At 47.4% G+C, this 288,358-nt stretch overlaps 1 protein-coding gene across 1 annotated transcript; it reads left to right on the forward strand.

The window, feature by feature from the left end:
* Positions 1 to 38,295: 38,295 nt before the first annotated feature.
* Positions 38,296 to 229,477, forward strand: spmip4 (sperm microtubule inner protein 4). Its single transcript, XM_085988675.1, has 9 exons — positions 38,296 to 38,523; positions 53,023 to 53,202; positions 56,913 to 56,984; positions 60,446 to 60,475; positions 104,659 to 104,849; positions 180,823 to 180,905; positions 182,722 to 182,896; positions 183,243 to 183,334; positions 228,499 to 229,477. The coding sequence occupies exons 1-9, from the start codon at positions 38,378 to 38,380 to the stop codon at positions 229,423 to 229,425; spliced, it is 1,896 nt and encodes a 631-aa protein (XP_085844801.1). The 5' UTR covers positions 38,296 to 38,377; the 3' UTR covers positions 229,426 to 229,477.
* Positions 229,478 to 288,358: the final 58,881 nt, after the last annotated feature.

Here is a 288,358-nt window from a genome sequence, read left to right on the forward strand (position 1 = left end):
AAGGGAGAACCAGTGGATGTGGTGTATTTGGACTTTCAAAAGGCTTTCGATAAGGTCCCGCATAAGAGATTAGCGTGTAAAGCTAAGGCACATGGGATTGGGGGCAAGGTATTGACTTGGATAGAGAACTGGTTGGCAGACAGAAAGCAAAGAGTTGGAATAAATGGGTCTTTTTCCGAGTGGCAGGCAGTGACTAGTGGGGTACCGCAGGAATCGGTCCTAGGACCCCAGCTATTCACAATATATATTAATGATCTAGATGAGGGAACTAGATGTAATATCTCCAAGTTTGCAGACGACACAAAGCTGGGTGGGCGTGTGTTCTGTGAGGAGGATGCCGAGAAACTCCAGTATGATTTGGACAGGTTGGGTGATTGGGCAGAAGCATGGCAGATGCAATATAACGTGGATAAATACGAGGTTATCCACTTTGGTGTCAAAAACAGGAAGGCAGATTATTATCTGAATGGCAATAGATTGGGAGAAGGGGAAGTGCAACGAGACCGGGGTGTCCTTGTGCACCAGTCGCTGAAGGTAAGCATGCAGGTGCAGCAGGCAGTTAAGAAGGCAAATGGTATGTTGGCCTTCGTAGCGAGAGGGTTTGAGTACAGGAACAAGGATATCTTGCTGCAGTTGTACAGGGCCTTGTTGAGACCACATCTTGAGTATTATGCGCAGTTTTGGTCGCCTTATCTGAGGAAGGATGTTCTTGCCATGGAGGGAGTTCAGCGAAGATTCACCAGGCTGATACCAGGGATGGCAGGAATGACGTATGAGGAGAGATTGGGTCGATTGGGCTTATACTCGCTGGAGTTTCGAAGAATGAGAGGGGTCTCATTGAAACTTATAAAATTCTAACAGGACTAGACAGACTAGATGCAGGAAGGATGTTCCCGATGGCCGGGGAGTCCAGAACCAGGGGTCGCAGTCTTAGGATAAGGGGTAAGCCATTTAGGACAGAGATGAGGAGGAATTTCTTCACCCAGAGAGTGGTGAACCTGTGGAATTCTCTACCACAGAAGGCAGTAGAGGCCAATTCATTAATTATATTCAAGAAGGAGTTAAATATATTTCTTAAGGCTGAAGGGATCAAGGGATATGGAGAGAAGACAGGGACAGGGAACTGAATTTGAATGATCAGCCATGATCTCATTGAATGGCAGAGCAGGCTCGAGGGGCCAAATGGCCTACTCCTGCTCCTATCTTCTATGTTTCTATGTTTCTATGCTGCCTTGATGTCAAGGGCAGTCACTCTCACCTAACCTCTGGAATTCAGCTCCTTTGTCCATGTTTGGACCAAGGCTGTAATGAGGTCAGGAGCCAAGTCGTCTTGGCGGACCCAAAACTGAGCATCTGTGAGCAGGTTATTGGTGAGTAAGTGCTGCTTGATAGCATTTTCGATGACAACTTCCATTACTTTGCTGTTGATTGAGAGTAGACTGATGCGGCGGTAATTGGCCGTGTTGGATTTGTCCTGCTTTTTGTAGACAGGACATACCTGGGCAGTTTTCCATGTTGTCGGATAGATGCCAGTGTTGTAGCTGTACTGAAACAGCTTGGCTAGATGTGGGGCTAGTTCTGGAGCACAAGTCTTCAGCACGACAGCTGGGATGTTGTCGGGGCCCATAGCCTTTGCTGTATCCAGTGCGCTCAGCCATTTCTTGATATCACGTGGAGTGAATCGAATTCACTGAAGACTGGCTTCTGTGATGGTGGGGACCTCAGGAGTAGGCTGATATGGATCATCCACTTGGCACTTCTGGCTGAAGATGGTTGTGAACTCTTCAGCCTTGTTACTTTTGCACTCACATGCTGGGCTCCACCATCATTGAGGATGGGGATAGTAATGGAGCCTCCTCCTCCCGTTAGTTGTTTAATGGTCCACCACAATTCACGACTGGATGTGGCAGAACTGCAGAGCTTTGATCTGATCCGTTGATTGTGGGATCATTTAGCCCTGTCAATAGCATGCTGCTTCCGCTTTTTAGCATGCATGTAGTCTTGTGTTGCAGCTTCCCCAGGTTGGCACCTCATTTTTAGGTACGCCTGGTGCTGTTCCTGGCATGCTGTTCTACACTCCTTATTGAACCAGGGTTGGTCCCCTGGCTTGATGGTAATGGCAGAGTGAGGGATATACCGGGCCATGAGGTTACAGATTGTGATGGAATACAATTCTGCTGCTGCTGATGGCCCACAGTGCCTCATGGATGCCCAGTTTTGAGCTTCTAGATCTATTCTGATCTATCCCATTTAGCATGGTGGTAGTGCCACACAACACGGTGGAGGATGTCCTCAGTGTGAAGACGAGACTATGCGGTGGTCACTGCTACCAATGCTGTCATGGACAGATGTATCTGCGACAAGTGGATTGGTGAGGACAAGGTCAAGTAGGTTTTTCCCTCCTGTTGGTTCTCTCACCACCTGTCACAGGCTCAGACTGGCAGTTATGTCCTTCAGGACTCGGCCAGCTCGGTCAGTAGTGGTGCTACCGAGCCACTCTTGGTGATGGAATTTGAATTCCCCCACCCAGAGTACTTTCTGTGCCCTTGCTACTCTCAGTGCTTCTTCCAAGTGGTGTTCAGCATGGAGAAGTACTGATTCATCAGCTCAGGGAGGGCGGTAGGTGATAATCAGCAGGAGGTTTCCTTGCCCATGTTTGACCTGAAGCCATGAGACTTCATGGGGTCCGGAATCAATGTTGAGGACTCCCAGGGCCACGCCTTCCCGACTGTATACCACTATGCCGCCAGCTCTGGTGGGTCTGTCCTGCCAGTGGGACAGGACATACCCAGGGATGGTGATGGAGGAATCTGGGACATTGGCTGAAAGGTATGATTTTGTGAGTATGACTATGTCAGGCTGTTGCTTGACTGGTCTGTGGGAGAACTCTCCCAATTTTGGCACAAGTATCCAGATGTTATTGAGGAGGTCTTTGCAGGGTTGACTGGGTTGGGTGTGCCGTTGTCGTGTCTGAAGTCAGTGCTGAGGTCGATGCTGGGTTGCCCATCCAGTTTTATTCTTATTATTGTTTCTCGTAGCAGTTTTGTACAACTGATTGGCCATTTCAGAGGGCAGTTAAGAGACAACCACATTGCTGTGGGTCTGACATCATATTTAGTCCAGACCAGGTAAGGGACGGCTGATTTCCTCCCTAAAGGGCACTAGTGAACCAGCGGGGTTTTTTAAATAATCCGATAGTTTCATGGTTACTATTACTGATACTAGCTTTATATTCCAGATTTATTTAATTAACTCAATTTAAATTCCCCAGCTGCTGTGATGGGATTTGAACTCACGTCTCATGGATCATTATTTTTTTTTATTCGTTTATGGGATGTGGACGTCGCTGGTAAGGCCAGCATTTATTGCCATCCCTAATTGCCCTTGAGAAGGTGGTGGTGAGCCGTCATCTTGAACCGCTGCAGTCCGTGTGGTGAAGGTACTCCCACAGTGCTCTTAGGGAGGGAGTTCCAGGATTTTGACACAGCAACGATGAAGGATGGGCAATATACTTCTAAGTCAGGTTGGTGTGTGACTTGGAGGGGAACTTGGAGGTGGTGGTGTTCCTATGCGCCTGCTGCCCTTGTCCTTCTAGGTGGTAGAGGTCGCAGGTTTGGGAGGTGCTGCCAAAGACTCCTTGGCGAGTTGTGGCAGTGGATCCTGTAGATGGTATACACTGCAGCCACGGTACGCCGGTGGTGGAGGGAGTGAATGTTTAAGGTGTTGGATGGGGTGCCAATCAAGCAGGCTGCTTTGTTCTGGATGGTGTCGAGCTTCTTGAGTGTTGTTGGAACTGCACTCATCCAGGCAAGTGGAGAGTATTCCATCACACGCCTTACTTGTGCCTTGTAGATGGTGGAAAGGCTTTGGGGAGTAAGGAGGTGAGACATTCGCTGCAGAATACCTAGCCTCTGACCTGCTCTTGTTGCCATAGTATTTATGTGGCTGGTCCAGTTAAGTTTCTGGTTAGTGGTGACCCCCAGAATGTTGATAGTGGGGGATTCGGCGATGGTAATGCCGTTGAATGTCAAGGGGAGGTGGTTAGACTCTCGCTTGTTGGAGATAGTCATTGCCTGGCACTTGTGTGGTGCGAATGTTACCTGCCACTTATCAGCCCAAGCCTGAATGTCCTCCAGGTCTTGATGCATGTGGGCATGGACTGCTTCATTATCTGAGGAGTGGTGAATGGCACTGAACACTATGCAACCATCAGCGAACATCCCCATTTCTGACCTTATGTTGGAGGGAATGTCATTGATGAAGCAGTTGAAGATGCTTGGGCCTAGGACATTGTCCTGAGGAACTCCTGCAGTGATGTCCTGGGGCTGTGATGATTGACCTTCAACCACCACAACCATCTTCCTTTGTGCTAGGTATGACTCCAGCCAGTGGAGAGTTTTCCCCCTGATTCCCATTGATTTCAGTTTTACTAGTGCTCCTTGATGCCACACTTGGTCAAATGCTGCCTTGATGTCAAGGGCAGTCACTCTCACCTCACCTCTGGATTTCAGCTCCTTTGTCCATGTTTGGACTAAGCCTGTAATGAGGTCGGGTGCCGAGTGGTCTTGGCGGAACCCAAACTGGGCATCAGTGAGCAGGTATTGGTGAGTAAGTTCCACTTGACAGCACTGTTGATGACACCTTCCACTACTTTGCTGATGATTGAGAGTAGACAGATGGGGCGGTAATTGGCCGGATTAGATTTGTCCTGCTTTTTGTGGACACGACATACCTAGGCAGTTTTCCACATTGTCGGGCAGATGCCGGTGTTGTAGCTGTACTGGAATAGCTTGGTTAGAGGCGCGGCTAGTTCTGGAGCACAAGTCTTCAGCTCGACAGCCGGGATGTTGTCGGGGCGCACAGCCTTTGCTCTATCCAGTGCGCTCAGCCGTTTCTTGATAGCACGTGGAGTGAATCGAATTGCCTGAAGACTGGCTTCTGTGATGGTGGGGACCTCAGGAGGAGGTTGATATGGGTCATCCACTCGGCACTTCTGGCTGAAGATGGTTGCAAACGCTTCAGCCTTGTCTTTTGCACTCATGTGCTGGGCTCCACCATCATTGAGGATGGGGATATTCATGGAGCCTCCTCCTCCCATTAGTTGTTTAATGGTCCACCACCATTATGACTGGATGTGGCAGGACTCTGGATTACTAGTCCCATAACATGACCACTATGCTACGTGTGTGGGGTGAGCTGGAAGTAATAAGGGAAAAAGAGGATTCATTATGAAGAAACTTCTCCTCCAGCATTACCAGTCACCATGGCCATGACTCTGACCTTGCCTATGACGGCCAGCATGTTTACTTCAAGGGGGATGAAGAGGGTGTGCAGACAGGCTCCACCAGTGGAAACTTTCTGTCTGAAGTTGTGTGCAACCTTCTCCTGCAAGAAAGAAGGGAGTGTGTTAGTGACAGTCTTGTGAGGTGTTCAGAGAATGTGTCGGTCATGGTGGAATAGCTGGTATGCAGTGTGTCATATGTGAGTTGTGGGGAAGTGAGTGTTGCAATTGTGGTGAGTCTGAGGAAAAGTAGTGATTGTAGGAGAGTGAAGGGAAACAGGGGAGAGAAGTATTGTCAGTATTGACATTGGAGGTGCTGGAGGCGTGAGCAGAGAGTAAGAGAGCAGTATTGTTACCTTGGCAACACTACTGAGGTCATTGAACTTTTTCCATCATTGCAGCCATGTCCTGAAGCTAAGTTCCTGGCTTTCACTTGCTCTCTCACCACTTCCCACTGGTGGAGTTGATGCCTGCAGAGTTTGCCCCTTGGGAGGAACAGGATCTCCCTCCTCATGTCCACAGCCTGCACCTGGGCCTTATTGAAAGCAGTAGAAAACCCTGGTGCTCTCTCAGTGCTTGCTGTAGCCATTTCTCTATTTACAAGTACTCCCTTCCTTCTGCATCCAGAGTGCACCTCCACTTTAAGAAGTGCTGGCTGTCTTTAAGTGGGATCAGAGATGCCTGATATCTGGCCCTCCAATCAGGCACATGGCCAATGAATAGCGTGGGTAGTGCTGGCTGCACACCTGAGTGATAATAATGAGCAGACATCACAAATACTATATGCTGCCTGAGATAAAGCTAACAGGTGAATGCAATGTGCTCCCCACTCCAACCATGGGTGCGATCGAATTTCTAAGACTTACAGTCCACGCCTACCTGGGGCAATTGCAGCACTGGTGCAGTTCTGATCCAGATGAATTATCGTGGGGGAACACTCAGGGCTAGAAATTTGTTATAGCCAAGGAATGGGCGGTGTCAGTAGAAAAGTTGGAGAATTAGCGTAAATTCTTTAGACTGCACACAAAATTTGTCCTCACTGCTCAGTAAAATGATTGGAGTCCTAAATCAAATCTTAAAATCCAAGCTCATTGGTGTTAGACTTAAAGGGTGGACCAATATCGGGTGCAGTCTAATCACAACTCATCATTTCCGCAGGCTTTTTTCACTACTTAAAGGGGAAGTTCATTGATGCTGCAGCACCTAATTCTCAGCATTGCTGGCTATGCAGCTGCCTCAGCAAGCAGAAGCAGAACAACAAGAAGGAGCCAGAGGACTGAACCAGATGTGCCCATGGCAGATTCACGCTCCAGGGAGAGAGCCCGCAGATTCTCCGATGAAGCATTGGAGGCATTGGTTTTCGCTGTGTAGAGACGGAGGGCGGTGCTCTACTCAGCAAGTGCCATAAGTCTTCCACACCATGTTGAGGGAGGTACCACAGCATGTCTCGGGCAGCATTATGGTCCCCAGGACCCATACACAGTGCAGGAAGAAATTTAACGATGTCACTTGGGTGTCAATGTGAGTGAATGCTTCAACAAATGCTACATACCACCATCTGTACCACAATCTTCACACACTGCCCAAAGCACCACACCCCCAGCACCCACCCACCAACAATCTCTACCTACCAACACACGCACCCACATCTCACACCTTGCACACAATGACAGCTATTCAACTATGGCAGGCACAAGGGTCATTAGTTATTAGAATTCATGTGATATGTGTGATATGTTTATAGATAAATTTATTCATGGTGTTTGGAATATTTTGTAGTCTCTCTCATTTCGCCTTTACGCCCAGGAGGACACTGATATGCCATGAGATAGGGATTGTATGATGGGGATGTGGTGAGCTACGGGGATCTGGGGTTTCGTTCATGTGAATTGAAGTTTGATGAGCCGGACACGGACAGCCTGTCCAGAAGGCCGATTATCTCACTGCCTCCTCCCTCCCTCCTGTTCCTCCTCCTCCTCATCCTCTTCCTCCTCATCCTTCTCCTCATCCTCATCCTCCTCTGCCTTGTCCTCCTCCTGAGGTGATCCCGCAATCCCTGCTGGCAAGGGCTGCACCCTCATGATGGCCAAGTTGTGGAGCATGCAGCAGATCACCACGGAATGGGACACCTACTCTGGCGAGTACTGGAGTGCTCCTCCCAAGTGGTCAAGGGAGCGGAACTGTTGCTTCAGGAGCCCAATAGTCTGCTCGGTGATGTTCCTAGTGGCAGCATGGCTCTCATTATATGAGTGCTGGGCACAAGTGTTGGGGTTGTGGAGGGGAGTCAACAGCCAGGTGACGAGTGGATAGGCCTTGTCTACGAGCAGCCACCCTTGAGCTTGACATGGTGACTGGAAGAGTGCTGCACACTGGTCTGGTGCAGGATGAAGGCATTGTGGCTGCTGCCAGGATAGCGGGCATTGACATTAAGGATTCGCTGTGTGTAGGCGCACACCAACTGCACATTAAGCGAGTGGTAGCCTTTGCGGTTATGGAAGGTCTCAGGATTGTTATGCAGTGCCCGCAAAGCTTCGTGGGTGCAGTCAATGGCACCCTGCACCATGAGGAAGCCCACTATCCTGACAAAGCTAAATTTACGCTCATCCTGTTTCTCTCTGGTGATTGGGAAGCCAATGTAGTCCCTTCTCCTGCTGTAGACAGCCTCAGTGACCTCCCGGATGCAGCGATGGACTGTGAGATGTTAGCTATGTCTGGCGAAGAAATTGAGAGCCACAGTAACCTTGACTGCCACTGGGAAAGCTGTGGTTGCCCTGATCTGAGGCTGGAAGTCTGGTTGCAAGAGGTGGCAGAGTTCTGTGACCACCTCCTTGGTGAAGCAAAGCCTTCTAATACACTGCGCCACGCTTAATTGAAGGTAGAAGTGCTCTCAGAATACCCTCGGAGGGTAAGGCCTCCTGTTTGGAGTCCTGATGGCCCTCCTCCTCCCTCTGCACTGTAAGAAATCGTGAATTGGAAGAAATTCTGAATTGTAAAAGAAATAATGGTTTTATAAAAAAAATGGCTTTGCCTAGCTCAGCAGCCAGGATAAGCTGATGGCACGGAGAAACCAATCACGTCAGATAAGGAATTGCACAAAGAGCTGAGGTTGTTTACGAGGGCATAACACAGAAACAGGCCTTCATGTAGGAATAGCTAGACCTGATAAGAGGTCGAGTAAGGAACCTTATGATAAACAAACTCTCTAGGAGAAAGTGCGAGATGTCCAAACAGGAGATAAGCAGAGGAATGACCTCATGCGTCTGCGAGGGGTCTGCTGTAGATACCTATTCCCCTGTAATTGGACAATTGAATCGGTAACAAATGATTGACGTGGGGTATCCACCGGCCCCCCGAAATAAGGTATATAAACGGGAAGCCGAAAGGGAAAAATAGGCAGAGAGGGGAAAGGCTTCCCTGGGGTGGATTCTTCAAGCTCAACCTCTGAGGTGGATTCACGCTAGCTTGGGCTTAACACCTTGGTCAAGCTCAACCTCTGAGGTGGATTCATGCTAGCTTGGGCTTAACACCTCTGTCAGCCTCAGGAGACAACCAAAGAGGAAGAGACCACTGCTGCAGGCTGCAGGGAGCCGAGACTACCGTTCTGCCTCAACCTCCGCCCGTTTGCCCATCCGTCCGTCTGTTCCGGGGGCCGTAAACCATTCCTATCTGTTATGGGTTGTATGTCTACTGTGTCTATCCTGATTGTGTGTTGTATTGTGAAGGAATAGCCATGATTCAGAGAAGTACACGATACTATGAACAGAATTCTGATATTATTAATAAAAGACATATTGGGTTTAAAAGACACAAGTCTCAGAAATACAGGCTTCTGAGATAAGATCAGTTGATAACAAAGTTGTAAACAAGCTTTGAAATGGGAATTAGTTAAATATACTAAAACAATGAAAGATTGAAGCAAACAATTGGTACTTCCTAAAGGTCTACGGTTTGCAATGAACACAATGAGAATGCTCAGTTTAAAGTGTGAAGAGCTAACACGTAAAACAGAAATACAAACATTAAAAGAGGCATGTGCCATTGAAAACATGACATCAAGTAAAGAAACAACTGCTGGTCAAATAGTTTTATGTTAAACTTGGAAGACAGGAAACATAAGATTAAATATGCAACCAATTGAGATAGCTAGAAAACAAGTAAACACACAGTTAAAGTGGTTTTGATTTACATATTGTAAATATAATACCAACAAGAAGGCTTTGAAAATATGACTTCAATGGAGACACCAAGCAATTGCATTGTGTTTGTATTAAACTTGGATCACCATGGAGTCAAAATGTCTGCTAAAAACCAGTAAAGCCAATATTAAGAATTGAATGAAGAAAGCATTTTGTAGGAATGACATCAAACAGAAACCATTGCTGTCATTGTTTTTATGATGGTTTTTGGAACACCTATAGGTAGAGAAATAATTCTGCATGCAATAGTTGAATTGATAGTAAGATAGAAAGCATTCGAAAGAGGTATCAATAAAAACAATTAGCTGACATCAGCAGAGAACATCAAAGAAGAAACCACTGTCAAAAGGGTATAAAAATAAAACCTTTTTAACAGAAAAGTCAGAACTCGCTGAACGGGCAAAGTGTTTCTCAACTCTTCAGAGGAATCTCTGTAAGTCTTTAACTATGAGTCTCAGGAAGTCAAAGTGATTGATTTTGGTGGATGTTCTGGATTTAGAAATAAGTAAGAAATAAGAAATGTAATGAAGTAAAGATTTGAAAATAAGGATCTCTGAGAAATAAGAAATGTAAGCTAATTGTATTTTGAATTGTTAATGTTGCGACTGATTCAACAGATGTTAACTGAATGTCGCTCTTAAATAAAACTATATATTTTTAGAATTGTCTCAAAGAGTAAATCTGTATAAACTCGCGAACCCACAAATTCTGTACACTCTTTTGTAAGGAGTTGCAGAATTCTGGGGGGTATTCCGGACCCTCATAATATCCGGAAGGTTACAGTCTAGTTCAACTTATTAAAAGTACTATCTGGAGGATGGTAACATCTTTAATCATTCCTTTCCTTTAGGGAGAGATAGCCTGAACCTTTAGACCCATTTAAGCATCTTATAGAATTTGGCTATCTCTAACTTAAGTTGAGGGTGAACGTCTGGGGAATACGCCTGATCTGGGATGGCCCAAAAGGGCTAGGACTGTAATTATCCCTTCAGTATTTAACTATGTTTGAACTGCTGCTCCTTAATAAAATGACTTATGACTCCTAAGACTCTTTGGGTAATCTGCGTGTGACCTGTGATCCAAATCTTACAGCGTACATGTTCCTGTATTTCATGCTGCCTACGCTCTGCCGTAGATCCTGGAGGGCGAGGTGACATGCCAGTACAGCTCTCATTAATGTTACCAAGTGTAGCAGCTTGAATCTTTGAAGAATAAATGTAACTACTTTTTAGTTGCCAGAAGACCCTTGATACAAAAGAACCTTGAAATTACTGAATGAAACTGTTGCAGTGTGCGAAACTAATAAAAAAACACTGAAACTGCACTAACCTGACAGCTGCAAGTGATTACTCATGAGCCCTTTAAATAACGTACCTGGAGCCAGCTTCCTGGTGTTGCATGCCAGCTCTCCCTCTCGGCCTTTACTCCAGGCAGTGAGGTAAGTGGCGAGAATCAATTTTGCAAATCGGGTGGTCAGTGAGCATTGCACACTCACTGATGTCACAATCTACCTGGCATTGACCTTACCAGCGGTGCTATGGGGGGGGCTGGATTTGGTGTGCAGCGCTGGATTCTACTGGCACTAACTGGAGGTGCTAAGGGGACGAATGTTTCCTCCTCAGTCTCTACCCGAGTCACAAGCTACTGCCAAGGGATATGGCTTATAGGGTAACTGAAAAAGAATGTTTGAGCACCATCCGGGCACTGGAGAAGTTACAACCATACTTATCTGGGTATGTATCGTATGTGTGTTCTGACCACATAACTAGGGTGGTTACATTACACTCATGACAAAAAACCTATTTGTTACAATGGAGCATCACCCTACAGGTGTACAACATGGTTATCCAACATCAACATGGCTCGCAAATTTAGAATTCCAACACTCTCACATAAACAAAGCTTCAGTTCTCACAAGTTTCTCACAAGTTTCCTATCAGCAGCATTGAGTACCAAATCCAAAGAATGGAGGGTTATTTGACAAAAGTTAAATCTTTTTGTCTATGACTAGTGGATCTCTCTGGGGTGTGTTCCTGTGGGCTGCATTTTACCAACCTCGGCGGGTCCGTGGCGGGCGACATCCATAGTGTGTGGGCATCTGTCTTGATCCCGGCCTCCAACAAGATGTTACATAAATAGGGTTTCTTAAGCCCGCCTTGTGAGGTTCCCGGCCAATTAATAGGAAGCGGGCCTGATGACGCCATCTGATGAAGTGTCATCAGCCAGTTTCCTTAAAGGAGCCATGTCCAAAATTAGCTCAATGTAAGCTTGAAGAACAGCACCTCATCTTTTAATTAGGCACTTTACAGTCTTCTGTTCTCAACATCAAGTTCAACAATTTCAGACCATAACATCTGCCCCTATAATTTTTTTCCTCTCTCACATAGCAGCTGTTGATGTTTCTGCCATTGCCATTTACACTTCATCTAGAGTCATCTTTTGTTTCTTAACTTGTCCAATTACCATCTCCTTTTGCCTTGCACCATCATCCTTTTTCTCTTAATCTCTCCTGCCTTCCATCCAATCACAGACCTTCCCTTTTGTTCTTTCTCCCCTCCCCCCTCTCCCTGCCCCTACACTTGCTTAAAAACCTGGTACATCTCCAACTTTTTCCAGCCCTGACGAAGGGTCATCGACCTGAAACATTAACTCTGTTTCTCTCTCTACAGATGCTGCCCAACCTGCTGAGTATTTCCAGCATTTTCTGTTTTTATTCCAAAATAATTTTGACAGTTCTGCCGTCAGTGTTCTGCAGCATTAAAGTGCTCCAAACACTGACAAGCACTGCACAAAGGTGCAGGGCTGCACCCAGGCTCTCCCATGACTCCCTCCATATGCTTATGGAGGGAGTCACAGCACGCAGGGAGGTTCTCTTCCCTTCCAATGGGTGGAAGAGACCTCCCTAGGAGACCAACGCAGCCTGGTTGCACATTGCACAGGAGGGCACAGGCAGGGATGTCGTCAAGAGGACCAGGCTGTAGTGGCACAAACCTTTCAATGATCTCAGTAGATCATGAAACGTTACTGTAAAGCCACACTCAACCTCATCCTGCTGTGCCACTCATCACATCCCCATCATTCTGCCTTTCCTACCCTACCCCTGCACACCCTTACTCACACCAACTTACCTTGCACCTCCACCCATCCCTCTCTATCTACATTATCACTTCCCCATCTCACTAGCCACCCCTCACACTCACCCTCATCCTTGTCTAATCACACCAACTAACTACACACAAGGGTAGACACTTGTGTATTTTGGCCAATTTTCGTGTAAAGTTTCTGTTAATGTGTTGTCAGACATTGAAATCTTTATTTTCATCACTTTGCCTTCTTGGACAGTTTTGTGTGCACCTTTAAAAGTGTCTTCATAAGTTGCAATGAATGGTGAGACATAACGGTACCCCCCCTCCCCCCCCCCCCCCCCACACACACACACAATGATGATGAGTGTGAAAGGAATGGCTTGGACATTAAGGGATGCTTTATGGTGCTGGTGTGGGGTGTTGCCAACCTGGTGCGTCACGTGGCAGCCAGGGTGTACAGTGTTCAAAGTGAAACAAATCTGGACATGGTGAGGCCATCGGCGGCATTCCAGGCAGCAATGTGCATGGGTGATGATGCCCTGGGTCCAGTGCAGCGTCAGTTGATTGCGGAGAAGGTTGGTGTGGATGTTGGTGCTGCTGGTGTGCCCAGTGATGCTGTTGTGCCTGGTGATGCTGGTGTGCCCGGTGATACTGGTGTGTCCAGTGATGCTGGTGTTGGGGCTGATCGTTTTGGGATTCTGAGGACCGAGGTGAGATTTTTACAACTGCACCGATGCTGATTGAATAAATGGCAGGTGAGGTCGAGATGACAGATGTAATCTATCAATGTTGAGATAGGTTGTTCCAAGGAGGTGACAGTGGATAGAGAGATTACTCCAAACACTTCGAAAGTGCATAAAGCTCAAAAGTGTTCATTAATGTTTCAGTTTCTAAGATTGGAAAGTGACCAGCTGTGAAATGGTAGCTTCTATACCAATTTGCAGCTTTCACCTATTCACAGCTATGGAGAGTCATTGAGAACATGATATACTTACCTGGAGTGATAGCAGTTCTCCGGGAACCTTGTTGAAAACCTGATGAAATGGGAAGTACATGGAAAAATGGTTCTTAACTACCTTTTAATAAGCTTTTAACAATCTAAATTGGCTGACCCGCCACTTGCTGTCTTGGGAAACTGACAAGGAGGCGGGTTTACTGTGGGATACCAACCCGCTGTCAATCTTAGTGATTTTGACAGTGGACCTGCCTCCAAACCCGCACTCTGAGTGCTGGCAAAAGTCAGCCCTGTGAGTGGGAGAATCTGATCCCTCTGTTACCTATTTCTGTTGTCATTGTATTTCTGTTTTTCTCTGCATTTCTTTATTTCTGCTCCCTGATCCTTTTGCTTCTCTCATCTTCTGTTTCTCTTGTCATTTTATTCTTTTCTCTCCTTCAGCTGGGGGTGGGGGTGACCTGGCATGACGTGGCTTTGAATAGAGCAACTGAGGGATGTAGGCTGTATTTTTCCATAGATTTCAGGGAAAATGTGGCCTGCACATCTCAGCAGCTCCCTTCCCACCTCCTCCCCCATGACTCATGCTTCCCCATCCCTTCAATCACTTTACCCGGTGGGGGGGAGTGGGCCTTTGGCGTAGCGGTAGCATCCCCGCCGCTGGGCCAGAAGACGTAGGGTTTCGAACCCCGCTCCAGACAGTCCCGGCAAGTGGAGTCGGAGCTCCGGCTCAAAATTCTGGGTTGACATCCAGCGGGATACTTGCGTCCATGGGTGTGGGTGCCCCCCCCCCCCTCGTATGGGTTGTGGGAGCCCGTAAAACCCTCCCGCCACAGGACTAACCACCCTAATGGCTGGTACGAAGATGGTTACGGTCACGGAAGGAGCATTAATCGCGGCCAGAAATCCTTCCACCACTTCATACAGTTCCCCAAAGGGAACAGTGTGAAGACACGTACAATGACGACCCGGTGGGGCGGCTGCGGCAGCTTCCAGCTCAGGAGTAGGTTAAAATGCCATCAGGGTCCCATGTATGTCATGGAACCTTGACTTGTATGTATTAATGAAGCTCCCACTGCCGAAACCAGCGGCATTAAAATGGGGAATCAGCAGGAACGGAACAGGAAGTGGAGCCGCTCCTCTTAACAGCTTGCACCTATTTTCTGGCTGACTGGAGAGAGATAAAAATCCCCCTTTTCCTGTTTGCTCCACAATTCAATATTGGGTCCAGCCACCTCCTTTTGTGTACCTAGAAGGGCAGAAGAAGAATATATTTTAAAATGTTGGCAGCAAGGCATCACTTGAAACATTGTAGTACGTTGTGCTGCATTTCTATATCTGTTTATGAAGAAGCAAATGGGTATGAGTAAGGAGGTAAAGGATAAAAAGCAAAGGATGATACTAACCCTGAGCTTAGGGGAGGTTTCTCACTTCTCCCTCTTCAATTCTTTGTATTGCTCTCATGCTCAGAATCTCCAGAGTTCTCTGATAAAGAGTTACGGGTCACAGGTTAGGTGAACCCTCGCCAGTCTGCATGCTTTGAAGGTAGTTACGTGCAGTGTTCTCCTGCAATCAGATAGTAAAAGGTCATATGTTGAAATAAGAAATGAGAGATGTGTGTCACCCAAGTGTCATGGTCAGCATCACCTTAAGCAACATGCAAGCTCCTTTATGCCAATATGTTGCTTAGCACACTTAATGGGACATAGAGCAAATGCATTGTCAAGGCAGCAGTACATAATGTCGTTTTAAAATCTGGGCATTTAGAAAGTACATGAACTGTCAGCAGAGTGCTGTGTATCCTACCTCATTGATGCTGTGCCAAACTTACGGTGGAATGCCATTAAGATGCAGCATAAGGCAACTTTGTAAATTGAAGCAAAATGTATTTACCTTGGCAATCTTCCTGAGACCATGATTGGGGAGAAGGGGCCATAAAAATCACACATGTGCCATCAGTAATACCCTGCAATTTGGGGGATCCAGCTAGGTGGTAAAGGTGGAGGACTCTTTCATGTTGCAGGTTGTTCAACAAGTTAGTGGTCCAGGCAAGTAAGTCATTAATGTCTTCCATGATGCAACTGTGCATCCAGTTTGAGAGATATGACATATATCTCCTGCTGTTGCTTGGAAGCACCCAATGGCATAAACATTAATGGCAACAATTGAAATGTTCAGCATCCTTGAGGAACCATAGTCTCCACTTGCAGGTTTCTTTGGCCATATCCAGGTACAGTTCCTTTGTGGTACACACAGGTGGCAGCAGAAGTGAGGGTCCTAAGGTGCAAGCAATCCTGTCTTGTATGCTTCCTCTGATCCTCCTCTAAAATCTTCAAATAGAGAATACCAATAATTCTTATATAGGCAGTGCACAATGACAATTTTTTTTGAGAAAAAGACACAAATAGTAGATGGAATCCAACTTTTAAGAAGCTCTGAGTAAGTAAGTACTGGACTCAAGGGTTAAATTACAAGGAGAGATTACACAAACTAGGGTTGTATTCCCTGGAATTTAGATGGTTAAGTGGTGATTTAATTGAAGTTTTCAAGATATTTCAATTTTCAACTTCAATTTCAATTTCAATTTTTATTGGTCACATAACTAAACACAAGAAGTGTAATCTAGTCAGTGAAATGCTTTTTTCTTGACGAGCCGAGAGCACCAAGCAGCAAGAACACTGAGCTGCCTGGTACGCACGGAGCTCGCAAGGACGGCAGCCATCTTCATCGGCGCCATCACAAAAAAACACATACCGACATATACACGCATACATATTTAAATATAAATAAAGCAGACATAAAATAAATAAAAGACATAAAAAGACAGCACATAAAATGAACAAGCAATAATGTAAAAAAAGTAATTTCTACAGTAATTACATTGATATTTCTACCCAGGCTTCTAGAATAAGCTCTGGTTACAGGGTGGCTGCACTGGGAGAGCATCGTGAGGAACTCACTGTGGTAAACCACTGTTATACCTGTCTGTATGTGTATGTGTATTCCACTAGGTACAGGTCTGGACATGCCTCGGCTGACTCCTCCCACTATTCCAGGTATATAAGTGACTACCTCCCAGTCCCTTAGTATTCTGGACGGGTCGACCACTCGAGACTAGACCTTCATTCTTTAGTTAATAAAAGCCTGGTTGTTACTCGCTTAACCTCAGTCTTTTGAGTAATTGATGGCGCATCAATTTTATTAACTAAATTTTTTATAATGGAGAAGATCCTCACACCAGCATGCCTGGACCTGGACAGTCGGGAAGTGGACGCTTCCACCAAGTTTGCTCACTGGCTCATGTGCTTCGAGGCATTCCTGACTGCCTCCACTGCGGTCGTAACGGATGCGAACAAACTGTCTGTCCTGATCTCCAAGGTGAACCACCGAGTGTACTCAGTCATCCGGGACGCGACCTCGTACACAGCCGCCCTCCAGCTCCTCAAGACCCAGTACACGCGCCCTGTGAACGAAGTTTACGCCAGGCACCTCCTGGGGAGGCGCAAGCAACAACCTGGGGAATCGACTGAGGAATACCTCCAAGCACTGTCCGTGCTTGGCCGGGCCTGTGGGTGTAAGGTGGTAACGTCCACTAAGTACACGGAGGAACTGATCCGGGATGCCTTCGTAGCGGGCCACAGGTCCAACTACACCCGACAGCGACTGCTGGAGCAGAGTGACCTCACCCTCGACAAAGCCTCCAAAATCACACTAACGCTGGACGCAGCCTACCGGGGAATGGATGCCTACTCCTCTGCACCATGGACGCCGCGGGGAACGACAACCTGGGACATGGTAGGACAGCCCCATAGCACCGTGCCACCCCAGCCACAGCCCAACAACGGCCCAACCACCGCAGCAGTGTCCCAAAGCCAGACAGCAGTATCCCAAGGCCAGAAATGTTACTTCTGTGGCCAGGCCAAACACCCCAGAGCGCGCTGCCTGGCGAAGAATGCGACCTGCTCGGGCTGCGGGAAAAAGGGACACTACGCTAGCGTCTGCAAGGCCAAAGCCACCCCGAACGCCAGCAGCGCCGCGTGTGGGCCGTGCGAGCCGCCATCTTGGGCCCCCAACAGCGCCGCGTGTGGGCCGTGCGGGCCGCCATCTTGGGCCTCCCCAGCCATGTGCGAACCACCGCAGCAGCAGCCATCTTGGACAACTCCAGCCACATGGGAATCATGGACGCCGCCATCTTGGACACCAGCCGGGACGCAGCAGGCCGCCAACGCCCCCCCCCATCTGATACCCGCAGCGACACACCGACCCCTACGCTGGCCTCTGTTACGCTGGACCAAACGAGACCGCACCAACTAGCTCAGTCCAAAATGGACGTTAAGGTAAACGGCCATGCAATAAACTGCCTTTTTGACTCCGGGAGCACAGAGAGCTTCATCCACCCCGACACGGTGCGGCGTTGCTCTCTCCCAGTCCTGCCTGCGCACCAGCGGATTTCTATGGCCGCCGAGTCCCAGTCAGCGGACATTGGCGGCTACTGCGTGGTGACACTATTAGTAGACGGGACTGTGTTCAATAATTTTAAACTCCTGGTCCTGCCCCAACTTTGCGCTGCCGTTCTACTGGGGTTGGATTTCCAGTGCCACCTCAAAAGCGTTACGATGGCGTACGGTGGCCCCCTCCCCCCACTCACAGTCCGCAGCCAGCAGCCTCCAAATTGCCCGCCGCGCACCAGATGCAACCTCTCCACACTCAGAGTCCCACCCCCCCCACTGTTTGCTAACCTCACCCCCGACTGTAAGCCCATCGCCACAAAGAGCAGGCGATACAGTGCCGGGGACAGGGTTTTCATCAAAACCGAAGTGGAGTGGCTCCTGAAGGAGGGGATTATTGAGGGCAGCTCCAGCCCCTGGCGAGCCCAGGTTGTGGTCGTTAAGACCGGCGAGAAACGATGCCTGGTCATCGACTACAGCCAAACAATAAACCGCTACACCCTGCTGGACGCCTACCCACTCCCCCGCATAGCTGACATGGTCAACCAGATCGCGCAGTGCCGCGTCTTTCCGACCATTGACCTGAAATCAGCGTACCACCAGCTCCCCATCCACCCCGAAGACCGCCAGTATACTGCTTTTGAGGCGAACGGCCGCCTCTATCACTTCCTTAGGGTTCCCTTTGGCGTTACCAACGGGGTCTCCGTCTTCCAAAGGGAGATGGACCGGATGGTCGATCAAAACGCGCTGCAGGCCACTTTCCCTTACCTAGACAATGTGACCATCTGCGGCCATGACTTGCAGGACCACGACGCAAACCTCGAGAAATTCCTCCGCACCGCCCAACTCCTGAACCTGACATATAACAAGGAGAAGTGCATATTCCGCACAAACCGCCTCGCCATCCTTGGCTGTGTTGTGGAACACGGGGTCATCGGTCCCGACCCGGACCGGATGCATCCCCTTATGGAACTCCCACTGCCCCACTGCCTAAAAGCTCTGAAGAGGTGCCTAGGGTTTTTTTCCTACTACGCCCAGTGGGTCCCCTACTATGCAGACAAAGCCCGTCCGCTGATCAAATCCACCTCTTTTCCCCTGATGGCAGAGGCCCGCTCGGCCTTCCACCGTATCAAGGAGGACATTGCCAAAGCCACCATGCACGCAGTGGACGAATCCATCCCCTTCCAGGTGGAAAGCGATGCGTCCGGCTTCGCTCTGGCCGCCACCCTTAATCAGGCGGGGAGACCTGTGGCATTCTTCTCACGAACCCTCCAGGGCCCGGAGACCAGACACTCCGCGGTCGAGAAGGAGGCCCAGGCTATTGTGGAGGCTGTGCGTCATTGGAGGCACTACCTGGCCGGAAAACGATTTACCCTGCTCACTGACCAGCGTTCAGTTGCTTTTATGTTCAACAACAAGCAGAGGGGCAAAATCAAAAATGACAAGATCTTGAGGTGGAGAATCGAACTTTCCACCTACAATTACGAGATCTTGTACCGGCCTGGGAAGCTCAATGAACCCCCAGATGCCCTATCGCGTGGCACCTGCGCCAGCGCGCAGATCGATAGGCTGAGGGCCCTCCACAATGACCTCTGCCACCCGGGGGTCACCAGGTTCTTCTACTTCATCAAGGCCCGCAACCTGCCTTACTCCATTGAGGAGGTCAGGACCATGACCAAGAACTGCCAAGTCTGCGCTGAGTGCAAACTGCACTTTTATAGACCAGACAGAGCCCACCTGATAAAAGCCACTCGCCCTTTCGAACGCCTGAGCGTCGATTTTAAAGGGCCTCTCCCCTCCTCCGACCGCAATGTGTACTTCCTCAACATCATTGACGAGTACTCCCGTTTCCCGTTCGCTATTCCCTGCCCGGACATGACCAGTGCCACGGTCATTAAATGTCTGAACAGCCTCTTCACCCTGTTCGGTTTCCCCAGCTTTATCCATAGCGACCGGGGCTCATCGTTTATGAGCGACGAACTCCACCAGTACCTGCTCGCTAGGGGTATAGCCACAAGCAGGACCACCAGTTACAACCCCCGGGGGAACGGACAGGTGGAAAGAGAGAATGCAACAGTTTGGAAGGCCGCCCTACTAGCCTTAAAGTCTAGGGGCCTTCCGACCTCCCGCTGGCAGGAGGTGCTCCCCGATGCGCTCCACTCGATTCGGTCACTGCTCTGCACTGCCACCAATGTCACCCCTCACGAGAAAATGTTTGTCTTCCCAAGGAAGTCCACATCGGGGACAGCGTTACCGCCATGGCTGACGTCCCCAGGGCCGGTACTACTGAGAAGACACGTGAGGACCAATAAAATGGACCCCCTGGTCGAGAGGGTCGACCTCCTCCACGCCAACCCCCAGTACGCTTACATTGCATACCCGGACGGGCGGGAGGACACAGTCTCCATACGAGACCTCGCACCCTCGGGGACCGTTGTAACCCACTACCCATTACCACCCCCCCCCCCACGACACCCTCGGGGACCGCTGTAACCCACTACCCATTACCACCCCCCCCCCACGACCCGATATCCAACCCCAGCAGCCGGCTCGCCTTGGACCGTCACCCACGAGGACTACACTCCAGTGCCCCAGCCTACACGGGACGCGACGCCAGAAGCTCCACCACCCCTGCCGTCGCCACGTCGATCACAGCGGCAGACAAGACCTCCGGAGAGACTCCAATGCACGAACTTTTAAATACACTTCACCCCGCCGGACTCATTTTTAAACAAGGGGTGAATGTGGTAAACCACTTTTATACCTGTCTGTATGTGTATGTGTATTCCACTAGGTACAGGTCTGGACATGCCTCGGCTGACTCCTCCCACTATTCCAGGTATATAAGTGACTACCTCCCAGTCCCTTAGTATTCTGGACGGGTCGACCACTCGAGACTAGACCTTCATTCTTTAGTTAATAAAAGCCTGGTTGTTACTCGCTTAACCTCAGTCTTTTGAGTAATTGATGGCGCATCACTCACAACTTATAATTAAATAAATTTAATTAATTAAATTAAATAAATAAAGTGCCCCCTCAGTCTTTCTCAATGTTTCCATTTTGGTCTCTCTCGATGTTTCCCCTCTCTCTCTCGATGTTTCCTCTGTCTTTCTCGATGTTTCCTCTCAGTTTTTCTTGATGTTTCCCCTCGGTTTCTTCCACACACCTGGCCTGCACATTACTCCTGGCTGTCCAACCTGGCTTCCTGGTAACTGGGTTCCGCTCCAGCTCTCATTCTTCAAACTGTCACTCCAGCTCTCGACCTTCAAACTGTCACTCCAGCTCTCGACCTTCAAACTGTCTCTCCAGCTCTCGACCTTCAAACTGTCACTCCAGCTCTCGACCATCAAACTGTCACTCCAGCTCTCGACCTTCAAACTGTCTCTCCAGCTCTCGACCTTCAAACTGTCACTCCAGCTCTCGACCTTCAAACTGTCTCTCCAGCTCTCGACCTTCAAACTGTCACTTCAGCTCTCGACCTTCAAACTGTCACTCCAGCTCTCGACCTTCAAACTGTCTCTCCAGCTCTCGACCTTCAAACTGTCACTCCAGCTCTCGACCTTCAAACTGTCACTCCAGCTCTCGACCTTCAAACTGTCTCTCCAGCTCTCGACCTTCAAACTGTCACTCCAGCTCTCGACCTTCAAACTGTCACTCCAGCTCTCGACCTTCAAACTGTCTCTCCAGCTCTCGACCTTCAAACTGTCACTCCAGCTCTCGACCTTCAAACTGTCTCTCCAGCTCTCGACCTTCAAACTGTCACTCCAGCTCTCGACCTTCAAACTGTCTCTCCAGCTCTCGACCTTCAAGCTGTCTCTCCAGCTCTCGACCTTCAAACTGTCACTCCAGCTCTCGACCTTCAAACTCTCACTCCAGCTCTCGACCTTCAAACTGTCTCTCCAGCTCTCGACCTTCAAACTGTCTCTCCAGCTCTCGACCTTCAAAATGTCACTCCAGCTCTCGACCTTCAAACTGTCTCTCCAGCTCTCGACCTTCAAACTGTCACTCCAGCTCTCAACCTTCAAACTGTCTCTCCAGTTCTCGACCTTCAAACTGTCACTCCAGCTCTCGACCTTCAAACTGTCACTCCAGCTCTCGACCTTCAAAGAGAGCAAGAGACTGGGGGGAAGAGAGAGAGCGAGAGACTGGGGGGAAGAGAGAGAGCGAGAGACTGGGGGGAAGAGAGAGAGCGAGAGACTGGGGGGAAGAGAGAGAGCGAGAGACTGGGGGGAAGAGAGAGAGCGAGAGACTGGGAGGAAGAGAGAGAGCGAGAGACTGGGGGGAAGAGAGAGAGCGAGAGACTGGGGGGAAGAGAGAAAGCGAGAGACTGGGGGGGAAGAGAGAGAGCGAGAGACTGGGGGGAAGAGAGAGAGCGAGAGACTGGGGGGAAGAGAGAGAGCGAGAGACTGGGGGGAAGAGAGAGAGTGAGAGACTGGGGGGAAGAGGGAGAGCGAGAGACTGGGGGGAAGAGAGAGAGCGAGAGACTGGGGGGAAGAGAGAGAGCGAGAGACTGGGGGGAAGAGAGAGAGCGACTGGGGGGAAAGGGAAGGGGGAGGAAGGGGGAGGGGGAGGAAGGGGGCGGGGGGAGAGGGGGAGGGAGATTATTAAGATATTAAGAGGAACAGATGGGGTAGATAGCGAGAGACTATTTCCACTGGTTGAGGAATCTAGGACTAGGGGGCATAGCCTAAAAATTGAGAGCCAGACCTTTCAGGAGTGAAATTAGGAAATGCTTCTACACACAAAGGTGGTAGTAGTTTGGAACCTCTCTTCCAAAATGGCAATTGGTACTAGGTCAATTGTTAATTTTAAATCTGAGATTGATAGATTTTTGTTAGCTAAATGTATTAAGGAGTACAGGACACAGGCAGGTATATGGAGTTAGGTCACAGATCAGCCATGGTCTCATTGAATAGCAGAACAGGCTTGAGGGGCTAAATGGCCTACTCCTGTTCCTATGAAATCAGTGGGAACAAACAAAGTGGCTAGTGGCACAATGTGAAAAAAGCAATGCATCCAATTTAAAGGAAAGTATTTAAGCTACTGTCTCCCAAGCAGTGTCATTTCACATGGCTGCAGCGCATCTGGAACTCTGTTCAGGTGCTCCAACCATATGATAGGGCTATGACATCATTTACATTGGCATTTGCAGGTGTGCAGGTGGCAGGCTAATATTATGTTAAAATATTACTTTAAATATTTAGCATCCTGTAATATACAATATGCTATTCCTCTACCTACAGGTGCTTCCAAATCACATTAGAAAATGCAATATTCAACAGGTGCTAAACAAGCCTCGATGCTCGATAATTTGAGCCACTGGAACCTGATGCTACGGGCACCGAACATCATTGGCTCCATACATAATTGTTCAAAATACTTAAATTTAAAAATCTCTATTAAATTACATCTACTTGGCTTGCAGCCTTGGCAAACGCTGAATAAAACATGAAGTAGACTGCAAACTAAATATTTCATTGGTACAAGGATTTCTGTGCATCTGGTGAGTTAATAAATATTTGATCACCAGTATGCTTTGTGCAGTGTAGAGGGAAACATCAATAAGGCTAATATTACTTTAGATACTAATCATCCTGTAATATACAATATGCTATTCCTCTTCCTGACAGTGAAATAAAGCCCATTAGCACTTCAGTTCAAATCATTTTATTTGATCACAAGGGCCTGTTGTCATTTGTCACTGTCTGCCACAATACCTTCCAGTAGCAAAAAGAGCACAATTGTTGAAAAGGAAAAAATCCCCACACCACATGCTTCACCGGTGGAGCTTAAATTCCAAACTTTCCCTCCAGGTTCCTTCTACAGGTTCCAGGCCAAAAATGCCAAGGGCCATCTCTTCACATCTGGACAGCTTGGAAAGGTATCGGTGTCTCTTTATAGACAAAAAATGTTATTGTATAGGTATGTTTAATTATTTGTAAATGTTATAATATTTTATGTTGTTATTATAATACTAACCTTATAGAATAATAGAATGTGACATCCCAGAAACAGGCCATTTGGTCCATTAAGTCTGTGCTGGCATTTTCTTGGGCCAGCCAGTCTAGCTCCCACTCGCTCCCTGTACTCTTTAATATTCCTCTTTGTCAATAAACTGTCTAATTACCTTTTAAAAGTACTTATGGACTCTGCTTCAACAACAGCTTATGGCAGAACAAAGTTGAACCAACTTCTGAAGGAGACCTGTGGAACTCATTAGTGACATCTTTACTTGTAAGACCTCCTTCGCTAATGGAATAAACAACTTCTTATGAACTACCTTCTGTATTTACTGATCACACTAATCAGAGCAGCAGCATTTGGCCGCAAACGTCTTTCACCATAATGGCCGGAAACTCCAGGACTCGGATACACTGGGTTCAAAGCCTTCAGCCATAGTTGTGGATGGCATGTGGGGGGGCAGAGCCTCCAGCTAACCCCACAAGGCCTTCAATGCAAGAGGCCAGGGGGTGGGCTCTCCCCAAGTCAGAAGTTCCCACTCCTAGGCCGTCAGTCAAAACCTCACGTAGCATCAGCATACCGAGCTGAGACCAGTAGAAATGGGGCCCACCCTAGGACCAGGGCAGGCTTGGGACTTGGATCCCCAAAGATTGGGGGTGGGAACATGAAATTTTGTAAAGATTTTAAACCAGTCTCCTGGTAAGAGGATCACCCATCAATTGCCCAGGTGGAGATGGCCCTGGCATCCTTCCTTCCCACCACTCCTCCCCTCTCCCACAACCAGCCAGTTTCCACCAGTGTTTCTGGTGTGTTCAGTAAGAGGGCAGCCATAGACGCACCCCAAACCACTGAAGGCCCACTCCCGGAGATTCCGTCCCTGACCCATGAACTTCGGTGGGGTCAGTGGCATTGCGCACCTAAGATTTTCTGGGCCATAATATTTAGCTACACTAAATGATGTTAAAAATAACAGAGTTTCTGTTAGACACAGACATCTCCAGAGAACAGCATGTTCTCAAAGAATTTGCAGGTAATACATTTATTTCAAAGGCTGGCCAGACTGGCTGCTCAGACAGGCAACATATGAGCTATGGGAGAAACTAATAAGTATTTGAAATATTGTACATTCTTAAAGTCACATAATAATAAAAGTGCAGTCATGCCATATGGAATGAAAATGAGACTACAAACAGTACCGAAATGTTCAATTTTTAATAGCAATGGCCACTTCAGTAAAGCAATATTCCTTATATCTGAAAACCCCAGAAAACACTGATCAATGTTAACATTACTACCGGTGCTTTCTAAACTTTACAAGAATTTTACACAAATAAAACAGGAACAATACAGCTGTCAAGCAGCCATCTTAAATAAATTACAAATCCAAAAAGGAAACTCAGTCAAACAGTCAATATGCAAACATTTTGATACCAGCTCTCAAGATACCTCTAAATATCATTCTAATGTGGAATACTGCAGGTATAAAGAAGTCTATAGAAAACTAAGGGAAGGATCTGGAACAAAAAGTAGAAACAGAGCAGCAGTCAAATAAAATAACAGACATCACCATTACAAGACCACATTAGTTGTGGGTCTGGGGCTGAGACAGATATGATACCAAAAAATGATGGCTTAGAAAGTTGATTGCGAGCACCCATTGTTTGGACCGAATTTGGACCAAAATGGCGTCCGAGCAGCGTGCGCACATTTTGGATGCGGGCCGGACACCAGCTTGGTGAGGGCGGTAGGGCGGCTGTTAGGAGCGTGCGCTAGAAGTATGGTAATTATGCAGATCGTGACATCAATCAGCGTGCAATGCTGATTTGACGCCAGTGCTGCCATTTTCTTCGTCATCACTGGAGCTAACATCCTACGTTAACCTTGCACAGCAACAGGAAGGACCCCCCATCAGTGCTATTTAAAGGGATCCATCACCAACTTTCAGTAACTTGCTTTTTGATTTCTACTGGCTTAGTGTAAGTTTGTGAAACTGTTTGAAACTTTCTAAAGTTATTTAAAGTTGGTGAGGTGACAGGGAGTGGTGCTGCAAGTGGAGAAGGCCTCGCTTCTGACTTCAAGGGTTCTGGTCAGACCACTTGCTCCCAGTCATGGGTGTTCTAGTTGTCATCCCCCTTGGCCTGCAGCATGACAGGGAGATGGAGAAAAGGCAGCGAAGAAAAGGACAAGCTGCTCGGAGAGGGAGCAGGAGGAGCGGAGAGGAGGAGGCCTTAACCACCTAGGATCCTCCAAGAGCAACTCTCTTACCTCAGCCTGAGCCAGGAGCAATGTCTGAGGCGTCTGCGCTTCATGAAGGAGGTGCTCACAGAACTCTGCCACCTCTTGCAACCAGACCTGCAGCCTCACTCCAGGACAAGGACAACGTGCCAGTGGCTGTGAAGGTGACTGTGGCCCTGAATTTCTTCACGTCGGGATCCTTCCAGGCTGGAGCAGGTGACATCTGTAACATCTCACAGTTCGCCATCCACTACTGCATAAGAGAGGTGACAGAAGCTCTTTATGCCAGGAGAGGGGAATTCATTGTCTTGTCTCTGACCAGAGAGAAGCAGACGGAGCATGCATTTGGCTTTGCCAGGATAGCGGGCTTTCCCATGGCGCAGGGTGCCATTGACTGCCTGCATGTGGCTTTGTGGTCACCGTATACAAATGCTGAGATTACCACAACCACAAAGGTTACCACTTGCTGAATGTGCAGTTGTTGTATGACCATGCTTGGCACATCATGATGGTGAATACCCAGTGTCTTGGCAGCAGTCATGATGTATTTATTCTGTGCCAGTCCACTGTTCCCTCAGTCTTTGAGCCACCAAGACAAACCAGAGGGTGGCTACTGGGTGACACCTTCAACACCTGGCTCATGGCTCCGCAACCCAACCACACGTGGGCAGCATACGTACAATGAGCGCCATGCTGCCACTCAAAACATCGTAGCAGACCATTGGGGTGCTGAAGTAATGATTCCACTGTCTGGACTGCACTGGAGGAGCCCTCAAGTACCAACCGGAACATGTGTCCCAATTTGTCATGGTCTGCTGTATCCTCCACAACCTGGCCATCATGAGGGCACAGCCCTTGCCACCAGGAATACGGCCATCAGCTCAGGAGCAGGAGAAGGAAGAGGAGGAGGCAGAAGAGGAGGAAGTGGAAGAGGAGGAGGAGGAAGCAGAAGGAAGGAGCCCTTTTCTGACCGGAATACCCATAATTGAATGAACTGCCTGCGGTATGTATGAACGCAACCCCAATTCCCCATTCAACATTAGTCCCACACCTTACCTTCACTTTGTTACTGACCATCACAGCGTCCTCTTGGCCACAGTGCTGAAATAAAAGCCACCACAAAGCAAACATTCCAATCAAACTTTACCCATGTATCCATCCAATATTACATCAAAAAAACAACTAATCAACCTTGTGCATTCTCTTAGTGGCTGTCTTGGTGTGCCTTTGCGTATCCAAGTGCTCCTAAGAAGTGCTACCCCAGTGGCTGCAGCGCGGCTGGTGGAAGGCTGCTGACATTCAGTGGGGGAGACTGCAGATGGTCTTGCAGAATGACCTCGAGCAGCTCTGGGCCTAGTAGGCCAGGCATCGTACTGCACCACAAGGGCACTGATGGAGTGGCAGTGGTGAGAGGACGAATGCTGTCATCCTGAGAGAGGACAGCAGGTTTGTGCTCCATGCATCCATTGCCACGCCCCAGGGCCAGCACCTCAGCAATCCTAGTATTCTGATGGAGTGCAGACTACTGGACTGCTGTGACAGCCTGAAAGCCCCTTTCAACACTGGTAAACTCAGCCATGATGGCAGCAGTCTGTGCTTGCATGACTTCAGTCTTAGCTTCCATTGCAGCACTCAGACATTGGGTGACTTCTCCTTCTATTGGAATGGAAGCTGAGACTTCGGGCATCAGATATGGCATGATGGTTGTGTCCACAAGTGCGTTAATTGATCTGACCAGCTCTTCCACGCGGGAAAGATTGGGCACCAAGCTCTGCCCAAAGCCCTGTGCAAGGCTGGAGCTGGTCTCCTCCATTATCCTTGATATTGCATTCAGGCTTTCTGGTAGGCCTGCCAATGTACCAGGCATTTCATTGCGCTTACCCTTTAGTGTTCTTCTGTAGGTTGGGAGTGTGAAATCGAGTGATGGTGATTCGTCTTACTCTTCTTCACTCTAATCTCCCTCTTCTTGTTCAACCATTGGCTGGGCAGGCTCGATTTTTTGGGTGTCTGAAATGAGAAAGGTAAAAGGGTAGGGCTGTGGTGAGGGGAGGGGGTGGGAATAGGAAGCAAGAGGTGCAAGCTTACACCATGTGCAGATGGTAAATCAGAAGAGATTGTGGGATGAGGGGGAAGTGGGATGTGAGAAGCAGCATAACGTATGAGGATACCGGCATCTTGTTTTATTTCAGCCCCGCCAATGGCCATGGATTCAGCCATGCCCCTGCCAAGAATGGCCAGCATCGTCTCCTCCAAGGGGGTGAGGTGATGCAGGCGAGTCTGTTCCCTGCCAGTTAAGATCTACTGGTGCTGGTTATGTACCTCTTTTTCATGCAAGCGAAAGGGAAGTGTGTCAGTGAGCGTGGTGTAATGTGCTTGGTTGATATGGCAGTCATGGTTGAATCGCTGATAGTGTGTTCAGGCTGTGAGATGTGGTTGTGAGGCTTGCAGCAGTGGTAAGTGTATGAGGGTGAGATGAAGCTATGAATGTGAGGTCTGATTCGTGTTTGGTAGAGATTGTTGGTAGGTGAGTGATGGGGGTGTGGTGCATTGAGCAGTGTGTGAGGCTAATGGTGCAGATGGTGGGATATGGCATTTGAAGATGAATTCACTGACCTTGACCACTCGTGTGAGGTCATTAAACTTCTTCCTGCACTGAGTCCAGGTCCTCGCGGCTATACTGCTGGCATTGACCACAGTGGCTATCTGCTCCCACTGCAGTCTTGTCTGTTGGCTGGAGGGCCTCCTGACTTACTGCGGAAAGAGGACCTCTCTCCTGTGGTTGCCCTCCTGGACCAAGGCCTCCAGCGCTGCATCCGAGAATTGGAGCCCATTCGCTGGCCTGTTGACCCATTATTCAAATCAAATCAAATCAAATCAACTTTTATTGTCATTGTTAGTGCACAAGTGCAGTACAACGAAATGTAGGCTTGTGGGTCCCGAGAGTGTACATTTAGATTAAGACATTTAAACATTCAACATACATTTGGCTTGTAATACATTAACATAAACATAACCATAATAAAGTGCATTGGCAGATGTGCAGGCTTTAGAGTTTATTTGTGGAGTTCAGTAGGATGACAGCCCTGGGAAAGAAGCTGTTCCTAAATCTGGTCGTACGGGTGCGAATGCATCTGTAGCGTCTCCCAGATGGCAGGAGGGCAAACAGACTGTGGCTGGGGTGGGTAGGGTCTTTGATGATGGTCCGTGACCTCCGTAAACAGCATTTCTGGTATATGTGCTGTATGGTCGGTAGCCGGGTGCCGGTAATGCGTTGGGCAGTTTTGACTACCCGCTGCAGGGCTTTCCGGTCATAGTAGCTACAGCTGCCATACCATACTGTGATACAGTTTGTCAGAATGCTCTCTATTGTGCAGCGGTAAAAGTTAGAGAGGATCGGGGTGACAGGTTACATCCCTTCAGCCTCTTTAGGAAATATAGGCGCTGCTGGGCCTTCTTCACCAGAGAGGAGGTATTGAGGGATGTGGACTCCGAGGAACTTAAAGCTGTCCACCCTTTCCACCACAGCCCCATTGATGTGGATGGGGGTGTGACTTCCGCCTTTAGACTTCCTGAAGTCCACAATGATTTATTTGGTTTTCTTGATGTTAAGGGCCAGGTTGTTATCGGCGCACCACTTCACGAGATGCTGGACCTCCTCCCTGTAGGCTGACTCATCGTTGTTGGTGATCTGGCCTACTAATGTGGTATCATCCGCAAACTTGATGATGGCGTTGGAACCATGAACAGCCACACAATCGTGGGTGAAGAGGGAGTAGAGGAGGGGGCTCAGCACACATCCTTGTGGGGCCCCCGTGTTCAGGGTCGGGGGGGGGAGGTGTGGTTACCTAATTTGACAGACTAGGGTCTGTTTGTTAGGAAGTCCAGGGTCCAGTTGCAGAGGGAAGTGTTCAGGCCAAGAGTGTGGAGTTTGGTGGCCAGCTTGTTGGGGACGATAGTGTTGAATGCTGAGCTGTAGTCTATGAACAGCATTCTGACGTAGGTCTCCTTACCATCTAAGTGATTCAGTGCAGAGTGTAGAGCAGTTGTGATTGCATCCTCCGTTGATCTGTTTGCCCGATAGGCAAACTGGTGTTGGTCAAGAGAGGCGGGAACACTGGCTTTGATGTGAGCCAGGACCAGTCTCTCGAAACACTTCATTATGATGGGTGTGAGTGCGACAGGTCGATAGTCGTTCAGGCACGTCACAGCCGTTTGTTTTGGCACAGGAATAATGGTAGCAGTCTTGAAGCATGTAGGGACTACTGCCTGGGCCAATGACAGATTGAAGATGGCGGTGAAGACATCAGCCAGCTGATCAGCACATTCCTTGAGTACCCGTCCAGGGATGCTATCCGGTCCAGCAGCCTTTCGTGTGTTCACTCCGCGTAGAACACCCCTTCCGTCGGAGGTCGACAGAGTGAGCACCTGGTCTTCCGGGGGTGGCAAGGCTTTGGTAGCCGGCTCCCTGTTGTCCCTGTCGAAGCGAGCGTAGAAGTTGTTAAGCTCCTCCGGAAGGGAGGCATCGCTAACTGGGGGGGCTGGTGTTTTTGCTCTTGTAGTCAGTGATGGACTGGATGCCTTGCCACATGCGCCGGGGGTCCGAGTTGTTGTGGAAATGATCCTCTATCCGCAGTGTCTGTTTCCTTTTGGCAGTCCTGATACCCTTTTTTAGGTTGGTCCTAGCTGCACTGTAAGCCGCCGCGTCGCCAGATTTAAATGCTGCGTCACGTGCTTTCAACAGCGAGCGGACCTCTCCGTTCATCCAGGGTTTCTGGTTGGGGTATGTCCTGATATTTTTATGGGTCGTGACGACCTCGACGCAACTGTTAATGTAGAATAGCACTGTGGATGCGTATTCCTCGATGTCATTATGGGCAAACATGCCCCAATCAGTGCGTTCGAAGCAATCCTGAAGCTCCGAGACTGCCCCCTCTGGCCATACTTTCACTGATCTCACTGATGTTCTCACTCTTTTGATGAGCAGTTTGTATGCCGGGGCTAGAAACAGGGAGAGGATGCTTGTCTGGCCTCAAAAATGTTGTTCAGCTTCCGGGTAAAGCAAACCTTCAGATCCCTGCATCAACTCCAGCTTTGAAAGAAAGAAATGATTTGCATTTATATAGTGCCTTCCCGAAGTGCCTCACATCCAATGAAGTACTTCTGAAGTGTAGTCACTGTTGTAATGTAGGAAAATGCCAATTTGCACACAGCAAGATCCCACAATTAACATTGCAATAAATGCTCAGATAATCAGTTTTTGGTGTTGATCGGGGAATAAATATTGGCCAGGGCAGCATAAGAATTACCCATCTCTTCTTCAAGTAGTGCCATGGAATCTTTTACATCCACCTAAGAGATCAGACTGGGCCTCGGTTTAACATCTCATCAAAAAGGCAGCACCTCCAACAATGTAACACTCTCAGTACTGCATTGAAGTGTCAGCATGGATTATTGTCTGCAATAGTAGGCCCATTGTCTTACTTCAACTTAGTGTAAAATAATATAATCTATTATTAGGAGTAAACGTGAAAATTATCTGTACAACAACAACCTAGTAAGCAGCAGTTAACATGGCCTAGGATGACAAAGATCCTGCCTGATCAAATTCCTTGATTTCTTTGAGGAAGTGACAACCCATGTCAACAGCTGCTAAACCCTACATCATTGTGTGTTTGGATTGTCAAAAGGCTTTTGATAGTGTTCCATATGAAAGGCTACTAGTAAGCTCAAAACTGTGGGGATTCAGGATAATACTTCAGAATGGATAAGAAAATGGCTGAAGGATAGAAAACAATGGGTACTAATTAGAGGAGTAATGCCGCTGGAAGGAGCACTTTGAAGATCTCCTTAACCACAACTCTGTCTTCGACGCGAGTGTCCTCAACTCCATCCCGCAGCATGCTACCCGCCACCATCTCAGCACAACCCCAGCCCGGCATGAGGTTGAAAAGGCCATCCGACAACTGAAGAACAACAAGGCCTCAGGAGCAGATGGAATCCCCGCCGAGGCACTAAAGCATGGTGGAGAAGCACTACTGGCGCGAATTCATGAACTTATTTCTCTTATCTGGAAGGAGGAGAGCATGCCAGGGCATCTCAGAGATGCCATAATTGTGACCATCTTCAAGAAAAGTGACAAGTCTGATTGCGATAATTACAGAGGAGTTTCCCTGCTGTCTGCCACAGAGAAAGTCATCGCAAGAATCCTCCTCAATCACCTTCTCCCAGTGGCCAAAGAGCTCCTCCCAGAGTCGCAATGCAGATTCCGCCCACTAAGGGGTACAATGGACATGATCTTCACTGCACACCAATTACAAGAGAAATGCAGGGAACAGCACCAACCATTGTACATGGCCTTCTTTGATCTCACTAAGGCCTTCGACACTGTCAACCGTGAGGGATTATGGAGTGTCCTCCTCAAATTCAGCTGCCCTCAAAAGTTTGTCACCATCCTCCGCCTGCTTCACGATGACATGCAAGCCATGATCCTGGCCAACAGTTCCACCACAGACCCAATTCATGTATGAACTGGGGTCAAGCAAGGCTGTGTCATCGCACCAATGCTCTTCTTGATCTTCCTTGCTGCAATACTCCATCTCACCCTCAGTAAGCTCCCCACTGGAGTGGAGCTAAGTTACAGAACAAATGGAAAACTGTTCAACCTCCATCGCCTCCAGTCCAAATCCAATGTCGTCCCATCCTCTGTTGTCGAATTACAGTATGCAGACGACGCTTGCATCCGCGCTCACTCGGAGGTCGAACTCCAAACCATCGTCAACACCTTCACCGAAGTGTACGAGAGCATGGGCCTTACACTAAACATCCGTAAGACAAAGGTCCTCTACCAACCTGCCCCCACCACACAGTACTGCCCCCCGATTATCAAAATCCACAACAAGGCCTTGGACAACGTGGACCACTTTCCATACCTTGGGAGCCTACTGTCAACAAGGGCAGATGTCGACGATGAAGACCAACACCGCCTTCAGTGTGCCAGTGCAGCCTTCGGTCGCCTGAGGAAGAGGGTGTTTGAAGACCAGGACCTCAAGCCCGGCACTAAGCTCATGGTCTACAGAGCAGCAGTGATACCCACCCTGCTGTATGCCTCAGAGACATGGACAATGTACAGCAGGCACCTCAAAGCACTGGAGAGGTACCACCAACGCTGCCTCCGCAAGATCCTGCAAATCCATTGGCAGGATAGGCGCACCAATGTCAGTGTTCTTGTTCAGGCCAACATCCCCAGCATCGAAGCTTTGACCACGCTCGATCAGCTCCGATGGACGGGTCACATTGTCCGCATGCCCGATAGGAGACTCCCAAAACAAGCGCTCTACTCGGAGCTCCGGCAAGGCAAGAGAGCCCCAGGTGGGCAGAGGAAACATTTCAAGGACACCCTCAAAGCCTCCTTGAAAAAGTGCAACATTGCCACCGACACCTGGGAATCCCTGGCCCAAGATCGCACAAAGTGGAGGAGAAGCATCCGGGATGGTACCGAACACCTCGAGTCTCTTCGCCGGGAGCAAGCAGAAGCCAAACGCAGGCAGCACAAGGAGCGCACGTCAACCCAAGCACCCCACCCACCCGCCCCTTCAACCACCGTCTGCCCCACCTGTGACCGAGACTGTAGGTCCCGCATTGGACTCATCAGTCACCTGCGAACTCATTTTTAATGTGGAAGCAAGTCATCCTCGGTTCCGAGGGACTGCCTAAGAAGAGAAGAAGAATGCCAGGGTGAGGATGGGAGCACCCCAGTGCTCAGTGTTGGGACCACTACTGCTTCTAATTTACATAACAACTTTGATTTTGAAACTCAATGCAAATTGTTCAAATTTGCAGATAAAACGTCCATGCGTATCGCCCAGGCAGCCTTCTATATTGGGCAAATGGCATTAACCATCTGTCCTTTCCATTGAATTCAATTACAAAGGTGCTGCTTATAATACATTAAGCTCACCAGCTATTTCGGCCAATTCTATAAACTTTTCAGACCTCATTAAAGTGTGATTAGCTACTGTTAACTATTTACCTGAGGAGCTGAGTGCCTCTGAGTGCTGTCTATCCCTTTTATCTGTTTTAATGCCCCAGGGACAGCTGATTGAAGCTGTCCGATGTCTCCACTATCCGACTGCCGTAGTTAAATCAAATTACATCGAATCTACAGCACAGAAACAGGCCATTCGGCTCAACATGCCGGCATTTATGCACCACATGAGCCTCCTCCCACCCCTCTCATCTCACCCTATCAACATATCCTTCTATTGCTTTCTCCCTCATGTGTTTATCGAGCTTCCCCTTACAGTTTGATACAGAATTAGTGTCCAGTATGTATTGGTTTGATGGGTTTTGAGGAGGTTCTAAACCCAAGAGAAAATGAGCAGTGTGTACTCCTCATCTGAACCCATTTCAATACTAGATTAAGCTCACTTACAGGATCCATTATTACTTAGGCACCTGGTCACCAAGGGATTCATTGTTAGACTGAAGTTTCTGAAATGAGTTCATTCAAGTTCCCTTTCACAATTATCAGGCATCCAGCAGTAGATTCAAAGAGCCAAAATATGACAGAAACTATGTGTTAAGGAGGCTGTGTCCCAGCATTCCTCATAAATATGGCATTAACTGAATGTTCTATTCAGAGACGTCTAGTGGTAGACAATCAACACTGCACCACATTAGACTTATTGGCCCGGAATTTGCAGTCAGCAGCGAAGTGAAGGCATCCACTGCTGGCCCTGAAGTACGCTCCGCACAAGGATCTAGCAATCCCTGTGTTGAGAACTTTGGGTTTTCCGACCTTGAATTCAATTCAACAGAACTTGATGGGGATCCCCTTGTGCGAAGTGTTGTGACGTCAATAGGCTGTCTAAGCAGCCAATCAAAAGGCAGAATTCTCACAGACAGCAAACAAGGAAGTGAGTAAGCCCTTAAAATTCTAACTTTTTAAAATACAGAGAGCAAAAGAAAGATTGGGGTTCTCACATGGGGAAAAGGAAAACCTGAAATAAAGATGGACAAACTTACTGGACTATGAGGGTGGGGGGAAAGTGATTTGTTTTTCTCATCTCAATCACCAGTGTTACCTTCTTGCGTTGCTGCACTAAAACACCGCAGACATATTCCACAATAAAACCAAAGCCAGAACCCAATGTGGTCATTCTTTGTTTCTGTCAATGAACAAAATAGACTGGATCTTACTGGTTAAATAACGGTGAGTTCACGACGCACGCCGTTATTAATGTGCAAATCGGCCAGCAATTTCAAGGGATGAAGAGATATGCCATGAGTTGTGAATCTCCGGAACTTGCTGGTTGACTTACGCCACTACGCCATTTGCTTCATACAAATTTTTAAGAATTTGCTGGATTTGCACATTAATTGCCCATTAAATTTGCCACAGAAAGTTAAGTCTGGTAATTAAGAGCTTATGTATCTTTTTTTAAACAATGTGATAATTGTTCATTCAATGCCAATCAACCACTCTGGTACAGAATGGGAACAATTTAATTTGTGGAGTCTCATTCCTTCAGGTGGTAAATTGTTGTTAAGAGATTTTTAAAATGTCAAATTTAAAAATTTTACATTTTTTATTACTTTTCCATTCTGTCTCTTTTTTCCTCTCTCTCAATCCAATTTCTCTTTCCCTCTTTATTTCTCTTTCTGTACCTGATTTGACTCTAATTCACCCTATTTCCTTCTCCGTCGTTCCTCTGTTTCTTTCTCAATCCTTAAATCTCATTGATTAAGGAGATATACTGTTGGTCCCGCCATTCACTAAGGTCCCAGATGCCGCATTGCTCTCGCTGCGCCGTTATCAGCTCGCACTTCCAGCAAGCTACGGCGCAAATGTTTTTTGAACTGAAGGGTGCAGGAAAATGTCTAACTAATGAGGCTTGCTCTGGTCCAGCAAGATCCAGCCTTTAAATCTGGCACAGTACCTACTGAAAGGTTGGCAGATTTCATTCATCAACTGGTCTAGGCAAATTGTTAACAGTGCAAACAGCTAATGGAAACTTCAGGCTGTTCGCTAAATATAGATGGCTTCCAACAAATAAATCATTATTCAATTTTGGATCAATTTAGTATCACGCAATACAGTTTCCACCACTTTTAACTAAATTAGAGATCCTAGATTTTATCTCTTCAAAATCTTAGGCACTGGAGTTTGATGAATTTAGCATCCACCGCGTACAGTGGGAAAATCGTGTTAGTACGAACGCACCCGCTATATGCAATGGGGAATGTAATACCAAACTAGGAGTAGTGGAACCAAAGGAGGCAGCCCAGAAATTACAGAATGAATTAAACAAAATATGGAGGTGGACTGGCTGATGAATTTTAATGATAGCAAGTGTAATGTACTACACTTTAGACGGGAAAATGGGTGACATTTATAATCCATAACTGATGTTGAAATAGCTAAAGATGAAGTTGAAAGACACCTAGGAGTCTTAGTAGACTCGACATGTCCAACTAATGCAGAACAGTAATCAACAAAACCTAAAGAATGTTGAATTATACATAGCTAAAACAGTAGACTTCAAGTCAGAGGAAGTCATTATCAAACTGCACAGTGCCCTGGTAAGACCACACTTTCAGTACTGTATCCAGTTCTGATTGCCAAGAAACCTGGGAGATACTCAAACTTTGAAGGCAGTGCACGGAAGTGCCATGTGACTGATATCTTAATATCAGGGGTCAGAGTTACCAGGAAACACTGGAGGGACCTGGTCTTTTCAGCCTGGAGAGGAGAAGTAACGATGGGAAGGGCGTAGAGAAAGAAAATATACTCCGCTATCAATACCTGTCCATCAGCATTGTATTATGCAAATAGTTGGCACATTTGGTGAAGAAATTTTTTCTCACTAAAAATACCGATTCTGGGAAACTCTTAAAAAAACGAGAGACTAGGCCAATTTGTTTTTTTTATTCAGATAAAAATTCCGTCAACGCCACTATATTTTTTGCGCTGCCAATTAACGATTGGAAGGGCGTAGAGAAAGAAAATATACTCCGCCATCAATACCTGTCCATCAGTGCTGTACTATGCAAATAGTTGGCGCATTTGGCGAAGGATTTTTTTCTCAATAAAAATGCCTAATCTCAGAAACTCTTAAAAAATGAAGCCATGCAATTTCCTCCTGGGTTGGCTATGGAAAATTGCATTTTTAAATCATAATCATTGTTTGAGTCTTTTCTTAAGCGGAATGTGGTCCTCTCATTAAAAATTTCAACAATTTTATTGCTTTTTACAATAATGCACAATCATTATATGATCATGACACATTAATGTCAATGATAACATTGCAAAATTATAATTCTGCTTGCTACCTCCAAAGTGACATAGGAGGAAAACTGTAAAAACTTGAATTTTTGGCTACTGTCGATACCCATTAACAAAAAACTAAGTTAAACAACCACCTCCTGGGTGCTTAGGAAGAGTTCTTCAATCCCAACAGTTTTATAAACAGTTTTATAAACATGGCAGAGGGTTCTTCAGTTCCCTCGGCAATGCCGGGTACTACAGCTAGTAGAGGTATATAAGATAGTAAATAGTATAGAAAAAGTCCATTCAGAATACTATAAATTAAACTGCAGGAGCAGAACAGGGGGACACAGGTTCAAACTAATAGATGGTAATTTTATGGCTGATACCAGAAGGTTCTTCTTCACAAAGAATGATCACCACTTAGCATGGACTTTAGGCAGACTGGTGGAGGTGGAGACCCTGGAATCATTATAAAACCATTCAATGAGTGTAGGGTTGCTCTGAACGAAGGTGGTAAGATGGGCCGAATGACTTCCCTCCTTATTAAGTATCTGGTGATCTGTGTGACTCCATTGTGTCGTGTTTCATTTATCTTCGTGGAAACGATACATCCGCACTTTATAGCCACGGTCATTGTATGCGATTGGGGCGGGCACTGTACGGAGGGATTCGCTGTTGAAGCAACCTGGTTTCTTCGGCCAGCAGGTCCTTCCTGGGCGGTCACCAGAAGATGCGGTGATGCCGCTGATTATTGACGATGTGATTCAGGCTGATTGTCATGGATTGCCGTCATACACGATTGGCCAATGCGATCAGGCCGGGGTGTGTCCTGTTACCTTGGTACAGGTAGCCAGTGGTCGCGTTGTTTCCCAGTTTGTCTCTCCCCTCTTCGATTATATCGTTTTTATTTTTTTTTAAGAACTCCACAGAGTTGCCCTCCAGTCTCACCATGGAGACCGATCGGCTGTCGGCCGGCGACCCGTTTTATTTCTACAGAGAAACTGAAGGATTCAGCTCCCTGCACCCTACCTATCAGTCCAGTGAGCAGTTCACCCCAATGCAGTTTCCCCAGCGGTCCACTGTGTCTGCCAGCAGGTGAGAGACGTGTCTGCACAGAGAGCCCACTTTAAATCATGAGAGGGAAAAAAATCTTAGTAAAGAAACGGATTTCCCCCCAAATGAATCACTCATTTTGCAATGATTATATTTGCAAATGACATCTGTATAACAACAACTTGTATTTATATATAGTACCTTTCACAGAGAAAACATGCCCCAAGGTGCTCCATAGAGGAGGGAACGAGAGCCGGCACTAAGCCTATACTGGAGAGTTAAGAAGTGAACCAAAGCTTGGTGCAAGAGATGTGTTTTGAAAGGCTTTTAAAGGTGGAACGGAGGTAGAGAGCAGTTCCAAAGAGTAGAGCTAAGGTGGCTGAAGGCTGCATCATTGAAACTGGAGTGGAGGGCAGTGGGGTGCACAGGAGGACAGAGTCAGAGGACTTAGCGGAGGATGCGATGGGTAGGGGACATAAGGATGGAGAAGACTGCAGAGGTATGATGGGATGAGGATTGCAGATGAGAATCTGGATTTTAAGTGCAATCCTTTGGGGGGGTGGTGGTGAAAAATGAGCATGGCGTAGTGTGGGCAGCAGAGTTTGGGACAATTGGAAGTTTGGGTAGCCCACAATGTGGATGTTAGAAAAGTCGAGTCCAGAGGTGCCAAAGATGTGAATAAGTAGTTTGCCTGATTCATTCATTCATTTGATATTTGTCGGACCTTGCTGTGCACAATTGCTTACATAACAACAGTAACTGCACGTCAGGAGTAATCTATTGGATGTAAATTACTTTGGGAACATCACGACGTTGCAATAAGGCAAAATATAAAAGCAAGTTTGTTCTTTCTTTCAATCCCCAGATCTAACCACTTATTTAGAATCTGGCACTCACATCTTTAAAAATTTGTCTTTGGCTGAAAATCAGTTCCAAAGCCTACTTTTTGAGCCAATTGAGAGTTAGAACAATGGAGTTCCAGCACCCAGGACAAATTTCTGATGTTTTTGAGCCAACGTGGGGACTCTGAGATAACAGGTGACTCTATCACTTGTTAGAAACATAGAAACATAGAAGATAGGAGCAGGAGTAGGCCATTCAGCCCCTCGAGCCTGCTCCGCCATTCAATGCGATCATGGCTGATCATCCAAATTCAGTACCCTGTCCCTGGCTTCTCCCCATATCCCTTGATCCCTTTAGCCTTAAGAAATATATCTAACTCCTTCTTGAATATATTTAATGAATTGGCCTCAACTGCCTTCTGTGGTACAGAATTCCACAGGTTCACCATTCTCTGGTTGAAGAAATTCCTCCTCATCTCTGTCCTAAATGGCTTACCCCTTATCCGTAGACTGACCCCTGGTTCTGGACTCCCCGGCCATCGGGAACATCCTTCCTGCATTTAGTCTGTCTAGTCCTGTTAGAATTTTATAAGTTTCAAGAGATCCCCTCTCATTCTTCTAAACTCCAGCGAGTATAAGCCCAATCGACCCAATCTCTCCTCATACGTCATTCCTGCCATCCCAGGTATCAGTCTGGTGAATCTTCGCTGCACTCCCTCCATGGCAAGAACATCCTTCCTCAGATAAGGTGACCAAAGCTGCACACAATACTCAAGATGTTGTCTCACCAAGGCCCTGTACAACTGCAGCAAGACATCCTTGTTCCTGTACTCGAACCCTCTCGCTATATACCATTTGCCTTCTTAAACGCCTGCTGCATCTGCATGCTTACCTTCAGTGACTGGTGCACAAGGACACCCAGGTCTCGTTGCACTTCCCCTTCTCCCAATCTATTGCCATTCAGATAATAATCTGCCTTCCTGTTTTTGCCACCAAAGTGGATAACCTCGCATTTATCCACATTATACTGCATCTGCCATGCATCTGCCCAATCACCCAACCTGTCCAAATCATACTGGATTTTCTCAGCATCCTCCTCACAGCACACACGCCCACCTAGCTTTGTGTCATCTGCAAACTTGGAGATATTACATCTAGTTCCCTCATCTAGATCATTAATATATATTGTGAATAGCTGGGGTCCTAGGACCGATCCCTGCGGTACCCCACGAGTCACTGCCTGCCACTCGGAAAAAGACCCGTTTATTCCAACTCTTTGCTTCCTGTCTGCCAACCAGTTCTCTATCTAAGCCAGTACCTTGCCCCCAATCCCATGTGCCTTAACTATACATGCTAATCTCTTATGCGGGACTTTATCGAAAGCCTTCTGAAAGTCCAAATACACCACATCCACTGGTTCTCCCTTATCTATTTTACCAGTTACATCCTCAAAAAATTCCAGTAGAGTAGTCAAGCATGATTTACCTTTTGTAAATCCATGTTGACTTTGTCCGATCCTGTCACTGTTTTCCAAGTGCTCTGCTATTACATCTTTTATAATGGACTCTAGCATTTTCCCCACTACCGATGTCAGGCTTACCAGTCTATAATTCCCCGTTTTCTCTCTACCACCTTTTTTGAATAGTGGGGTAACATTAGCTACCCTCCAATCCATGGGAACTGTTCCAGTGTCTATAAAATTTTGGAAGATGACCAGCAATGCATCTACTATTTCTAGGACCACTTCCTTAAGTACCCTAGGATGTAGATTATCAGGCCCTGGGGATTTATCGGCCTTCAATGCCGTCAATTTCCCTATCACCATTTCCCTACAAATACTGATTTCTTTCAGCTCCTCCCTCTCATTAGACCCTATGTTCCCCGACATCTCTGGGAGGTTATTTGTGTCCTTCTTTGTGAAGACAGAACCAAAGTATGTGTTTAATTGGTCTGCCATTTCTTTGTTCCCCATTATAAATTCCCCTGATTCTGACTGCAAGGGACCTATGCTTGACTTCACCAATCTTTTTCTCTTCATATATCTATAGAAGCTTCTACAGTCAGTTTTTATGTTCCCTGCAAGCTTACTCTCATACTCTATTTTCCCCCTCTTAATTAATCCCTTTGTCCTCCTTTGTTAAATCCTAAACTGCTCCCAATCCTCAGGTTTACTGCTTTTTCTGGCCAATTTATATGTCCTCTCCTTGGATCTTATGCTATCCCTAATTTCCCTTGTTATCCATGGTTGATTCACCTTTTTTGTTTTATTTTTATGCTGCCCAATGAGCTGGTCAGTTGAAAATTAATTATCTCACCAGCTCAAGAGTTAAGTCTCTAGCTATATTGATCATTGTCAATATAAATAATACAAGAATTTAAATATTATAAATTAGTAGGTTCAGAAAGGAACTAAAGTACCAAGATTTTGTACTTAGGCTGCAGGTTGCCCTTGTTAAAAATTGATTTACATTTATGAAAAATTCCAGTACAGGTGCAATTGAGTCCCAAATGGCTTTAAATGGTTAGAAATGGCTACAAAGCTGACCCAAAGTGAATTGTGCTATTTGGAAGTAATTTTCTGTCATCAACTCACTGTTGTAATTATGCATAGCTCCAGGTGCCAAGTTGATATTCACAGGGAGCAAACTAGCACCAGGAGTGAAAAATTTCATATAGGTGACATTTAAAGGTATGGGGACAGAGTAGGTGGACCCAAATCCTTGCAGCCTTGTGAAATGCTCAAAAAGCATTTTGACCCTTTGCCAAGGCTGAATGGATAGAGAGTGAAGAAGTAATGGGCAAAATGGAAAGGAAAGGAAATCGAGGCTCTAGTCTGGAGGCAAGTGATTGAGCAACCCAGTACTCTGCTAATGTGAACGTGATGCTGTTAGAGCTGGTGGTAAGGAGGAGTGGCCTTGTTGTCGACCTACAGCACCATTCCCATGGGTCAGCATTGTAGCAAGTCTGCAAGGAGGTGGAGGCAGACTCAACACCTCAGCTGACTGGTACTGTCACTGGCTGTGCCAGCTCTACGCTACATGTTAGCTGTTGGTATCCTTGCCTTTCTTCTGATCCAGAAACTATGAAGATAGTCCCCCAAGGTTGTTGCCAGGTATGAATTCCATTACCAGCAAAATGATTGGCATCTAATTGGCTATGATCAGGCTATGTTGGTTATTAATGACCCCAGCATGCCTTATTTTATGTAATACCACTTAAAGCAAATATACTGTGATTTGGGTGCTTCTAAAGAACCATCCAGCATTAAGGTTAGTCAGCCCTACATATATCTATTTCATGCCAATGGCTTCTCTTGGGAATTGAAGCCTCTGCATGTACTAATCCTGTACCAATGTGAGGTATATGCACCTCTCTCTCTGGATGTGGTTGTGAGGTTACTGACAGGTGAGCATGGGAACCACTGAGGCATCCTGACCTGCCTCGCATCCCTTTGTTGGTCCTCCTACAAAAAGCACAGACATAAGAAGATGCCCATTGAGAGACCCTTTGGTCACACTAATGCTGTCGTTATGGGACAAAAAGAAGCCTCAGAACAATTGCCACAAGGACTCTTGAGAACCTAAGCAGAAGGAAAAAACCCACAAACAATTGAAGAAAATTGGGACTGACCTTTCAATGAACGGAAGCACACAGCTGACCCTGGGCATCAAGTAATCATGGGCGTAATCCTGATTCAGCATTCTGCAATCATAGATGCCAGGAAATTGTGTGCAAGATGTTCCCCATCACCAATTTAAATAATTGAATGAAGCTACCAGCTCCTGCTTCAGGTGGGTATTTCCTGCTCCCAATTGTTTCTCTTCCTGAAAATGCACACGACGTACAAAGTGGAAAGTGAACTGGATTAGTGGATCACACCCTACTTTTACAATCAGATTTCCCCCATTTACACCTCTAAGTCAGGTGAATCTGATTGGGATCTGAATTCTATATTGATCTGAATTGATCAAATTTTTTTAAATTCTGAATTAAAATATTCAGATTTGGAAGTGACTTTGCAGCTTATGTCTTAATATCCGTTGGTGGATAGTCTGTTTATTGAAAAATCTTTTTGTACCAGCACTTAAAATGGTTTTAGGAAAATAAATGCATCCCGCCCCCCTACCACCAGCACCCCCCCACCACGCCCATCACGCACCCACCCCGACCACCCACCCACCGCCCCCCCACCACCACCAACCCCACCCCACCAACAGTTCACACAAACTAAATACTTGTAAAGACCACTTTTGTGAAATGACCCACTGGGAGTGCATATTGCAAAATCAATGGACCAGCTCCCGTGATTCTTCATCCATGGATAGAAAATTGTGGAGATCATGTCAGCCTACATTTGGGGCAGTTTGCTCAATACATGAATGGTCTATTGTTCTCTATCCACCACCCCTTCACCCTATTTCTAATGAATTACAGTAATTTCTATCCACATCTCTGAGGTGCTTAAGTTCTTAAAAACACTTCAGCCTGCTCCATATGTTTTTTTATTTTCCCACTTGTTACATTTTTTTGTTGATTAGTCTGTCCAAAATGCAGAGCACACAGAACCTGTCCTGACAGGTCCTCTCTGTCTCAGAAAAGATCCAGCGGCTGGATTGTGTTTAATAATTTGTGGGCTTGGGGGTAACATTAACAAGTAATGTTTCAATAAGGTTTATCTACTGTGGCGTTAAATGTTTTAGTTTTCTTTCGCAGCCTAGTAACCTGTAGGAAAAAAAATCCCTCTATATGAATGATTCATGAACCAGAACTATTGGCTTTTCCATCCAATATGATTAGACTCCATAGCTATTGTACTGTGCACAAATAAAGAAGGAGTCAATCAATAGAAGGCTGAACGGATACAAGTCTGCATAGTTGAAAGGTCTGTTGGTAGATTGGGCGCTAAAATCTGTATTAATCTCGAAGCTTTAGTAATTGAAACCTAACAAAAATTTATAAAACCTCAGTTTATAAAAACTCTATTTGAGTTTGAATCATTTATCTTGTGGTCCATATTTGTTTAAAAACACATGCACCAATTTTTACAGAACATTGGTGTTTCATTACGCTCAGCACTGTACAATAAAAAGCACAAGGGTAACTTTTATGAATTTACATTCCTGATGAGCTTCGCCGTTCCCTCCAATCCCCCAAACGCCCCCCCAACCACCCCCCACCTATCCACAGAGCATACATCGAGATTAAGTGTGGAGGTCACCTGCAGGATTTTCCATTCATTAACGTCAAAGGTTGAGAACTCCTGTGGGCCCTACTGATCTCTTTGCCTGAAATCCCTATATGTACTCAAAGTGAGTGAAGCTCTACGCTGGGATTATGAATTCGATAGATTACGTCTATGTAATGTATATACCTTTAAGGGGGGAACTACTTTTTACAGCTCATGTATACTGTAGTACCGGCAGTGACCACACCTGTATATAGCACTGAGTAGTAATCTGTACAGTTCAGTTCCAGAGTGAGCCACGTTGAGTAAACACCTGTTGTACCGTTCTCCTGCAGTCTGTGTCTTACTACTGACGGACACAACATTGGCGACGAGGCATATTCGATCCTACCTGCAACTCTGCATCCAGGGATTCGTTCCTGGAGACCAGTAGATTGGAGGTCAAGGCCAGAGACACGGGCGTCGACCACGGGCAACCGCCCAGTCATCCAGCAGAGACTCGAGAATTGCGGGGGAGGCTGTTGAGAGCCAGGCTTAGCTTTCCAGTCGCGGTGGTCCAGCGAAACGGGCTGGCAACAGGTAGTGCGCAGACCCTTCCCGGACAGCGGCGGGCTAGAGCCCGACCGAGCGGCACAGCAAAGGGCCGAGCAGCGTCGACGGGAGAGAGAGAGGGCAGAGCACACAGGGCGCAGCCAGTGTTCAGGGGCCGAGCAGCGTCGAGGAGAGGGAGAGAGACGTGCAGAAACCCGCGAGGCACCGCCATTGCCACTAGGACCGCCAAGAGCAGCGTTGGCAGCAGCGCAGGAGAAGCGCGCGAAACCTACAGGGCACCGCCATTGCCACGAGGACCGGCGAGAGCGGCGTTGGCAGCAGCGGGGGAGGAAGGAAAGTGCGGGAGATGCCATTTTAAGCCATTTTAAACCACACCCAAAATGCTGAAGTGGCAGTATCACCGCATTTGCCAATGAAGTCGAAGATTGGACTACATATGTCGAACGAATAGAGGTATACTGCAAGGCAAATGAGGTGTCAGATGACAAGAAAGCGCCGGTATTGTTAAATTTAATGGGTGCAAAGACGTATGGCTTATTACGAAATCTAGTAACCCCAGTGAAGCCAGTGGAAAAGAGTTTTGGAGACATAGTGACGATACTACAGGAACATTTAAACCCCACACCGCTGCTGATAGCAGAAAGATTCAAGTTTCACAAACGGAACCAGCATAAGGATGAAAGCAATGCTGAATATTTAACAGAACTGCGCAAACTATCGAAACACTGCCAGTTTGGAACGGGACTGGCAGATACCTTAAGGGACAAGTTTGTGTGTGGGCTTCAAAGTGAAGGAACCCAGAAACGGCTTTTATCTGAAAAGGACCTTACGCTGGACAAGGCTTTCAGCATTGCGGTATCATATGAAGCAGCAGCACGGGGCGCTGCAGAGATACAACAGAGACCGCAAGAATATGGCACAAACAAAATGTCATACAGAACAGAGAAGTGCTATCGCTGCGGCAGAACAACACACGACAAATAACACTGGCGAGCAAAATAAAGGAAAATCCTAAGATGTTTTATAAGTATATTATAAGTATATTAAGGGCAAGAGGATAACCAGGGAAAGGGTAGGTCCCATTAGGGACCAAAGTGGCAATCTGTGTGTAGAGCCAGATGATGTAGGTGGGGTTTTAAATGAATTTTTTGCATCTGTGTTCACTATGGAGAAAGACGATGATGTAGGCGGGGTTTTAAATGAATTTTTTGCATCTGTGTTCACTATGGAGAAAGACGATGTAGACATAGAAATCGGGCAAGGGGACTGTGACATACTTGAACATATTAGCATCGAGAGGGAGGAGGTACTAGCGGTTTTAGCAGGCCAAAAAGTGGATAAATCCCCAGGCCCGGATGAGATGTATCCCAGGCTGTTGTGTGAGGCAAAGGAGGAGATTGCAGGGGCTCTGACACAAATTTTCAGAACCTCTCTGGCCACAGGGGATGTACCAGAGGACTGGAGAACAGCTAACGTAGTACCATTATTCAAGAAGGGTAGCAGGGATAAACCAGGGAATTACAGGCCAGTGAGCCTAACATCTGTGGTAGGGAAATTATTGGAAAAAATTCTGAGGGACAAAATTAGTCTCCACTTGGAGAGGCAAGGATTAATCGGGGATAGTCAGCATGGCTTTGTCAGGGGTAAATCATGTCTGACCAATCTGATTGAATTTTTCGAGGGGGTGACTAGGTGTGTGGATGAGGGAAATGCTGTGGATGTGGTTTACATGGACTTCAGTAAAGCTTTTGACAAAGTCCCGCATAGGAGACTGGTCAAGAAGGTAAGAGCCCATGGGATCCAGGGTGCCTTGGTGCGTTGGATCCTAAACTGGCTGAGTGGCAGGAGGCAGAGGGTGATGGTCGAAGGTTGCTTTTGTGACTGGAAGCCTGTGTCCAGTGGGGTACCTCAGGGATCGGTGCTGGGGCCTTTGCTGTTTGTGACCTACATAAATGATTTGGATGAGAATGTAAAAGGTATGATCAGTAAGTTCGCAGATGACACGAAAATTGGTGGGGTGGTAAATTGCGAGGAGGAAAGCCTCAGGCTACAGGACGATATAAACGGGTTGGTCAGATGGGCGGAAAAGTGGCAAATGGAATTTAACCCTGAAAAGTGCGAGGTGATGCATTTTGGACGGACAAATAAGGCAAGGGGATACACAATGAGTGGTAGGACCCTAGGAAGTACAGAGGGTCAGAGGGACCTTGGTGTACATGTACATAGATCCCTGAAGGCAGCGGAACAGGTAGATAAGGTGGTTAAAAAGGCATATGGGATACTTGCCTTCATTAGCCGAGGCATAGAATATAAGAGCAGGGAGGTTATGATGGAGCTGTACAAAAGCTGGTGAGGCCACAGCTGGAGTACTGTGTGCAGTTCTGGTTGCCTCACTATAGGAAGGATGTGATTGCTTTGGAGAGGGTGCAGAGAAGATTCACCAGGATGTTACCTGGGATGGAGCGCCTCAGCTATGAAGAAAGACTAAACAGGCTGGGGTTGTTTTCCTTGGAGCAAAGAAGGCTGAGGGGGGACCTGATTGAGGTGTACAAAATGATGAGGGGCATTGATAGGGTCGATAAAGAGGAACTTTTCCCCTTAGTAGAGGGGTCAATAACAAGGAGGCATAGATTCAAGGTAAGGGGCAGGAGGTTTAGAGGGGATTTGAGGAGGAACTTTTTCACCCAGAGGGTGGTTGGAATCTGGAACTCACTGCCTGAAAGGGTGGTAGAGGCAGGAACCCTCATAACATTCAAGAAGCATTTGGATGAGCACTTGAAATGCCATTGCATACAAGGCTATGGACCAAATGCTGGAAAATGGGATTAGACTGGACAGGGATTGATGGTCGGCGCAGACACGATGGGCCGAAGGGCCTCTTTCTGTGCTGTATAACTCTATGACTCTATGACACAATGATTGCTGGTTCAAAGACAAAGTGTACAGACAGTGTGGGAAAGTAGGACACGTTGCATGAGTCTGCAGGTCAGGAAAGTAAACCAGCAATAAGAAATCTCCAAAAGAAAAGTACAAGAAGGTACATAAGGTGACGGAGAATAGTTCAGACGAACAAAAGAGTGATACCGACTCCGAAAACAGGGAGCTGAGTTGTCTGAAACTACATAATGTGATCAAAACGGAGGATCACCGAACCATTTGGGTCACTCTCAAGATAGCAGCAGTCCAGGTAAAAATGGAATTGGACACAGGATCAGCCCTAACAGTCATAAACCGACGGGACTACGAGCGGCTATTCTCACACATACCCTTGAGAGACACAAAAATTATTTTGAAGACGTACATGGGGCAAAAAGTCTACCCCAAAGGAAAAATAAGGGTGACCGTTATATATAACGGTAAGGAAACACCAAAACTAGACCTGTATGTATTGCAAGATGGAGGACCACCATTACTGGGACGTGAATGGATCCGGAAAATACAGCTGGATTGGCATTCCATACAAGCATTGACTGTGGCTGCCAAAAAGGATGACGACGTCACACCTGGGCGACTGTCAAAGATGCTAACCGACGCACAAGACGTGTTCCAGCAAGGACTCGGAACACTAAAAGGTATGACAGCAACAATTAAAATCGAAGAAAACGCAAGCCCAAAATTTTTTAAGGCCAGACCGGTACCTTATGCGATCCGCCCAGCTGTCGAAGCAGAGCTGGAGAGTTTGGAACATTCAGGAGTACTGTCCAAGGTAGACTGGAGCGAGTGGGCTACACCCATCGTCCCTGTGATGAAAAAGTCGTTGAGCAGCACGCCTGGGGAACCAAGGAAGGTTCGCATCTGTGGGGACTTTAAGGTAACAGTGAACCCAGTCCTTCACACCGTGCAATATCCACTTCTGCGGATTGAAGATATTTTTGCCTCACTATCTGGAGGGAAACGCTTCACTAAGATTGATCTGGCCCAGGCGTATCTGCAAATGGAGGTAGAAGAAGCATCAAAAAAATACCTCACAATCAACACCCATAAAGGTCTCTACCAATACAACCGGCTGGTATTTGGGGTAGCATCAGCTCCGGCTATTTGGCAAAGGGCAATGGAACAAGTCCTGCAAGGGATCCCAGGGACCCAGTGTTATTTGGACGACATCCTGGTCACGGGCGAAAATGACAGTGATCACCTCGCCAACCTGGAGCAGGTGCTCACTAGATTGAAGGAATATGGACTCCGAGCTAACCGCCCCGAATGCGAGTTTTTAAAAAAAACAGATCTCGTATTGTGGCCACGTTATCGATAAAGAGGGGTTACATAAGTCCCCAGAAAAGATTGAGGCAGTAGTCAAGGCTCCAGCACCGGAAAATGTGTCACAACTGAGGTCGTTCCTCGGGCTGGTAAACTACTACCATAAGTTCTTGCCAAATTTGTCTACAATACTACACCCACTGAACACCCTACTGCAAACTGGAGTGCCATGGAAGTGGAGTGACGAATGTAAATGAGCTTTCCAGAAGAGCAAAACACTAATCACATTGAAAGAGGTATTGGCCCATTTCAACCCAGCACTACCAATTCGGTTGGCGTGTGATGCGTCACCCTACGGCATTGGAACGGTGCTGTCGCACAAATTCTCGGACGGCTCAGAGAGGCCAATAGCCTTTGTGTCACGATCACTAACCTCAGCCGAGTGTAACTACGCCCAGATTGACAGGGATGCCCTCAGCCTAGTGTGGGGAGTGAAAAAGTTCAATCACTATCTGCACGGGCAGAAATTCACCTTGCTGACTGACCACCAGCCTCTGGTCTCCATTTTTAATCTGAAGAAAGGCGTTCCGGTGATGACTGCGCAACGACTACAAAGATGGTAACTCTTTCTAGGGGCGCACCACTATGAGATTGAATATAAGGGCACGAAACAGCATGGAAATGCTGATGGGCTATCACGCCTGCCACTGCCTACTGCGGAGGAAGCACCAGCAGTGGATCCTGTCGAAATATTTCATTCGACTATAGTTGAATACCTACCGGTAACTAACGCTCGTATAGAAAAGGAGACCTGGAATGACCCGACACTGTCTCGGGTATATGATTTGACGGTGAAGGGATGGCCAGCACATGGCGACTCACTGTTGCCAGCATTCTCGACAAGAAGAGAACAGCTGTCAGTGTGCCGGGGGACCTTGATGTGTGGATCCCGAGTGGTAATTCCACCCAAGTTAAGGGATAGAGTGCTCAATGAGCTTCATGAGGGTAATCTGGGAGGGGTAAAAATGAAAAGCCTTGCCAGGGCTTATGTGTGGTGGCCGGGAATCGATAAACAAATTGAGGACCTGACCAAGAGCTGCTCAGGATGCCAGAAAGTCCAAAATGCACCACCACATGCCCCTCTACACCCATGGGAATGGCCCTCATCTCCATGGCAACGGGTGCATATTGATTTTGCTGGTCCATTCATGGACTCAATGTTTTTAATAGCCATGAATGCGCACTCGAAATGGCCTGAGGTCATCAAAATGTCCTCCACCACCACGGAGAAAACTATTGCAGTCCTACGGACCATTTTTGCCAGGAACGGCTTCCCAGAACAGATTTGCTCCGATAACGGACCACAGTTTGTGTCCGAAAAGTTCCGTAGGTTTATGCAGAAGAATGGGGTAAGGCATTACACATCCGCCCCGTATCATCCAGCCACAAATGGATTGGCTGAGAGGCTCGAACAAACCTTTAAGAAGGCAATAAAGGCTATGTACAATGACAACATTCCGCTGCAGCATAAGGTGGACAATTTCCTGTTCGCCTACCGGAATGCGACACATGCAGTCACCAACCAGGCCCCGGCCATGATGTTCTTTAACCAAAGGTTAAGATCTCGCCTGGATTTGCTCAGACCAAACGTACGAAGAGATGTTGAGAGTAAGCAATTCCAGCACATCCATGAGAAGCCAACAAGGAGCTTCAATGTAGGGCAACCAGTCTTGGCCCGCGACTACCGAACAGAAAACTGGCAGCCAGGAACGATATGCACACGGCAGGGCCCACTAATGTACACAGTGGACATTGGGGAGAACATCGTGAGACGCCATGCTGACCAGATCCTAGAATCACAGGAACAAGTCAACCCCATGCCTCGCCCATACGTACCTGGTGAGGAACCCGACGTACAGGTCGCATCTACCCCAGAAACAGTAGCATCGGAAGCTGATGACCCAACCGATGACAGGGTGCCAGCATCGCCTCCGCACCAAGAGCGAGACACTCGGGAAAGGCGCTATCCAGAAAGGATCAGAACGCCTCCCCAAAGACTGAATATATAAATGGACTATTTTCAGCTAACGTTGTATGTTAAAAGTGTTAATTGTAATTAGTTTGATATTTAATTGTTAAATGAGTGTTATGGTACTGTTAATCTAAAAGGGGAGGAATTGTAATGTATGTACCTTTAAGGGGGTAACTACTTTTTACAGCTCATGTATACTGTAGTACCGGCAGTGACCACACCTGTATATAGCACTGAGTAGTAATCTGTACAGTTCAGTTCCAGAGTGAGCCACGTTGAGTAAACACCTGTTGTACCATTCTCCTGCAGTCTGTGTCTTTCTACTGACGGACACAACAGTCTACAGCTGTTTTCAATTTCTTTTAACGATTTTTGATATTGGTACCCATTTTTAAAAAGTCAAACCCATTAGTATTTCTGAGAAATTTTAACTTTTTTTGCTGCCACTAAAAGAAAGTTGAGAATTAAAGGGGTGATTATGTGATCTTGTGCTCCTGGTGTGGAGCTTTACATGACAGAAGCACATGTAAGGAATTGAGGCACAAAGTCAGCATGACCAATTAACAGCCCAAAAGATTTTCGGCCCAATAATTTCAATCGTTTTTCACAGTGGCACCAAAAGAGGAGAGAAAGAATGGCCTAAAGGATCTCATTATGTGCCAATGGTGAGGAACCTTGCTCGAACATGTTGAGAAAATTAGCGGTATGTTTCCCACAACTTTCTAATATGTGCTGACAGTGGTTCCATGTTATTTATGTGTACTTAGAAAATTTAAGTCAATGTGTCAACATACAATGCTTTTGTCTACAGTTTTAAAGTTACACTATTTGCCTTTTAACAAATACCTGACAAGGTGTATAGCAGAATATTGTATCAGTAGCGTTGTGTTACTGGGTTTACTTCATTCATCAGAATAGCTGCTAATTCACTAGAATTTGCAGAGATGGAAAATTACGAGCCTTTCACACTGGAGAAAATAAATTCAGTTCTGCATTGGAGTGGTGCAGCATTCTTTGTTTATTTAAAATAAACAATGTGTGCCTAGTTTCTATGTTTTTTGGTTGTTATCTGGTAACATTACTGTTATCATCTGTTAGTGATGGCAATTTATTGGCAAAAACTGTTCTATGATAGTTGTAAAGCAATTATCCATTCCTGCTACAGTATGCAAAACTAGGTTGATACAGTTGATAAGAGTTATACTCATCAGAACGTGAGGAAAGTTGCCTATCCAACAATACAAATTATTTAGTGGTGGAAGCTGATCCAGTGGGAAATGAGTACGGCAAAATACTGAGTGTAGAGGAGTTTATTTATCCTAAATGTTGTATCTTACAGTGCCCACTAGGTGGTGGTGATGCTTCATCAGGGGATGTACTGTAACTGTTTTATTAGATAGGAATGCTCAAACATTAAGAGTGACTCTGTTTCAGTTTGCTTGTCAGTCCAACAAACAAAATTTAAATCATTAGCCAAAAGACAAAGTACTGTACCCATTTACAAGAATGAAAAGCCAAATTACGAAATGCAAAACAGATTTTGCTTTGTTTCATTAAAAAAACTGTCAAAGTTGTGAGAAGATATAATCACATTGCAGAGGATAATGACTGCACTTAAAACTGCGTTAAACAATGTCTGGTGATGGTTCTTTATTAATAAAGTGCATGCTTAATCTGGACCATTCGTATATCTAAGCATCAGCCCTGAACAGACTACTTTTTCTTTGTCATAGGTATGATCAGTATCTGGAAAATGCCCCAAAGATTCTCCGGACTCCTTGGGGTACTGAGAGAGAATATGGAGGTGTCGGAATGATGAATCTACCTGAAACTCACAGACCAAAGGCTGAGCCTCCCATATTAATGGAAAAGGGACACAGACATTTTGGTTATGGTGGAAACCCTCTTCCGAGGTTTGTGGCCTATTTGAATTGTTTTGGTTAATGAAATGTTTTAATGATTTTTCAGAAACTATTTTATTGCAGCGCTAATCAGGTGAAAACTGAGATGTAGGTAAAAGACTCTCCATACATAGTAAGTGTACAGATTGACATACCAGCGGAAAGCATGGGCTGGATTTTATCAGCCCTGAGGAGGCGGGGTTGGAGGCGGGACTGCTGGGAAAATCAAAAAGAATGGGAGCGGGTCCCAAACCCGCCTCCAACCAATCTTCCCGGGAGTCGGGCCCCCGATTTGCGTAGGGACCTGACTCCTAGCGGCGGGAAGAGGATTATAGCCACTTAACTGCCTGTTAACAGGTAGTTAACAGGCAGTTAAGAGGCTTTTTCCAATTTTTAGACTTCTGCTGTGGGCTTCCTGATGTCAGGGAACCCTGCCAGGGTACGTGAGGCATGCTGTGGGTCGGTTGTAATGTTTGTGCATAGATGACTGCTGCAGGAGTGGTGTGAAGGATGTAATGGGACACTGGTGAGTATCAGAGGTAAAGAAATGTTGGGAACGTCATTTTTAATGTGTTTAGATTTTTCTGTAAGTGACAAGCTTTGAAGTGTTTGTGTGGCCTCACCTCATTGGGAGAAGTGACAGATCGCTTCTGTACCCCCACCTGCAGCTGCCTTCTGTTTTATCCTAAGGAGGGAGTCATTGGAGAGCCTGGGAGCAAGGGCTCTCCTTTGCAGCATGATTGTCAGTGTTTGGCAGCACCTCAATGCTGTCAAACACTGTCAAATCACCTGACAAAAATAAATATTTCATGTCCCTTTAAGAAAACCAGCAGATGAAGTGTCATCAACTGAAGTCATCTGACACCGGCTTTCCCTTAATTGGCCGGCAAGCCTGGGTTTAACAAGGCCAATCAGGGGAAAAGAGCATCTGTGCATTGGACGTCGCTGGGGGCGGGACTAGAACCCAGAAGGCAGCAGTCCCACCCCCAACTCATCTCGGTAAGTAAAATCCAGCCCCATGTGTCCATTCTTGGTTTAAACATGGACAATTTGAAAAATTCTTCAACACAGATTGGGCACAGGCTGAATTGATATGCTTTGTGCTCGTTTTACACCGGCACAACACACACTAATGCCTACCCCATGCCTTTTCCTACTGTGATTAGTTATTTTCTAGTGACAACCAGCTGTGTAATTGTGTTTTATTCTCTTCGCCTACTTTTATGATTTATTTTTCTAATCTGTACATTTCTGGAGGACAAGAATCAGGTCTGAGTACCAAGCTGATCTGCAAACCCAACATGAGCCCAGTTAATTGTTCAGATTTGGTTCAATTCTGACCCCTTTTAATTGCACGTATCAAATGATTTTTTTTAAGTACCTGCTGTTGCCCAGAAGGATGACTCCATGTACACAATGGCCGGAATTTTACCGGCACTCAAAGTGTGGGTTTGGAGGTGGGTCCGCTGTCAAAATCACAAAGATTGACAGCAGGTCGATATTCTGCTATAAACCCGCCTCCTTGTCAGTTTCCCAAGTGTTGGGTCTGCCAATTTAGACACTTAAAAGCTTGTTAAAAGGTAGTTAAGCATCATTTTCCCATGTACTTACCATTTTACCAGGTTTTTAATGAGGTTCCCGGCGAGCGGGTATCTTGTCAGGTAAGTATGTCATGTTCTGAATGACTATCCATTGCTGTGAATAGGTGACAACTGCAAAAGTGGTATAAAAGCTACCATTTCACAGCTGTATACTTCCCAATCTTAGAAGCTGGAGCCTTCATGATTTGGAACCCACTTTTGAGCTTTATGCAGTTTGGAAGTGTTTGGAGTACTCTCTCTATCCACTGTCACCTCCTTGGAGGAACCTCTCTCACCATTGACAGATCGCTTCTGTCATCTCAACTTCAGCTGCCATCCAGCAGCATCGGTGTCCTTGAAAAAATCTCACCTTGGCCCTCCATGATCAGCCCCAACACCAACAACACTAGGCACACCAGCACCACCAACAACAACACCACCAACCTTCTCTGCAATCACCTGATGCTGCACAGGACACAGGGCATCAGCACCCAACCACATTGCTGCCCAGGAGGCCAGAGATGGCCTCAGCATGGCCAGATTTACTTCACTTGACGCTGTACACCCTGGCTGCCACATGATGCGCTAGGTTGGCACCATGCCACACCAACACCATAAAGCATCCCTACAATGTCCAAGCCATTCCTTTCACACTCATCACCATTGGGGGGTGGGGAGGGTACCCTTATGTCTCACCATTCACTGCAGCTCACTAAGACACTTTTAAAGGTGCACACAAATCTGTCCAAGAAAGCAAAGTGGTGGCAATAAGGATTTCAATGCTTGACAACACATTAACAGAAAGTTTACATGAACATTGGCTAAAACACCCACGTGCCTACCCTTGTGTGTTGTTAGTTGGTATGATTGGACTAGGATGAGGGTAAGTGTGAGGGGTGGCTAGTGAGATGGGGAAGTGATAATGTAGATAGAGAGAGATGGGTGGAGGTGCAAGGCAAGTTTGTGTGAGTGAGGATGTGCAGGAGTAGGGTTGGGAAGGCAGAGTGATGGGGATGTGATGAGAGGCACAGCAGGATGAGGTTGAGTGTGGCTTGGCATTAATGTTTCGTGATCTACTGAGATCATTGAGAGGTTTGCACCACTGCAGCCTGGTCCTCCTGATGACATCCCTGTTTGTGCCCTAGAACATAAGAACATATGTGCAACCGGTTTGGCACTTTTAAAGATGCTACCTACAAGAGTGATGAATCATTGCATCTTATCCTTTTATCTTTTTATGGCCCCATTCTAAAGACTCTGTAACTGGCAATGTATAACTTTTTTGGAATATCCTATTGAACTGTTTTTATCCATAGAGTATGTTGTAAATCGTGATTAAATAACAGGACATCTCCTGTACTGAAAAAAATCTGTTGTAAGTACCTTCAAGATTAGCTGACAGAAGTAGACTATATATGTATAATATATTGTACATTATCATCTCCACTGCAGGAGGGTATATCAGGAATTCAAGCTCAGGCATCGCATGGACCCTACATGATTTTCTGTCTACACCTTCCTTGGTGGGAGACAGATTTGTACCTTTGTATTATTCTATGCAGCCAAATGGAGATAGATGTGGTGAGGTCCCTCCGGTAGGCCTTAACCCATGTACAGTGTCTACTCAATTGAATTTACCAGGTTCATGTTATACAATACGCTGACCACTGCAGATGTGCAGACTAATATTGTGAGAAAGAGCCTACGGGTTGATGGAGATGGTTAAATTTAAATATGATGTTCCATTGTTAGCTGCTACTTCTTGGCATTGGCCTGTCACTTGCTGACATTTCCAGTGCTATGAGTTCAGACTTTAGAGGGTTTGAAACTCTAATCAGTAGGGTAACAAACCTGTTAGCACATGGTTAGCTTAGTGGCAGCCTTATCCATACCTTCCAATTTTCATTAAGGTATTCTTTACTGGTGTAGAATTGGAGAAAATTATTTTTATATATTTGAATCTGTTGATATATATTTGGTAATTATTAGGACAACATTACTGACAACCTAATGGTGTTATTCTCCCATGTTTTACAAAACTGAAGGATGTATCACAGTATTGACTAATGGGTTGTAACCCAATATATAGAGTCCATGTAGAAGCATCTGTTAATTCGCTGCTTACCTGTGTTTTCTGTGTAGTGATGTTATCATCGATCAATATTATGATCTCACCCAGCTGAAGAAGAGTCAGCTTCGTTCCACTGATCAGCTGTAAGTTTCATTGTTTTACACTATGAAATACTGTTCCGTTGAATATAAATTGTTTTCTTTGAAACAAATGGAGGGGATATTGTGCTGAGGAATGAAACAACTTTCCATTTTTACACACTTATGTCAGCATAAAGTGCTCCTAGGTTACCTACATTTGGGTTATTTGGAAAGGCAAAGTTTCCTCTGCTCTATTCCAAGAATATACCTTTACTGCAAGCTCAAAAGAGCACTACCTACTGCATAGTGTGTGGTTTCCACATTTCAGAAAAGCCATTGTTGTAACATCTTCATGTGATATTAACAATGAAGGGTAAATTTTCCATATTCACATTCCATTTTGCCTACCGGAAGCACATATCAAGAATTTGGGTGTGTGCTCCCCACGATTTTCTACCCATGATAAAGGGAAATTTGTGGTGGGTTATGGGCATGAATTCCCAATATGCTAAGAGTGGCCAACAAACAAAACTTAATGGTTCTGAATTTCCTTAGGGATTCTCCCAATCTATTGTGCAATCTAGGCAGTAAAATCAGTGGTGCCCCAGAGAAACAGCAGGAGATTGGGACAACCGTAATGGAAATTCAGGGTCAGTATTTTTGATGATGTCAATAGATTTCAATGGAAAAATATCAATGAATATTTTCCCAGGTTGTAAATTCAAGAAATAGTGAGTTTCATCTGAAGTAATGAAGATAAAGATGAGCCTGAATTCCAAGGCTGGGGTACTCCCAGTCTCCAGTCATAACTGAGGCAGGAGACTGGAGGAACCCTGAGAGAAATAGTGTGAACGGCCATTTTATGCTGTTTGTCTGGTCTCCAGTGAAGTTACAGTGCAAGACTGGGAGAACCACTGCAGAATTTCAGCTGGCTATCTGATCCTGGGTCCCTTGGAGCTATAAAACAAAATACAATTATGTGCAGATCTCCCTGCTCCTGACTGATTGTTTTATCAAACTGATCCTGTGTTGCTTTAAATGTCTTTCTGTATACTGTCAAAACAGCAAACAGTAAAAAGATTCAGTTGTGATGCTGTTTTGTTAAATAACTAACTACTGCTCTCACTACTTGGACTAATTGGTGAATTTAGGGCTGTCAGGTACTGTAATGATCACCCACCCCCCTCCCCCCACCCCAGCCAATCTGTGGAGTGAGTAGTTCTGTTCAGCCTGCACAGAAGTATTGTTTAACAGAGTGCAAACAGGGTGCAAACAATGAGCAGTATTGTACATTATGGCATGAAAGTGTCTTCGGACTACTGAACAGCATCCATTGGAAGTCAAACAAGAGGCTGCAATTGACACTGTTGGACATGGTGCTGTCTCTATAGAACTAAAAATAAAGCAAGTGTACATAAAAAAGTCTTTAATTTTAAAGAGGAATCACAATTGTCAGTTTAAAAATAAGATTGCACCAAAATAAGGTATATTGACCTGGTCGTGAGCTGATTGCTTGTTTTCATGTTTAGTACCCTTGCTAGTGTTGACTTGTTGTGAATTTTGATTTTCTTGGCTTGTCGCAAGATGATGTTAGATGAAAGTTTTCATTTTATTCTCAGGGTAGATTTTGACAGGTATCGGGAATCAGGGCATGAAGGCCCTGCAAGATTTTCCATCCATTAAAATCCTGCTGACCTCAAATCAAATCAACTTTTATTGTCATTGTTAGTGCACAAGTGCAGTACAACGAAATGTAGGCTTGCGGCTCCCGAGAGTGTACATTTGGATTAAGACATTTAAACATTCAACATACATTTGGCTTGTAGTATATTAACATAAATATGACCATAATAAAGTGCATTGGCAGATGTGCAGGCTTTAGAGTTTATTTGTGGAGTTCAGTAGGATGACAGCCCTGGGAAAGAAGCTGTTCCTAAATCTGGTCGTACGGGTGCGAATGCATCTGTAGCGTCTCCCAGATGGTAGGAGGGTGAACAGACTGTGGCTGGGGTGGGTAGGGTCTTTGATGATGGACCGTGACCTCCGTAGACAGCGTTTCTGGTATATGTGCTCTATGGTCGGTAGCCGGGTGCCGGTAATGCGTTGGGCAGTTTTGACTACCCGCTGCAGGGCTTTCCAGTCATAGTAGCTACAGCTGCCATACCATACTGTGATACAATTTGTCAGGATGCTCTCTATAGTGCAGCGGTAAAAGTTAGAGAGGATCAGGGGTGACAGATTACATCCCTTCAGCCTCCTTAAGAAATATAGGCGCTGCTGGGCCTTCTTCACCAGAGAGGAGGTGTTGAGGGACCAGGAGAGGTCTTCCGTGATGTGGACTCCGAGGAACTTAAAGCTGTCCACCCTTTCCACCACAGCCCCATTGATGTGGATGGGGGGGTGACTTCCGCCTTTGGATTTCCTGAAGTCCACAATGATTTCTTTTGTTTTCTTGGTGTTAAGGGCCAGGTTGTTATCGGCGCACCACTTCACGAGATGCTGGACCTCCTCCCTGTAGGCTGACTTATCGTTGTTGGTGATCTGGCCTACTACCGTGGTGTCATCCGCAAACTTGATGATGGTGTTGGAACCATTAACAGCCACACAGTCGTGGGTGAAGAGGGAGTAGAGGAGGGGGCTCAGCACACATCCTTGTGGGGCCCCCGTGTTCAGGGTCGGGGGGGGGGGAGGTGTGGTTACCTAATTTGACAGACTGGGGTCTGTTTGTTAGGAAGTCCAGGGTCCAGTTGCAGAGGGAAGTGTTCAGGCCAAGAGTTTGGAATTTGGTGGCCAGCTTGTTGGGGACGATAGTGTTGAATGCTGAGCTGTAGTCTATAAACAGCATTCTGATGTAGGTCTCCTTACCATCTAGGTGATTCAGTGCCGAGTGTAGAGCAGTTGTGATTGCATCCTCCGTTAATCTGTTTGCACGATAGGCAAACTGGTGTTGGTCAAGGGAGGCAGGAACACTGGCTTTGATGTGAGCCAGGACCAGTCTCTCGAAACACTTCATTATGATGGGTGTGAGTGCGACAGGTCGATAGTTGTTCAGGCACGTCACAGCCGTTTGTTTTGGCACAGGAATAATGGTAGCGGTCTTGAAGCATGTAGGGACTACTGCCTGGGCCAATGACAGATTGAAGATGGCGGTGAAGACATCAGCCAGCTGATCAGCACATTCCTTGAGTACCCGTCCAGGGATGCTATCCGGTCCAGCAGCCTTTCGTGTGTTCACTCCGCGTAGAACACCCCTTACGTCGGAGGTCGAAAGAGTGAGCACCTGGTCTTCCAGGGGTGGCAAGGCTTTGGTAGCCAGCTCCATGTTGTCCCTGTCGAAGCGAGCGTAGAAGTTGTTAAGCTCCTCCGGAAGGGAGGCATCGCTAATTACACATTAATTAACAATACAAGCTCTCAGCATGCCAAGCATGGCATCACTGCACTGATCCAAGCATTTACATTGAACCTATATCCTTTTCTTGCAGACCTGACCTCTAAAATTGCATTCCCATATGTTTCTGTTTCAGGATTCCAACCACTGCAGAGGTTGCAATGGAGTAAGTAAATTGTGCTGCTCTAAGCTTTATATAGCCAATGGGCATTTCTATATGCATTGCTTTAAATTTAACTTTAAGAACTGTCTATCTGTGCATTTAATATGTAATTAATCTACTGATTCATTTTTGCGTGAAAAACATTTGAACTATCCAATAATATAAACAATTGGCTAACACAGCAAAGTGGAAATTTAGTGCGACAAGATTGATCAGATATTTTGAATTAAGCAACTTAGAATTACGAGAAGTAGACCATACTGATAATGTGCTTTCATAGAATCATAGAATAATAGAGCACAGAAGGAGGCCATTCAGCCCATCGTGCCTGTGCCAGCTTTTTGAAAGAGCTAGCCAGTTAGTCTCACTTCCCTGCTCTTTCCCCACAGCCCTGCAAATTATTCCACTTCAAATGTTTATTCAAATCCCTTTTGTAAGTTATTATTGAATCTGCTTCCACCACCCTAGTTTAGTTTTGTTTTGTTTCAGGCAGTGAATTCCAGATCATAATAACTCGCTGCGTAAAAATGTTTATTCTCATGTTGGCGCTGGTTTTTTTGCCAACTACCTTAAATCTGTGCCCTCTGGTTACCGACTCTTCTGCCACTGGAAACAGTTTCTTCTTATTTACTCTATCAAACCTCTTCATGATTTTGAACCCCTGTATCAAACCTCCCCTTAACCTTCTCTGCTATAAGGAGAACAACCTCAGTTTCTGAAGTCTCTCCACGTAACTCAAGTCTTTCATCTCTGGTACCAGTCTAGTAAATGTCCTCTGTCTTATGTTCATTAATAAATAGACATTCTTATTATGAACACAGCTAGCTTTTGCTAGACACTTTTATTGAGCACATGTGGACTAGGTACAGTATCTGTAGAGGCATCCATCTTGACTGCTGCCTTGTGGGTAGCCTAGTGCCTCATGGGTAATGTAGTCTTAATATACATACAGCTGGGTAGTGTAGTCTTATATACAGCTCTACACAGCTCTACGGCTCCACCTAGTGTCCACTATAGAATGACATGTTATTGATCATTACATCCCCCTTTCTTTGAGGTTTAACAAAATCAATATCAATCAACTTTCAAGAAAACAATAAAGATGATATTAGTAACACTTTTGTTAGTGCTCTATAAACATAAACATTTTCAAAACAGTCAACACATTTTCAAAGCTTTACATTGTACTCAAAGATTAAGTCTAACAGGCTTTTTTACTTCACGTGTGGATCTTCTCAACACGGGTAAGTCTGATGTGTCTTCATGAGATTGTTCTGGCGGTGAATGACAAGATGCAGTTGCGGCATTGTCATCAATCTGGTCTTGAATAGTCTCTTGTGTTTTTAGGAGGGAACGGCGGTTCCTCCTGAGAATCTGTCCTTCCTCAGTTCTAACAGTGTATGACCTTGGTCCTACTTCCTCAAGAACTGTAGCTTTCCTGTTCCATGCATCTGGATCCTCAATCCTGACAACATCATCCCTTGTCAATGGTTTTAGAGTTTTGGATGACTTGTCATAGTATGATTTCTGTTTCAGCTTTAACAGTTGAAGTCTCTGTCTCAGTTCCTCACTTTGCTGTTCTTTTGCACAGCAGGGTAGCGTGGTGCGCAACTTGCGACCCATTAATAGTTCAGCAGGTGAAGAACCACAATCTAAAGGTGAGGCTCGGTAGCACAGCAGGGCGAGATAAGGATCAGACTTGATTTCTGTCGCTTTCTTCAGTAGCTGCTTGAGAACTTGAACACCTTTCTCTGCCTTACCATTTGACTGAGCATACAAAGGACTGGATGTGATGTGCTGAAAGTCATACCGTGCTGCAAACTGTTGCCACTCCTTACAGTTGAAGCACGGACCATTGTCGCTAACGGCAATCCTGGGAATTCCATGTCTGGCGAAGATGGATTTCACATGCATTATGACACTGCTTGCTGATGTGCTTGAGAGCAGCGCCATCTCAGGATAGTTAGAATAGTAGTCAATCACTATTAGATATTCTTTACCATTTAAATGAAAGAGGTCCATACCAACCTTTTGCCACGGTGCTGTTGGTAAGTCAGCTACTATCATTGGTTCCTTTGTTTGTTTGTTTTGGTGTTTCTGACATGTCTCACATTTGCCTATCATGTTCTCAATGTCCTTATTTATGCCAGGCCAATAAACAGTATCTCTTGCTCTCCTTTTGCATTTTTCAATTCCGAGGTGTCCCTCATGAATCCTTTTGAGCATGTCTTGACGTAGAGCCTGTGGAATGACTATTCTGTTCTGTTTTAGTAGTAGTCCACTTGCGACACTCAATTCTGACCTTATGTGAAAATATTTGGGACAGGAACCTTTTGTCCAACCATGATGAATGTTCTCTATTACTGTTTGTAATACTGTATCTTTTACTGTTTCTTCTGCTATTTGCTTTGATTTTGTGTCTGACACGGGCAGCGCAGCAGTGACCATATTCACATGAACATCCACGTCTTCTTCAGTAGAGCTCACATGACTCATTGTGGGTGCTCGGGATAGTGCATCTGCTAACACTATGGGCTAAAAATTCAGTTGGGCGCCATTTGGGGCGTCAAGCTCGCCTGGGCGCTGGAATTACCGCTGCGAGCGGAGCCACTTGCGCCATCCGGATATTCAGTTTCTGTGCCCCAAATGGAAGCGGGCCGCTAATCGAGGCTTCCCGCACCCCGCTTGGGGCGCTGAAACTGAATATCGGCGCGCTAAGGGCCACAGCGCCACACGCTGCGGCACGGCATGCTGCGGTACTGCAGGCCTTCCTCCCACTGTTAAGGGGGACGTGCCTGCAACAGCATGATCCCCACTCGCGAGTGCCGGCAAATGAGCCCGGCACCAAGGAGAAGTGCCGGGCTCTCGGGAAACAGCCGGCAATGCCACGGGGGGGGGTTTAGGAGGCCGGGGACGGAGGTGCTGGCAGGCGGCCGCTGAAAAAGCGGCCGGCCGCACCTCCACCTTAACTTGCGCCACTACCGCCACAGGTAGGCCCCTGTGAACCGGTCGCTATTTGCGGCCGGCGCTGAAGAGGCGGGCGCAACCAAATATGGTCATCGGGGCGGGAGCGGGGCGCTGCGCACACCGATGATGTCATCGGTGGCGGCGCTACAGGCTAACGCCGCCATTAGCGCCCCGCTAAATATCGCAGTAGGTGTGGCCAGTGGCGCTAAAGCCACTGAGTGCCCTCTTTGGGCGCAAACTGGTGGCGCAGGCCACTGAATTTCTAGGCCTATGTATTTGCCTGGTGTGTAGATCAGTTCAATGTCATATCTTTGCAGCTTCATCATGAGTCGTTGAATCCTTGGAGACATCTCATTCAGGTTTTTTTTTATGATGGCAACCAGAGGGCTGTAGTCTGTCTCAACTGTGACGGTGGGAAGTCCATATATGTAGCCATGAAACTTTTCTAGTCCAACTACCAAGCCTAGACATTCCTTTTCAATCTGGGCGTATCGACACTCAGTATCAGTCATAGACCTGGAGGCATAGGCAACAGGCTTCCAATCTTCACCCTCTGCTTGTAGCAAGACCGCACCTAGGCCATCTTTTGATGCATCCGTTGACACTTTGATTCTTTTTGTTGGGTCAAAGAAGGTGAGTACAGGTGTGGTTGTCAGCACTGTTTTGAGGTTTATCCACTCTTGTTCATGTCTTTCTGTCCATGCGAACTCATTTGTTTTATGTAGCAGGTCTCGCAGACAGGCTGTCTTGGCTGACAAGTTAGGAATGAACTTTCCAATGAAGTTTATCATCCCCATGATGCGTAGCACTCCTTTTTTGTCAGTGGGTCGGGGCATTTTGAGTATGGCGTTTACTTTTTCCATATCTGGCTCTATTCCTTTACGAGATAGATTATCTCCTAGGAAAGTGACTTCCTGGATGCCAAACTGACACTTGGCTTTGTTGAGCTTCAGTCCATTCCGGCGTATGCTCTGTAGCACTTTAGTCAGTCTCTCATTGTGTTCTTTCAGTGTGGAGCCCCAGATGATGATGTCATCAACATAGACCCGAACTCCTTCCAGACCTTCAATTGTGTGTTCCATCGCTCTATGAAAGATTTCAGATGCAGATATTATCCCGAAAGGCATTCTGAGGAAACAATACCTGCCAAATGGTGTGCTGAAGGTACAGTATTTGGTGCTCTCTTCATCCAGTTTTAGTTGCCAAAATCCTTGTGAGGCATCGAGCTTTGTAAAGTATCTGGCACCTGACATTTCACTGGTGATTTCTTCTCGCTTGGGAATCTGGTAGTGTTCACGTTTTATGTTTGCATTTAAGTCCTTTGGATCCATGCATATTCTTAGATCATTGTTCTTTTTCTTTACACATACCATGGAGTTAACCCAGTCTGTTGGCTCTTCGACTTTCCTGATGACTCCTAGTGTGGTCATTCTGTCCAGTTCATTCTTGAGCCGGTCACGCAGGGGTGCTGGAACTCTTCGTGGAGCATGTACCACTGGCTGAGCATCCTCCTTTAGCTGGATCTTGTAAGTGAATGGTAGAACTCCAAATCCTTTGAACACATCCTGGAAATTATTCACTACAGAATCCACTGAGTCATCTGGTCTGCTTATGGCACAGTTTATACAGTAGACTCTCTTGACCAGTTCTAAGTCCTCACAAGCTTTGTCACCCAGTAATGAATCAAGTCTTTCAGCCACAACAGAAAACATGAGATGATGCACTTTGTCTTTGAATGTCACTTTAAGTCTGCATACACCTAAGCTATCTATTTTCTGTCCATTATAGTCCTTCAGTAGTACTGACTTTTTCTGTATTTTGGGCTTTTTCATATTGTTAATGTCACTCATACTGATTAAGTTTGCTTTTGTCCCAGTGTCTAGTTTCAAGGTAACTAATTCTCCATTTACCTGCAGTGGGATCATCCATTTGCCCTCTTTTACTGCATTAACTTTATGTTCAGCATTGCCCATTTCTGAGGGCTGCACATTTTCTGTATCCTTTTTGATATTGTCACATGACACCATTCGTACAAAAAATGTCTCACTTAAATCAGTGTCCTCAATTACATTAACTCGTTGCCCTTTCTTAGTTTGTACTTTTGAAAAGCATTGTTTGGCAAAGTGATTCTTTCCATTACACTTTATGCACATTTTTCCAAACGCTGGGCATTGTCTTAACTGGTGTTTGTAACCACAGCGTTTACAATTAAAAATGTCATCCTCCGATTGCTTTTCATTTCTGTTCTGCCCACGTTTCTTCCCCTTGTAGGACACAGCACCGACAGCAACATTATCACTCATTACAATCGCATCATTATTGATTTCACTGAAAGTCTTCGCGTGCTTTCGAGCTAGCTCGCTGGCTTGGCATATTTTCACCGCATTTTCCAAATTTAGTTCGGTTTCTCTCAACAGACGTTCCCTGACTTTTTTATCATGAATACCAAACACAATCTGGTCACGAATCATGGATGCTTTGAGCTCAGACAAATTACATGTCTGTGCTTTCAGTTTCAGATCAGTTATAAAGCTATCAAAAGTCTCATTTTGCTGCTGTGTCCTTGAACAGAACATGTATCTTTCATAGGTCTCATTCTTTTTGGGAGAGCAATGTGCATCAATTTTTTTTAGCACATCTTCTAATTTTTCTCTGTTCTCCTCTGGATTAAATACAAATGTATTAAATACCTCTATCGCCTGTGGGCCTGCAACCGTAAGCAGCAACGCTATCTTCCTTGCGTCTGGCTTCGTACCGAATCCGATGGCTGCAATGTAGAGTTCGAATTGTTGTTTAAGAGTCTGCCAATTGTAGTCGATATTTCCTGTGAGTTTCAAACGCTCTGGTGGCTTCAAATTCTCCATGTCGCTTTTCACAATTTTCAGCAGATCTTCACCATCCTGGTACCATCTTATGTTCATTAATAAATAGACATTCTTATTATGAACACAGCTAGCTTTTGCTGGACACTTTTATTGAGCACATGTGGACTAGGTACAGTATCTGTAGAGGCATCCATCTTGACGGCTACCTTGTGGGTAGCCTAGTGCCTCATGGGTAATGTAGTCTTAATATACATACAGCTGGGTAGTGTAGTCTTATATACAGCTCTACACAGCTCTACGGCTCCACCTAGTGTCCACTATAGAATGACATGTTATTGATCATTACACTCTGCACCCCCTCTAATGCCTTGACATCCTTCCTAAAGTGTGCTGCCCAAAATTGTCTGCAGTATTCCAGCTGGGGTCTAACCAGTGTTTTATAAAGGTTTAGCGTAACTTCCTTGCTTCTGTACTCTATGCCTCTAGATCCCGTATGCCTTTTTAACAGCCTTCTCAACTTGTCCTGCCACCTTCAAAGACTTGTGCACGCACACCCCCCAGGGCTCTTAGTTCCTGCACACCCTTTAAAATTATACCATTTAGTTTATATTGCCTCTCCTCATTATGCCTACCAAAATTAATCACTTCACACTTCTCTGCATTAAATTTCATCTGCCATGTGTCTTCCCATTTTACCAATCTATATCCTCCTGATGTCTGTTACTATCCTCCTCTCTGTTTACAACATTTCTGAGTTTTGTGTCATCTGCAGACTTTGAAATTATACCCTGTATACCCAAGTGCATGTCATTAATATATATCAAAAAGAGCAGTGGTCCTATTACCAACCCCTGTGGAACACCACTGTATATGTCCCTCCAGTCTGATAAACAACCACTCACCACTATTCTCTGCTTTCTCTTAGCCAATTTCGTATCCACACAGCCACTGCCCCTTTAATCCCATGGGCTTCAATTTTGCTAACAAGTGTACTATATGGTACTTTATCAAACTCCTTTTGAAAGTCCATATACACAACATCAAACGCACTTCCCTCATCAACCCTTTCCATTACTTCATCAAAGAAGTCAATCCAGTTAATCAAACATGATTTGCCTTTAACAAATGAGTGCTGGCTTTCATTTATGAATGCATATTTTTCCAAGTGCCAATTAATTTTGTCCCGGATTATTGTCTCGAAAGGTTTCCCCACCACTGATGTTAGGCTGGTTGCTGGGTAAATTCCTCGTGCCATTTTTGCAAACTTCCAGTCTTCTGGCTCCACTCCCAGATTGGAGGATTGTGGCCAGAGTCTCTGCAATTTCCAACCTTACTTCCATCAGCAATTTCGGATGCATCCCATCCGTCCCACCTAATTGCCAATCTTTTAAGTACTGCTTTATCAATTTTTATCCTATCCAATTTCTCTGCTACCTCCTCCTTTACCGTAACATTGGCTGCATCCTCTTCTTTAGTGAAGACCGATGCAAAGTATTTATTTAATACATCAGCCATGCACTCTGCTTCCACAAGAAGATCTACCATTTGGTCTCGAATCAGCCCCAACCTTCCTTTGACTACCCAGTTACTATATATATGTTTATAGAAGACTTTTGGATTTCCTTTTATGTTACTCGCTAATCTATTCTCATATTTCCTTTTTCAGTTCTCCCCTGTACTTTTTGTATTCAGCTTGATTCTCTACTGAATTATGAACCTGACATTTATCATAAGTCTCCTTTTTCTGTTTCATTTTAATTTCCATATCTTTAGTCATCCCAGGAGCTTTAGCTTTAGATGCCCTTCCTTTTTCCCCTTGTGGGAATGTGTCTAGTCTGTCAATTTTTTTTTAGTCGTTCATGGGATGTGGGCGTCGCTGGAAAGGCCAGCATTTATTGCCCATCCCTAGTTGCCCTTGAAAAGGTGAGCCGCCTTCTTGAACTGCTGCAGTCCGTGTGGTGAAGGTACTCCCAAAGTGCAGTTAAGGAGGGAGTTCCAGGATATTGACCCAGCAACGATGAAGGAACGGTGATATACTCCTAAGTCAGGATGGTGTGTGACTTGGAGGGGAACTTGGAGGTGGTGGTGTTCCCTGCGCCTGCTGCCCTTGTCCTTCTAGGTGGTAGAGGTCACGAGTTTGGGAGGTGCTGCCGAAGAAGCCTTGATGAGTTGCTGCAGTGCATCTTGTAGATGGTATACACTGCAGCCACGGTACACTGGTGGTGGAGGGAGTGAATGTTTAAGGTAGTCGATGGGGTGCCAATCAAGCGGGCTGTTTTGTCCTGGATGGTGTCGAGCTTCTTGAGTGTTGTTGGAGTTGCACTCATCCAGGCAAGTGGAGAGTATTCCATCACACTCCTTACTTGTGCCTTGTAGATGGTGGAAAGGCTTTGGGGAGTCAGGAGGTGAGACACTCGCTGCAGAATACCCAGCCTCTGACCTGCTCTTGTTGCTGGTCCTGTTAAGTTTCTGGTCAATGGTGACCCCCAGGATGTTAATGGTGGGGGATTTGGCAATGGTAATGCCGTTGAATGTCAAGGGGCAGTGGTTAGACTCTCACTTGTTGGAGATAGTCATTGCCTGACACTTGTATGGCACGAAAGTTACCTGCTACTTATCAGCCCAAACCTGAATGTCATCCAGGTCTTGTTGCATGCAGGCATGGATTACTTCATTAACTGAGGAGTTGCGAATGGCACTGAACGTATTGCACAACATTGATTTTTTTAATAAAATGTTATCAGATCATGAACTCCCAGTTTACTTACCAACTAAATCTGGGAAGTCCTGGAAAGATATTAGGGGAAAAATTCGGTTGCTTTGTGCCTCCCATTAGCACCCTAAGAGGACGCTAATGGGGCGCAAAGCAACTAGCGCCCGGGCGTGGCGATGTTTGCGCCGCTCGCAAAATTGGCCAGACATTTTGTGGCGGCGCTAAACACTACCGCCACGAACTCCTGCGCCTGCATGTCGTGACGTCAGTCAAGTGTGCAATGCCCCGGTAGCGCCCCAGACCGGATATTGCCCCCTGCCTTTCCGCCTGCCTCTAACAATGACAGGTTGGGGGAACGTTTTGCCATCGGGAAGGGACTGGGGGAGTGCTATTTAAAGGTGACCGTTTCCTGCCTTTTTTTGTCAGCGACATTTTTGCACAACGCATTCGGAGAAAGAGAGAGACTTCTGGAGAGTTTTGGATACTGAGCAGCACTTTGCAGGTTCATTTTGATTTGACCTTCCTTGCACCGATTTAGAAGAGGCTATGGGGGCTGCACTCTGAGCTCTTTCCCTGGGCCTCTCCATTGTTCTTTCCAGCAGATTTGATGTACAGGTTTCTCCAGGCCGAGATTCAAGGCTGCAATGAGCAGGGTGTGGATGGAGAGCAAGATCGACCCTCCCCTTTAAGAAGGGGCCGGCGCCAGTGTGTCTGTGTTCCATTGCTGACTGACATCACATGAGCTTCACCAGCGCTCTAAGGTAGCGCCTCGCTCCTCGGCGTTAGCACCTTAAGAGAGGTGTGTAGCGTCTGATTTAGCGATAGAAGCCAGGTTTGCAGTCGGAGGTGATAATTAGCGCCAGGCGCTAAACTTTGCGCTCAGCCAATAATTGCGCCCCAAACGGGGCGATACCGAATTTCTCCCCCATTGTAACATATTTTCACCACACTAAAAGCTGATTTTTAGGAAAAATTGCAATTTTTACATATTGGAGCCGATTTTAACCTTTGGCACACAATAGGCATTTGATGGGTGGAGTCCACTCATTGTAACTGGTCTTGAGACGTGAAGCCGGTGAGGTGCATGTGCCAAACTGGCACTCCGAGGAAGCTCGCCAGTTGGTGAGGGAAGGAAATTGTCAACAGTCAGAGCCTGGCACATGAGGGGATTTATGTGTGGCCAGGAGGACTATTCATAGCCCTACAAAAATAGAAGTTTCAAATTCCTGTCGGCCCCCATTTGTCTTTTTGAGAACTGCTGGTTATGCCGCTCACTACCAGCAAAAATGAATGGATGGTCAGTGCACTCTCTGCCCATTTGTACCTACAAATTGCAATCTGGGTCTTATCATAGAGTCATAGGGCTGGATTTTCCAAGCCCCGAGGAGGCAGGCATGGAGGCAGGACAGCCAGTAAATTCGGAGAAAGTGGGGGCGGATGGCAAACTCGCCCCCATCCCACCTCCGTGCCCTTTTGCCAGGAGGTGGGAAGATGTACAGCTTCAGGTTCCGTCTCCTGGAGGCGGGAAAGGCATCTAATCCTTTTAACTGCCTGTTAACAGGTAGTTAATAGGCAGAAAAAAGGATTAGTGCCATTTTACCTTCACAGGTGAAGGCTTCCCGACCTCGGAGAACCCCGCCGGGTTGGAGGAAACGTGAAGGAGGTCTGCGGCAGTCGGAGGCACCTGGAAGTAAGACATAGAGGTGAGTGATGGGGGCAAGTGTGGAGTGGTAAGTATACAAGGTGAGTGATAAGTTTTAAAAAATGTTCACTTACCTTGTTTTCTTCCTACAGCCTTCAGCCGCGCTAGATCGAGAGAGCCAACATCCTCCTTGTGAATTTCACAGACTGGCTGTTAGAACCTCTGAACAAACAGCCATGTGAAATTTACAAAGTTGAAAGGTTTGATGAGTCCTGAACACAAGGACTCATCAAACTAAAGAGAATGTTAGTGTTTGACAGCTTCACAGAGCTGTCAAACACTGATATTTCTTCTTTCAAGGAGTCTTGACAGATAGCACGTCTGACATTGACGTGCTCTGTCAGTGACTTAGAAACATAGAAGATAGGAGCAGGAGTAGGCCATTTGGCCCCTCGAGCCTGTTCTGCCATTTAATGAGATCATGGCTGATCATCCAAACTCAGTACCCTGTCCCTGCTTTCTCCCATTACCCTTGATCCCTTTACCTTAAGAAATATATCTAACTCCTTCTTGAATATATTTAATGAATTGGCCTCAACTGACTTGTGTGGTAGAGAATTCCACAGGTTCACCACTCTCTGGGTGAAGAAATTCCTCCTCATCTCAGTCCTAAATGGCTTACCCCATATCCTTAGATTGTGATCCCTGGTTCTGGACTCCCCCGCCATCGGGAACATCCTTCCTGCATCTAGTCTGTCTAGTCCTGTTAGAATTTTATAAGTTTCAATGAGATCCCCTCTCATTCCTCTAAACTCGAGCGAATACAAGCCCAATCGACACAATCTCTCCTCGTATGTCATTCCTGCCATCCCAGATATCAGTCTGGTGAATCTTCGCTGCACTCCCTCCATGGCAAGAACATTCTTCCTCAGATAAGGCGACCAAAACTGCACACAATACTTTAGGTGTGGTCTCACCAAGGACCTGTACAACTGCAGCAAGACATCCTTGGTCTTGTACTCGAATCCTCTCGCTATGAAGGCCAACATACCATTTGCCTTCTTAACCACCTGCTGCACCTGCATGCTTACCTTCAGCGGCTGGTGCACAAGGACACCCAGGTCTCGTTGCACTTCCCCTTTTCCCAATCTATTGCCGTTCAGATAATAATCTGCCTTCCTGTTTTTGCCACCAAAGTGGATAATCTCACATTTATCCACATTATACTGCATCTGCCATGCATCTGCCCAATCACCCAACCTGTCCAAATCATAGAGTCATAGTCATAGAGTCATAGAGTTATACAGCACGGATAGAGGCCCTTCGGCCCATCGTGTCCGCGCCGGCCATCATGCCCTGTCTAATCTAATCCCATATTCCAGCATTTGGTCCGTAGCCTTGTATGCTATGGCATTTCAAGTGCTCATCCAAATGCTTCTTGAATGTTGTGAGGGTTCCAGCCTCCACAACCCTTTCGGGCAGTGAGTTCCAGACTCCAACCACCCTCTGGGTGAAAAAGTTCTTTCTCAAATCCCCTCTAAACCTCCCGCCCTTTACCTTGAATCTATGCCCCCTAGTTATTGACCCTTCTACTAAAGGAAAAAGCTCCTTAGTATCAATCCTATCTATGCCCCTCATAATTTTGTACACCTCAATCATGTACCCCCTCAGCCTCCTCTGCTCCAAGGAAAACAAACCCAATCTGCCCAGTCTCTCTTCATAGCTGAAGCGTTCCAGCCCTGGTAGCATCCTGGTGAATCTCCTCTGCACCCTCTCCAAAGCTATTACATCCTTCCTGTAGTGTGGCAACCAGAACTGCACACAGTATTCCAGCTGTGGCCTAACCAGTGTTTTATACAGCTCCATCATAACCTCCTTGCTCTTATATTCTATGCCTCGGCTAATGAAGGCAAGTATCCCATATGCCTTTTTTACCACCTTATCCACCTGTTCCGCCGCCTTCAGGGATCTGTGTACTTGCACACCCAGATCCCTCTGACCCTCCGTCTTGCCTAGGGTCTTACCATTCATTGTGTATTCCCTTGCCTTGTTAGTCCCCCCAAAGTGCATCACTTCGCACTTTTCCGGGTTCATACTGGAGTTTCTCGTCATCCTCCTCACAGCACACACGCCTACCCAGCTTTGTGTCGTCTGCAAACTTGGAGATATTACATCTAGTTCCCTCGTCTAGATCATTAATATATATTGTGAATAACTGGGGTCCTAGCACCGATCCCTGTGGTACCCCACTAGTCACTGCCTGCCACTCAGAAAAAGACCCGTTTATTCCAACTCTTTGCTTCCTGTCTGCCAACCAGTTCTCTATCCAAGTCCGTACCTTACCCCCAATCCCATGTGCTTTAACTTTGCATGCTAATCTCTTATGCGGGACCTTATTGAAAGCCTTCTGAAAGTCCAAATACACCACATCCACTGGTTCACCCTTATCTATTCTACCAGTTACATCCTCAAAAAATTCCAGTAGATTAGTCAAGCACAATTTACCTTTTGTAAATCCATGTAGACTTTGTCCGATCCTGTCACTGTTTTCCAAGTGCTCTGCTATTACATCTTTTATAATGGACTCTAGCATTTTTCCCACTACCGATGTCAGGCTTACCAGTCTATAATTCCCCGTTTTCGCTCTACCACCTTTTTTAAATAGTGGGGTTACATTAGATTACCTCCAATCCATGGGAACTATTCCAGAGTCCACAGAATTTTGGAAGATGACCAGCAATGCATCTACTATTTCTAGGGCCACTTCCTTAAGTACCCTAGGATGTAGATTATCAGGCCCTGGGGATTTATCGGCCTTGAATCCCATCAATTTCCCTAACACCAATACCCTACAAATACTGATTTCATTCAGTTCATCCCTCTCATTAGACCCTATGTTCCCCGACATCTCTGGGAGGTTATTTGTGTCCTCCTTTGTGAAGACAGAACCAAAGTATGTATTTAATTGGTCTGCCATTTCTTTGTTCCCCATTATAAATTCCCCTGATTCTGACTGCAAGGGACCTACGCTTGATTTCACCAATCTTTTTCTCTTCACATATCTATAGAAGCTTTTACAGTCAGTTTTTATGTTCCCTGCAAGCTTACTCTCATACTCTATTTTCCCCCTCTTAATTAATCCCTTAGTCCTCCTTTGCTGAATCGTAAACTGCTCCCAATCCTCAGGTTTGCTGCTTTTTCTGGCCAATTTATATGTCCTCTCCTTGGATCTTATGCTATCCCTAATTTCCCTTGTTAGCCAGGGTTGAGTCACTGTTTTTGTTTTATTTTTATGCCAAACAGGGATGAACAAATTCTGTAGTTCATCCATGCGATCTTTAAATGTTTGCCATCGCCTATCCACCGTCAACCCACTAAGTAACGTTCCCCGATCCATCCTAGCCAACTCGCGCCTCATGCCATCGTAGTTTCCTTTGTTTAAATTCAGGACCCTAGTCTCTGAGTCAACTACTTCACTCTCCATCTTAATGAAGAATTCTATCATATTATGATCGCTCCTCCCCAAGGGGCCTCGCACAACAGGATTGCTAATTAATCCTTTCTCATTACATAATACCCAGTCTAAGATGGCCTGATCTCTAGTTGGTTCCTCAACATATTGGTCCAGGAAACCCTCCCGTATACACTCTAGGAATTCCTCCTCCACAGTATTGTTACTAATTTGGTTAGCCCAATCTATACGTAGATTAAAGTCACCCATGATTACTGCTGTGCCCTTATTGCACGCGCCTCTAATTTCCCATTTAATGCCATCCCCAACCTCAGCATTACTGTTTGGGGACCTGTATACAACTCCCACTAACATTTTCTGCCCCTTGGTATTTCTTAGCTCTACCCATACAGATTCTACATCAACAGAGCTAATATCTTTCCTTACTATTGTGTTAATCTCCTCTTTTACCAGCAATGCTACCCCACTTCCTTTTCCTTTTCGCCTGTCTTTCCTGAATATTGAATACCCCTGGATGTTGAATTCCCAGCCTTGGTTACCCTGGAGCCAATTATATCATATCTGTTTACATCTATTTGCGCAGCTAATTCATCCACCTTATTACGAATGCTCCTAGCATTAAGACACGAAGCCTTCACGCTTGTTTTTTTAACACTCTTAGACCTTTTAGAATTATTATTTACTGTGGCCATGTTTGATTTACGCCCTTGGGCCGCGATTTTCTGCCAGCCGTCGGGCGGGTTTTCAGGCGGGCGGGGGCCGAAATTCGCAGAAATAGGGGGTCACGACCCCCCCCCGCCTGATTCCCCACCCCGTCCGACTTTCGGACCGCCGTTTCTCCGCGACCCGAATCAGTCCCGCCCACCGCTGGCGGGACTGGCTGGCGGGACCCTAATCACCAATTATTGGCATGTTTAATGCCATTTTCAGGGGCCGTTGAGATTTTGTGGGGTTCCCCATGAGAAACACACCTGCGCGGAACCCCGCTGATGAAACCTGGTGTGAAGCTTGCCGGCTTGCTTGCTGTCAGCTGCAGGTCATTCGGGAAAGCTGCGATTTAATCGGAGAGCATTTGTATGGTGAAGGACCTTGTTGCTGCAGGCTTAGGGCTACTTCTTCAAGGCTTAGGCACAGCTGTGGAAGGTTGGAAACTCACACACTTCTCCAATGTGTTCTCCTGGGAAGCCCCCTCTCGCCACCCTCACTCAGCGCTTCCTCAGCGGAGGCATCTACGAGATGCATGAGACGCCTTTTTTTCCTTCCCTTCTTGCCATTAGAGGATTTCCAGCAGCAGAGGCAGCAGCAGCAGAACCAGGAACAGCAGGATGAGCACCAGGAGCACCAGGCTGCTGCTCACTCACTTGAAGCTGCACAGGCCAGAAGGGGCCAGCGCTTGGAAGTGGCTTGAGAGCACCTTGCTGCGCTTTTGGGGGCCATGTGGACCCGTTTCTGCACTGGCAGTCCTACTCAGAAGGACTTCCATGAAGGTCTGGTTTCTCTGTTCAATAGATGGCCAACGCTCCTCAAGAGATGTCATTCTCTTATGAGCACTCATCGTGTTTTCCGTACCCTGACGAGTTATCTCCTCCATGGAGGTTGCCAAACTTTCCATGGTGATGCGTTCATGCGCCAATGACTCCACAAAGGCTCTGCTCATGGTCGCTATGGACTCCTCCATTCGCTCCACACTCGCAGCGACCCTAGAGACAAAACCTGCCAGAGACTCCTGCATCTGTGCATGGAGATCCATCACCTCTTCTCTTGCGGATGGACCCAGAGGCAGAGGGTCGACATGCAGCGCAGCTGAGCTGAGTTGGCAGAGTCCTGCGCCCTCCGACGAGGACTCTCCACTGCTGTCCCTGTCTCCAGAATCTGCTGAGGCTCACTTGTGAGCTGTGAAACACCAGGTGACAACACTACTCTATGTCCCGAAGGTCCCCCCGAGGTGTAAGTGTCTGCGCTGGTGCTGGGTGCGCTTACTTCTGCTGACGCTGCGCCCTCAGAGGTTGGAGCTTCCTCTGAGGAGTCTGGCTGCACAGCCTCTTCCTCCTTCACAGTGGGGACGGGGGCTTTGGATGGTCCTGTGGGGGAGTAGAGGAAGGAGTTAGAGATGTGATGCCAAGGTTACATGCACATTCGAGTTGACATCTGCTGACACCTGCATCCATGCAGCCTTGGTCTCAGTGGGAGGCCTCTTCCTGCCTGACCTAGGGAAGAGGACCTCCCTGTGGGCCCTAACCCCATCCAATAATGCCTGCAGTGAAGCTTCGTCGAATTTGGAGGCAGCTCGGGGTTTGGCACTGGCCACAGCTGCTGCAGGCTCCTCTGCCATCCTGTATGGTTCGTTTGGAAGCCAACAGAGGAAGCAATGCTTGCTGTGGACCTTGAAAGCACCACAAATGATGACATCATACTGTGGGGCTTTCTGACTAGAAATGGACAATTAGCAAGGCTGTCCACACGCTGGAAATTAACTGGCCACTTGAGGGAAAATTGCGTGCAGCTGGCTGACACATTTTTTTGTGTGTCAAAAACCCCACATTCAGGGAATCCGACCATTTCCCACACAATCCACAAAATCGGTCCCTTGATTTCTCTGACTGCCACTTTTGCTTTTCTGCTTCCAGTCTTTTGCTTCTATCCTTGCTTCCATTTCTTCTGTCTCCCTGCACAGGTTCCCAACCCCCTACCATTTTAGTTTAAACCCTCCCCAAGAGCACTAGCAAACACTCCTCTTGGACATCGGTCCCGGTCCTGCCCAGGTGCAAACCATCCAGTTTGTACTGGTCCCACCTCCCCCAGAACCGTTTCCAATGTCCCAGGAATTTGAATCCCTCCCCCTTGCACCATTCCTCTAGCCACATATTCATCTGAAATATCCTTCTATTTCTACTCTGACTAGCACGTGGCACTGGTAGCAATCCTGAGATTACTACCTTTGTGGTCCAATTTTTAATTTACCTCCTAACTCCCTACATTGAGCTTTTAGGACCTCATCCCAGTTTTTACCTATATCGTTGGTACCTATATGCACCACAACAACTGGCTGTTCACTCTCCCCCTCCAGAATGCCCTGCAGCCGCTCTGAGACATCCTTGACCCTTGCACCAGGGAGGCAACATACCATCCTGGAGTAACAACAGAAAATGCTGGAAAAACTCAGCAGGTCAGGCAACATCCGTGGAGAGAAATTTGAGTTGACGTTTCGGGTCGAACCCTTCTTCAAAACAGGAAAGAAAAGAAACTGGATCGAAGGCAGGGCTGTGATTGGACAAAAGAATAAAAGAAACAAAAGAAGTAAAAGAGATTAGAAGCTAGACGAGATGGTAATAGGCTGAGATTAGGTGTAAAGTGTACTGGCAGGGCAAAAGATAGCTGCCAGGTGTGAGAGAGAAACAAAAGGAAAGGCGGGGGGGAGGGGGAAGGAGTGGAACAATGACAAGAGAAAATGAAATGGGGGCCGAGCTTATGATCTGAAATTGTTGAACTTGATATTCACAGAAATCACAGAAACCCCACAGTGCAGATAGAGGCCATTTCGGCCCATCGAGCCTGCACCGACACATATCCCACCCGATCCCCGTAACCCCTACACCAACACATATCCCACCCTATCCCCCTAACACTATGGGTCAATTTTTTTTATCATAGCCAATCAACCTAACCCGCACATTTTTTTTTTTGGACTGTGGGAGGAAACCGGAGCACCCGGAGAAAACCCACGCAAACACGGGGAGAATGTGCAAACTCCACACAGACAGTCACCCGAGGCCGGATTCGAACCCGGGTCCCTGGCACTGTGAGGCAACAGTGCTAACCACTATGCCACCGTGCTGCCCAAGTCCGGAAGGCTGCAGAGTGCCTAATCGGAAGATGAGGTGCTGTTCCTCGAGTTTACGTTGAGCTTCCGTGGAACAATACAAGAGGCCAAGGACGGTGAGGTCCGAGAGGGAATGGAGCGGTGAATTAAAATGACAGGCGACCGGAAGCTCGGGGTCACCCTTACGGACTGAACGGAGGTGTTCTTTCGGATTTCCAACATCTGCAGTATTTTGCTATCATACCACCCTGGAGTCTCATTTGCGGCCACAGAAGCGCCTATCTATTCCCCTTACAATAGAATCCCCTATTTTCTGTGCAGCAGAACCACACATGATGCCAGGAAGTTGGCTGCTGCTGCCTTCCCCCGATAAGCCATCTCCCTCAACAATATCCAAAGCGGTATATCTGTTTGAGAGGGGGATGGCCACAGGGGACCCCTGCACTACCTGCCTGCGCTTACTACTCTGCCTGGCGGTCATCCATTCCCTTCCTGCCTGTGCAGCCTTCACCTGCGGTGTGACCAACTGATCAAACATACTATCCACGACGTCCTCAGCATCGCGAATGCTCCAGTATGTATCCATTCGCAGCTCCAGCGCCGCAATGCAGTCTGCCAGTAGCTGCAGCTGGATACACTTCCTGCACACATGGTCATCAGGGACACAGGAAGTGTCCCTGGTTTCCCAAATCGTGCAGGAGGAGCATGCCACAGGGCCGAGCTGTGCTGCCATGACTTACCCTTTAATTAATTTAAATTAAATTAAATTAAATCAAATCAATACCACTAATTACACTACAATTAAATTATATCCTCAAGAGCCCTTGTTTACTAGCACTCCTCGCTACACAACAGAGACCTTAGAAACTACAACCACAAAAATGAAGACCTTCTAAACTTTATAAACTATTAACCTTAACTGTCAAACTATAGAGTAGTATAAATAGTCACCTGGCCGTACTCACCCAATCAGCTGCTTCCTCTTGCCCGCGTCACTTTGAATCATGACATGGCTCTGGAACACCGCCTTCCTCCCTAATTGGCCTGCTAAGCCCACAGGGTGGGTTCAACAAGGTTCAGGGGAAAATCCCTCTGGTTGGTCAGGCGAGGATGGAGCCAGGACATTGACATGACAAGCAACAGCCCCGCCTCCAACTCGTCTCCATTGACAAAATCCAGCCCATAGAGTCATAACAGCACAGAAGGAGGCCATTTGGCCCATCGAGTCTGTGCCAGCTCTCTCTCTGTAGAGCAATCCAGTCAGTCCTATTACCCCGCTTTATCCCCGTAGCCCTGCTAGTTTATTTTCCTCAAGTGCCTATCCAGTCTCCCCTTGAAAACACTAAATGTCTCTGCTTCTACCACTTCTGTCGGCACTGAATTCCAGGCCATCACCACTCGCTGTGAAAAAATGTTTTTCTTCACATCCCCCCTGTATCTCTTGCCCAAAACCTTAAACCTGTGTCCCCTAGTCCTTGTACCATCAACTAATGGGAACAGCCTTTCCCCGTCTAGCCTATCCAAACCTGTCATAATCTTGTACACCTCCATCAAATCACCCCTCAACCTCCTTTATTCTAATAAAAACAAATCCAGCTTCTCCAACCTGTCCTTGTAGCTAAGATCCCCCCTCCCTGGAACCATTCTGGTAAATCTCCTCTGCACCCTCTCAAGGACTCAAATAACCTCCCAGAGATGTCGGAGAACATAGGGTCTAATGAGAGGGAGGAATAGAATGAAATCAGTATTTGTAGGGAAATGGTGTTAGGGAAATTGACGGGATTGAAGGCCGATAAATCCCCAGGGCCTGATAATCTACACCCTAGGGTACTTAAGGAAGTGGCCCTAGAAATAGTAGATGTATTGCTGGTCATCTTCCAAAATTCTATAGATTCTGGAACAGTTCCCATGGATTGGAGGATAGCAAATGTAACCCCACTATTTAAAAAGGGTGGTAGAGAGAAAACGGGGAATTATAGACCGGTAAGCCTGACATCGGTAGTGGGGAAAATGCTAGAGTCCATTATAAAAGCTGTAATAGCAGAGCACTTGGAAAACAGTGACAGGATCGGACAAAGTCAACATGGATTTACAAAAGGTAAATCGTGCTTGACTAATCTACTGGAATTTTTTGAGGATGTAACTGGTAGAATAGATAAGGGAGAACCAGTGGATGTGGTGTATTTAGACTTTCAGAAGGCTTTCGATAAGGTCCTGCATAAGAGATTAGCGTGCAAAGTTAAAGCGCATGGAATTGGGGGTAAGGTACTGACTTGGATAGAGAACTGGTTGGCAGACAGGAAGCAAAGAGTTGGAATAAACGGGTCTTTTTCTGAGTGGCAGGCAGTGACTAGTGGGGTACTCAACTCTAACCAAATGGATTCTGTCCTTGTCCCATCGAGAACATCCTCCCTTTCCAACACTACAATGTCTTCCTTAATCAGCACTGCCATCCCACCTCCCTTTTTTCCTTCCCTATCTTTTCTGAACACCTTGCCACATCATACTGCCACACGGCTAATTGTGCTTGTAGCTCACCAACCTTATTCACCACACTTTGAGCGTTTATGTAAATGCATTCTAAACCCATTTTTGAATTTGTCATCGTCTTTCTTAGTCTGCTCCTATCTAATATGGTACTACTACCGCCTCTAGTACTATCTTCTCTAGTACTATCCAACACACTCACTCTTTTATGCACCTTATTCTTCGTTTCTACTCCTATATGCTGGTGCCCATCCCCCTGCCAAGTTAGTGTAAACCCTCCCCAACAGCACTAACAACCCTCCCCGCGAGAATATTGGTCCCAACTCTGTTGAGGTGTAACCTGTCCGGCTTGTACAGGTCCCACCTCCCCCAGAAACGGTCCCAATGCCTCAGGAATCTAAAGCCCTCCCTCCTACACCATCTCTCCAGCCACGCATTCACCTGTTCTATCCTCCTATTCCTGCACTCACTAGCACGTGGCACCGGGAGTAATCTAGAGATTACTACCTTTGAGGTCCTGCTTTTTAATTTCTCTCCTAGCTCCCTAAACTCTGCCTGCAGGACCTCATCCCTCTTTCTGCCTATGTCATTGGTATCAATATGGACAACGACCTCTGGCTGTTCACCCTCCCCCCTGCAGCCGCTCAGTGATATCCAGGGAGGCAACATACCATCCTGGAGTCACGTCTGAGGCCGCAGAAACGCTTGCCTGTTCCCCTAATTATCGAATCCCCTACCACTATTGCTCTTCCACTCTTTTTCCTCCCCCCCTGTGCAGCTGAGCCACCCGTGGTGCCATGGACTTCACTCTGGCTGCACTCCCCAGAGTGCACTCGCCGTCACCAGTATTCAGAACAGAATACTGGTTGGAGAGCGTGATGCGCTCCGGGGACTCCTGTACTACCTGCCTAGTCCTCCTCTCCTGTCTGGCGGTCACCCATCCCCTCTCTGCCTGCATATTCTTAAGCTGCGGCGTGACCACCTCTAGAAATGTGCTATCCATGTAACTCTCAGCCTTGCGGATGCACAGCAGTGACTCCAGCTGCCGCTCAACCTCCAAAACCCGGAGCTCGAGTTGCTGTAGCGGGCGACACATGAAGCGTCCAGGACTTCCCACATGGCACAGGATGTGCACTCCACAGGACTGAGCTGCCCTGCCATGCTTCTATTTGATGGACTAAGAACTAACCCAGCAGAAATAAACTTAAAACTTAACAAAAAAATACTCCCCAGCTACTCACCAATCAGCGCTTTCCCTCTATTTAATAGACTATTAACTAACTTAGCAGAAATAAACTTATAAACTTAAAAAAAAATACACTCACCAGCTACTCACCAATCAGCTCCTTCCCTTGGGCCGATGTCACTTTTTTTACTCTGACGTCACTTTTTCAAAAACTGCCTCTGTTGAGTCGCTGCCACTCCTTTTAACTGCTCCGCTCTCGCTATGCTCTCTCCAGGTCCGCTCCTTCCAGTCTCAGGCTCCTGCCGCTCGGGACTGCTCCTTTTAACTGCTCCGCTCTCGCTGTGCTCCTTCCAGTTCCGCTCCTTCCGGTCTCAGGTTCCTGCCGCTCGGGACTGCTCCTTTTAACTGCTCCGCTCTCGCTGTGCTCCTTCCAGTTCCGCTCCTTCCGGTCTCGGGTTCCTGCCGCTCGGGACTGCTCCTTTTAACTGCTCCGCTCTCGCTGTGCTCCTTCCAGTTCCGCTCCTTCCGGTCTCAGGTTCCTGCCGCTCGGGACTGCTCCTTTTAACTGCTCCGCTCTTGCTGTGCTCTCTCCAGGTCCGCTCCTTCCGGTCTCAGGTTCCTGCCGCTCGGGACTGCTCCTTTTAACTGCTCCGCTCTTGCTGTGCTCTCTCCAGGTCCGCTCCTTCCGGTCTCAGGTTCCTGCCGCTCGGGACTGCTCCTTTTAACTGCTCCGCTCTTGCTGTGCTCTCTCCAGGTCCGCTCCTTCCGGTCTCAGGTTCCTGCCGCTCGGGACTGCTCCTTTTAACTGCTCCGCTCTCGCTGTGCTCTCTCCAGGTCCGCTCCTTCCGGTCTCAGGTTCCTGCCGCTCGGGACTGCTCCTTTTAACTGCTCCACTCTCTGCTCCCTCCAGGTCCGCTCCTTCCGGTAAGTCATAGGCTCCTAATTTGCATTTAAAGTGACCTCCGTCTGAAACAGGCGGGGGCTCCAGCTGCCCTTCTCACAATCCTACCCAAGGTGGCAATGGTTGGCGCATCAGCAGAAACAGGTCAGTAAGTGACCCAGTGCCATTTTCAGGCTGCTATCAACCCAGTTCACCACGAGGCAGTTAAAATCAGAACCTATTTAGAATTATAGAATCTTATAACACAGAAGTAGGTCATTCTGCTCATTGTGCCTGTGCTGGCTTTTTGAAAGAGCTCTCCAATTAGTCCCACTCCCCTGCTCTTTCCTCATAGCCCTGCAATTTTCTCCCTTCAAGTATTTATCCAATTCCCTTATGAAAGTTATTATTGAATCTGCTTCCACCACCCTAGTTTTGTTTCATTTTAACTAATTTCTTAAATTGTATGATTTTATAAGATCCAACAGCATTAGTACAGAATTTGCAGAAATTTACTCCTTCTCACTAGGGGCTCTTTTCTACCCTGGGTTTTGGGCCTGGCCTTCACTGCTGTAGAAAACATCAAAAATGGCAAGCACCATTACAGGAGAAAGTTGGATTTCTCTAGAAGCTCTAAACTGGAGCTACAAGGCATACTTTCCTGAGGCCCTGCGCCTTTCGGGAGAATGAATGTAAAATCATGAGCTGTACACCTGCGATTTCCCCTTAAGCAGCATGCAAGGCCCCAATAGTTCCACAGTCTCTTGGAAAATTTCACCCATAATCTTTATTGAGACTTTTTCTTTGCTCTATCAAGCATCTTAACACCAATTAAGGCCTGGTTGTAGCATTATTAGTTCCTCCAGCACTGCCCTCTTCATTTCTACTTAAGGATTTCAGTCACTTCTACCTTTACTCAGGACTAGAGTTAAAACAGCAGCAGTGCAGCAAATAGTTACATGGGTTGAGCCCCTCGAGCGTATTCCACCATTAAATCAGATCATGGCCGATCTGTACCTCAACTCCATTTACCCGCTTTTGCTCCATATCCCTTAATACCCTTACCTAACAAAAATCTGTCGATCACAGTCTTGAAAATTTCAATTGATCCAACATCTACAGCCTTTTGGGGAGAGAATTCTAGATTTTCCCCCCAACCTTTGTGTGAAAAAGTGCTTCCTGATTTCACTCCTAGATGGCCTAGCTTTAATTTTAGGAAGATGCCCCATTATTCTAGATTCTGCCACCAGAGAAAATAGATTCTCTCCATCTGCCTTTCGAATCCCTTAATCATTTTAAATACCTTGATTAGATTACCCCTCAACCCTCTAAACTCAAGGGAATACAAGCCAAGGTTATGCAACTTGTCCAAATAATTTAACCCTTTAAGCCCCAGTATCATTCTGTAGAGTTTACAGAATGAAAAGCACTGTCAGTATTTGTAATTAGTGCACAGACGCAAAAGGCAGAGAACTAAAAAGACACACAACCTGCATAGAATCTTCACAGTTTCTGGCATCAGACACCCACAGAATACTTCAGGACCAATAACCTGGACATAACTGCAGATCTGTGCATGTAATATTTCTGGGCATCAAGGGAGGTGGTTACTGCGGCGTGGCATTCCAGTTGGAGGGAGAATCCGCCAAAAGCACAGCTTTTATAGTGACCACAACCCTGACTTTTTTAGCTGCCAGCTCCTTTCAAGGGAGATTTGACAGGAATCAGCCATTCCACAGTGCAATGATATCGGATTATCATGAAAACCCATCTGGTTCACTAATGCCCTTTAGAGAAAGAACACTCCCGTCCTTACCTGGTCTGGCCTAGATGTGACTCCAGCCCCACAGCAATGTGGTTGACTCGTAACTGCCCTCTGAAATGGCCTAGCAAGCCACTCAGTTGTAACAAACCGCTACAGAAAACAATAATAAGAATAAAACCGGACAGACCACCCAGCATCGACCTCAGCACTGACTTCGGACACGACAACGGCACACCCAGCCCAGTCAACCCTGCAACCCTGAGTAACATCTGGAGACTTGTGCCAAAATTGGGAGAGCTGTCCCACGGACAAGTGAAGCAACAGCCTGACATTGTCATACTCACAGAATCATACCTTTCAGCCAATGTCCCAAACTCCTCCATCACCATCCCTGGGTCTGTCCTATCCCATCGGCAGGACAGACCCACTGGAGGTGACAGTACAGTGGTATACAGTCGGGAGAGAGTGACCCTGGGAGTCCTTAACATTGGCTCCGGACCCCATGAAGTCTCATGGTTTTAGGTCAAGCATAGGCAAGGAAACCTCCTGCTGATTACCACCTAACGCCCTCACTCATCTGATGAATCAGTACTCCTCCATGTTGAACACCACTTGGAAGAAACACTGAGGGTAGCAAGAGCACAGAATGTACTCTGGGTGGGGGATTTCAATGTCCATCACCAAGAGTGGCTCGGTAACACTACTACTGACTGAGCTGGCTGAGTCCTGAAGGACATAGGTGCCAGACTGGGCCCGCGGCAGTTGGTGAGAGAACCAGCACGAGGGAAAAACCTACTTGACCTCATCCTCACCAATCTACCTGTTGCAGATGTATCTGTCCATGACAGCATTGGTAGCAGTGACCAACGCAAAGTCCTTGTGGAGATGAAGTCCCGTCTTCACAGAGGACACCCTCCATCGTGTTGTGTGGCACTACCACCGTGCTAAATGGGATAGATTAAAAACTGATCGAACAACTCAAAACTGGCCATCCATGAGGTGCTGTGGGCCATCAGCAGTAGCAGAATTGTACTCCACCACAATCTGTAATCTCATGGCATGGCATATCCCTCACTCTACAATCAAGCCAGGGGACCAATCCTGGTTCAATGAGGAGTGCAGAAGAGCATGCCAGGAGCAGCAAGAGGTGTACCTAAAATTGAGGTGTCAACCTGGGGAAGCTGCAACACAGGACTACATGCACGCTAAACAGCAGAAGCAACATGCTATAGAGAGTGCTAAGTGATCCCACAAGCAACAGATCACATCAAAGCTCTGCCACATTCCATCATGAATGGTGGTGGATATTAAATCCGTGTGTTAATGGAGACACGGAATGCAGGAGTTGGTTTAACAAGTCTTTACTGAATGGAAACAATCTGGAAACTGAAACTACAGAAGCCTGCCAGGGCCTTTTATACAGGGATGGTCACTGCTGGTACTGCAGTCTGAGACCAGTTATTCCCTTAAAGGGACATACACAACAATTCCTCCCCTTTTAGATAAACAGTACATAACATTCATTTAACAACTAAATAATAACTAATTACAATTACAATTACGGTTGCTAGATACATTAGTTGAAGTTAAGCAATTATAAGTTCAGTCTTTGAGGAGGCTTCCTGATTCTGTCTGGATAACGCCTCTTTGGGATATCAGGTTCTTCTGGCAAGGTTGAGTTGGGATCAATGTCGTTGTTTGGTTCGTCTGCTTCCAATATCACCGATTCTGCGGTAGATGCAATTGGTACTTCGGTTTCATCGCCAGGTGTATCAGATCATGGTGTGGAGTTGAGGTTTTCCAGTGACTCTAGAATCTGGTCAGCATGGCGTCTTACAATGCTTTCTCCAATGTCCACGGTATACATTAGAGGTCCTTGCCGTGTACAGATCGTTCCTGGCTGCCATTTCTCTGTGCGGTAGTCCCGGGGCAAAACTGGTTGACCTATCTTAAAACTCCTGGTCGGCCTTTCATTCATATTCTGAAACTGCCTGTTCTCCACATCTCTTCTGACGTTTGGCTTAAACAAATCCAAGCGGCATCGTAGTCTTCGATTGAAGAACATCATGGCTGGAGTTTGGTTGGTAACCGCATGTGTCGCATTCCGGTAGGCAAACAAGAAGTTATCCACCTTGTGTTGTAGGGGTATATCTTCATTACACATTGCCTTGATAGCCTTCTTGAATGTTTGAACGAACCTCTCGGCCAATCCATTAGTGGCTGGATGATATGGGGCGGATGTGTAATGCTTAACACCATTGTTCTTTAAGAACCTCCGGAACTCTTCAGACACAAACTGTGGTCCATTGTCAGAGCAAATCTGTTCAGGCAGCCCATTCCTGGCGAATATGGTTCGTAAGACTGTGATAGTTTTTTCTGTGGTGGTTGAGGACATTTTTATTACCTCTGGCCACTTCGAATGTGCATCCACCGCAATTAAAAACATCGAGTCCAAAAAGGGACCAGCAAAATCAATGTGCACCCTTTGCCATGGAGATGAGGGCCACTCCCATGGATGTAGAGGGGCTTGTGGTGAGGCGTTTTGGACTTTCTGGCATCCTGTACAGCTCTTGGTCATCTCTTCGATTTCTCTATCGATTCCCGGCCACCACACAAACGCTCTGGCTAAGTTCTTCATTTTTACCCCTCCCAGATGACCCTCATGAAGCTCATTGAGCACTTTATCCTTCAATTTGGGTGGAATTACTACTCTGGATCCACACATCAAGGTTCCCCTGCACACTGACAGCTGTACTCTTCTCGGCGAGAATGCTGGCAGCAGTGGTTCGCCATGTGCTGGCCATCCCTTCACCGTTAAATCATAGACCCAGGAGAGTGTCGGGTCATTTCGTGTTTCCTTTTCTATGTTTGCATTCGTCACAGGGAGACATTCGACAATAGTCGATTGGAATAACTCCACTGGATCCACTGCCAGTTCTTCTTCCACCATCGGCAACGGTAGGCGCGACAATCCATCAGCATTCCCATGCTGTTTAGTTCCTTTGTACTCGATGTCATATTGGTGTGCCCCTAGGAAAAGGGACCACCTCTGTAGCCGTTGTGCCGTCATTATCGGTACGCCCTTCTGAGGGTTGAAAATGGAGATGAGAGGTTGATGATCAGTTAGTAGAGTAAATTTCTGACCGTGCAGGTAGTGATTGAACTTCTTCACCCCCACACCAGGCTGAGGGCCTCTCTGTCAATCTGGGCATAGTTACGCTCGGCTGAAGTTAACGAGCGTGACGCAAAAGCTATCGGCCTCTCAGGACCATCAAGGAATTTATTTGACAGTACCGCCCCAATGCCGTAGGGAGACGCATCACACGCCAGTCTTATCGGTAGTGATGGGTTGTAGTGAGCCAATACTTCTCTTGAAGTGATTAGGTCCTTACTCTTCTGAAAGGCCCGCTTACATTCATTGCTCCATTTCCATGCTACTCCCGTTCGTAGTAGGGCATTCAGTGGATGCAGAATTGTGGACAAATTCGGCAAAAACTTATGGTAGTAATTCACCAATCCGAGGAATGACCTCAGTTGTGACACATTTTCAGGCGCTGGAGCCTTAACTACCGCTTCAATTTTGTCAGGGGACTTATGCAACCCCTCTTCATCAATCACGTGGCCACAATACGATATCTGTTTCTTAAAGAACTCGCACTTGGGGCGATTGGCTCATAGCCCATGTTCACGTAGTCTAGTGAGCACCTGCTCTAGGTTGGCAAGGTGTTCACTGTCATCTTCACCTGTCACTAGGATGTCGTCCAAGTAACACTGAGTCCTCGGAATCCCTTGCAGGACTTGTTCCATCGCTCTTTGCCATATCGCCGGAGCTGATGCTACTCCGAATACCAGTCGATTATACTGGTAAAGACCTTTGTGAGTGTTTATCGTGAGATACTTCCTAGAGGATTCTTCAACCTCCATCTGCAAATATGCTTGCGCTAGGTCAATTTTTGTAAAACGCATCCCTCCGGATAGTGAGGCGAAGATATCTTCTATCCTTGGAAGAGGATATTGTACTGTGTGAAGGACTGGGTTCACTGTCACCTTGAAGACCCCACAGATGCGAACCTTCCTTGGCTCCTCAGACTTATCGTTTAACGTTTTCTTCATGACAGGAACGATGGGTGTTGCCCACTCACTCCAGTCTACCTTAGATAACACGCCTGCATTCTCCAGATTCTCCAGCTCTGCCTCGACGGCTGGGCGAATTGCATATGGTACCGGTCTTGCTTTGAAAAACTTGGGAATTGCATTCTCCTCTATTTTTATCGAGGCGGTTACGCCTTTAAGAGTGCCCAGTTCTTGTTGATATACCTCTTTGGCGTCAGCTAAGATTGTTGACAATCGTCCAGGAGTGACGTCGTCATCCTTTTTAGCAGCCACCGTCAGTGCCTGAATGGAGTACCAGTCTAAACTTATCTTTCTGATCCATTCACGTCCCAATAACAGTGGTCCACCATCTTGCAGAATGTAGAGATACAATTTCCGTATTTTCTTGCCGTTGTATTCGACAGGCACCCTTATTTTTCCTCTGGGGTATACTTTTTGCCCCGTATACGTCCTCAAGACAATGGATGTCTCTCTCAAGGGTGTGTGTGAGAATAGCCGCTCGTAGTCTCGTCGATTCATGACGGTTAGAGCTGATCCTGTATCCAATTCCATTTTGACTTGAGACCCTGCTATCATGAGGGTGACCCAAATGGTTCGGTGATCCTCTTTTGCGATTACGTTGTGAAGTTTGAGACAGCTTAGTCTCTTGTTCCCGGATTTACTATCGCTCATCTGGTCTTCGGAACTACTGTCCGTCATCTTTTGTACTTTCCTGTACGGTTCCTTAGTAGCCTTTTTATTGTCATTGGTCTTCTTCTCAGACCTGCAAACTCGTGCAATGTGTCCCATCTTTCCGCATTGCCTGCATATTTTGTCCTTGGACCAGCAGTCCTTCTGGTCATGGTTTGTTCTGCCGCAGCGATAACATTTTGCAAATCCCCCTGTCATTTCGTGGGTGCCATGTTCCTGTGGCTTTTATTGTATTTCCGCAGCTCCCCTTGCTGCTGCTTCGTATGATACTGCCACGCTGAAAGCCTTATCTAGCGTCAGCTCTTTCTCTGAGAGTAACCTCTTCTGGGTTCCTTCACTCAGGAGTCCACAGACAAATTTGTCCCGTAAGGTATCTGCCAGTCCTGCTCCGAACTGGCAGTGCTTTGATAGCTTGTGTAGTTCCGTAAGGTAATCAGCATTGCTCTCATTTTTATGCTGATTTCTCCTGTGGAATTTAAATCTTTCTGCTATCAGCAGCGGTGTAGGATTTAGGTGTTCCTGTAGGATAGCAACAATTTCGTTAAAATTCTTCGCCTTCGGTTTGGCTGGAGTAATCAGGTCCCGCAATAGGCCGTACGTTCTTGCGCCCAATAAATTTACCAATACCGATGCCTTTTCCCCTCGGCTATTTCGTTTGCCTCGCAATATACCTCGACTCTTTCCACATACGTGGTCCAGTCTTCTATTGCATTATCGAAGGCAGTGATATCGCCAGTCTTTGGCATCTTGAAAATCTAAGATGGCGTCTCCCGCGCTTTTCCTTCTTCCCCGCCGAGTTAAGATGGCGCCTCCCGCGCTTTCCCGCCGCTGCCGCTGCTGTCAACGCCGCTCTCCGCGGTATTTTTATTTTTAACCATTCCCATCGTGGAGCGGACCCTCTGGGACACTTCCCTCCCTCTTCTTAGGTCCGAACGCTGCCCGGCTGCGAAGCACCGGCCGCGCCCTGTGTGCTCCACCCTCTCTCTCTCTCTGCTTCCCAACTCGCTGCCCGGCCCCGTTGCAGAGCCACCCGATCGAGCTCTAGCCCGCCGCAGCCCAGGAAGGATCAGTGCACTACCTGCCACCAGCCCGATTAGCTGGGAAACCACAGACTGGGGAACGAAGCCTGGCTCTTGACAGTCTCCCCTGCAAGTTTTCAATCCGATGATTTGGAGGGCAGTTGCCCACGGTCGACGCCCGTTTCTCGAGTTTCTTTGTGTGGTAAACCACTTTTATCGTTCACTATCGTTACACTATGGTTATCACTGTTTATATCGTTACACTATGGTTATCACTGTTTACACTGTTGTATCACTACACAAGGTCACCTCTTGCCACGCTGTTATACCTGGGCTGACCACAGCTGACTCCGCCCATGGCTCCGCCTGCTTGCCCAGGTATAAAGGTGGTCGACTGGCTGGTATTCCTCCTTGTTGGATCCGATCACCCACGAGGGTGGGCTCTGTTATTTAGCCAATAAAAACCTATAGTTACTAACTTAACTCATCGCTTTTCATGAACTGAATTGATAGGTATATCAATTTTATTGGCTAAATTTTGAAATGTCTACAACGGAGCAGCCAAACGACCAGTCGGACGTACAGCCCCAGCCAAACGGCCATCCACAACAGCCCCAGCAGCCGGCCTGGCTACGAGCCCTCCGGCCGCCGTACCTGGCTCTAAACCCACAGGCTGCGAATTCAGCCCTCGACTTCGAACACTGGCTGAGCTGCTTCGAAGCCTACCTGGGAGAATCCGGCGTGCCTCCGGCATCCAAACTAAGAGTTCTGACCGCTCAGGTGAGCCCTAAAGTATTTGCACTCATCCGGGACATTGCCACATACGAGGACACCCTCAACCTGCTAAAAGAACAGTATCGGAGCCCTGTAAACTCAATGTACGCCAGGCATCTCCTAAGATCCCGCTCGCAACAGCCAGGAGAGTCGGTTGATGATTTCTTACGGGCGCTGCAAATACTCGGCAGGGACTGTGACTTTAAAGCCGTAACAGCTGCAGAACATACAGATGGAAACATCCGAGATGCCTTCGTGAAAGGCCTTCGGTCAGACTACTCACGGCAAAGACTGCTGGAATCAAAGGACCTCGACCTGAAAACAGCTGCTATCCTCGCTCGCTCCTTGGAAGTGGCCCATCGGGACCTCGAGGCGTACTCCAGGTACTGTGCTGCGCGACCCTGGGACTCGGGCCCAACCCCGGCCGCAATACCCCTCACACCGCCGCCTCTGGGACCTACCACAGCGTCGGTGTCCCGGAACCGATCGGGACCGCCACCCCCGGTACCGGCTGCGACATCGGAGCCCCGCGATCGGGCCGCCGGCTGCTTCTTCTGTGGCCAGGCGAAACACCCGAGGGCGCGCTGCCCTGCAAGAAACGCGACCTGCTCCGACTGCCACAAGAAAGGCCACTTCGCGAAGGCCTGCAGGGGGAAAGCCACAGACGCCAGCAGTGCCTCATGCAAGTTGTGGGGGTGGCCATCTTTCATCAAGGCCACAGATGCCAGTATCCCCTCGTGTGAGTCGTGAGGGCGGCCATCTTTGACCAAGGCCACCGACGCCGGCAGTGCCTCATGTGAGTTGTGGGGGCGGCCATCTTCTCCGCCATTTTATTCAACGTCGCGGGCGCCGCCATTTTGTTCACCACACTCGACCGCCACCTTGTCTCCAGACCTGACCACCGCCTCACCCACAGACTACAGCAGCTCGCTCAGCCATACACTAGCCTCCGTCACACTTGACCAAGCTTGCCCGCATCACCTGTCCAAGTCCATGATGGACATCAAAGTAAACGGCCACGCCACGACCTGCCTGTTCGACAGCGGAAGCACGGAGAGTTTCATCCATCCAGACACGGTGAGCCACTACTCCCTCACTGTCCGGCCAACGCGCAACTGGATCTCGATGGCGTCGAGGTCCCATTCTACAGACATCAGCGGCTACTGTGTTGTGACCCTGTCGGTTAGGGGCACGGAGTATAAAAATTTTAAACTTCTCGTCCTGCCCCAGCTCTGCGCTGCCGTGCTACTAGGGCTGGATTTCCAATCCCACCTTCAAAGTGTCACTTTGGCATACGGTGGACCCCTCCCCCCACTCACAGTCTACAACCAGCAGCTTTTAAACTGCCCACCGCGTACCACCTGCGGCCTATCCACCCTCAAGGTCCCGCCCCCCTCCCTGTTCGCTAACCTCACCCGCGACTGTAAACCCGTCGCTACCAAGAGCAGGCGGTACAGCGCCGGGGACAGAGCTTTTATTAGCTCCGAGGTGCAGCGACTCCTGAAGGAGGGCATCATCGAGGGAAGCAACAGCCCCTGGCGTGCCCAGGTCGTAGTGGTTAAGACCGGCGATAAACACCGCCTGGTCATCAACGACAGCCAAACCATAAACCGGTACACCCAGCTGGACGCATACCCCCTTCCCCGCATATCTGATATGGTCAATCAGATTGCACAGTACCGGGTATTCTCTACCATCGACCTTAAGTCGGCCTATCACCAACTCCCTATCCGCCCTGAGGACCGCCAGTATACTGCCTTCGAGGCGAATGGCCGCCTCTACCACTTCCGTAGGGTTCCCTTCGGCGTCAGCAACGGGGTTTCGGTCTTCCAAAGGGAGATGGACCGGATGGTTGACCAGAACGGGCTGCATGCCACGTTCCCTTATCTAGATAACGTCACCATCTGCGGCCGCGACCGGCAGGGCCATGATGTTAATCTGGAGAGATTCCTCCGTACGGCCCAACGGCTGAACCTCACCTACAATAAGGAGAAATGTGTGTTTAACACCTCGCGCCTTGCCATCCTCGGCTGCGTAGTAGAGAACGGAGTCATCGACCCCGACCCCGAAAGGATGCGCCCCCTCATGGATCTTATCCTCCCCCACTGTCCAAAGGCGCTGAAGAGAACCCTGGGGCTCTTCGCCTACTATGCCCAATGGGTGCCCAATTATGCGGACAAAGCCAGACCCCTCATGAAGTCCACCTCCTTCCCCCTGACGGCAGAAGCATGCGCAGCCTTCTCCCTCATAAAGGGAGACATTGCTAAGGCCACAATGCACGCGGTGGATGAGTCTATCCCTTTCCAAGTGGAGAGCGATGCATCCGACTTCGCCCTAGCTGCAACCCTTAACCAGGCGGGGAGACCTGTGGCCTTCTTCTCAAGGACCCTCCAGGGCCCTGAGATCCAACACTCTTCGGTCGAGAAGGAGGCCCAGGCGATCGTGGAGGCAGTACGACGCTGGAGGCATTACCTGGCAGGCAAACGATTTACCCTCCTCACCGACCAGCGCTCGGTCGCTTTTATGTTTAATAACAAGCTGAGGGGCAAAATCAAGAACGACAAGATCTTGAGGTGGAGAATCGAGCTCTCCACCTACGATTATGATATCTTGTACCGGCCTGGTAAACTGAACGAACCCCCAGATGCTCTATCACGAAGTACATGCGCCAACGCGCAAATTGATAGACTGCAGACCCTCCACAACGACCTCTGCCACCCCGGGGTCACCAGACTTTACCACTTCATTAAGGCCCGCAACCTGCCCTACTCCATCGAGGAGGTCAGGACCATGACCAGGAACTGCCAGACCTGTGCCGAATGCAAACCGCATTTCTTTATGCCGGACAGAGCAAGCCTGATCAAGGCCACCCGCCCCTTCGAGTGCCTGAGCATCGATTTTAAGGGGCCCCTCCCGTCCTCTGACCGTAATGTGTACTTCCTCAACATTATTGATGAGTACTCCCGCTTCCCCTTTGCCTTCCCCTGCCCAGACATGACCAGTACCACGGTCATCAAATGCCTGAACGACCTCTTCGCCTTGTTCGGGTTCCCGAACTATATACATAGCGACCGGGGCTCATCCTTCATGAGCGAGGAACTCCGTCAGTTCCTACTAGCGAGAGGTATTGCTGCTAGCAGGACCACCAGCTACAACCCCCGAGGGAACGGCCAGGTGGAAAGAGAGAACGCGACTGTCTGGAAGGCCGTTCTCTTAGCCTTAAAGTCGAAGGGCCTCCCAACCTCTCGCTGGCAGGAAGTCCTCCCGGCAGCGCTGCATTCCATCCGGTCACTGCTTTGCACTGCCATTAACGCCACCCCCCATGAACGAATGTTTGTTTTCCCCAGGAAGTCGACTACGGGAACCTCGCTACCAAAATGGCTGACTTCTCCAGGGCCCGTCTTGCTGCGAAAGCACATGAGGGCCCATAAAATGGACCCCCTGGTCGAGAGGGTGGACCTCCTGCACGCCAACCCCCAGTACGCCTATGTGGCATACCCAGACGGGCGGGAGGACACAGTCTCCTTACGAGACCTCGCACCCTCGGGCACCCCTGAGACACCACCATTACCCCCCACCACCCCCCCAAATCCAGCCCAGGTAGACGGCATGCCGGAACCCCACGAGCCTTCGCCGACCACGCAGACACCAGCATTAACATCGGATACTGCACCACCGCCGCCGCTGCTGCGCCGATCAGAAAGGCTTACGAGGCCTCCGGACAGACTGACATACCCGAACTGGTAGTACATTTCACCCCGCCGGACTCAAATTTAAACAAGGGGTGAATGTGGTAAACCACTTTTATCGTTCACTATCGTTACACTATGGTTATCACTGTTTATATCGTTACACTATGGTTATCACTGTTTACACTGTTGTATCACTACACAAGGTCACCTCTTGCCACGCTGTCATACCTGGGCTGACCACAGCTGACTCCGCCCATGGCTCCGCCTGCTTGCCCAGGTATAAAGGTGGTCGACTGGCTGGTATTCCTCCTTGTTGGATCCGATCACCCACGAGGGTGGGCTCTGTTATTTAGCCAATAAAAACCTATAGTTACTAACTTAACTCGTCGCTTTTCATGAACTGAATTGATAGGTATATCACTTTGGATTATTTTTTTTTTCTTTTCTGGCTTCGACCTTCAATAACGTCGTCTGAGGTGCTGCCGAGTTGCAGGTAAGTTCGTTTCTTACTCGTCGCCAGTATTAAACCCGTGTGTTAATGGAGACACGGAATGCAGGAGTTGGTTTAACAAGTCTTTACTGAATGGAAACAATCTGGAAACTGAAACTACAGAAGCCTGCCAGGGCTTTTTATACAGGGATGGTCACTGCCGGTACTGCAGTCTGAGACCAGTTATTCCCTTAAAGGGACATACACAACAGTGGACAATTAAACAACTAACGGGAGGAGGCGTCTCCATGAATATCTCCATCCTCAATGATGGTGGAGCCCAGCACACGAGTGCAAAAGACAAGGCTGAAGGATTTGCAACCATCTTCAGCCAGAAGTGCCAAGTGGATGATCCATCTCGGCCTCCTCCTGAGGTCACCACCATCACAGAAGCCAGTCTTCAGCCAATTCGATTCACTCCACGTGATATCAAGAAACGGCTGAGTACACTTGATACAGCAAAGGCTATGAGCCCCGACAACATCCCAACTGTTGTGCTGAAGACTTGTGCTCCAGAACTAGCCACGCCTCTAGCCAAGCTGTTCCAGTACAGCTACAACACTGGCATCTACCCAACAATGTGGAAAACTGCCTAGCTTTGTTGTGTCCACAAAAAGCAGGACAAATCCAATCCGGCCAATTACCACCCCATCTGTCTACTCTCAATCATCAGCAAAGTGATGGAAGGTGTCGTCGACAGTACTATCAAGTGGCACTTACTCACCAATAACCTGATCACCGATGCTCAGTTTGGGTTCCGCCAGGACCACTTTACTCCAGACCTCATTACAGCCTTGGTCCAAACATAGACAAAAGAGCTGAATTCCAGAGGTGAGGTGGGAGTGACTGCCCTTGACATCAAGGCAGCATGTGACCAAGTGTGGCATCAAGGAGCCCTAGTAAAACTGAAGTCAATGGGAATCAGGGGGAAAACTCTCATCTGGCTGGAGTCATACCTAGCACAAAGGAAGATGGTTGTGGTTGTTGGAGGTCAATCATCTCAGCCCCAGGACATCGCTGCAGGAGTTCCTAGGCCCAACCATCTTCAGCTGCTTCATCAATGACCTTCCCTCCATCATAAGGTCAGAAGTGGGGATGTTCACTGATGTTTGCATAGTGTTCAGTTCCATTCGCAACACCCCAGATAATGAAGTTATCCATGCCCACATTCAGAAAGACCTGGACAACATTCAAGTTTGGGCTGATAAGTGGCAAGTAACATTCGTGCCACACAAGTGCCAGGCAATGACTAAACAAGAGAGAGTCTACACCGCCCCTTGATATTCAACGGCATTACCATTGCTGAATCCCCCACCATCAACATCCTGGGGGTCATCATTGACCAGAAACTTAACTGGACCAGCCACATAAATACTGTGACTACAAGAGCAGGTCAGAGGCTGGATAGTCTGTGGCAAGTGTCTCACCTCCTGACTCCACAAAGCCTTTCCACCATCTACAAGGCACAAGTCAGGAGTGTGATGGAATACTCCCCACTTGCCTGAATGAGTGCAGCTCCAACAACACTCGAGAAGCTCGACAACATACAGGACAAAACAGCCCACTTGATTGGCACCCCATCCACCACCAGTGCACTGTGTACCATCTACAAGATACACTGCTGCAACTCGCCAAGACTTCTTCAGCAGCACCTCTCAAGCCCGCGACCTCTACCACCTAGAAGGACAAGGGCAGCAGGTGCATGGGAACACCATCACCTGCAAGTTACGCTCCAAGTTACATACCTTATATTGCCGTTCCTTCATCGTCGCTGGGTCAAAATCCTGGAACTCCCTCCCTAACAGCACTGTGGGAGTACCTTCATCACACGGACTGCAGTGGTTCAAGAAGACGGTTCACCACCACCTTCTCAAGGGCAATTAGGGATGGGCAATAAATGCTGGCCTTGCCAGCGACGCCGACATCCCAGGATCAAAACAAAAAAATCTATGATGTCTCCAAGGCTCTGCTAAGGCATGCATTGACCCACAGGAGCAGATATGCAGACAGAAACATTTCGCAATGGTGAAGGTCATCAATGATTGCACACATTCAGTCTCCCTCAGGCCACGCAGTACCGTACCAAAATAGAAAAGGATATTACTCAATGTGCAAATAATATGTGGGGCTAGATTTTCCAAAATCAGGCGGTGCAGATGCAACATCAGATTTTATTACAGTTATTAGGACTGAATAGATGCCTAACAGTCCCTGTATTGTTTTTTTATTAATTTTTGCTGGGGAATTAAATTACCAACCGGAGGATTCAGGCTGCATCAAGGTTGAACTAGCAGCTAATACATTTTCACCTTATTAGTGGCATTACCAAAAACAACTCCAGTGGCAAAGGACATCGCCCCAAAGACAGTGACATGTTGCTGGGGGTACCCTTCCACAGGCAGCAGCAAGTCAGCACTCTCCCACCTAATTTGACCATAACTGAACCTGATATCCACACAAGCTAACTTTTAGTAGAGTCACTGGACTACAGCCAGGAGCAGGAACATGGCACAGTTTTCCTCTTCAGTGGCACTGAGCCCAATTGTAGTCTCCTTACTACTATCTTGTCTCAGATCAACTAACTCAGCGCACACCAGAGATTGAACCTGGAACCTTCCCAGTATCACATCCTTGAGCCATTTGGGGATTGTTTTCTTATTTCTTGGTCTTCCTTTGTCACAAACCAATCACAACCAAGAGGATAGAAGGTAATCTGCTTCCAGGGCTGCACCATTACTGCATTGTGACTGGACACCAGAAAGTGTGCAACACAGACTCTTGCTTTGATTTTTCACTTCCTGCTACTGAGGCCAGTAACTCACCGTCTGAGGAATCACAGTTGGGAAGGCACAAAATAGTGCTCTGTGTATTCACATTTCAAGATGGTGCATTACCGTGCTGCTACGTTATGTCATTTGTGCAACAGAAGTACTTCCCAAAGACCTGTGACAATTCCTTAAATTAGAGTATCAATTCTAATTTTATTTAACGTTTTTCCCCTTCCTAAAAAAAAGTGTAAATTAACAATTCTGGAATGCCAATTTCAGTGAGCTACATCACCCACATAGTAATTCAGATATATTGGGGCAGAAATTCGGGTCGGGGGCTTGCCACGCGTGCAAGCCCCTGATATGCACTTACCCGACGCGCCTGCCGTTCACCTCCAGGGACGCCTGGAATTCCTTTTTGAAACAGAAGAATCCCGGGCAGCGTCTGACGTCACGCCACCCAGGAGTGCAGCCAGCGTGAAGCCTGTAGCGTGCTGTGCAACTGAGACACACCCCTTGAGGTCTCAGTTTAATAGGACACGCCCCCAATGTTTCTCACAAGCTGAAAAGCATTTTTACATGCAGAGCAGCATTTCAAATAGGTTTTTGGTATTTTTATGAAGCTTTTGGTAACTTTTATAAACGTTTACATTATTTTGAACAATCTGAAGTAGTTTTAAACAGAATTAAAGCAATTTAAAGACTTTTAAAAGCCCTGAAAGAATTTTTTTCATTCCATTTATTTATTTAGCAACGTCGTCGTCATACGTGTCTTCACACTGTTCCCTTTGGGGAACTGTATGAAGTGGTGGAAGGATTTATGGCTGTGATTAACGCTCATTCCGTGACCGTAACCATCTTTGAACCAGCCATTAGGGTGGTTAGTCCTATGGCGGGAGGGTTTTACGGGCTCCCACAAGCTATACGAGGAGGGGGGGCCACCCACACCCACGGACGCAAATATCCCACTGGATGTCAACCCAGAATTTAGAGCCGGAGCTCCGACTCCACTTGCCGGGACTGTCTGGAGCGGGGTTCGAAACCCTACCCCGTCTGGCCCAGCGGCGGGGATCCTACCGCTACGCCAAAGGCCCAATCCGATTAGCAACGTGGAATGGCTGGAATGAGCACAATTTACGGCATTAAAAGAACTCACAATTGAACTGATGATGACCTCAGCAATCTCCTCAACGAGGTGGAGGCGCAGCACCTGTTCATCATTGGTAATGAGAAGTCAAAGGCGCCGCAAAAAGGACAGATGATAGCTTGGTCTTTCAAGTGGCAGCATAGGGCTCCAGTCACGGGGAGGGAAAAGGCGCAGGAAACGTATGGGTGTCACCTTTTGCGCGGAGTGGGCCTTTTGCGCAGCGGTAAGCATCCCTGCCGCTGGGCCAGAAGGAGTAGGGTTTCGAACCTCGCTCCAGACAGTCCCGGCAAGTGGAGTCGGAGCTCCAACTATAAATTCTGGGTGGACATCCAGCGGGATACTTGCGTCCGCGGGTGTGGGTGGCCCCCCCCCCTCAGATGGGTTGTGGGAGCCCGTAAAACCCTCACACCATAGGACTAACCACCCTAATGGCTGGTATGAAGATGGTTATGGTCACGGAAGGAGCGTTAACGTGGCCAGAAATCCTTCCACCACTTCATACAGTTCCCGAAAGGGAACAGTGTGAGGATACGTACGACGATGACCTCTTGCGCAATGCACCTCCTTGGACCCTCAGTCGCAGATGCGAGGGGGCAAATCGTGCAATTGTTAAATTTTTCATTTTATTGACATGTAAAATGTTGGCCCAGTAATTCCGTTCCAAACGCGTGAGTACGGTCGGGGTACTCACGCGTCTGGCTGGAGGAAATGCCGGTTTTCAGCATGCACAGCGCATGCGGGGAAAACCGGCATTTCCTGTCCTCTGAACGAAGGGGTTCAGAGGCAGAACGCGTGCGACTGCACAGGCAGCACGTGCGCAGTAAAATTCGCCGGTTTCACTCATGCTTTCAGTGAGGTTAAGTCCTTACAACTTACACATGAAAAAAGCATGAGTACAGTTGCTCCAGAGGCTGCGGAGGAAGATATATTTTATCGTGGAGCTTCTGAAAGGCAATATTTTTGTTTGGGAAAGGGAGGAAAGTTATTTTAAGAAATGCTGAGGTAAGTTTTAAAGTTTATTTTTGTTTTTTAAAACGGGTTTTCAGTACTGTAGGTAGAAGGAGCAATTGTGGCTATGTGAATTGAATTTGCTGTGTTTATTAAATGTGAAAATGACTCCAACATTTTTAAGAAAGAAACTTTTCATCAGTAATATATTCTTTTAAGTAATTATGTATGTATGTCTGTATATATTCCTTTGCGTATATGTATGTATATATTCCTTTACTTATGTGTATGAATGTATGTATTTAATTATGACTTTCAGAGAAAGTAACTTATTGGAAAATCATAATTAAATACATACATTCATACACATAAGTAAAGGAAAATATACATATACGTAAAGGAATATATACGGACATACATACATAATTACTTAAAAGAATATATTACTGATGAAAAGTTTCTTTCTTAAAAATGTTGGAAATGTTACATTACTCATTTTAGAACAGTCATTTTCACGTTTAATAAACACAGCAAATTCAATTCACACAGCCACAATTGCTCCTTTTACCTACAGTACTGAAAACCCGTTTAAAAAAAAATAATAAACTTTAAAACTTACCTCATCATTTCTTAAAATAACTTTCCTCCCTTTCCCAAACAAAAATATTGCCTTTCAGAAGCTCCACGATAAAATATATCTTCCTCCGCAGCCTCTGGAGCAACTTTACACATGCTTTTTTCATGTGTAAGTTGTAAGGACTTAACCTCACTGAATCCATGAATGAAATCGACGAAGTTCACTGCGCACACGCTGCCTGTGCAGTCGCACGCGCTGTGCCTCTGAACCCCTTCGTTCAGAGGACAGGAAATGCCGGTTTTCCCCGCATGCGCTGTGCATGCTGAAAACCGGCATTTCCTCCGGCCAGACGCGTGAGTACCCCAACCGTACTCACGCGTTTGGAACGGAATTACTGGGCCATTGTGTATTTTTGTGTAAAACATTTGGTAATAGAGATTTTTAATTAATATTTTAATAGTCAGTGAATAACTTTTGACAATAAATGTCTCTGGATCCAATATATGTCCTTTTTTGGCAAGTACGGTGTTTGATTAGAAAGTAGAACAGAACAGTTTAATAGCTAAATATTACATGGTCTTTTTTCAGCTATAGAATACTGTGTCAATCCAAGAAATATAACCCAAATTTAAGAGATCTGAAATAAAAGCAGAAAATGCTGGAGATACTCAGCAGGTCAGGCAGCATCTGTGAAGAGAGAAACAGAGTTAACGTTTCAGGTCGATGACCTTTCATCAGAACTGGAAAAAAGCAGGAAATGGAACAGATTTTTAAGCAAGTGCAGGGGCTGGGAAATGGGGGAGGGGATGAAAGAACAAAAGGGAAGGTCTGTGATAGGATAGAAGGCAGGAGAGATTAAGAGACATTAAGAGAGATTCAAGGCAAAAGGAGATGGCAATGGAACAGGTTAAGAAACAAAGGATGGCTCTAGATGAAGTGTGAATTGCACTGGCAGAATGAAAGACAGCTGCCATGTGGGAGAGAAGAAAAAAAGACACAGGCAAAAAGCATGGATGAAAAATATATATATGATACTCAGCGCTCCTCGAACCACTGCTCTCGCCATATCCTGAAATCCACGCTGAATGCCATGCGACGCCAGATGAACACCCTCAACCTCTCTCTTCAGCAGCACCGACTCACTATCTCAAAGCTGCCCTGCTCCGCAGTTCCATTTCATCCTTCGCCTCATCCGGCGCTTTAACAAAAAACTTTTTTTCTTCCTGTCAGATGTCAAGGATCACAAGCTTCAACAGCTCTTGGACACCAATGCCCCTCCGGAACCTTCTTCCCCTTCACTTTCCTCTGACCCCATCCCTTCTCCCAATTTCACCCCTTGCCGCGTTTTCACTATCCCCTCTGACCTTCCCCTCTCTGACCACCGAACGATCAGTCCTTAGCAAAGGCCTGAGCTTCATTCCCTTACACCCCCATCTCAATTAATTTCTAGCTCGGCATGACGCTGAGCTCTTTTTCCACCGACTTCGTCTCCATGCCCACTTCTTTGGCGAGGAGTCTTCCCCCCGCACGGCTGACACTTTCTCCCGCTTTCAGAATTCTCGTTCTACCTGGACCCCTCCCTCTGGCATCTTAACCTCTCTAGATCTAATCATTGCAAACTGCCAGCGTGACCTCGGCCGTCTCCATTTCTCTGCTCCCCTCACTCACTCCAACCTACCTCCCTCTGAACTTGCAGCACTCCATTCTCTCAGGTCCAACCCCGACATTGTCAATAAACCTGCTGACAAGAGTGGTGCTGTTGTTGTTTGGTGTACCAACCTCTACCTCGCGGAAGCTGAACGCCAACTCTCCAACACCTCCTCCTACCTCCGCCTGGACCATGACCCCACCACCGAACATCAAGCCACTGTTTCCAAGACTGTCACTGACCTCATCTCCTCTGGAGAAAATTCCCCCATGGCCGCCAACCTCATAGTTCTCCAACCCCGCACAGCCCGCTTCTACCTCCTTCCCAAGATCCACAAACAGGACTGCCCTGGTAGACCCATCGTTTCAGCCTGTTCTTGCCCCACGGAACCTATCTCTTCCTATCTCGATGCTATTTTTTCTCCCCTTGTCCAGTCTCTTCCCACCTACATCCACGACTCGTCCGACACCCTCCGCCACTTTAACAGTTTCCAGTTTCCTGGCCAGAACTGCCTCCTTTTCACTATGGACGTACAATCCCTCTACACCTCCATCCCCCACCAGGATGGCCTGAAGGCGCTCCGCTTTTTCTTTGAACAGAGGCCCAACCAGTCCCCATCCACCACCACCCTCCTCCGCCTGGCTGAACTTGTTCTCACATTGAACAACCTCTCCTTTGACTCCACTCACTTCCTCCAAATCAAAGGTGTTGCTATGGGAAACCGCATGGGTCCTAGCTATGCCTGCCTTTTCGTGGGATATGTGGAACACTCTTTGTTCTAGTCCTACTCAGGTCCCCTCCCTCACCTTATGTTCTTATGTTCTCACCTCTTTTTCCAGTACAATGATGACTGTATCGGTGCCGTTTCCTGCTCTCGCCCTGAACTAGATAATTTCATTCACTTTGCTTCCAATTTCCACCCTTCCCTCACCTTCACATGGTCCATCTCCGACTCTTCCCTTCCCTTTCTCGACTTCTCCGTCTCCATCTCCGGGGATAGATTATTGACAAACATTCACTACAAGCCCGCTGACTCCCACAGCTACCTGGACTACACTTCCTCCCACCCCACTTCCTGTAAGGACTCTATTCCATTCTCCCAGTTTCTCCATCTCCGCCACCTCTGCTCTGACGATGCCACCTTCCATACCAGTGCTTCCGACATGTCTTCCTTTTTCCTCAACCGAGGAGTCCCCTCTATTGTGGTTGACACGGCCCTTGACCGTGTCCGTTCTATCTCCCGCACTTCTGCCCTAACCCCTGCCCCTCCCTCCCAGAACCACGATAGAGTTCCCCTTGCCCTCACCTTTCACCCCACTAGCCTCCACATTCAATGGATCATCCGCCGCCATTTCCACCACCTCCAGCATGATCCCAACACCAAACACATTTTCCCCTCACCTCTCCTTTCAGCATTCCGAAGGGACCACTCCCTCCGCGACACCCTGGTCCACTCCTCTATCACCCCCAACACCCCTTCCCCTTCGCCCGGCACCTTCCCGTGCAAGCGCAGGAGATGCAACACATGCCCTTATACCTCCCCCCTTCCCACTGTCCAGGGCCCCAAACACCCCTTCCAGGCGAAACAGCGATTTACTTGTACTTCTTGCAATTTAATATACTGCATTCGCTGCTCACGATGCAGTCTCCTCTACATTGGGGAGACCAAACGCAGATTGGGTGACCGCTTTGCGGAACACCTCCGTTCAGTCCGTAAGGGGGACCCCGAGCTTCCGGTCGCCTGTAACTTTAATTCTTCTCACCACTCCCACTCAGACCTCACCGTCCTCACCCTCTTGCATTGTTCCACTGAAGCTGAGCAGAAGCTCGAGGAACAGCACCTCATCTTTCGATTAGGCACTTTACAGCCTTCCGGACTCAACATAGAGTTCAACAATTTCAGATCATAACCTCGGCCCCTATTATATATATATTTTTCATCCACACTTTTTGTCTGTGTCTTTTTTTCTTCTCTCCCACATGGCAGCTGTCTTTCATTCTGCCAGCGCAATTCACACTTCATCTAGAGCCGTCCTTTGTTTCTTATCCTGTCCCATTACCATTTCCTTTTGCCTTGAATATCTCTTAATGTCTCTTAACCTGTCCTGCCTTCTATCACAGACCTCTATCACAGACCGTCCCTTTTGTTCTTTCATCCCCTCCTCCCTTTCCCAGCCCCTGCACTTGCTTAAAAATCTGTTCCATTTCCTGCTTTTTTCCAGTTCTGACGAAAGGTTATCGACCTGAAACGATAACTCTGTTTCTCTCTTCACAGATGCTGCCTGACCTGCTGAGCATCTCCAGCACTTTTTGTTTTTATTTCAGATTTCCAGCATCTGCAGTATTTTCTTTTTGTATACATCCACAACAGGTTCATCAGCATCTGGAAGAGAAAGAGCTGCTAATGTTTCGGATGGGAACTTCATCAAACCCTACAGCCTCCACTTTTTTTCAGAAGCTAATTGACCTGTGCATTGCCAGCATTTTTTATGTTTGTTCAGACTTCCTGTACTGCTTTTCTTTTTATTTCTTCATAGGATATGATGTATCTTTATGTTTTTAGTCAGAAACAGATACAGCTGCCATTTCCTGTTGAACATCCCTACTATTCCCACATTTCCAAGTTTGCAGTATTCCCGAGCTTCCTCTCACCAAATGATCCATATACTGGGGTACGAGCTGGACAACTGCTGCCCATTAATCCTGATATGCCTGCAAAAAGTGATAATGTGACTGTGGCTAAGAAAATTAAAGGTAACATATATATTCATGAAAGTAGTTCATGGAATATGCTAAAATAAGTTTTAACCTGCTTATGATTATCTTCCTAATAAATATGCCAATGTAAACACTTAAGTTAACTATATTTTCTGAAAACAGACCGCAGAATCTATCTCGAGTCATTCTAGTACAATCCTACCTTTCATTAACCATTGGGATAGCCTCAGATCATCAACTGCGAGAATTGTTTAGGCAACATTGTTTGAGATTTCTTCGGGGCGATGACATCATGATATGACCCTCTCTCCACTATGTAAAAAGCCTTGTCTAGAATCAATCTGTTTTATCCCCATTATCGGATATCGTTCCTCAACTTTACCGCATTGCTCAAAAAAGTGACCAAACTTATGCATTCTGATAGTTTATTGCTTATCAAGCAAAATAGTTGTCTATAATTATGACCTTAAACATTGTTGAAAATATCAGCAAACATTTTCAGAAATTCATGATGTAACTTCTTCCCAAGGTCTGAAAGGATAATCTTTACTAGACGAAAGTGTTCCTAAAGGCTGTATAACTAGACCAGGAACTACCATTAGAGGCAGATTTCTGTTCAAGGATTTACATTTCAGACTTCCTATGAGTAGGAGTCACTTGAGGTAGAGGCAAATTAATCTTATTATTTTTTGTTTTTAGGTTTTCCATTACATGAAACCTTACAAATTGCAGTCCAGGCTCCAAGGTGATGCAGGGAATATTCCAAACAATAATAGTTGTTGGCAAATCCACATTTAATATGAGACCATGGGGGAAAAAATCGGTCTCACCCCTTTTGGGGCGCTAATGTTGCCGGGGCGCTAATTTTAGCTCCCCAAAAAGATTCGCACCCCTCCGCCTGAAATTCAGTTGTAGCGCCCCAAGCAGGAGGTGGGGCGCGACTGGATACACTCCACCTCCTTGGGGCCCTAAAACTGAATATCACAATGTTACGTGCAACAGCGCCACGCCATCGGCATGTAGCGCCGTGTCATTGCAGGCCTCCCTCCCCAGATTAAAGGGGAGGGCCTAGCGCTGCGCGCACCGGGGCCCTGCTCGGGCGCTAGGGGATTTGCGCCCCCGGGGATGCCAACAAGAGGCACAAATCAACCCAATTTTTCCCCCTATATTTTTATTAGTCGCCTGTGTTATAAATCTCATCATTCATCAAGAAACTACTCATGAAATAATATTGGACGGCCAGTTGGTGGCGTCGTCCAAGGAGTATAAATACTCGGGCGTCGGCCCCAGCTTGCCAGGGACATTTTGTAAGACAAGGAACTAGTGAAGTACAACTAGACCTCCATGTTCTGAAACAAGTTAATTAATGTTATGTCCGTGTATAATCAGACACAGACTGCGGAGAACGGTACAAACGGTGTTTACTCAACGTGGCTCAGACTGCAACTGATCTGTACAGATTACTACTCAACGTTATATACAGGTGTGGTCACTGCCGGTACTACAGTATACATGAGCTGTAAAAAGTAGTTCTCCCCCTTAAAGGTACATACATTACAATTCCTCCCCTTTTAGATTAACAGTACCATAACACTCATTTAACAATTAAATATCAAACTAATTACAATTAACACTTTTAACATGTAACATTAGCTGAAAATAGTCTATTTATAAATTCAGTCTTTGGGGAGGCTTCCTGATCCTTTCGGGATAGCGCCTTTCCCGAGTGTCTTGCTCTTGGTGCGGAGGCGATTCTGGCCCCCTGTCGTCAGTTGGTTCGTTAGCTTCCGATGTTACTGTTTCTGGGGTAGATGCTACCTGTACGTCGGGTTCATCACCAGGTACGTATGGGCGAGGCATGGGGTTGACTTGTTCCTGTGACTCTAGGATCTGGTCAGCATGGCGTCTCACGATGCTCTCCCCAACGTCCACTGTGTACATTAGTGGGCCCTGCCGTGTGCATATCGTTCCTGGCTGCCATTTTTCTGTTCGGTAGTCGCGGGCCAAGACTGGTTGCCCTACATTGAAGCTCCTTGTTGGCTTCTCATGGATGTGCTGGAATTGCTTACTCTCAACATCGCTTCGTACGTTTGGTCTGAGCAAATCCAGGCGAGATCTGAACCTTCGGATAAAGAACATCATGGCTGGGGCCTGGTTGGTGACTGCATGTGTCGCATTCCAGTAGGCGAATAGGAAATTGTCCACCTTGTGCTGCAGCGGAATGTTGTCATTGTACATAGCCTTTATTGCCTTCTTAAAGGTTTGTACGAACCTCTCAGCCAATCCATTTGTGGCTGGATGATACGGGGCGGATGTGTAATGCCTTACCCCATTCTTTTTCAAGAACCTCTGGAACTCTTCGGACACAAACTGTGGTCCGTTGTCGGAGCAAATCTGTTCTGGCAAGCCATTCCTGGCAAAAATGGTCCGTAGGACTGCAATAGTTTTCTCTCTGGTGGTGGAGGACATTTTGATGACCTCAGGCCATTTCGAGTGCGCATCCACGGCTATTAAAAACATTGAGTCCATGAATGGACCAGCAAAATCAATATGCACCCGTTGCCATGGAGATGAGGGCCACTCCCATGGGTGTAGAGGGGCCTGTGGTGGTGCATTTTGGACTTTCTGGCATCCTGAGCAGCTCTTGGTCAGGTCCTCAATTTGTTGTATCGATTCCCGGCCACCACACATAAGCCCTGGCTAGGCTTTTCATTTTTACCCCTCCCAGATGACCCTCATGAAGCTCATTGAGCACTCTATCCCTTAACTTGTGTGGAATTACCACTCGGGATCCACACATCAAGGTCCCCCGGCACACTGACAGCTGTTCTCTCCTTCTCGAGAATGCTGGCAACAGTGAGTCGCCATGTGCTGGCCATCCCTTCACTGTCAAATCATATACCCGAGACAGTGTCGGGTCATTTCGGGTTTCCTTTTCGATACAAGCATTAGTTACCGGTAGGTATTCAACTGTAGTCGAATGGAATATTTCGACAGGATCCACTGCTGGCGGTTCCTCCGCAGTAGGCAGTGGCAGGCGTGATAGCCCATCAGCATTTCCATGCTGTTTCGTGCCCTTATATTCAATCTCATAGTGGTGCGGCCCTAGAAAAAGTGACCCATCTTTGTAGTCGTTGCGCAATCATCACCGGAACACCCTTCTTTGGATTAAAAATGGAGACAAGAGGCTGGTGATCAGTCATCAAGGTGAATTTCTGCCGGTGCAGATAGTGATTGAACTTTTTCACTCCCCACACTAGGCTGAGGGCATCCCTGTCAATCTGGGCGTAGTTACGCTCGGCTGAGGTTAGTGATCGTGACGCAAAGGCTATTGGCCTCTCTGAGCCGACCGAGAATTTGTGCGACAGCACCACTCCAATGCCATAGGGTGACGCATCACATGCCAACCGAATTGGCAATGCTGGGTTGTAATGGGCCAATACCTCTTTCGATGTCATTAGTGTTTTGCTCTTCTGGAAAGCTCGTCTACATTCGCCACTCCACTTCCATGGTACCCCCAGTTTGCAGTAGGGTGTTCAGTGGGTGTAGTATTGTAGACAAATTTGGCAAGAACTTATGGTAGTAGTTTACCAGCCCGAGGAACGACCGCAGTTGTGACACATTTTCCGGTGCTGGAGCCTTGACTACAGCCTCAATCTTCTCTGGGGTCTTATGTAACCCCTCTTTATCGATAACGTGGCCACGATACGAGATCTGTTTTCTAAAGAACTCGCATTTGGGGCGGTTAGCTCGGAGCCCATATTCCTGCAATCTAGTGAGCACCTGCTCCAGGTTGGCAAGGTGATCACTGTCATTTTCGCCCGTGACCAGGATGTCGTCCAAATAACACTGGGTCCCTGGGATCCCTTGCAAGACTTGTTCCATTGCCCTCTGCCAAATAGCCGGAGCTGATGCTACCCCGATTACCAGCCAGTTGTATTGGTAGAGACCTTTATGGGTGTTGATTGTGAGGTATTTTTTTGATGCTTCTTCTACCTCCATTTGCAGATACGCCTGGGCCAGATCAATCTTAGTGAAGCGTTTCCCTCCAGATAGTGAGGCGAAAATATCTTCAATCCGCGGAAGTGGATATTGTACGGTGTGAAGGACCGGGTTCACTGTTACCTTAAAGTTCCCACAGATGCGAACCTTCCTTGGTTCCCCAGGCGTGCTGCTCAATGACTGTTTCATCACAGGGATGATGGGTGTAGCCCACTCGTTCCAGTCTACCTTGGACAGTACACCTGAACATTCCAGACTCTCCAGCTCTGCTTCGACGGCTGGAGGCGGTCTGGCCTTAAAAAATTTTGGACTTGCGTTTTCTTCCATTTTAATCGTCGCTGTCATGCCTTTTAGTGTTCCGAGTCCTTGCTGGAACACTTCTTTTGCGTCAGTTAGGATCTTTGACAGTCGCCCAGGTGTGACATCATCATCCTTTTTGTCAGCCACAGTCAGTGCCTGTATGGAATGCCAACCCAGTTGTATTTTCCGGATTCATTCACGTCCCAGTAATGGTGGTCCACCTTGCAATACATACAGGTCTAGTTTTGGTGTTTCCTTACCGTTATATATAACGGTCAGCCTTATTTTTCCTTTGGGGTAGACTTTTTGCCCCGTGTACGTCTTCAAAATAATTTTTGTGTCTCTCAAGGGTATGTGTGAGAATAGCCGCTCATAGTCCCGTCGGTTTATGACTGTTAGGGCTGATCCTGTGTCCAATTCCATCTTTACCTGGACTCCTGCTATCTTGAGAGTGACCCAAATGGTTCGGTGATCCTCCGTTGTGATCACATTATGTAGTTTCAGACAACTCAGTTCCCTGCTTTCGGAGTCGTTATCACTCTTTTGTTCGTCTGAACTATTCTCCGTTATCTTATGTAGCTTCTTGTACTTTCCTTTGGTCGGTTTCTTATTGCTGGTTTTCTTTCCCGACCTGCAGACTCGTGCTATGTGTCCTACTTTTCCACACTGTCTGCACACTTTGTCTTTGAACCAGCAATCATTCTGGTCGTGTGTTGTTCTGCCGCAGCGATAGCACTTCTCTGTTCCATATGACATTTCGTTTCTGCCATATTCTTGCGGTCTCTGTTGTATCTCTGCAGCGCCCCGTGCTGCTGCTTCATATGATACCGCAATGCTGAAAGCCTTTTCCAGCGTAAGGTCCTTTTCAGATAAAAGCCATTTCTGGGTTCCTTCACTTTGAAGCCCACACACAAACTTGTCCCTTAAAGTATCTGCCAGTCCCGTTCCAAACTGTCAGTGTTTCGATAGCTTGCGCAGTTCCGTTAAATACTCAGCATTACTTTCATCTTTATGCTGGTTCCTTTTGTGAAACTTAAATCTTTCTGCTATCAGCAGCGGTGTGGGGTTTAAGTGGTCCTGTAGAATTGACACTATGTTTTCAAAATCCTTTTCTGCTGGCTTCTCTGGGGTTACTAGGTTTCGTAGTAAGCCATATGTTTTTGCACCCATTGAATTCAACAATACCAGCGCTTTCTTGTCATCTGGCACTTCATTCGCCTTGCAGTATACTTCTATGCGTTCGACATATGTCGTCCAATCTTCGACTTCATTGTCGAACACTGTGATACTGCCACTCTTCGGCATTTTTGGGTGTGGTTAGACTGGCTTAAAATGGCGTCTTCCGCGCTTTCCTTTCTTCCCCGCTGCGGCTTAAAATGGCGTCTCCCGCGCTGCTACCAACGCCGCTCTCGGCAGAGTTGCAGGTACGTTCGAATCTGCCTCGTCGCCACTGTTATGTCCGTGTATAATCAGACACAGCCTGCGGAGAACGGTACAAACGGTGTTTCCTCAACGTGGCTCAGACTGCAACTGAACTGTACAGATTACTACTCAACATTATATACAGGTGTGGTCACTGCCGGTACTACAGTATACATGAGCTGTGAAAAGTAGTTCTCCCCCTTAAAGGTACATACATTACAATTAAAGCCTTGTTTTATGCTCAAACCAAGTGCGTAGTGAGTTTTATTACGTCAACCTGTGTTCAACATTAGCATACAATTGAAGCTCTAGTCTTAGGAGTAGGAGATGCAGCCTTTTGCAATACTTGGCTATGAATCCCTGATCTTCCTGAAAAAATACAAGCCAAAATATTTGAAAGTCCTTTACAAATGTTTCAGGAAACTAGTAAAGTAAATGCTGGAGGCTTATGAAAAGCAACAACAGAATCTCAAAGCCCTTTCTGACATGGTTCATATGAGCAAACCAAACTCCAAATAGTATAAATCATTAAAATGTATCATAATTATTACTACAATTCACACATCACAAAGCAGTTTTCTTTGTCGATTACTTCAGCTTATCCTAGTGGTACGTGGAGGCTGTTCCGTTTCAAAGAATAGGAAAAACATTCTTAGGTTAGTAGTCGATCTTGCACTGTCTGTCACCAGCAAATTCCTTGACACAGTTTAGGTTATTTCTGTTTGCTTCTTTCTATTTTTTAAAGTAATAATTTATATAGAACTTTGGTTAGACCACACTTAGAGTACTGTGCACAGTTCTCCTGAATTCCTTCTTGGATTTATTAGTGACTATCTTGTATTTAAAGACCTTTATTAGGTCACCCCCTCAGCATTCACTTTTCTGGAGCAAAGAGCCCCATATTACAAAAAGGTTACAGAACCACTAAAGAGCATGCAAAAAGATTGAGAAGAGTATACCAGAACTGAAAGGTTACAACTATCAAGAAAGACTGAACAGGCTGGGGCTCGTTTCTCTAGAAAAGTGAAGACCTAATAGAGTTCTTTAAAATTATGAAGGGGTTTGATAGGGTAGATGTAGAGAAGATGTTTCCACTTGTGAGGAGTCCAAAACTAGGGGCCATAAATACAAGATAGCCACTAATAAATCCAAGAAGGAATTCAGGAGAAACTTCTTTACCCAGAGAGTGGTTAGAATGTAGAAAAGCTACAATATAGAGTTGAGGCGAATAGCATGGATGCATTTAAGGGGAAGCTAGATAAGTACATGAGGGGGAAAGGAATAGAAGGATATGCTGATAAGGTTAGATGAAGTAGGGAGCATAAACACTGGCACAGACCAGTTGGGCCAAATGACCTGTTTCTGTGCTGTAAATTCTATGTAATCTTGAGAAACTATGGACCATTTCAGTCCAATGTGTGTTACCTAGTGTACTAAAGAGTTCATTTCAGTGGATTTAGTTAACAGGTTATACCAAGAGTTTTTCCAATTAGAAAGCCTGTGAAATAGAGCCAATTTTTCCCGTGTGGGTGCTGTTCAGGGGCATGGTGCAAAGTCACCTACAAGGGCACTACACCACAGGGAGCACTGAGCACCTGAATTTCCTGATTGGTTTCATTAACTTGAAGATGCTGGCTTCAGGTGCTGGTGGAGGTGTTGTATTAGATGCAAGGATGTGAAGAATGGGAGTAATTCAGGCCTTTAAGAGGCAGGTACAATTAAAGCCCCACATGAGAGCAGAAGATCTTTGTTTTTGTAGGTAATGGGCTAGACTATTTCCTGTACACTTTTGGATTACTTGTGGTAAGTTTCTAATTTAATTTGTATGTGCCAGAAACAGATTTTGCAAGTCGGCAGTTTTCATGTTAATTTGTCTGACACTGAATGAGTTTGTGCTGCTGTTCCATGGCTGGAATAGTAGCAGAGTCTCATGTTGTGTATGGGATAGCGTGTTGCAGGACTAATATATTGTGGCAGAGCCACTGAGGGACTCTGAACAACTGTACATAATTCCCTTTAACGATGTGTTAGCTACAGACTAAATCTGTACCATTGTATATACCGTTTGCATGTACAGCGCGCGGTCCCTTTAAGAGCGTGGGTAAACGCGATGACGCCATGCCGCTAATCACATGCTCACCCAAACGCGAGAAAAACGTGATGATGTCATGACGCCATCCACGGGACCGCCCAGGCAGTCCTCGTGGAGCTTCCGACCTGTTAAGACCTGTATTCATAGTTCTCTTGCATCAATCTGTTTAAACTCGTTAGTTTGACATTAAAAACCTTTTTGATTGATTGCCTGCATCGAACTCAATCTCTAGATAGGAATTTGACCATTCCTACAATATATTCTTTTTTAGTAGTGTTAAGCACTGGAGACACACATAAGTTGACCACCACATGTTTCCATCCACTCTAAATTCAAGAAACACCACACTCTTCAAACGGTACTGTTCAAGCTAAAACTAGTTGTCAAATTATTTACGAGAATTATACTTACACAGAACCAAAAGAATACATCAAATAATCAACAATACAATACTTACCAATAGGAGTAAATAATGGGAACCCACGCCCACCAGTTATCAAATTTATCCTGTAATAGAATCATAAAATCATAGAATGATACAGAAGGAGAACATTTGGCTCATCATACCTGTGCCAGCTCTCCAAGAGCTATCCAATTAGTATCACTCCCTTGATCTTTTCCATAGCCCAGCAAATTTTTCCTTTACAAGTATTATATAGAATTAATAAGATATACAGCACAGAAACAGGCCAGTCCATGCCAGTGTTTATGCTCCACTCGAGCCTCCTCCCATCCTTGTAGGAGGTGGCCTGCAGTTAGTTATGCCTCTGACTGTTTATGAGCGGTTCGAATTGCTCCCACGCCCCTGGGTTCTAGACACCGGACTTAGGTACAAGCCGGCGGTGCAGAGAAGACTCGAGTAGACAGGTGATTGGATGTAAACAAAAACCAAGATTTTATTGAAGAGGAAAAATGGATACAATCTTATGGAAAATTACTAGTGTACACTTCTACAGGCAAACAATACAAAAGAATAACTATTATACTTATACAGGGAATGGGGAACACACAGCACATCGAGGGAAAACAACTATCTTAACAATCCCCTTATCCTTATCCCACCCCCTATACCTAACTAGGTTCAGCTATGAAGGGTCAGAACTTCATGTTCACCAATCAAAAGGGGTCTGCTGGATTCAAAACAGCGGTTGGGTTCGGGGTTCGCTCTTGGTGCTCTCTGGAACCTGCCGTCGTCACGTGGTCTCCGGGCGCTGCAAGGGCGTTGTCCAGGTTCGAGTACCCCAAAGTTAAAGTTTCTGTTTGGGTACTTTACCTTGCAGGGATGATTCTTCGTCGCCAGCTGACAGTTTGAGTTGGTGTGCAGATATTCGCAGGTCGGCCAAGGCTGAAGGCCCGATAATTCAAAGCCTACCCTCAGCCCGTCTCCTCAGTTCGTCTCCTCAGTTGGTCTTCCTCAGGTGGTCTTCCCTCCTCCCCTCATCACGTCCCGCCTCGCCTGGCCTGAATTGTCTGTGTCCGCCCGATATGGTGCCGGGGCAATTCCAGATGGAGGGGGGAAAGGCACGGGCAAAGGCCAGGGGGTAAGCGTGGGACAGAGAAAGAGCGACAGCCACGAGGGTGAGGGGCCGAAGAGCGGAGAGAGAAGAGAAGAGGGGCCGAAAACCCTTATCTGCGCGCCAAATCAGGTTAGTTCTTTATCTTAATCTTGGCGGGCTATTTTAAATAATGGTAGCAATCCATACTAACTGTTTTTAGATGGCCGGTAATCACATCTACCGACCCGATAATCGACTTGTATTGTCATGAATGTTCCTTGATGGGCCTGTCCAGCCTCGATGGTTCTCTTGATCTGTTTGCGATTATATATGTAGACTGCTTGATGGCCTTAACTATAGACCTAAACTGAATTTAGATTTGTCTCCAATTCGGTCTAATGCATAATTCAGAGTCCGGTTTTGAATAGGCATTCAAGTGCTGGAGACACAGGATTATGTGTGCTCCCCAGCTCCGGCACCCTGAGCGGTGAGTACCTGTCATAGCGTACTCCCACTTTATGACATAAGGCGGGACCCACTGTGAAACGAATGTGTGCACCCCCTTGAATGACTCCAATCTTCTCAACCCTGTATACCGGCGCGGGTCGGGCTGTCCCACCCATGACCGGCATTCTAACTACTACTCCCATGATTGTGTGGTTGGACCGCCCACAATCCACGGGGACTGGATAGGCTTCGGAGGCTAGCCAGAGTTGGCACGGGCTCAATGCATTCTCAAAAGAGTGCAGGGCTGCGAGGAGCTTGTTGCTAATCCAGGAGGAGACTAAACCCTGTTTTAAATCCTCCAGATTACTGCGGCCCTCGCCCAGTAACCACGCCCTGTATAACACGCACACCTCATTCTGCGCAGCATGGTCAGAAGCATTTCTGTCCTCCCTTAGGAGAGCATTTACCGTCTTTGCGTGCTTTTCCAACTCGGCTATGATCTCCTTTAAATGGACCGTCATGGCCTGGTCCTCATGCAACTCCGAGCCCACTACCTTGTTCTCATCCAGTAATATTTTCTTTAACTGTGCTTTTAAACCATTTATCTGGTTCTGCAGCTGTATGTCATCCAAGCTGTTGATGACAGAGGACCCAGTATTAAATGCAGTAAAAACTTCATTCCATACTCCCCTTCTTTGCCTCCCTGTATTACCCAACAACTCTCGGTGTGTGGTGTAGAGTTCGGTTTTGTCCACGTGGGCGAAATCGAACTTGTAAAACTTCTTGAACATGTCCTTTAATAAAGCCTGGTATAGCTGCTCTGTTTCTTTGGGGCACCACTCCGGTAAATGTTCCTCGGTGAGATTTAAAATCACGGAGGCCACCGCGTAGTGTACCCCCTGGTACAGCATCTGATCGGTAGGGACTAGTACTAAACCATTCCCTGGTCCCTTGGTGGTGGTGGGGCACCCTTCCCTGGATAACCTCGCCGCCTGCGCCGTGGGCAGGGGCTTACGGGGACAGGTTACCAGCTCAGTGGCATTGACTGGGATCGGGGAGAATGGGACTGCGCACGCCTTCAGGCTGGTATCCCATCTCATCCCATCCCTGGCGTCTTGCCACTGCCGGTGGAAAATAATGGATATGCCTGCAGGGCAGACCTTCTTTGACCCCCACATACAGATATAAATCCCTTGATCCGGTTCCCACCACTTGTCCCAACACACGCTTAATCCTCCATGAGTCCCTGTAATCGTCCGATGGGTGTTGTTTCCCAACCGTTCCCACTCGACTTCGGGGTTCCTCATGTCCTTGCTCAACTTTCTGAGCCGCCACCACCTATCCAGAGGAATGTGTCCTTTACACGTCAAACATATTCGCTTTCCAACGGTGACGCTGACCCTCGTGGTAACGACTCGTACCCTGGGGCACAGGAGGGAGGCCTCCCCGTACGTGAATCCGGTTTGGCTGGAGTACTGAGACGAATTGGACCCCAGCCATCCTGGCCACCTTCCCTCGTGGACGTAAACGGCGGTCTCCTCCGCATCCCGTTCACCGCTCCCATCGATCGCTAGGGGCGCCTTGTCTCCCGAACACCCGTAGGTGTGGGAGTCTTGGACGTCGCCCCTCCTCTCCACACTAATCCCAATCAGGGCGAATAGGATCATGATCCATTCCATCCCGAAAAATCTTCCTGCAAAAAGATGTAAAAGAACATGCAGCCAGGTCCCTAAGAGGTTCTCTGGCTTGGTGAAGCATAGTCGGGTCCCGCGACCTCGACACAAAGATACACTCTTAACAGACTACTTAACTTAAAACTACCCATCACCTTATTTAACTTATATTATAACACCTAAACCTAAGCTAAATAATTACACTTTACTTAAAACTTAAACTTAAACTAAAACTATATACATGCGCCGCCCGTCTCCGGGCGGCCAGGCTAATCCCTGGTCGGACTGCGGCTCGCCGCTACCTCCGGCGTGACCGCACCGTCCTTCGCTGTTGGTCCCTCGCAGCCCGTGGCTGCTGGCTGAGGACCTGTGTCCTTGGACCTCTCCCTGGCTCGAGGGGCGGCCCTTGGGAACTGGACGGCTGGTGACCATGGCTTTCTCGGCTGGGGCGTCTGTGGGGACCTTCTAGGGGCTTTGACGGGTGGGGCTTTCTTGGCCGCTGGGCCTTTTACCCGAACCGCTGCTTCCCCAGGCTTGACCCCTCCCGAACCTGGGCTGGGGGCAGGTAACTTTTCGCAGCCTGCTGCCGCGAGCTGAGAGTCTCCGCCCCCAGGTCCCATGGCTGGGTCCGGGACGAGGTTTTCGACCTCAGGTCCTTCCCTCTCTACACCTGGGTTAGGGGCGGGGTTTTCACCCTCAGGTCCCTCCCCCTCGTCTGGATCCCAGAAGAGTGGGGGAGTGTCCCAATCGATGGGCGGGATGGCCCCTCCCTTCAAGCAAGCCACAGCGCCTGCCTGTGCAGTCTGTGAACTCGCTCCTGCTGCGGGCTGAGGATCTTTATCCTCAGACCTTTCCCTAACTGGCTGCTTTCCCCTTTCAGGTGTAAACAGCTTACACTGGTTGATATGGAACCATTTTGTACGCTGGGGCATCTTTACGACGTATACCATGGGGCTGGCTTTATCTACAATACTGTAGGGCCCCATGTACAATGGCTCCAAACTACCTACTCGGGCATAATTTCTGACCATAACCTGATCTCCTACCTCCCACTCGTGGTGCTTTCTCGGTTCAAGCAGCAATCGATTACTCCGATGCTGCCTTCCCATGTTCCCAGCCGCCCGCTCATGGACCTGTTTCAGGTGCTCAAAGAGGTTTCGGGCAAACCTGTCCCGGTTTACCTCCCTGAGCTGACCCTCCGTGAGCACTGGGGCTAGTACATGGGTGGGGGTCCGCATAACCCTGCCAATCATTAGCTCGTACGGGGAATACCCCGTGCTTTTAGACTGGCTGGCCCAGATCCCCATCAAAACCAACGGTAGGACTTCGGCCCATTTACGGGGCGAGTCCACCGTTTCCTTTTTTAACCTTTCTTTCAGGGTCCAATTCATGCGTTCTACAATCCCCGATGACTGGGGGTTGTGGGCTACGTGCCATTTCCCTTCGATGCCCAGCAGCATCAGGGTGTTCTGCATCACCTGTCCGGTGAAGTGACTCCCTTGGTCGGATTCCACAAACTGTGGTAGTCCCCACCTCGAGAACACTTCCCAGACTAGGATCCTGGCAGTACCCAGAGCTGTGGCAGTTCTACAGGGAAAAGCCTCTACCCACTTGGTAAACACATCCACCAGGACTAGGCAGTACTTATAGCCTCCCTGGGTGGTGGGCAGGGGCTCGATGTAGTTGACTTGTATCGACTGCCATGGTCCCTCTACCCTCCTGACGTGTCCCATAGGGACCTTCCTTTTGTGGGGGTCAGGGTTGTTCACAGCGCACACAAGACAGCCTACACAGAACTCGCGGACATCGTCCCTGAGTCCCGGCCACCATCCCGCCTGTTCCGCCCGTTGCCAGGTGGTCTCAGGCCCGGGGTGTCCCGCTCCTGGACCCTCATAGGCCAGTTGAAGGAATTCCCTCCGGTGCTGCTGCGGCACAACCCACTGTTCCCCCCGGAACAGCATACCCTCTTTAACGGAGAGAGTCGCTGTGCCGTACGGACCTACTATCTCCTTTCCCTCAGCTATGGCGCTGAGGACTGCTTTGAGGACGGGGTCTTGGGCTTGGACCGTCTTAAGGTCCGGGGCTAACGCTACTCCTACACTCCCTTGGGGGAGTGGGCCTTTGGAGTAGCGGTAGCATCCCCGCCGCTGGGCCAGAAGGCGTAGGGTTTCAAACCCCGCTCCAGACAGTCCCGGCAAGTGGAGTCGGAGCTCCGGCTCTAAATTCTGGGTTGACATCCAGCGGGATACTTGTGTCCGTGGGTGTGGGTGGCCCCCCGCCTCGTATGGGTTGTGGGAGCCCGTAAAACCCTCCCGCCATAGGACTAACCACCCTAATGGCTGGTACGAAGATGGTTACGGTCACGGAAGGAGCGTTAATCGCGGCCAGAAATCCTTCCACCGCTTCATACAGTTCCCCAAAGGGAACAGTGTGAAGACACGTATGACGACGACTCCCTTGGGTCCCGTCCCTACCTCTGACCGCCGCCATGGGTCTGGACCCAAATGGGTCCCAGAAAGTGCCTGTGCGGGCACCCTCCTTGGCAAGCAAGTCAGCCTGCTGGTTGCCCTGGCCACGGGGTTCTGTGAAGGAATGGGCCTTCACCTTGTGGATGAAAACCTCCCCTTCCTCCCCCACTGCTGCTAGGATCTTTTCCAGCAGGAGCTTTACTGTGAGGGGTCTCCTGTCAGCGGAGGTGTATCCACGGCGGGACCAGATGGCCAGGTACTCCGTACATGAATTGCACGTGAACATGCTGTCCGAGCAAATCGTGTAGGGGGTGGGGAAGATTTCAGGGTGTGTAACGACATACACCACCGCGGACAGTTCAGCCTGCTGGGCGCTCATGGTGCTAGGGAGCTTAATCGCCAGGGCAATGTTTGCCGCTGGGTCGTAAACTCCACACCCCGTGAGACGCTCGCCAGCAGATACCGTGCTGGAACCGTCTACATAGATCTTGTGGCCTGTGGGATGTATCCCGGCCCGTAAACCTATGTTTACTTCCCAAACCCCTTCAATGGAACACCGATGGGCTGTTCCAGGATATACCATGTTGGCTGCGAGCTTTGTCTCACAGAGACCCTTCACCTTCAGATCCATCTGTGGGAGGAGCAAGGTCCAGCGGGCAATGCGGGCACTGCTCATTGTTCCATCCTTGATCCTCCCGTCCAGAAGCATCTGGGTGGGTGGGTGATGGGTGAGAAGGGTGATGGGAGAGGTGCCTGTGAAGATCAATGATCTTTTCACAGCCCAATGTGTGGCCAAAAGATGCCGCTCACAATTGGAATAGCTCCTTTCCACATCGGTGAGTATCCTGGAGGAGTAGACCACCGGCCGCAGCCGGCCATGCTGCTCTTGGAGCAGCACAGCACTCAGGCTGTCCCCGCTGGCTGCTACCTCCAGGAAAAACTCTTTCCCCCCATCTATGGCCCCTAAAGCTGGCGCGGTCTGCAAGTCATTCTTGAGCCTGACAAATGCTGCCTGGCAACCCTCATCCCAAAGCCACTCCACTCCCTTGTGTAGGAGTCGGAGCAGAGGGGCTGCGGTGGCTGCATTGTCCTCAATGAAGTCTATACAGTACCCGATTAGCCCTAGGAACGACCTCACACCCGTTACTGTGTGGGGACCGGTAGTGCTTGTACTGCCTCCCTCCTAGCCTTATCTATGGCCCTTTCTCCAGCGCACACGGTCAGACTGAGGAATCTCACCTCCTGCTGGCCGATCTGCGCTTTCTTGGGGTTTACCTTGAAACACTTCTGTCCTAACAGCTCCAGCAGCTCGGCCAATAGTGGGCCATGCTCCTCTTTCGAATCAGTGAACAGGAGCAGGTCATCCACATATAGAACCAACTGCCTGGGCTCGCTAAAATCCTTTAAACTGTTTGCCATGCACTGATGGAAAATGCTGGGGCTGTTGTGGAAGCCCTGTGGCAAGCAGTTCCACGTGTACTGTTGCCCTTTAAACATAAAGGCAAACTTGTACTGATCCTCCCTCCTTACAGGGATGGACCAAAACCCATTTGAAATATCCAGCACCGTGAAAGTGGTTGCGGATGCTGGAATACTCCCGATGTGGTCGGCAACTGCTGCTACTGTGGGTGCACAGGCTGGGATGTTGCTATTGAGCACCCGATAGTCCACCGTGGCCCTACAGGAATTGTCCGGCTTTCTGACCGGCCATAACGGAGAATTCACGTGGGTAGCTATCAGCCTCAGAACTCCCTGCTGCACTAACAAGGACATGGCTGCTTCCATGTCCGGCTCTGCTTCCCTGGGGAAGTTATACTGTTTCTGTGGTCGGGCCATGGGGTCCCCGTCTACGCTGAGCTCAAACCCTGTGACCCTCCCACAGTCCTGTTTGTGAGTGGCAAATGTGGCCAGGTGGGCCTGCACAAATGCCTGGAACTCTGGTGGGGTGTTGCTGACCATGAGCCCGAGGTTATAATCCTCTTTGGGCTTCATGGTGCAGAGGGTCCCCTTCCCTTCCTTTCCTGGGATTACTACGATCTCTCCGTTCTTTACTCTACCTGTCCCCCAAAGGCAGTGATTCCTCAAATCCACTAGAATCCCGTGGCCTACGATAAAGTCGGCTCCCAGGACCCCTCTTCCACCCTTCATGTCCCATTTCATCAGGACACAGGTCCACTTGGAGTGGAGTGGTCCTATCCGAATGGCGAGTGGGATGGAAACCGAGCCGGCCTGTTCCCTACCCGTGAACCCCGATAGACTGTATGGGACCCCGCTGGAGAGAGGTGAGGTGATGGGGTTAGCTGAGTAGATCATGGTGCATGATGCCCCCGTGTCCAACAGATAGGTCCTTGTCACCTTCTCCACCTCCATCTCCAAAAGGGGTCTTTTCCACTCATCGTATCGGAGAGAACACAGATAAACAGGCTGCGCTGGCTCTAGTCACGGCTGTGGGTTGGATGGGGCAGACAGGGTGAGAGCACCGGTGGCGGCTGCTACTCTCCCCTGGCCAGTCAGTAAGGACCTGATGGCGTTCAAAAGTGACTCGACCTCTGCAGAAGGGGTCCCTACCCCCGCCTTTTGGGCTGGGGCTGTGGCCTGCTTTCCCTTGTTATCCTTCCAAGGGTTTTTGCACTCCTTCTGCCAGTGACCATCCTTCCCACACCCGTAACAATTGGTCTTCGCGTGGGGAGGGTGATTCCCTTCCTGATGCCATTCCTTTCTACTCTGCAATCCTGGTCTTACCTCATGCACCTTTCCTTTTGGTGGGTGTGCATCGGTTCCCCTGCCGTTTTTGTAGGCTAGGGTTAGCTGCCTGATTACCGTGAGTTCTGTGGTCTGGGGATCTTTTGGGTCGAACCAGGCTTCTGCCTTGGCCCGGACCTGTGGCAAGCTGTTCGCCACCAGGCAACGGAGCCAATGCGTCAGGGAATCCCCATTCAGGAATGTCCAGCCTGGCGTCCCCGGGCAAGCTTTCCAGTACATCGGCCACAGCCGGTCCGCAAAAGCCTGCGGAGTTTCCCCAGAAAGCTGGATCGTCTTCTCCACGCGGGAGAAGGGACTTCCCTCATCCATCCCCATGGCCTCTAGAACCGCATCTCTAAGCTCCTCGTACCCGCTCTGCCCCCTTTTACACTCGTCAGAGAGGGATTGGAGGAGATTACTCTCCAGGGAGAATAGCAGCATTTTGGCCTTCTCAGCCTCATCGCAGTCGTTGACGCTGGTGGTTTGCTCTATTTCCCTGAAGTGGATCGAGGGGTCTCCCTTTTCGGAGAGCCTCGGGAGATGGCTGACCATCGCCCTAAACTGTTGGGTGTTAAAGGGTAACACGAACTGATTTTGGAGGGGTCCCTCAATGTCGCCATTAGCAGGTGGGCCGAACCTCCGATGCCGCACTGGGCACATCGGTCCCGGCTCCGGCCTCTCGGGCGGGGGTTACTCTACCTCCACCTCCACTTCTGGCTCTACTTCGGGTTCTACCCCCCGGTTCCTCCCCCCCTTGCTGCCAAACCTCGCTGAAACTTGGCACTACAGGTGGTGGCCTAGCCTGCCTTTGGACTTTTGAGGCATACCATGCCTTTTGCCTTCCAGAGGGCCCGGCTCAGATTTTCTATCCTCTCTCTACAGGGGCTGTGGTCTGCCTCCTCAAACCCCTGTTCACTTGCTAGCTTGTAAGCGGCTTTCATCTCCTGCACTCTCTCTTCCTGTTCCCTAATCTGCCTTGCCAAGCGGGCGTTTTTCTTCCGCAACCTTAACTCATTTCCCTTGGCCTCGGTGACTTGGCACTGTAGGTATTCCAACTGGGCCTTGTGTTCTCCCATTAAATGCACTCTTTCTTGGATCAAAGCCTACAAAGCTACTAATAACTTCTCCCCTGCGAGAGCCTTATCCTGGATCTCCAGGGCTGACTCCCTTAACTCGACTGCCTGTGCTGCAACGAGCCCATCCAAAAGCTGGACCTGCTTTTTAAAGCACATCAGCCAAACTGCCTTTTCCAAGGACTTCTTCTGTTCCTTTTCCTCTGTCCACTTAGCTGCTGCATCTATCGGATGCCCAGCCCTTAACAGAGTGGTGATCCACTTCATAGTGATATTCACCTTGCTAAACACATAATCAGAAATCCTTTCCTCCATCACAGTTCGCTCATCTGAACCACTGTCCACTGCATCGCAACCTTGTTGCCGGTGTCCTGCCGCGGTCGCCATTTCTATAGGGGGTGGCTTGCAGTCAGTTATGCCTCTGACTGTTTATGAGCGGTTCAAACCGCTCCCACGCCCCTGGGTTCTAGACACCGGACTTAGGTACAAGGCGGCGGTGCAGAGAAGACTCGAGTAGATAGGTGATTGGATGTAAACAAAAACCAAGATTTTATTGAAGAGGAAAAATGGATACAATCTTATGGAAAATTACTAGTGTACACTTCTACAGGCAAAAAATACAAAAGAATAACTATACTTATATAGGGAATGGGGAACACACAGCACATCGAGGGAAAACAACTATCTTAACAATCCCCTTATCCTTATCCCACCCCCTATACCTAATTAGGTTCAGCTATGAGGTGTCAGAACTTCATGCTCACCAATCAAAAGGGGTCTGCTGGACTCAAAACAGCGGTTGGGTTCGGGGTTCGCTCTTGGTGTTCTCTGGAGCCTGCCGTTGTCACATCATCTCTGGGTGCTGCAAGGGCGTTGTCCAGGTTCAAGTACCCCAAAGTTAAAGTCTCTGTTTGGGTACTTTACCTTGCAGGGATGATTCTTCGTCGCCAGCCAATAGTTTGAGTTGGTGTGCAGATATTCACAGGTCGGCCAAGGCTGAAGGCCCGATAATTCGAAGCCTACCCTCAGCCCGTCTCCTCAGTTCGTCTCCTCAGTTGGTCTTCCCTCCTCCCCTTGTCGCATCCCGCCTCGCCTGGCCTGAATTGTCCATGTCCGCCCGATATGGTGCCGGGGCGATTCCAGATGGAGGGGGGAAAGGCACGGGCAAAGGCCAGGGCCTAAGCGTGGGATGGAGAAAGAGCAGCAGCCACGAGGGCAAGGGGCCGAAGAGCGGATTGAGAAGAGAAGAGGGGCCGATTGCTACCCAGGGGCCTTCAATTATACTCTTTTCGAAAACCCTTATCTGCGCGCCAAATCAGGTTAGTTCTTTGTCTTAATCTTGGCGGGCTATTTTAAATAATGGTAGCAATCCATACTAACTGTTTTTAGATGGCCGGTAATCGCATCTACCGGACCAATAATCGACTTGTATTGTCCTGAATGTTCCTTGATGGGCCTGTCCAGCCTCGATGGTTCTCTTGATCTGTTTGCGATTATATATGTAGACTGCTTGATGGCCTTAACTATAGGCCTAAACTGAATTTAGATTTGTCTCCAATTCGGTCTAATGCATAATTCAGAGTCCTGCCTGGTTTCAAAATACAAAGTCTCTCTTCACAGAAAACTGCAGCTTGGGTTTCAATCCACAAGCTGTCTGCGTTGCAGAGTCCATTTTTAAATCTCACAGGCTTTCTGCCACGAGGCACGGACACCATCTTGGGTACCTTTTTTGATTTAAAATGTCCACGCAGGGTCCCGTTTATTAATAACAACCTTCGGGGAAATGTAGAAATTTTGCAAATCTTACATCCTTCCTCATCTAACTTTATCAGCATAACCCTCTATTCCCTTCTCCCTTATATGCTTACTAGCCTCCCCCTAAATGCATCGATACTATTCGCCTCAATCACTCTCTGTGTTAGCAAGATCCACATTCTCACCACTCTCTGGGAAAAGAAGTTTCTTCTGAATTCCCTATTTGATTTCTTGGTGACTATCTTATATTGATGACCTCTAGTTTTTCTCTTCACAAGTGGAAACACTCTCTCTGGCCGCGATTTCACCAGCCGTGGCGTGCCCGGTGCAGCCAGAGTAGACAGCAGTCTCAAACCCTGCTCCCGTCTTCATCCCGCCAAGTGATTTTGCCCTGATTGGGCTTGTTAAGTCCGCTCTGCGAGGTTCCAGGCCACTTAAAAGGAAGTGGATCTGATGACATCATCTGATGATGCGTTATCAGCCGGTTTCCTTACAGGGACAATGCGTACATTTAGTTTGAGATTTGTGCTGTCAGTGTTCTACATCATTGAGCTGCTGCAAACACTGACAAGCACTGCACAAAGGTGCACGGTTGCACTCAGGCTCTCCCATTACTCCCTCCATATGCTTATGGAGGGAGTCACAGCACGCAGGGAGGTTCACTTCCCTTCCAATGGGCGGAAGAGACCTCCCCAGGAGATCAAGACAGCCTGGTTGCACATTGCACAGGAGGGCACAAGCAGGAAAGTTGTCAGGAGTCCCTGGCTGCAGTGGCGCAAACCTTGCAATGATCTCAGGAGATCATGAAATGTTACTGCAAAGCCACACTCAACCTCATCCTGCTGTGCCACTCAACACATCCCCATCACTCTGCCTTCCCTACCCTACCCCTGCACACCCTTACTCACACCAACTTATCTTAAACCCTCTCTTATCATCCCTCTCTATCTACATTATCACTTCCCCATCTCACTAGCCAGCCCTCACACTCATCCACACCTCTGTCCAACCATAACAACTAACAATACAAGGGTAGGCACTTGTTTGCTTTAGCCAATTTTCATGTAAAGTTTCTGTTAATGTGTTGTCAAGCATTGAAATCTTTATTTTCACCACTTTGCCATCTTGGCTAGTTTTGTGTGCACCTTTAAAAGTGTCTTAGTGAGTTGCAGTGAATGGTGAGACATAACATCCATGCCCCCCCCCGCCCCCCCCCCCCCACACACACACACACACACACACACACACACACACAGTGGTAATGAGTGTGAAAGGAATGGCTTGGATATTGTAGGGATCCTTTTGGTGCTGGTGTGGGGTAGTGCCAACCTGGTACATGATGTGGCAGCCAGGGTATACAGTATTAAGTGAAGCTAATCTGGACATGGTGAGGCCATCGCTGGCATCCCGGGCAGCAATGTGCACAGGTGATGATACCCTGGGTCCAGTGCAGCATCAGTTGATTGCAGAGAAGGTTGGTGTGGATGTTGGTGCTGCTGGTGTGCCCAGTGATGCTGGTGTCGGGGCTGATCGTGTTGGGAATCTGAGGACCAAAGTGAGATTTCTTTAATTGCACCGATGCTAATGGAATAGATGGCAGGTGAGGTTGAGATGACAGAAGCGATCTGTCAATGGTGAGAGAGCTTGTTCCAATGAGGTGACACTGGATAGAGTTTGCTCCAAACACGTGCTAGCTGCATAAAGGTCAATCTGTCTTCTAAATGCAGTAAGCAACAGCTTCTGAGCTTGGAAAGTGAAGACCCATGAAATGGAAGCTTTCATAGACCATTTGTAGCTGTCAGGTTAGTAAATCATCCCACGCTGACACAACACCCGACCTACTTACCTGACGAGATCCCCACGCTCTGGGAAACTCGTTAAAAACCTGGTAAAATCCTGCTTAACTACCTTTTAACAAGCTATGAAGTATCTAAATTGGCTGACCCGCCACTTGGTGGCGGGTCTGTTCAGGAATGACGGACCCGACACTTGGGAAACTGACAAGGTGGTGGGTTTACAGCGGGATACCGACCCACTGTCAATCTTTTCGATTTTGACAACGGACCTGCCTCCAAATCTGCTCTCTGAGCACCGGCAACATTCCAGCCTTTGTGTCTATTCTATCAAAACATTTCATAATTCTATTAGGTCATCCCTCAGCCTTCTTTTTTCAAGAGAAAAGAGACCCAGGCCATTCATCCTTTCCTGATGAATATAACCTCGCAGTTCTGGTATCATCCTTGTAAACATTCTCTGCACCCTCTCCCGCGCTTCTATATCCTTTTTATAATATGGTGACCAGGACTGTACACAGTGTGGCAAAACCACCAATGATCTTCTGTACAAATGCATAACTGTCTTTAACCCAATGCTACAGCATCTGTGTTTGTTGGCTGAGTGTAAATAAGCTTTCTGCAAAAGCCCTGAAACAACGTGATGATGTCATCACGTTGGTCACATGATGCCCCGAACGGCGGGAAACATGATGACGTCATGACGTCAGAGAGTGGGAGGTTCTAAGCCCAGACCTCGTGTAACAAGCTGCTGAAAAGACCTGTTTGCTGTTGCTCCTGCATGTTTTTGTTTTGTTCACTTGTTTGATTAAATTCAGTTGGATTATTGAACTGACTCGACTTCAGTGCTTCAGTTAGGGATAGATCGATTCCTACATTGGTGACCCCGAAGCTTCGCGGACGATTTTCGCGGAGGAAAGTTCGAGAACAAGATGGATGTGAACGCAGCGAGTTTGAAGCTCCCTCAATTTTGGGAACGACAGGCAGCCTCCTGGTTCGTGCAAGCGGAGGCTCAGTTCCAACTTCGGAACATCGTGCTGGATCAGACCCGTTACCTTTACGTGGTCTCCGCACTGGACAGCTCGACGGCTTCCCGAATCATCAGCCTGCTGGAGAACCCGCCCGTGGATGACAAGTATGAAATGCTTAAGGCGTGCCTTATGCAAATATTCGGTCTCACGAAAGCGGAGCGCGCACGACGTTTGCTCGCATTCCCCGGGTTAGGCGACGCTAAGCCTTCCGAGTTGATGAGCCAAATGCTCACAGTCCTCGGGTCTGAGCCACAGGGTTTTCTGTTTCAGGAACTGTTCCTGAGCCAGCTCCCTGAGCAGGTACAAGCAGCCCTCACCAGGTCGGAGGCTACGGACGGCGTAGCGCTCGCGGCCGAAGCTGACACCATTCACGCGGTGCTGCAACAGTACTGTGCCACTTCGAAGCGTCCCGTCTCGAGGAACCCCGCCTCGGCGCCTCCACAGACCGGCCTCTGTTACTACCACGCCCGGTTCGGACCGAAAGCCAGATACTGCCGACCCCCATGTAGTTTCGTGCCACCGGCACCAAGAAAGCAGCAAAACCGTGCGCGAGAACGGAAGCACGACACCGAGGTCGGGTTCGCGTCCACAATGATGGTTGGTGATTCCGGGAAATTGTTGTATATCACCGACTCCATTTCGGGCCAGCAGTTCTTGTGCGACACGGGCGCCCAGCGCAGCATCCTCCCCGCTTCGCCCCTCGACGTCGGGTCTGGGAGGCATGGTACTCCACTACAGGCCACCAATGGCAGCGCTATCCGTACATTTGGGATGCGGCGAATCCGGTTGTGTCTCGGCGGGCAACTCTTCCACTGGGAGTTTATAACCGCCAAAATACCACTAGCAATCCTCGGCGCTGACGTTTTCTGTGCTAATAACCTACTGGTCGACGTGCGTAATCGCCGCCTGATTCACGCCGCCTCATGAACCCCCATCCCCTGTTTTCGGGGCTCAGGCGCGGCCCCCGCGCTCGCCTGCGCCGAGTTGACATCCAACGAATTCACCCGCCTGCTCAAGGAATTTCCGGAGCTCACTCGACACACCTTCTCGGCGACGACCGCCAAACATGGTGTTGAGCACCACATCGCGACGACCGGCCCCCCCGGTTTATGCCCGCGCTCGACGTTTGGAGGCCATTAAACTCGAGGCCGCGAAGGCGGAATTCGCTACCATGGAGCAGTTGGGCATCGTTCGCCGGTCCGATAGTCCCTGGTCGTCTCCACTGCATATCGTGCCAAAGTCAGGCGGTGGGTGGCGGTCCTGCGGTGATTATCGGCGCCTCAATGAGGTCACTACTCCGGACCGGTACCCGATACTGTACATCCAGGATTTTTCTGCTCAGTTAGCAGGCAATTCATTTTTTTCCAAGATCGACCTCGTCCGGGGGTACCACCAGGTGCCCGTCCACCCCCAGGACGTCCAGAAGACGGTGGTCATTACCCCGTTTGGACTTTTCGAATTCTTACAGATGCCTTTCGGTCTCAAAAATGCGGCGCAGGCGTTCCAACGCCTCATGGATTCAGTGCTACGGGACCTCAAATTCCTTTTCGTGTACCTTGATGACATCCTCGTCGCCAGCGCTTCAAAGGAGGAGCATCTACGACACCTGCGCATCCTTTTCCGCCGCCTCCAGGAGCATGGCCTTATAATTAATCCACACAAGTGTCAATTCGGACTGAGGCAGATCGATTTTCTGGGCCACTGCATCACGGCAGAAGGGGCACTGCCACTCCGAGTGAAAGTGGCAGCCATCGCTGCGTTTCCACGGCCACAATCCGTCAAAGCGCTCCAAGAATTTCTCGGCATGGTAAATTTTTACCATCGATTTTTCCCCCGGGCCGCACAGCTAATGCGGCCGCTCTACGAGGCACTCCGAGGGAAGCCGGGGAAAGAACCTTTGTCTTGGACGCCGGAGATGGACTGCGCTTTTGGGGACACGAAGGAGGCCCTCGCCAACATGACCATGTTGGCGCACACGCTGTCTGGCGCCACCATCGCGCTCACGATGGATGCGTCGGACTACGCCGTCAGCACCATGCAAGAGCAATGGTTCAATGGGACATGGCAACCGCTGGCGTTTTTTAGTCGCCAGCTGCGTAGTAACGAACGTAGCTACAGCACGTTCGACCGGGAGCTGTTGGCGTTGTTCCTGGCCATCCGCCACTTTCGTTTTTTATTGGAAGGACGCCAATTCACCGCGTTTGTCGATCACAAGCCCCTGACATTTGCCATGGCCAAGACGACTGAGCCATGGTCAGCCCGGCAGCAACGACAACTCACCTTCATTTCTGAGCTTACCACCGACATCCGGCACGTGGCTGGGAAGGACAACATGGTTGCCGACTGCCTCTCACGTGCGACCATCCAGGCCGTCCAACTGGGGCTCGATTATTCGCTCATGGCAGCTGACCAAGCGACTGACCCGGAAACGCAAGCTTTCCGCTCTGATTCGTCCTGCCTGCAGCCAGCAGATGTGCCTTTCCATTCGGCCGGCACCTCCTTGCTCTGCGACGTCTCCCTGGGAGACCCACGCCCGATCGTTCCGTTGTCCTGGCGCAGGAAAGTATTCGATGTTGTTCACGGACTTGCACACCCGGGCGTGCGGGCTTCACAGAAATTGTTAACGCCCAAATTCGTCTGGAGGGGAATGAGAAAAGATGTGTGCGACTGGGCCAAGACCTGCGTTGTGTGCCAGAGGGCGAAGGTACAGCACCACGTCAAAGCTCCTGTCGCCGTTTTCGAGGTACCGGAGCGGCGATTCGATCACGTTCATGTTGACCTCGTGGGCCCACTACCGCCGTCACAAGGGTTTACGCATCTTCTGACAATCGTCGACCGTACCACCGGGCCATTCCTTTAACGTCCACCACCTCCGCGGATGTCGCCCGAGCTTTTCTTTCATCCTGGGTTGCTCGTTTCGGCGTTCCATCGGACAATTCGTCGGACTGCGGGCCGCAGTTTTCTTCTGCTTTGTGGAACACAGTGGCTTCAGGTTTGGGCACCAAGCTCCATCAGACCACGGCTTACCATCCGCAGGCCAACGGGTTATGCAAACGCTTTCACCGCTCTTTGACGGCGTCGCTGCGGGCCACCCTCCAAGGGACCGCATGGGTGGATAAGCTGCCATGGGTGATGCTCAGGTTGCGCACAGCACCTAAAGAGGACCTGCAGGCATCGGCTGCTGAACTAGTTTATGGCCAGCCGCTCAGGGTGCCCGGCGACTTTCTTCCATCACCGACGCGTCCGTGGTCAGCAGCTGAACAACTGGAGGCTCACCGGGCCGCAGCGCACTCTTTCCGGCCCATTCCGACTTCACAGCACGGACTGCCCGCGTCACATGTTCCGCTGGAGCTTATGAGGGCTAAATTTGTTTTCATCCGACAGGATGCCCACCGTAGTCCTCTCATGCCTCCATGCGCAGGCCCTTTCCGAGTACTGCAGGCGGGCGCCAAGAGTTTTCTAGTGGATGTCGGAGGTAAACCCGACCACATTTCTGTGGACCGCCTCAAGGCTGCAAACCTGGATCTCGAGCAGCCAGTTGAGGCAGCGCAGCCGCCAAGTCGTGGCCGACCGCCCGTGAGCGCCGCGCCTGGCCCGTTGGCCCCGCAACCCAGCTCATCTCCTGCACCATCCATTCCTCTCCGGGAATATCGGAGTCGTTCCGACAGGATTGTCCGACCTCCTCTGTGATTGACCTTTGCGATTAAAGACACTTCTGGGGGGGCGCATGTGGCAAAACCACCAATGATCTTCTGTACAAATGCATAACTGTCTTTAACCCAATGCTACAGCATCTGTGTTTGTTGGCTGAGTGTAAATAAGCTTTCTGCAAAAGCCCTGAAACAACGTGATGACGTCATCACGTTGGTCACGTGATGCCCCGAACGGCGGGAAACGTCATGACGTCATGACGTCAGAGAGTGGCAGGTTCTAAGCCCAGACCTCGTGTAACAAGCTGCTGAAAAGACCTGTTTGCTGTTGCTCCTGCATGTTTTTGTTTTGTTCACTTGTTTGATTAAATTCAGTTGAATTATTGAACTGACTCGACTTCAGTGCTTCAGTTAGGGATAGATCGATTCCTACAACAGTACATCAAATTGCCATTTCAAAGTTATTATTGATACTGCTTCCACTACCCTTTCAGGCAGTACATTCCAGGTGCTGCAACAAAAAATGTTTCCGCATGTCGCTTCTGGTACTTTTGCCTATCACCTTAAATCTGTGCCTTCTGGTTACCGACCCTTCTGCCACTGGAAGCAGTTTCTCCTTATTTACTTTATCGAACCTCTTCATGATTTTGAACACCACTGTCAAATCTCTACTTAACTGTCACTGCTGTTTGGAGAACAAGCCCAATTTGGCATAGTGGTTAGCACTGTTGCCTCACAGCACCAGGGACCCGGGTTCGAATCCGGCCTCGGGCGACTGTCTGTATGGAGTTTGCACATTCTCCCCGTGTTTGCGTGGGTTTCCTCCGGGTGCTCCGGTTTCCTCCCACAGTCCAAAAATGTGCGGGTTAGGTTGATTGGCTATGATAAATTGACCCTTAGTGTTAGGGGGATTAAATATGTGGGGTTACGGGAATAGGGTGGGATATGTGTTGGTGTTGGTGTAGGGGTTACGGGGATCGGGTGGGATATGTGTCGGTGCAGGCTCGATGGGCCGAAATGGCCTCTATCTGCACTGTGGGGTTTCTGTGATTTCTGTGAATTTCTCAAGGTTTCTCCACGTAATTGAAGTCTTTCATCCCTGGTACCATTGTGGTAAATCTCCTCTGTACCCCCTCTAATGTCTTTACATCCTTCCTAAAGTGTGGTGCTCAGAATTTGCCGCAATACTCCAGTTGGGGCCTAACCAGTGTTTTATAAAGGTTTAGCATAACTTCCTTGCTTTTGTACTCCATGCCTCTATTTATAAATGTAAGAAATCACACAACACCAGGTTATAGTCCAACAGCTTTATTTGAAATCACAAGCTTTCGGAGTGCTGCTCCTTCTTCAGATGAAGTGGAGAAATGCATAAAGACACAGCTTATATAGTCAGAGAATCATGTCAGATGTTTACAGGTAACCTTTCCAACTGCCATTTATCGCACCTCGGCAGAGAGATAATCACAGCAGTCAAAGGTGTGAATGGTGTCCAAACAGGTCAGTCAGGGAAACATTACATCAAAGAACAATGAGGTGGGGTCACAAGGGGTAAAATATTGCAGATGCTGGGGTCTGTATGAAAAACAAAAAAAGACAAAAAACATTTTTTTTTTTTTTGGCTGGAAATCACAGCAGGTCCAGCCACATCTGTTTAGAGAGAACAAGCCAATGTCGACTCGAGTCTGGATGACCCTGCATCAGGTGGGGTTACATGTAGCGTGACATGAACCCAAGATCTCGGTTAAGGCCATCCTCATGGGTGCGGAACTTGGCTATCAGTTTCTGCTCGACGATTTTGCGTTGTCGTGTGTCTCGAAGGCCACCTTGGAGAATGCTTACCCGAAGATCGGAGGCTGAATGTCCTTGACTGCTGAAGTGTTCCCCGACTGGGAGGGAACACTCCTGCCTGGTGATTGTTGCGCGGTGTCCGTTCATCCGTTGTCGCAGTGTCTGCATGGTCTCGCCGATGTACCATGCTCCGGGGCATCCTTTCCTGCAACGTATGAGGTAGACAACGTTGGCCGAGTCACATGAGTATGTACCATGTACCTGGTGGGTGGTGTCCTCACATGTGATGATGGTATCTGTGTTGATGATCTGGCATGTCTTGCAGAGGTTGCTGTGGCAGGGTTGTGTGGTGTCGTGGTCGCTGTTCTCCTGGAAGCTGGGTAATTTGCTGCGAACGATGGTCTGTTTGAGGTTAGGCGGCTGTTTGAAAGCGAGTAGTGGAGGCGTGGGGATGGCTATTTATAAAGCCAACGATCCCATATGCCTTTTTAACAGCCTTCTCAACTTGACCTGCCACCTTCAAAGACTTGGGTACATACACTCCCATGTCTCTGTGTTCTTGCACCCCCTTTAAAATTGTACCATTTAGTTTATATTGCCTCTCCTCATTCTTCCTACCAAAATGAATCACTTCACACTTCTCAGCATTAAATTTCATCTGATGTGTGTTTGCCAATTTTACCAGACTGTCTATGTCCTCCTGAAGTCTATTACTATCCTTCTCTCTTTTTACAACATTTCTGAGTTTTGTGTCACATGCACACTTTGAAATTATGCCCTGTATACCCAAGCCCAGGTCATTAATATATATCAAAAGAGTAGTGGGCCCAAATCTGACCACTGGGGGACACCACAGCACACTTCCCGCCAGTCTAAAAAACACCGCTCACCGCTACGCTCTGCATTCTATCCCTCAGCCAATTTTGTATCCACACAGCCCCTTTAATCCCATGGGCTTCAATTTTGCTAACAAGTCTATTACGTGGTACTTTATCAAACTCCTTTTGAAAGTCCATATGCACATCAATTGCACTACCCTCATCCGCTCTTACTTAATCAAAGAAATAATCAAGTTAGTCAAATACAATTTGCCTTTAATAAATCCATGCTGGCTTTCATTTTTTAACCCAATTAATTTTGTCCTGGATTAAAGTCTAAGGGGGAAAAATTTGTATTTGCCAGCAAAGTTGCCGGTTCAGTTAACGGCCGCTGGAAATGGCCGCAACACTAACCGAGTGAAATTAATCGGGGCCATGGAGATAGGTGGCACAGCGCTCACCTTCCATGCAACGCTGTCCTGGTGGAGTTGCTGGAAGGATCTAGGACGAAGTTTCTCTCCGGGTCTGGTGTTGCAGCTTCCCACAGCCTCTGTGAACGAAGCTTTGAAGCCTGCAGAGAATTGTGGGTAATGAAGAGGTCTGAGAATTAAAGGGGCCATGCACACTGAAGCAATACAAAATAAAATGCAGTGAATCAATACATTTTTCAGTCCTTTCTGCCTTTTAAGAAATATTCAATATTTAAAGAAGTTCCACATGTGAATATTCAGCTGTTAAAGCACTGAGAGCAGCAAGCGCACAAAATGTCCTCTGGGTGGGGGACTTCAATGTCCATCACCAAGAGTGGCTCGGTAGCACGACAACTGACCGAGCTGGCCAAGTCCTAAAGGACATAGCTGCCAGACTGGGTCTGCGACAGGTGGTGAGGGAACCAACAAGAGGGAAAAACCTACTTGATCTCGTCCTCACCAATCTACCTGTTGCAGATGCATCTGTCCATGACAGCATTGGTGGAAGTGACCACCGCACAGTCCTTGTGGAGACGAAGTCCCGTCTTCATGTTGAGGATACCCTCCACCGTGTTGTGTGGCACTACCACCGTGCTAAATGGGACAGATTTCCAACAGATCTGGCAACTCAAAACTGGGCATCCATGAGGCGCTGTGGGCCATCAGCAGCAGCAGAATTGTATTCAACCACAATCTGTAACCTCATGGCCCGGCATATCCCTCACTCTACCATTACCATCAAGCCGGGAGATCAACCCTGGTTTAACGAAAAGTGCAGGAGAGCATGCCGGGAACAGCACCAGGCATACCAAAAAATGAGGTGTCAACCTGGTGAGGCTACAACACAGGACTACTTGTATGCCAAACAACGGAAGCAACATGCGATAGACAGAGCTAAGCGATCTCACAACCATCGGATCAAATCAAAGCTCTGCAGTCCTGCCACATCCAGTCATGAGTGGTGGTGGACAATTAAACAGTTAACAGGAGGAGGAGGCTCCAAAAATATCCCCATCCTCAATGATGGTGGAGCCCAGCACGTGAGTGCAAAAGACAAGGCTGAAGCATTTGCAACTATCTTCAGCCGGAAGTGCCGAGTGGATGATTCATCTCGGCCTCCTCCTGAGGTCCCCAGCATCACAGATGCCAGTCTTCAGCCCATTCAATTCACTCCACGTGATGTCAAGAAACGGCTGAAGACACTGGATACTGCAAAGGCTATGGGCCCTGACAACATTCCGGCAATAGTACTGAAGGCTTGTGCTCCAGAACTAGCTGCGCCCCTAGCCAAGCTGTTCCAGTACAGCTACAACACTGGCATCTACCCGGCAATGTGGAAAATTGCCCAAGTATGTCCTGTCTACAAAAAGCAGGACAAATCTGACCCGGCCAATTACCGTCCCATCAGTCTACTCTCAATCACCCGCAAAGTGATGGAAGGTGTCGTCGACAGTGCTATCAAGCGGCACTTACTCAGCAATAACCTGCTAACTGACGCCCAGTTTGGGTTCCGCCAGGGCCACTCAGCTCCTGACCTCATTACAGCCTTGGTCCAAACATGGACAAAAGAGCTGAACTCAAGAGGTGAGGTGAGAGTGACTGCCCTTGACATCAAGGCAGCATTTGATCGAGTGTGGCATCAAGGAGCCCTAGCAAAGCTGAAGTCAATGGGAATCAAGGGGAAAACTCTCCATTGGTTGGAATCATACCTAGCACAAAGGAAGTTGGCTGTGGTTGTTGGAGGTCATTCTTCTCAATCACATGACATCACTGCAGGAGTTCCTCAGGGCAGTGTCCTAGGCCCAACCATCTTCAGCTGTTTCATCAATGACCTTCCCTCCATCATAAGGTATGAAGTGGGGATGTTCGCTAATGATTGCACACTGTTCAGCACCATTCAAGACTCATCAGATACTGACACAGTCCGTGTCCATATGCAGCAAGACCTGGACAACATTCAGACTTGGGCTGACAAGTGGCAAGTAACATTCGCACCACACAAGTGCCAGGCAATGACCATCTCCAACAAGCGAGACTCTAACCATCTCCCCTTGACATTCAATGGCATTACCATCGCTGAATCCCCCACTATCAACATCCTGGGGGTTACCATTGATCAGAAACTGAACTGGACCAGCCATATAAATACTGTGGCTACAAGAGCAGGCCAGAGGCTGGGAATTCTGCGGCGAGTGTCTCACCTCCTGACTCCCCAAAGCCTTTCCACCATCTACAAGGCACAAGTCAGGAGTGTGATGGAATACTCTCCACTTGCCTGGATGAGTGCAGCTCCAACAACACTCAAGAAGCTCGACACCATTCAGGATAAAGCAGCCCGCTTGATTGGCACTCCGTCCACCACCTTCAACATTCACTCCCTCCACCACCGGCGCACTGTGGCTGCAGTGTGTACCATCTACAAGATGCACTGCAGCAACTCGCCAAAGCTCCTTCAACAGCACCTTCCAAACCCGCGACCTCTACCACTTAGAAGGACAAGGGCAGCAGACGCATGGGAACATCACCACCTACAAGTTCCCCTCCAAGCCACACACCATCCTGACTTGGACCTGTATCGCCGTTCCTTCACTGTCGCTGGGCCAAAATCCTGGAACTCCCTTTCTAACAGCATTGTGGGTGTACCTACACCATATGGACTGCAGCGGTTCAAGAAGGCGGCTCACCACCATCTTCTCAAGGGCAATTAGGGATGGGCACTAAATGCAGGCCTAGCCAGCGACGCCCACATCCCATCAATGAATTAAAAGAATTTTTTTTTTTTAATTACCTTCCTAATCTCAACAAATGGGAAAACTGCCTCAACACTAACACAAATGACTCAGCAAGCCAGGAAAGGGGCACTGAGTGTTTCACACGCAGCACTCCAGCTTTGTGCAGGGGGTCAACACTGCAAGAGCGGCCCTCTACTCACAGGGCCAGGAGGCCCTCCATGAAGAACGATGTGCAAGTACATGGAATATCATGTGGAGAAATGTGAAGTTATCCACTTTGGTAGGAAAAATAGAAAAGCAGTGTTTTTTTAAATGGTGAGAGATTGGGAAATGTTGATGTTCAGAGGGACCTGGGTGTCCTTGTACAAGAATCACTGAAAGTTAACATGCAGGTACTGCAAGCAATTAGGAAAGCAAATGGTATGTTGGCCTTTATTACAAGAGGATTTGAGTATAAGAGTAAAGACGTCTTACTGCAATTATATAGGGCCCTGGTGAGACCACACCTGGAGTATTGTGTACAGTTTTGGTTGCCTTACCTAAGGAAGGATATACTTGCCATAGAGGAAGTGCAACGAAGGTTCACCAGGCTGGTTCCTGGGATGGGGGGATTGTCCTATGAGGAGAGATTGAGTAGACTAGGCCTATATTCTCTAGAGTTTAGAAGAATGAGAGGTGATCTCATTGAAACATATAAAATTCTTACAGGGCTTGACAGGGTAGATGCTGGGAGGATGTTTCCTCTGGCTGGGGAGTCTAGATCCAGGGGTCGCAGTCTCAGAATAAGGGGTCAGCCATTTAGGACTGAGATGAGGAGAAATTTCTTCACTCAGAGGGTGGTGAATCTTTTGGAATTCTCAAACCCAGAGTGTTGTGGAGGCTCAATCGTTGAGTATATTCAAGACAAAGATCGATAGATTTTTGAATATTAAGGGAATCAAGGGATATGGGGATAGTTCAGGAAAGTGGAGTTGAGGTAGAAGATCAGCCATGATCTTATTGAATGGCGGAGCAGGCTTGAAGGGCCAAAAGGCCTACTCCTGCTCCTATTTCTTATGTTCTTATGTTCTTATACATCACTAAGGCCATCACTGCCAGCAGTGTTGCCCCCACCACCTGGCTCCAGTGCCCAAAGAAGCTTCATGACCTCAGACCACTGACCTTACAATCTATCATCAAAATCTCTGCCTCTCTATGTAAACTCTTTGGTTTCTCATTCAAACAAACTCTAGGTGGTATCTGATTATCTAAGGGTAAATTTTACAAATTCATACCACTGGTGTAGAGCTTTGCCCACTGGGAGCACACAGCAGGAATTCAGGCATGGATGTCACCAGGACCCACAGGGCTTTCCATCCATTCATTTTAATGAACAGAACATCCTTCAGGGCCTGCTGACTTCTGGTTTCAAATTCCCAGTAAGTGCTTTCAGTGGGCAACGCATTAAACTGGGAGCATGGATTGAAAACATCTGCCCTGTAGTTTGAAGGGCTAATGGGTCTTCAAACGTATCTATGCATTCTAAGCAACAATAGCTTCAGTGAGGCAGTTGCTGGCTGAACTCCATTTTATAAATGCCTGGGTGTTGACCTAGCTACAAATTTGTGTTAAAACAGACAAACCCTGAACATCCACAGGTCTTCCATCAAATTCTTGCCATAATTCGACCGGGAGGGTGGTGAAACACTTCTGCAATTATTACCCTCACTTAACTTCTTTGTTCCCTCTGCCATCTGATGTTATTAGACAACCCCAGTAAACCATTTTATCGACTTGATCTATTTCCATACTGTTCGTTCTGCCATCAATTTTTGGAGGTTATTCTTATCTGATTATTACTGATGGGAAATCTGCTTTTCTGTTAGTTGCTGTCCCACTTCTTTTCTTTGTACTGGACCATTCCATTCTGGTTTTATTGTATCTGACTTACTCACCACTTGACAGTAGCAGCTATTATCTCAGGGGATTCTGTATTTTAATCCCCTTTTGTTTATTCCCCTTCAGATTCTTAGGCCACGAATTTAATGGAGGAGGCGGGATGGTGGCAGGAGAGCTGGTTTCCTAGTTCCGGTCCCGCTCCCAACTGCAGCCACTCTGTAAACGGGATTTTCTCTTGCTTGGCCTTGTTACGTCCGCCTTGCAGGCTTCCCGGCCAATTAACAGCAAGCAGGTCTGATGATGTCATTTGATGACGCATCATCAGCCGGTTTCCTTAAAGAGATCACGTCCACATGGAGTTTGACAGTTGTTCTGTCAGAGTTTGACAGCATTGATGTGCTGCAAACACTGACAAGCACTGCACAAAGGTGAATGCTTGCACCCAGGCTCTCCAATGACTCCCTCCATATGCTTATGGAGGGAGTCACAGCATGCTGGGTGGTTCTCTTCCTTTCCAAGGGCAGAAGAGACCTCCCCAGGAAGCCAACGCAGCCTGGTTGCACATTGCACAGGAGGAAGAAACCAGGCATGTCGTCAGGGGTCCCAGGCTGCAGTGGCGCCAACCTTTCAATGATCTCAGTAGATCACAAAATGTTACTGCAAAGCCACACTCAAACTCACCCTGCTGTGCCACTCAACACATCCCCATCACTCTGCCTTCCATACCCTTCTCCTGCACATCCTTACTCACACCAACTTACCTTGCACCTCCACCCAACCCTCTCTATCTACATTATCACTTCCCCATCTCACTAGCCACCCCTCACATGCACCCTTATCCTACTGCAGGCATAACAACTAACAACACACAAGGGTAGGCACTTGAGAGGTTTAGCCAATGTCCATGTGAAGTTTCTGGTATAGTGCTGTCATACAGTGAAATCTATTTTTCCAAAACTGCCCCTTATTGGACAGATCTGAGCACACCTTGAGAAGTGTCTTAGTTCTAGTGAATATTGAGACATAACTTCACCCCCCACCCCCCCCCCCCCCCGCCACCCTCCCCCAGCTATAGTGATAAGTGTGCATGGAATGACTTGGACATTAAAGGGATGCTTCACGGTGCTGGTGTGGGATGGTGTCAACCTGGCGCATCATGTGGCAGCCTGGGTTTACAGCGTCAAGTGAAGCAAATCTGGCCATGGTGATGCCATCACAGGCCTCGCAGGCAGCAATGTTGTCAGGGGATGATGCCCTGTGTCCAGTGCAGCATCAGGTGATGGCGGAGAAGGTTGGTGATGTTGTTGGTGATGTTGGTGTTGGGGCTGATCGTGGAAGGATTCGGAGGACCAAGGTCTGATTTTTTCAAGGGCAATAAATGTCAGCTGCAGGTGAGATGACAGAAGCAATCTGCCAATGGTGAGAGAGGTTCTCCCAATGAGGTGGCACTGGACATACAGTTGGATCTAAAAGCTTGTAAGCTAAAGAAATCTCTATATGTATAAAAAATGAAGCTGCCAACAATTTCTGCACTCTGAAACTGACCATCTGCAACATGGCATCCTTTACACCACTTCTGCAGCTGTCAGCTTATCAGATACATCAGAGCAGACTCAAATCATGCCAAGTTGAGCTAGCGTGTTTCCTGAGCAGCGGGTAACCCGTGGGGGAGAACATAAACATAGAAACATAGAAGATAGGAGCAGGAGTAGACCATTCGGCCCTTCAAGTCTGTTCTGCCATTTCATGAGATCATGGCTGATCATCCAAATTCAGTACCCTGTCCCTGCTTTCTCCCCATATCCCTTGATCCCTTTAGCCTTAAGAAATATATCTAACTCCTTCTTGAATATATTTAATGAATTGGCCTCAACAGCCTTCTATGGTAGAGAATTCCACAGGTTCACCACTCTCTGGGTGAAGAAATTCCTCCTCATCTCAGTCCTAAATGGCTTATCCCTTATCCTTAGACTGTGACCCCTGGTTCTGGACTCCCCCGCCATCGGGAACATCCTTCCTGCATCTAGTCTGTCTAGTCCTGTTAGAATTTTATAAGTTTCAATGAGATCCACTCTCATTCTTCTAAACTCTAGCGAATACAAGCCCAATCGACCCAATCTCTCTTCATACATCATTCCTGCCATCCCAGGTATCAGTCTGGTGAATCTTCGCTGTACTCCCTCCATGGCAAGAACATCCTTCCTCAGATAAGGCGACCAAAACTGCACACAATACTCAAGCTGTGGTCTCACCAAGGCCCTGTACAACTGCAGCAAGACATCCTTGCTCCTGTACTCGAATCCTCTCGCTATGAAGGCCAACATACCATTTGCCTTCTTAACCGCCTGCTGCACCTGCATGCTTGCCTTCAGTGACTGGTGCACAAGGACACCCAGGTCTCGTTGCACTTCCCCTTTTCCCAATCTATTGCCGTTCAGATAATAATCTGCTTTGCTGTTTTTGCCACCAAAGTGGATAACCTCGCATTTAACCACATTATACTGCATTTGCCATGCATCTGCCCAATCACCTAACCTGCACAAATCATACTGGAGTTTCTCTGCATCCTCCTCACAGCACACACGCCCACCCAGCTTTGTGTCATCTGCAAACTTGGAGATATTATATCTAGTTCCCTCGTCTAGATTATTAATATATATTGTGAATAGCTGGAGTCCTAGCACCGATCCCTGCGGTATCCCACTAGTCACGGCCTGCCACTCGGAAAAAAACCCGTTTATTCCACATCTTTGCTTCCTGTCTGCCAACCAGTTCTCTATCCAAGTCAGTACCTTACCGCCAATCCCATGTGCTTTAATTTTGCATGCTAATCTCGTATGCGGGACCTTATCGAAAGCCTTCTGAAAGTCCAAATACACCACATCCACTGGTTCTCCCTTATCTATTCTACCAGTTACATCCTCAAAATTTCCAGTAGATTAGTCAAGCACGATTTACCTTTTGTAAATCCATGTTGACTTTGTCCGATCCTGTCACTGTTTTCCAAGTGCTCTGCTATTACATCTTTTATAATGGACTCTAGCATTTTCCCCACTACCGATGTCAGGCTTACCGGTTTATAATTCCCTGTTTTCTCTCTACCACCTTTTTTGAATAATGGGGTTACATTAGCTACCCTCCAATCCATGGGAACTGTTCCAGAATTCATAGAATTTTGGAAGATGACCAGCAATTCATCTACTATATCTAGGGCCACTTCCTTAAGTACCCTAGGATGTAGATTATCAGGCCCTGGGGATTTATCGGCCTTCAATCCCGTCAATTTCTCTAACACCATTTCCCTACAAATACTGATTTCATTCAGTTCCTTCCTCTCATTAGACCCTATGTTCCCAGACATCTCTGGGAGGTTATTTGTGTCCTCCTTTGTGAAGACAGAACCAAAGTATGTATTTAATTGGTCTGCCATTTCTTTGTTCCCCATTTTAATTTCCCCAGATTCTGACTGCAAGGGACCTACGCTTGACTTCACCAATCTTTTTCTCTTCACATATCTATAGAAGCTTTTACATTCAGTTTTTATGTTCCCTGCAAGCTTACTCTCATACTCTATTTTTCCCCTCTTAATTAATCCCTTTGTCCTCCTTTGCTGAATCTTAAACTGCTCCCAATCCTCAGGTTTGCTGCTTTTTCTGGCCAATTTATATGGAAGTCAAATTGGAAGAAAGTCTCAAAATAGTCTTAAGTTGGCTCTTAACAAGCCATTTAACAAGTTGAATCATATCCCCTGCCGCTTGGTGTCAGGTCAGTTCTCCGCTGACAGACCCGACACCTGGAAGACTCGTGTGGAGGTGGGTTGACAGCAGGTTTCCTTCCCGCTGTCAATCTTTGCTATTTTGACAGTGGACCTGCCTCCAAACTTGCCCTGTGAGCTCTATTAAATTTGCGGTCTTAATACCAGTAACTCAATGACAATGTTTTGCCATTTCTCTGCTGACCGTGCTCCTTTCCTTCCTGTTTTCCTCATTTTGTTTAACTAATTCTTCCTAAACACTTTTTAGCAGTTTCCCTCCCCTCCCCCAGTATATGATGGCATATTCAAATTCCTTGAACTCCATCACTGCCTTTTCGCCAGCTTGTGCTGACAGAATCCCATACTGAAGAGACCTGTCACAAGTCACACAGAAATACCTTCATGTATTTACATGGCTCTTTGCAATTATTACCTTCATTTAATAACTTCTTTGTTGCCTCTGCCATCTAATGTTTTTAGATGATTCTTGTAAACTACTTGATCCATACCATTGGCTGTTCAATCAATTTTTGGATGGGCCTCTGTGGCACTCTACATCAGCCAACCGCAGTTACCTTGCAGGTGGCGGCATCCTCCATAAATCTGCCCCTGGACAGATCTCAGATTGGAGCTATGTTGCTCCCCAGCTCTCCCTAATGATGAATGATCAAATCTGCTGATGATTGTGGATTACAATCCCAGATACCTGTTGTGATCCTGAGATTTCTGGATTAAATCTCACAGATCCCAGGCAGGGATCAGGATTGCTATTTGCCATTACTTTGGCACAAGTAATACAACTATAGGAAATTAACTCTGTGCCTGGCACCCATTAAAATTTCCCAAATTTAAGGTCACATATATCTAATAATAATAATGGTTCCATTGTCTTGGTTCCTTTGGGTACTTGGTTATACACTCAGAATCACTACTGCTGAGTAAATAATTGCAGCAGTATCTTAGCTATACTTTGGACATCTGCTTCTATCCTACCCTTTGCATCTACCTGTTTTTTTATTACAGCTATTTTATGTTACCATTGATCTTTAGCAGTACAGACTGAATCCTGAAATAATCCCAAAGTATTCACATGTCAGTTTAGAATCATCACTACAGTCTTTCATTTAAATCCTGAAGTAAATAATACTTAAGGAAATCCATCCCCCCCCAAAAAAAACACGGCACAGCACTGTTGCTAGTGACTTGGGTAAACATTGTTCTTACTGACACTTGGGAGACGATTTGCAGGTGGGGCGTGTGTGTGGCACCCGCCCGGGAGTGGCAGTGGGGGAACCAAACCATTATAATGTGGTTGGTAAGCTGTCAATGCGGACCCCAAAGGGCAGCTTACCATTTAGAGATAGGAATTCGTGCAGGGCTACCTCTATGAAGCACTTTGGGATGTTTTTCCAAATTAAAGGCACTTTATAAATGCAAGTTGTTGTAGCAGCTGAGAATCACTTTAATATACGCTAAGAATGGGCACCTCCCAATTTGTACCGCCCACATTTGTTAAGCAGGAGCAGAAACTGGCAGTAATCAGGTGAGCAGAGACAAAAATGACAGTGGGATCCTAACTACATCATCTGACCCCAATTACCATATATTCACGAGGCTCCTGCCCGTGACTGGCAGGAGCTCAGCCGGTCTGGATCAAGGTCTACCCGAAGATCAGAATGGCAGGAACTATGTGGTAAGTTGGTGCTTCTATTGAGTGGTTATATTTGGTCCCACTACCGTCCTGTTTCTAAGTGTAAACACGGCAGTAAGGACATGAAAATTATCTCCTTCATTTCCACCTGATTACATTCCAGGACCATTAAAATGGCCAGTGTACCCAGATATGAGATCCTGGGATTGTAAACCCTATTTGAGACCACCTCTTAGTGTATAACAGTGACACAATAGGCACAATATAAATCCAGTTATACAATCATACATTTTTTTTCTTTGTTTCTTGGATGTGAGTGTCGCTGGCAAGGCCAGCATTTATTGCCCATCCCTAATTTCCCTTCAGAAGGTGGTGGTGAGCCGTCTTCTTGAATTGCTGCAGTCCGTGTGGTGAAGGTACTCCCACTGTGCTGTTAGGTAAGGGAGTTCCAGGATTTTGACCCAGCGACGATGAAGGATCGGCGATATACTTCCAAGTCAGGATGGTGTGTGACTTGGAGGGGAACTTGCAGGTGGTGGGGTTCCCATGCGCCTCCTGCCCTTGTCCTTCTAGGTGGAAGAGGTCGCGGGTTTGGGAGGTGCTGCTGAAGAAGCCTTGGTGAGCTGCTGCAGTGCATCTTGTAGATGGTACACACTGCAGCCACGGTACGCTTGTGGTGGAGGGAGTGAATGTTTAAGGTGGTCGATGGGGTGCCAATCAAGCGGGCTGCTTTGTCCTGGATGGTGTCGAGCTTCTTTAGTGTTGTTGGAGCTGCACTCATCCAGGCAAGTGGAGAGTATTCCATCACACTCCTGACTTGTGCCTTGTAGATGGTGGAAAGGCTTTGGGGAGTCAGGAGGTGAGACACTCGCCGCAGAATACTTAGCCTCTGACCTGCTCTTGTTGCCACAGTATTTATGTGGTTGGTCCAGTTAAGTTTCTTGTCAATGGTGACCCCCAGAATGTTGATCGTGGGGGATTCGGTGATGGTAATACCATTGTATGTCAAGGGGAGGTGGTTAGACTCTCACTTGTTGGAGATAGTCATTGCCTGGCACTTGTGTGCTGCAAATGTTACTTGCCACTTATCAGCCCAAGCCTGAACATCGTCCAAGTCTTGTTGCATGCGGGCCTGGACTGCTTCATTATCTGAGGAGTTGTGAATGGCGCTGAACACTGTGCAGTCATCAGCGAACATCCCCATTTCTGACCTTATGTTGGAGGGAAGGTCGTTGATGAAGCAGCTAAAGATGGTTCAGCCTAGGACACTGCCCTGAGAAACTCCTGCAGCGATGTCCTTGGGCTGTGATGATTGACCTCCAACAACCACAACCATCTTCCTTTGTGCTAGGTATGACTCCAGCCAGATGAGCGTTTTCCCCCCAATTCCCATTGACTTCAGTTTTACTAGGGCTCCTTGATGCCACACTCAAATGCTGCCTTGATGTCAAGGGCAGTCACTCTCACCTCACCTCTGGAATTCAGCTCCTTTCTCCATGTTTGGTGTAGTGTATGTACTTTGCAGAAGGAACTATATTCTGCAGCCCCTGTATACTGCAGTACCAGTAGTGAGCACCCCTGTATATAAGCCTGTGTAGTAACTTTGCATAGTTAGTTCCCGTTTGTCTCCATTCAGTGACGACCTGTTATAACCAACTCCTGCAGTCCGTGTCTCAATTACACACGGACATAATGCTGGCGATGAGCAGATCCGAACTTACCTACAGTCTGCACCACCTCATGGGGATCCATCCCTGAAGCGAAGTTGCCAGAGGTCGAGGCCAGAAGGAAGAAAGAAAAAAAAAACAAACAGAAGAAACGGGCGTCGACCGTGGGCAACCGCCTCTGATTCATCGGAGTTGAAGATTTGCAGGACAGGCTGTCGAGAGCGGGGCTTGGTTATCCTGTCGATGGTGTTCCAGCTAATTGGGCTGGTGGCAGGTAGTACACTGACCCTTCCTGGGCTGCGGCGGGCTAGAGCTCGATCGGGTGGCTTTTCAACGGAGCCGAGCAGCGTTGTCGGGAAGAGGAGAGAGAGAGAGAGGATGGAGCACACAGGGCGCGGCCGGTACTACGAAGCCGGGCAGCGTACAGAGCCGAGAAGAGGGAGGAAAGTGTCCCGTAGGGTTGCTCCGACGACAGGGAAAAAGAAATTAGAAGCGCAGAAAGCCGGGAGGAGCTGCAGTTTGCCACGGGAACCGCGGAGAGCGGCGTTAGCAGCAGCGCGGGGGGAAGTGCGCGAAGACCATAGGGCGTCGCCATCAAGGCATAAAATGCCAGCAACAGCGTTAGCAGTGGCAGAGAAGACGGAAAGCGCGGAGGCGCCATTTTGTTAAATCGGGGAAGAAGGCAAAGCGCGGGAGGCGCCATCTTAGATTTACAAGATGCCGAAGACTGGCAATATCACTGCCTTCGATAATGCAATAGATGACTGGACCACGTATGTGGAAAGAGTCGAAGTATATTGCGAGGCAAACGAAGTAGCCGATGAGAAAAAGGCATCGGTACTACTAAACTTAATGGGCACAAGAACGTACGGCCTATTGCGGAACCTGATTACTCCAGCCAAACCGATGGCGAAGAGTTTTAACGAAATTGTTGATATCCTACAGGAACACCTAAATCCTACACCGCTGCTGATAGCGGAAAGATTTAAATTCCACAGGAGAAATCAGCATAAAGATGAGAGCAATTCTGATTACCTTACGGAACTACGCAAGCTATCAAAGCACTGCCAGTTTGGAGCAGGACTGACAGATACTCTACGGGACAAATTTGTCTGTGGACTCCTGAGTGAAGGAACCCAGAAGAGGTTACTCTCAGAGAAAGAGCTGACACTAGATAAGGCTTTCAGCGTGGCAGTATCATACGAAGCAGCAGCAAGGGGAGCTGTGGAAATACAGCAATAGCTGCAGGAATACGGCACCCACGAAATGACACGGGGATTTGAAAAATGTTATCGCTGCAGCAGAACAACCCATGACCAGAAGGACTGCTGGTCCAAGGACAAAATATGCAGGCAATGCGGAAAGATGGGACACATTGCACGAGTTTGCAGGTCTGGGAAGAAGACTAACGACAACAAAAAGGCTACTAAGGAACAGTACAGGAAAGTACAAAAGATGACGGACAGTAGTTCTGAAGACCAGATGAGCGATAGTGAATCCGGGAACAAGAGACGAAACTGTCTCAAACTTCACAACGTAATCGCAAAAGAGGATCACCGAAACATTTGGGTCACCCTCACGATAGCAGGGTCCCAAGTCAAAATGGAATTGGATACAGGATCAGCCCTGACCGTCATGAATCGACGAGACTACGAGCGGCTATTCTCACACATACCCTTGAAAGAGATATCCATTGTCTTGAAGACGTATACGGGGCAAAAAGTATACCCCAGAGGGAAAATAAGGGTGACTGTCGAATACAACAGCAAGGAAATACAGAAATTGTATCTGTACATACTGCAAGATGGTGGACCACCGTTATTGGGATGTGAATGGATCAGAAAGATAAGTTTAGACTGGCACTCCATTCAGGCACTGACGGTGGCTGGTAAAAAGGATGACGACGGCACGCCTGGACGATTGTCAAAAATCTTGGCTAACGCCAAAGAGGTATTTCAACAGGAACTGGGAACTCTTAAAGGCGTAACCGCCTCGATAGAAATAGAAGAGAATGCAATTCCCAAGTTTTTCAAAGCAAGACCGGTACCATATGCAATTCGCCCAGCCGTCGAGGCAGAGCTGGAGAATCTGGAGAATGCAGGCGTGTTATCTAAGGTAGACTGGAGTGAGTGGGCAACACCCATCGTTCCTGTCATGAAGAAAACATTAACCAATAAGTCTGAGGAGCCAAGGAAGGTTTGCATCTGTGGGGACTTTAAGGTGACGGTGAACCCAGTCCTTCACACAGTACAATATCCTCTCCCGGGGATAGAAGATATTTTCGCCTCACTATCTGGAGGGAAGCATTTTACAAAAATTGACCTAGCACAAGCATATTTGCAGATGGAGGTTGAAGAATACTCTCGGAAGTATCTCACGATAAACACTCACAAAGGTCTTTACCAGTATAATCGATTGGTATTCGGAGTAGCATCAGCTCCGGCGATATGGCAAAGAGCGATGGAACAAGTCCTGCAAGGGATTCCGGGGACTCAGTGTTACTTGGACGACATCCTAGTGACAGGTGAAGATGACAGTGAACACCTTGCCAACCTAGAGCAGGTGCTCACTAGACTAAGAAAACATGGGCTACGAGCCAATCGCCCCAAGTGCGAGTTTTTTAAGAAACAGATATCGTATTGTGGCCACGTGATTGATGAAGAGGGGTTACATAAGTCCCCTGACAAAACTGAAGCAGTAGTTAAGGCTCCAGCACCTGAAAATGTGTCGCAACTGAGGTAATTCCTCAGATTGGTGAATTACTACCATAAGTTTTTGCCAAATTTGTCCACAATTCTGCACCCACTGAACGCCCTACTCTACTAACTGATCATCAACCTCTTGTCCCCATTTTCACAACCCTCAGCAGGGCGTCCCGATAATGACAGCACAACGGCTGCAGAGGTGGTCCCTTTTCCTAGGGGCACACCAATATGACATCGTGTACAAAGGAACTAAACCGCATGGGAATGCTGATGGATTGTCGCGCCTACCGTTGCCGACGGTGGAAGAAGCACCTGCAGTGGATCCAGTGGAGATATTCCACTCAGCCATAGTCGAATGTCTACCTGTGATGAATGCAAACATAGAAAAGGAAACACAAAATGACCCGACACTCTCCTGGGTCTATGATTTAACGGTGAAGGGATGGCCAGCACATGGCGAACCACTGTTGCCAGCATTCTCGCCGAGAAGAGAACAGCTGTCAGTGTGCAGAGGAACCTTGATGTATGGATCCAGAGTAGTAATTCCACCCAAATTGAAGGATAGAGTGCTCAATGAGCTTCATGAGGGTCATCTGGGAGGGGTAAAAATGAAGAACTTAGCCAGAGCGTTTGTGTGGTGGCCGGGAATTGATAGGGAAATCGAAGAGATGACCAAGAGCTGTACAGGATGCCAGAAGGTCCAAAACGCCCCACCACAAGCCCCTCTACATCCATGGGAGTGGCCCTCATCTCCATGGCAAAGGGTGCACATTGATTTTGCTGGTCCATTTATGGACTCGATGTTTTTAATTGCGGTGGATGCACATTCAAAGTGGCCAGAGGTAATAAAAATGTCCTCAACCACCACAGAAAAAACTATCACAGTCTTATGAACCATATTCGCCAGAAATGGGCTGCCTGAACAGATTTGCTCCGACAACGGACCACAGTTTGTGTCTGAAGAGTTCCGGAGGTTCTTAAAGAACAATGGTGTTAAGCATTACACATCCGCCCCATATCATCCAGCCACCAATGGATTGGCTGAGAGGTTCGTTCAAACATTCAAGAAGGCTATCAAGGCAATGTGCAATGAAGACATACCCCTATAACACAAGGTGGATAACTTCTTGTTTGCCTACCAGAATGCGACACATGCGGTTACCAACCAAACTCCAGCCATGATGTTCTTCAATCGAAGACTACGATGCCGCTTGGATTTGGTTAAGCCAAACATCAGAAGAGATGTGGAGAACAGACAGTTTCAGAATATGAATGAAAGGCCGACCAGGAGTTTTAAGATAGGTCAACCAGTTTTGTCCCGGGACTACCGCACAGAGAAATGGCAGCCAGGAACGATCTGTACACGGCAAGGACCTCTCATGTATACTGTGGACGTTGGAGAGAGCATTGTAAGACGCCATGCTGACCAGATTCTAGAGTCACTGGGAAACGTCAATTTCACACCACGATCCAATACACCTGGTGATGAAACCGAAGTACCAATTGCATCTACCTCAGAATCGGGAATATTGGAAACAGACGAACCCAACAATGACGTTGATTCCGAATCAACTCTGCCAGAAGAACCTGATACCCCAAAGAGGCGTTATCCAGACAGAATCAGGAAGCCTCCTCAAAGACTGAACTTATAATTGCTTAATTTCAGCTAATGCATATGACAACTGTAATTGTAAATATGTTATTTAATTATTAATCGAATGTTATGCACTGTTTAGCTAAAAGGGGAGGAATTGTAGTGTATGTACTTTGCAGAAGGAACTATATTCTGCAGCCCCTGTATACTGCAGTACCAGTAGTGACCACCCCTGTATATAAGCCTGTGTAGTAACTTTGCATAGTTAGTTCCCGGTTGTCTCCACTCAGTAAAGACCTGTTATAACCAACTCCTGCAGTCCGTGTCTCAAATACACACGGACATAATATTTGGACCAAGGCTCTAATGAGGTCGGGAGCCGAGTGGTCTTGGCGGAACCCAAACTGGACATCAGTGAGCAGGTTGTTGGTGAGTAAGTGCCGCTTGATTGCACTGTCAATGACATCTTCCATCACTTTGCTGATGATTGAGAGTAGACTGATGGGGCGGTAATTGGCCAGGTTGGATTTGTCCTGCTTTTTGTAGACAGGACATAACTAGGCAGTTTTCCACATTGTTGGGTAGATGCCAGTGTTGTAGCTGTACTGGAATAGCTTGGCTAGAGGCACAGCTAGTTCTGGAGCACAAGTCTTCAGCAAGATAACTGGAATGTTGTCAGGGCCCATAGCTTTTGCTTTGTCCAGTGCACTCAGCCATTTCCTGACATCACGTGGAGTGAATCGAATTGGCTGAAGACTGGCTTCTGTGATGGTGGGGACCTCAGGAGGAGGCCGATATGAATCATCCACTCAGCACTTCTGGCTGAAGATGGTTGCAAACGCTTCAGACTTGTCTTTTGCACTCACGTGCTAGGCTCCACCATCATTGAGGATAGGGATAGTCATGGAGCCTCCTCCTCCCGTTAGTTGTTTAATGGTCCACCACCATTCACGACCAAGAGCTTTGGTCTGATCCATTGATTGTGGGATCGCTTAGCCCTGTCTATAGCAATGCTGCTTCCACTTTTTAGCATGCATGTAGTCCTGTGTTGCAGCTTCCCCAGGTTGGCACCTCATTTTTAGGTACACCTGGTGCTGCTCCTAGTATGCTCTTCTACACTCCTTATTGAACCAGGGTTGGTCCACTAGCTTTATAGTAATGGCAGAGTGAGGGATATGCCGGGCCATGAGGTTACAGATTGTGGTGGAATACAATTCTGCTGCTGCTGATGATGGCATCCAAGAGGCACTGTGGGCCCAGTTTTGAGCTGCTAGATCTGTTCTGAATCTATCCCATTTAGCACCGTGGTAGTGCCACACAACACGATGGAGGTTGTTCTCAGTATGAAGATGGGACTTCGTCTCCACAATGACTGCTACCAATACTGTCATGGACAGATGCATCTGCGACAGGTAAATTGGTGAGGACGAGGTCAAGTAGGTTTTTCCCCTCATGTTGGTTCACTCACCACCTGCCGCAGGCCCAATCTGGCACTTATATCCTTCAGGACTCGGCCAGCTCGGTCAGGAGTGGTACTAGCGAGCCAATCTTGGTGATGGACATTGAAGCCCCCCACCCAGAGTACACTCTGTGCCCTTGCTACCTTCAGTGCTTCTTCAACATGGAGGAGTACTGATTCATCGGCTGAGGGAGGGCGTTAGAACATAAGAACATAAGAAATAGGAGCAGGAGTAGGCCAGTTGGCCCCTCGAGCCTGCTCCGCCATTCAATAAGATCATGGCTGATCTGATCCTAACCGCCAATCCACTATGACAGGACTATCTCCTGAATCTAACAGCATTAGACACATGAAAACAGGAGCAGGATCAGGCTACACGGCCCCTGGGCCCGCTCCGCTACCCACAGGGCCATGACCTATCCGAACCTAGACTCATGTCCAAATTCCTGCCCGCTCCCCGTAACCCTTAATTCCCTTTTCTACTAGGAAACTGTCTATTTCTGTTTTAAATTTATGTAATGATGTAGCTTCGACAGCTTTTTGGGGCAGCATATTCCATGGACCTACTACCCTCTGAGTGAAGTAGTTCCTCCTCATCTCAGTTTTGAAAGAGCAGCCCCTTATTCTAAGACTATGCCCCCTAGTTCTAGTTTCACCCATCATCTGGAACATCCTCCCTGCATCCACCCGATCCAACCCCTTCATAATCTTATATGTTTCAATAAGATCGCCTCTCATTCTTCTGAACTCCAATGAGTAGAGTCCCAATCTACTCAACCTCTCCTCATATGTCCATCCCCTCATCCCCGGGATTAATCGAGTGAACCTTCTTTGTACTGACTCGAGAGCAAGTATGTCCTTTCTTAAGTATGGACACCAAAACTGTATGCAGTATTCCAGGTGCGGTCTCACCAATACCTTGTACAACTGAAGCAATACCTCCCTATTTTTATATTCTATCCCCCTAGCAATGAAGGCCAACATTCCATTGGCCTTCTTAATCACTTGCTGCACCTGCATACTAACCTTTTGAGTTTCGTGCACCAGGACCCCCAGATCCCTTTGTACTTCAGTACTTTCAAGTTTCTTGCCATTAAGATAATAACTTGCTCTACGATTTTTCCTGCCAAAGTGCATAACCTCACACTTTCCAGTATTGTATTCCATCTGCCAAATCTCTGCCCACTTACTTAGCCTGTCTATGTCCCCTTGCAGGTTTTTTATGTCCTCCTCACTCACTACTTTCCCTCCCATCTTAGTATCATCTGCAAACTTTGATGTGTTACACTCGGTCCCCTCCTCCAAATCGTTAATATAGATTGTAAAGAGTTGGGGACCCAGCACTGACCCCTGCAGAACACCACTGGTTACTGATTGCCAGTCTGAATATGAACCATTTATCCCAACTCTCTGCCTTCTGTTAGATAGCCAATCCTCTATCCATGCCAGAATATTACCCCCAATCCCGTGATTTTTTATCTTAAGCAATAATCTTGTGTGGCACCTTGTCAAATGCCTTTTGGAAGTCTAAATACACTACGTCCACTGGTTCACCTTTATCCACCCTATATGTTACTTCCTCAAAGAACTCCAGCAAATTTGTCAAACATGACTTCCCCTTCATAAAACCATGCTGACTTTGTCTTATTAAATTATGATTATCCAAATGTCCTGTTACTGTCTCCTTAATAATGGACTCCAAAATTTTACCTACCACAGATGTTAGGCTAACCGGTCTATAGTTTCCAGCCTTCTGTCTACTGCCCTTTTTAAATAAGGGTGTTACATTAGCAGTTTTCCAGTCTGCCGGGACCTTTGCTGAATCCAGGGAGTTTTGGAAGATTATTACCAATGCATCCACAATCCCGACCGCCACCTCCCTCAAAACCCTGGGATGTAAGCCATCAGGTCCAGGTGATTTATCCGCCTTGAGTCCCATTATTTTACCAAGTACTACTTCCTTAGTGATTTTAATCGTATTTAGCTCCTCCCCACCTATAGCCCCCTGCTTGTCAAGTGTTGGGATATTCTTGGTGTCCTCTACTGCAAAGACTGATACAAAATATTCATTCAGTGTTTTTGCCATCTCCATATTTCCCACCATTAATTTCCCGGTCTCATCCTCTAAGGGACCAACATTTACTTTAGCCACCCTTTTTCTTTTTATATAACTATAAAAACTCTTACTATCTGTCTTTATATTTTTTGCTAATTTACTTTCATAATCTATCTTCCCTTTCTTAATCAATCTTTTTGTTATTTTTTGCTGTCTTTTAAAGTTTTCCCAATCCTCTATCCTCCCACTAGATTTGGCTACCTTATATGCCCTTGTTTTTAGTCGAATACTATCCTTAATTTCTTTACTTAGCCACGGATGGCTGTCTTTTCTTTTACACCCTTTTTTTCTCAGTGGAATATACTTTTTTTGGAATTTGTAAAATAACTCCTTAAATGTACACCACTGATCATGTATCGTCTTATCCTTTAACCTATTTTCCCAATCCACTTTACTCAATTCCGCTCTCATACCTTCATAGTCTCCTTTATTCAAGCTTAGCACGCTTGTTTGAGATACAGCCTCCTCACCCTCTAACTGAATATGGAATTCAACCATGTTATGGTCACTCATTCCAAGGGGATCCTTTACTAGGACATTTTTAATTAATCCTGTCTCGTTACACAGGACCAGATCTAAGGTTGCTTGCCCCCTGGTTGGTTCAGTTACATACTGCTCAAGAAACCCATCCCTAATACACTCAATGAACTCATCCTCAAGGCAGCCCTGCCCAATTTGATTCGTCCAATTTATATGATAGTTAAAATCCCCCATAATTATAGGTGTTCCCTTATTACAAGCCTCAACTATTTCCTGATTGATACTCCGTCCAACCGAGTTGCGACTGTTCGGAGGCCTATATACTACACCCACTAGTGTTTTTTTCCCCTTATTATTCCTTATCTCCACCCAAACTGTTTCATTATCCTGATCCTTTGACCCAATATCATTTCTCTGTATTACAGTGATTCCTTCCTTTATTAACATAGCCACCCCACCTCCCCTTCCTTCCTGCCTGTCCTTCCTGATTGTTAAGTGGTAAACAGCAGGAGGTTTCCTTGCCCATGCTTGACCTAAAACCATGAGACTTCATGGGGTCCAGAGCCAATGTTGAGGACTCCCAGGGCCACTCCTTCCCGACTGTATACCACTGTGCCGCCACCCCTGGTGGGTCTGTCCTGCCGGTGGTACAGGACATACCCAGAGATGGTGATGGAGGAGTTTGGGACATTGGCTGAAAGGTATGATTCTGTGAGTATGACTATGTCAGGCTGTTGCTTGACTAGTCTGTGGGGCAGCTCTCCCAATTTTGGCACAAGTATCCAGATGTTGGTGAGGACGACCTTGCAAGGTCGATTGGACTGTTGCCGTGTCCGTAGCCGGTGCCGAGTGGTTTTATTCTTAGTATTGTGGTGGTTTGTTACAACTGAGTGGTTTGCTAGGCCATTTCAGAGGGCAGTTAAGAGTCAACCACATTGCTGTGGGTCTGGAGTCACATATAGGCCAGACCAGGTAAGGGCAGCAGATTTCCTTCCCTGAAGGACGTTAGTGAACCAAATGGGTTTTTACGACAATCCGATAGTTTTATGGTTACCACTACTGATACTAGTAATTATTCCAGGTTTTTTATTTAATTAACTGAATTTAAATTCCCCAGCTGCCGTGGTGGGATTTGAACTCACGTCCAGGCCTCTGGATTACTGGCCCAGATGACATTACACTATGCTACCATTCCTGTAGCGATAAAAATAACAGCAATAAAAACACTAGAGAAGTTGTGAAAGTGATTAAAATACAGAAACTCATGACAAAGTATTGGACATAAATAAGTTATTGCACAAATATTTTAAATTTTCAATTCTCATCCTTGTGTTTATATGGCCTCACCCCTCTCTATCTCTATAACCTCCTCCAGCCCCACAATCACAAAACCCCCAAAAGCACTCTTTTTGACTCTGGCCTAGTGCATTCCCACCGCCCACCCCGCCATCACTTTGCCCAACTCTCTAACCCCTTCTCTTCCTCTGACTCTTTCTCCTCCTTTTAAGGCCCTTCTTAAAACCTACCATTTTGATCTAATTTTTGGTTACCTCTCCTAATATGTCTCTCTTTGGCTCAGCATCCATTCTTTTTGATTACGACTCTGTGAAGCACCTTGGGACAGTTTTCTATATTAAAGGTGCTATGTAAGTTGTTGTTTATCAGTTGGACTTCACTTTCTTAGTATTAGTACCTGAAAAACAAGTTTAATCAGAAAAAAATACAGTTAATTTAAACAATAGTTTCCTTCTATGCAAAAAGCTATACAATGGAAATGTTGTTGGCTGAAAAGGCTGGACATCCAGTAAATACCAGTTTGTCTTGTTTGGTCCTGTATTTAGGATTAAGACTAGTTGATAGGCGGGGAAGATCACCATAGACAGGCAGACAAGATTATGGTGCAAATTATTAACCCCTCCCCCCGCCCCCACAGCTCAGTCACAAACTGGTTGAAAAATTGTGCTAAACAATATGAAATTCCTGTATCCATTATTTTTACAAAGGTATAACCAATTTAAAATATATGGATTAACACCTTTGTTAAAATAGTAGGCGAAAGCAATTCAGATGAATGTATTAACCCATTCATTACTAATATTGCACAGCACAATTTCAACCCATAAATTAAAAATTGAAATAAGTTGCAATCCTCTATAACATCATCCAGGCCATGTCGGGAAGATAATTAGAACTCTGGCATAAAATGTATTTAAATAAAATAGCTTTAACTTAAATATCAAGGCCTAGAAATTCGGTGGGCTGCGCCACCAGTTAGCGCCCAAAGAGGGCACTTAGTGGTTTTAGCGCCACTGGCCACGCCCCCCGCGAAATTTAGCAGGGCGCTAATGGCGGCGTTAGCCTGTAGCGCTGTGCCGCCACCGATGACGTCATCGGTGTGCGCAGCGCCCCGCTACCGCCCCGATCGCGATATTTGGTCGCACCCCCGCAGTAATGCCAGTCGCAATTTGCGACCGGTTCAAGGGGGCCTACCTGCGGCGGTAGTGGCGCTAATTAAAGGGGAGGTGCAGGGCAGCCATTTTTTTTGCTGGCCGCCTGCCAGCACCTCCTCACGCCACCGTCCCCGGCCTCCTGAGCACCCCCCCGGGCAGTGCCGGCTGTGTCCCAAGAGCCCGGCACTTCTCCTCGGTGCTGGGCTCTTTTGCCGGCACTCGCGATCTCCGATCGCGCTGGTGCAGGCCCCTCCCCTTTAAGAAGGGGAAGAAGGCCTGCAGTACCGCCGTTGCGCTGCGATATTCAGTTGCAGCGCCCCAAGAGGGATGCGGGGCGCCTCAAGCAGCACCCCGCTTCCGTTTGGGGCACTGAAACTGAATATCGGGATGGCGCAAGCGGCTCCGTCTGGAGTGGTAATTCCGAATTTCTAGGCCCAAAACTCATAAACCAGACTTGAGCTGAGAATTTCATTTGAACTGAGCAACTTGGACAATGTCCAGTCACGAAGCAGTGGAAAGGTTCTGAAATATTGAGAAAGCAGAGGATTCTGACAGTTAGGAAAGCCAAAGAATTAAGGTCTCATTTAGATTATAAATGAATCTAATTCAATTCTGTGCATGAATCATTTTCAACCTCAGTGCAGAATAATAATGCAATTGTGGCGGAGCCACTAAGGGACTCCGAGCAATTGTATATAATTCCCTTTAATAATATGTTAGCTACAGCCTGAGTCTGCATCTTTGTTTTCACTGTTTACATGTACAGAGCGCGATCACTTTAGTAGCGCGGGTAAACGCAATGACGTCACGCCGTTCATCACGTGATCCCCCACCGGCGGGAAAAACGTCATGACGTCATGACGTCAGCCACGGGACCGCCCAAGCAGTCCTCGTGGAGCCTCCGAACTGACTAGACCTATATTTGATGTTCTCCTGTAGATATCCGTTAAACTCTGTTAGTTTTCATTAAACCCCGTTTATTTGATCGCCTGAGTGGACCTCAGTCTTTTGGATAGGAACTAGACATTCCTACATTGGTGACCCCGACTTTTGCGAACGGTTTTCGCAGAAGTTACTGAACATGGAATCGAACGCCGTTGCTTTGAAGCTACCACAGTTCTGGGAGCAACAGCCAGCCGCGTGGTTCATCCAGGCTGAAGCCCAGTTCGCAATCAGGAACATCGTTGCAGATCAGACCCGTTACTATCACATGGTCTCCGCCCTCGACAGCGCCACAGCCTCGTGGATCGTCAGTCTGCTTGGTAATCCACCAGAAGATCGCAAGTATGAAACGATAAAGGCGCGGTTCTTACAGGTCTTCGGGCTCGCGAAGTCAGAGCGCGCCCGCCGGCTGCTCAATATGCCCGGCCTCGGAGACTCCAAGCCGTCCGAGCTCATGAGCCAAATGCTCACGCTCCTGGGCTCCGAACCGGAATGCTTCCTCTTCAGGGAGCTATTCCTCAGCCAGCTACTGGAGCAAGTTCAGGCTGCCCTAGCCAGGTCGGAAGTCACAGACTGCGCAGAGCTGGCTGCCGATGCGTACAAGATCTTCGCGGTGACACAGCAGTACTGCGCTGCCACGAGGCGCCCATCCCCCACAGACGCTGCTCCAGCCCCTCAACCTGCGGGGTTGTGCTTCTACCACGCCCGTTTTAGCGCGAAAGCAAGATGCTGCCGCCCTCCCTGCAGCTTTTCGCTCAGAAAAAAACAGCAGCCACCCTGTCGAAAGAGGACCGGTTATAACGAGCGCCCCGCAGTGCGATGGCAATCGGTAATTCGGGAAAACTCATCTTCATCAACGACTCCCTATCTGGTCGACGTTTCCTCTGCGACACTGGGGCGCAGTGTAGCATTCTACCCGCGTCAAATCTTGATCTACTAGCCGGGGGGCACGGCCCCTCCCTCCGGGCGGCTAATGGCGGGGCCATTCGGACCTTCGGAAGGTACAGGTGTGCTTCGGCGGCCAACGGTTTTACTGGGATTTCATCACGGCCAAAGTCTCTCAAGCCATCCTCGGGGCAGATTTTTTGTGCGCCAACGGCCTCCTGGTGGATGTACGGCACCGCCGGTTGATCAATGCGGCCACTTTTCACTCCATCCCGTGCCACCTCGGTAACACCATGGCGCGCACTGTCTCCTGCGCGTTCCCACCTCCGGATGACTTCACTCGCCTCCTCGGAGATTTCCCAGACCTGACCAGACCCACTTTCTCTTCCACGGCCACGAAACATGGTGTCGAACATCACATCACCACTACTGGCTCCCCGGTCTACACAAGGGCCCGGCGCCTCGAACCTGGCAAGCTCGCGGCTGCAAAAGCGGAGTTCGACACGATGGAGCGGCTAGGGATTATTCGCCGGTCGAATAGTCCCTGGTCTTCGCCTCTCCACATTGTTCCGAAACCTGGTGGCGGATGGCGGCCTTGCGGTGACTACCGACGCCTGAACGACGCCACTACTCCTGATTGGTACCCGATCCCTCATATTCAGGATTTCTCTGCCCATTTGGTGGGAAATACCATTTTTTCAAAAGTCGACCTTGTCCGTGGCTACCACCAGGTCCCCGTACACCCGCAAAACGTCCCAAAAACTGCAGTCATCACCCCATTCGGCCTGTTTGAATTTCTGCGGATGCCGTTTGGATTGAAGAACGCTGCACAGGCTTTCCAGCGCTTGATGGACTCCGTGCTTCGGGACCTCAAGTTTCTATTCGTCTACCTCGACGACATCCTCATCGCCAGCCCTAATAAAGAGGAGCACATCTGCCATTTGCGCACCCTCTTTAGATGCCTCAGTCAACACGGCTTGATCATCAACCCGGCCAAGTGCCAGTTCGGCCTGCAGCAGATTGATTTCTTAGGCCATCGCATCACATCGGACGGCGCAATTCCCCTGCAAACGAAGGTGGAGGCAGTTACTTCATTCCCGTGCCCACAGACCATCAAGGCCCTGCAGGAGTTCCTCGGGATGGTAAATTTTTATCACCGGTTCGTCCCTAATGCAGCTCTGCTCATGCAGCCCCTGTACAAGGCCCTCAAGGGCAAGTCCGGCAAGGATCCGATTAGCTGGACAGTCGACATGGACCGGGCGTTCGTCGACACGAAAGGCGCTTTAGCCAACGCAACCATGCTGGCACACCCGCTGCCAGGTGCCACCATCGCCCTTACCACCGACGCGTCAGACTACGCCATCGGCGCAGTGCAGGAACAGTGGGTGCATGGGACGTGGCAACCGCTGGCGTTTTTCAGCCGTCAACTACGGTAAAACGAACGGAAGTACAACACGTTTGACCGGGAGTTGCTGGCCCTTTTTCTGGCCGTCTGCCATTTCCGGTTCTTGCTAGAGGGACGTCCATTCATGGCTTTTGTGGACCATAAGCCACTAACTTTCGCTATGGCCAAGACCGCCGAACCATGGTCAGCTCGGCAACAATGTCAGTTGACGTTTATCTCAGAATTCACCACTGACATTCAGCATGTGTCCGGTAAAGACAACCTGGTGGCGGATTGCCTCTCCCGCGCGACCGTTCATGCAGTCCAGCTCGGCATCGACTATGCCCTCATGGCTGCGGATCAAGCCTCGGATCCAGAAGTCCAATCTTACAGAACCAACCCCTCTAGCCTCCAAGCGGCCGATGTCAAATTCCATGCCGCGGGCACTACGTTACTCTGCGACGTCTCCGTAGGAGATCCTCGCCCTATCGTCCCGGTCGCCTGGCGGCGAAAATTTTTTGACGCCATACACTGGTTGTCGCACCCTGGCATGAAGGCCTCGCAACGGCTGATGTCATCCAAATTTGTGTGGCGGGGCATGCACATGGATGTTCGCGACTGGGCCAACACCTGCATGGTCTGCCAAAAGGCCAAGGTGAAGCGTCACGTCAAGGCTCCATTGGCCACTTTCGCTGTTCCGGAACGTAGGTTTGATCATGTGCATGTGGAACTGGTGGGGCCACTTCCGCCTTCGCACGGGTTTACTCATCTTCTTACAATGGTGGACCGCACCACTCGCTGGCCAGAGGCAGTTCCTTTGTCAGCCACCACTTCCGCAGACGTCGCCAGGGCATTCATCTCCTCTTGGGTCGCCCGTTTCGGGGTACCGGCGGACATCTCATCTGATCGTGGGCCGCAGTTTTCTTCGGAGCTCTGGAACGCTGTGGCTCAGGGGCTCGGCGTCAAGCTACATCGCACCACTGCCTACCATCCACAGGCGAACGGCCTGTGTGAACGATTCCACAGGTCGCTCAAGGCCACACTGCGAGCCAGCCTTCAAGGCGCGGGCTGGGTGGACAGGCTTCCATGGGTCCTTTTGGGTCTTCGTACGGCGCCTAAAGAAGATCTTCAATCGTCCATGGCGGAGCTCGTATATGGCCAGCCGCTACGCGTACCAGGGGATTTCCTTCCAACTCCAACAGAGCCATGGTCCGCATCCCAGCAGCTCATCAGACACCAGGAGGCAGCCAGATGTTTCGCTCCAGTGCCTTGCTGAGCTCCCACGTCCCAGCTGAGCTGAAGAACGCCGACTATGTGTTTATCTGCCACGACGCTCATCGGGACCCGCTCAAACCCCCTTACACTGGTCCTTTCCGCGTGATAGAGCCGGGAGACAAATCTTTTTCGGTCGATGTCTGAGGTAAACCGGACCACATTTCGGTTGACCGGATGAAGCCGGCTCACTTGGACCTTGACCGCCCAGTTGAGATCGCACAACCGCTGAAATGTGGCCGACCGCCCATAGTCGCCGTGCCAGATCAAACGCAACCGCCCGCCAGCTCGCTCGCCGTCCATCAGCTTTCACTTCAAGGCTACAGAAATCGATCTGACAGGCTTGTCAGGCCTCTTCGCCATTTTACTTTTACTATTAAAGACAATTCTGGAGGGGCGCATGTGGCGGAGCCACTAAGGGACTCCGATCAATTGTATATAATTCCCTTTAATAATATGTTAGCTACAGCCTGAGTCTGTATCTTTGTTTTCACTGTTTACATGTACAGAGTGCGATCACTTTAATAGTGCGGGTAAACGCGATGACGTCATGCCATTCATCACGTGATCCCCCACCGGCGGGAAAAACGTGATGACGTCATAACGTCAGCCACGGGACCGCCCAAGCAGTCCTCGTGGAGCCTCTGAACTGACTGGACCTATATTCGATGTTCTCCTGTAGTTATCCGTTAAACTGTTAGTTTTCATTAAACCCCGTTTATTTGATCGCCTGAGTGGACCTCAGTCTTTTGGATAGGAACTAGACATTCCTACACAATAACCATTGCTATTGATACAAGTGTGTATTATATAATGTTAATTTCATCAGAGTAATTCAAAAAGTGAGTTAATCATTTCAATTAATTAGTTAGATATCAGTCCCTGAGCCAGGTAAAATACCACTGAGAATTGATGCATTAGCTTGTTATATATGAATCATTTTGAAACCCATTACGCCGGATTTTGCATTCAGTAACAGTGAGGCTAGCAGTGCTCACTGTTCTAACTGAGTAAATCAGGCAAATTCTAGCGTCCGCACATGCACAGTTAAACGTGGAAATCTAGAAGTTGCTGTCAGAGATACCCTGCTCCTCCACATGGAGGTAACAGTCCTTGCCGATAGACTCGGCACTGAAATCAATGCAACGGCGTGAAGTTGGGGTACTTGCCCACTAGTTCCACATAATTAGTGTTCGAGATTTTTTAAAAATAACGTGCTGGAAATTGCGGTCGGAGGCTTCCCGCAGGCGAATGCCTCTGAACCGCAAGTAAACTCTGCACCTACCTGGTGCCACCGTACCTTCGAAGACTCGCGCTCCTGGGCCTGTGTATAGGCCCACGTATCCCAGGGGCACAGTCGGTTCACAAATCTCCCGGGGATCACGTGGGCCACCCAACCAATCACAAAGGGGGATTCCCATTATGCATATGGCGATTCCATTTACGTACGGAATCTCCATAAGCTTAATAGGAATCCCTTAAAAAACACACTTTCACAACACTGAAATAAAAATAAATCATCACATGGTCAAAATTAATTAAAATGCAATTTAATTAAACATTTAAAACAAAAATTTAATTTTTTGAAAAATAAATTTAAACATTTTTCAAGGGGCCAAAAATAACCTAAACTAATTTTAAAGGTTTTTGTATGGTTAAATCATTTTTTTTAAATTATTTTACTATTTATTTAAACCCTTATGCTGTTAAAAGAAGGCCTTATGCCTGGTTTGCCAGGGTAAGGGTTTCGTGGGCATTCGCTGGGCAAATAGCCCAACTCTGCGCCAGCGAATGTCCATTTCCTGCAGAAACCCGGAACTTGCAGGCCACTTACGACCGTGTGTGCATACGCGGTCATAGGCCCTGGAAAACCACGGCCAACATTTTTTTCACTTTTTCTGTCTGTCTCTTTTATCTCTCTCTGTGAATCCCATTTGTATTTTCTAATATTTATTTTGCTTTCTGTACATGATTTAAATCCAATTTATATTTCCTGCTTTATACTTCCTGGTTTAGACTCTGCAGGAGTTATTTTGGCCAAAGGGTGAATACAGGCGCTAACTGGGTGCTGTGCTAATACGACACACCTGTTTGAAAGTATGAATTTAGCACACAATTTTGGTCCTAATTGCTGATTAGGAAACTCTCTTTTAACCGGCACCTAAATAACCGGAAATCTCTGTTAACCGGCAAAATTCAGGAGTAGGTTCAGGTAAGCTTTACTTCATATTAGTGGCAGTTCCTGGATCTGTGGCTGTGTAACTGGGGTTCGTGAACTTGTTGCTAAGCAACAGGGACTCTTGGTCTGTGGCCGGAGTTCCTGCACATTTTGCTAAGCAACAGGGAAGCCTGGATTTGTTGCTGTGTACGGAGCTCTCGTACCTTTTAACTATACTTCTCTGTGATCTGGACTTTTTGATAAACCGGCACCACGCCGGTCCCGTTGGTGCCGGATAATAAAGAGTTTCCTGTACTATAATTTAAATTTGTCTGGAGGTGCTAAACCAGAAACCTGCAGCTTTAGCACAAGTGCTGATTAGACACAATTTTTGTGGAGCAGTAGTTGTGAGCTCCACACACCCACTTCCACTGAAGATGTGGAGTGCTCTAGCTGGCACACAGCAGCATGTTGCAGGATGGCTCAGGGACTGAGGGAGAGAACACACAGATTCTTGGACATGGCAGTGGTGGTCCTGGTGGAGGAGGTCCAGAGGAGGAGGGATGTCCTGTACCTGAAATGGGGAAGGACACCACCTCGCCCTTCTCACCTCCTGTTCCTCTCTCCTGCAGCAGCTGCTCTGCCTGGACTCATGTCCTCCTCCCATTCCTCGTCCAGACCAAGGGGTCCACTAGCAAGATGCCCATAACCAAAAACTCCCTTTCTCCTGGTGACTCTTACATGGTGTCCAACAAGGTGGAGTAGCACAGCACTTACTCTTTTTAGGTGAAGCCCTCAGAGAATTTTTAGAATAAATGTTGCTAGAGTGTTGGTGAAATCTTGACAAAGTGTTCCAGAAAGTCTCCCGATGTGAAATGGTGAGTATCCCTTTAAGTAGCACTTGAAATCTACATCAACACCTTGTTTACTCCCAAACTGCTGGTCGCTGTTAGGAGAAGGCATTAGGACAAGCACTAGCGCAGAAATGCCGTGCAGTCTCGTTAATGAGTGCTAACAGGCATTTTAGCAAGCAATCAGCTGCCGAATGAGCCTCCGTTGCAGCCGTTCCTAGTGCAGGCTTCAACTCCTTTACCACGATTGCATCTTGCACCGAACACAGGCTAAACCGGCATTTCGGCTCAAGACTCCATTTTGGCCACCTCAGAGGATCTTTAGTGCTTGAACGCGCTGCTGAAAATCGCCCCCTGCGAGTCTTGCCCTGCTCACAGACGCCTCAGATCCCCTGTAGAGGGCACCGTGCTGGATCATATGCCAGATTAGAGCAAGTCTCCACTCTAAACCCCGTGAAAAATTTGTGGGCAGTTATCAGCAAGGTAAACGCCAAGCGCCATTCCTTCACTATTGACCCCAAAATCTGGGCCTCTATGTAGAATTATTGGAGTGCACCATTAGATTATTACATGCTAACTCGATCTTTGCCTCTGTTTGGTAGCTGGCATTTTGCAACATGCATAATTATTATTTTTCTACAGTTTAGAGAATGCTGGCATAGCATCATTGATTACAATCCAAAACGAAAAATGAACAAAAGCTCCAAAACAGCCTGTGACCAGTTCTCAAACTGGTGGTGGAACCGCTCCACAGCTGGGTTCATGAATAATTAATGAAAACTGGGCTAGACTTTCCGATCAGCAGAAACATTCACACCAGTGTGAATTGAGCATGCAGACATCTGGACAGCTAACATCCAGCAATCCCGAACAATCCCCGCTAGAAATTCACATTGTGTGATTTTACAGGCAGTTTGATCTTGTGCATTCTGCCCAACAGCAACCTGCATACAAAGGAAGAGCCCAATCTTCAGGCAGAAATAAACAAAAAGCACAAAACTGCAAATGTTGAAAATCTGAAGCAAAAACAGAAAATGTTGGAAACACTCAGCAGATCATAGAATGATACACCACAGAAGAAGGCCATTCGGCCCATTGTGCCTGTGCTGGCTCTTGGAAGGAGCTGTCCAATTAGTCCCACTCCCCTGCTCTTTCCACATAACCCTGCAAATTTTTCCTTTTCAAATATATATACAATTCCCTTTTGAAAATTACTATTGACACATTGGTGAGAACAGGCAAGTTGAAATTTCAGGCATAGACCCTTCATCTGACAAAAAGTCCACAGCTGAAATGTCCACAGATGCTGACTGAGCTGCTGAGTGTTTGCAGCATTTGCTGTTTTTGTTTCGGGCTGCAGTCCTGTCCAGCATACGTTCCACTCACTCACCAAGGCTGCTAAAGGTAAACTGTATGCAGAAGGAAGTTCTTAAAGAGACATAGGGATTTTCTTCTTTTTCCCTTTGCTTCGGAGGGTTGGGATTATTATTGTGTGTTTTTTTAAATACTATAGCATATATAAAATGTTATAGAAATGTAGCCAAATCATTAGCCAAGATTTTCATCTGGGGGGCTATGGAAAATAGTTCAGGAGCTGCTCTGCCGGCTTCCTACTTGCTCATGTTACTTCTGGGATTCTCTACCAGAAGTGTGTGCAGAATATGTCCAACCAAATAGGGACAGGAGTAGTCAACTATTATACATCATCCTTTATTAAGTCCCAGCAATGCTGGACATAAGGAATGTTTGTGATCGAATGCATGGACCAGGGTGCTTTAGTTATAGAAACAGAAACCATTTTTTTCAGTTACTGGCAGCCCAGGAGACTGCTGGCCATGCTGTGATGCTGAAAAGCTAGGCCACTGTCTCCAACATCTCCAATATCACCAGAAAGTCAACTGTAAATAAACCATTTACAAGAGTTCAGCAAAACAGGAAGATCCTTAAAGAGAAGGGGACCTGTAAAGTGACTCCTAGAATTCAAGTTTTCACTCCACTTCAGGGAGTACCAGGCCATCTAACTGTAAGTTACAGAGTCCAGTATCATTTGGCCACCATACCGATTCTCCAAACTGCACTCCCATTCAGCAAGGCTCCACACTGTGAGTGGAGTCTTGCAATTTTGGGGTGGTTGTTGTGTTCGTATCTTCACACTCTTACCAGCTGATAGGGTGGTTAGTCCTATATGGTGGGAGGGTTTTATGGGCTCCCACAACCAATATCCACACCCACTGAATGCTAGTATCCCACTGGATGTCAACCCAGTATTCAGAGCTGGAGCTCTGTTTACTACGCACGACCTAAAGTGCAGCACTGCCAGCGGCAGTCAAGGTCATCTCCTTCTGCAACTTTTCTTCCTCTGCCTCCTCTCACAATTCCATTGCACTGTTGGATTTCCCAAACTACAGGGTCATCCATGTGGCCTTCTGGACAGCAAGTTTCTGGTACTACCGCTCGCTCCACCTAACCTATGCGCTGTGACTCACTCAAAACAACCTCCACAAGCTCATTACTGTATTTGCATCCTGCAGGATTTGAGTGGTTACATTGCTGCTTGCAAGCATTGGTGAGAAGGCTGAAGGGTTGAGATGCTGTCTTTTTCAGGATCACTGAGTACTGGCAGCTGCTTTTCTAAGCCTACAATAGCAAGAGGATGGTTTTACATCTGTGACATTGACTGAACTCTGAGCTGGCGGCTCATTCAAAGAGGCCATTATGATGTGCAAACATTCATAATCGTTCACAAGGGAATGCTCTTCCGAAATTGGGTTAAAGCACTTATTATTAAGAAAAAATAGAAGGGACTTCAATATGCACTTTGACCTGCCAAAAGTGAGAGAGAAAAATATATTGCTCATCTAAGCATCCGCTGCATACTATAGGAGTTAAACCAAGCTTAATTGAATCTGGCGCAACCACGTGCTTAGTACGCATATAAAAATGTCATCCTGATGTAAATAGTCAGTACTGTCAAGGACCGAATCCTTGCTAGAGGGCTAGAATTAAGAAATAATAGGGCTGCCGTTACACTAACTAGGTGTATTCTATAGGCCACCAACTAGTGGGAAAAATATGGAGGAGCAAATTTGCAGAGAAATTACAGAGAGATGCAAGAACTGTAGAGTAGTGATAATGGGGGACTTCAACTATCCTAATATAGACTGGGATAGTAATAGTGTAAAGGGCAGAGAGGGGGAGAATTTCTGAAGTGTTTTCAGGAGAACTTTCCTGATCAGTATGTTTCCGGCCCAATGAGGAAGGAGGCATTGCTGGATCTGGTTCTGAGGAATGAGGTAGGTCAAGTGGAGCAAGTGTCAGTAGGGGAACATTTAGGGAACAGTGATCATAGTATCATAAGGTTTAGATTAGCTCAGGAAATATGGAAAAGGACAGGGAGCAATCTAGAGTAAAAATATTTAATTGGAGGAAGGCCAATTTCAGTGGGATGAGAATGGATCTGGCCCGGGTAAATTGGAATCAAAGATTGGCAGGCAAAACTGTAGTGGAACAATGGGTTGCCTTTAAAGTGGAAAATGTTTGGATAAAGTCGAGGTACATTCCCACTAGGGGGAAAGGCAGGGCAACTAAAGTCAGGACTCCCTGGATGACGAAAGAGATAGAGAGTAAGATGAAGCAGAAAAAGAGCGGGTATGGCAGATGTCAGGTCGAGAATACATCTGAGAATCAAGCTAAATATAGAAAGTTCAGAGGAGAAGTGAAAAAGAAAATAAGAGGGACAAAGAGAGGGTATGAGAATAGAATGGCAGCCAACATAAAAGGTAATCCAAAAGTCTTCTATAGGCATATAAATAGTAAAAGGGTAGTAAGAGGAGTGGTGGGGCCGATGAAGGATCAAAAAGGAGACCTACGCATGGAGACAGAGGGTATGGCTGAGGTACTAAACAAGAAGTTTGCATCTCTCTTCACCAAGGAAGGAGGAGGTAGAGGAGATGCAGGATGGGATAAAAATTGATAAAGACGAGGTACTAGAAAGGCTGCCTGTACTTAAAGTAAATAAGTCACCAGGACCAGGTGGGATGCATCCTAGGATGCTGAGGGAAGTGAAGAAAGAAATTGTGGAGGTACTGACCATAATCTTCCAACCCTCCTTAGAAATGGGGGTGATGCCAGAAGACTGGAGAATTGCAAATATTACACCCTTGTTCAAAAAAGGGTGTAAAGATAAACCCAGCAACTATAGGCCAATCAATTTAACCTCAGTAGTGGGGAAGCTTTTAGAAACAATAATCAGGGACAAAATTAACAGCCACTTGAACAAGTGTGGATTAATTAAGGAAAGCCAGCACGGATTTGTTAAAGGCAAATCGTGTTTAACCTCCTTCAATTCAAGTCTGTTCCCTTGTATTATGTTCCATCGTGTCATGCAATCAGAAAAATAGTCTTGAGATATTAAAAGTTTAAAGGGTACATTCATTGACAATGCCCAACCTGTAGTCCATCCAAGAGTTTCAGTTGTAAGTTTTAGCTTAAATTCTGCATATGGGCATGTATGATGAGCAATGAAAGAGCTATAAAGTTGATTGAGAGCTTTGCATTGGTCAGGAAGGGGCAGAAGGTATGGAGTAAAAGGTAAAGTAATAAAAAGGGCAAAAGCAGGAACTAAGTGTCACAAAACATATTTGAAAGTTCTCTATCTGAATGCACGTAGCATTCGTAACAAAATAGACGAGTTAATGGCACAAATAATTACATATGGGTATGATCTTGTGGCCATTACAGAAACATGGCTGCAGGGTGACAGTGCCTGGGAATTAAACATACCAGGTTATTTAATGATCAGGAAGGACAGGCAGGAAGGAAGGGGAGGTGGGGTGGCTATGTTAATAAAGGAAGGAATCACTGTAATACAGAGAAATGATATTGGGTCAAAAGATCAGGATAATGAAACAGTTTGGGTGGAGGTAAGGAATAATAAGGGGAAAATAACACTAGTGGGCGTAGTCTATAGGCCTCCGAACAGTTGCAACTCTGTTGGACGGAGTATCAATCAGGAAATAGTTGAGGCTTGTAATAAGGGAACATCTATAATTATGGGGGATTTTAACTATCATATTAATTGGACAAATCAAATTGGGCAGGGCTGCCTTGAGGATGAGTTCATTGAGTGTATTAGGGATGGGTTTCTTGAGAAGTATGTAACTGAACCGACCAGGGGGCAAGCAACCTTAGATCTGGTCCTGTGTAACGAGACAGGATTAATTAAAAATGTCCTAGTAAAGGATCCCCTTGGAATGAGTGACCATAACATGGTTGAATTCCATATTCAATTAGAGGGTGAGAAGGTTGGATCTCAAATTTGCTGGAGTTCTTTGAGGAAGTAACATATAGGGTGGATAAAGGGGAACCAGTGGACGTAGTGTATTTAGACTTCCAAAAGGCATTTGACAAGGTGCCACACAAAAGATTATTGCTTAAGATAAAAAATCACGGGATTGGGGGTAATATTCTGGCATGGATAGAGGATTGGCTATCTAACAGAAAGCAGAGAGTTGGGATAAATGGTTCATTCTCGGACTGGCAATCAGTAACTAGTGGTGTTCCACGGGGGTCAGTGCTGGGTCCCCAACTCTTTACAATCTATATTAACGATTTGGAGGAGGGGACCGAGTGTAACATATCAAAGTTTGCAGATGATACTAAAATGGGAGGGAAAGTAGTGAGTGAGGAGGACATAAAAAACCTGCAAGGGGACATCGACAGGCTAAGTAAGTGGGCAGAGATTTGGCAGATGGAATACAATACTGGAAAGTGTGAGGTTATGCACTTTGGCAGGAAAAATCGTAGAGCAAGTTATTATCTTAATGGCAAGAAACTGGAAAGTACTGAAGTACAAAGGGATCTGGGGGTCCTGGTGCACGAAACTCAAAAGGTTAGTATGCAGGTGCAGCAAGTGATTAAGAAGGCCAATGGAATGTTGGCTTTCATTGCTAGGGGGATAGAATATAAAAATAGGGAGGTATTGTTTCAGTTGTACAAGGTATTGGTGAGACCGCACCTGGAATACTGCATACAGTTTTGGTGTCCATACTTAAGAAAAGACATACTTGCTCTCGAGTCAGTACAAAGAAGGTTCACTCGGTTAATCCCCGGGATGAGGGGATGGACATATGAGGAGAGGTTGAGTAGATTGGGACTCTACTCATTGGAGTTCAGAAGAATGAGAGGCGATCTTATTGAAACATATAAGATTGTGAAGGGGTTGGATCGGGTGGATGCGGGGAGGATGTTCCCGATGATGGGTGAAACTAGAACTAGGGGGCATAGTCTTAGAATAAGGGGCTGCTCTTTCAAAACTGAAACACAGCATCGGCGGCAGTTCAAACCGGTGGCAGTGAGTCAGGAGCAGCCTGACTAGAGCGGGCCTTGTGGGAACACAGCATCGGCGGCAGTTCAAACCGGTGGCAGTGAGTCAGGAGCAGCCCGACTGGAGCGGGCCTGTGTGGGAACACAGCATCGGCGGCAGTTCAAACCGGCGGCAGTGAGTCAGGAGCAGCCCGACTAGAGCGGGCCTGTGTGGGAACACAGCATCGGCGGCAGTTACACCAGCGGCAGTGAGTCAGGAGCAGCCCGACCAATTCAACCGCAGGGGAGAGAGGTAAAAAGTAATCAAAGTGTGACATCACCAGGAAGCAGGTAAGTGACTGGTTGGTGAGTATTTGGTTGGTGAGTATATCTCTTTTTTTATATACTTTAACTCTGGTTTATAGTTTCTAAGGTCTCTCTGGTGTAGCAGGGACTGTTGGTAAACCAGTTAACTGTAGTGTAATTAGTGGGATTGATTGATTTAATTTAAATTCAATTAATTAAAGGGTAAGTCATGGCAGGACAGCCGGGCCCCGTGATCTGCTCCTCCTGCGATATGTGGGAACTCAGGGACACTTCCGGTGTCCTTGACAACTACATGTGCAGGAAGTGCATCCAGCTGCAGCTACTGACAGACCGCATTGCGGCGCTGGAGCTGTGATTGGACACATACTGGAGCATTCACGATGCTCAGGACAACGTGAATAGCACATTTATGGAGTTGGACACACCACAGGTAGAGGTTGGACATGAAGAAAGGGAATGGGTGACCAACAGGCAGAGTACTAGGCACAGGCAGGTAGTGCAGGGGTCCCCTGTGGCCATCCCCCTCTCCAACAGATACACCACTTTGAGTACTGTTGGGGGGGATGGCTTATCAGAGGAAGGCAGCAGCAGCCAACTTCCTGGCACCAGGGGTGGCTCTGCTGCACAGAATGGGAGAAAAAAGAGGGGTAGAGCTATAGTAATAGGGGATTCAATTGTAAGGGGAATAGATAGGTGTTTCTGCGGCCGCAAACGAGATTCCAGGATGGTGTGTTGCCTCCCTGGTGCAAGGGTTAAGGGTGTCTCCGAGCGACTCCAGAACATCTTGGAAGGGGAGGGTGAAGAGCCAGTTGTCGTGGTGCATATAGGCACCAACGATATAGGTAAAAAGCGGGATGAGGTCCTAAAAGCGGAGTATAGGGAGTTAGGAGATAAATTAAAAAACAGGACCTCAAAGGTAGTAATCTCAGGATTGCTACCAGTGCCACGTGCTAGTCAGAGTAGAAATAGAAGGATACTTCAGATGAATACGTGGCTAGAGGAATGGTGCCAGGGGGAGGGATTCAGGTTCCTGGGACATTGGAACCGGTTCTGGGGGAGGTGGGACCAGTTCAAACCGGACGGTCTGCACCTGGGCAGGGCTGGAACCAATGTCCTAGGGGGAGTGTTTGCTAGTGCTGTGGGGGAGGGTTTTTATTACGTCCGTGAATGATTGAGACACGGACAGCAGGAGTTGAACAAAACAGGTCTTTACTGATGGAAGTCAATAGTGAAACTGAAAACAACAGTGGCTCCCTCGCGCCTTTTATACAGGGGTGGTCACTGCCGGTACTGCAGTCTGAGACCAGTTATTCTCTTAAAGGTAGATACACAACAATTCCTCCCCTTTTAGATAAACAGTACATAACATTCATTTAACAACTAAATGATAACTAATTACAATCACAATTACGGTTGCTAGATACATTGGTTAAGTTTAAGCAATTATAAGTTCAGTCTTTGAGGAGGCTTCCTGATTCTGTCTGGATAACGCCTCTTTGGGGTATCAGGTTCTTCTGGCAATGTTGAGTCGGGATCAATGTCGTTGTTTGGTTCATCTGCTTCCAATATTACCGGTTCTGCGGTAGCTGCAATTGGAACGTCGATTTCATTACCAGGTGTATCAGATCGTGGTGTGGAGTTGACGTTTTCCAGTGACTCTAGAATCTGGTCAGCATGGCATCTTACAATGCTCTCCCCAACGTCCACGGTATACATGAGAGGTCCTTGCCGTGTACAAATCGTTCCTGGCTGCCATTTCTCAGTGCGGTAGTCCCGGGCCAAAACTGGTTGACCTATCTTAAAACTCCTGGTCGGCCTTTCATTCATATTCTGAAACTGCCTGTTCTCCACATCTCTTTGGACGTTTGGCTTAACCAAATCCAAGCGGCATCGTAGTCTTCGATTGAAGAACATCATGGCTGGAGTTTGGTTGGTAACCGCATGTGTCGCAAACAAGAAGTTGTCCACCTTGTGTTGTAGGGGTATATCTTCATTACACATTGCCTTGATAGCCTTCTTGAATGTTTGGACAAACCTCTCGGCCAATCCATTAGTGGCTGGATGATATGGGGCAGATGTGTAATGCTTAACACCATTGTTCTTTAAGAACCTCCGGAAATCTTCAGACACAAACTGTGGTCCATTGTCAGAGCAAATCTGTTCAGGCAGCCCATTCCTGGTGAATATGGTTTGTAAAACTGTGATAGTTTTTTTCGTGGTGGTTGAGGACGTTTTTATTACCTCTGGCCACTTTGAATGCACATCCACCGCAATTAAAAACATCGAGTCCATGAAGAGACCAGCAAAATCAATGTGCACCCTTTGCCATGGAGATGAGGGCCACTCCCATGGATGCAGAGGAGCTTGTGGTGGGGCGTTTTGGACCTTCTGGCATCCTGCACAGCGCTTGGTCATCTCTTCGATTTCTCTATCGATTCCCGGCCACCACACAAACGCTCTGGCTAAGCTCTTCATTTTTACCCCACCCAGATGACCCTCATGAAGCTCATTGAGCACTCTATCCGTCAACTTAGGTGGAATTACTACTCTGGATCCACACATCAAGGTTCCTCTGCACACTGACAGCTGTTCTCTTCTCGGCGAGCATGCTGGCAGCAGTGGTTCGCCATGTGCTGGCCATCCCTTCACCGTTAAATCATAGACCCGTGATAGTGTCGGGTCATTCCGTGTTTCCTTTTCTATGTTTGCATTCATCACAGGGAGACATTCGACTATGGTTGAGTGGAATAACTCCATTGGATCCACTGCAAGGTCTTCTTCTTTGACCGTCGGCAACGGTAGGCGTGACAATCCATCAGCATTTCCATGCTGTTTAGTTCCTTTGTACTCGATGTCATATTGGTGTGCCCCTAGGAAAAGGGACCACCTCTGCAGCCGTTGTGCTGTCATTATCGGTACGCCCTTCTGAGGGTTGAAAATGGAGACAAGAGGTTGATGATTGGTTAGTAGAGTAAATTTTTGACCGTGCAGGTAGTGATTGAACTTCTTCACCCCCCACACTAGGCTGAGGGCCTCTCTGTCAATCTGGGCGTAGTTACGCTCGACAGTGATACAGCCAGTCTTCAGCATCTTGCAAATCTAAAATGGTGCCTCCCGCGCTTTGCCTTCTTCCCCGATTTAACAAAATGGTGCCTCCCGCGCTTTGCCTTCTTCCCCGCTGTTGTTAGTGCTGCTTTCTGCGGTTCCCGTTGCAACCTGCAGCTCCTCGCGGTTTCTTGCGCGTTTAATATTTCTTTTTTATTATTTTCCCGTCATGGAACAACCCTGTGGGACTCTTGCCTCCCTCTTCGCGGGTCTATGTGCAGCCCGGCTTCGTAGCACCGGCCGTGCCCTGTGTGCTCCACCCTCTCTCTCTCTTCTTCCCAACAATGCTGCTCGGCCCAATTGCAAACCACCCGCTCGAGTTCGCGACCGCCACAGCCCAGGAAGGATTAGTGCACTACCTGCCACCAGCCCGATTAGCTGAAGCACCGTCGACAGGAACCAGGCCCCGCTTCCGACAGCTTCTCCAGCAATCTTCAACTCCGCAACACAGGGGTGAATGCCCACGGTCGATGCCCGTTTCTACTGCCTCTTACTTTCTTTTCTTTCTGGCCTTGACCTCTGCTCACTTCGCTGTAGGAATGGATCCCAGGAGGTGGTGCAGACTGTAGGTAGGTTCGTATCTGCTCGTCGCCAGTATTACGTCCGTGAATGATTGAGACACGGACAGCAGGAGTTGAACAAAACAGGTCTTTACTGATGGAAGTCAATAGTGAAACTGAAAACAACAGAGGCTCCCTAGCGCCTTTTATACAGGGGTGGTCACTGCCGGTACTGCAGTCTGAGACCAGTTATTCTCTTAAAGGTACATACACAACAGGTTTAAACTAAAATGGCAGGGGGTTGGGTACCTGAGCAGGGAGACAGAGGAAAGGGAAACAAGGATAAAAGCAAAAGATAGGAAGGAGAAAAACAAAAGTGGCAGTCAGAGAAATCAACAGTTTAAATCAAACATGGCCACAGTAAATAATAATTCTAATAGGTCTAAGAGCGTTAAAAAAACAAGCCTGAAGGCTTTGTGTCTTAATGCAAGGAGCATTTGTAATAAGGTGGATGAATTGGCTGCGCAAATAGAAGTAAACAAATACGATTTGGTTGGGATTACGGAAACGTGGCTCAAGGAAGGCCAGGACTGGGAACTCAACATCCAGGGGTATTCAATATTCAGGAAAGATAGGCAAAAAGGAAAGGGAGGTGGGGTAGCATTACTGTTTAAAGAAGGGATTAACACAATTGTAATGAAGGGTATTAGCTCTGATGAGGTGGAATCTGTATAGGTAGAATTGAGAAATACTAAGGGGAAAAAAACGTTAGTGGGAGTGGTTTATAGACCTCCAAACAGTAAGGCGGAGGTTGGGGATGGCATTCAAAGAGAAATTAAAGAAGCGTGCAATAAGGGCACAGCAGTCATCATGGGTGACTTTAATCTACATATAGATTGGGCCAACCAAATGAGTAACAATACTGTGGAGGAGGAATTCCTGGAGTGTTTACGGGATGGTTTCCTGGACCAATATGTCGAGGAACCAACCAGAGATCAGGCCATCTTAGACTGGGTATTATGTAACGAGAAAGGATTAATTAGCAATCTTGTTGTAAGAGGCCCCTTGGGTCGGAGCGATCATAATATGATCGAATTCTTCATTAAGATGGAGAATGAAGTAGTTGACTCGGAGACTAGGGTCCTCAATTTAAATAAAGGAAACTATGATGGTCTGAGGAGCGAGTTGGGTAGGATTGATTGGGGAATGGCACTCAAAGGGTTGACGGTGGATAGGCAATGGCAAACATTCAAAGACCGAATGGATGAACTACAGAATTTGTTCATCCCAGTTTGGCATAAAAATAAAACAAAAATGGTGACCCAACCGTGGCTAACAAGGGAAATTAGGGATAGCATAAGGTCCAAGGAGAGGGCATATAAATTGGCCAGAAAAAGCAATAACCCTGAGGATTGGGAGCAGTTTAGGATTCAACAAAGGAGGACAAAGGGATTAATTAAGAAAGGGAAAATAGAATATGAGAGTAAGCTTGCAGAGAACATAAAAACTGACTGTAAAAGCTTTTATAGATATGTGAAGAGAAAAAGATTGGTGAAGTCAAGCGTAGGTCCCTTGCAGTCAGAATCGGGGGAATTTATAATGGGGAACAAAGAAATGGCAGACCAACTAAATACATATTTTGGTTCTGTCTTCACAAAGGAGGACACAAATAACCTCCCAGAGATGCCAGGGAATATAGGGTGTGATGAAAGGATGGAACTGAAAGAAATCAGTATTTGCAAGGAAATGGTGTTAGGAAAATTGATGGGACTGAAGGCCGATAAATCCCCAGGGCCTGATAATCTACATCCCAGGGTGCTTAAGGAAGTGGCCCTAGAAATAGTAGATGCATTGCTGGTCATCTTCCAGAACTCAATAGACTCTGGAACGGTACCCATGGATTGGCGGATAGCTAATGTTACCCCACTATTCAAAAAAGGTGGTAGAGAAAAGGCGGGGAATTATAGACCGGTAAGCTTGACATCGGTAGTGGGGAAAATGCTAGAGTCCATTATAAAAGATGTAATAGCAGAGCACTTGGAAAGCAGTGACTGGATCGGACAAAGTCAACATGGATTTACAAAAGGTAAATCATGCTTGACTAATCTACTGGAATTTTTTGAGGATGTAACTGGTAAAATAGATAAGGGAGAACCAGTGGATGTGGTGTATTTGGACTTTCAGAAGGCTTTCGATAAGGTCCCGCATAAGAGATTAGCGTGCAAAATTAAGGCACATGGGATTGGGGGCAAGGTATTGACTTGGATAGAGAACTGGTTGGCGGACAGAAAGCAAAGAGTTGGAATAAACGGGTCATTTTCCGAGTGGCAGGCAGTGACTAGTGGGGTACTGCAAGGATCGGTCCTAGGACCCCAGCTGTTCACAATATATATTAATGATCTGGACGAGGGAATTGGATATAATATCTCCAAATTTGCAGACGACACAAAGCTGGGGGGGAGGGTATGCTGTGAGGAGGATGTCGTGAAACTCCAGCACGATTTGGACTGGTTGGGTGATTGGGCAGAAACATGGCAAATGCACTATAATGTGGATAAATGTGAGGTTATCCACTTTGGTGGCAAAAACAGGAAGGCAGATTATTATTTGAATGGTAATAGTTTGGGAGGAGGGGAAGTGCAAAGAGACCTGGGTGTTCTTGTACACCAGTCGCTGAAGGTAAGCATGCAGGTGCAGCAGGCGGTTAAGAAGGCAAATGGTATGTTGGCCTTCGTAGCAAGAGGGTTCGAGTACAAGAACAAGGATGTCTTGCTACAGTTGTACAGGGCCTTGGTGAGACCACACCTTGAGTATTGTGTGCAGTTTTGGTCGCCTTACCTGAGGAAGGACGTTCTTGCCATGGAAGGAGTGCAGCGAAGATTCACCAGGCTGATACCTGAGATGGCAGGAATGACGTATGAGGAGAGATTGGGTCGATTGGGCTTATACTCACTGGAGTTTAGAAGATTGAGAGGGGATCTCATCAAAACCTATAAAATTCTGTCAGGCCTGGACAGACTAGATGCAGGGCGGATGTTTCTGATGGCCGGGGAGTCCAGAACCAGGGGTCATAATCTAAGGATAAGGGGTAAGCCATTTAGGACTGAAATGAGGAGGAATTTCTTCACCCAGAGAGTGGTGAACCTGTGGAATTCTCTGCCACAGAGGGCGGTGGAGGCCAGTTCATTAAGTATATTCAAGAAAGAGTTGGATATATTTCTTAAGGCTAAAGGGATCAAGGGATATGGGGAGAAGGCAGGGACCGGGTACTGAATTTGGATGATCAGCCATGATCTCATTGAATGGCGGAGCAGGCTCGAAGGGCCAAATGGCCTACTCCTGCTCCTATCTTCTATGTATCTATGTATCTATGAGATGAGGAGGAACTACTTCACTCAGGGGGTGGTAGGTCCATGGAATATGCTGCCCCAAAAAGCTGTAGAAGCTACATCATTACATAAATTTAAAACAGAAATAGACAGTTTCCTACAAGTAAAGGGAATTAAGGGTTATGGGGAGCGGGCAGGAATTTGGACATGAGTCTAGGTTCGGATCGGTCATGGCCCTGTGGGTAGCGGAGCGGGCCCAGGGGCCATGTAGCCTGATCCTGCTCCTATTTCGTGTGTCTAATTCTGTTAGATTCAGGAGATGGTTCAGTGATAGTAGATTGGCAGTTAGGATCAGATCAGCCATGATCTTATTGAATGGCGGAGCAGGCTCGAGGGGCTGATTGGCCTACTCCTGCTCCTACTTCTTATGTTCTTATGTTCTTATTAATAGTAAACGTGAAATAGGTTAAAGGCACTGTTTTTTGACATGTACTTGGGCCATCTACCTGGTATGTGGCACTGTAAGGTATCCTTAGCTGGGCAACTCCCCCAAGATACGTTATCTACTTCTGCATCTTCTCCCAGGCTCTACAGCTACTGTGCACACCATTTCCTACCAGGTATGTTGCACTGCTGTACTCTGGCGTGGGTGCTGATTGTGAGTGAGAGCATTGTCCATGGTGCATTAGTTCTGACACTCATGCATTGGGACTGGAAAATCCACCCCACTATCCAGGGTTTTGAGGAACAATTCACAATTCTGTCTCAGGAAAAGCATTGTTGGCATTGGTGCTGCAGGTTGTTATTGGTACTGGGCATCAGTATTGGTGCTGTACTGTACGTTGGTATTGTGTTTCATTTCAGCTGTATGCACCAGGTTTATAACAATGCTGCAAAGGACCAGGAACTCAATCTGTGTTTGGTTTCTATTCTGCACCTTCTGTTGCTCAACTCTTCTCTCCTAGCTGATGGTCTGCTTTATCTGCCCCTCCCAGTCTGCATCCTCCTGTTTTTCCCACCCAGACATAACTCCCCAGTGCTCAGGCTGCAGCTCTATCCATGCAGAGGTAGTCCCTCCCCACAAAGTGCTTCAGAGCACCAAAACAGTGGAATGTGGAAGACTGAGCAGGCCAAAACTGGAGGGAAAGGCTCAGTGTTCTGGAAGCTGAAGGAGTAAGGACTGAGCAGGCCCAAGGCTCTGTGAGTGAGATCGCTGGAGATCAACTACAGTAGTTGTTACTATACATGCTAATACACTTAACATACTTGATCTACATATTTTCTGAGTACTTGTACGCAATGAGGTACTTTGCTGTGTCTGAGAACTCAGAAAACTTACCCTTATATATACTCTTTTTCTTTTTAAAAAAAAGTCAGCCTTGGCTCAGTGGTAACACTCTCGCCGCTGAGTCAGAAGATTATGCTAAGCCCCATTCCAGAGTCTTGAGCAGATAATCTAGGTTGATACTTCAATGTCTGCATTGTCAAAAATGCTGTGTTTCAAATGAGACGTTAAACCAAGGCCCTGTCTTCCCTCTTGGATTGACATAAAAGATTTCATAGCCTTTTCGAAGAAGGGCAGGTATGTTCTCCAGGTATCCCTCAAACAACACCACTAAAACAGATTGTCTGATCATTTATCTCCCTGTTGTTTATGCGTTTCCCTACATTACAACAATGACTACACTTCAAAAGTACTTACAGGAAACTTTGGTTTATCCGGAGGTTATATGTCCGGAATACTCGATCTAACGGCAAAAATCAGGAGCTGTTTTCTATAAGTTTTTTTAGTTCTCGTTGCTTTTTTTTCCCAGTCAGGCACTGCAAGGTCTGTAGCTATAGCAACAGTTTCAGATAGAGACGCTTGCAGCTGCAGCCGACTGTTTAGAAGCTGTTGCTAAGCAACAGTGTTTGTTGTCCGATACGGAGATGAAAACCTCCGTATGCTTCAACATTAACTTTGTATGCCCGGCAGTTCTGATAGATCGGCAACAGCTCGGTCCCGTCGGTGCTGGATATCACAAAGTTTCCTGTAATTGGCTGTGAAGCACTTTGGGACTTTGAGGTTGTGAAGGGCACTATATGTACACAAGTTATCTTTCTTTTATACTCCTTAATATATAATAATTTGATACTATAGAAAAGATTGTTCTCTTCTTTAGCAGGTGCTTCTGGAGGCTGCTGTCACCTCTGTTGGTGTCCAGAAGCACCCGCCTGAATGTGTGAGGGTGAATTCAAGTTAAGCAATAATGACGGAGCGACATCATACATTATGCTTTCCGTTATTATTGCTCTGGCAACACTGAACACTAACAAAGCTTGTATACAACAGCATCGCTAGGGCCGGAGGAGACCATTCAGAAATGAAACGGCTCACCACAATGAGTGTAATCAGTTGTGAGGTGATTGATGCACACTTCCCCCAACTGGCAGATTTTGCCCAGATGCTTAGAGGCCACAAATGTTCTTCTGCCAGGATGGCTGCTAGCTTCTTTAAGCTGCTGCAGGGCCTCACACTCCTCCAACAGCAGCGATGTTCTGCTTAACCCCACTGCCTGCCGAGAATTCTGCCTTACTGCAGGCAGTAAACTTTCCTGGAAGTCTGCCAAAAACATTTCAATGAAGCTGATGCCAGGAACTGCACTGGAGTTGGCAGTGCAATAGTCTGGAGTCGGCAGTGCAATAGTCTGGAGTCGGCAGTGCAACAGTCTGGAGTCAGCAGTGCAACAGTCTGGAGTCGGCAGTGCAATAGGATGGAGACGGCAGTGCAACAGTCTGGAGTCGAACAGACTGGAGTCGGCAGTGCAACAGACTGGAGTCGGCAGTGCAATAGTCTGGAGTCGGCAGTGCAATAGGATGGAGACGGCAGTGCAACAGTCTGGAGTCGAACAGACTGGAGTCGGCAGTGCAACAGACTGGAGTCGGCAGTGCAATAGTCTGGAGTCGGCAGTGCAATAGTCTGGAGTCGGCAGTGCAATAGTCAAGCAGGTGCAAAGCCTTCCCTCTGCCAACTTAATGCTAGTTCTTCTAACTACAGGGAGAATCTAGGCTTATAACAGCCTCAATCAGAGAGGCCACAAGGATAGTTGGTGCCTGTTTAGGAAATTGAATGAACATTATTTCAGTATAAGGTGCTCTTAAAAGGCTGATGTTAAGTCAAATTGTTGGCCAGAGTAGTACACGGCAAATGGCTGTGCTGTGCCTAAAACGGGTAACTGTTCTATTCCCAGCACTTACATCCTCTTCCTTAATAAGCACAAAAATGTTATTAAAATAGTTTTTTTTTAAAAAGGTTGAGTCATGAAAGCATCATTGGGTTGGATAACTTACTGATCCCAATTGATTGTCAAAATAAGTCCTGATGACGAGACTGCCTTTTTAATTATATAGTTTGGTTTTATAAATAGCCATGGAATTAACTCCAAATTCTTTGCTGCCAAATCTCAGGATCTCCATATAGACTTGAAACCCAGGAAGTATCCACTCAGGCTAAAGGTTTACATTGGCCAGGACAAGAAGGATATTTTCATGTAAGTGCACCTGCTCTAAGAAGACTCAAAGAGTATATATTTTCTAAAAATAAAAAAATATTTTATAAATATGCTCCAAGTTAATGGTGGCCTATTTTAATACCAGTTAAACCACAATGTACTTAAATAGGTATTTCTTGGTTTTACATTGTGATAAACTTACTCCCACCAAGTTATCCCAATTACTAGGCCTCTACTATAATTATTCTCCAGCTACAAGCTTATTGATCCAACCAGTATTCCTCAAATCTTCAAGGAGCATCCAAGAGAAGATTTCAACTCTCCTCATGCTTTGATAAGATCATCTATCTATCTATCTTCTCTTCTATTATATATATAAAAGGATTGATCTGTCTGTCTGTCTGTCTGTCCTTCGGTGTGTCTGTCCGGCTATACACTCGAAAGTTATAGAGTGTACCAACACGTGCGTTACGTCCAAAGAAAGCTTACCATTCCAGGACGGTCGTAAGCATATTTACTTTTCGGTCGGACAAAAATTGTTTGCGCGTTATGCAAAAAACCTTCAAAATTCCACTCATTATCCGCTCATTAGCACTGATTGACTGACGTCAAGGTCGACCAATCCTGTGCCGTCATGATTGACCAATCCTACAGTTCAGTCACCTGATGGTTGACCAATTGCTGCGTCTGTGGGCGGGACTAATGATTTTCAACTCAGGCATCGGGCAGCCATTGCTTCAACTACTTCCAGCTCAAAATCTGCTAATCCAGCTTCGAAAAAGTTAGTATCTCTTTTAAAAATAACATAAGATTTACCAAAAATGTTTTATACGTACTTTCACTTTCATCTTTGAAGGTATTAAAAGGTAGAAATGTTGCCCGGCAGCAGATTCACAGAGGGACAGAGAGACAGGGCCGAAAGCCTCGGACTCGATTTAAACCACCCGGCCCAAAACAGCCCTGGCATCGCCGGGCTCCCCCAGCTAGTTGGATATAAATGAATGAGGAAGGCCACTTAAGCCCATCCTAGATCATCCATCCAGAGAAATGTATAGTTATACTGTCATAAAAGCCAGATCTTTCTCAAATAATCACAAAGTTTTCCCCTCCAACATTCAACCCTAAAGTCCAGTCAATAAGTTGGTAACTTTGAAGAGGAAATTTCTGACATGAGTCCTAGCCGACACTACCAGTGACCCCCTCTACCTGGCCTGGTTTAATGCTATGTTTGGTCAGTTTTATTTGGTGATTAGTTTGGCATTCTGCTTCACTTTCTTGATTGCTGCTCTGCAGTGCCTGTACATGTAAGCACCAAGTCTACTAACACCCAGTTCTTTTTTCAACTTCACACTTAGCTATTTCAACCCACTTTCTCTTCCAGTATGTAATACCTTACATTTACTTGTAAGTATCTTGTCACAGTTTTAGATTTGAATGTTGTGTCATGACTAAACATAACTTTCAGCCATTGTACATCTGAGAAAGCAACAGCAATGAGAATTTTTAAACAAGTCTTTTTCAATCTCACATATTGCACTTGCTCTGAACCCACACAAAATGAAAGAATACCAAAATGATCAAAGTCGACTGATTGGGCAATCAGTTATAAAATGGTCAAGTATTCTAATTTAAAAAAAAATACACTTTCAAAAGAACAAGTACTAAATTAAATTATACTTTTAAGTTATGAGAGCTATAGCATTCATCTTTGTACACTCGTACTTGGAACCCGTAAAAAGTACCAAGCTCTTCTAAGGGAAGTACAAAGTCAATGTAACACCTCATCTTACTGTTTGTTTCCGATTCTGGATCTCTTTTAATACAGCTTTGTGGCCTCTCTATTCTTTCATTGCAGTATCCTAAATCAGCTACAGAACAAAAACAAATATTCTATCCCACGCCACCGAAGACTATCGCCCCCAACAGATCACAGCGAACCATAGAAAATGCCCTTTCTGAGAGAACTGCTAATATACTGAAAAACATACAGAAATCACATTGGCTAAGCACATACAAGAGGGACTTCACAGGTAGGTTAAAATCCCAATTGAAAGATTATTTCATTTGAAAGTAACTGCAACAAATGGAGTTTCATCATTGCTATATTTGACGACCAACTTAAGGCATTTTCTACACAAATGAGGGACCTTAAACTAATATCAACTAATGATTCTGAGGAAACGTACACATATGAAATGTTATAACTTGCCCTTTTCTTTTTAGAGTTGCTGGCTAAGCTGCATTTAATTTCCAGCATTGGCAGTCTTTTATCTTTATTTTAATCAGCTAATTATTTATAAGCTACAGACTTCAAGATTTCTATGGACTAGGCATTCACTGTTTCACTGACTCTTTTATTTATATATTTATAATTAGGCAGAGGACCAATGAATCCCCTTCTGTTAGATGATTACTATGGCAAAAAGATAGCAAAGCTGACAGGAAAATACAGCTACTTCTCAGAGCTGGTGAGTAACATGCTAAATTCAGGGAATGGTCATTAAGATACATGAGCGTTATCTAACAACAATTGACACCAACCAAAGAAGGAGTCATTAGGACAGATGGCCAAAAAGCTTGGTCAAAGAGTTAGGTTTTATAGAGGGTCTTAAAGGAGGAGAGAGACGTGAAGAGGCGGAGAGGTTTAGGGAGGCAATTCCAGAGGTTAGGGCTTCGGCGGCTGAAGGCACGGCTGCCAGTAGTGGAGTAAAGGAAGTGGGGGAATGACAAGAGGCTAAAGTTGCAAGAACCCAGAGTTCACAGAGGGTTATAGGGCTGGAGGAGGTTACAGAGATAGGGAGGGGCAAGGCCAGCGAGGGATTTGCACGTGAGAATGAGAATTTTTAAATTGAGGCATTTGGAGACCGGAGCCAATGTAGGTCAGCGAACACAGGGGTGATGGGTGAATGGGATTTGGTGCAAGTTAGGATATGGGCAGCAGAGTTTTGGGTGAGCTCAAGTTTATGGAGGGTGGAAGGTGGGAGGCTGGCCACAAGATCTTTGAAATAGTTGAGTCTGGAGTTAACAAAATCATGGATGAGGGTTTCAGCAGCAGGTGGGCTGAGGCAGAGGCAAAGACAGGCGATTGTGTACGTGCATGTACACCTGAGCATTGTAATCAAAATGTTACACCAAGTATGCAGTTGCAAGCTACTCATAAAAATGTCTGTTGGCCAAACTAACAACATCAAAGGCCAGGAAAGACCATTGAAGTGGACAGTATGAGTGGATTTAAAACTCAATTAAATGTATTTCTGGTGAAAGAAGGGATTGAAGAATATGATGAGAAGGTAGGTAAATAAAGGTAAGAGCCCTGAAATTCCTGGTGGGCTGCTGTGCCACCTGGAGCACAGCAGGGCAGGATCCACCCAACGACCAACCCCAACACTGACACTGCCATAAATCTAAGGGTCGGCAAATTTAGGTAATTCGAGCAGATGCACATGCCATTTTAGCATAACTGGGGCCATCCCAGTGGGAGGGGAGGAATATCACTGAAGCACATTGCTGCACCATCCCGAAGCCAGCTAAGCCAGGCAAAGCAACAAGAAGAAAGGCTGAAAGGCCCAAGGTTTAGATTTGCCAACTTCCCAGTGCCAATTGGTCACTCTGCGATCAATTGCCGCATGGGTATTAACTTTTAAAGATCTTCTGTGCCCACTTCCACCAGGATTTAATCCTGACACACACTGTACTCTGCAGACATATGGTGGCAACTCTGGCAGGATTCAGGCCGGTTGGCATCACCCCACCAGACCATTCTCTTCTGTTGTCATCACAAGAAGCACCTCTGCATGAACTGAGAGACCTGGGGGTACATGTGCACAAAATCATTGAAGGTGGCAGGGCAGGTTGAGAAAGAGGTTAAAAATGCATATGGGATCCTGGACTTCATGAAAATCCAGCCCTGTGCCTCTATTTATCGGGCCGTTGAGGCGGGATTGGAGGCGTGTGGGGGGTTAAAATTGCAAAAACTGGCGGGCAGGCCCAACCCCGCCTCCATCCCGCCTCCAAGCAATTTTAATTAAATTGTATCTACTGGTCCCGTCTCCGTCCCGCCTCCAAAAGGCGGGATAGGCCGTTAAGGCCCTTAACAAGCACTAAATTGCCTCTATAATGCCATTTTGATAGGCCTTTGTGATTTTAACCCTTTTCCCACATGAAGCACGCCTGTTCTGAAACACGACGGTGAAACCTGGCGGTAGCACAATTGGATTGCTGACTATCAGCTGCAGCTCAACCATTAAATAGTAGGTTTGATCAGCCATCATTTGCAGGTGGCAGGACTTTGTTGTCTCCGGTCTGGGGGAACTTTTAGAAGGCATAACCACAGCTGTGGAAGTTTGGAGCCTGACCACCATCTCCAGTGTGACCTCCTGGGAAACCCCTCTCGCCACCTTCACTGAGCACTTCCTCAACTGAGGCATATACCAGAAGCATGGGAGCCATTTATTTCCTTCCCTTCTGGACATCAGATGAGGACGAAGACCAGCCGCGGCACCAGCAGAACAATGAACAACAGCAGCACCAACAGCAGCAGCACCAACAGGAGCGCCAAGCTGCTGCTCACCCACCTGAAGCTGCGCAGGCCAGAAGGGGCCAGCGCATGGAAGCCCGTCGGCGTAGGAGATACCCCCCAAACAGGGTCTACAGACACAGGGTCAGCTACCTCAACATGTCTGAGCAGCAGTGCCAAAGGCGGCTCTGACTTTTGTGAGAGGTAGTGGGTGACATCTGCGCAATGCTGCAACAAGACCTGGAGCCCAGAGGACCAGGTGGACAACCCTTACCAGTGGCCGTCAAAGTCACCACCGCACTCAACTTTTTTGCCTCGGGCTCATTCCAGGGATCAGCAGCAGACATCAGCGGCATCTCCCAGGCGGCCGCACACACTTGCATCACGCAGTTAACCGATGCCCTCTTTGCCATCGTGCACAATCACATCCATTTCATCAAGGATCAAGCATGTGTCACAGCGCATGCAGTTGGATTAGTTAATCTGGCAGGCTTTCCAAGGGTGCAGGGCGTCGTTGACTGCACACATGTGGTCGTTAAGGCACCCCATCGCAATCCAGGTATTTTTGTCAACCGCAAGGGCTTCCACTCGCTCAACGTTCAGCTGGTGTGTGACCACAAGAAGGAAATTTTGCATGTTTGTGCCAAGTAAACTGGCAGTTGCCATGACTCCTTCATACTGCGCCAGTCTAGTGTGCCTCCGCTATTCAGTCCGCCAGACCAACTTAACAGATGGCTACTTGAAGACAAGGGCTATCCCCTCAAGACCTGGCTATTGACGCCGTTGAGGAGCCCATCCAACGAAGCTGAGGAGAGCTACAACTCCAGCCACATGTCCACCAGAGCCATAATCGAGCAAACCATCACTTCAGATGCCTGGATAGATCAGGTGGAGCCCTGCAGTACTCAGCAGCCAGGGTCTCCAGAATTGTCGTGGTTTGCTGTGCACTTCACAACATGGCACAGTGTCGTGGCTTGCAGATTCCTGAGGACCAAGTGGCTCGTCACATATCCTCCTCAGATGAGGAGGAGGAGAGCGAAAATGAACATCTTGCAGAGGCCCACCAACCAGCGGCAGCAGTACGCGAGAACATTGCTGCTCAGGATGCAAGGAATGCACTCATCTTGGCCAGATTTGCTTAGCCTAGCCAATCAAGCACTTTTGCCTCGCAGCTTCTTACCTGAGCATCGACAATGGCCAAGAACCAACCGATTCCTAGCAATTTGACCACCATACTGACAATTGCAAGTAATCCTAAGCCCTCAATGTGGAAGTCCTATTCACGAAATGACACACGCCACAACTACAGCAGTAGCCATCAGATTTTTTATTTACAGTAATCATCTAATAGCTTTTTAACATAAAACATCAAATTTCACCCAAGTGACTACCCTTGTGACTATTTGTGCAGTATCTTTCTCTTACGCGTGCTCCTACATGGTGCTTCCCCTGTGGCTTCAGCAGATGTGGAGGCCCCTTGCTCACTTTCTTGCTGCTCCTGTCTCGACACCTTTGGCGGGCATCCTCTGGGGTTGCGAACCTGTGAGGGCTCGCCAACAGTCTGCTGCTCCTGCGGCTGTGCAGGGGTTGAGACGCCGATCTCAGTTGGGTGTGGACACTTGTGGGGCTCTGACCGAGGGCTCTGCAGTGGCATGGAAGTGTGAGCGCTTGGAGAGGAGCCCCCACTTCCTTGATGTCTGCCACCAACTTCCCTCTCATGGGTCAGGTCCCCCTCAGCGCTTGCAAGTGGCTTGAGAGCACCTTGCTGCACATCAGGGGGGCCATGGGGACCCGTATCTGCACTGGCAGTCCTACTCAGAAGGACTTCCATGAAGGTCTGGTTTCTCTGTTCAATAGATGACCATCACTCCTCCAGAGATGTCATTCTACTCAGAACACTCACCATGTTTTCTGCACCCTGGCGACATCACCTCCATGGAGGTTGCCATATCTTTCCATGGTGATGCGTTCATGCACCAATGACTCCACAAAGGCTCTGCTCATGTTCGCAATGGACTCCTCCATTCGTGCCACACTCGCAGCGACCCTGGAGACAAAACCTGCCAGAGACTCCTGCATCTGTTCCTGGAGTTCCAGCACCGCTGATCTTATGGATGGACCCAGAGGCAGAAGGTCGACATGCAGCTGAGCCGAGCTGGCAGAGTCCTGCGCCCTCCGACTAGGACTCTCCACTGCTGTCCCTGTCTCCACAATCTGCTGATGCTCACTTGTGAGCTGTGATACACCAGGTGACAACACTACTCTATCTCGCGATGTTCCCTCCGCGGTGTGAGTGTCTGCGCTGGTGCTGGGTGCGGTGAAATCTGCTGATGCTGCGCCCTCCGAGGTTGCAGCTTCCTCTGAGGAGTCTTGAGGCTTATGCTCTTCCTCCTGGATAGTGGGGACGGGTGCTTGCGATGGTCCTGTGGGGGAGTAAAGGAAAGAGTCAGAGATGTGAGACCAAGGTTACATGCACATTGCATATTGCAGATGATCATAAGTCCATCTGTTAGAGCTTCAGAATCATTATCAGCGACTCATGCAATGTCATTGAGAGAGATGGAAAACTATTCTGTCACCAGCTTGCTGTGATGCGTCCGTCTGTCCGTCCCCCACTTGGGAATCTTCCTCCACTCCCACGATCTCCAGGACCGCCTCCTCCCAGGTGGTGAGCTGGGCTACTGAGGGTGGCCCTCCTCCTGTCCTCACTCTTTCTCTCTTATTGTGAGCTCTCTTTTCCTGCAATGAGGGAGACAAGTGGAGTTTGAGTGAGAATGAAGGAGTGAGTGTAGAGAATCCATAGCATAGATGCTTAGAAGGAGACAAAGATGGAGTGAGGTGGCAAGACCAAGGGCCCTCCCTGTGTGTTGTAAGTTGTAATTGCATCACTGTGATAGGGAGTGTGAAGACTGCATAGTCGAATAGTTAGGTGAATGTGACCATAGAGAGAGAGGGAATGGGTAAGGGTGCATGGATGTCAGTGTCAAGTGGGATGTGGAGGAAGAGATTGCTAAAGCTAAGTGCTGGTGAGGAGAGGCAATGGGGATCAGATTGAGTGTGATGGGAAATTCATACTCACTTTTCCAGTGCGCAGAAGGTCATAAAATCTCTTCCTGCATTGAATCCAGGTTCTGCGGGTTACTGCTAATGAGTTGACCTCCTCTGCCACCTGGATCCACACAGCATTGGTTTGCTGGGGAGGCTTCTTCCTCCCTGAAGAAGGGAAGAGCTCCTCTTTATTTGCTCTTGCTACCTCTACTAAAGCCTGCAGGGCAACGTCATCAAAGCAGGGTGCAGACCTAGGTCTCTGGCTGGCCATTCTTCCTGCAGGTGCCTCTAACATGCAAGGGCAAAAGCTTGGCAGTCTGCTGAAGAACCAAGGCTTGTTGCAGACCTTAAATGCAGCAGCAATGATGACGTCATCGGAGGCGACTTTCAGACTGGAAAAACTCATTGGCCATGGGTTCCCACACGTTGGAACTCAATTGGCCAATTAAGTTAAAATGGCATCATTTTCCCACATCGATTTAGATTCGGGTGGCTAACACGGAATGCGGATTACACGACCCAAGCCCGCCCCAGTATCAAAATCCAGCCCATAGAGTACAAAAGCAAGGAAATTATGATGAACCTTTACAAAACACTGGGCTGGATTTTTCAATGGGGGCGCGTTGGGGGCGGGACTGCTGCTTGTCGGGTTTCAGTCCCGCTCCCAATGGCGTCCAGCCAACCCACGCTATTTTCCCTTGATTGACCTTGTTAAGCCCACATATGATGTTTCATCCGTCGAGAATTTTTGACAGATGAATTGTCAGCGTTTGACAGCTTTGAGAAGCTGTCAAACACTGACAATCTATGTTCTAAGGTGAGCCCTTGCACACAGGCTTACCAAAACCTCTTTCCTCAGCTGAAATCAGATGGCTGCTGCATCTCTGTCGTTGAGATGAGGCACCTCCGGATCCTCAAGGGTTGAAGCCTGCAGGAAGAAGCAAAGGTAAGGAAACTTTTTCTAACACTTTACACTCACTACTCATATTTACCTTTCCACACTTGCACCCATCACTCACCTCTACAGCGGACTTTTCGATCCCTCTTACCCCCGCAGACCCACTGCTCACCTCGCTTACCCTGGCGAGGTTCACAGCTGTTGGGAGGCCCGCACTTGTGTGGGTAAAATGGGGATAAGCCTCTTAACTGCCTGTTAGCTACTTGTTAACAGGCAGTTAATTGGCTCTAATCCCCTTCCCGCCTCGAGGAGACAGGTGCCTGCGCGAGTCGGGGACCCACCTCCTGGGAAGATGGCACGGAGGCGGGTTGGGAGCGGGTTTGGTACCCGCTCTCAGTTTCTGCCATTTTCCCGGCAGCCCCACCTCCATACCCGCCTCCCCAGGGCTGGGAAAATTCCCCCCAAAGGTTCGGCCTCAACTGGAGTATTGTGCCAATTCTGGGCACCGCCCTTTAGGAAGGATGTGAAGACCTTAGAGAGGGTGCAGAAAAGATTTACAAGAATGGCTCCAGCGATGAGGGATTTCAGTTACGTGGATTGACTGGAGAAGCTGGGGTTGTTCTCTTTAGAGCAGAGAAGGTTGAGAGGAGATTTGATAGAGGTGTGCAAAATCATGAGGGGTCTAGACAGAGTAGATAGAGAGAAACTGTTCCCATTGGCAGAAGGGTCGAGAACCAGAAGACCCAGATTTAAGGTGATTAGCAGAAGAACCAAAGGCGACATGAGGAAAAACCTTTTTACGCAGCGATTGGTTAGGATCTGGAATGCACTGCCTGAGAGGGTGGTAGAGGCAGACTCAATTACAGCTTTCAAAAAGGAATTGGATAAGTAGCTGAAGGCAAAAAAAAAGTCAGGGCTACAGGGAAAGGGCGGGGGAATGGGACTAGCTGAAGTGCTCTTGCAGAGAGCTGGCATGGGCTCGACGGGCCGAATGGCCTCCTTCTATGCTGTAACAATTCTATGATTCTATTCACCAGCCCCCACTTCCTGTGGAGATTCAGCAGAACCCAGTCCCACCCCAAATTCTCCTTCTCCCTCCCCCACCACCCTGATTGCACAAAAATCACAGTCCCAAATCTGAGGAATTTCTGTCAAAAAGGATTATCTTCATAGGCCGAATGGCCGTTTCCTGTTTTGAACCATTCTTATGTTCTTATTTGAGCTTTCAGTAAATGACATGGTTGTGGTGTATGTAACCTGTTCCACCTTAAGAGAACTACCTTAAGAGATGTACTACTTTCTCTTGGCTGCTGTATACTGTAATACCGGTGGTGACCACACCAGTATATAAGTGTTGTGTAGGGATTTGCTGGGCAGTTCAGCCCTGACCTCCGAATAGTAAAGACCTGTTAAAGTTATTCTTGTGGTCTGTGTCCAGTGATTTATAATAAGCATAACTGGGACACACAGACTTAACAGTGGCGACGAGTCCGATCTTACCCTGCGGCAGTTTTACATCCAAGGCAGCTTCGTCCTCAGAACGGGCGTCGAGAAGAGGCATCCGCCCTCATCATCCTGCTGAGCACCATCGCACGGGAGGCATCGAGAACCCGGGTTAAAAAGAAAAATTCTGACCACGAAGCCCTCCATAAGCGACAGGCAGTGATCATCCCTTCTACCACGGTGGTGGGTAAGCCGATCAGCGACACGAGCAGAAAGTCGGCCGCGTTGACTGTGGAGTGGGGGAGGGAAAACGGAGGAAAAAGGGTGGAGAACTCGACCACGGCCGGTGAAAAGGGCCGGGCTGCAATCGAGGCCGAGAGGCGCAGCGACTGGGACAGCTTAAGGCACGAGAGCCGCGGAGAACTCAAACGCAGCCAGTGTAAAGGACCAGGCTGCATGCGGGGCTGAGAGGCGCAACAGCAGGGGAAGCGTGAATGCCCACGGGAACCGCGGGGGAGTAAAAGCAGCGTCGGGGAATTGAGAACCGCTGGGGAGGCGAGAACGGCAGCAGCACGGCAATCGCCATTGCAGCCAGCGGGGGAAGAAGGCAAACGTGGGAATCCGCCATTGTAGTCGGCGGGGGAAGAAGACGAGCCCGGGAAAGACCGCCAAGCGCGGGAAGCCACCATTTTAGTAGGCGGGGGAAGAAGACAAGCGCGGGAAGCCGCCATTTTGAGAAAAGGAAAAATTTAAAAACTTGCAAGGATGCCTAAACATGGGAACATTAATACCTTTGATAGCGATATCGAAGATTGGACCACGTATGTAGAACGCATGGAAGTTTATTGTAAAGCAAATAAGGTACCAGATGATGAGAAAGCACTAACCTTATTAAGCTCAATGGGTGCGAAGACATACGGGCTATTGAAGCACCTTCTGTCACCAGATAAACCGGCGGATCAGACTTTCGCGAATATTGTTACTGTCCTGAAAAATCATTTAAACTCCACGCCGCTGATGATAGCGGAACGATTTAAATTTTACAGAAGAACGCAGCTGAAAGACGAAAGCAACGCTGAATTTTTAATTGAACTGCGTAAGCTATCAAAGTACTGTCAATTTGGAACAGGACTAGCAGATGCGCTGAGAGATAAATTTGTGTGTGGATTGTTAAAAGAAGGAACACAAAAGCGACTGCTTGAGGAGAATGATCTTACGCTTGATAAAGCTGTCACTATTGCAGCATCGCACGAAGCCGCAGCGAGAGGCACTGCGGAAATGCAGCTACGGTCACCGGAACTCAGCACCAATCAAATGGTCTTGGGTACAGTAAAATGTTATCATTGTGGAAAGACAACGCACGATCAGAACCAGTGCTGGTTCAAAAAATCAGGAATGCAGAAAATGTGGCAGGCTTGGTCACATTGCTAAAGTATGCCGGTCAGGAAAGAAGACCAGCAACAAAAAGTCACCGCAGGAAAAGTACAGAAAGGTACACAAGGTGACAGAGAACAGTTCGAACGAGCAGAAGTCAAATTCAGACTCCAGCAGTAATGAACTGGGTAGTCTAAGAGTACACAATGTTGGTAATGAAGCAGACCTCCAAACAATCTGGGTCACACTTCAGATAGTAGGAGTCCAAGTGAAGATGGAATTGGACACTGGATCGGCATTGACGGTCATGAATAAGCAAGATTACAAAAGGTTATTCCCACATATTCCCCTACGGGATACGGAGATTGTATTGAAAACATACACGGGGCAAAGAGTATACCCCATCGGGAAGATAGAGGTAAAGGTGGTCCACAAGGGCAAAGAAAGCCGAGGAATGGACTTATATGTGCTACCTGAGGGAGGTCCACCACTACTGGGACGGGAGTGGATTAGGAAAATAAATATGGACTGGCATTCCTTAAAAGCACTAACGGTAGATTCCGGTAAAAAAGATGTCAAACCTAAACGATTGTCCAGAATATTGGACGATGCTAAAGAGGTGTTCCAACAGGGACTGGGAACACTGAGAGGAATTACGGCAAACATCAAGGTTGAAGAACATGCAAACCCGAAATTTTTCAAAGCTAGACCGGTACCTTATGCGATACGACCTGCTGTGGAAGCTGAGCTGGAAGGGCTAGAACGTTCAGGAGTACTGTCTAAGGTAGACTGGAGTGAGTGGGCCACGCCCATTGTCCCCGTCATGAAGCGTTCATCGAGCAACAAGCCGGGGGAACCGGGGAAGGTTCGCATCTGTGGAGATTTCAAGATCACTGTTAATCCGGTGCTTCACACGGTGCAGTATCCGCTTCCGCGGATTGAGGATATCTTCGCTTCGTTGTCTGGCGGGAAACACTTCACCAAGATAGACCTGGCGCAGGCGTACTTGCAGATGGAAGTTGAGGAAGAGTCACGCCAGTATCTCACGATCAACACGCATAGAGGCTTGTACCGGTATAATAGACTGGTTTTTGGAGTGGCATCGGCTCCAGCAATTTGGCAGAGGGCCATGGAGCAGGTATTACAGGGAATTCCAGGCACACAATGTTACCTGGATGATATTCTGATTACAGGAGATGATGACGAGGAACACCTTGCAAATTTGGAACTGGTGCTCACCAGATTGAAAGAATATGGACTTCGAGTTAATCGCCAGAAATGTGAGTTCTTTCAGAAGCGGATCTCATACTGTGGTCATGTCATTGACCAGGAGGGGCTTCATAAGTCTCCTGACAAGATCGAAGCTGTTGTGAAGGCTCCCGCTCCGGATAATGTATCCCAGTTGAGGTCGTTCCTAGGGTTGATTAACTATTACCATAAGTTTCTGCCAAATTTATCCACGGTGCTGCACCCGCTGAACGCTCTTTTGCAGAAGGGAGTACCATGGAAGTGGAGCGAGGACTGTAAGAGGGCCTTTCGCAAAAGCAAGGCATTGATCACCTCAGGAAGTGTTGGCTCACTTCAACCCAACGCTGCCTATTCGTTTGGCTTGTGATGCTTCTCCATATGGTATTGGGGCAGTACTCTCACACAAGTTGCCAAATGGCCTGGAGAGGCCAGTTGCGTTCGCATCAGATCATTGACCTCCGCTGAGCGCAACTATGCTCAGATAGATAGGGAGGCTCTCAGCCTTGTGTGGGGAGTAAAGAAGTTTAATCATTACCTGCAGGGCCAAAAGTTTACGCTTCTGACAGACCACCAGCCGTTGGTATCCATTTTTAACCCTAAGAAGGGTGTTTCGGTGATGACAGCACAGAGACTCCAGAGATGGTCCCTTTTCCTAGGGGCACATCAATATCAGATCGAATTCAAAGGTACAAAGCAGCATGGTAATGCTGATGGGCTGTCGCGCCTGCCACTACCTACAGAGGAGGAGGCACCAACGGTTGACCCTGTTGAGTTATTTCACTCGACCATCATCGAATGTTTACCAGTCACCAATGCAAGTATTGAAAGAGAAACCAGGAACGACCCGACACTGTCCCAGGTCTATGAAGTGACAGTGAAGGGATGGCCAGCACATGGTGATCCACTGTTACCGGCATTCTCAGCAAGACGAGAACAGCTGTCCGTCTGTCAAGGAACATTGATGTATGGAACAAGGGTGATTATTCCTCCTAAGTTAAGAGAGAGAGTTCTAAAGGAACTGCATGAAGGTCATCTGGGGGGAGTCAAGATGAAAAGCCTTGCTAGGGCTTATGTGTGGTGGCCGGGTATCGACCAACAGATAGAGGATCTGACGAAAAGCTGCTCAGGGTGCCAAAAAGTGCAAAATGCACCTCCGATTGCACCGCTGCATCCATGGGAATGGCCTTCAACCCCATGGCAACGTGTACATATTGACTTTGCTGGTCCATTCATGGACTCCATGTTTTTAATTGCGGTGGACGCACATTCTAAATGGCCAGAAGTGATTAAGATGACTACCACTACCTCGGAAAAGATGATCGCGGTGCTAAGAACGATATTTGCAAGAAATGGATTGCCAGAACAAATATGTTCAGACAACGGACCGCAGTTCATGTCAGAAGAATTCCAGAAATTCATGAAGAAGAATGGGGTGAAACATTATACCTCTGCCCCATATCATCCGGCTACAAACGGGTTGGCCGAGAGATTTGTACAAACGTTCAAAAAAGCAATAAAGGCCATGAGCGAAGATCAGATTCCACGACAACACAAAGTGGACAAATTCCTACTGGCATATCGAAACGCCACTCATGCAGTGACAAACCAAAGTCCTGCCATGATGTTCTATAACAGGAGGTTGCGGTCCAGGTTGGACTTGTTAAAACCAAATGTGCGGAGGGAAGTTGAAAACAAACAGTTCCAGCATATAAATAACAAGACCACTCGGAGTTTCGAAATAGGACAACCAGTGTTAGCTCGGGACTATAAAAACGAGAAATGGCAATCTGGAACAATTCGGGCCAGACAAGGACCCCTGATGTACACGGTAGATATTGGTGAAAATGTAATACGGCGTCATGCTGACCAACTGGTAGAATCGAGAACAAGGGTCGAACCCATGGTTACGGCAGAGACAACCGTGGAAGAAGTTAGTGAACCTGAAGCATCTACCTCAGAAGTGAATGTACCTGATGATGATGTCCAATCCATAAGAGACCAACTAGATGAGTCACCCCAGCAACGAGAATCAGAGACCCCTGAAAGGCGTTATCCAACTCGAATCAGGAGGCCTCCTCAGAGACTGAATCTTTGAACTGTTTTGTATGAAGTTGTATATATATATGTTATTATGTTATGTTAAATGGGGATATAACTGTTAAGCTAAAAAGGGAGGATTGTGGTGTATGTAACCTGTTCCACCTTAAGAGAACTACCTTAAGAGATGTACTACTTTCTCTTGGCTGCTGTATACTGTAATACCGGTGGTGACCAAAACGGTATATAAGTGTTGTGTAGGGATTTGCTGGGCAGTTCAGCCCTGACCTCCGAATAGTAAAGACCTGTTAAAGTTATTCTTGTGGTCTGTGTCCAGTGATTTATAATAAGCATAACTGAGACACACAGACTTAACAATGGTCACATTCTGCTGCGTAAAGTTTTTTGTTTGCCTTCAAGTAAGAATAAATGAATTGCCTGAACAACTAGAACAATTAACATTTATATAGCCCCTTTAATGTAACAAACTTCCCAATGTGCTTCACAGTTCAGTGCTCAGGAGACCACTGAGCACAACATTGGTAAAGTCTAGTCTAGAGAGGGCAAAGAGGTAAATAAGGGTTTTGGGGCAGTGGGAGTAAGATTGAGATGGAGATGGGTGATATTTTGGACTTGGAAATAGACATCTCATCCAAAGACAGTACCTCTGACAGTGCAGCACTCCCCCAGTATTGGACTGGAATGTCAGCCTACATTTTTGTGCTCAAGTGAACCCAGAACCTTCTGACTCAGAGGCGAGAGTGCTAACCCATATTTCACCCACCATAAACTTGAGCTCATCCCAAACTCTGCTGCCCATATCCTAACTCGCACCAAGTCCCATTCGCCCATCACCCCTGTGCTTGCTGTCCTATATTGGCTCCTGGTCTGGCAATGCCTCGATTTCAAAATTCTCATCTTTGTGTGCAAATCCTTCCATGGCTTCACCCTCCCTATCTCTGTAACCTCCTCCAGACCTACAACCCTCTGAGATCTCTGCACTCTTCCAATTGTGACCTCTTGTGCATCCCCAATTTTCATCACTCCACCATTGGCTGCCGTGCCTTCAGCTGCCTAGGCCCTATGCTCTGGAATTGGCTCCTTAAACCTCTGCCCCTGTACACCTCTCTCCTTCTTTAAGTCACTCCTTAAAACCTTTGACCAAGCTTTTTGGTCACTTGTCCTAATATCTCTTTAAGTGGCTCGGTGTCAAATTTTGTCTGAAAACGCTCCTGCGACGCGCCTTGGGATGTTTTTACTATGTTAGAGGTGCCATATAAATGCAAGCTGTTCTTGTTGTTGTATGATGCAGGGTTTGAAGCTAAACTCAGGGTCAAGCAGGACCATGAATACTTCCATTGTACCCAAATCAAAATGGTTAAAATCAAATCATTCTTCTAGGTTACAGTTACCTGCACTAGTTTAATGGAGTATGAGGATGGCTCTTGGCTGAATCTTAAGCTTCCATTTTATAAGTGGCAAAACTATCTGCACCCCAAGCTTGGTTTTACTCTCCATTTATCCCAAGATTGAGTAAACTTCAATTTGTGCCCAGTTGTTTTATGCTGTCTCCTGGCTTTTAAAAAATCTTGGGGGGGAAATTGGTACTTTTAGCGCCCCGAAAAAGTTAGCGCCCCCGTGCCCGAAATTGAATGGTAGCACCCCAAGCAGGAGGCGGGGCTCTACTGGAAGTGCTCCCCCTTCCTCTTGGGGCGCTCCCATTGAATATCGCGGTGCTACGTGCAGCAGTGCCACGCACATCAGCACATAGCATCACGGCACTACAGGCCTCCCTCCCCTGAATAAAGGGAAGGGGCCTAGCGCAGTGCGCACCGGGGCCCTGCTGGACCACCGGGGAGCGGGGTGCCGGCAAAAGAGCCCAGCACTAGGAGTGCCGAGCTGACCGATCGCTGCCGGCACCCCGCAGGAAGAGACGAGAGGCCCCCAAAAAAATGGCCACCCGGTGTAATATATGTACCTTTAAGGGGGAGAACTACTTTTTACAGCTCCTGTATCCTGTAGTACCGGCAGTGACCACACCTGTAGATAAACCCTGAGTAGTGATCTGTACAGTCAGTTGCAGTTTGAACCCTCATTCAGTAAACACCTGTTGATCATTCCCTGCAGTCTGTTGTCTGATTATTGAAGGACACAACATTAAGATGCACGGATATAACATTGGCGACGACGCAGATTCGAACCTACCTGCAACTCTGCATCACCTCCCAGGGATTCGCTCCTGGAGTACAGTGGAAGGAGGTCGAGTCCAGAAGCACGGGCGTTGACCACGGGCAACCGCCCAGTCATCCAGCGGAGATTTGAGCATCGCAGGGGAGGCTGTCGAGAGCCAGGCTTGGCTTTCCAGTAACGGTGGTCCAGCGAAACGGGCTGGCAACAGGTACTGCGCAGACCCTTCCCGGACAGCGGCGGCTAGAGCCGACCGAGCGGCACAGAAAAAGGCCGAGCAGCGTCGACGGGGGAGAGAGAGAGGGCAGAGTGCACAGGGCGCAGCCGGTGTTCAGGACCGAGCAGCGTCAACAGGGAGAGAGACGAGAGAGAGCAGAGCGCAGCCGGTGTTCAAGGGCTGAGCAGCGTCAACGGGGGAGAGAGGCGCGCAGGAAAACGCGAGGGGCTGCCATTGCAACAAGGACCGCAGAGAGCAGCATTGGCAGCAGCGCAGGAGCAGCGCGCGAAACCCACAGGACGTCGCCATTTGCCACGAGGAGCGCCGAGAGCAGCGTTGGCAGCAGCGCGGGAGATGCCATTTTAAGCCCCAGCGGGGTAGAAAGGAAAGCACGGGAGACACCATTTTAAGCCAGTCTAACCACACCCAAAAATGCCGAAGAGTGGCAGTATCACAGCGTTCGACAATGAAGTCGAAGATTGGACGACACATGTCAAACGCATAGAAGTATACTGCAAGGCGAATGAAGTGCCAGATGACAAGAAAGCGCTGGTATTTTTGAATTCAATGGGTACAAAAACGTATGGCTTACTACGAAACCTAGTAACCCCTGAGAAGCCAGTAGAAAAGGATTTTGAAAACATAGTGTCAATCCTACAGGACCACTTAAACCCCACACCGCTGCTGATAGCAGAAAGATTTAAGTTTCACAAAAGGAACCAGCATAAAGATGAAAGTAATGCTGAGTATTTAATGGAACTGCGCAAGCTATCGAAACACTGCCAGTTTGGAACGGGACTAGCAGATACTTTAAGGGACAAGTTTGTGTGTGGGCTTCAAAGTGAAGGAACCCAGAAACGGCTTCTATCAGAAAAGGATCTTACGCTGGACAAGGCTTTCAGCATTGCAGTATCACACGAAGCAGCAGCACGGGGCGCTGCAGAGATACAACGGAGACTGCAAGAATATGGCACAAATGAAATGTCATGCGGAACAGTGAAGTGCTATCGCTGCGGCAGAACAACACACGACCAGAATGATTGCTGGTTCAAGGACAAAGTGTGCAGACAGTGTGGAAAAGTAGGACACATAGCAAGAGTCTGCAGGTCGGGAAAGTAAACCAGCAGCAAGAAATCTCCACAGGAGAAGAACAAGAAGGTACATAAGGTGACGGAGAGTAGTTCAGACGAACAGAAGAGTGATACAGACTCCGGAAGCAAGGAGCTGGGTTGTCTGAAACTACATAATGTGATCAAAACGGAGGATCACCAAACTATCTGGGTCACGCTCAAGATAGCAGGAGTCCAAGTGAAAATGGAATTGGACACAGGATCAGCCCTAACAGTCATAAACCGAAGGGACTACAAGCGGCTATTCTCACATATACCCTTGAGAGATACAAAGATTGTCTTGAAGACGTACACGGGGCAAAAAGTCTATCCCAAAGGAAAAATAAGGGTGAATGTTATATATAACGGCAAGGAAACACCAAAAATTGACCTATATGTATTGCCAGATGGCAGACCACCACTACTAGGACATGAATGGATCCGGAAGATACAGCTAGATTGGCATTCCATACAAGCACTGACTGTAGATGCCAAAAAGGATGACGACGTCACACCTGGACGACTGTCAAAAATACTATCTGACGCACAAGAAGTGTTCCAGCAGGGACTCGGAACACTAAAAGGCATAACAGCGACGATCGAAAGAGAGGAAAATGCAAGCCCAAAGTTTTTTCAGGCCAGACCGGTACCTTATGCGATCCGCCCAGCCGTCGAAGCAGAGCTGGAAGGTTTGGAACGTTCAGGAGTACTGTCCAAAGTGGACTGGAGCGAGTGGGCTACACCCATCATTCCTGTAATGAAGAGGTCGTTGAGTAATACGCCTGGGGAACCAAAGAAGGTTCGCATCTGTGGGGACTTTAAGGTGACAGTGAACCCAGTCCTTCACACTGTACAATATCCGCTTCCATGGATTGAAGATATTTTCGCCTCGCTATCTGGAGGGAAACGCTTCAAGATTGATCTGGCCCAGGCGTACCTGCAAATGGAGGTAGAAGAAGCCTCGAAACAGTACCTCACGATCAACACTCATAAAGGTCTCTACCAATACAACCGGCTGGTGTTCGGGGTAACATCAGCTCCGGCTATTTGGCAAAGGGCAATGGAACAAGTCCTGTAAGGGATTCCAGGGACCCAGTGTTATTTGGACGACATCCTGGTCACGGGCGAAAATGACAGTGATCACCTCGCCAACCTGGAGCAGGTGCTCACTAGATTGAAGGAATATGGGCTCCAAGCTAATCGCCACAAATGCGAGTTTTTCCAGAAGCAGATCTCGTATTGTGGCCACGTTATTGATAGAGGGGTTACATAAGTCCCCTGAAAAGATTGAGGCAGTAGTCAAGGCTCCAGCACCGGAAAATGTGTCACAACTGAGGTCGTTCCTTGGGCTGGTGAACTACTACCATAAGTTCTTGCCGAATTTGTCTACCGTACTACACCCACTGAACACCCTACTGCAAACGGGGGTACCATGGAAGTGGAGTGACGAATGTAAACAAGCTTTCCAGAAGAGCAAAGCATTGATCACATCAAAAGAGGTGTTGGCTCATTTCAACCCAGCACTACCAATTCAGTTGGCGTGTGATGCATCACCCTATGGCATTGGAGCGGTGCTGTCGCACAAATTCCCGGACGGCTCGGAGAGGCCAGTAGCCTTTGCGTCTCGGTCACTAACCTCAGCCGAGCGTAATTACGCCCAGATTGACAGGGAAGCCCTCAGCCTAGTGTGGGGAGTGAAAAAGTTCAATCACTATCTGCACGGGCAGAAGTTCACCTTGCTGACTGACCACCAACCACTTGTCTCCATCTTTAATCCAAAGAAGAGCGTTCCGGTGATGACTGCGCAATGGCTACAAAGATGGTCCCTTTTTCTAGGGGCGCACCAATATGAAATCGAGTATAAGGGCATGAAACAGCATGGAAACGCTGATGGGCTATCACGCCTGCCACTGCCTACTGCGGAGGAAGCACCAGCAGTGGATCCTGTCGAAATATTTCATTCGACTATAATTGAATGCTTGCCAGTAACTAACGCTGGTATAGAGAAGGAGACCCGGAATGACCCGACACTGTCTCGGGTATATGATTTGACGGTGAAGGGATGGCCAGCACATGGCGACTCACTGTTGCCAGCATTCTCATCCAGAAGAGAACAGCTGTCAGTATGCCAGGGGACCTTGATGTGTGGATCCCGAGTGGTAATTCCACCCAAGTTAAGGGAGAGGGTGCTCAATGAGCTTCACGAAGGTCATCTGGGAGGGGTGAAAATGAAAAGCCTTGCTAGGACTTATGTGTGGTGGCCGGGGATCGATCAGCAAATCGAGGACCTGACAAAGAGCTGCTCAGGATGCCAGAAGGTCCAAAATGCACCACCACATGCCCCTCTACACCCATGGGAGTGGCCCTCATCTCCATGGCAACGGGTGCATATTGATTTTGCTGGTCCATTCATGGACTCAATGTTTTTAATAGCCGTGGATGCGCACTCGAAATGGCCTGAGGTGATCAAAATGTCCTCCACCACCACGGAGAAAACTATTGCAGTCCTACGGACCATTTTTGCCAGGAACGGCTTGCCAGAGCAGATTTGCTCTGATAACGGACCACAGTTTGTGTCCGAAGAGTTTCGAAGATTTATGAAAAGGAATGGGGAAAGGCATTACACATCCGCCCCGTATCATCCAGCCACAAATGGATTGGCTGAGAGGTTCGTACAAACCTTTAAAAAAGCAGTAAAGGCCATGTGCGATGACGACATTCCACTGCAGCATAAGGTGGACAATTTCCTGTTAGCCTACAGAAATGCGACACATGCAGTCACCAACCAGGCCCCAGCCATGATGTTCTTTAACCGAAGGTTGAGATCTCGTCTGGATTTGCTCAGAGCAAATGTACGAAGAGATGTTGAGAGTAAGCAATTCCAGCACATCAATGAGAAGCCGACAATGAGCTTCAATGTAGGGCAACCAGTCTTGGCCCGCGACTACCGAACAGAGAAATGGCAACCAGGAATGATATGCACACGGCAGGGGCCACTAATGTACACAGTGGATGTTGGGGAGAACATTGTGAGATGCCATGCTGACCAGATCCTAGAGTCACAGGAAAGAGTCAACCCCATGTCTCGGCCATACGTACCTGGTGAGGAACCCGACGTACAGGTCGCATCTACCTCAGAAACAATAGCATTGGAAGCTGATGAATCAACTGACGACAGGGTGTTAGAATCGCCTCCGCACCAAGAGCGAGACACTCGGGAAAGGTGTTATCCAGAAAGAATCAGGAAGCCTCCACAAAGACTGAATTTATAAATAGACTATTTTCAGTTAATGTTGCATGTTAAAAGTGTTAATTGTAATTAGTTTGATATTTAATTGTTAAATGAGTGTTATGGTACTGTTAATCTAAAAGGGGAGGAATTGTAATGTATGTACCTTTTTAAGGGGGAGAACTACTGTTTACAGCTCCTGTATCCTGTAGTACCGGCAGTGACCACACCTGTATATAAACCCTGAGTAGTGATCTGTACAGTCAGTTGCAGTTTGAACCCTCATTCAGTAAACACCTGTTGATCGTTCCCTGCAGTCTGTTGTCTGATTATTGAAGGACACAACATTAAGATACACGGATATAACACCCGGCACCTGCCCTTTAATTTGCACCGCCCCGGCCGCAAAAATATCATCCTGACCCTGTCGGACATAGCGTCCGGCGGTAAGTCGGGGGCGCGAGCCAAGTTTGCAGCCGGGGAGCAAGCGGGGCACTGCGCATGGCGATGACGTCATCACCGGCGGCGCAGTGCCACGGGGCGCTACCGGCTACCACCGCCGCTAACCTACCACTGAATTTCGCGGGATGCGTTAGCAGCACACACCAGGGTGCTAGGTGCTTTGCGCCCCATTAACGCCCCCTCGGAGCGCTAATGAGAAGTGCAAAACAACCAAATTCCCCCCCGCCCCCCCCCAAGTCTTTTATAAACACAGACACATTCACTTCAACTGACTAGCAAAGCAGCACCTAAAGTGAACAGCCTGCCAGAGGCAATATCTTACTCTGCATTGCAGAATTTATACAGTGTGAACAAATGAAGAGGGAAACAGAATTTGACATTTAATATGTGTCACAATAATTCATTTGTACTGTGAAATAGGTAGCATCTATTAAATGTGCTGAGTGATGTCATTGTATAGCATGGCCATAAGGTGGCAGACTTAACTGCAACCTCGAGAAGATTCCTACTTAGATTTTTCTCACTATGACATAGGGGCCTAGAAATTCACTAGCCTTAGCGCCGCTTTTGAGGCGCTAGAGGGACTAGCGCCAGAGTTATGGCCAGTTCAAAAATTCCCTGGGGCCCTAAAGCGGCGTTGCACCGGTAGCGCTGCGCCGGCACCGATGACGTCATCGGTGTGCGCAGCGTCCCGGTTGCCATGCCGACGGGCCCCAGCGCCGAAATTCAGTTGCGGCCGCCTCGCCCGTGGCAGCCGCAACTAAGACTCTGGCAACAGAGTCCAACATGTGTTTGCGCCGGCGCATTAAAGGCCCCGCGGCGGCCGGCCGCTTTCCCGCCGGCCGCCTGCCCGCAGCTCCCTCCCCGGACTTCTCCCCCCCCCCCCCCCCCCCCGGAACAGATGCAAGCCCGGCACTTGTCCGAGGTGCCGGGCTCATTTTTGAAGAGATTTGCGCGGGCCGCGGCCGGGTGCAGGCAGCTCCTCCTTAACGGAAGGAGGAGGCCTGCACTTCCCGAGCCTGCCGCACCGCAGCGGGCGCCGCAGCGCCGGAATAGCGCCGCAATGCGGCGCGTTGCGCCAGTTTTCAGGCACTAGAACCCTTCAGTAGCGCCGGCAGCCGTTTGGGCGCGGCGCTACTGAATTTTTGGCGCGCGCAAAGGGACTTAGCGCCAGCGCTAACTTCCGGCGCTAAAGCCCTGGCGCAGCGCAAACTCAATTTCTAGGCCAGGATTTCTTCTTTAGTGCCTAGGTCTTACGTATTGCCTGGATAGAATACAGACAGGAAGACCGTACGGGCTCCGTAACGGGTATGCAGTCCTCCCCGCTCAATTTTCCTTTCTGCAATCCACTTAGATGATCCTTAACGCTTAGGATATAAAGATGAAAATTTACGCCTACATCTTTTTTTCCTCTAAGCCAATGTAATTTAAAAAATTGCACATCTTGGTTTCTAATTTGAATAGAAAGAACTGAATTACCGAGGAGGGGGTGGGGGGATTCAAAAATTTGAACAAGTTAGAATAAGGGAAATTAATCCTTAAAGAATAAAAGGGCAGTCATAGGAAGGGTTAGGGACCAAAAATGAGATCTTCTTGTGGAGGCAGAGGGCACGGCTCAGGTACTAAATGAGTCCTTTGCATCTGTCTACACAAAAGAAGAGGATGCTGCTAATGTCACAGTTAAAGGAGGAGTGGGTGGAGAAATTGAATAGGATAAAAATAGATAAAGATGTGCTTAAAAAGGTCATAGTGTTCAAAGTAGAAAAATCACCCAGTACAGATGGGATGAATCTTCGGTTGCTGAGGGAAGTAAGGGTTGAAATAGCAGAGACCCTGGCAAAAATCTTTCAATCTTCCTTAGATATGGGAGTGGTGCAAATGTTATACCCTTGTTCAAAAAAGGGGCGAGAGATAAACCCAGTAACTACAGGCCGACCAGCCTAACGTTGGTGATGGAGAAACATCTACAGACCATAATCTGGGCCAAAATTAATTGTCACCAGAAAAACATGGGTTAATAAATGAAAGCCAGCACGGGTTTGTTAAAGACAAACCATGTTTGACTAATGATTGAGTTCTTTGATGAAGTAACAGAGAGGCTTGATGAAGGTTGATGTTGTCCAGATGGACTTTCAGAGGGCGTTTGATAAAATGCCACATAATAGATATTAGCAAAATTGAAGCCCATGGGATTAAAGGGCAGTGGCAGTATGGATACAAAATTGGCTAAGAGACAGAAAGCAGAGAGTAGTGATAAATGCTAGTGTTGTTGGGGAGGGTTTAAACTAAAATGGCAGGGGGTTGTGAACCTGTGCAGGGAGACAGAGGAAAGGGAAGCAAGGATAGAAACAAAAGACAGGAAGGAGAAAAGCAAAAGTGGAAGGCAGAGAAATCAAGGGTGTAAATCAAACAGGGCTACAGTAAATAATAATTCTAAGAGTATTAAAAATAAAACCTGAAGGCTTTGTGTCTTAATGCGAGGAGCATTCGTAATAAGGTGGATGAATTAGCTGTGCAAATAGATGTAAACGGATATGATGTAATTGGAATTACGGAGACATGGCTCCAGGGTGACCAAGGCTGGGAATTCAACATCCAGGGGTATTCAATATTCAGGAAGGACAGGCAAAAAGGAAAAGGAGGTGGGGTAGCATTGCTGGTTAAAGAGGAGATTAACACAATAGTAAGGAAATATATTACCTCTGATGATGTGGAATCTGTATAGGTAGAGCTGAGAAATACCTTGGGGCAGAAAACGTTAGTGGGAGTTGTATACAGACCCCCAAACAGTAATGCTGAGGTTGGGGATGGCATTAAACAGGAAATTAGAGACGCATGCAATAAGGGCACAGCAGTTATCATGGGTGACTTTAATCTATATATAGATTGGGTTAACCAAATTAGTAACAATACTGTGGAGAAGGAATTCCTAGAGTGTATACGGGATGGTTTCCTGGACCAATATGTCGAGGAACCAACTACAGATCAGGCCATCTTAGACTGGGTATTATGTAATGAGAAAGGAATAATTAGCAATGTTGTTGTGCGAGAACCCTAATAAGATAGAATTCTTCATTAAGATGGAGTGAAGTAGTTGACTCAGAGACTAGGGTCCTAAATTTAAATAAAGAAAACTACGATGTTATGAGGCGCGAGTTGGCTAGGATGGATTGGGAAACGTGGATAGGCAATGGCAAACATTTAAAGAGTGCATGGATGAACTACAGAATTTGTTCATCCCTGTTTGGCATAAAAATATAGCAAAAAAGGTGACTCAACCATGGTTAACAAGGGAAATTAGGGATAGCATAAGATCCAAGGAGAGGACATATAAATTGGCCAGAAAAAGCAGCAAAACTGAGGATTGGGAGCAGTTTAGGATTCAGCAAAGGAGGACTAAGGGATTACTTAAGAGGGGGAAAATAGGATATGAGAGTAAGCTTGCAGGGAACATAAAAACTGACTGTAAAAGTTTCTATAGATATGTGAAGAGAAAAAGATTGGTGAAGTCAAGCGTCGGTCCCTTGCAGTCAGAATCAGGGAAATTTATAATGGGGAACAAAGAAAAGGCAGACCAATTAAATACATACTTTGGTCCTGTCTTCACAAAGGAGGACACAAATAACCTTCCAGAGATTTCAGGGAACATAGGGTCTAATGAGAGGGAGGAATTGAATGAAATCAGTATTTGTAGGGAAATGGTGTTAGGGAAATTGATGGGATTGAAGGCGGATAAATCCCCAGGGCTTGATAATTTACATCATATGGTACTTAAGGAAGTGGCCCTAGAAACAGTCGATGCATTGCTGGTCATCTTCCAAAATTCTATAGACTCTGGAATAGTTACCATGGATTGGAGGGTAGCTAATGTAACCCCATTATTTAAAAAAGGTGGTAGAGAGAAAACAGGGAATTATAGACCAGTAAGCCTGACATCGATAGTGGGGAAAATGCTAGAGTCCATTATAAAAGATGTAATAGCAGAGCACTTGGAAAACAGTGACAGGATCGGACAAAGTCAACATGGATTTACAAAAGGTAAATCATGCTTGACTAATCTACTGGAATTTTTTGAGGATGTAACTGGTAGAATAGATAAGGAAGAACCAGTGGATGTGGTGTATTTGGACTTTCAGAAGGCTTTCGATAAGGTCCCGCATAAGAGATTAGCATGCAAAGTTAAAACACATGGGATTGGGGATAAGGTACTGTCTTGGATAGAGAACTGGTTGGCAGACATGAAGCAAAGAGTTGGAATAAACGGGTCTTTTCCAAGTGGCAGGCAGTGACTAGTGGGATACCGCAGGGATCGGTGCTAGGACCCCAGCTATTCACAATATATATTAATGATCTAGACAAGGGAACTAGATGTAATATCTCCAAATTTGCAGATGGCACAAAGCTGGGTGGACGTGTGTGCTGTGAGGAGGATGCAGAGAAACTCCAGTATGATTTGGACAGGCTGGGTGATTGGGCAGATGCATGGCAGATGCAGTATAATGTGGATAAATGTGAGGTTATCCACTTTGGTGGCAAAAACAGGAAGACAGATTATTATCTGAACGGCAATAGATTCGGAAAAGGGGAAGTGCAACGAGACCTGGGTGTCCTTGTGCACCAGACACTGAAGGTAAGCATACAGGTGCCGCAGGCGGTTAAGAAGGAAAATAGTATGTTGGCCTTCATAGCGAGAGGATTCAAATACAGGAGCAAGGATGTCTTGCTGCAGTTGTACAGGGCCTTGGTGAGACCACACCTTGAGTATTGTGTGCAATTTTGGTCGCCTTATCTGAGGAAGGATGTTCTTGCCATGGAGGGAGTGCAGCGAAGATTCACCAGACTGATACCTGGGATGGCAGGAATGATGTATGAAGAGAGATTGAGTCAATTAGGCTTATATTCGCTAGAGTTTAGAAGAATGAGAGGGGATCTCATTGAAACTTATAAAATTCTAACAGGACTAGACAGACTAGATGCAGGAAGGATGTTCCAGATGGCAGGGGAGTCCAGAACCAGGGGTCATAGTCTAAGGATAAGGGGTAAGCCATTTAGGACTGAGATGAGGAGGAATTTCTTCACCCAGAGAGTAGTGAACCTGTGAAATTCTCTACCACAGAAGGCAGTTGAGGCCAACTTATTAAATATATTCAAGAAGGAGTTAGATATATTTCTTAAGGCTAAAGGGATCAAGGGATATGGGGAGAAAGCAGGGACAGGGTACTGAATTTGGATGATCAGCCATGATCTCATTAAATGGCGGAGTAGGCTCGAGGGGCCGAATGGCCTGCTCCTGCTCCTATCTTCTGTGTTTCTATGGTAGTTTTTCAGGCTGGAGGGAAGTATACAGTGGTGTCCCCCAGGGGTCGGTATTGGGACCACTGCTCTTTTTGATATATATTAATGACCTGGACATTGGTATAAAGGAATAAAAACAGAAAATGCTGGAAATACTCAGCAGGTCAGGCAGCATCTGTGGAGAGAGAAACAGAGTTAACATTTCAGGTCAATGACCCTTTGTCAGAATGTGAAGGAATAAGCAATATACCTATTCAGAAAAATACACCATCCTATGAAAGAATTTTGATTTTATTGTAACATGACAAACTGGGCTTGGAAATCTAAAAACCTCACAATGGAAAAGCTGTGAACAGCATACAAGCTATTGAGATAAGATAAGTTGTTGACACTGAATCTATAGCCTTATTGAACCAGGAAGTTAGAATTTCCTGAAAGTCTGCAGCCTTTGAAAGAACACAATGGTATACCTTGTTAAAGTGTCTTAAACCAACACTTTGGGAAGAATCACATAAAATTAAAGAAACATATGCCTTCGTAAAAATAACATCAAATGAAACACGGAGACACAAACCAGTGTTACAAACATTTGAGGTAACTAAGAAGACAATGGTGCATCCGGTTGAGGTGTTTTTAATTTACACATTGTAAAAAGATACAAACAGAAGACTTTGGTAAGAATGACATCAAATAGAAACATCTGCTCCATACCATTTTTTATGATAAGTTTCGAACACCTAAAGGTAGAGACACAAGTCTGTAATGCTACAAGCTGATCTAACTGTAAAGATTGCAGAAGTCAGCAGAAAAATGACTAGAGATAATTAGCTTACATCAGCAGAAAACTTCAAAGGAAATACCACTGAGAAAGGGTATAAAAATTGGACTTTCAAATGGGAAGACAGATTCGCTGTAAAGAGGCAAAGTGATTCTCCGGCTTCAGAGACAAGCTCTGTTAATCTACAACTCTTTGAGTCTCGGGGATCAAAAAGGTACTTGTATTTGATTTTGGTGGATATCCTGGAATAAGACTAAGAAATGTAAAAATGTAACGAAGTTAAGATTTGAGAATAAGGATCTCTGATAATAAGATTGTATAAACTTTTTGTATTTGGAACTGTTAATGTCGCAATTGAAACACCTACATGTAATTACATGTCGGTTCTTTAATAAATCTATATATTTTTTTTAATTGTCTCACATAGTACTTCTGTATCAAACTCACGAACTCAATCTCTGCCACGGAAGCTCAACGTAAACTCGAGGAACAGCACCTCATCTTCCGATTAGGCACTCTGCAGCCTTCCGGTCTCAATATTGAGTTCAACAATTTCAGATCATAACCTCGGCCCCTATTTCATTTTCACTTATATTTTTCCACTCCTTTCCTTTCCCCCCCCCCTTTCCTTTTGTTTCTCTCTCACACCTGGCAGCTATCTTTTACCCTGCCAGTACACTTTACACCTAATCACAGCCTATTACCATCTCGTCTAGCTTCTAATCTCTTTTACTTCTTTTGGTTCTTTTATTCTTTTGTCCGATCGCAGCCCTGCCTTCGATCTAGTTCCTTTTCTCTCCAGTTTTGAAGAAGGGTCAAACCCGAAACGTCAACTCAAATTTCTCTCCACAGATGTTGCCTGACTTGCTGAGTTTTTCCAGCATTTTCTGTTGTTATTTCGTACACTCTTTGGTGAGGAGTTGCAGAATTCTGGAGGAGTTTTCCGGACCTTCATAATATCCGGAAGGTTACAGTCTAGCTAAACTTATTAAAAGTGCTATCTGGAGGATGGTAACATCTTCAGTCTGTTCCTTTCCTTTAGGGAGAGATAGTCTGGATTTTTAGACCCAATTAAGCGTCTTTAGAATTCAGCTACCTCTAACTTTAGTTGAAAGTGAACGTCTAGGGAATACGTCTGATCCGGGGTAGCCCTAAAGGGGCTAGGACTAGTAATAATCCCTTCAAGAACTGGAAAAAGCTGGAGATGGAACAGGTTTTTAAGCACGTGCAGGGGCAGGGAAAGGGGGGAGGGGAGGAAAGAACAAAAGGGAAGGTCTGTGATAGTACGGAAGGCAAGAGAGAGTAAGAGACATTAAGCGAGATTAAGAGATGGTGCAAGGCAAAGGGAGATGGTGATGGGACAAGTTAAGAAACAAAAGATGGCTCAGGATGAAGTGTAAATGGCACTGGCAGAATGAAAGTGAAGGAGAAATAATGCATTTTTGGAAGGAAAAATGAAAAGAGGCATTTTATAAATTTATAATCTATATACATTAAATTATACAATTTTAATTGGGGTGCTTTGAAGGTGGCAGGTTGAGAAGTTGAGAAGGTTGTTAAAAATGCATATGGAATCCTGGGCTTCATAAATAGAGGCATAGGCCAGAATTTTGCCTACCTGAGTGGGTCCGGTGTCGACGCTATCCGTGGAGGGTCACGACCCCGCTGCTGGCTCCATCCCGCTGCTGAAAATTAACTTACCTTAATGGGGCATATTATGCCCGCCCAGCGTGTTACCCAGCCCAATGAGATGGAGCGGGTCTAGTGATTCTTAAAGGGACCCTTGCCACATTAAATTTTAAGTTTAATCTAACATTGTGGGCATTGAATCTTTACTCTACAATAATATAATAAAAGTTATATATGAGTGACAAAGAAATATTTAAATAATATTATCATTAAGTAATATGATGCCATCTACAAATATGATCAAGAACATAATTTAAAAAGTACATTAATTGGAAGTTATTGGTGCTTTAGTCACAAATCTATAGACTTTTGTATAAGTAACTGGTACAAGTAAAAGATATGTGTGTATAGGTAATATATAAAATTAAGCAGATTTTAAATGTAATTGTAAAGGGTGAATTTACAATCTTATGCAAGTTCAGCGGAAGAGCTACGAAATCCCTGACAAACAGTATAAGTGGTGCTTACAATGTATTTCTAGGATTTCTGCAGTCCTTCTGTTGAAGTTAACAATGGACAAGTGAGAGAACCTCCACAGAAATTCACCCTAAAGTCTCAGACTAAAAAAATAAATTAGTTATATTCAGGGACTGAAAGCAAATTGAACCAGTGGAATGAGCAATGAGAATAAAATTGTTACAGTTGATGACTTGGTTTAATCTGTAACTGGACAATCGCAGTATACTGAGAAAAACCTGACCAGAAACAACACAAACATGAAACGTTAACTCTGTTTCTCTCTTCACAGATGCTGCCTGACCTGCTGAGTATCTCCAGCATTTTCTGTTTTTATTTCAGATTTCCAGCAACTGCAGTATTTTCTTTTTGTATTAGTGTTTAATTCACTGCCACCTCTCTTCCAGGAATGCCCACCTTGAAGAAATTCTGCTTTTCTCTGCAACGGGATTTCCATTTGTCTCTTTTACCTTGTTCATCTTCATTGCTTTCTGTCTCCCTTCTCGTGTTTGATCAGGTATCTACCAAAACTTGCTTTCACAGCCACATATCTTTCCTCAGCAACTGTCTCCGGCTCTGACTTACTCCACGTGGATTCCAACTGAAATTCCACCCTTCGTGTTTTGGATCCACCCAGGACTACAGATATCTCCAAGATATTCAGCGTTCCTCGAACCACTGCTCTTGCCATATCCTGGGATCGACGCTGAATGCCATGCGATGCCACATGCACACCCTTGACCTCTCTCTTCAGCAGCACCGACTCACTCTATCTCAAAGCTGTCCTGCTCCACAGTTCCATTTCATCCTTCGCCTCATCCGGCGCTTTAACAAAAAACGTTTTTTCTTCCTTTCAGGTGTCAAGGATCGCAAGCTTCAACGGCTCTTGGACACGAATGCCCCTCCGGAACCTTCTTCCTCTTCACTTTCATCTGACCCTATCCCTTCTCCCAATCTCACCCCCTGCCGTGTTTTCACTATCCCCTCTGACCATCCCCTCTCTGACCCCGAATGATCAGTCCTTAGCAAAGGCCTCAGCTTCATCCCATTACACCCCCACCTCAATGAATTTCGAGCTCGGCACGATGCTGAGCTCTTTTTCCGCCGCCCTCATCTTCATGCCCACTTCTTTGGCCAGGAGTCTTCCCCCCCCGCACGGCCGACCCTTTCTCCCACTTTCAGAATTCTCATTCTACCTGGACCCCTCCTTTTGGCCTCTTAACCTCTCTAGATCTTTTCATTGCAAACAGCCGACGTGACATCGGCCATCTCTATTTCTCTGCTCCCCTCACTCACTCCAACCTACCTCCCTCTGAACTTGCAGCACTCCATTCTCTCAGATCCAACCCCGACATTGTCATTAAACCTGCTGACAAGGGTGGTGCTGTTGTTTGACGAACTGACCTCTACCTAGCGGAAGCTGAATGCCAACTCTCCGACACCTCCTCCTACCTCTGCCTGGACCATGACCCCACTACCGAACATCAAGCCACCATTTCCAAGACTGTCACTGACCTCATCTACTCTGGAGATCTTCCCCCCATGGCCGCCAACCTCATAGTTCCCCAGCCCCGCACAGCCCGCTTCTACCTCCTTCCCAAGATCCACAAACAGGACAGCCCTGATAGACCCATCATTTCAGCCTGTTCTTGCCCCACGGAACTTATCTCTTCCTATCTCAACTCTATTTTTTCTCCCCTTGTCCAGTCTCTTCCCACCTACATCCGCAACTCTTCCAACGCCCTCCGCCACTTTAACAGTTTCCAGTTTCCTGGCCCCAACCGCCTCCTTTTCACCATGGATGTACAATCCCTCTACACCTCCATCCCCCACCAGGATGGCCTGAAGCGCTCCGCTCCTTCCTTGAACAGAGGCCCAACCAGTCCCCATCCACCACCACCCTCCTCCGTCTGACTGAACTTGATCTCACATTGAACAACTTCTCCTTTGACTCCACTCACTTCCTCCAAATCAAAGGTGTTGCTATGGGAACCCGCATGGGTCCCAGCTATGCCTACCTTTTCGTGGGATATGTGGAACACTCTTTGTTCCAGTCCTACTCAGGTACCCTCCCTCACCTCTTTTTCCGGTACATTGATGTCTGTATCAGTGCTGTTTCCTGCTCTCGCCCTGAACTAGGCAATTTCATTCACTTTGCCTCCAATTTCCACCCTTCACTCACCTTCACATGGTCCATCTCCGACTCTTCCCTTCCTTTCCTCGACTTCTCCGTCTCCATCTCTGGGGATAGGTTATTGACAAACATTCACTACAAGCCCATTGACTCCCACAGCTACCTGGACTACACTTCCTCCCACCCCGCCTCCTGTAAGGACCCTATTCCATTCTCCCAGTTTCTCTGCCTCCGCCGCATCTGCTCTGACGATGCCACCTTCCATACCAGTGCTTCCGACATGTCTTCTTTTTCCCTCAACTGAGGATTCTATTCTACTGTGGTTGACACGGCCCTTGACCGTGTCCATTCTATCTCCCGGACTTCTGCCCTCACCCCTGCCCCTCCCTCCCGGAACCACGATAGAGTTCCCCTTGTCCTCACCTTTCACCCCACCAGCCTCCACATTCAACAGATCATCCTCCGCCATTTCCGCCACCTCCAGCATGATCCCACTGCCAAACAAATCTTCCCCTCACCTCCCCTTTCAGCATTCCGAAGGGATTGTGGATGCATTGGTAATAATTTTCCAAAACTCCCTGGACTTGGCAAAGGTCCTGGCAGACTGGAAAACTGCGAATGTAACACCCTTATTTAAAAAGGGCAGTAGACAGAAGGCTGGAAACTATAGACTGGTTAGCCTAACATCTGTGGTAGGTAAATTTTTGGAGTCCATTATTAAGGAGACAGTAACAGGACATTTGGATTATCATAATTTAATAGGACAAAGTCAGCATGGTTTTATGAAGGGGAAGTCATGTTTGACAAATTTGCTGGAGTTCTTTGAGGAAGTAACATATAGGGTGGATAAAGGGGAACCAGTGGGCGTAGTGTATTTAGACTTCCAAAAGGCATTTGACAAGGTGCCACACAAAAGATTATTGCTTAAGATAAAAAATCACGGGATTGGGGTAATATTCTGGCATGGATAGAGGATTGGCTATCTAACAGAAGGCAGAGAGTTGGGATAAATGGTTCATTCTCAGACTGGCAATCAGTAACTAGTGGTGTTCCGCAGGGGTCAGTGCTGGGTCCCCAACTCTTTACAATCTATATTAATGATTTGGAGGAGGGGACCGAGTGTAACATATCAAAGTTTGCAGATGATACTAAAATGGGAGGGAAAGTAGTGAGTGAGGAGGACATAAAAAACCTGCAAGGGGACATAGACAGGCTAAGTAAGCGGGCAGAGATTTGGCAGATGGAATACAATACTGGAAAGTGTGAGGTTATGCACTTTGGCAGGAAAAATCGTGGAGCAAGTTATTATCTTAATGGCAAGAAACTGGAAAGTACTGAAGTACAAAGGGATCTGGGGGTCCTGGTGCACGAAACTCAAAAGGTTAGTATGCAGGTGCAGCAAGTGATTAAGAAGGCCAATGGAATGTTGGCTTTCATTGCTAGGGGGATAGAATATAAAAATAGGGAGGTATTGCTTCAGTTGTACAAGGTATTGGTGAGACCACACCTGGAATACTGCGTACAGTTTTGGTGTCCATACTTAAGAAAGGACATACTTGCTCTCGAGTTAGTACAAAGAAGGTTCACTCGGTTAATCCCGGGGATGAGGGGATGGACATATGAGGAGAGGTTGAGTAGATTGGGACTCTACTCATTGGAGTTCAGAAGAATGAGAGGCGATCTTATTGAAACATATAAGATTGTGAAGGGGTTGGATCGGGTGGATGCAGGGAGGATGTTCCCGATGATGGGTGAAACTAGAACTAGGGGGCATAGTCTTAGAATAAGGGGCTGCTCTTTCAAAACTGAGATGAGGAGGAACTACTTCACTCAGAGGGTGGTAGGTCCATGGAATATGCTGCCCCAAAAAGCTGTAGAAGCTACATCATTACATAAATTTAAAACAGAAATAGACAGTTTCCTAGAAGTAAAGGGAATTAAGGGTTGTGGGGAGCGGGCAGGAATTGGGACATGAGTCTAGGTTCGGATCGGTCATGGCCCTGTGGGTAGCGGAGCGGGCCCAGGGGCCGTGTAGCCTGATCCTGCTCCTATTTCATGTGTCTAATTCTGTTAGATTCAGGAGCTGGTTCTGTGATAGTAGATTGGCGGTTAGGATCAGATCAGCCATGATCTTATTGAATGGCGGAGCAGGCTCGAGGGGCCGATTGGCCTACTCCTGCTCCTATTTCTTATGTTCTTATGTTCATATGGATCGCTCCCTCCGCGACACCCTGGTCCACTCCTCTATCACCCCCAACATCCTTTCCCCTTTGCCCGGCACCTTCCCGTGCAAGCACAGGAGATGCAACACATGCCCTTATACCTCCCCCTTCCCACTGTCCAGGGCCCCAAACACCCCTTCCAGGTGAAACAGCGATTTACTTGTACTTCTTGCAATTTAGTATACTGTATTCGCTGCTCACGATGCGGTCTACATTGGGGAGACCAAACGCAGATTGTGTGACCGCTTTGCGGAACACCTCCATTCAGTCCGTAAGAGGGACTCCAAGCTTCTGGTCGCCTGTCACCTTAATTCTCCGCTCCACTCCCACTCAGACCTCACTGTTCTCGGCCTCTTGCATTGTTCCATTGAAGCTCAGCGTAAGCTCGAGGAACAGCACCTCATCTTTCGATTAGGCACTTTACAGCCTTCTGGACTCAACATAGAGTTCAACAATTTCAGATCATAACCCCGGCCCCTATCATATATATATTTTTTATCCACACTTTTTGTCTGTCTTTTTTTCTTCTCTCCCACATGGCAGCTGTCTTTCGTTCTGCCAGCGCAATTCACACTTCATCTAGAGCCATCCTTTGTTTCTTAACCTGTCCTATTACCATCTCCTTTTGCCTTGAATATCTCTTAATGTCTCTTAACCTCTCTTGCCTTCTATCCTATCACAGGCCTTCCCTTTTGTTCTTTCATCCCCTCCCCCCTTTCCCAGCCCCTACACTTGCTTAAAAGTCTGTTCCATTTCCTGCTTTTTTCCAGTTCTGACGTAAGGTCATCGACCTGAAATGTTAACTCTGTTTCTCTCTTCACAGATGCTGCCTGACCAGCTGAGTATCTCAGCATTTTCTGTTTTTATTACAAACATTTATTTAAATGATATATGTCATTTTTTTATAGTACAGATCAATTCACTGCAATTACTGTTGAGTTGGAAGGCAAGAGCTGAGAATGGCCAGTGAAAAATGTATTTCCCTCACCATCCAGGGTAGGAGGGGAGCCTTCAGCACTCACATCCCTTCAGGAATTTCTGAATTAACATTTACCAGTAGCTTTTCAAGTAGAACAGAATCTCCATCAATCTGTTAGCTGATGTAATCAACATGTTTTTATTTTGGTTTGTTTTCCATGCTGTCAATAATCAGCTGAAGCAATGGCCACGGAACTCCTGCCTCAGGTTGACAGACATGGTTCCCGAGCTGTGTGAATCCCGTGGCCATGCAGTGAAATTTAAAAAGTAAGTGAAAAAAGGCTCTTAAGTGCCTGTAAACTACCTGATAATCATCTCAATTGGGTCTCCCGCCACTGCCAGTCAGGTTGGCTCCACAATGACACACATGCCTGTGGGAAAGGCGCATAGGAGCGAGATGACAGTGGGTTCCTGACCTGCTGTCAAAAATAACAACTTTCCCACCCAACCCGCCACCAATCGTGCCCGCTACCACCCCAGAAAATTTAGGCCATAGAGTACAAAAACAACAACGTTATCTTCTCTTCTTAGGCAGTCCCTCGGAACCGAGGATGACTTGCTTCCACATTAAAAATCAGTTCGCAGGTGACTGATGAGTCCAATGCAGGACCTACAGTCTCTATCACAGGTGGGGCAGACGGTGGTTGAAGGGGCGGGTGGGTGGGGTGCTTGGGTTGACGTGCGCTCCTTGCGCTGCCTGCGCTTGGCTTCCGCTTGCTCGCGGCGAAGAGACTCGAGGTGTTTGGCGCCTTCCCGGATACTTCTCCTCCACTTTGTGCGGTCTAGGGCCAGGGATTCCCAGGTGTCGGTGGGGATGTTACACTTTTTCAAGGAGGCTTTGAGGGTGTCCTTGAAGCATTTCCTCTGCTCACCTGGGGCTCTCTTGCCATGCCGGAGCTCCGAGTAGAGCGCTTGTTTTGTGAGTCTCGTATCGGGCATTCAGACAATGTAACCCGTCCATCGAAGCTGATCGAGCATGGTCAGAGCTTCGATGCTGGGGATGTTGGCCTGAGCAAGAACACTGACGTTGGTGCACCTATCCTGCCAATGGATTTGCAGGATCTTGCGGAGGCAACGTTGGTGGTACCTCTCCAGTGCTTTGAGGTGGGGGGGAGGTTCCTAGAGAGCAAATAATAAAAATGACAACAGAGAAGGTCAAAGACTTAGGTAGCAGTGGGGAAATTAAAAACCAGAGCGTGTCAGGAAGGGGTAGAAGGTGTGGAGTAAAAGGTAAAGTAATAAAAAGGGCAATAGCAGGAACTAAGTGTCACAAAACATATTTGAAAGTTCTCTATCTGAATGCACGTAGCATTCGTAACAAAATAGACGAGTTAAAGGCACAAATAGCTACATATGGGTATGATCTTGTGGCCATTACAGAAACATGGCTGCAGGGTGACAATGCCTGGGAATTAAACATACCAGGTTATTTAACAATCAGGAAGGACAGGCAGGAAGAAAGGGGAGGTGGGGTGGCTATGTTAATAAAGGAAGGAATCACTGTAATACAGAGAAATGATATTGGGTCAAAGGATCAGGATAATGAAACAGTTTGGGTGGAGATAAGGAATAATAAGGGGAAAAAAACACTAGTGGGTGTAGTATATAGGCCTCCGAACAGTCGCAACTCGGTTGGACGGAGTATCAATCAGGAAATAGTTGAGGCTTGTAATAAGGGAACATCTATAATTATGGGGGATTTTAACTATCATATAAATTGGCCGAATCAAATTGGGCAGGGCTGCCTTGAGGATGAGTTCATTGAGTGTATTAGGGATGGGTTTCTTGAGCAGTATGTAACTGAACCAACCAGGGGGCAAGCAACCTTAGATCTGGTCCTGTGTAACGAGACAGGATTAATTAAAAATGTCCTAGTAAAGGATCCCCTTGGAATGAGTGACCATAACATGGTTGAATTCCATATTCAGTTAGAGGGTGAGGAGGCTGTATCTCAAACAAGCGTGCTAAGCTTGAATAAAGGAGACTATGAAGGTATGAGAGCGGAATTGAGTAAAGTGGATTGGGAAAATAGGTTAAAGGATAAGACGATACATGATCAGTGGTGTACATTTAAGGAGTTATTTTACAAATTCCAAAAAAAGTATATTCCACTGAGAAAAAAAGGGTGTAAAGGAAAAGACAGCCATCCGTGGCTAAGTAAAGAAATTAAGGATAGTATTCGACTAAAAACAAGGGCATATAAGGTAGCCAAATCTAGTGGGAGGATAGAGGATTGGGAAAACTTTAAAAGACAGCAAAAAATAACAAAAAGATTGATTAAGAAAGGGAAGATAGATTATGAAAGTAAATTAGCAAAAAATATAAAGACAGATAGTAAGAGTTTTTATAGTTATATAAAAAGAAAAAGGGTGGCTAAAGTAAATGTTGGTCCCTTAGAGGATGAGACCGGGAAATTAATGGTGGGAAATATGGAGATGGCAAAAACACTGAATGAATATTTTGTATCAGTCTTTACAGTAGAGGACACCAAGAATATCCCAACACTTGACAAGCAGGGGGCTATAGGGGGGGAGGAGCTAAATACGATCAAAATCACTAAGGAAGTAGCACTTGGTAAAATAATGGGACTCAAGGCGGATAAATCACCTGGACCTGATGGCTTACATCCCAGGGTTTTGAGGGAAGTGGCGGTAGGGATTGTGGATGCATTGGTAATAATCTTCCAAAACTCCCTGGACTCAGCAAAGGTCCCGGCAGACTGGAAAACTGCTAATGTAACACCCTTATTTAAAAAGGGCAGTAGACAGAAGGCTGGAAACTATAGACCGGTTAGCCTAACATCTGTGGTAGGTAAAATGTTGGAGTCCATTATTAAGGAGACAGTAACAGGACATTTGGATAATCATAATTTAATAAGACAAAGTCAGCATGGTTTTATGAAGGGGAAGTCATGTTTGACAAATTTGCTGGAGTTCTTTGAGGAAGTAACATATAGGGTGGATAAAGGTGAACCAGTGGACGTAGTGTATTTAGACTTCCAAAAGGCATTTGACAAGGTGCCACACAAAAGATTATTGCTTAAGATAAAAAATCACGGGATTGGGGGTAATATTCTGGCATGGGTAGAGGATTGGCTATCTAACAGAAGGCAGAGAGTTGGGATAAATGGTTCATATTCAGACTGGCAATCAGTAACCAGTGGTGTTCCGCAGGGGTCAGTGCTGGGTCCCCAACTCTTTACAATCTATATTAACGATTTGGAGGAGGGGACCGAGTGTAACACATCAAAGTTTGCAGATGATACTAAGATGGGAGGGAAAGTAGTGAGTGAGGAGGACATAAAAAACCTGCAAGGGGACATAGACAGGCTAAGTAAGTGGGCAGAGATTTGGCAGATGGAATACAATACTGGAAAGTGTGAGGTTATGCACTTTGGCAGGAAAAATCGTAGAGCAAGTTATTATCTTAATGGCAAGAAACTTGAAAGTACTGAAGTACAAAGGGATCTGGGGGTCCTGGTGCACGAAACTCAAAAGGTTAGTATGCAGGTGCAGCAAGTGATTAAGAAGGCCAATGGAATGTTGGCTTTCATTGCTAGGGGGATAGAATATAAAAATAGGGAGGTATTGCTTCAGTTGTACAAGGTATTGGTGAGACCGCACCTGGAATACTGCATACAGTTTTGGTGTCCATACTTAAGAAAGGACATACTTGCTCTCGAGTCAGTACAAAGAAGGTTCACTCGATTAATCCCGGGGATGAGGGGATGGACATATGAGGAGAGGTTGAGTAGATTGGGACTCTACTCATTGGAGTTCAGAAGAATGAGAGGCGATCTTATTGAAACATATAAGATTATGAAGGGGTTGGATCGGGTGGATGCAGGGAGGATGTTCCAGATGATGGGTGAAACTAGAACTAGGGGGCATAGTCTTAGAATAAGGGGCTGCTCTTTCAAAACTGAGATGAGGAGGAACTACTTCACTCAGAGGGTGGTAGGTCCATGGAATATGCTGCCCCAAAAAGCTGTCGAAGCTACATCATTACATAAATTTAAAACAGAAATAGACAGTTTCCTAGTAGAAAAGGGAATTAAGGGTTACGGGGAGCAGGCAGGAATTTGGACATGAGTCTAGGTTCGGATAGGTCATGGCCCTGTGGATAGCGGAGCGGGCCCAGGGGCCGTGTAGCCTGATCCTGCTCCTGTTTTCGTGTGCCTAATGCTGTTAGATTCAGGAGATAGTCCTGTCATAGTGGATTGGCGGTTAGGATCAGATCAGCCATGATCTTATTGAATGGCGGAGCAGGCTCGAGGGGCCAATTGGCCTACTCCTGCTCCTATTTCTTATGTTCTTATGTTCTTATGTGCCTGCAGTACATGGTCCATGTCTCTGAGGCATACAGTAAGGCAGGTATCACTGCTGCCCTGTAGACTGATGGGCCTTCAATAACCACAAAACTAGAAGTTATAGACTTAAACAAGTTGGCTTTTAATCGCTAAGATCAGAGCTAACATCTCAACACGCCGACTGGTTCACAGGAATGAGTCATACAGATCCTGGGATCTTTATGTAAGAGAAGTCAGGGGCAGAGCCAAGAGCCAAGACCTGGAACCTCCCAGGTTAGTCGGGAAAGAGGAAGTGAAACTATACACAGTGGGGGAGGGTAATATACATGAGTGCAAAACGAATACAGGATCAAGACAAACAGATTTCATTACATTCACCCCTTCTATAGATTTAGTCCATCGGGGTGATGTTTCTTAAAAGTTGGTATAAGTGAGTCTGTCAGGAGGTTTTGCAGTTCTCAGTGATCAGCGCAAAGCCGGTTGGGGTGCCTCTAGGGGAGTGGATTCTGGTTCCTCCGCTGTCCGGGCCTCCGCAGTGTCTTCCAGGTTATCTGCAGTGTCCTCCAGGTTAAAGTTGGGTATTGATACCTCTGGGCGTCCTGTCTCTTTGTAGTGTAGGTCTTCATCGGGTAGTCTCCCATCGTTCTCTCCGCTCCCCGAGGGAGCGAGGTCTTTTATGGAAACAGTGTCCTCTCGCCCGTCAGAGTATTCGATATAGGCGTACTGAGGGTTTGCATGGAGGAGCTGTACCTTTTCCACAAGGGGGTCCGTTTTATGGCCTCTCACGTGCTTCCGCAATAGTACTGTCCCCGGAGACGTCAGCCACGTGGGTAGAGATATGCCCGAGGTGGATTTCTGGGGGAAAATGAACATCTTTTCGTGAGGGGTAGCATTACTGGCAGTACATAACAGAGACCTTATGGAGTGGAGCACGTCTGGGAGGACTTCCTGCCAGCGGGAGGTCGGAAGGCCTTTTGACTTTAAGGCTAACGTGACAGTCTTCCAAACAGTAGCATTCTCCCTTTCCACTTGCCCATTACCCCGGGGGTTGTAGCTAGTGGTTCTGCTCGTGGCTATCCCCTTCGAGAGCAAGAACTGGCGCAGCTCGTCACTCATGAATGACGTCCCCCTATCGCTATGTATGTAGTTCGGCATGCCAAACATGCAGAATAGATTACAGAGACACTTGATGACCGTGGCACTGGTCATGTCTGGGCAGGGAATGGCGAAGGGGAAGCGGGAATATTCATCAATGATATTGAAGAAGTATACGTTACGGTCGGCAGAGGGAAGGGGTCCCTTGAAGTCCAGACTTAGGCTCTCGAATGGCCGTGTGGCTTTGATAAGGTGTGCACGGTCAGGCCTGTAGAAACGAGGCTTGCATTCCGCACAGATGCGGCAGGCTCTGGTCATTGCCCTGACCTCCTCGATGGAGTGGGGCAGATTGCGGGACTTTATAAAATGGTATAGTCGGGTGACCCCTGGGTGACAGAGGTCGTTGTGGAGACCCTGTAATTTGTCCGTATGAATGCTGGCACACATCCCCCGCGATAGGGCATCTGGGGGTTCATTAAGGGCTCCCGGCCTGTACATAATATCATAATCGAACGTGGATAGTTCGATCCTCCACCTGAGTATTTTGCCATTCTTGATTTTCCCCCTTTGTTTGTTATTCAACATGAAAGCCACCGACCGCTGGTCGGTGAGCAGGGTGAAACATTTGCCGGCTAGGTAGTGTCTCCAGTGCCGCACTGCCTCCACTATAGCCTGTGCCTCCTTCTCGACAGAAGAGTGCCTGATTTCAGGTCCCTGAAGGGTTCGGGAGAAGAAGGCCACAGGTCTCCCAGCCTGATTGAGGGTCGCAGCTAAGGCAAAGTCTGACGCATCGCTTTCGACTTGAAAGGGAATGCATTCGTCCACTGCACACACTGCAGCCCTTTCAATGTCCTGTTTAATACTGGTGAAAGCCTCCCGAGCTTCAGCTGATAGTGGGAAGGATGTCGATTTAATGAGGGGTCGGGCCTTATCAGAGTAATTGGGCACCCATTGGGCATAATATGAAAAAAATCCCAGGCACCTTTTTAAAGCTTTGGGATTGTGTGGCAGGGGCAGTTCCTTTAGGGGGCGTAATCGGTCAGGGTCCGGTCCAATTACCCCATCTTCCACCACACAGCCGAGGATACAGAGATGGGTTGTGTTGAAGACACATTTGTCTTTGTTGTACGTTAGATTCAGCTTTAGGGCAGTTTTTTAAAATCTCGCAAGATTTAGATCGTGGTCTTGTTGGTTGTGCCCGCAGATAATGACATTGTCCAGATAGGGGTAGGTAGCTTGTAGTTTATTCTCGTCAACCATGCGGTCCATCTCACGTTGGAAGACCGAGACCCCATTTGTTACCCCGAAGGGCACTCTGAGAAAATGGTAGAGGCGCCCGTTCGCCTCGAAGGCGGTGTATGGGTGGTCCTCCGTTCTAATGGGGAGCTGGTGATACGCGGATTTGAGGTCGATAGTTGAGAAGACTCGGTATTGCGCAATCTGGTTGATCATTTCTGACATGCGGGGTAAAGGGTAGGCGTCCAGCTGGGTATAAATATTAACAGTCTGGCTGTAGTCAACTACCATCCGTTTCTTTTCGCTATTTTTAACTATGACTACTTGGGCACGCCACAGGCTGGTACTGCATTCAATAATGCCTTCCCGCAGGAGTCTGTCCACTTCCGCCTTGATAAAGTGTCTGTCTTCCAGACTGTACCGTCAACTTTTGGTCGCTGTGGGCCTACAGTTCGGAGCGAGATTAGCAAATAAAGAGGGCGGGCTGATTTTTAAGGTTGATAGGCCACAGACTGTGAGTGGCGGCTGGGACCCGCCATATGCTAGCGTGACACTTTCGTGGTGGCACTGGAAGTCCAGGCCCAAGATTACATTAACACAGAGTTCTGGCATCACGAGGAGTTTAAAATCCTTGTAGTCCGTGCCTTTTACAGTCAGTGTTACCACACAGTAGCCCAAAATGTCCGAAGTGTGGGGCTTAGCAGCCATAGCAATTCTGCTCCGTGTAGGGGTTACCGTTAATGAGTGCCGCCGTACCAGGCTAGGGTGGATAAAACTCTCGGTACTCCCACAGTCAATTAAACATTTCGTTAAATTCCCGTTTACCTGTATGTCCATCATGGATTTTGTCAACGGGTGTGGCCTGGATTGATCCACTGTGATCGAAGCCACTGTTGGGCCCTGGGCGACCGTTGAGTCGGGAAAAGATGGCGGATCCCAAGATGGCGGCCCGCATGGCACGCACGAGGCGGTGACGGAGTTGGAAATCGGATTCCCCTGCAGACTTTGCTAAAATGCCCCTTTTTCTTACATTTGAAGCATGTAGCGTCCTTCGCTGGGCATCGTTGTCTGGGGTACTTGGCCTGGCCGCGGAAGTAGCATTTCAGGCCTCGAGACATTGCCGCTGTAGTAGGACTCCTGGATGAACTTCTGTGTGGGGACTCCGGCGGCGTAGAGCTGGTCTGAGACTTGGATGGGGAAGATGGCTGATTCCAAGATGGCGGCCCCCTCGGCGCGCACGAGGCGGTGAGGGCTGCATGGCCGGAAGAATAAGAGTCAGAGTTTTTCTGGGCCACGTCCAGCGATCACGCAGTGGCCACTGCCTTTTTTAAGTCCAGGACCTCCTTCTCCAGCAGTCTCTGCCGGATATAATTCGCTTTGAGGCCCATGATGAAGGAATCGCGGACCAATTCGTCAGAGTACGCGTTGGCCGTCACGGCCTTGCAGTTACAGTCCCGGACCAGGTCCTTTAGGCCCTGTAAGAAATCGCCCATTGATTCCTCTGGTCGCTGCCTGCGTGTAGCCAGCAGATGTCTGGCGTACACTTCGTTTACCGGCCTCTGGTATTGGGCCTTCAGGATAGTGATGGCCTCCGTGTAAGAGGTGGCATCCCGGATGAACGAATAAATCCGATGACTTACGCGAGTAGTCAGTAGACTCAGTTTATCTACCTCGCCAGCGGATGAGGCCCCCGCAAAGAGTTCGAAGCATTTGAGCCAGTGTCCAAATTGATTTGATGCTTCAGCAGAATGTGGATCCAAGTCCAGACACTCTGGTTTTAGGAGTCGATCCATCCTAGTATTCTTTAGTGATTAAAATTGATGGGCCTTCAATAACCACAAAACTAGAAGTTATAGACTTAAACAAGTTGGCTTTTAATCACTAAGATCAGAGCTAACATCTCAACACACCGACTGGTTCACAGGAATGAGTCATACAGATCCTGGGATCTTTATGTAAGAGAAGTCAGGGGCGGAGCCAAGAGCCAAGACCTGGAACCTCCCAGGTTAGTCGGGAAAGAGGAAGTGAAACTATACACAGTGGGGGAGGGTAATATACATGAGTGCAAAACGAATACGCCTATACTGCCAATGGATTTGCAGGATCTTGCGGAGGCAACGTTGGTGGTACCTCTCCAGTGCTTTGAGGTGCCTGCTGTACATGGTCCATGTCTCTGAGGCATACAGCAAGGCAGGTATCAATGCTGCCCTGTAGACCATGAGCTTAGTGCCGGGTTTGAGGTCCTGGTCTTCAAACACTCTCTTCCTCAGGCGACCGAAGGCTGCATTGGCACACTGAAGGCGGTGTTGGACTTTGTCGTCGACGTCTGCCCTTGTTGACAGTAGGCTCCCGAGGTATGGAAAGTGATCCACGTTGTCCAAGGCCTTGTCGTGGATTTTGATAATCGGGGGGCAGCACTGTGTGGCGGGGGCAGGTTGGTAGAGGACCTTTGTCTTACGGATGTTTAGTGTAAGGTCCATGCTCTCGTATGCTTCGGTGAAAGTGTTTACGATGGTTTGGAGTTCGACCGCCGAGTGAGCGCAGACGCAAGCATCGTCTGCATACTGTAATTCGATGACAGAGGATGGGACGACCTTGGACCTGGACTGGAGGTGACGTAGGTTGAACAGTTTCCCGTTTGTTCTGTAAATTAGCTCCACTCCAGTGGGGAGCTTACTGAGGGTGAGATGGAGCATTGCAGCAAGGAAGATTGAGAAGAGCGTTGGTGCAATGACACAGCCTTGCTTGACCCTGGTTCGTACGTGAATTGGGTCTGTGGTGGAACCGTTGGTCAGGATCACGGCTTGCATGTCATTGTGAAGCAGGCGGAGGATAGTGACAAACTTTTGAGGGCAGCCGAATTTGAGGAGGACACTCCATAATCCCTCACGGTTGACAGCGAGGTTGACAAAGCAACAACGTTATGCTAAACCTTTATAAAATACTGGTTAGGCCCCAGCTGGAGTATTGTTTCCAATTCTAGGCAAAACACTTTAGGAACGATGTCAAGACCTTAGAGAGGTTGCAGAGGTGACTTACTCTAATGATACCAGGCTAAGGGACTTGGAGAGACTAGAGAAGCAAGGATTGTTTTCCTTAGAGCAGAGAAGGTTAAGGGGAGATTTAACTGAGGTATTCAAAATTAAGAAGGGATTTGATTGAATAAATAAGGAGAAACAGTTTCCACTGGCAGGAGGGTCGGTAGCTAGAGGACACTGATGTAGGAACCAGAGGGGGATGAATCATAGAAAGATACAGTACAGAACAAGGCCATTTGGTCCATCTTGCCTGTGCCAGCTCTTTGAGAGAGCTATTCAATTAGTCTCACTCACATGCTTTTTCCCCATAACCTTGAAATGTTTTGCCCTTCATGTATTTATCCAATTCCCTTTTGAAAGTTACAATTGAATCTGCTTCCACCACCCTTTCAGGCAGTGCATTGCAGACCACAAACAATTCACTACATGATAAAATGTTTCCTCATGTCGCCTCTGGTTCTTTTTTCAATCACCTTAAATCTGTGTCCTCTGGTTACCGACCCTTCTGCCACTGGAAACAGTTTCTCCTTATTTAGTCTATCAAAACCGTTCAAGACACCCCAGGTCTCTCTGTTCCTGCACCCCCTTTAAAGTTGTACCATTTAATTTATATTGCCTTTCCTCATTCTTCCTACCAAAATGTATCACTTCACACTTCTCTGCGTTAAATTTCATCTGCCATGTGTCTGCCCATTTCACCAGTCTGTCTGTCTTCCTGGACTCTGTTACTATCCTCCTCATTATTCATTACATTTCTGAGTTTCGTGTACATCTGCAAACTTTTAATTATGCCCTGTATACTCAAGTCCAGGTGATTCATATATATCAAGAAGAGTAGTCGTCCTAATGCCGACCTCTGGGCAACACCACTGTATACTTCCCTCCAGTCTGAAAAAACAATGTTCATCACTATTTTCTGCTTTCTGTCCCTTAGCCAATTTTGTACCTACGCTGCCACTGTCCCTTTAATCCACAAGCTTTAATTTTGCTAACAAGTCTATTATGTGGTACTATGTCAACGGCTTTTGAAAGTCCATATAGACAACATTACTCTCATCAACCTTCTCCATTACTTCATCAAAGAACTCAATCAAGTTAGTCAAACACGATTTACCTTTAACAAATCTGTGCTGAAGATACATTTTTTTTAAGTAGCGAGTTGTGATGACCTGGAATTCACTACCTGAGAGGATGGTGGAAGCAGATTCAATAGTCATTTTCAAAAGGGAATTAGATATATACTTGAAAAGGAAAATTTACAGAGCTATGGAGAAAGAGCAGGGGAGTGGGACTAATTGGACAGCTCTTTCAAAGAGCTGTCACAGCCACGATGGACCGAATGGCCTCCTTCTGTGCTGTATGATTCTATGATTCCAATCCTTATCTTTGTGATGTCTATTCAGAATGCTGTAAATACAGAGTTCCTACCTATGTAAAGACAGGAGAATGCCACAGGCAAATAGTATGACATTCACCAGAACATTTCCCTTCCATGCTCTTGTTGCTGTCCCTTCCAATCTGCTAATATTAATAATGGGATACACTGTCAGTTGGATTGTTAAGAATAGATTGCTTGATAGGAGTGAGTATCAAGAACTCAGGCAGGGTGGCTAGCTTTTTCCGGTATATTCTCAGCTGAAGAAGGAATTCAGCTTCACAACATTTTTGTAGTGATTTGATTGGATGCTTCCTGCTACTTGCCAGGTTGGGATTGGAATTTCCTGCTGATTGCCAGTTTGGGATTGGAATTTTCTGCTGATTGCCAGTTTGGGATTGGAATTTCCTGCTACTTGCTAGTTTGGGATTGGAATTTCCTGCTGATTGCCAGTTTGGGATTGGAATTTCCTGCTGATTGCCAGTTTGGGATTGGAATTTCCTGCTGATTGCCAGTTTGGGATTGGAATTTCCTGCTGATTGCCAGATTGGGATTGGAAGTTCCTGCTGATTGCCAGTTTGGGATTAGAAGTTCCTGCTGATTGCCAGTTTGGGATTGGAAGTTCCTGCTGATTGCCAGTTTGGGATTGGAATTTCCTGCTGATTGCCAGTTTGGGATTGGAATTTCCTGCTGATTGCCAGTTTGGGATTGGAAGTTCCTGCTGATTGCCAGTTTGGGATTAGAATTTCCTGCTGATTGCCAGTTTGGGATTGGAAGTTCCTGCTGATTGCCAGTTTGGGATTGGAATTTCCTGCTGATTGCCAGTTTGGGATTAGTATTTTGATCAGCCATGATCTCATTGAATGGCGGAGCAGGCTCGAGGGGCCGAATGGCCTACTCCTGCTCCTATCTTCTATGTTTCTATGTATTTTTCCAATTTAAAAAATGTTGAGGTTTAATTGCACAGTTTTCTGCTGTTTACTTGTTCCTCATTGGTACCTATTGACTAAATTAAACAGTTTTAGATTTGTTCACATATACTTCATTGAAAATTTGGTTGATTTAACAAATATGTCCTCATTTTAGCCAACCACTAATTTTTGCCATCCAGACACATAACACCCTAATGTTCAATGCCTTTGAAATGAGCTAGAAGCACAACTTAAATAGATAGATATGGATGTTAGGAGATAGTTTATAGCAGCCTATATGTTGGGTATTTGTTTTGCTGACTTGCTCGGTTTCAATTGTTCCAACAGAACGAACAGTCTCAGCCATCCTTTCTGCCTAATCCACCCTTGCGGCCCTTGAAGAAAAAAGTGAGCACTAATGAAATTTCCACAGATGATGACTTCAATTATCAATATGTTGATGTCCCACCTATTTCATCAAATAATCCAGCACATGATTCAATTGATATAAAGCCACAGTCACCCATTTGTGAAGTTGACTCAATACCACCAAGTGTTGAGATGAATACATGTGCAGATGAAGCAAAACTGATTAATTGGGAAAATATACGTTGCCGAACAACCACCCCACCAAGCGTTTGCTGCCCTTATTCTGACATGCATATGTTAAGATACAAAGTTCAACAAATGAGGAATTTTGATAAACCCTCTGCCTTTTATCAACATCAGGAAGAAAGGATGATGGATTGTTGGGCAACTCCAGTTATAAATGCAGGCCCAACTTGCAGAATAATAGGTTTTGAGCATGCTCATCCCCTTTCAAAGTGGCAACTGCCAGCAAGACCAGAAACGGTGCAAGGTGACATCAACTATATAGATTTACCACAGAGTAAGTTGTTAGGTTATACAACAAAAGAGAATCAAATAGCTCTGAGCAAACCACCTTCATCAAATAGTGTTGAATACAATGAAGAAGATGCAGAGTGTTTTAAAAAAGTCAACTACGCTTCTGGTAATACACAGTCCATACCTACATCTTATGCTTCAGCAAATGAGTTTTTTGGATCAATCCGACAGCCGATGGTTTGTGATGAACCGAAGTTTCAGATCTCAAAACTAAAATTCCCTCATGCATTCAGTAAAACAGAAGTACATAAGCGATTACATGAGATAGCTCCAGAAAAAACAATGGATTATCGAGACAATATCTCCTTGGGGAGGAAGCACACTTTCTTTGGTTTAAATTCTTCTTATTTCCACAACGGAACTTTTTAATCACCCATGGCTTTTCTAAACCTTTGATAACATTAAAGGTAACAATGTCTTGCTTTTTGACGTATTGCACTTTATATATGAACAATTATTAGAATTTCAGAATACAGACTGCATTGTATCAATACAGAGAATTAATCTTCATTTTATGATTCGGCACTGACTGACTCCTCATTCTCAGTGATTTCAATCTTCATCTCATTTCTCTTAGCTCTCGCTCCTCTGAATTCACTGACCTCATTTTCTCCCTAAACCTATCCTTCCATATATACTCTCCTGACTATATTCACATCCACGCGCTTGCACTTGCCATCTCCCGTGGCCTCTCTCCTCCCATGGTCCCTATCATAGTCAAGGCCATCTCCAACCAACTTCCTTGTATCCCTTGACACCCACATCCCTACCCTATCACAACCCCATTTCCTTCTGTGTCCATCCGTGGAAAAAACTCTTCCTCCAAATCACTTTTAACTAAACTTTCTAAAACCCAACCACTTCACCTTTAGCCCTCCACTTGCCACAATTCTTCTGTGGCTGGCTATCTGCTTAACCATTCCTTCATATGATAGATTATGAAAGTAAATTAGCAAAAAATATAAAAACAGATAGTAAGAGTTTTTATAGTTATATAAAAAGAAAAAGGGTGGCTAAAGTAAATGTTGGTCCCTTAGAGGATGAGACCGGGAAATTAATGGTGGGAAATATGGAGATGGCAAAAACACTGAATGAATATTTTATATCAGTCTTTACAGTAGAAGACACTAAGAATATCCCAACACTGGACAAACAGGGGGCTAAAGGGGGGGAGGAGCTAAACACAATCAAAATCACTAAGGAAGTGGTACTCGGTAAAATAATGGGACTCAAGGCGGATAAATCACCTGGACCTGATGGCTTACATCCTAGGGTCTTGAGGGAAGTGGCGGTAGGGATTGTGGATGCATTGGTAATAATTTTCCAAAACTCCCTGGACTCAGCAAAGGTCCCGGCAGACTGGAAAACTGCTAATGTAACACCCTTATTTAAAAAGGGCAGTAGACAGAAGGCTGGAAACTATAGACCAGTTAGCCTAACATCTGTGGTAGGTAAAATTTTGGAGTCCATTATTAAGGAGACAGTAACAGGACATTTGGATAATAATAATTTAATAGGACAAAGTCAGCATGGTTTTATGAAGGGGAAGTCATGTTTGACAAATTTGCTGGAGTTCTTTGAGGAAGTAACATATAGGGTGGATAAAGGTGAACCAGTGGACGTAGTGTATTTAGACTTCCCAAAGGCATTTGACAAGGTGCCGCACAAAAGATTATTGCTTAAGATAAAAAATCATGGGATTGGGGGTAATATTCTGGCATGGATAGAGGATTGGCTATCTAACAGAAGGCAGAGAGTTGGGATAAATGGTTCATTCTCAGACTGGCAATCAGTAACAAGTGGTGTTCCACAGGGGTCAGTGCTGGGTCCCCAACTCTTTACAATCTATATTAACGATTTGGAGGAGGGGACCGAGTGTAACATAACAAAGTTTGCTGATGATACTAAGATGGAAGGGAAAGTAGTGAGTGAGGAGCACATAAAAAACCTGCAAGGGGACATAGACAGGCTAAGTAAGTGGGCAGAGATTTGGCAGATGGAATACAATACTGGAAAGTGTGAGGTTATGCACTTTGGCAGGAAAAATCATAGAGCAAGTTATTATCTTAATGGCAAGAAACTGGAAAGTACTGAAGTACAAAGGGATCTGGGGGTCCTGGTGCACGAAACTCAAAAGGTTAGTATGCAGGTGCAGCAAGTGATTAAGAAGGCCAATGGAATGTTGGCTTTCATTGCTAGGGGGATAGAATATAAAAATAGGGAGGTATTGCTTCAGTTGTACAAGGTATTGGTGAGACCGCACCTGGAATACTGCGTACAGTTTTGGTGTCCATACTTAAGAAAGGACATACTTGCTCTCGAGTCAGTACAAAGAAGGTTCACTCGGTTAATCCCGGGGATGAGGGGATGGACATATGAGGAGAGGTTGAGTAGATTGGGACTCTACTCATTGGAGTTCAGAAGAATGAGAGGCGATCTTATTGAAACATATAAGATTGTGAAGGGGTTGGATCAGGTGGATGCGGGGAGGATGTTCCCGATGATAGGTGAAACTAGAACTAGGGGGCATAGTCTTAGAATAAGGGGCTGCTCTTTCAAAACTGAGATGAGGAGGAACTACTTCACTCACAGGGTGGTAGGTCCATGGAATATGCTGCCCCAAAATGCTGTAGAAGCTACATCATTACATAAATTTAAAACAGAAATAGACAGTTTCCTAGAAGTAAAGGGAATTAAGGGTTACGGGGAGCGGGCAGGAATTTGGACATGAGTCTAGGTTCGGATCGGTCATGGCCCTGTGGGTAGCGCAGCGGCCCCAGGGGCCATGTAGCCTGATCCTGCTCCTATTTCGTGTGTCTAATTCTGTTAGATTCAGGAGATGGTTCTGTGATAGTAGATTGGCGGTTAGGATCAGATCAGCCATGATCTTATTGAATGGCGGAGCAGGCTCAAGGGGCCGATTGGCCTATTCCTGCTCCTATTTCTTATGTTCTTATGTTATGTTCTTATGTCCACCTTTGATGCTCTTGTCCCTAGCAAAAATGTTACTCTCCTCCATCTTCATTTCTTCAACTCCAAGAGGTGCAGATTTGAGTGGATCAGACACACAACTGGTTTTCTGAATGGTTTAGCCATCACCAGATCTAGCTGGACCACATCAAGAACTATAAGGCCTCACTCTCCTGTGGCAAAACCACCCATTTCAGAATCATCCTGGAAAGCACAGATAACCGCTGGCTTCTCTGCTTCATTACCAACTATCTTCTTATACCTATATTTCCTGCCCCCTCCACCTTCACAGCCAACAATAACTGTGAGGAGCTCATGGACTACTTTATCGAAGATTGAGACCATCTGTTCAGCTATCTCTGCTATTTTTCCCCTTCCCCTTGCCCTCAAGGTAATACCTCCTCACAGGCTCCCTCCTGCCTTGCTCTGAACCCACATTTTTCTCCAGTTTCTCTCCTATCTACCCTTATGCCCTCTCCAAGCTTATCTTGTTCATGAGATCCAACTCCTGCTCCCTTGACCCCCATGAACATGTTGTCCTCTTCCAAATCTGTGCCCATCTTTCCTGCAACTCCATGTTTGAACCATGGTGCATTATCCCTCTTCATCCTCCTTGACCTCTATGCAGCCTTTGACAGGGTCGACTGCACTATTCTCCTCCAATGCCACTCTGTTGTTCTGTTCAATGGGATTGCCATTGCTTGGTTACATTTTTACCTGTCTGTTCATAGCCAGAGCATTTCCACCATTGGCTTCTCTTCCTGCCCTGCACCGTTGCCTCCAGAGTCCCCCTAGGATTTGACTTTGGCCGCCACCTCTTTCTCATTTATATGCTGCCACTTGGCAACATCTTCCAGAGCCATGGAAAGCAATTTTAACCTAACTCGTCCATCGGAAAATTGACGAGATTGCGAGCAACACTGGACTTACACCTCACCCGATTTTACTCTCCATTAACATTGGGCGGGGTGTAAAACCAGCATTCCACCCTCTCCATTGGTTTCCCGTCTGACTAGTTAAGTTAAACGTACTCCCATGGGGTTAGCTTCCACATATACGTGGCCAACACGCAGCTCTACCTCTCCACCACCTCGCTCAACCCCTCCATTGCTTCTGTGTTGTCAGACTGCTTGTCTGATATCGAGTCCTGGAAGATCTGCAATTTTCTCCAGTTAAACATTGGGAAGACTGAAGCCATAGTCTTCGGCCCCTGCCACAAACTCCGTACCCCCACTACTGCTTCCATCCCCCTCCTCAGCCATTGTCTCATGTTGAACCAGATTTTTTGCAACCTGAGCATCCTTTTTGACCCTGAGCAGAGCTTCCAATCCTGTATATGCTCCATCACAAAGACTACCTACTTCCAGCTCCCTAACATTGCCTGCTTCCGCCCCTACCTCAGCTTTTATCACTTCCAGACTTGACTATTCCGATGCTCCCAACTCTCCGTAAACTTCAGCTCATCCAAAACTCTGCTTCCCATATTCTATCATGCACCAAGTCCCACTCAACCATAACCCCCTATGCCTCTCTGACCTACATTGGCTCCCGGTGCCCCCAATTACTCCAATTTAAAATTCTCATCCTCATGTTTAAATCCCTTCATAGACTTGCACCTCACTATCTCTGTAAGCTCCTCCAGTCCCCCCCCCCGCCCACCAAACTCCCTGCTCTGACGATGACCTTTTGAGCATCACCAATTCAATTCGCCCCACCATTTACATTGTTGTCTTCAGCCATCTGAGCCCCACCCTCTGCAATTCCCTCCCTAAACCCTTCCACCTCTCCAACTCCCTCTCCTTTAAGGGCCTCCTTAAAACTCACCTCGTTGACCAAGCTTTTGCTCATGCTTCTTAAAATGTCCTGCTTTGTCAGCATCCATTATTATCTGATTGTGCCTTTGTCAAGCACCTTGGAACGTTTTTCTACAGGCGCTATATGAATGCAATTTATTGTTACGATACTATGAAAATGATTTCTACTGATGTACTATCACTATTTCTCCAACCTCAGAATAACAAATGACAGCCATATGGAATATTTGTTTTTCAGTGCGAAGAACCAGGTTTGAGTAATACTTTGGTTTCAGTTTCAAGTATGAAAATTGGTCAGCATTTTTGATATTTTCAAATCTGTTAAGTGCAGAAAAACAATGATTAAAGAGAAAAGTGAATTCACCCAAATTGTTACATTAATATCTGCAGAGGAGATATCTGCACACTCAATCACCACATCACCATTTATTACCAAACGTACTACTTTAAAACCACAGAGGTGTGATGGAAATTTTGTGTGGACTGACCCACTGATACAACCTGAAATTCTGGTAGAGTGACGTAATGATTTGGGAATGGGGGGGAGGTGTCTGTAATTCATGGATTTCACTTACGGTGACTTTACAACTTTCATTCTCTTGCCATAACTTCAGTGGGAGATTGAAAGAACCCCCAGAGAAAGTGGGAATATCCATTTAACTATTTACACCTTGGCCTAGTAATGGGTTTGCCCCCAAAAACGGGCGCGGGATCGTGATGCGCAATCAAGCCTCGCCCGTTCAGAGGAATGCTGGCAGCATGTGAACTTCATGCTGTCTGTTCCTTTCCATGATTGTGGTGTTCAGTCCAGCACTGAACGTGCTGCTGAGTGGGTACGTGCTCATCGGGGACCCAAGTTCGTGCGAGGCTAGCTTCACTTAAAGCTTCCCTGTACTACTTAAAGGCTGTCTGCACCTCTTCAGGACGACAACATTCGTCCTCCCACCACTGCCACTCCGCCAGTGCTCTCGCTGTTGCCTGTCAGCAGCCAGCCCAGACTGCTGCCAAGGTGATGTAATCCCCAGCCGGGCCTTCTAGGCCCAGAGGTGCTCGAGGTCGTCCTGCAAGGCCATCTGTAGTCTCCCCCACTGCAAGTCAGCAGCCTTTCCACAGCCATGCTGCAGCCACTAGAATAGCACTTCATAGGAGCACTATGACAGGCAAAGGCACACGGAAGACAGGCACTAAGGGAATGCACAAGGGTGATTAGTTGATTTTGTTATGTCATATTGGATGCATTGTATAAAGTTGGATTGGAATGTTTCTTTTGTGGTGGCTTTTATTTCAGCATTGTGGCCAAGAGGACGCTGTGATGGTCAGTAACAGAGGGAAGGTAAAGTGCGGGAGTATTGTTCAATGGGGAATTGGGGTTGCAGTCACTGGTACCACAGTCAGATGAATCAATCATGGACAGCCCGGGCAGAAAAGGGCTGCCTAGGTTGCTTTCTCCCTTCAAATTCCTCCTCTACTGCTTCCTCCTCCTTCGCCTCCTCCTCTTCCTCCTCCTTCTCAGCTGGTTGTCGTATGTCTGGTGACAAAGGCCCTCATGATGGCGAGGTTGTGGAGCATGCAGCAGACCATGACAAAGCATGAGACGCACTCTGGTGAGGACTGCAGGGCGGTCCAGGCAGCGGAAACGTTTAAGGATACCAATGGTCAGCTCCATCAGATTCCGTGTGGCAGCATGGCTCTCATTGTATGCTGCCACATGTGATTGGGTTGCGGAGCGGAGTCATGAGCCAGGTGGTCAGTGGATAGCCCTTGTCCCCAGTAGCCACCCTCTAATTTGTCTTAGTGGCTCAAAGACTGAGGGAACAGCAGACTGGCACAGAATAAATGCATCATGACTACTGCCAGGATACCGGGCATTCACCATCGTGATGTACTGAGCATGGTCACACACCAACTGCACATTCAGCGAGTGGTAACCTTTGCGCCCGCAAAGATACGTGCGTGCAGTCGATGACATCCTGCATAACGGGGAAGCCCACTATCCTGGCAAAGCCACGTGCATGCTCTGCCTGCTTCTCTCTGGTCAGAGAGAAGACAATGAAATCCCCTCTCCTGGCATAAAGTGCATCTGTCACCACTCTTATGCAGCAGTGGACAGCGAACTGGGAGATATTACAGATGTCGCCTGCTCCAGCCTGGAAAGATCCTGACGCGAGGAGATTCAGGGTCACGGTCACCTTCACAGCCACTGGCAACACTGGCAGAATTTTGTAAACATCTCCTTCCTAAAGCGCAGATGCCTCACACACTACTCCTGGCTCAGGCTGAGGTAAGAGAATTGCTCTCAGAAGACCCTAGATGGGTAAGGCCTCCTGCTGAGAGCCCTTCTCCCCACCCCCTCTTCCCTCTGCGAGCAGCTGGTCCTCTTCTTCGCTGCCTCTGCTCCATCTCCCTGTCATGCTTCAGGCCAAGGGGGATGACAACTACAGCACCCATGACTGGGAGCAAGTGGTCTGACCAGAAACCTTGAAATCAGAACCAAGACCACCTCCACTCTCCCTTGCTCCCTTTCTCTCCCTGCACCTCACCAACTTTAAACAACTCTAGAAAGCTTCAAACACTTCCCCAAACTTACATAGAACCAGTCAAAATTAATCAGTAAATGACCTGTAAGTTGATGATGATCCCTTTAAATATCACTGGTGGGGGGAATTCCTTGCTGTTGCTGAATACATGTTCAGCTTTGCAAGGTTAACACAGGGTGTTAGTTCCAGCGTTGAGGACAAAAATCGCAGCACTGGTGTCAAATGACATCATGATATGCCTACTCTACATACTTCTGGCGCATGCTCCCGACGCTAACGCCCTCACCAAGATGGCATCTGGTGTGGCACGCACTAGAAGTCACAAAATGGCACCCGTAGTGCCGTAAAATTGGGTGCTACGGAGCCGAATTTTTCACCCTTTATCTCCAGTGGTTCTGCCAATCTCCCACCGACAAACCCTGTGGGAAATTCCAGGTGATGGTTACTTTATATCTGTCGAAGGCGTGACTCCAGTATAAATGTTCTTTTCCTGTACCCTCAGGGAGACAGCATTAATCCCTTTTTGCAACACTCTTTCATGCAACTGATACTGTAAGGCACAATTCTAGTGGGCACAGTTGCACCTTGTACATAACGGTTTGAAGTTCAGTTCACAGAATACCACCAGCAAAAACAGCAAACAGGCTACTTTGAAATGATTTGGTATAGGGAGGGAGGTGGTTCTGGCACAGGGGTCCGATTTGAGGTGCTCAGACAGTTACTATTATCTTCACAAATGTGTTCTGTCTACAAGCCAAGGTAGCACACAACCAGATAGAAGATCAAATGGTGGGCCAATCACGCTGCAACAGTTGTCACAAAATGAGGAGACTTTGGCTGTGAACCTGGGGTAGGATTGGTGAGGACAAGTTTGGAGGCGTGCTGCCACCCAGCAAATGTCTTCCATTTATTATTATCCTTCTTACACTGACTTACTTTGTTAATCCTCTTGGCATGGACTAACTTTACCCAGAAAGTGCACGATGCACAAAACGTTTTATGATTTTGCCTTTCTTTGAAGGCATTGTCTCAGGTGTGCACTGTCAGTCTTCGTCCTTCTCTTTCCCTATAGGTTCGTCCCTAGATAATGAGGGCAGAGCAAGTGGCACAACAGACTCTATCATATCTTGACAGGTTGTGTCAAGAATTCCACTTGGCCCAAGCACCGGCACAGATTACTAGAGTCCCAGAGCATGTAGGTAGCAAGTTGGAGAAAGATGCACATAGTGAATTAACAACTCAAACGTAAGGATGAGCAAGTGGAGGTAGCACGAGAGAAACAGGACAGAGCAGAACAGGCTGAGAGCCTATATCACATATCTTACAGTATCGGCAGGTGATTGGTAACCCATTGGGCCTTGCCTTGAGACAGGAGTTAATGGAGGAGCGCAAGGCCTTTCATCACATCTTTTGAACCCGTCATAAGCAGCTTGCAACAGCTGGTGGAGAATGTGCAGCAGTGCACCACAGACATCACTGCAGTCATGTGTGAGGAATTTATTCAGAGAACCATGGAGTAAGTGACACGTTAACAACCATCAGGGTAACTCAAGCCAGAAAGAATGTGCTGCAGAATAACTTCCTTTCACAAACACCATCACTGATGCCACTGAGGCTTTGGGCACCCACTTATATGTCACTGCCAGATTTGACAGACTGAGTGTTATACATCTCATCCTCATAAAGAAACTACTCGTGCAATAATGCTGGACGGCCAGCTGGTGGCGCTGTCCAAGGAGTATAAATACTTGGGCGTGGGCCCAGCTTGCAGGGACATTTTGTAAGACAGGAACTAGTGAAGTACAACTAGACCTCCATGTTCTGAAACAAGTTGATTAAAGCCTTGCTTTATACTCAAACCAAGTGCGTAGTGAGTTTTATTACATCACTGAGTAATCAGTTAGGAAGAGCAATGGTGTTCAGCTTAACCCACAGAAGAGACATCATATAGTCTGGTCTTATGCAAGTTACTAATCAATCAATTGGGATGCTCGGTACCTGGAGCAAGGGCTTTTTTTCAGGGTATTCATACGTCTTCCCATTCCAGGTAGGCACTGGCAGCTACTGTATTGTCAGACGTGGCTCCAGTTTTCACAGAGCCATTTCGTGACTCTGCACCCAGAGGTATTAAGGCCACCACAATCCCAATAGAGCCACAATACCCAATAGCAAGCTGCCATTACAGGTGCTCTGCCCACCCATAGAACACATAGAGATAGCCTTAGGGTATGTAGTAGACACGCACACTGTTTAGAGTTATCAAGAGAAAGCATAGGTGTAGGGTTTAGAAAACATAGGAAGTAAATATAGTTAAATAAATATTAATCTTTTTATTTCTCCTCAGTGTGGACAGTGTTTTTAGGGCTTTGGAAAGCTAATAAGTACTGTGATATTGTGCAACATTTTGGGGGAAACAATGGCCTGGAGTTGCCTTCACATTTACGCGTGTAATATGGGTGCAAATATGACTTAAAAGATCGTGGAATTTTGGGCATAAATTGGAGAGTTATATGTTGAACATCTTGGGGAGTTAAGGGTTAACATTTGAACTTCTTTGTATCGTGGAGCAACAGACTCTCAAATATAAACAGTATGACTTTCAAGTGCCATGAGAGGAATGTATAGCTTGTCTTCTGATACAAAAAAATGCAAGGAAATAAGAGACAGTGATGACATCAGCCATGAGCGATTAAAGATTAAGGGAAGTAGCTTTGGCGTAAACAACTACAACTGTTTATATGAGTAGTTTGTCTTCAGAGGATTCAGGAACAGATATGTCATGAGGTCTTATCTGTGACATTCAACTTTGACGTAGGCAAAATATGATGTATAATGGAGCATGGTTTTCAATAGTTCTTTAGAGAGCTCAAAAGATACAGAAACCGAAAAGCTGCTCTCTCTGTATACAGTTAGGCTGATCACTGTGCTATATATTAATAAAGTCTGTACCATATACTCTACCATCAAGTGTCTTGTGTTTACTCAAAACATATTGTTGTGAACCATAGAAGGAAGGAGGTTGAATGCTAACACTTGGTGGTATGAATGCATCCAATGAATGCGTGGACGGTGAGTATGATTTAATATTGATAGTGGGTATAACTAATTCCTTGGAATCACGATCTAGGGAATAGGATGGAATCAGACAAAATAGCCAGTTTTTGATCCAGTTCATCCCTTTGGAAATTTCTGATTGGATTAAAAGTAATGGGAACTTTATGGTTTTTTCAAGGAAATTTTGGATGGGAACTGGGTGCAGATTGAGCAGGCACTGGAGAATGTGTGTCTGCAGAAACAGAAAGATAGTAGACAGAAAATGTTCCTGTTTCAGCAGAAATTAAAGAAAAAGAGACAGATAACATACCTATTACAAGAGCTTTTTCTGGGAAAAGGCACCCTTTGGAGGCAGCAAGCTGAAAATAGGGTCTTGAAGGCAGAAATAGAGAAATTTAAGGAGTGTGTGATGCAGACAGGGTCCACGCTCTACAAGCTACTAATTCCTTCCTGGCTAGTCACGATGCTATGGAGCAAATGTGTGATGAGAGAGAGGAGTTGGGAGATAAAGGCCTAGAAATTCAGTATAGCCACTTTTGGGGCGGTAAAGTCGGGCGGCCGCTAAACTTTGCGCCCGGCGCAAAGTCGCGCCCCATTCGCCGATATTCAGTCACATCGCCCCAAGAGGTTGCTGCTGCGCAAAAACAGGCGATGCACGACTATCTTTAGGCGCTAAGCCGGCGGTGCTGAGCGATACCCCCGAGGCCGGGCGCAGCGCAGGTGCGGCGAGTTCTTGATTGACGGCAGACACTCTGGTGCCGGTCATCTCTTAAAGGGGGAGGGTGTATTTGTTTGCCTGCCACGCCCTGCACACTGAAGCCCTCAACCTAGGCCTGACCACTTCAGCTTCACCTGTACAACGCCCAGGACTATGGAGAAGGCCAGGGAGAGAGCGCAGCGCTTCAGTGATGGTGACCTGAGGCTGCTGGTTGGCGCACTGGAGCGCAGGCGCCATGTTTTGTACCCAGAAGGTGGCAAGAGGCCGCTGCCCAGCGCCTACCGGAAAGCCTGGAGGGAGGTGTCCAACAGGGTGTCTTCCAACAGCGTGGTTGCCAGGACTCCTGTACAATGCCGGAAGAAGTTCAACGACCTCATCGGATTGTCAGGGTGAGTACCCTTTCCAGTGTCCTCCTCATCCTTGCATGTGCACCTCACATTATGGGCAAAGGGACCTGAAAGCCCTAATGGCCAGCCCTCATCCAGCAGCTATGGGCCTGGCATGAAAATCAATTGCACATTCAGCACTTTACACTCTGTCCAAGCTATTCGACCATGGGAGGCATTGCAGACAAGATCAGGGCTACACACTGTCCAAGCTATTCGACCATGGGAGGCAGTGCAGACAAGATCAGGGCTACACACTGTCCAAGCTATTCGACCATGGGAGGCAGTGCAGACAAGATCAGGGCTACACACTGTCCAAGCTATTCGACCATGGGAGGCAGTGCAGACAAGATCAGGGCTACACACTGTCCCAAGCTATTCGACCATGGGAGGCAGTGCAGACAAGATCAGGGCTACACACTGTCCAAGCTATTTGACCATGGGAGGCATTGCAGACAAGATCAGGGCTACACACTGTCCAAGCTATTCGACCATGGGAGGCATTGCAGACAAGATCAGGGCTACACACTGTCCAAGCTATTCGACCATGGGAGGCATTGCAGACAAGATCAGGGCTACACACTGTCCAAGCTATTCGACCATGGGAGGCAGCGCAGACAAGATCAGGGCTACACACTGTATTTAGAGGCCGTCCTTTCTCTTGCAGGCCAAGGTTGCGCACAACCGGCGCAACCAAACTGAGACCGGGGGAGGCCGTCCTGACCTCAAAGAGCTCTCCGACCTCGACCAGCGTGGGAGCGCATTATGGGAGGCCGGCTGATTGGCCCCGTCGCCACTGGAGATGCCGACCCTGTTCTGGGCACCAATGGTAAGGGCATCACCTTTTGGACCTCTCTCATTCCACTTGCGCATCAGATCAGCATCCTTTGCCACTGTCCGACCAATGCGGTGAATGGCACCACTCATGCCTCCCTCGCTGCCGCCCTATCCTCACTCTAAAGCTACTCTTGTGCCTTCCTGCTTTCAGATGGTGAATCGCCAGGTGAGGAGGCGGGCCCTCAAGCTGCCACTGTCAGCCCTTCGGAAGACGAGGAGGAGGAAGAGGAAGCCGGCCCATCAGTGCCACCCTCAGCCGTGCCAGCCCATGGCGATGTAGGGGACACGTCTTCCCTGGAGGGGAGCCGGGGGGAAGGGTCGGAGGAGAGTGAAGCTCCGGGGCCCAGCGGCCTGCAGCAACGCGGGAGGGGTGGGGAAGCTCGGCGGACTTCTCCCCAGAGGGTGAGTGCAGCCTCCAGTCCTGCGACGGTGAGCGCAGAGGAGGTGCGCCTCCTAGAGGAAATGGCCGTCCAGGCTGAGCGCAGGCACACTGAGCTCATGGCTGCAGTGGGAAGGATGCCTGACTCCATAGAGTCACTGGCAAGGAGTGTCTAGGAATTCGGGGCAGCACAGGCCAGGAGTCTGCAACAATTCAGTGCAGCACAGGCCAGGAGTCTGGAACAGTTCAATGCAGCACAGGCCAGGAGTCTGCAAGACATCAATGCAGCACAGGCCAGCAGTCTGCAGGACATCGCGGCAGCACAGGCCAGGAGTCTGCAGGACTTCGCGGCAGCACAGTCGGCTTCTAGCCAAGTGCTCAGTCGTGCCGTCCATTCACTGGCTGGTGTGATGCGGACACAGACCAGGGCCACACGGGCACTAACTGCTGCCACCCTCGCTGGATCAGCCAGGCATCGCCAGGGCACTCGCCGCGCAGCAGCAGCCCAGCAGTCTGTCCTTCAGCTGTTTGCTGCGCATGCTGCAGTGCTGGCCCGTGCGAGTGCCAATGTGTCAGGCGACCAGCGAGCACCTGCAATCTGCCAGGTTGCCACCATTCCTGCAGCCGACACTGCCACTCCGCCATTGCAGCTGCCAGGAGCTGCTGGACACACTGCTGCCGCCCAGCCAGAGTTGGAGCAGTCAGCAGCCGGCCACTCCAAGGCCAGAGCTGGTGCAGGCCGACCCCCAAGGGCATCTGCCGTCTCGCCATCTGCCCCTCAGCAGCCTTCCCCCAGCCTTGCTGTAGCCGCTGGGGTCCCATTGAGGAGGAGCTGCAGGGCAGGAAGGGGCCACTCGCGGAAGCGAGGTGGATCACCCTCGCAGGAGAAAAAGTAGAAGGTGTGGCCATGTGTTTTTTTTATATATGAGGCCGAGAAGGTTTTTTTATATATGAAGGCCGAGGCTGTTGTGTTTTTTGATATATGAAGGCCGAGACTGGTGTCTATCTTTTTTTGTGTAAGGCCGAGACTGGTGTCTTTCTTTATTTGTGTAAGGCCGAGACTGGTGTCTTTCTTTATTTGTGTAAGGCCGAGACTGGTGTCCTTCTTTCTTTTTGTAAGGCCGAGACTGGTGTCCTTCTTTCTTTTTGTAAGGCCGAGACTGGTAGTTTTGTGTTTTTGGAGGGGGCTTCTCCACATGAGCATGTAATGTGGGAAGGGCAGAGGTGTTCAATAAATTTTTGTTGTTAAATTGCAGTGTGCATGGTTTTTTGGTTAAGTCCTGGTTGCCCTGCTCGGCTGAGGGCTTGTGGAGCGGCTACATTCATCTGCTGACATTGGCACAAGCCAGTCCCTGAGAGGGGGCCTAGAACCGACGTTCAATAAGCCGGCGACGGGCGGCCCTTGCACTTTGTGCCTCCCTCCTGTGCTGGTCCTCCTCCTCCTCCTCCTGCTCCTCCTCCTGAGGTGGTCCTCCAATCTGTGGTGGCAGTGGCTGAGTCCTGCGGATAGCCAGGTTGTGCAGCATGCAGCAAACGACCACGAAATGGGAGACTCGCTCCGGAGAATACTGCAGGGCTCCACCGGAACGATCGAGACAGCGGAACCGTTGCTTCAGGACGCCGATTGTTCGATGATGTTCCTGGTCGCTTGATGGCTCTCGTTGTATCCCTCTTCAGCAGGGGTGCTGGGTGCACGGAGCGGGGTCATCAGCCAGGTACACAAAGGATAGCCTTTGTCCCCGATAAGCCATCCTCGTGGGCGAGGCTGTGCCTGGAACATGTCTGCCACAGAAGTCTGTCGCAGGATGAAGGCATCGTGGCTGCTGCCTGGAAAGCGGGCATTGACAGCTAGGATGAGCTGCCTGTGGTCACACACCAGCTGTACGTTCAGCGAATGGTAGCCCTTCCGGTTGCGGTAATCCTCGGCATTCTCCAGAGGTGCCCGCAAAGCCACATGCGTGCAGTCAATGGCGCCCTGCACCATGGGGAAGCCCGCGAATGCTGCAAAGCCCATTGCACGCTGTTGCTGCTTGTCAAGGGCCATGGAGAAGGAGATGAACTGACGTCTCCTTTTGAAAAGGGCATTGGTCACCTGGCGGATGCAGCAATGCACGGCGAACTGGGAGATGTTGGCAATGTCCCCAGTAGCGGATTGGAAGGAGCCGGTGGCATAAAAGTTGAGAGCCACCGTCACCTTCACTGCCACCGACAGAGACGTCCTGCTCCTCAGCTGTGGCTGCAGATCAACGGCAAGCAGCTGGCAGATCTCTGTAACCACCTCCCTTCTGAATCGCAGCCTCCGACCACACTGCTCCTCAGACATCTGGAGATAGGAGAACTGCTGGCGGTATACCCTGGGTGGGTAAGGCCTCCTTTGCCGACGCCTGTTGTCCCCTCTCCGTCTAACCAGGGCTGCCACTCTCTCACGGCGTCTGTGAGCCCTTTGGATGTAATTGAGAAAGCCTGCGTTGACACCCATTGCAGCCCCCATAATATGCTGGCAAACAATGAGATATCAATGAAGGCAAAAACTTTTTGAAAGCTGTGGCCTGAAACCTAGAAGTACCTGTCCGAGTGTTGGGCCAAAGCAGGAAGCTATCTACCTTGGTCTCTCTCCAAAGATCCGTTTCGCAAGAAGGTGTGCTGCAAAATGGCAGCCTTTTATATTGCAGGATGAGTGCCCTTTAATTTGCACCCCCTGCGCCCCGCATCGGCTGAGCACCGTTCCACTTCACAGTCGCTAGGGGCGCCAGGCGCACAATGGGGCGGCGCGACTGAAGTTCCGGTTGGGGGCGCACAAAGGGCGTTGCACGAGGAAATGACATCATGATCTGCGCGCGCAGGCGAGCGCGCGCAAAGACTTTGCGCCGGCGCTAAATCTCTAGTGAAGTTGGGGCGAGGCGCAGTTCGCGCTGCGCCCGGGCGCAACCCGCCTAGCGCCCGACATCTACTCCTCCTAAGGCACTAACGGCTGCCGCAGCCAACTGAATTTCTAGGCCTCTGTGAATTGCAGTGAAAAACTAAGATGTGGGAGTTGTGAGCATGGTCTACAGGGATGCGGAATGGGAGTTGAAGTGTTGAAAATGTTGAGAGACATAGTTATAGCAGTTCCAAAGGGTGAACTGAGAAAAGGACTGAGACTCTCAACTGGATCTTCAGCATTCCCTTCACCCTTTACTCAATGTCATTACACCCTCTCATATACCAGAGATAAGTGTTAAGAATTGTGCAGGAGGGAATAGGCTTGGGTGAGGACACGGACTGTGAGCTTGAGATTTTGAATCAGTACAAAATTGGTTTAAGTAGAAAACATCATAAATTGAAGATTGGTTTAAGTGAAAAAGAATAAATTAATCTATGATGGAATAAAGGAGAACGAGGAAGGTCATATCTCTTCTACTGCATGGAACAGCACCAACCGCTGTACATGGCCTTCTTTGATCTCACAAAGGCCTTCGACACTGTCAACCGTAAGGGATTATGGAGTGTCTTCCTCAAATTTGGCTGTCCTCAAAAGTTTGTCACCACCCTCCGCCTGCTTCATGACGACATGCAAGCCGCGATCCTGACCAACGGTTCCACCACAGACCCAATTCACGTACGAACCAGGGTCAAGCAAGGCTGTGTCATCGCACCAATGCTCTTCTCGATCTTCCTTGCTACAATGCTCCATCGCACCCTCAGAAAGCTCCCCGCTGGAGTGAAGCTAATTTACAGAACAAATGGGAAACTGTTCAACCTCCGTCACCTCCAGTCCAGATCCAAGGTTGTCCCATCCTCTGTCGTCGAATTACAGTATGCAGACGACGCTTGCGTCTGCGCTCACTCGGAGGTCGAACTCCAAACCATCATCAACACCTTCACTAAAGCATATGAGAGCATGGGCCTTACACTAAACATCCGTAAGACAAAGGTCCTCTACCTACCTGCCCCCGCCACACAGTACTGCCCCCCGATTGTCAAAAACCAAGACAAGGCTTTGGACAACGTGGACCACTTTCCATACATCGGGAGCCTACTGTCAACAAGGGCAGACGTCGATGACGAAGTCCAACACCGCCTTCAGTGTGCCAGTGCAGCCTTTGGTCGCCTGAGGAAGAGAGTGTTTGAAGACCAGGACCTCAAACCCGGCACTAAGCTCATGGACTACAGAGCAGCAGTGATACCCGCCCTGCTGTATGACTCAGAGACATGGACCATGTACAGCAGGCACCTCAATGGGAGAGGTACCACCAATGCTGCCTCCACAAGATCCTGCAAATCCATTGGCAGGATAGGCACACCAACGTCAGTGTTCTTGCTCACAGCAAGAGAACCCCATGTGGGCAGAGGAAATGCTTCAAGGCCACCCTCAAAGCCTCCCTGAAAAAGTGTAACATCCCCACCGACTACTGGGAATCCCTGGCCCAAGACCGCACAAAGTGTAGCAGCATCCGGGAAGGCGCCAAACACCTTGAGTCTCTTCTCCGGGAGCAAGCAGAAGCCAAGCGTAGGCAGTGCAAGGAGCGCACGTCAACCCAAGCACCCCACCCACCCGCCCCTTCAACCACCGTCTGCCCCACCTGTGACAGAGACTGTAGGTCCCGCATTGGACTCATCAGTCACCTGCGAACTCATTTTTAATGTGGAAGCAATTCATCCTCGGTTCCGAGGGACTGCCTAAGAAGAAGAAGAAGAAGAAGAAGATCTCTTCTACTGTTCTACAGAGGTTTTTTTGTTTACAGTGACCGTCTCTTTCAAAAGCCTGTGTGAATGTTTCCACGTCACTGGTGGTGGCTCCACCCTCTGTTTCAAGATGTATTGTGTTTAGTTTAAAATATTGGTCTGAATTAAATTAGTTATTGAGGTTAACTAACCTATTAAATTGTGAAAACTAGACTTTTATTATGGCCATGGTGAAATGCTGGTTGTAAATTGTGTGAATGTCTCTAGTTCCAGACTTGAGACTATCAAATAAATAATTGGCATTTTTGCATTTCTGACCAATGTCAGGGACTCAATGATTTGAGGTGATTCTGATTGTTTAATCACCTTGGTGGTACTGGAATGTGTGACCAGGGGAAAAAAAGGAGAATGCTACTACTGTGTGTATAATAATGATCTGAAGACATCTTGTGGCTGGATTGTACTGCAGAATTGTTTCAGAGTGTTTAAAGTGGTATCGTGGTGTTGCTATTGATTTCTGCTGTTTTAACTGATTTTTAATTCCTAGGGCTGGATAAAAAAAATTGGTAACATGTTTGTGCCTTTGTGGCTCATGTTTTGAAAATTGGAAGTAAAAGAGAAGCTGAAATTTATTGCTGAATTTAATTGTATCAGGATCTTTGTGCAAGTTTTAAAGGCAAAACTTGTTATTTTGGGGAAAGAGTGAAAACAGGCACTAAGTAGGTACAGTACTAATAAGACATGCCTGTTTAAAAGTCTGGGTTTAGCTGACAATTTTTGGGCTAATTAGTGATTCCCATGATTTAAATGTGCCTGGAGACCTGGGAAGAGCCACCTCACTCCCCAGAAGAGGAGGAGAGTGAGAAAAAAGGCACTGCATCAATCACTACCACTGTCGCAGGCACCAGCTCAGGGATTGGTATCACATGTAACTTAAACTTATAGGCTAGGGTAGAACACGGACCCTCACAGTGGCATGCACCGAACACTAGCTGCCATCAGCCACGCAGGTGAAAGGGACACCATGGGTGTCACCTTGCCGGGGGTGGGGGTGGGGGGTGGGGGTGCAAGGTCGCACATTGGCACCAGACACGGTGGCATAGTGGTTAGCACTGTTGCCTCACAGCGCCAGGGACCCGGGTTCGAATCCGGCCTCGGGCGACTGTCTGTGTGGAGTTTGCACATTCTCCCCGTGTTTGCGTGGGTTTCCTCCGGGTGCTCCGGTTTCCTCCCACAGTCCAAAGATGTGCGGGTTAGGTTGATTGGCTATGATAAATTGACCCTTAGTGTTAGGGGGATTAAATACGTGGGGTTACGGGGATAGGGTGGGATATGTGTTGGTGTAGGGGTTACGGGGATCGGGTGGGATATGTGTCGGTGCAGGCTTGATGGGCCGAAATGGCCTCTATCTGCACTGTGGGGTTTCTGTGATTCTGTGTGATTCTGTGATTAGTTCCACTGTAGAGGAGTCAGATGAGGAACTCGCAGGGCCAAGCTTCAGAAGAAGACTGATGGGTTTGACAAACAAAATGCTTGGTGCAATTGTCAGCCTGCCTGAAAACTTACGGGTCGTGGCTAGGGGGAATGGAGGAGTCCGCCCCCAGCTTGGCCCGTGGCTTGACAGAGAGCCTGGAATCCATCCTCTCCAGCGTGGAGAGGTTGGCCAATTCCAGCCAGCGACATGTGGAGCCTAACATCATGCAGCGTCTGATGACTGAGGTCACAGCTTCCACTGTAGTCATAGTAGCTTGTATGGAGCGGCAAACTGCTGCAATGGAAGCCCAGCTCTGGGCTCCTTGGTTGAAAGGGGCTTGCAGAGAGTTTTGGCTGCCCAGATCACTGGGCTGACTAAACAGACGCCCCAAGGTCATGGCGTGGCAATCATGGAGCAGGAGCCTACTGGCCTCTCTCCAGATGGCAGCATTCCTGCTCCGACCTCCACCAATCCACCATTGCCCTTGCAGTTGCCTGTCAGCCAGGCGGCCCAGACTGCTGAAGCCTATGCTGAGATGGTGCGGTCTAAGGCTGAGCCATTATGGCCCACAGCCTCTCGAGGGCTTTGCAAGAGGACATCTGAACTGCGCTCTTCAGATTCTCAGCAGCCATCCACCTCACGTGGTGCTGCCACTCAGAATGCATTTCATAGAAGCACCAGAGTAGGCAAGCACACTTATAGATAGCCACAAAGGGTAAGCACCAGGGTCTATAGTTTAATATAAGTAAGTGCTGTTGGTTGTTGTAATGTTTGCATTGTTTGTTTTTGGTATAGATAAAGAGTGATTATAATAATTGAGTAGTGGTGGAATTGGTGGTATTTTTTACAATGTTCTTCATGGGGAAGGGTTTCAAAGGATTGAGTGCAGATGGTGGACTTCTTGATGGATTCTCAGTCCTGGAAGATAAGGTATGTGGCAGCAGTGCTCCGAAGTCTGATGGTGGAGGACATCTCTCAAAAGCAGTCTTCAATTAGATGGCGGCGAGTGTCCCTCCCAGGTGCAAGCCATCTACCTGGAACCCTCTGGTGCTCCCCCTAGTTGCCCTGATCTTCCTCCTCAACCTCCTCCTCCTATTCCTCTTGTGGCTCCTGAGATTGACCCTCTGGTACAATTGCTGGTGGTAACGGCTGGTCTCGCATGATCGCCAGATTGTGAAGCATGCAGCAAGTCAGCACGAATCTGGAGATTTTCTTGGCTGAATACTGCAGGGCACTGTTAAGTCCGTGAATGATTGAGACACGGACTAGCAGGAGAGAAAACAAACAGATCTTTACTGGTGAAAGGCATAAACGAAACTAAACAACAGAGGCTCTCTAGCGCCTTTTATACAGGGGTGGTCACTGCCAGTACTGCAGTCTGAGACCAGTTATTCTCTTAAAGGTACATACACAACAATTCCTCCCCTTTTAGATAAACAGTACATAACATTCATTTAACAACTAAATGATAACGAATTACAATCACAATTACTGTTGCTAGATACATTGGTTAAGTTTAAGCAATTATAAGTTCAGTCTTTGAGGAGGCTTCCTGATTCTGTCTGGATAGCGCCTCTTTGGGGTAACAGGTTCTTCTGGCAATGTTGAGTCGGAATCAATGTTGTTGTTTGGTTCATCTTCCAATATTACCGGTTCTGCGGTAGCTGCAATTGGAACGTCGATTTCATTACCAGGTGTATCAGATCGTGGTGTGGAGTTGACGTTTTCCAGTGACTCTAGAATCTGGTCAGCATGGCATCTTACAATGCTCTCCCCAACGTCCACGGTATACATGAGAGGTCCTTGTCGTGTACAAATCGTTCCTGGCTGCCATTTCTCAGTGCGGTAGTCCTGGGCCAAAACTGGTTGCCCTATCTTAAAACTCCTGGTCGGCCTTTCATTCATATTCTGAAACTGCCTGTTCTCCACATCTCTTCGGACGTTTGGCTTAACCAAATCCAAGCGGCATCGTAGTCTTCGATTGAAGAACATCATGGCTGGAGTTTGGTTGGTAACCGCATGTGTCGCATTCCGGTAGGCAAACAAGAAGTTGTCCACCTTGTGTTGTAGGGGTATCTCTTCATTACACATTGCCTTGATAGCCTTCTTGAATGTTTGGACAAACCTCTCGGCCAATCCATTAGTGGCTGGATGATATGGGGCAGATGTGTAATGCTTAACACCATTGTTCTTTAAGAACCTCCGGAACTCTTCAGACACAAACTGTGGTCCATTGTCAGAGCAAATCTGTTCAGGCAGCCCATTCCTGGCGAATATGGTTCGTAAAACTGTGATAGTTTTTTCCGTGGTGGTTGAGGACATTTTTATTACCTCTGGCCACTTTGAATGTGCATCCACTACAATTAAAAACATCGAGTCCATGAAGGGACCAGCAAAATCAATGTGCACCCTTTGCCATGGAGATGAGGGCCACTCCCATGGATGCAGAGGAGCTTGTGGTGGGGCGTTTTGGATCTTCTGGCATTCTGCACAGCTCTTGGTCATCTCTTCGATTTCTCTATCGATTCCCGGCCACCACACAAACGCTCTGGCTAAGCTCTTCATTTTTACCCCACCCAGATGACCCTCATGAAGCTCATTGAGCACTCTATCCATCAACTTAGGTGGAATTACTATTCTGGATCCACACATCAAGGTTCCTCTGCACACTGACAGCTGTTCTCTTCTCGGCGAGAATGCTGGCAGCAATGGTTCGCCATGTGCTGGCCATCCCTTCACCGTTAAATCATAGACCCGTGATAGTGTCGGGTCATTCCGTGTTTCCTTTTCTATGTTTGCATTCATCACAGGAAGACATTCGACTATGGTCGAGTGGAATAACTCCATTGGATCCACTGCAAGGTCTTCCTCTTCCACCGTCGGCAACGGTAGACGTGACAATCCATCAGCATTTCCATGCTGTTTAGTTCCTTTGTACTCAATGTCATATTGGTGTGCCCCTAGGAAAAGGGACCATCTCTGCAGCCGTTGTGCTGTCATTATCGGTACGCCCTTCTGAGGGTTGAAAATGGAGACAAGAGGTTGATGATCGGTTAGTAGAGTAAATTTTTGACCGTGCAGATAGTGATTGAACTTCTTCACCCCCCACACTAGGCTGAGGGCCTCTCTGTCAATCTGGGCATAGTTACGCTCGGCAGAAGTTAACGAGCGTGACGCAAAAGCTATCGGCCTCTCCAAACCATCAAGGAATTTATGTGACAGTACCGCCCCAATGCCGTAGGGAGACGCATCACAAGCCAGCCTGATTGGCAGTGCTGGGTTGTAGTGAGCCAATACTTCCTTTGAAGTGATTAAGTCCTTACTCTTCCGAAAAGCACGCTTACAATCATCACTTCATTTCTATGCTACCCCCGTTCGTAGCAGGGCGTTCAGTGGGTGCAGAATTGTCGACAAATTCGGCAAAAACTTATGATAGTAATTCACCAACCCGAGGAATGACTTCAGTTGCGACACATTTTCAGGCGCTGGGGCCTTAACAACTGCTTCAATTTTGTCAGGGGACTTATGTAACCCCTCTTCATCAATCACGTGGCCACAATACGATATCTGTTTCTTTAAAAATTCGCACTTGGGGCGGTTGGCTCGCAGCCCATGTTCCCGTAGTCTAGTGAGCACCTGTTCTAGGTTGTTAAGGTGTTCACTGTCATCTTCACCTGTTACAAGGATGTCGTCCAAGTAACACTGAGTCCCCGGAATCCCTTGCAGGACTTGTTCCATCGCTCTTTGCCATATCACCGGAGCCGATGCTACTCCGAATACCAATCGATGATACTGGTAAAGACCTTTGTGAGTGTTTATCGTGAGATACTTCCTAGAGGACTCTTCAACCTCCATCTGCAAATATGCTTGTGCCAGGTCAATTTTTGTAAAACGCTTTCCTCCAGACAGCGAGGCGAAGATGTCTTCTATCCTTGGAAGAGGGTATTGTACTGTGCGAAGGACAGGGTTCACCGTCACCTTGAAATCCCCACAGATGCGAATCTTCCTTGGCTCTCCGGACTTATTGCTTAACGTTTTCTTCATGACAGGAACGATGGGTGTCGCCCGCTCGCTCCAGTTGACCTTAGACAACATGCCCGCCTTCTCCAGATTCTTCAGCTCTGCCTCGACAGCTGGGCGAATTGCATATGGTACCGGTCTCGCTTTGAAAAACTTGGGAACTGCATTCTCTTCTATTTTTATCGAGGCGGTTACGCCTTTAAGCGTGCCCAGTTCTTGTTGAAATACCTCTTTGGCGTTAGCTAAGATTGTTGACAATCGTCCAGGAGTGACGTCTTCATCTTTTTTACCGTCCACCGTCATTGCATGAATGGAATGCCAATCTAAGTTTATCTTCCTGATCCATTCCCGTCCCAATAACGGTGGTCCACCATTTGGCAGTATGTCGAGATACAATTTCCGTATTTTCTTGCCATTGTATTCGACAGGCACCCTTATTTTTCCTCTGGGGTATACTTTTTGCCCTGTATACGTCGTCAAGACGATGGATGTCTCTCTCAAGGGTATGTGTGAGAATAGCCGCTCGTAGTCTCGTCGATTCATGACGGTTAGCGCTGATCCTGTATCCAATTCCATTTTAACTTGGGACCCTGCTATCGTGAAGGTGACCCAAATGGTTCGGTGATCCTCTTTTGCGATTACATTGTGAAGTTTGAGACAGCTTAATCTCCTGTTCTCGGATTCACTATCGCTCATCTGGTCTTCGGAACTACTGTCCGTCATCTTTTGTTCTTTCTTGTACGGTTCCTTAGTAGCCTTTTTGTTGTCGCTGGTCTTCTTCCCAGACCTACAAACTCATGCAATGTGTCCAATCTTCCTGCATTGTCTGCATATTTTGTCTTTGGACCAGCAGTCCTTCTGGTCATGGTTAGTTCTGCCGCAGCGATAACATTTTGCAAATCCCCGTGTCATTTCGTGGGTGCCGTATTCCTGTGGTTTTTGTTGAATTTCTGCAGCTCCCCTGGCTGCTGCTTCATACGATACTGCCACGCTGAAAGCCTTATCTAGCGTCAACTCTTTTTCTGCGAGTAACTTCTTCTGTGTTCCTTCACTCAGGAGTCCACAGACAAATTTGTCCTGTAGGGTATCTGCCAGTCCTGCTCCGAACTGGCAGTGCTTTGATAGCTTGCGTAGTTCCGTAAGATACTCAGCATTGCTCTCATCTTTGTGCTGAGTTCTCCTGTGGAATTTAAATCTTTCTGCTATCAACAGCGGTGCAGGGTTTAAGTGTTCCTGTAGGACAGCAACAATTTCATTAAAACTCTTCGCCTTCGGTTTGGCTGGAGTAATCAGGTCCCGCAATAGGCCGTACGTTCTAGCGCCCATTAAGTTTAACAATATCGATGCCTTTTTCCCCTCCTCTATATCGTTTGCCTCAAAATATACCTCGACTCTTTCCACATACGTGGTCCAGTCCTCTAATGTATTATCAAAAGCAGTGATACAGCCAGTCTTCGGCATCTTGCAAATCTAAAATGGCGCCTCCCGCGCTTTGCCTTCTTCCCCGATTTAACAAAATGGCGCCTCCCGCGCTTTGCCTTCTTCCCCGCTGTTGTTAGCGCTGCTTTCCACGGTTTCTTGCGCGTATTCTTTTTCTTTTATTATTTTCCCGTCGTGGAGCGGACCCTCTGGGACACTTCCCTCCCTCTTCTGAGGTCCGAACGCTGCCCAGCTTCGAAGCACCGGCCGCGCCCTGTATGCTCCACCCTCTCTCTCTCTCCTTGCTTCCCGACTCGCTGCCCGGCCCCGTTGAAAAGCCACCCGATCGAGCTTCAGCCCGCCGCAGCCCAGGAAGGATCAGAGCACTACCTGCCACCAGCCCGACTAGCTGGGAAACCACGGACCGAGGAACGCAGCCTGGCTCTGGACAGTCTCTCCTGCAAGTTTTTAAATCGATGATTGACGGTCGACGCCCGTTTCTCGAGTTTCAATGGCCTCTTTTTTTTTCTTTCTTCTGGCTCCGACCTTTAGCAACGTCGTCAGAGCTGCTGCTGAGTTGCAGGTAAGTTTGTTTCTAACTCGTCGCCAGTGTTAAGTCCGTGAATTATTGAGACACGGACTAGCAGGAGAGAAAACAAACAGATCTTTACTGGTGAAAGGCATAAACGAAACTAAACAACAGAGGCTCTCTAGCGCCTTTTATACAGGGGTGGTCACTGCCAGTACTGCAGTCTGAGACCAGTTATTCTCTTAAAGGTACATACACAACAGGCATCTCCTGACCGGTCAAGGTATCTAAACTTCTGCTTGAGGACCCCAATGGTCTGCTCAATGATATTCCTGGTGGCTGAGTGGCTCTCATTGTATAAGTGCTCAGCTGCTGTCTGGAGCTTTCTCAGGGAAGCTATGAGCCATGTCATCAGAGGGTATCCCTTGTCACCTAGTAGCCAGCCATGCACATTGAGTTGGGGCTCAAAGATCTGTAGGACGAATGACCATCTCATTATAAAAGCATTGTGGATAGCAGGTATTCACCTGCATGATGCGCTGCCGGTGGTCGCACACGAGCTGCACATTGATGGAATGTAATCCCTTCTTGTTCCTAAACACCTCCAAGTTTGAATGAGGGGCTCACATGGCCCCATATGTCCAGTCAATGGCTCCCTGGACCATGGGGAATCCCACAATCCCGTTGAATTCTAGAGCTCTCTGCCTCTGGTCTTCTCTGGCAATATGGAATGATATGTAGTCATTCCTCAGAGTGTATAGAGCCTCAACGACCTCCTTTATGCAGAAGTGCACAGGGGATTGTGAGATGTAACTGATATCACCTGTGGCAGCCTTGAAGGTTCCAATAGCATAAAGGTTAAGTGCTACTATGACCTTGACTGTCACGGGCAATGCAGTCCTGGCTGCACTGCGAGGTCTGAGTCTTCCTTCCACAAGGCCATAGATCTCAGCAATGACCTCCTTGGTAAAATGCAGCCTCCTCGTGCGCTGGTCTTGTGTCATGTGAATGTAGGAGTAGTGCTCACTGAAGACCCTGGGTGGAAGGGCCTCCTGCTGAGAGCCCTCCTGGCCCTCTCTCCTCCAGTAACTGTGCTGCTCTGCCTGACCTCATCTCCTCCTCCCATTCCTCCTCCAGACCAAGGGGGACCTCTAGCAAGATGCCCATGACCAAGCACTCCCTTTCTGTTGATGACTCCTATAAGGTGCCCAATAAGGTAGAGTAGCACAGCACTCACTCACTTTAGGTGAAGTCCTCAGAGAATTTCCGGAATAAATATTGATAGAGTTGGTGAAGTTTTGACAAAGTGTCCCAGAAAGTCTCCCGATGTATCTCAAAAGTCCTCTTCAAATGCAGTGTAGTCAGTCGATCTCAATCAGCAAGTGAACAATGAAAGCTGAGCATGGCTTTAAGTAGCGCTCGCAATCCTCACCAATTACTTATTTACTCCTATTCAGCTGGTCGCTGTTAGGAGAGGTTGTTAATTACAGTGCTGCCAGCAAAATGGAGTGCAGCCTCTTCAATGAACGTTAGGAGCCAATTTAATTGGTAATCAGAGGCTTAATCATCCTTGGGGTGGCCGTTCCTAACGTACACTTAAACTCCTTTACAAGATGGCGTCTTGCGCTAAAGGCAGGCTAACCAGGCATTGCAGCTCAAGACCCCATCTTGACCACTTCAGAAGCTCTTTAGCACCTAAACTACCAATGCTACAGAGGGGAAAATAGCCCCCAAAAGCTGTGCAAAAGTAACAGAGTTTGGTTTTTTTATTTGGCGAATGTTGTTAAAATTTACCTGGAAGCTGCGAGAAGCTGTGTGACACAAGCTGACATTGATTGATGTCTGAGTTTGCCTTCTTCTGAAATGGAAAACAAAAGTTAACTTTCCACAGCAGCTGTGTGTTTTTTTGCTTTCTAGTATCAGATTAACTCTGTTTCTAATTCACCGAGCAACAACTTTTGCATTGCTGAAATTAAATACATTTTGGGTATTATTAAATTTTAGGGCCTGGAAATTCATCTCGGGCGGTGGTGCCGACTGGGCGGTATTGGATCGGCCGCCCGTTATACACAGCACCTGTTATTCCATTCCACTGCAGTCAATGGAACTGGTTATTAGGCTTTGCGTATAATGGACGGCCAATCCAATATCGCCTGTTTTGCGTCAAAATTCTAGGCCATAGTTTCTTAATTTGAATGGATATTTCCCCACAGTAACGGTAGGGAATCAGGAATTAACGAATCAACACCTTGAGCTCTCAAGCAGAGCCACAATGGGTTTTCTGGGGTTTTTTTTCTTTTAAGCAGAGGACCATATGTGTGTTGATGGTGTAAGATTACCAAGAGTGGTTCTTTGGCTTAAAATGACTTCAAGGAGTTACAGAGCAAACTTTGCTGGAAAAGTGCAGTAGGAGCTCCAGTAGTGTTCAGAATTTAAGTTCTTATCTGCAGACATGATGGATCTCGAATGTCACAGCGTGGTGACCAAATTCGCCTCAAGACTTTGTCTCTCACATGCTCAGATTTAACCTATTCGGAGTTGTTTGTTATCTTCCAAGATAGATTGCTTAAGGGGGGGAAGATATAAGACTTACATCGAATCGTAATTGCAAGCACTCCTGTCTTCTTTGTAAAACCACCAAGCCTGGGCATAATTTGTTTGTGAAATTGAAATTGATTAGATAAATTGATATGAGTTGCTGTTCAAGCAGTCAAGAAGGGGAATTTATCTGAAGTTTAAGGGATATTCAAATTTTATTTTTGAAAAAGTCCTGTCTAAGTGGTTCCTGTCCAATACTGTGCATTAAGGAAGAAAGTTTTTGGGGGAAATGTAATTGGACATTAACAAGTCCTGTTAGTCTGGGATATTTTGAAAAAAGTGTTTCAATAGTAGTTTAAGTAGAATGAACAAAAATGTGTTGATAACTTGGATTGATTTGAGAACTGTGTTAAGTTCCTCCAGGGCTCATGAATGAAATGAAATGTAATATAATGGGATGAGTAAAATTGGATCAGAGGATTGAGGATATAGGATAAAACCAAAAGAAGCTACACCACCAAATGGGGATTTTTCTAGAATCATTTTCCTAGGTGATTATGGGTGAATTTCAGGTACCTGAACAGGTGGGAAAAGATGTGCGAATGCATCCCTGAGTAACATAAATCACCTGGGCATGATTCGCAAAAAGATTTCAATTTGGTATCGATGTATATTCTATTGAAAGTCAGGAAAGTTCATGTGAGAATCATTATTGATAAATTTCTCTTGAGATGTTTGTGTCTTTACCTATACTGAACATTGGGACCATGCAGGGGGAGATGAACAAAAACCTCCGATCTTTTGATAAGATAACTTAAAAGCCCAGGAATGGCTTGCATCTGATGTCAAATGTGATATGATATTGGAATGTGGTATGTTGTGCATGAGGCAACTACATGTGGAAATGCATAATGAAGATGCACTGAAGAATGGATCTCAGACATGCTCAGTTACTTGACAACAACATGACATGAAATGGTTAATGTGGCTCAGGGGAGTGAAAAATCTTCTAATCAAGGCAATGACATATGCTCCGTAGAGAAACTGACTATTTAATGAAACAATATGGATAGAGTTAAACACACTGGTACCTATCAGAGGGGTTGAAATTAAAGTAAAGAGGGACATAGAATTTGGATTTCTAAAATTCAGGGTTGAATTCTTTTGAGTTAACAATAAAACTGGGATGCCAGCGGGCAATGATACTTATCAAGAATATCCACAAGATGGATAATGGTAAAAGGAGAGCTGGAGAATCTTTTAAGTCCATGATTTCTTGATAGTATGGTACATTATAGGGTTCTGTACAATGCATTATGATTTTCTGTGTCTGTATCATTATGTGTAATATTAACCAAATGAAATTTACACTAGACTAGCAAATGGATTGAAATAATTATGTGATGATAATAAGATTAAAACCTTAAATAAGCCCATGAGGGATCACCGGGGCTATTGGAGATTAGAGAAGTAGTAAAGGTAACAATTATCTTGGATTACATCTGCAGTTTAAAAATCTAACATTAAATGACTGACAGTGTATATGAAACAATGTAATGCTGATGTTGAAAAGGGGACATCTATCCTTTGGAAATCATGAATGGTGGGTGACAGTTTAAAACATAGTTCAGCACCCATGAACTAGAATTATACTGTACTAGCTGAAGTGCCCGGCGGTGCCGAGGCTTTTTCGAGGGCATGTTGTTGTTGGAAGAGAGAGAGCGACTGGCGGGGGGGGGGGGGGGGAAGAGAGAGAGCGACTGGGCGGGGGGGGGGGGGAAGAGAGAGCGCGACTGGCGGGGGGGGAAGAGAGAGCGCGACGGGGGGGAAGAGAGAGTGCGACTGGGGGGGGAAGAGAGAGCGCGACTGGGGGGGGGGGAAGAGAGAGAGCGCGACTGGGGGGGGGAAGAGAGAGCGCGACTGGGGGGGGGAAAGAGAGAGAGCGCGACAGGGGTGGAAGGTGGCCCGATGGACCCCTGCGAAGGAAGGAAGAAGGTAAGCTCTCCCACCCCCCTCACTCTTTCCCTCCCTGTCCCACCCCTTCACTCTCTCCCTTCCTCACCCTCTCTCCCCCCGTCTCTCCCTGCTTTACACTCTCTCCCTCTCCCCTCCCTCCCTCTCTCCCTCTCCCTTGCCCTCCTCCCCCCTCTCTCGCTCCCCCCTCTCCCCACCCTCTCTCGCTCCCCCCCCTCTCCCCACCCTCTCTCGCTCCCCCCCCTCTCCCCCACCCCTCTCTCTCGCTCCCCCCACTCTCTCTCGCTCCCCCCACCCCTCTCTCGCTCCTCCCCCTCCCCTCCTCTCCTCCCCTCCCCTCCTCTCCTCCCTCTCCTCCCTCTCACCACCTCCCTACCCCCCTCCTCCTCCCTCTCCTCCCCCCCCCCCTACCCCCTCCTCCTCCCTCTCCTCCCCCCCCACCCCCTTCCTCCCTCTCCTCCCCCTTTCTCCCCCTCCCCTGCCCGAGCCCTCATCCCCCGCTCCAATCCCTCTTTCCGCCCCGGGGCCCGGGCCTCGGCACCTGGATGAACGCGTTCCCTCGGCCCGTCACCCTGATGCCGTTGGCCGTGAGGCAAAGACATGGCCCAGCCGAGTCCAGCGCCCCGGTCAGCTGGAGGTCCGCAGCCGCTGCTCATCCGCAGCCCACAAAGCACCCGAGCCCAGCACCAGCGATGTCTCCACGGAGCTCCGTGCCCCCCCCCCACGCACTGACATGGCCCCGCCCTCCCGAGCTGGCTTGAAGAGCGCCGATTGCGGCTGAGAGACGGCCGGCGGGCCGGGGTAACCCTTCCCGCTCTCCAAGCCCCGCCCGAGATCAGCACTCCCGAGAGCCCAGCCCCGCCAGCCTACCTGGAAAAACGGGGAAAGGTAGGAAAATTAATGAGATTAGATAAGTTAATTACTTTGTAAAATTTTTTTTTAAAAACAATATGTGTTTTAAAAGCAACGTTTTTTTTAAAGACACAGAAAGCGGGAAAAAGAAAGGAAAAGTTTGGAATCAAGATGGCGGCGACTCACCTCGGTTCAGAACGATAAGGCCCGCCCACACACGCACCGATTGGTCGACCGTCAGGTGACCAAAGCGTAGGATTGGACAATCGTCCCGTCACTCGACCGTAGGAGGGCCCGGCCGCACGCTGGTCGACCTCGAGGTCACTCTGTCGCTAATGAGCGGATAATGAGATGCTAATGAGCGGAATGTTGAAGGTTTTTCGGATACCGCGGGCGCGATTTTAGCCTGGCCGAAACGTAAATACGCTTAAGACCGTTTTGGAAAGGTAAGCTTTCTTTCGACGTAACGCACGCGTAGGTACGCTCTGTAACTTTCGAGCGCATAGCCCGACAGACGCACACGTGAGGATAGACAGACAGAAGGACAGACAGACAGAAAGAAGCATCCGTTTATATATATAGATAAACATACACTATATGAGCATGCATTAGAAAAAATAAAAAGTGGTGGATATGTTGGACATCCTGGATAGTTGTATGTTGGACATCTTGGGGAGTTAAGGGTTAACAGTCGAACTTCTTTGTATAATGGAGCAACAGACTTTCCAATATAAACAGGATGGCTTTGAAGAGTCATGAGAGGAATGGAATGAGTGGAATTCTCTACCACACAAGGCAGTTGAGGCCAATTCATTAAATATATTCAAGAAGGAGTTAGATATATTTCTTAAGGCTAAAGGGATCAAGGGATATGGGGAGAAAGCAGGGACAGGGTACTGAATTTGGATGATCAGCCATGATCTCATTAAATGGCGGAACAGGCTCGAGGGGCCGAATGACCTACTCCTGCTCCTATCTTCTATGTTTCTATGTCTATGTTTAATGCATAGCTTGTCTATGATATGAAAAGTGCTTGTGCAAGGAAATAAGTGACAGTAATGACATCAGCCATGCATAATTAAAGTGTAACTTTAATGGCTAGGGTAAGAGGTTGAATGCTAACACATATGTAGCTACAATACGCCCAAGTCTCCTCCATCTTTTACATCCGTCCATCAAACCTTCCATCAGAATTTATTTCTGCCCACAAAACTGCCAATGCTCCAACTATCAAATGTGAGCATCCTCCAATTGTGCTTGTTCAAGGGGGGTGCGTGGGGGGGTGGGGTCTCTCAACATCATGACCAGATTTTCAGGTGCAGCACGAAACAAACTTGTTTTTCTGGTCTTTTAATTGTAATTTTTTGAGTATTTTTTTAAGTTAGCCTGACAGAACTGCTCTGTATTTTCTAGTTCTTTTAATGCATTTTTATGGCATTAGTATAAGTTACTTTAAAAACTGAAAAGCTACCCCGATTGCAGGTGGTTAAGCATACTGTACCTGATGTGCTTGAATGATGGTTAAATGGGTTGGATCTTAAATTTTAAGACCCAAATAAGAAATACACAGTGATTCCTTGGGCCGCAACTGATAACGCTGATTTATGCCCAGTTACATTTTAAGTTCAGGGTAATTGTAATGAAATTTGAAGAATACTTGGGCTTAACTTGACATTGGAAAAACAGGCGCAACTTTGGGCACATTTTCAGTTCTAACTTCGAGGTTGCGCCCAAGGAGGAAACTCCAGGCTGATATATGGGTTTCCAGAGCAAAAACAAGTTGGTCAATGGCAGAATGTGTCCCTTACTGGAAGTAGTTTTCAATCACAGAGTTCCACCAATCTCCCTGCCTGCACAGCATCTTCCTCCCTGTCACCATCATCCTCTTTCCGTGAGCCTCCTCATCATCCTGTTGCGTGCTCACTCCACTTCGGATTGTACAGTTGTGCTGCATGCAGCAGACAGTAATGATTTTGGAAACCATGACTTTACTATGGAGCAGCACCCCACCTGAGTGCTCCAAACAATTCAATTGTTGCTTCAGCATCTCTATGGTGTCTCCACAGTATCTCAGGTGCTGGATGGGCTTCATTATATCTGTGCTCAGTTACTATGTTGGGGTTTCTAATTGGCATGATAAATCATGGTTGCAAAGGATAGTACTGGTTTCACTGCTCATTCTCTTGGGACATTCAAACAATACAGACATCATGCACCACTGTATGATAAAATTTTTGTGGTCAGAAAGCACCTGAGTTCTTTAGCTCAACATCTCACGCCTCTGTGAAGTATCTTGGGACATTTTTCTATGGTAAAGGCATTATATAAAGGCAAGTTTTTGCTGTTGTTAGACAGTGTTAACCCAGAAATATTTTTCCACATTGTGGTTACAATACAAATGTGAACACAGCTGGTATTTTCCACTTTTTCCAGAATCAAAAGAGACCACAGCAATTGTTAAACAATGATGATTGGCACAGTAAACAACTGTTTAGAAGTCCACACAGATTATTAGTTATATGATACTGCCATTTAAAAAATGTTTAATCAGCTATTGTGGCGGAGCCACTAAAGGACTCAGATCGTTTGTATATAATTCCCTTTAACAACATGTTAGCTACAGCCTGAGTCTGTATCTTTATTTATGCTGTTTACTTGTACAGAGCGTGATTATTTTAACAGCGCGGGTAGACGCGATGACGTCACGCCGTTCATCACGTGATCCCCCACTGGCGGGAAGAACGTCATGACGTCATGACGTCAACCACGGGACCGCCCGAGCAGTCCTCGTGGAGCCTCCGAACTGAACAGACCTACATTCGATGTTCTCCTGCAGTTACTTGTTTAAACCTGTTAGTTTCCATTAAACTTCGTTTTGTTTGATCGCCTGAGCGGACCTCAGTCTTTGGATAGGAACTAGACATTCCTACATTGGTGACCCCGACTTTTGCGAACGGTTTTCGCAGAAGATACTCAAAATGGAAGCGAACACCGTTACCTTGAAGCTACCGCAGTTCTGGGAGCAACAACCAGCCGCATGGTTCATCCAGGCTGAAGCCCAGTCGCCATCAGGGACATCATTGCGGATCAGACCCGTTATTATTACGTAGTCTCCGCCCTCGACAGCGCCACAGCCTTGCAGATCATCAGCCTGCTCGGTAGTTCGCCTACTGATCGCAAGTATGACACGTTAAAGGCGCGGTTGCTGCAGGTTTTCGGGCTCACGAAGTCGGAGCGCGCCCGCCGGCTGCTCGCTATGCCCGGCCTCGGGAACTCCAAGCCGTCCGAGCTCATGAGCCAGATGCTCACGCTCCTCGGTTCCGAACCGGAATGCTTCCTCTTCAGGGAGCTATTCCTCAGCCTACTCCCAGAGCAAGTTCAGGCTGCCCTAGCCAGGTCCGAAGTCACAGACTGCGCGGAGCTTGCTGCCGAAGCGGACAAGATTTTCGCGGTGACACAGCAGTACTGCGCTGCCACGAGGCGCCCATCCCCCACAGATGCTGCTCCAACTCCTCAATCAGCGGGGTTGTGCTTTTACCACGCCCGTTTTGGCGCGAAAGCAAGATGCTGCTGCCCTCCCTGCAGTTTTTCGCTCAAACAAAAAAAACATCTACAGCCACCCTGGCGAAAGAGGACCGGGTCTAACGAGCGCCCTGCGGCTGCGATGGCCATCGGAAATTCGGGGAAGCTTCTCTTCATCACCGACTCCCTATCTGGTCGACGTTTCCTTTGCGACACCGGGGCACAGCGTAGCATCCTACCTGCATCAAATCTCGATATACTAGCTGGGGGCCATGGCCCCACCCTCACGGCAGCTAATGGCGCGGCCATTCGGACCTTCGGAAGGCGGCGGGTCCAGGTGTGTTTCGGCGGCCAGCGCTTCCACTGGGAATTCATCACGGCCAAAGTCACACAGGCCATCCTTGGGGCGGATTTTTTGTGCGCCAACGGCCTCCTGGTCGATGTCAGGCACCGCCCGTTGATCAATGCGGCCAAGTTCCACTCCATCCCGTGCCACCGCGGTAACGCCATGCCGCGCACTGTCTCCTGTGCGTTCCCACCTCCAGACGACTTCACTCGCCTCCTCGGAGAGTTCCCGGATCTGACCAGGCCCACCTTCTCCTCCTCGGCCACTAAACATGGTGTAGAACATCACATCACCACAACCGGCCCCCCGGTTTACGCACGGGCCCGACGACTTGAACCCGGCAAGCTCGTGGCTGCGAAAGCGGAGTTCGACACGATGGAGCGGCTGGGTATTATTCGCCGGTCGAATAGTCCCTGGTCTTCGCCTCTCCACATTGTTCCGAAACTCGGCGGCGGATGGCGGCCATGCAGTGACTACCGACGCCTGAATGACGCCACTACTCCTGATCGGTACCCGATCCCGCATATTCAAGATTTCTCAGCCCATTTGACGGGAAATACTTTTTTTTCCAAAAGTCGACCTCGTCCGTGGTTACCACCAGGTCCCTGTGCACCCGCAAGACATCTCGAAAACCGCAGACATCACCCCATTCGGCCTGTTTGAATTTCTGCGGATGCCATTTGGCTTGAAGAACGCTGCACAGGCTTTCCAGCGCTTGATGGACTCCGTACTTCGGGACCTAAAATTCCTTTTCGTCTACCTCGACGACATCCTCATCGCCAGCCCTACCAAAGAGGAGCACTTCTGCCATTTGCGCACCCTCTTCACACGCCTCAGTCAACACGGTTTGATTATCAACCCGGCCAAGTGCCAGTTCAGCCTGCAGCGGATTGATTTCTTGGGCCACCGCATCACACCAGACGGCACAATTCCCTTACAGACGAAGGTAGAGGCGGTTACATCTTTCCCGCGCCCGCAGACCGTCAAGGCCCTACAAGAGTTCCTCGGGATGGTCAATTTTTATCACCGGTTCGTCCCTAAGGCGGTTCTGCTTATGCAGCCCTTGTACGAGGCCCTCAAGGCCAAGTCCGGTAAGGATCCGATCAGCTGGACGGCCGAGATGGACCGGGCGTTCGTCGATACCAAAGGCGCCTTGGCCAATGCAACCATGCTGGCGCACCCGCTTCCAGGTGCCACCATTGCCCTTACCACCGACGCGTCGGACTACGTAATCGGCGCAGTGCAGGAACAGTGGGTGAATGGGACGTGGCAACCGCTGGCGTTTTTCAGCCGTCAACTACGGCGAAACGAAAGAAAGTACAGCACTTTCGACCGGGAGTTGCTGGCCCTTTTTCTAGCCATCCGCCATTTCCGGTTCTTACTAGAGGGACGTCTGTTCACGGCTTTTGTAGACCACAAGCCACTAACATACGCTATGGCCAAGACCGCCGAACCATGGTCAGCTCGGCAACAACGTCACCTGACGTTCATTTCAGAATTCACCACGGACATTCAGCATTTGTCCGGCAAAGACAACCTGTTGGTGGATTGCCTCTCCCGCGCGACTGTTCACGCAGTCCAACTCAGAATCGACTATGCCCTCAAGGCTGCGGATCAAGCCTCGGACCCAGAGGTCCAAGCATACAGGACCAGCCCCTCTAGCTTCCAAGCGGCCGACGTCAAATTCCATGCCGCAGGCACCACGCTACTTTGCGACATCTCCATGGGAGCTCCCCGCCCTATCGTACCAGTCACCTGGTGCCGTAAAGTTTTCGACGCCATACACGGGTTGTCACACCCTGGCATGAGGGCCTCGCAAAGGCTGATGTCATCAAAATTCGTCTGGAGGGGTATGCACATGGATGTCCGCGACTGGGCCAACACCTGCGTGGTCTGCCAAAAGGCCAAGGTACAGCGTCATGTAAAAGCTCCATTGGCCACTTTCGCTGTTCCGGAGCGTCGATTCGACCACATGAATGTGGACCTCGTGGGGCAGCTTCCACCTTCTCAAGGTTTTACACACATCCTCACAATGGTAGACTGCACCACTAGATGGCCAGAGGCAGTTCCTTTGGTTTCCACCACTTCGGCAGACGTAGCTAGAGCTTTCATCTCCTCTTGGATTGCTCGTTTCGGGGTACCGGCGGACATCTCTTCCGATCGTGGACCGCAGTTTTCCTCTGAGCTCTGGAACACTGTGGCTCAGGGGCTCGGCATCAAACTACATTGCACCACCGCCTATCATCCACAGGCGAATGGCCTGTGCGAGCGATTCCACAGGTTCCTCAAAGCCGCTCTGTGGGCCAGTCTTCAAGGCGTGGGATGGGTGGACAGACTTCCCTGGGTCCTTTTGGGTCTTCGTACGGCGCCCAAAGAAGATTTGCAATCGTCCTCGGCGGAACTCGTATATGGCCAGCCACTACAAGTACCAGGAGATTTCCTCCCGTCTCCAACAGAGCCATGGTCCGCAACCCAGGAACTCGTCAGCCACCAGGAAGCGGCCAGATGTTTCGCCCAGTGCCTATGTCGCATCACGGCTTACAGAGCTCCCACGTCCCAACTGAGCTGAAAAGCGCCGAGTACGTGTTTATCCACTACGACGCTCACCAGGATCCGCTGAAACCTCCTTACACTGGTCCCTTCCGCGTCATAGAGCCGGGAGACAAAACCTTTTCGGTCGATATCGGAGGTAAACCGGACCACATTTCGGTTGACCGGTTGAAGCCGGCACACTTAGACCTGGACCGCCCAGTCAAAATCGCTCAACCGGCAAAACGTGGCCGATCGCCTACAGTGGCCATGGTAGATCCACCACAACCGCCCGCCAGCTCGACCACCATCCATCAGCTTCCACTTCAGGGTTATAGAAGTCGCTCGGACAGGCTTGTCAGGCCTCCTCGCCGTCTCACTTTTGCTGTTAAAGACAATTCTGGGGGGGCGCATGTGGCGGAGCCACTAAAGGACTCAGATCGTTTGTATATAATTCCCTTTAACAACACGTTAGCTACAGCCTGAGTCTGTATCTTTATTTATACTGTTTACTTGTACAGAGCATGATTACTTTAACAGCGCGGGTAAACGCGATGACGTCACCCCGTTCATCACGTGATCCCCCACTGGCGGGAAGAACGTGATGATGTCATGACGTCATAAGAACATAAGAAGTAGGAGCAGGAGTAGGCCATACGGCCCCTCAGGCCTGCTCCGCCATTCAATAGGATCGTGGCTGATCCGAATCTAGACTCACGTCCACTTTCCTGCCCTCTCCCCGTAACCCCTAATTCCCTTATCTGCTAGGAAACTGTCTATCTCCATTTTAAATTTATTTAATGTTGCCGCTTCCACAGCTCTCTGGGGTAGCAAATTCCATAGATTTACTACCCTCTGAGTGAAGAAGTTTCTCCTCATCTCAGTTTTGAAAGGGCAGCCCCTTATTCTTAGATTATGCCCCCTAGATCTAGTCTCACCCATCAGTGGAAAAATCCTTCCCGCATCTACCTGATCAAGCCCCCTCACAATCCTTTATGTTTTGATAAGATCGCCTCTCATTCTTCTGAACTCCAATGAGTAGAGTCCCAACCTACACAACCTTTCCTCATACGTCAACCCCCTCATCTCTGGAATCAACCGAGTGAACCTTCTCTGAACCGCCTCGAGAGCAAGTATATCTTTTCTTAAATATGGAAACCAAAACTGCACGCAGTATTCCAGGTGTGGCCTCACCAATACCCTGTATAACTGCAGCAAGACTTCCCTGTTTTTATACTCCATCCCCCTTGCAATAAAAGCCAAGATTCCATTGGCCTTCCTGATCACCTGCTGCACCTGCATACTAACTTTTTGTGTTTCATGCACCAGGACCCCCAGATCCCTTTGTACTGTAGCACTTTGCAGTTTCTCTCCATTTAGATAATAACTTGCTCTTTGATTTTTTTCTGCCCAAGTGCATAACCTCACACTTTCCAACATTATATTGCATCTGCCAAATCTCTGCCCACTCACTTAGCCTGTCTATGTCCTTTTGCAGGTTTTTTATGTCACCCTCACTCATTGCTTTCCCTCCCATCTTTGTATCGTCGGCAAACTTGGATATGTTGCACTCGGTCCCTTCCTCCAAATAATTAATATAGACTGTAAAGAGTTGGGGTCCCAGCACTGACCCCTGCGGAACACCACTAGTTACTGATTGCCAGCCCAAGAATGAACCATTTATCCCAACTCTTTGTTTTCTGTTAGATAGCCAATCTTCCACCCATGCCAGTATATTACCCCCAATCCCGTGATTTCTTATCGTGATCAGTAATCTTTTGTGTGGAACCTTGTCAAATGCCTTTTGGAAGTCCAAATACACCACATCCACTGGTTCCCCTTTATCCACCCTGTTATGTTCATTAATAAATAGACATTCTTATTATGAACACAGCTAGCTTCTAGCTAGTCATTTATTCAGTACACGTTCTCTAGGTACAGTATCTGTAGAGATGCAGCATGTGTGCTCCTGTGTGTAGGCTGCCATCTTGACTGTTGCCTTCTGGGTACTAGTGCCTCATGGGTAATGTAGTCTTTATATATATACAGCTGGGTAGTGTAGTCTTGTACATACAGCTAGATCCAGCTCTACAGCTCCACCTAGTGTCCACTATAGAATGACATGTTATTGATCGTTACACACCCTGTATGTTACATCCTCAAAGAATTCGAGCAAATTTGTCAAACATGGCTTCCCCTTCATAAAACCATGCTGACTCTGTCCTATTAAATTATGTTTATCCAAATGCTCTGTTACTGTTTCCTTAATAATGGACTCCAACATTTTGCCAACCACAGATGTTAGGCTAACTGGTCTATAGTTTCCAGCTTTTTGTCTACTTCCCTTCTTAAATAAGGGTGTTACATTAGCAGTTTTCCAATCTGCCGGGACCTTTCCTAAGTCCAGGGAGTTCTGGAAAATAATCACCAATGCATCCACAATCCCTACCGCCACTTCTCTCAAGACCCTAGGATGTAGGCCATCAGGTCCGGGGGATTTATCCGCCTTAAATCCCATTACATAGAAACATAGAAGATAGGAGCAGGAGTAGGCCATTCGGCCCTTCGAGCCTGCTCCGCCATTCAACGAGATCATGGCTGATCATCCAAACCCTAGCACCCGATCCCTACACCGACAGCCATCCCACCCAAGCCCTATCCCCGTAACCCCACGTATTTAATCCCCCCTAACACTAAGGGTCAATTTTTTTATCATGGCCAATCAACCTAACCCGCACATCTTTGGACTGTGGGAGGAAACCGGAGCACCCGGAGGAAACCCACGCACACGGGGAGAATGTGCAAACTCCACACAGACAGTCACCCGAGGCCGGGTTTGAACCCGGGTCCCTGGCGCTGTGAGGCAACAGTGCTAACCACTATGCCCCTTATTCTAAGATTATGCCCCCTAGTTCTAGTCTGACCCATCAGTGGAAACATCCTCACCGCATCCACCCGATCAAGCCCCCTCACAATCTTATATGTTTCAATAAGATCGCCTCTCATTCTTCTGAACTCCAATGAGTAGAGTCCCAACCTATTCAACCTTTCCTCATACGTCAACCCCCTCATCTCTGGAATCAACTGAGTGAACCTTCTCTGAACCGCCTCGAGAGCAAGTATATCTTTTCTTAAATATGGAAACCAAAACTGCACGCAGTATTCCAGGTGTGGCCTCACCAATACCCTGTATAACTGCAGCAACACTTCCCTGTTTTTATACTCCATCCCCCTTGCAATAAAAGCCAAGATTCCATTGGCCTTCCTGATCACCTGCTGCACCTGCATACTAACTTTTTGTGTTTCATGTACCAGGACCCCCAGATCCCTTTGTACTGTAGCACTTTGCAGTTTCTCTCCATTTAGATAATAACTTGCTCTTTGATTTTTTCTGCCAAAGTGCATAACCTCACACTTTCCAACATTATATTGCATCTGCCAAATCTCTGCCCACTCACTTAGCCTGTCTATGTCCTTTTGCAGGTTTTTTATGTCCTCCTCACTCACTGCTTTCCCTCCCATCTTTGTATCGTCGGCAAACTTGGATATGTTGCACTCGGTCCCTTCCTCCAAATCGTTAATATAGATTGTAAAGAGTTGGGGTCCCAGCACTGATCCCTGTGGGACACCACTAGTTACTGATTGCCAGCCCAAGAATGAACCATTTATCCCAACTCTTTGTTTTCTGTTAGATAGCCAATCTTCCACCCATGCCAGTATATTACCCCCAATCCCGTGATTTTTTATCTTGATCAGTAATCTTTTGTGTGGAACCTTGTCAAATGCCTTTTGGAAGTCCAAATACACTACATCCACTGGTTCGCCTTTATCCACCCTGTATGTTACATCCTCAAAGAATTCGAGCAAATTTGTCAAACATGACTTCCCCTTCGTAAAACCATGCTGACTCTGTCCTATTAAATTATGTTTATCCAAATGCTCTGATACTGTTTCCTTAATAATGGACTCCACAGATGTTAGGCTAACTGGTCTATAGTTTCCAGCTTTTTGTCTACTTCCCATCTTAAATAAGGGTGTTACATTAGCAGTTTTCCAATCTGCCGGGACCTTTCCTGAGTCCAGGGAGTTCTGGAAAATGATCACCAATGCATCCACAATCCCTACCACCACTTCTCTCAAGACCCTAGGATGTAGGCCATCAGGTCCGGGGGATTTATCCGCCTTAAGTCCCATTATTTTACTGAGTACCATCTCTTTAGTGATTTTAATCGTGTTTAGCTCCTCCCCCCCAATTGCCCCCTATTTGTCCAGTGTTGGGATATTTTTAGTGTCCTCTACTGTAAAGACTGATACAAAATATTTGTTCAGCGTCTTTGCCATCTCCATGTTCCCCACCACTAATTTCCCGGTCCCATCCTCTAAGGGACCAATGTTCACTTTAGCCACCCTTTTTCTTTTTATATAGCTGTAGAAACTCTTGCTATCTGTTTTTATATTTTTTGCTAGTTTACTTTCATAATCTATCTTCCCTTTCTTAATTAATCTTTTAGTTATTGTTTGCTGGCTTTTAAATGCTTCCCAATCTTCTATCCTCCCACTAGATTTGGCTACTTTATATGCCCTTGTTTTCAGTCGGATACTATCCTTTATTACTTTACTAAGCCACGGATGGCTGTCTTTTCTTTTACTCCCCTTTTTCCTAAGTGGAATATATTTATCTTGAAAGATGTGAAATAACTCCTTGAATGTAGGCCACTGCTCTTGTACCGTCTTACACTTTCATCTGTTTTCCCAGTCCACTTTAGTCAATTCTACTCTCATACCTTCATAGTCTCCTTTATTTAAGCTCAGTATGCTGGTTTGAGATCCAACTCTCTCACCCTCAAACTGAATTTGGAATTCAACCATATTATGGTCACTCATTCCAAGGGGATCCTTTACTAGGACATTTTTTATTAATCCTGTTTCATTACACAGGACCAGATCTAAGATTGCCTGCCCCCTGGTTGGTTCAGTTACATACTGCTCAAGGAACCCGTCCCTAATACACTCTATGAACTCTTCCTCAAGGCTGCCATGCCCAATTTGATTAGTCCAGTCAATATGAAAGTTAAAATCCCCCATGATTATAGCTGTTCCCTTATTACAAGCCCCAACTATTTCCTGATTTATACTCCGACCAACAGAGTTGCAACTGTTAGGAGGCCTATAGACTATGCCCACTAGTGACTTTTTCCCCTTATTATTCCTTATCTCCACCCAAACTATTTCACTATCCTGATCCTTTGACCCAATATCATTTCTGACTATTGCAGTGATTCCATCCTTGATTAACATAGCAACCCCACCTCCCTTTCCTTCCTGTCTGTCCTTCCTAATTGTCAAATACCCTTGTATGTTTAGTTCCCAGTCATGATTATCTTGCAGCCATGTTTCCGTAATGGCCACCAGATCATACCCATGTGTAGTTATTTGTACTGTCAACTCATCAATTTTGTTACGAATGCTGCGTGCATTCAGATAAAGAACTTTCAAATATGTTTTCTGACCATTTATTCCTGCTTTTACCCCTTTTACTACTTTACCTTTATCATTATACATTCTGTCCCTTCCTGACACGCTCTGGTTTTTAATTCCCCCACTGCTACCTTGCTCTATTGCCTTCTCCGCTGTCATTTTTATTTTTCGCTCTCTTAAAACCTCCCCCCCACTAATTAGTTTAAAGCCCTCTCTACAGCCCTAGTTATTCGATTCGCCAGGACTCTAGTCCCAGCACTGGCCAAGTGAAGTCCATCCCAACGGAACAGCTCTCTCCCGTCCCAGTACTGATGCCAGTGTCCCAGGAAGCAAAACCCATTTCTCCCATACCAGGCTTTGAGCCACGCATTTAACTCTCTAATTTTATTTACCCTAGCCAAATTTGCACGTGGCTCAGGTAGTAATCCAGAGATTATTACCCTTGTGGTTCTGCTTTTTAATTTGGCCCCTAGCTGCTCAAACTCCCTCAGCAGAACCTCCTTCCTTGTTCTATCTATGTCGTTGGTACCAACATGGACCACGACAACTGGATCCTCCCCCTCCCACTCCAAGTTTCTCTCCAGCCCAGAGGAGATGTCCTTAACCCTGGCACCGGGCAGGCAACACAGCCTTCGGGACTCTCGCTCTCGGCTGCAAAGAACTCTATCTATCCCCCTAATGATACAATCCCCTACCACTACAACATTTCTTTTAGCTCCCCACACTTGAATGGCCCCCCGCTCCACGGTGCTGTGGCCGGGTTGCTCATCCTCCCCGCAGTCCCTGTTCCCATCCTCACAGGGAGTAAGAGCCTCAAACCTGTTGGACAAGAGCAAGGGCTGCGGCTCCTCCAACACTACCTCCTGGATCCCCGTACCTGCCTCACTTCTAGTCACACCATCCTGACCCTGGCCACGGACTACATCTGAATTAATTAATCTAATTGGTGTGACTACCTCCTGATACACAGGGTCCAGGTAACTCTCCCCCTCCCTGATGTGTCTCAGTGTTTGAAGCTCGGACTCCAGCTCTTCAACATGGAGCCGGAATTCCTCGAGCAGCCAACACTTATTGCAAATGTGATCACTGTGAGCATCAATGGTGTCCACCAGCTCCCACATATTGCAGCAGCAACACATCACCTGATCTCCCATTCTATGTAATTAATTAAATTTATTAATATTATTCTTAAATACCCTCTGCCCCGATTCTAGATGATGAATATCGCACCTTAGAAACTATAAACCAGAGTTTAAGCTTCAAAAGAAAGGAATACTCACCAACCAATCACTTACCCGCTTTCTGGTGACGTCACACTTGGATTACTTTTTACCTCTCTCCTTCCCTCTGACTTCGGAGACTGGAGCCTGGTACGCCTTACCTGGTCTCTGAAGCTTTTTAAGCTTCCCGCTCGCGCCTCCCGCCGACACCCGCGGTCTGAGGCCTTACCTGGGTCTCTGAAGCCTTTTTAAGCTTCCCGCTCGCGCCTCCCGCCGACACCTGCGGTCTGAGGCCTTACCTGGGTCTCTGAGCAGTCCTCGTGAAGCCTCCGAACTGAACAGACCTACACTCGATGTTCTCCTGCAGTTACTTGTTTAAACCTGTTAGTTTCCATTAAACTTCATTTTATTTGATCGCCTGAGCGGACCTCAGTCTTTGGATAGGAACTAGACATTCCTACACTATAAGAATTGTGGAAAAAGGAACATCTGGACATAAAGCCAGCAATTTAGCCATTACAATGAAGAAGAAATGTATCTGTACAATGTCATGCTTATACTGAGAACAGTTGGTGTAATCCAGGGCTGGTATTTTAATCCAATTTGCCAGATTAAATAGAGCCAGCTCTCAGTGGACAACCTAATGATTGGTACACTGACTTATTTTGGATTGGCTGTATACAACTTTGCATTGATTTTTTTAATGTTAACCAGTAGAGAGCCTGACTCTTGCAGCACCTGTAATGGAGGCGTGAGAAGGTGTTCAGTTAGGGGTCCAGTTATATTGGTGTTTGTCTAAATCAATGCAAATGCAAAACCAACCCCTGAAATTGATTTTGTTTCAAATTGTCATCTATTTGGCACAAATTGGTTGTCCAGGATATATTCTGTTTCAACGGTCAGATTTTGACCAATTTCAGAATTGATCCAACCTCTAAAACACAGTGGCCTGGAATATCCATGGGGGTACTCTGTCAGGAAATCAGCGGAACATCTAGAAAATGGCGTAAATGGTTAAAAATGGCCAAGTACGCCGTTTCATCCATTTGAAATTCCATTAACAGCATTCCAAATTGTAGCTTTCTCTTTGTCATATGAGTCTAGGATTGCCATCCAACTCTTTCTTTTATTACTGGGTAGATTGATTTTTGAGTAGATTATAATAAATGTCTAAAATCTAAACCAGAGACTAAAAATTTCCTTTTAAAAATAAAAGTCCATCCTTTTACTTTTGTGTTTCATGATGTGAGGGTTTTCATCAGCAGCAAGGCAAACCACAGCACTCAAATCCAGATCAGAACTATTGGAATTCCCCTTTCCTGATCCCTGTCTGATTTCACATTTAGCAAAAGGGAGCAGCTGAGTCCCTATATGACTCTCTTGTGCTGTTGGTGCAGCTGACTCCTCAACTGTTAGCTTGTCTGCTTCAAAACTCAAATCTTCACTTCTGATGGCTTGACAGATGAATGCATTAAGAAAGAAAAGAACTTGCATATCTCTAGTGCCTTTTGTAACCTCAGAAACTCCCAAAGTGCTTCACAGCCAATGAGTTATTTGCACACAGCCAGGTCCCAAAAGCAACAATGAGATAAATGACCAGTGATTGTTTTGGTGATGTTGGTTGAGGGATAAATATTAGCCAGGACACCGCCCTTGATCTTCTTCAAATAGTGCCATGGCATCTTCTACATCTACCCAAGAAAGCAGACCTGCCTTGGTTTAACATCTCATCCAAAAGATGGCACGTCTAACAGTGCAGCATGCCCTGAGTACTGCATTGAAGTGTCAGCCCAGTTCTGACGAAAGGTCATCGACCTGAAACGTTAACTCAGTTTCTCTCGCCACAGATGCTGCCTGACCTGCTGAGTATTGCCAGCATTTTCTGTTTTTATTTCAGATTTCCAGCATCCGCAGCATTTTACTTTTGTCTTTGCGTCAGCCTAGATTATGTGCTCAAGTCTTGAAGTGGGCTTAAACCCACAAACTTTTGATTCAGAGGCAAGAGTGCTATCACTGAGCCAAAGCTGACTATATGGTGTGGTACATGTGAACATAAACAAGGGTAAAAAAGGCCTAGGGAAGCTCATCCCTGTGTTCTGATTGAGCCTAATGGCAGATGAATACTAAGCCATACAGACGAGAAAGTTCCAGGTTCTTTCTTGGCCTATGCTGCATTAGCTGAGCTGTGATAAGTTAACAATCAAGGTGCTGCAATTTAGAGCAGTTTTGGTCACCTTATCTGAGGAAGGACGTTCTTGCCATGGAAGGAGTGCAGCGAAGATTCACCAGGCTGATACCTGGGATGGCAGGAATGACGTATGAGGAGAGATTGTGTCGATTGGGCTTATACTCACTGGAGTTTAGAAGATTGAGAGGGGATCTCATCGAAACCTATAAAATTCTGTCAGGCCTGGACAGACTAGATGCTGGAAGGATGTTCCCGATGGTCGGGGAGTCCAGAACCAGGGGTCATAGTCTAAGGATAAGGGGTAGGACATTTAGGACTGAAATGAGGAGGAATTTCTTCACCCAGAGAGTGGTGAACCTGTGGAATTCTCTGCCACAGAGGGCGGTGGAGACCAGTTCATTAAATATATTCAAGAAAGAGTTGGATATATTTCTTAAGGCTAAAGGGATCAAGGGATATGGGGAGAAGGCAGGGACCGGGTACTGAATTTGAATGATCAGCCATGATCTCATTGAATGGCGGAGCAGGCTCGAAGGGCCGAATGGCCTACTCCTGCTCCTATCTTCTATGTTTCTATGTTTCTAATCACTTTGGCCAGGGATCTTGTGAACATCCCCCCAAATCTTCAAACAAAGGCAGCAGATGATACACCTCTCATAATTTAGTTAAATCAAATAGTTATTTATCATATTGAATGAAGGCAATCTTTGATAATGACATAAGATGCTTGTCACTGAAGGCAGCAACAGCAGCCAATTGACACCTGAAACTACTACTGTCCTCAGCTTATCGATTTGTATTTATGAAGACACTGCAGCCACTTTTTTCTGGAATGGAATTGATGGGGGGAATTTTACCCTAAAACACAGGTGGGTTGGGGGTTGTGTTACAAATCTCAATCCCGACCAGAACCTGCCTACAACCCGCCCACTTCAGGTTTCAACAGAGGCCAGGTTGGGGGGGATAGTGGGCAACCAACCCGTTCCCAGAAGGTGGGTTGTCTACTTAAATATTATAATGAGGTTGGAAGCCTCTGTTTGAACCTCTATTTTGAATTTAACTAGCTGGTCAGGTTTTGCAGGCCTCGTGAAACCTGCCAACTAAAGCAAGGCGAGGACTGCTGGATCCAGGAGTTAAGTGCCTTTACTCTTACCCGCTCCCAACCCGTCTTCCCCATTAAAATTGAGTCCGATGTGTTTCCTTTTGAGAAATACCCTGTGTGATGCTATTTTAGTCCCTTACATGCTGATTCTAGCAATACCAAAATTACAAGTTAAAAACTTCAGCACAGGAAACAATCATTTTTCCACAGACAGGAATATGTCATTTGCACTTTAGCAGTGCTAGCTGTGAGGGCTGCAGGAGACGATTTAAATACATTTGGCGGCCTACCTGGTGCAGGGGATTTGAAGAAAATGTTTAATTTTTTTTGCACATCAGCCGGTGTATCCAGCCACTCTATAATGATCTGAAACAGGTACTGTAGCCATTTTCATCCCCGACCTGAGGTAGTGGCCTGGCCACGTTGGAAACAGTCCTGGGAGCACACTAAAGTTATGTAAATGTCCCTGATCTTGAGCAATCAGCCTAAATTAAGCTGCCTTTGTGGCCAAAAGAAAAATCCACCCCAGTATATTAATATACTTTATCCTACATATGCGAATAGGACTGTTAGGTCCCAAATGGGCCTTTCTGGTACACTCCCAACATAAGTCCAAGCACATGCTACTTCTTAATTGGTGATGGTAATTGCCATCAACCACTGCAATTAAAAGAGTCAGCATCAGTCCAAGAGGTCTGCAGCACAAGATCCAGGAATTAGGCTGGCCTTTTTGTTTAGCTGAGTTTCGGAGTGGTTTGTTTGGAACGGAACTCTGTCTGCCCTTAACCTGGTCCTTATGTCTGAGGGGATGTGCCATGGGGGAAAGAATTCCCTGGCCAGGAATTTCCTTGGCCTCAGCCTTGGATATGGTGGAATCTGGAATTCCGAGAGGTATGAGACGGAAAAGCTTTGCCGCATGAATTTCTGAGTCTTCATTAATTCTGGTGGCCCAGGCACAGAGGAGAGCAGCTGGCCAGCATTACTTTTCCTGCCTCCCCCTTACTTTTCTGGTGGGCATTCACAATCCGTCCATAGTAGTGCAGGTGTCTGCCATCGACATGTAAATCAGAGAACCTCGCCCGTTCCCAAATACTTTGCCAGGGTATTTTCAGGCCCCTTGTGCTTTGTTTGGAATAGACACTTAAGGGGAGGCTTCATTGGTTCGAACCTGTCTTAAGACTCTTTTCTGCAACTGATGTTCAGCAGACATGCTTTCAAGCTCCATAACATTATCTTTGCCAATGTTGTGACTGAGTCTCCTGTTCCAGCTGCTCCACTATTGTTCTTCTTTGTATGTCAAAATTATGAAATATGCAAAATGAAGCAGACTACAATGATATTTGAGACCTTGTCAGGGCTATACAGCAATCCCCACCTGATCGGTCAAACAGCAGAAGAACTGGGTGGAAATTTTAACCCTGAAGGACGGGTGGGTTGGGGGCGGGTGTGAAGGTAAAATTTATAAAATTCTAATAATATCCGACACTAACCCACCTCCGGCATGCCCGCTTAACGGAGGTGCGATTGGCTGCAGGCAAGTAACCTGCTCGCTGGAGGCAGGTCAATCATTGGCCCAGAAATTAGGTTTGGGGGCTTGCCGCGCGTGCAAGCCCCCGATGTGCACTTACCCGGCGCGCCGACAGCTGAAGCCTGGGACTGCTTGGAATTCCTGTCACTGGCCCGGTTCAGCTGTCGGCGCACTGTGCTTGCCTGATCCAGCGGCGTAGTTAGTTCGATGTGCCGGCTGGGATCAGGTGAGCACTGGGCAGCCAATCAGGGGAGGGGAAACCTCATTCATGAGTTTGATAGTAAGAACTGTCAAACTCATGAAAACTACGGGCGCCCAAAACACTACTTAAACTTTAAATAAAATTTTAAAAAACATCCCACTAATTGAATGAACTATAAATAACTTCAAAAAACTATTTTAAACAATTAATCAAATTTTTGAAAAAAATAATTTTTTAAGAAATCGGGTCTAAAAATAAACTTACCTTACTGTAAAGTCCTTAAAAACAATAAAGCTGTGGAAAAAATGTTATAATTTTAAATAATAGACCACTTACCTTAAAGAATCAAGTCCTTACGTCTCCTTTTTACATTTCTAAAAAGTTCAGGCCCTTACACACGGGCAAACCTGTCAAAAAGAAGGAAGTTCAACGCGTGCGCGCAGGACCTCTGAACCCCTTGGAGGAAATGCCAGTTTCCCGCGCATATGCTGTGCATGCTGAAATCCGGCACTTCCAACGGGCCCACGCATGAGTACCCCGTCCGTACTCACGCATTGGGACTGGAATTACTGGCCCATTATCACAGGCTAATGAGGCAATTTTTAAATTATTTCAACAGGGATTGGAATTTAACGCCTCCAGCATGGGTTTCTGGGGCTGAGGAAACTCACCAACGGAGGCAAGATTAAGCGGCACTTCATGGGAGTGTTTAAAGTTCTGATTGTCCGATATGAATAAAGACTCAGTGCTTACTGCTGCTTTTTCAATTCCCTCTGGCAAATGTATTGCAGAGTTTTTGTGATTATAGATGTTTTTCAGAAGTTTGGAGGATTTCAAATGGACATCAGGATGTGGGGGGGTGGCGCCATGGATGTTTTCGATAGGACATCGGACAAGGAAGTCAATCACCATCCAAAGCAGCAACGTCTTGCAGATGAAGGCGAGAGGGCAGCCAGAAGTCTCTGGTAGTAACAAAAGTATAGGTGAGGATTTCAGCAGCAGATGGAGAGGATAGGAGGTCGGAAGCTCAGTTCAGGATCAAATACCATCTATCCCTAGGGATTTATTAGTTTTGTGCCTGGGGCAGGGGGATGGGGAAGCCAGATCTCTCTTTAAAATCAATTGAGTTTAGCAGGTAATTGTCAGACTATGACCAACACTTCATTAAAACAGGTTTCCCCTAAAATATAAGCTAGAGAAAGAGGGTTGCATTCTTATATTTAAAAAGATAATCAATATAATTTGATATGTTGCAGAACTCGGTATAACATCTTTTTTATGCTGTAAAAACTCGAATGGAGCAATTACACAACCTAGTGTACAACCAAACTACACTGCAACGCATCTTCTTCAGCCAAGTTCACTGACGGTCACTTACGTCCTTTCCTCAGAAGATAACCTCCCTTCCCCGTGACTCGATTCCTAACAACGTAAACAAATAACGTTGCTTACGTTCACTACATCTGATTCTAATCTATTGGTGAATAGATGGATAGCCACAGTGGCTATATTTGCGGTATTTTAAACACTGTACCAATCAAAGCTCTTTGCCAATTAGTTGCATCACTGGTATGAAGGTGGGAATTCCGGCTTACGTCATTTGGTTTCAAGTCATATGATGAATACGCCCGACATAGAACCTACAATCCCGAATGTCTTTAATAGTGATGTTTCTGGAGATACACTGACAGGGAGTGAGGTGAGCCGCACTCCCCGCACATTCCCACTCACTCCACACTGACAGGGAATGAAGTGAGCCACACATTCCCACTCACTGGGAGTGAGGTGAGCCACTAGTTCCGCGCACATCCCCCCATTCCTCCGCCCACTGTCACATGGCAACAGGACGTCAGCAACCGCCTTGCATTGTGGTCCGAGCTCGGGCAGATCAGCCGAACCTGCTGGGCGGAAGGGGCGGAGTCAGGACCGGGTGATTGACAGAAGGCTGTAAAGTGCCTAATCGAAAGATGAGGTGTTGTTCCTCGAGCTTACGTTGGAACAGTGCAAGAGGTCAAAGACGGAGAGGTCAGAGTGGGAGTGGAGCAGAGAATTAAAGTTACAGGCGACCGAAAGCTCGGGGTCATCCTAGCAGACTGAACAGAGGTGTTCTGCAAAGCGGTCACCCAATCTGCATTTGGTCTCCCCTGTGGTGTATGTAACCGTTCCACCTTTAAGAGAACTATTTTAAGAGTTGCACTACTTTATCTTGGCTGCTGTATACTGTAATACCGGTGGTGACCACACCGGTATATAAGTACTGTGTAATGATTTATTGGGCAGTTCCGCCCTGACCTTCGACTAGTAAAGACCTGTTAAAATTTACTCTTGTGGTCTGTGTAGTAATTCTCACTATAACACACAGACTTAACAGTGGCAACGAGTACGATCTTACCCTGCGGCAGAGATACATCCAAGGCAGTTGACGGGCGTTGAGAGGAGGCATCCGCCCTCATCATCCTGCTGAGAAAAGACGCAGGTCTGAAGAGCAAAGGAAGAATCCTGACACGAAGTCTTCCATCAGCAACAGGCAGTGATCATCCCTTCTATCACGGTGGTGGGTAAGCCGATCAGCGACGAGCAGCAAGTCGGCCACCTTGGCTGTGAAGTAGGGGAGGGAAATACGGAGGATATAAGGGCGGAGAACTCGACCACGGCCGGGGAAAAGAGCCGGACAGAAGTCGGGGCCAGAGGCGCTGAGACTGGGGCAGCGTAAGGCACGGGAGCCGCGGTGAATGCAAACGCAGCCGGTGTAAAAGACCGGGCTGCAAGCGGGCTGGGAGACGCAACAGCGTCGAGAGAGAGCTCGACCGCGACCGGTGAAAAAGGCCGGGCAGCTACCGAGGCCGCGAGGCGCAGCGACCGGGTCAGCGTAAGGCGCGGGAGAAAATTTTAAAAAAAACGCGGAGAACTCAGCCGCAGCCGGGGGAAAGGACCGGACTGCAAGAGGGGCTGGGAGGCACGATTTGAAAACCGCTGGGGAGGGCGAACGCAGCAATACGGCAATCGCCATTACAGCCAGCGGGGGAGAAAGGCAAACGCGGGAAGCCGCCATTTTCGTAGGCAGGGGAAGAAGACAAGCGCGGGAAACCGCCATTTTGAAAAAAAAAGAAAAGAAAAATTTCTTTTTGTTTCAAGAAGATTGCGAGGATGCCTAAGCGTGGTAACATTAACGATTTCGATCCCGATGTTGAAGATTGGGCCACGTATGTAGAACACATAGAGATATATTGTAAGGCAAATAAAATATCAGATGAAGATAAAGCACTAACCTTACTAAACTCAATGGGTGCGAAGACATACGGGCTATTGAAGCATCTTCTATCACCAGCTAAACTGGCGGATCACACTTTCGCTAAAATTGTTGCTGTCCTGAAAAATCATTTGAACCCCACACCACTGATGTTAGCGGAACGATTTAAATTTTATGCGAGAACGCAACTGAAAGAGGAAAGCAACGCGGAGTATTTAATTGAACTGCGTAAGCTAGCGAAATACTGTCAGTTTGGGGAAAGTCTGACAGAGGCACTGAGAGACAAATTCGTGTGTGGATTGTCGAAAGAAGGAACACAAAAGCGGCTGCTTGAAGAGAATGATTTTACACTTGATAAGGCTGTCACTATTGCAGCATCGCACGAAGCCGCAGCGAGAGGCACTGCGGAAATGCAGCTGAAGGCAGCGGTACTCAGCGTAGATCAAATGGCTTTGGGTACAACGAAATGTTATCGTTGTGGAAAGACAACACACGATCAGAACCAATGCTGGTTTAAAAACCAGGAATGTAGAAAATGTGGCAAGCTTGGTCACATAGCTAAAGTATGCCGGTCAGGAAAGAAGACCAGCAACAAAAAGCCACCGCAGGAAAAGTGCAGAAAGGTACATAAGGTGGCTGAGAAGAGTTCGGATGAACAGAATTCGGATTCAGACTCCAACAGCAAGGAACTGGGTAGTCTGAGAATTCACAATGTGAGTAAGGAAGCTGACCTACAAACTATCTGGGTCACACTGCAGATAGCAGGAGTCCAAGTGAAGACGGAATTGGACACCGGATCGGCGTTGACGGTCATGAATAAGCAAGATTACAAAAGGTTATTCACACATATTCCCCTACGGGATACGGAGATAGTATTGCAGACATACACGGGGCAAAGAGTATACCCCATCGGAAAGATAAAAGTCAAGGTGATACACAAGGGCAAAGAACACCAAGGAATGGACTTATATGTACTACCTGAGGGAGGTCCACCACTTCTTGGACGGGAGTGGATCAGGAAAATAAATATGGACTGGCACTCCCTAAAAGCAATGACGGTAGATTCCGGAAAAAAAAATGTCAAACCTGAACGATTGTCCAGAATATTGGATGAGGCTAAAGAGGTGTTCCAACAGGGACTGGGAACACTAAGAGGAATTAAGGCAAAAATCAAGATTGCAGAACATGCAAACCCAAAATTTTTCAAAGCCAGACCGGTACCTTATGCGATACGACCTGCTGTGGAAGCTGAGCTGGAAGGGCTAGAACGTTCAGGAGTACTGTCTAAGGTGGACTGGAGTGAGTGGGCCACGCCCATTGTTCCCGTCATGAAGCGTTCATCGAGTAACAAGCCAGGGGAACCGGGGAAGGTCCGCATCTGTGGAGACTTCAAGATCACAGTTAATCTGGTGCTTCACACGGTGCAATATCCGCTTCCGCGGATTGAGGATATCTTTGCTTCATTGTCTGGCGGGAAACACTTCACCAAGATAGGCCTAGCGCAAGCGTACTTACAGATGGAAGTTGAGGAAGAGTCGCGCCAGTATCTCACAATCAACACGCACAGAGGCTTGTATCGATATAATAGACTGGTTTTTGGAGTGGCTTCGGCTCCAGCAATTTGGCAGAGGGCCATGGAGCAGGTATTACAGGGAATTCCAAACACTCAATGTTACTTGGACGATATCCTGATTACAGGAGATGACGATGAGGAACACCTTGCAAATTTGAAACTGGTGCTCACCAGATTGAAGGAATATGGACTTCGAGTTAATCGCCAGAAATGTGAGTTCTTTCAGAAACGGATCTCGTACTGTGGTCATGTCATTGACCAGGAGGGGCTGCACAAGTCACCTGACAAGGTCGAAGCTGTTGTGAAGGCTCCCGCTCCGGAAAATGTATCCCAGTTGAGGTCGTTCCTAGGGTTGATTAACTATTACCATAAGTTTCTGCCAAATCTATCCACGGTGCTGCACCCGCTGAATGCGCTTTTGCAGAAAGAAGTACCATGGAAGTGGAGCGAGGACTGTAAGAAGGCCTTTCGCAAAAGCAAGGCATTGATCACCTCAGAGGAAGTGTTGGCTCATTTCAACCCAACGCTATCTATTCGTTTAGCTTGTGATGCTTCTCCTTATGGTATTGGAGCAGTACTCTCACACAAGTTGCCAAATGGCTTGGAAAGGCCAGTCGCATTTGCATCCAGATCATTGACCTCCGCTGAGCGCAACTATGCTCAGATAGATAGGGAGGCTCTCAGCCTGGTGTGGGGAGTAAAGAAGTTTAATCATTACCTGCAGGGCCAGAAGTTTACACTGCTGACAGACCACCAGCCGTTGGTATCCATATTCAACCCTAAAAAGGGCGTTTCCATTATGACAGCGCAAAGGCTACAGAGGTGGTCCCTTTTCCTAGGGGCACACCAATATGACATAGAATACAAAGGATCGAAACAGCATGGGAATGCTGACGGTTTATCGCGCCTACCGTTGCCAACGGTAGAAGAGGCGCCTACAGTGGACCCAGTGGAGATGTTCCACTCAACCATAGTGGAATGTCTACCAGTAACCAATTCTACCATCGAAAAGGAAACGAGAAATGACCCGACTCTCTCACGAGTCTACGATTTAACGGTGAAGGGATGGCCAGCACATGGCGAACCACTGTTGCCAGCATTCTCGCAAAGAAGAGAGCAGCTGTCAGTGTGCCGAGGAACTTTGATGTGTGGATCCAGAGTGGTGATTCCACCCAAACTCCAGCATAAAGTGCTAAAGGAGCTTCACGAGGGGCATCTGGGTGGAGTGAAAATGAAGAACCTAGCCAGAGCGTTTGTGTGGTGGCCAGGTATCGATGGAGACATCGAAGAAATGACCAAGAGCTGTCTAGGATGCCAGAAGGTCCAAAACGCCCCACCACAAGCCCCTCTACATCCATGGGAGTGGCCCTCATCTCCATGGCAAAGGGTACATATCGACTTTGCTGGTCCATTTATGGACTCAATGTTCTTAATCGCGGTGGATGTACACTCCAAGTGGCCGGAGGTAATAAAGATGTCCTCCACCACCACGGAAAAAACCATCACAGTATTAAGGACCATATTTGCCAGGAATGGGCTGCCGGAACAGATCTGTTCTGATAATGGACCGCAATTTGTGTCCGAAGAATTCAGGAAGTTCTTAAAAAACAATGGGGTTAAGCACTACACGTCCGCCCCATACCATCCTGCCACCAATGGATTAGCTGAAAGGTTTGTCCAGACCTTCAAGAAGGCCATAAAGGCCATGGGTAATGAAGACATAAATCTACAATATAAGGTAGATAACTTCTTGTTGGCGTACAGGAATGCAACACATGTGGTTACAAACCAAACTCCCGCCATGATGTTTTTCAATAGAAGACTAAGATGCCGGCTGGATTTGATCAAGCCAAACATCAGAAGGGACGTAGAGAACCGGCAATTTCAAGGCATGAATGAAAGGCCAACTAGAACCTTCCAGATAGGTCAACAAGTTTTGGCCCGGGACTACCGTACCGAGAAATGGCAGCCTGGAACTATTTGCACACGACTAGGACCGCTGATGTATACCGTGGACATTGGTGAAAGCATAATAAGGCACCATGTTGACCAGATCATAGAGTCATCCGAAAAGGGACAACCTACTCCACAACTCTATACGCCTAATGATGAAGCAGAGATACCCATAGTATCTACCTCCGATCCGGTGATACTGGAATCAGATGAACCCGACACTGGCATTCAAGCCGAATCGACCTTGCCAAAAGAACCTACTACACCACCGAAAACTACTACACCACTGAGGCGTTATCTGGACCGAGTCAGGAAGCCTCCAGAGAGACTGAATCTGTGAACTGTTTTTACATGAAGTTGTGTATATATGTTATTATGTTATGTTAATGGGGAATATATACTGTTAAGCTAAAAAGGGAGGATTGTGGTGTATGTAACCGTTCCACCTTTAAGAGAACTATTTTAAGAGTTGCACTACTTTATCTTGGCTGCTGTATACTATAATACCGGTGGTGACCACACCGGTATATAAGTGCTGTGTAATGATTTATTGGGCAGTTCCACCCTGACCTTCGACTAGTAAAGACCTGTTAAAATTTACTCTTGTGGTCTGTGTAGTAATTCTCACTATAACACACAGACTTAACATCCCCAATGTAGAGGAGATCGCATCGTGAGCACCGAATACAGTATACTAAATTGCAAGAAGTACAAGTAAATCGCTGTTTCACTTGGAAGGTGTGTTTGAGGCCCTGGACAGTGGGAGGGGAGGAGGTAAAAGGGCAGGTGTTGCATCTCCTGAGCTTGTACGGGAAGATGCCAGGGGAAGGGGTGTTGGGGGTGATTGAGGAGTGGACCAGAGTGTCGCGGAGGGTGCGGTCCCTTCGGAATGCTGAAAGGGGAGGGGATGGGAAGATGTGTTTGGTGGTGGGATCACGCTGGAGGTGGCAGAAATGGCGGAGGATGATACGTTAAATGTGGAGTCTGGTGTGAAAGGTGAGGACAAGGGAAACCCGATCGTGGTTCTGGGAGGGAGAGGGAGGGGTGAGGGCAGAGGTGCGCAAAATAGAATGGACACGGTCGAGGGCCATGTCAACCATGGTAGAGGGGAATCCTTGGTCAGAGCAGATGCGATGGAGATGGAGAAACTGGGAGAATGGAATAGAGTCCTACAGGAAGCTGGGTGGGAGGAAGTGTAGTCCAGGTAGCTGTGGGAATCAGTGGGCTTATAGTGAATGTTTGTCAATAGCCTATCTCCAGAAATGGAGACAGAGAAGTTGAACGGAAGGGAAGAGTCAGAGATGGACCATGTGAAGGTGAGGGAAGGGTGGAAATTGGAAGCAAAGTGAATTAAATTTTTTAGTTCAGGGCGAGAGCAGGAAATGGCACTGATACAGTCATCAATGTACCGGGAAAAGAGGAGAGGGAGGGGACCTGAGTAGGACTGGAACAAAGAATGTGCCACAGATCCCACGAAAAGGCAGGCATAGCTAGGACCCACGCGGGTTCCCATAGCAACATCTTTAATTTGGAGGAAGTGAGTGGAGTCAAAGGAGAAGTTGTTCAATGTGAGAACAAGTTCAGCCAGGCGGAGGAGGGTGGTGATGGATGGGGACTGGTTGGACCTCTGTTCAAGGAAGAAGCTGAGCGCCCTTAGGCCACCCTGGTGGGGGATGGAGGTGTAGAGTGATTGGACATCCATAGTGAAAAGAGAGTTGTGATGAATGGTTGTTTTTCAGACTGGAGGAAGGTATGCAGTGGTGTTCCCCAGGGATCAGTACTAGGACCACTGCTTTTCTTGATATATATTAATAACTTAGACTTGGGTGTACAGGGCACAATTTCAAAATTTGCAGATGACACAAAACTTGAAAGTATAGTGAACAGTGAGGAGGATAGTGATAGATTTCAAGAAGACATAGACAGGCTGGTGGAATGGGCAGACACGTGGCAGATGAAATTTAACGCAGAAAAGTGCGAACTGATACATTTTGGTAGGAAGATCGAGGAGAAGCAATATAAACTAAAGGGTACAAATCTAAAAGTGTTGCAGAAACAGAGAGACCTGGGGGTATATGTGCACAAATCATTGAAGGTGGTAGGGCAGGTTGGAAAGTGGTTAAAAAAGCATACGGGACCCTGGACTTCATAAATAGAGGCATAGAGTACAAAAGCAAGGAAGTTATGATGAGCCTTTATAAAATACTGGTTCGGCCTCAACTGAGTATTGTGTCCAATTCTGGGCACCATACTTTAGGAAGGATGTGAAGGCCTTGGAGAGGGTGCAGAAAAGATTTACGAGAATGATTCCAAGGATGAGGGACTTCAGTTACGTGGATAGACTGGAGAAGCTGGGGTTGTTCTCCTTAGAGCAGAGAAGGTTGAGAGGAGATTTGATAGAGGTGCTCAAAATCATGAGGGGTCGAGACAGAATAGATAGCGAGAAACTGTTCTCATTGGCAGAAGGGTCGAGAACCAGAGGACACAGATTTAAGGTGATTGGCAAAGAACCAAAGGCGACATGAGGAAAAACTTTTTTAGGCAGCGAGTGGTTAGGATCTGGAATGCACTGCCTGAAAGGGTGGTGGAGGCAGATTCAATTGTGGTTTTCAAAAGGGAATTGGATAGGTACTTGAAGGAAAAAAATTTGCAGGGCTAGCTGAAGTGTTCTTACAGAGAGCTGGCATGTGCTCGATGGGCCGAATGGCCTCCTTCTGTGCTGACTCTTTATTATAGGCAGTAGCCTAATAAAAGTCAACCATGTGCACAAACAATAAGGACTTTAACTTAACAAAAAACTTTAAAGGAATCTGAACAAATCAAATTAAAATTTTATTCCTCCTTCTGTGCTGCCTATTCATCATAGGCAATTGCCTAATAAAAGTCAACGATGTGCCTCCTTTTTAACCAATAAAAACTGTAAATTAACATAAATTTGAAAGGAACTTTAAATTAAAATGTTCCTCCGTCTACAATTCTAGGCGGAGTCAGGGCCGGGTGATTGACAGGGAGCCCGGAGCGGGGACAGGGCGGGTGATTGACAGGGAGTCCGGGGCGGGGTCACGCCGGATGATTGACAGGGAGCCCGGCGTGGGGACAGGGCGGGTGATTGACAGGAAGCCCGGGGCAGAGTCAGGGCGGTGATTGACAGGGAGCCTGGGGCGGGGTCAGGTCGGGTGATTGACAGGGAGCTCGGGGCGGAGTCAGGGCGGGTGATTGACAGGGAGCCCGGGGCGGGGTCAGGGCGGGTGATTGACAGGGAGCCCGGGGCGGGGTCAGGGCGGGTGATTGACAGGGAGCCTGGGGCGGGGTCAGGCCGGGTGATTGACAGGGAGCCCAGGGCGGGGTCAGGCCGGGTGATTGACAGGGAGCCCGGGGTAGGGTCAGGGAGCCCGGGGTGGGGTCAGGCCGGGTGATTGACAGGGAGCCCGGGGCGGGGTCAGGCCGGGTGATTGACAGGGAGCCCGGGGTAGGGTCAGGGAGCCCGGGGTGGGGTCAGGCCGGGTGATTGACAGGGAGCCCGGGGTAGGGTCAGGGAGCCCGAGGTGGGGTCAGGCCGGGTGATTGACAGGGAGCCCGGGGCGGGGTCAGGCCGGGTGATTGACAGGGAGCCCAGGGCGGGGTCAGGGAGCCCGGGGCGGGTGATTGAGAGGGAGCCCGGGGCGGGGTCAGGCCGGGTGATTGACAGGGAGCCTGGGGCGGGGTCAGGCCGGGTGATTGACAGGGAGCCCGGGGCAGGGACAGGGCGGGTGATTGACAGGGAGCCCGGGGCAGGGTCAGGGAGACGGGGCGGGGTCAGGGAGCCCGGGGCGGGGTCAGGTCGGCTGATTGACAGGGAGCCTGGGGCGGGGTCAGGGCGAGTGATTGACAGGGAGCCGGGGGCAGGGACAGGGCGGGTGATTGACAGGGAGCCTGGGGCGGGGTCAAGGCGAGTGATTGACAGGGAGCCGGGGGCAGGGTCAGGGCAGGTGATTGACAGGGTGCCTGGGGCGGGGTCAGGGCGAGTGATTGACGGGGAGCCCGGGGCGGGGTCAGGCCGGGTGATTGACAGGGAGCCTGGGGCGGGGTCAGGGCGGGTGAATGACAGGGAGCTGGGGGCGGGGTCAGGGCGGGTGATTGACAGGGAGCCCGGGGCAGGGACAGGGAGCCTGGGGCGGGTGATTGACAGGGAGCCCGGGGCGAGTTCAGGCCGGGTGATTGACAGGGAGCCCAGGGCGGGGTCAGGGCGAGTGATTGACAGGGAGC

Source organism: Somniosus microcephalus, chromosome 5 (genome assembly GCF_052327205.1).
Source record: "Somniosus microcephalus isolate GS21.2 chromosome 5, FLI_Smic_1.0, whole genome shotgun sequence".
NCBI lineage: Eukaryota > Metazoa > Chordata > Chondrichthyes > Squaliformes > Somniosidae > Somniosus > Somniosus microcephalus.

Excerpts from the sequence above, each read along its gene's own strand:
- spmip4 (XM_085988675.1), top strand. The coding sequence starts at position 38,378 with ATGGAGACCGATCGGCTGTCGGCCGGCGACCCGTTTTATTTCTACAGA. Across the intron at positions 104,850-180,822 it reads TGTGGCTAAGAAAATTAAAG|GATCTCCATATAGACTTGAA; the intron begins GTAACATATATA and ends GCCAAATCTCAG. Across the intron at positions 183,335-228,498 it reads ACAGCTACTTCTCAGAGCTG|AACGAACAGTCTCAGCCATC; the intron begins GTGAGTAACATG and ends TTGTTCCAACAG.